Here is a 288,358-nt window from a genome sequence, read left to right on the forward strand (position 1 = left end):
CATCCTCACCTGCACCTTTCTCGGGGCGTCTCTAAGCAGGGGTCTCCCGGATCCTCCCTGCACCGCAGCTTCCCTCATACAGGAATCCGATCTCTCCATACCCAGAGGCTTCATTTCTCTTCCTAAAGTTGCAGGGATTTGTGAGCACAAATTTCTGCCTCTGTCTTCACATTGCCTTCTCTTCCTTGGTGGCAACTCTCCCCTGCCTCTCTTTTTTTTTTTTCAGTATGCGGCGCCGTGGCCTCTCCTGTTGCAGAGCACAGGCTCCGGACGCGCAGGCTCAGCGGTCATGGCTCACGGGCCCAACCCGTGTCCCTTGCACCAGCAGGCGGACTCAACCACTGCGCCACCAGGGAAGCCCCTGCCTCTCTTTTATAAGGACATTTGCTATTGGATTTAGGGCCCTCTTGCACAATCTAGGGTCATCTCCCCACATCAAGACCCTTAAATTAATCACAACTGCAGAGACCCTTTTTCTTTATAAGGTAACATTTACAGGCTCCAGGAATTAGGAATTAGGACCTAATATCTTTGGGTGGCCATTATTCAGCCAACCTACAGCAGTCCATCCTCTGGCCCCTAAAGTTCATGTCCATTCCAATTACAAAATATATTCACCTCGTCCCAACATCCCCCAAAGTCTCAATCCATTATAGCATCAGTTCAAGTTGAAAATCTCATCTAAATCTCATCAGCTCAAGAGCCTCAAATCACAACATCTAAATCAGGTTTTGGTGAGACTCTGGATGTGAACCATCCTGGGAGCAATTTCTTCTCCACTCTGGACCTATGAAACTAGAAAATAAATTATTTATTCCCAAAATACAAATGGTGGGACAGGCCTAGAATAACAGCTATAGAAATTCTCATTCCAAAAGGGGGAAAATGAAAGGGGAATGGGGGCCACCAGTCCCAAGCCCTTTGGAAACCCAGCAGGGCAGATTCCATTAGGTTCAAGGTCTGGGAGTAATCCTTTGGGGCTTGAGGCTCCATCCTCTGGTCCCGTGGCTCAGGCACCAGGGATTAGGACCTACTATCTTTGGGTGGTTATTTGTTGACTCTGCTGCCAGCACTATGCTGGTGTCAGTTGATATTATTGTATCAAAGAGTATCTTTATTAAGAGTATGTTAGAATACATTTTAGCACAATTGTATCTTAGTTAATAATAGACAAGCCTGACTTGCCTAGACAAGTCTTGACTTGCATGATAGACAAGCCTATTCTGCAGCGCCTGGCCCTTACTGAACTAAACTTTCCAGCCCCTTTTTCTTTCTGGCCTGTGGGTCAGCTCTGGGGTAGCGGTCCACAGCTGTTTCTTTCCCTTCTGAGCAAGGGCCTCGGCAAATGTGGCCACCCCAGCCCTCCGCAGGCCCCCTTGGATGCTCAGGAGGAGGACGGGGCAGGGGCACCCGCCCCTCCTCAAGTGACCACCTGTTTGCTCACAGCAACCTGTGAGGCAAATCACTTTGCACAGGGAAGTGACCGTTGAGCTGGGCACCCAGCCCTGCCAGGCCAAGTCTGAGCTCTTCCGTCACCCTGGCCCCCAAATTTCCCAGGAGGAACCCCACAGATTCCTACGTGAATGACAGACTCTTGTGAGGCCCCGTCCACAGCCTCTCCCTGCACATGGTGCCTTGGAAGGACCCAAACGTCACATGCTCTGAGGAAGCCAGCCGAGTCCAAGCAGGGCAGGAAGGAGGCAAGTTGGGACGTGGCCTTGTGGTGTGAACGCTCCTGGGAGCAATGGGCCCAATCACAGGTCCATCTCCTATTCAGCTACCATGAGACCAGGATGTCCCCAGTCCGCAGGGGTGCCCAGGGCTCTGCCCTGCAACAGTGTCCCCGCTGCCCTCTGCCTAGCATCTCACCTCTGCCTAGATTTCTCTCCAGGTGCCTTCATGCTGCCCTGTGTCCCCTCAGCCTCTTCTGGGTGCCTCCTCAGAACTCACCTGTCTGTGTCCTCAGAGCCCGCAGGCTAGTCTGGATGCCAGCATGGCATCTGGCTTAGCCTTGTGTGCAGTGAGAATCCGTGCGTCTTCTTAACAGGAAAATGCCTTAATATAAAATGTCTTAGGAAGAAGCTTTTATGAGCCTCCTGGAAGTGAGGGCTCTTCATTTCCATGATGACGGGTGACTCAGAGAAAGAGCCCTGGGCCAGGCATCGGGGCACAGGCAGCGTCTGTCAGGACCCCCATTGCCCCATCTTGTGATTGAACGGGGGTTCTGGCTCTCCTGCAGATGTCTGCCCACTCTCGCTGCCTGTGAGACTGTCATCTGGTTATCAGGGGAGCTCGGTCTGTGAGTAGTTGATGGTCAAGTTAAAAAGCACCGTGGTCCTCCCTTCTATAAGCCTCTTATATCCATTGAGGGACAACTGATTTTAATGATAATACTGCTGGTGGTGTGACAGATTGACAGGTAATGATAGTTTGAGGTGAGGGGATCTTTTAAAATCCCATCGCCCAGGCAACCTCTCTGTGTAAGAGCTGGCTTTAGACCCTGGCCACTGGAATGCAGACACGGACCTCGCCATCTGGTCCTTCTGCAGTGGTGTGACCACGGGCATGCTGGAGGCCCTCGCTGCCAGAGTGGGCTTCTAACTATTGGAGACATGCCTCACAATCTGGATCCTCTGTCTCTTGGGTTGACTTGGCTAAAATAAAAGGATGCAGCAGTGAAAGACTGTGTTGGGAGGCAAAGTCTGAGTTTTCACTGAGTGAGAGAGAGAGATGCAGCTAATAAAATTCAGGTCCGGTATGTGAGACTCAAGCTGATGGTCTGAGTAGCTCTTTCCCCAAAACTATCGTCATGAAAAGAGACTTGACAGACGAGAGCATTTATCACTTTGGCAGCTCTGTTCCCGGCCCTCCCTGGGTGGGAGCCACTGGCCCTCTCAGGAGCCCTGCTGTCCCAGGAAGACAAGGACACGGTGGGTGTTTCTCGGAGGGAGGGGTTGGCTCGGCCAACATGCCCAGGGCCTCAGGAATGCATCTCCTCCCCTCTCCCATGTGCTCCTTGCAGCCGAGAGCACAGGGTAAAGGCCAACCTTTATTACAGGGACAGAGGGACACGTGGTGAGTTCTGGCTGCAGGGCTTGTGAGAGCAGCCACCCAGAAAGAGGACCCATGTCCCAATCGGATCCTCACTGCTTCCCCTAAAGAACTGGCCTGAAGTCCATATGCTTCCTTAAGGAGTTGATACCAAAAAAGCCGATTCAACTATCAGCATAGACCAAAAGAAGAACCTGCACTAATGTGCTTTCTTTAAACACATTTCTCAGTTCTACTCCCTCCCCCTTTGAGGGAGGTGATGGGAGTGGGCCTGTCTATGTTAGTTTATTTATCACCTAAGTTCCCAATCCAGCAGGGCTGGTTAGAGGTGTCAGAGATACACAAAGACCTTCTCCCAGAGTCCAGGAATGAGCCGTTGGCCTCAGGCCTGAGCTCTGGAGCCACATGGAACTGGATTCTCTGGTCCCTGCTCCGATCAAGCTGTTCTTTTCCCCCAAGAAGCTCTCACTGTCTATATTTGAATGCTTTCTGCAACCCTCATTCATTTTATCGACTACTTTATCTTTATGATAAGTTCTGTCATTCAAAGGCCTCTGACCCTAAGGATACTGGCTTGCAGGATCTTAGTTCCCCAATCAGGGACTGAACCCGCGCTCTCGGAGCTCATCATGGGCTATGAGCTTAGAGGCCCTGTCCAGTGCTGTGGGCTGTCCCTGCAGATGTGTGCACCCTATGGACATCTGGTTTGGAGCTGGCAGGAGGCCAAGCTGAGCTGCGCATGTGGCTTTGGGGATTCATGAGAGCAACAGCCTGTATTAGCCAGTCAGGACTGCTATAACAAAGTGTAGTGGTGGGGCAGGCACAGGATAGACATTCCCATTCCAAAAGGGAGAAATTGGAAGGAAGAAAGGGGTGACAGTCCAAAGGAAGTCTGAAACCTACCAGGGCAAATTTAAGAATAATCCTCTTTGATACTGCAAAGAAAGAAGATTGCAGGTCAATATCTTTGATGAATATAGATGCAAAAATCCTCAACAAAGTATTAGCAAACAAATTCACCAATATATAAAAGGGATCATACACCATGATCAACTGGGATTTATTCCAGAGATGCAAGGATGGTTCAATATCCTCAAATCAATCAACGTGATACACCACAATAACAAAAGCAAGGATAAAGATCACATGATTATCTCAATAGACACAGAAAAAATATTTGACAAAATTCAACATCCATTCATGATAAAAATTCTCATCAAAGCTGGTATAGAGGGAACATATCTCAACATAATAAAAGTCCTCTATTAAAAACCCACAGCCAACATCATACTCAACAGTGAAAAGCTGAAAGCCTTTTCTCTAAAATCAGGAACAAGAAAAGGATGCCCATTCTCGCCACTTTTCTTTTTTCTTTTTTTTTTTGCGGTACGCGGGCTTCTCACTGCTGTGGCCCCTCCCGTTGCGGAGCACAGGCTCCGGACGCACAGGCTCAGCGGCCATGGCTCACGGGCCCAGCCGCTCCGCGGCATGTGGGATCTTCCCGGACTGGGGCACGAACCCGCGTCCCCTGCATAGGCAGGCGGACTCTCAACCACTGTGCCACCAGGGAAGCCCTCGCCACTTTTCTTGAACATAGTATTGGAAGTCCTAGCCATAGCAATGAGACCAGAAAAAGAAATAAAATGTATCCAAATTGGAAGGGAAGAAGTAAAACTGTCCCTATGTGCAGATGATATGATACTATATAGAGAAAACCCTAAAGCCTTCACCAAAAAAATTTTTGAGCTACTAAGTGAATTTAGTAAAGTTGCAGGATACAAGATTAATATACAGAAATCTGTTGCTTTCCTATACATTATAATGAACTATAAGAAAGAGAATTCAAGAAAACAATCCCATTTACAATTGCAGCAAAAAGAATAAAATACCTAGGAATAAAATTAACCAAGGAGGTAAAAGATCTATACTCTAAAAACTATAAGATTTTGATGAAGGAAACTGAATGATACAAAGAAATGGAAAAATATCCCATGTCCATGGATTGAAATAATTAATATGGTTAAAATGTCCATACTACCCAAAGCAATCTACAGATTTAATGCAGTCCTTATCAAAGTACCTCTGACATTTTTCACAGAACTAGAATGAATAATCCTAAAATTTATATGGAAACTTAAAGACCCTGAATAGCCAAAGCAATCTTGAGAAAGAAAAACAGAGCTGGAGAAATCAGGCTCCCTGACTTCAGACTATACTACAAAGCTACAGTAATCAAGACAGTATGGTACTGGCACAAAAACAGAAATAGAGATCAGTGGAACAGGATAGAAAGCCCAGAAATAAACCCATGCGCCTATGGTCAATTAACCTATGACAAAGAAGGCAAGACTATATAATGGAGGAAAGACAGTCTCTTCAGTAAGTGGTGCTGGGAAAACTGGACAGCTACATCTAAAAGAATGAAATTAGAACATTCTTCTCACACCATATACAAAACAAAAACAAAAACAAAAAACCCTCAAAATGGGTTAAAGACCTAAATGTAAGACTGGAAACCATAAAACTCCTAGAAGAAAACATAAGCAGAACACTCTTTGAGAGATACTGTAGAAATATTTTTAAGGATCTGTCTCCTCAGGCAAAGGAAACAAAAGCAAAAATAAACAAATGTGACCTAATTAAACTTAAAAGCTTTTGCCCAGCAAAGGAAACTATGGACAAAATGAAAAGACAACCTACTGAATGGGAGAAAATATTTGCAAATGATATGATAAGGTGTTAATATCCAAAATATATAAACAGCTCATACAACTCAGTATCAGAAAAACAAACAACCTGATTAAACAAATGGGCAGAAGACCTGAATAGACATTTTTCCAGAAAAGATATACAGATGGCCAACAGGCACATGAAAAGATGCTCAACATCACTAATCATCAGAGAAATGCAAATCAAAACCACCATAAGATATCACCTCATACTTGTCAGAATGGCTATTGTCAAAAAGTTAAAAAATAACACACGTTGGCGAGGATCTGGAGAAAAGGGAACACTAGTACACTGTTGGGGGGAATGTAAATTGATGCAGCCACTATGGAAAACAGTATGGAGGTTCTGCAAAAAACTAAAAATAGAACTACCATATAATCTAGCAATCCCATTCCTGGGTATATATCTGAAAAAAATGAAAACAGTAATTTGAAAAGATACAAGCACCCAATGTTCATAGCAGGATTATTTACAATTACCAAGATATGGAACCAAGCTAAGTGTCCATGAACAGATGAATGGATACATAAAATATGGTATATATATATATGTATATGTGGTATATATGTGTGTGTGTGTATAGAATAGAATACTACTCAGCCTTAAAAGAAAGAATAAAATTTTGCCATTTACAACAACATGGATGGACCTAGAGGGTATTATGTTTAGTGAAATAAGTCAGACAAAGGCAAATACTGTATGCTATCACTTATATGTAGAATCTAAAAAAATAAAACAAATGAATATAACAAAACAGAAACAGACCCACAGATATAGAGAACAAACTAGTGGTTACCAGTGGAGAGAGGGAAGGAAGATGGGGCAAGATAGGGGGAGGGGATTAAAAGATACAAACTACTATGTATAAAATAAATAAGCTACCAGGAAATATTGTACAGCACAGGGAAACATAGCCATTATTTTATAATAAGTTTAAATGAAGTGTAATCTATAAAAATACCAAATCCCTATGTTGTACAACTGAAACTAATATAATACTGTTAGCCAACTCTACTTAATAATTAAAAGAAAATAATCCTCTTTGGCTCCATGCTCTTCTTTCTGGGTCCACCAGGGTGGCAGCCATGACCCTTCAGCCCTGGAGTGAAATAGAGGACTCAGCTCTGCCCCCCAACAGTGCCCCGGGCTGTGTGACCGGCAACCTTAAACCACTCTTCAGGGTCATTCTTCCCTCTGCCTGGAGGATGAGGCATGTTTGCCGGGCTGGCGCTATGGTCCTGTCCTATAGAATCCTGGACAGCCTTCATCTCATCCTGTCTCGGTCTCCTTCGTCCAAGCTGGTGGCATTTCTGCTAATATAAAACTCTCAGAAACCTTGGGTCTGGTGGGTCTAGGCCACCAAACAAGAGGGTCTTCCACAGATCTCCCCTGGAGAAGTTCCCCTCTACCCTGGCTTCTGCTGAGATGGCTGATTGGATCCATCAGGCACATGCCCATAAGCTTCTTAGCAAACACTGCCCAGCATCACTCTCAGCGCTCTCTCCAGAGCACAAGCTTTCTCATTTTTTATAGTGTGGATCGGTTGGGAATTTTCCAAATCTACACGTTCTGGTTCCCTCTTCAATTTATCTCTTTCCTCTTGAATTTTACTATAGGCAGCAAGGAGAAAATAGGCTGCACCTTCAACACTTTGCTTGGAAACCTCCTCAGCGGGACTTCCCTGGTGGCGCAGTGGTTAAGAATCCACCTGCCAATTCAGGGGACACTGGTTCAAGCCCTGGTCTGGGAAGATCCCACATGCTGTGGAGCAACTAAGCCCGTGTGCCACAACTACTGAGGCTGCGCTCTAGAGCCTGCGAGCCACAACTACTGAAGCCCACATGCCTAGAGCCCGTGCTCCACAACAAGAGAAGCCACCGCAATGAGAAGTCCACACACTGCAACGAAGAGTAGCCCCTGCTCGCCCCAACTAGAGAAAGCCCGCTGCGCAGCAGCGAAGACCCAACACAGCCAAAAAAACACAACAAAAACAAAACAAAGAAAAAGAAACCTCCTCAGCTGTCCATCCACGCTGGTCACTTGCAGGTTCTGCTTCCACAAAACACTAGATGCAGCCGAGATCTCTGCCACTCTGACAGGGAGCACCTTCCTCCAGCTTCCTTTCCCCTTCCCGTCTCTTGTTCCTCATTTCCGAGACCTCACTGGGGGCACCTTCAACATTCATGTTTGTACCACATCCTGTCTGTGATGGTGTGTGTGCTCCTCCAAGACAAGAGAGGCGGTCTCTGTAGGCCCCCTCTTCTCGATCACCTTTCACACCCACAGCTTCTTCAAGGCGACCCAGGCTTTATCTAACACGCTCCTCGAAACTCTTCCATTTCTGCCCACTATTAGTTCCAAAGCCCCTTCCATACTTCTTAGGTATTTGTTACAGTAGCACCTCACTTCCTGGTACCAAGGTTGGCATTAGTTTGTTAGGGCTGCCAAACCAAAGTACCACAGGCTGGGTGGCTTAGTCAACAGAAATCTATCTTCTCATGATTCTGGAGGCTAAAAGTCGGAGATCAAAGGGTTGGCAGGTTGGTCCCTTCCAAGCCCTCCCTCCTTGGCTATTAGACGACCGTCTTCTCCTGTGTCCTCCTGTTGGTCCTTCCTCTGTGCTTCTCTGCGTCTTAATCTCCTCTTCTTATAAGGACACCAGTCATACTGGATTAGGGCCACCCTGATGGCCTCATTTTAACTCCCGTCTTTAAAGACTGTCTCCAAATAGAGTCACATTCTGAGGTCCTGGGGGTTAGGATGCTGAGGTCCTAACTTCAACATATGGATTTGGGAGAGGACACAATTCAGTCCCTAACGAGCCTCCATACACTTTCTACTTCCGAAAAGCTGGCCCAGTGGTTTCGTGTCGTCACTTGTCAGCTGTGTCCCCCCTACCCCAGCTCTTCAGGTCCCTGTTGTCCCTGATGGTAGACACGTGGGCCACGTTCTCGCTGTGGTCGGTGGCGCGTGGCCATGGGGAGGGGAGCCCTGGAAACCCAGAGGCGCTTAGCCGCCCTGAGTCCCGGCGGCCGTCCTGTCGGAGGGGCTGGAGGGCAGTGGGATCCATCCTCCCTCCCTCCCTTCTTCTGCAAAGCCTCCGGGCCGCCAACCTGGCCCACAGACCCCAGCCTGACTGCGTGCGCGGCCTCTGTCCGCCCACCCCACGCGCCGTCACCCGCTGCCCGCTGGTCGTCGGCCCTGGTGGCAAGCCCACGCGCTTGTCCCTGTGCCCATGATCGCTGGGCAGCGGCCGGGCCTGGCTTGGCGCGCCCCTTCCCTGCCTCGCTTGGCCCTCGTTGGGCTCTCTCCTTCCCCGGCAGGGACTCAGCCTCCCCGTCGGGGCCCGTGCCTCCCGCCTCCTCTTCTGTGGCCGCTCAGGGGCGACGCGACAGCAGGCTCCACGCCCCCCAGCCAGGCAGTGACATGTCGCGGGCAACTCAGCACCTGTAACAAGCCTCCTCCGGGGCCCCTGTCCAGGCCCCTCCCTGTACGACCGCAGGTGCCCACCGTCGCCCGCCGTGAGGCCCGCCTCGCCGGGGATGCTCTTACATCTCACGGGCCGCATCTCGCCGTGACCGTGACCCTGTGAGGCGAGCAAACTGCCCCCCCTCAGACCCGGTGAAGTGACTTTCCTGTGCTGACCCGGGGGCTGGGAGGCAGGAACGGCGCTGAGGGCCCCTCGGCGCTCACCGCCCACCCCAAGCTTCCCTCCCCACGCTGCCCCGCCCCCCCACCAGCTTTCCCTGGCGCCAGCACCCCCACCACGGCGTCCTGCCCGGGCTCCTTGCCCTCCCGCTGGACCAGGAGTAGGACAGTCTAACTGCGAGTAACCTGGGCAACAGGCTTGTCCCACTTGGCCCTCAGAAAGAGGGCTGGAGCCAGGCCCAGGGTCAAGGTCAGCTCGGGCCCTGCGCAGCTCCCGACTGCCCCGCCCTGCGGTTCTCCCCTGCTTCGTGCTGCCCCACCTCCTTCTGTCCTGCAGGCAGAAGACGCGGCCGCCGAGGCGCAGAGCTGGTCCCAGAGCACAGCTGTGGGCCACAGGTGTCATCTACTCCGAGATTCTTAAGAGTTTTCCAGAAGCTGTATTTTGTTTTACCTCCAACTGAACGTATGTAGCCAATGAACTGGAAGCTTGCTCACACACACACACATCACAGATATCTTCACATCACATTAATTGTAGATTTTTCAAACTACTGCTTACGCTAATCACTACTTGGAAATTATGGCAGCTATCAGACATGAGGCCTCGTTATTTAACGCATTCAGAAACACATAAACATATTTTGATAACCGTCTCAATATCATTCGTCTTTGCGACCCCAAGCTATACATCTCACTCACTTGAAAACGAAGAGGCCCCACGTGGCCAGCAGACACCAGAGGACCAGGGTGAAGCTGCCTTCCACCGAGGACGCAGGAACCTGTGACCGCGTGGCCGGCCCGGCCGGCCGGCCACTTCCAGCCGTCTTTCAGGGACGGCGAATGCGGCAGGTGCTGCGCCCGCCCGAGCGGCTGCCCCGCCCTGTCCTCTCCGCGGCAGACCCCACCCCAGGACGCAGGGCGGTGGCGCTGGGAGGGGACTGCTGCCCCCTGCCCTGGCACCTGAGTGCTGGGTTCTGGGCAGTGGGGCCCGAGAGGTTCTGTGCAGGTGGGGTGATCACTGGGAAAGGGGTGTCTGCGCTGGCGGGAGGGCAGGAAAGAAGGAGAAAGACGCACAGGGCAGCAGGAAATGCTTCCTTCTCGCTGAGGGTTTTCCCGCGTCTAGGGGGGACGGGGGAGGGCACGGTCGGGCAGACGAGGGTAGTTGCTCACGATGAAGTCACGTCCCAGGACCAACCCAGAATCCTGTCACCTTGGGCCTTCCTGTTATATGAGATAATAAATGTCTCTCAATTTATACTACATTCAGTTGGATTTCTGACACTCTTCACTGAAAGTGCTTCAGTGGAGAATTCTGCACACTTCAAGAGCACCATGGACAGTTAATTTCTGGAAGTTCTTCAGTGAGCCTGCACCGGCCACTCTGAGTTCTCACATCTTGGCCCTCGACGGTGAACAAAACCGCCGCCCCTCAACAACCCCCCTGCCCCCCCGTCAACCCCGAGGATTCCTTCCATGACCTTCAGGAGGCCAGCACCTTGCTGTGACTCAGTCTATTTTCCTGTGTTCAAGATCTGGTTCAAAGTCGGACTCCCCTGGGGGTGTAACCTGTGGCAGGGACCATGACGGTCTTTTCCGCAGCCCCTGCCCAGCACCCAGGGCCAGGCCCACAGGTGCTCAGGTGGGAACTGCTGGAGGAATATTTCTCATTACTTCTTTGGGACCCCACAGATGCAAAGGCTTTTTGACACATGTTTATCATGTGAAGGCACACATAATACATAAAATCAAATACATATATATTGTATTATTAGTAAGTTGCTCAGGAATATGTAAGAACATCTAGGAAGAAAATTTTCTTTTTTCTTTCAGGTAAGTATGTGGACAGAAGAGGACGTGCAAACATCTTATTTTTCTGGTTGAATATTTTTTAAAACGTGAAATATACTGCAGAATCAAAGAGCCGAGGTGGGTTAAGTATTTTACTCTAAATATATTTTTTTAAATATTTATTTATTTATTTCGGCCACGCCGGGTCTTAGTTGTGGTGCGTGGGATCTTTAGTTGCGGCATGTGGGCTTCTTAGTTGCGGCATGCATGCCGGATCTAGTTCCCTGACCAGGGATCGAACTCAGGCCCCCTGCACTGGGAGTGTGGGGTCTTACCCACTGGACCGCCGGGGAAGTCCCTTACTCTAAATATTTTTGCAAATCTGATCCTCCCTGCTCTAGTCCAAGGCTCATATAGCTCCCCTCCCCCCAGAATCAGCCCAAAGTCTTTCCTCAGCATGCCGGACTCCACCTCTGGCCAGACTGACCCAATCCTGTCTCCAAACGCCCCACCCTGAGCCTGCCAGACACTCTGCTCATCCTCTTCTTCTGGCATTTAACACGTTCCCCCTGCTCTTAGGTCTCCAGGGCATCAGGGCAACATAGAGTTTCTCAGAAAATTCCTGTTGTCAAAGCAGGAAACACACACACACACACACACACACACACACACTTCCTAAAGGCCTCTGATGGGTACTGCACAATTATGCTAAGAGCTCTTCTTGTTTCTCAGATGGCAGTGGAGCAAATTTTGGTTGTCTCAAATAATGCAGAAAGGATGCAGAAACAGGGCCTCCAGAAGGTTCAAAACACTCATTGGGGCCATCTTTTCAGCCTCCCCAGTTGCAACCCAAATTGCTAAAGAATTGGTCAGTATTGTGTTTCCTTGACACACCTGTGGGGTTGTCCAAAGGAAGGTATTTTTAAAGGCCCAGGAAGAGGGGCAAGGACTCAAGTTTGCCTGGGATGGAACTGGAGAGCCCGGGTAGCTGGTAAATAGTATAAGGATTTAAAATACTCTAAAAGCTGTGACGATATTGGCCCTTCAGCCTCTCCCCTGCCCTGGTTTGGAGGGCAGGCTTTGGCTCTCAGCGCCTGAGGCTGGCCAGGGGAGTACTTAGGAGTGGCGTGACCTTGGGCAGGTTAGCCTGTGACCCTGAGCAGGCCAGCAGCTTCAAGCACCAGCTTCCCCAGCCAACTGTAAAACTTCCCCAGCCAACTGTAAAATGCAGCCCATAATGCTATCTCCCAGGTTACTGTGAGAAGACAATGAGGATGTATTTAAGCGCTTGGAGTGCGGCCTGGCACATCATAAATACTCCACAGATGATAACGGCTATTATTCCAAATAAGAATAAACATCAAAAGGTGCAGCAGTAAAAGGTGAAGGCATTTTAAAAGTGTGATAAGATATGGTAATCGAGCAGCACCCCTCTCCCAAGAGAGACCATAATCACAGTCCCCAAACACCAGTCAAGTCCATCCTATGAAGACCAAGAGTGAGTGCAGCCGCCAGCAGAGCGTATCTATAAAGTATCTCCTCTTTATTTAAGTTAAACAATTTTCAAGGATGGTTTCCATCTATAAAATGGACGAAGTACAAGCTCTGTACAGCAGTTCTTTTTAAAAATCAACTGGAAAAAAAAATTACCAAACTATATTTTGAATTTGCAAAACATATCACAGATACCATCATTTTAGCTTTTATGAAGACATAAGAAAGACCAGCACAGAGAAGACAACTAACTTCGCCACGCTTTGCTCCAAGGGCTTTTCGGAAAGAATCTTTACTTGTAAAAACAAGAGTGGGAGAGGGGGACAGTCCCGATGACTAAAAAGTAATGCAGCCACAGTAAGTCACTTTGGCACACTGTGTCATGTAAACATAGCTCACCCAAGGGAGCCCTCCCAGCCCACCTCAGCTCACAACGCCCACACCATCCAAGGCCGCCAACCCTACCACCTCAGGGATGGGGAGCTGCCCCCCAAGGGCCCGGGGGGACCCATCTCAATGGTACAAAGGTTGGTAAGACTTCTGGGTGGGGTGGAGGTGTGTGGGCAAAAAATTTGTCAAGAACCTGATTAAAATTTGTGTTACTTGAAAGCCAAATTTGTTTTCCGTCCATGGGATTTTTTGCCTAACAGTAGAAGTTGCCTGACAACGGAACCCAGGGGCTTGGTGACTGCTTCCTGCCCCACCTGTGCTCAGCAGCCTTGCACAGGTGCCCAGGACTCTCCCTAAGGGCCTACTGGTGGCCATGATCAGCCTCTGAAGATAGAGTTGTGCCAAGTTAATCCAGCTATGGCCTCCCGGTCCACCGAAAATACACCTGGTTGGTCGGCAGGGGGCAAAAAACGCAGGACAAAGTCACCCAGCCATGCCTCCAGGCCCGAGCCCACCGTCATAAAGCAAACACATGGGGGGCTTCTGCAGTGGGGGAAGAAAGACCAACGTCCCCTTTCCTAGAAGAAACAGGCAGGAGAGAGCTGCACTTGGCCAGTGTCAACCTGGCAGAACCTTCTGGGGCCACTTCTCTGTGACCTCCCAGGCCCTCCCAGAGGGACCTGAAGGTGTGCCTGTGTGACACCTCTTGGACACCGGGCATCTGTGTGACGAAGTGCTGGGTGAGGGGGGCGCAGGAAGGCAGTGACCACGAGAGTGACTGGGGCGCCCTGTGGGGTCTGCGGCTGGGCTACCCCTGCATGGGGGCACCTTGGAGGCAAGGAGAGCTCTGCGGGGACACGCCTGGGTGTCAGGGCAGTGACCAGGCCTCTCTTCCTGCTTTACTTTTAGTTCACGACAGTCTTGTGGTTTATACTGACATACGCCTCCTAAGCCACAAAGCTCCTGTTTTGTGCCCTGAATCCTAAGCATCATTGAGAGGGTGTTGTTTGGTTTTCACTTTTCCTAATTCTTGACCCAAAACCCCTGAGGCAGGCAGGACTGGGCCCAGGTGGCCTTCACAGTGGTGCCAGCACACCAGGGTCCTCACCATGAGCCCAATGCTGCCTGTGACAGCTTCCCACCATCACTGGGAGCTGGCAGATTCTTTTTTACTCATTTTATCCTTAGAGAAAAGAAATGTAATTTACAAAGACCCAAAGCAATAATTTGTCAAATTAAGTAACCCATTCAGGGTTTATAGACACCAAGGGCACGAAAAGTGGATTCCGACACAGAGCATGACACGACTCCCAGCTGAAGCCAAACCGAGATGCCGCCGGCGTCCGGGCCTCGGGGCAGGGCTAGCCTCCCAGGGTGGCGGCCACAGCAGGACCTACCCACCTATAAGGCTCCGGGGGCACAGGAGGCGCTTCCTCCCTCGGGCCCCGAAGGGCTCGGCCCCACCTCCTCACGCTGTGATCTGCTTTGTGGACAACTTACAGGATGAGGGTGACCTACAGAAACCATAGGAACTGACCGTACATTCTTTCTTCATACATGTCTGTGTGCAGTGTCCCACCACAGCAAAGTTCATATCCGAAGAGAGCAGGTACGCCACGTGGAAGGGGGTCTGCGCCGGGAAGACAGCTGGGAGGGCGGGGTAGGGCAAACGCCGTGACGTGACCGTGGCCGTGACCCGGATGTAAACCGGACGTGCTGTTGGCGGATCGAAGTGGAGGCTGGAGAGCTCCGCTAGCTGTGCTGCGGCCGCTGCCCCTTCCCTCCCGGTCCTGCCGCCCGCAGGCGTGGGGCTCCCGCATCCATCCGCGGGGCGCGGGGCGCGGGGCGCGGGGTGGGCAGGGGCGGCGGGGCCCGGGGTCGGGGTGGGCCAGCTCCACCTCCTCGCCGCCCCGGTGCCGCCCGCACCGCGCCGAGGTCCTCCGACCTTCAGACCGTGATGGAATACTGAGGTATATAGTTTCTCCGAAAGTTTAAGAAACAGAATCAATAACGTCGGGCCCGACGGCGCGGGAGGACGCGGGCGGCTTCCTCTACTGCTGCAGGTTGAGCGAGAACTTCCACTGCTGGGACAGCGCGGGGCCGCACACCTCCACGCTCAGGCCGCCGTTCTGGGCCCCGCGGCTGTCCAGGCACAGGTTGCTGCCCACGTGCCGCAGCTTGGAATTGCCCTCGATCTGCTCCCATTTCTGCAAAAGACAGGAGAACACCTTACAGCAGGGGCGCCGCCAGGAGAGGGCACAGTGGGGCTGCTCTCATAACAAGGTCTCTGACCAGGATGGACGGGCATCCGCAGCAGCCCGGGTGAAACCATGCACCTCAGATTGGGACGTGAACCCACGTGGCCGGGACTCGAACCCGGCCAAAACCCTGACTGGGACCTGAACCCATGCGGCTGGAACTCCAACCAGGCCAAAACCCACAGTCTTCCAACTGAGATCACACACCTTGTCTCAAGACTTCATGAAGCTCAGGTTCCTGATGTCTCATCGCAGAAAGAATTCAGCGAGAGACAAAGTGATAGGTAAGAAGTGGATTTATTTAGAGAGGAACACACTCCACAGACAGTGTGGGCCATCTCAGAAGGCGAGAGTGGCACCAGGGTTTGGGGCTGTCAGCTTTTATTGGGGTGGGTAATTCCATAGGCTAATGAGTGGTAAGAGTATTCCAGGTGTTTTGGGGAAGGGGCGGGGATTTCCAAGAATTGGGCCCCCGCCCTCTTTTTGACCCTTGTGGTCGCTCTTGGAACTGTCATGGCACCTGTGGGTGTGTCATTTAGCTTGCTGATGTGTTACAGTGAGCGTATACTGGGTGGGGCTCAAGGTCTAGTAGAAGTCGACTCGTCTGCCATCTTGGCCCCATTTGGTTCTTACCGGTTTATGTCGTGTCCTCAGGCTATGTCATTCTTTCAAAGGTTGTGCCCTGCCCCCTACCCTCCTGTTTCACGGGAACAAAACATTGTCCTCTGAGGGCCCAGGAAGAAACCAGCACTCTCAGCTTAGTTTGCAGCCCTAAACCTCCTCTCCCGGCCCTGATGGAGACCGCTTCTCTGCCCCATCCTTCCCCCTCTTCAGGCATCTCCTCGACCAAGCCCCATGCTTGGGCCCCCGCCCCTCCTCAGTCTTAAGGACTCGCCACATGGGGGAATTTCCTGCAGAGACTTGGCATTCTTTCACAAGAAGGCCTCATCTGAGGATATTTCCCCTCGAGGAAGCAGCCACAGGAACCAGGCCAGCTCCAGGAGGGCCCAGGCTGCCTGCCCCTGGCTGTTGAAAGCAGCCCTGCTGAGGCCGGTGCAGGGCCCGGGCCCCTTAGCGTGCCCGCCTACACGTAGGACCTCGTGCTGTGCCAGAGGGATGGGGTGAGGCCAATGGGAGGGAAAGGGATGCCTGTGTGGACAGAATGCCCTGCTGCGGAGACCACCTCTCCACTGTCTGTCTCTCCACCCTCTCCACCTTGCTGGGTGTGTGGAAGCCTGTCTCAGCTAGCCTAAGTCCCCGAGTGCTACCTGCCGAGTTCTGCGTGTGCCACCTGTACAGTCCAGGGCGTAGCGCCTTTGTACTCCTGTGGGTACGCACCTGTGCCCCACTAAACCCAAACCAGCCAGGCAAACCAGCGAACAAGCCCACAACCCAGCCGTGGGAAACCTGAGGGCCTCTCACGCTGTTGTTTATCCCCATGTAACAATCTCTAATGTTTGTTCTTTACAAAAAAAAAAAGTAACATGCTTGTTTCTTAGAAAAGCTCTCCCTTCCTTAATGCAGTCTGTCATTATAGTTAATTTTTTACACTGTATGCACAGAAGCTCCTTTCCGTTGGTATTTTTGCAAATCCTTTGGACATCGTGGAATTACATTTTCTTACTCTTGCTTTCCTTTCCCCCTTGACTCCGCAAATGCACACCTAACACAGACGTGCCTGGAAAGCCAATGTTCCAACTGGCAAGAGGAGTGCAGCTTCGGGAGAGAACTAGCTGAGGAGCCTCCTCTCAAAGGGCAAGTGAATGAGGTGGGAAGGAGGCAAAGCAAGGCAGGGAGGGGCCCTGCAAGGATGCTCCCGTGGGGACCCTGGGACGCTTGCTAAGCCAGCCTGCCTGCCTGGAGTTTTTGCCAACAGTGAAACGCAGTGCAATCCGATGGGCACAGGGAGAGGGACCGCCCATCACCTGTCCATCACCTCCTCCTTCATTCCTGTTCCCTCTTTGCTGTCATTCCTCCTGCTCTGTCATGTGAAGCGTGTCTGTGCTGCCGACATCCGTGTGTCACTGAGTAGCCAGGGCTTGCTTGACAAAGAATCTGGAATGGGTGGACTTTGACTCCATTCCCTGGGGAGCTCTGCCTGTGTCACAGCATCAGCCAGATGGAAGGCCTCAAAAACGCCCAAACCCCAGCTCCGTGCGTGGGAGGCAGCCTCGGCAGCCCGGAGCCCTGGGCCCAGAGGGCTGTGGTGGGGTGGGCAGATTCCCAGATGCAGAGGCTCTACTGAAAGGGCCACACCTTCTCTACCGGGCAAGGAAGGGCTCAGGGGTTGACAGTTTAAGAGATCCCCACTTACGTACGCCACATGCCCAGAAGAGCTCATTGTTTGCAGGCCTTTCTCCCTCTTATGACGTAAGCCTTTCAGGGTGAGAACCAGATGGTGGCAGGAACATTTCAGCCCTTGACGTACAGCAAGCTCTCGCTAAAGGAGACCCCTCCAGAGATGGAGCATCTGTCTGTTCTTAACAAAGGTTTGGAGCCCAGATAAAGTCATCACTTTATCCCTCCTTTACCCTAGACGCCCCTGCCCTTACAGCCAGGGCAGGACACCTGGCCCAGCACCATGCTCACCCGACGCAGGTCCCAGGAGGCTGGGGCTGGAGACAGTGGCCTCCGTGTTTACCAGCCCCTCCTTCTCACTCGGGTGCCACAGCTGTCAACATAGATGGGCATTTAGGGACCTGCTGGGGTTCCGCAGAGCAGGGCGGGGGGCACCCGGAACCAGGCGGGGGGGACAGAGGAGAGACGGCCCTTTTCAAGTGTTTCCTGACAACTGGGCTCCAAGCAGGGGACCTTGGTGTGGGCCTCGGTGCTCCTGGGGGACCCTGGAGAGGACCCCAGGCTCTGGGCCTCAGCTTCCCTTCTGTGAAAGGAGTGGTGGGTGGGAAGCCCATGTGGGCTCCTGGCTCCAGCCAGCCCCAGGCCTCAGTTTCCCCAGACCCGTGTGTCTCGTGAGGAGGGACAGAAGATGACAAGCCCAGTTCCCGTGTGGGCACGTGGGAAAGTCCTTTGGGGGTTGCACTAGCCACTCCCCCTAGGCCCAAGAAAGGCTCTGCCCCCAAGGTACCCCCAGGGCGCAGGTCAGAGAAAACCAGCCAAAGAGGTAAACATACGTTCTGAACCGTTTAGAAAAAAGTGACACGAGTGTGCGTGTAACGTCTCATCCAGTTGCACCTTAATCGTTTACAATTTGTAAACTTAAAAAGGAAAAATACTTAATGAATAAACAAAAACACGCGGAATTTCTCTTTAAAATGGCCAGTGGTGTGGGGAGGAGAATGAGAACATAATCGGAAATAAGCCACAGCAGGCCTCTGGCTTCAGAAATAAAGGCCTCTTTATATATATTTTTATAAAATATAGGTCTTCCTTTTGGGCTTGGGGGTTCATCAGCAATGGAAGGGAACTGGGGTGAAACACTTCCTCTGGAGACATTATCGTGAACCTCAGTACCTTTTCTAGGCTGGTTTGTAGGTCAGTGTTTCATTAGCTTCTCGTGAGTAAAGTCATACATTTTCATTTTTAAAGCAAAGCTGAACTCTCGCTGGTTCGGGCCAGCACCGCTCCTGGCGGGGTGCACTGGCTGGGCTGCTCCAGCTACAGAGAAGCCAGGGGCCAGTGACACCGCTGGGCACCGCCCCCCTTCCTGGACCAGGGGTCTGTGCCTCCGTGCAGGGGTCGGTGGCGTGCTGACCCACCCACACTGGCCACCAGCATCCCCGTCCCTTGGGTGTTCTTGGGCATCACCAGACAGAGCCTTTCTGGGCGCAGTACCCACGCCTGGGCACGAGGGCCACGTCTGAGGAAGGGCCCCGCCCGGCTCAGCTGGCCGCCAGGGTGAGGGGAGCCGCCTCTGGTGTTGGGACGCCCCCTGCCCCAGTGCCCAGCCTGGGGAGGCCCTTACAGAGCTGCGCAGCTGAACACGCAGCCTCAAAGCACAGCCCTGCCTCTACAGCCTGTTAGAGGACAGACCAAACATAAACAGATGGATGCAGAGGGGGAGGAATAACCAGGACGGTGACCTCCCGGCAGAAGGACCAGCCCGCGCCCTGCGCCCCTCAGGTATCCCAGCGCTCGCCAGGGGCTCCATGCGGGGACGCAGAACAGCGCGAGTCAGAAGGTGCCGCCTGTGAACACCCAGCGTCCCCGCTGTGATCACCCAGCGTCCCCGCTGTGATCCAGGCCCTGGGGGGGGATGGGGGAGCTGGGCCTGGGCTGGTCCCCGGCCGGCACCTACCTGCCGGCTGTCGTTCTCCCGGCAGCCCTGCAGCTTTATGAGGGAGCCAGGCGCCCGGTCCACCACGGTCAGGCACAAGTCCATGTGCTTCACCGACTTCTCCTTTGTCAAGGCCCATTCCTGCAACACAAAGCCAAGGTCAGGGCTCGGCCTGCGGGGCTGCGGGGTGAAGGATGCAACAAGGAAGGGCCCCAGAGGGGACGGCACGTGGGGAACAGGCTTCAGAAGCCCTGACCAGCTCAGGGCCGACAAAGGACTTTGTGCCTAAGAGCAAGTCTCCAACCGGGGGTGTCGGGGAGCCTCATAACTAACTGAGCACTAAGCCAACAGTAGTAAGAACTTAAGCCCAAATGCAGGTTAGAGCTCCACACCCCATCTTCCATCATTAACTGTGGGCTGTGAATGCTGCAGCTCCAGCTTGGTTACCCACAAGGTGGACAGTTCAGGGTCAACATTTCCTTGGAATGACTCTGCCCCGACACAGGTGTGGTTTGGAAACAGCATTTATGACTGTGGCTTGTCACGTGTGAAATTATAAACCACGTGCAGCACACTTAACCTCATCACTGAGCACTAAGCTGGCCTACTGATGCTTGGGAAGCTCTGTGAGGTCCCTAGGAATGGATCCAGGTATTTGTACCCTCGGTGCCTATGATGTGCCTGGCACTGTTTTAAGCCCTTTCAACAACAGCCCTATGAGAAGCTATTATTATCCCCATTTTACAGATGAGAAAACTGAGCCAGAGAGTGCTGAAATAACTTGACTATGATCTTAAAAAATAGACACACATCCCTTAAGAGCTGAGAGCAGAACTACTTATTCTGAACACTAAACAAGAGCATCTGAAAGGGCAGGAGGCTGGGGAGGGGACACGATGGGTGACTGGGATCACAGGGTGGAAGGCGGGAGAGGAGGTAGGGAGCCTGCTCTTGGCAGGGCTATGGCGGAGACAGGAGGGTGAGGCTTCTGACCGTCACTCGAGGACTTGACACTTGCAAAGGGATAAAATCCACGTGAGACCTCAGGATCTAGAAGCAGCGAGGCCTCTTCCAACTCAGAATCCCACAGGGGGTGCCCTCCCCATGCCCCGCTTCTGCTGTACGCCCAGGAAAGCTGCTGCAAGTCATCTGTCCATCTGTCCGTTCATCCACCCAGTGACTGTCCGCCGAGTGCCTGCAATGACTCAGACTCCTGGCAGTGAACACACAGGCCAGGCCCTGCCCTCTGGAGGCTTCCTCCCCCGTGGGAGAGCAGGTATCACACTAGTGCTTGTGTCATGTAACTTTAGGCACGATTAAGTGCTAGGGAGGTGGTTTTCTTTTTTCTGTCCTCAGGGGACAGAGCTAAGGGAAGGAATACAGATCGTTCCGAGAAGCCTCACTGCTCAGAACCTGAATCACCTTGGAGCAGATGCTGTTATCAAGAAAGCATTAACTGCAGGTTCTTATTAGTCATCAATTTTATACACATCAGTGCATACGTGTCAAAAAAACAACTAATACTAAACTTTCTTTCGGTTATTTGTATGGAAATATGTTAATATAAATGTTTCAGACATTGCATGAAATTTCTAAAAATCTTATATGTTCTGTTCTGGTATAATGTTAGAAGTCATAATTCTAGTTATTACTTTAAAATGTATATCTCAGAAATAACTAAATTTCCTTGTCAATGGCATCATTATGAACTTTCATCAAATCTTAAAAAAAGAAAGCATTAACACCTGGAGGCCACACGTGCACCCCTCCCCCAGCCAGTGGTGAGACACAGGTCCAGCTGGGAGGGGTGGGCTCGGGCCACTGTCCAGGAGAGGAAGGGCAAGCCCCTTGGCCTGTGGGCGGGCTTCCTTGTCCCCTAAGAGGGAGTCAGACTGGGCAGTCCCCTCATCTTCAACTTTCTCACCTTTTTTTTTTTTTTTTTTGCGGTACGCAGGCCTCTCACTGTTGTTGTGGCCTCTCCTGTTGCGGAGCACAGGCTCTGGACACACAGGCTCAGCGGCCATGGCTCACGGGCCCAGCCGCTCCACAGCATGTGGGATCTTCCCAGACCGGGGCACGAACCCGCGTCCCCTGCATCGGCAGGCGGACTCTCAACCACCGCGCCACCAGGGAAGCCCTCTCACCTTTTAATTAGGGTTTCTCCAAGAGTACTCTGTGAGGAATTCTATGAAAAGTTTATTCTAGGTCAAGTAAATTTGGGAAACACTGCATTTGGACCCCGTGTCTCTCTTGCAGATTCACTAGTAGCCCATCAAAGGCTCTGAAAGATCCTGGGGTAGAAGAACCTGCCTGGTCTGTTTTCCACCGTTGCCCAAACTTGGAAGCCCTGTGCACACCTGTGCCCACCTGTCCCTGGGGGCTCTTGGATCTGAGTCTGCAGAGCCTTCTCAGAAGGGCCACATGCCAGGCCCTGAGGGTTGGTTTCAATCTTCCATGATGTTGTCCTTCCACAGGGGGGTGGGGCGGAATGGGGTGCTTTCAAAGCACCACCAGGTACCACAGAGGTCCCAGGAAGGAGCAGACCATCTGTGTGATCCAGTGACAAAAAGACCCTGTCCCCACTTGGGTAAGAGGAGTAATGGGTGGGATGACTGTACGGAGAGGGGTTTTCGGTTGTTCTTGGAAGCAGGTGTTGGAAGGTATTGGGGGCTTTGCTGATCCCCAGTGAAAGCTCACGTTTGAAGGTTTCTACAACCTTTTTGCTATGGCGTGCTTCATTATTTTAAAGCAGGTTTTACACTGAATTCCAGAAAAACTAACTCAGCTCTGCAGACAGCAGAGATAGCTGCCACTTTCTTCTTCTGGCGCATTTCAGTTATCTGAATTTGCAAAATAAAGTGCATGAATACTTAAGAAACACTTTTTTGAGCTGCCACTCTTAAATTGCCCCGTTTCCTGTGTGTCTGCTGAGGCCCAGCCAGAAAACAGATGACACACCTTATTCTTCCGGAGCACGGGCCCGATTTTCCATAAGAAAATGCCGTTTACCCCTTGTTTCTCATCCCCGGGGCCCACTTGCCCTCGGTTCAGATGGGACTCGCTCTGGAAGGTTCGCAAGGGGACCACCTGAGGCAGCCACTGCGGCCCTGGCTTCCGACCTCCACAGGATGCTTCCCCGGGGCCCCAGCCGCGTGTGGCTAAGCGAATTACAGTTAAAACAAAGTGAGAACTGTACATCCCGTCACACTCGCCACCCACAGGTGGCTGGTGGCTGCTGTGCTGGGTGGTGCAGATCTAGAACATTCTCGTCAGCCACACAAAGGACTACTGGGCGGCCTGATCTTGGAAGCAGCTCGCTGGCCCAGACTGGTCCTCGGGGGACGGCAGGGCTGGAAGCGGCGCACCGCCTTGCTGTGACCTGCCCCTGCATCCTTCCTGCTGGGAAGCCCTCCCTGCCCAGCGCTCACGTGGGGTCACCCACCCTGGGGGCTTTCAAATACCCTGATGCTCTCTGACCCCAGACTCATGAAATTAGGCTATCCGGGCGGGGGACCTGAGACCCATGTTTCCCAAAAGCTCTTCGGCTCGAGAGCCAGGGAGGTCATCTGCCTGGGACAGTGGCCAGAGCTGGATGGGGGCTGCCCCCTCCCCATGCCTCGCTTGTCTAATCTACCAGGCCTGGGCCATGCCGGGCAGCTGTGAAGACAGCACCACCAAGAAGAGACAGGAGGCCAAGAGTCTGGGGCTGCCGTCTGCCCAGATGCTCCTCGGGAGGATGGGGAACAGCCAACTTCACACAAAGGTAGGCACCCTCTTTTGAAACAGTTCTATTTAAAGGAGGCTCTGGGATACACTGAGTTAAAGTGCCTTTGTTTAAAACGGCAGGCCCGGGCTTCCCGGGTGGCGCAGTGGTTGGGAGTCCACCTGCCGATGCAGGGGACACGGGTTCGTGCCCTGGTCCGGGAGGATCCCGCGTGCCGCGGAGCGGCTGGGCACGTGAGCCATCGCCGCTGAGCCTGCGCGTCCGGAGTCTGTGCTCCGCAATGGGAGAGACCACAGCCGTGAGAGGCCCGCGTACCTCAAAAACAAACAAACAAACAAACAAAAAAACGGCAGGCCCCCCAGAGTAGGAGACGAGCGTACCCAGCATCGCCCGGCCATTTTTGTGTACGAGGCCCTCATTTTAACAAACACCTGTTACTGTCTCATGGGAAAAGCACCTTCTAGAGCCCTGTTCTTCTGGGACACACAGGCCATGGCTGGGCCTGTCAAGCCCTCACTTACCTCCCTCCTTTTCCACGAGCACCGAGGGGGTGGGCGTTTCAGATCTAAGCTTCTATCATCTAATAGGCAGCCCTGGCGGCCATGGTTAAGCGTCTGTGAGCAGGGACATGGGCAGGTGCAGACACAGACAGGGGCCCTGGGATGAGCACACGGCCAGGCAGGACGGCGATGGGGAGGGGAGGCCACATGGCCCTGCAGCCACAGCCCAGCCCGCCCGAGGCGGAAGGCAGCTCCAGGAGGATGTCCCCTCTGGCCCCGAGGCCGGCTGTGAGGGGGCAGCCATCGCAGGAGGAGGGTGGCAGCGGGACATGTGGCCTCGGGCCCCCTTCCCTGGTGCCCCCGTGCACATACCTGGTTCCCTCCAGCGTTGTGACACTCATAAACTCCGACAACGCCATCAGCAAAGTGTCCCAAAGTGTCCAGGCAGTTGGTCCCCTGCTGCAAGGCCCCAAAAGCTATATCCTGGTGGTCGGGAACCCTGAAGCCAAGGAGACAGTCATTCGTTGGGCTCGAGGGCCGCGGGCTCCGTGCCTGCCCCCCACCACCCCATGCTCAGAGCCCTTGTCTCACGATGGGGCCGGGCGGCAAGAAGGCTGCCACCAGGCCACGTGCCCCCAGTGCAGGCCTGGCCGTGCCCCCGAGACAGCACGGCTCTGAGCCTCGACTCCTAACCCTAAGTGCAGGTGTTAAGTCTAAACATTCTTTCTATCTCGTACCAGGGACAGTTTTCGGGAAAGAAAAAGCCCCTTGTCTCTTCAGGGTTTAGTTGCTGACAGTCATTTAGGAAAGCAGTTAATGTGGTCAGATCCCATTGCCTCGAACTTTCCAGTAGACTTAGGTTTGGCCTTTACCTAATAGACGGGAGACCACAGGTGGGTCTGTCAGGTGGCCTGGTACAGACAGAGCAAGGCAGCACAATGCGGGACGGGGCAGGCTTCGAGCCCGAGCCCCGCCTTGGCTGCGGACCAGCTGTGCGCCGGTCAGACTCATCCTCTCCAGCCCCGTGCCCTCTCTGCACGGTCCTTCTCCGCAGGGCCGCCGCGAGAGCCATGGAGCACCGCACCCTGGCACTCAGCGCAGGGCCGGGCCTATGGGAAGCAGGCGGTGGATGGCAGCAAGTGTCACTGACACACGCGAACATCAGGCTGGCGTCCCCCTTGCCCGGCATGGACAGGGCAGCAGGTCCACCTACCGCCGTGGTGTGAACGCTTGAGATGTGGTCTCAGGTGGTGCAGGGCCCAAAGTCGCCCCAAATCACGGGGACCTCAGGGCGAAACTGTGCTTTAATGTCACTGCATCAGGCATCTCGTCACCAAGTCACAGGCCACCGTGACAGCAAAAGTGAAGTGGGCGCCGTTAGGGGCTACAGCCCACTGCTGTGAAGCCTCTGGTCGACCAGGGGAGAGGCAATGACCAGGGGCGTCCCACTGGTGATGTCCTTCCCAGAGGGGACAGAGAGAGGATGTTCTGCTCCCTCCCCTTCCCCTCGGGGCATGGGGGGCACGGCTTCCCTTTAAAAGCAGAGGGAGCCAAAGAGCGATGGGAGTGAACAGCAGGGGACAGGCCACGGGACCTGACTCTCAAATCTCTGCGACAAGGGCTCTGAAGGGCCCGTCAGCACACAAGAGGATGGTGGTGACTCCTGCAGTCACAGCCCCTGTGCTCGAGATACGTGACCTGCTATAAAGTGCACTGGAATATTCGGGAAAAGGAATGTGCCACTTCGAGGCAAAACCCATCTGGCAAGCCCTTTAAGAAGATGGAGTTCAGGTGCGGCCCGAAGCCCGCAGACCGGCAGGTCCTCTGATGAGCATCAGCGCTCCCTCAGGCCTCGAGCGGGCAGCCGTTTAAAAGGGCAGGCCAGGTGTAGAGGGCAGCTCAGGAGTATTTCTGTGTCATCAGTCCTCGTGGAGGGAAGCAGGGGGCCAGCGTGGTTACTCCCGTGACACGAGGTCAAAACCAGCCTGGAGGAGGGGGCACCCCGGGCAGGCCATCCTCTGGGCCTCTGCTGGGCATCGTTACCTGCTGGCCCACAGGCGGGGAGGGGATGGAGCTGGTTTAGCCTGGGGTCTCCAGGGCAAGAGGAGCCGGGAGGGTGAGGCCCGGGCAGGGAGGGCCTGAGGGCTGCCCCTCTGGCCACTCACAGAGCCCCGTCATCTCGCCAGGGGGACGAGCTGCATGAAGTGACACCTGGGAGGGTTTCTAGGTCTGTGAGGAACAGGAGGGGAAGCCCCAGAGAGCGGCAGTTCAGGGAGCCCATCTCGGGGGGCCTGGGGACAGCGCTGGGGCCCCCCTCCCAGCCTCTCGCCCCGAGCACGGTCTGCACTCCACCACCTCCAGGCCCCGCACCCGCTGGCAGAGCCCGGCCCCGGGACCTCACCTTAGCTCTGGGTAGACATTTTCCAGGTACCATTTGAAAGGTTTGCAGCTAAGTTTCTTCCTGAGCTCCAATCGGCTCTGAATACTGCAGAAGGGAACAAGATTTCTTTATAAATGTAAAGAACAGACGGGCTCTACGTCAAAGCCAGAGATCTGCCGATGAGACAAGAGCTGGGGCAGGCGGTGGAGACCGGACCGCCCACACTTCTGTCCCCAGGACCCCGCTGTCTCCCACGCACCTCCCGAGAGGGCCCTCGCCGGCCTTGGGTAGGGTCCCCCTTTAACACCTGGTGGCTCTTCTCAACTCTGGCCACAGAACGCTGCTTGGGGTGTGGGCTGACCACCCTGCCGACACACACACACACACACACACACACACACACACACGGATCCCAGGCAAAGCAGCAAGAGAGGGCACGAGTCACACTTACTTTCCATACGGGACATTTCTGGCAGAAGGCACTGCTGCGTAATAGAAGTTTTTGTATTCGTCCATCCAGACCTCTGCTGCCCGGCGGGTGTTCCTAGAAACAAAACACATCTCCTTGAGCTGTGCGTTGCCATCTTTCTGTCAGTGGCGTCCTGTCTGCACCGAGGAAGTGCTGCTAAGGAGGGTGCTTTGGCGGGGAGGGGGGCCTGATGGCCCAGCGGTGGTGCTCGCGGAGCAGAGAGCAGGCTGCTCCCCAGCCCCCAGGTTGTATATCAGGGTAGCTGGCGTTCCGCAGGCGCTCACTGAACAACAGAAACCGCGTCCTCGTCTTTCACAGAACACAGATTGTCACAGAGCACAAGTCCAAGTCAGAACTACAGCACAGGCAGGTATTTTACAGCAGGGACTGCAGCTGTACCATCGAGAATGACAAAAGTGAATCACTCTGCGATAACTCTTACTGTGCATCCCCAGAAGGCTGGTGCCAGGGAGCACGGCCAAGAAATCCTTGGCCTCTTCTCTGCAGCCTTTCTCATGTGGCTGCGATAGAGAGCTACTACTAGACAGCTCTGGGGAGAAGCTAAGAGCACACCACAGTTACTCTTAAAATTACTTTTGGCAGAGCTGAGCTGAGTGAGTGTCCTGTTTGGACCAGGAATGGTGGGGGACAGTAGTGTGTGCCCCACATCTGGGGTTCTTACTGCCCTGCGCCGGAAGGGGAAAGACGGAACAGGCTCCTCTAGAAGGCCCGAAGCATCCGTGCTTACATTTCACAACTGTGGAGAGTACCATGGCCCACGATCAACAAGGCCACCGGGACAAGCTGCCTTCGAACGTGTGACATGTATTAAAGGCTGCCACACACACATGGCATCAGTATCTTCTCCTGCCGGAGTTCTCTTTAGAGCATCTGTGAAGCAGCGTTACAACAGTGAGTCTCTGTGCTCCGTACCCCGGACTCTGGTCCAAAGTAGACTCACACCTTAGGTTTAGATAGAGCCAATGCTTTTTCAGAACCCGTATAGAAGGTGTTCTCTTCTTCCAAGATAAACACGTTAGGAGGCAACGTTCACCTTTTACAAGAATACCTTCCCTCTATTAGAAAGGTCTCTTTTAAATGGTGAGCCTTTCAAATCATCTGAGTTACAATTACTAAAATAATTTGTTTGGGGCATATATCCCTCGTATAAAGTGACATATGTACCTAGATGGATTGCTGTTTAGAAAGCCCTGTAAGAGGCAGACAATTTGAGAGCACCTGTCCTCTGATCCAGCAGTTCCTACTTCTAGAAATTTACCTCAAGGAAATAATCAACCAGCAATGAAAATACGCTCAATTTAGCACAGTTTATATAATGGCAGAAAAAACAGAAACTATATGACCGTTAACAGTAAAGTGGTCAAACACATGGACTCCTCCGTGGCCATGAAAGATACTGGTGTACATGCTGCCTGTTGCCATGGACTGATGGCCCTGACTTGATGGGTGAAATTACAATAGATCACAGAACAGTACAGAGTCGATACGTGTGTGGAGGGAAATGAAGGGTGGGGCAGAGCGGGATGGAGGGAGAGGGAGACTGAAGGATGTTTTCACCAAATTATAAGGTTTTATGAATTGCAATCACACAGTGGTTTTAAGTCACCTAAGTCATTAAGTGATTAAGTCATTTCTCAACTCCTAAATGCAAAACCACCTTTTCTCTGTCTACTTAATAAAAAAAGATACGTAGGTAGCTTCAGAGAATGAGTTTCGTGTGCCGCTCGGCACTAGTTTCAAGTCATGTATTCAAATGTTTCTTAGGCGCCTCCTCTACGCTACACGGTCTTCCAGGGGCTGCAGGTACTGGGCACCTGGGCCCACTCTCGTCTATCCGGGTTCTTCCCGCCTTTGCTCCTTCCTGCCCCCACTAGGTGCAGGTAAGGTAGCTCTAGCGGGAAGCAAGCAGGAGACAGAGAGGGTGGAACTGGCCAGTTACACTGCCTGGTGGTAATAACAGAAAAAAGTCTAGTAAGAGAGTAAGTTTAAACCGCTGTTGCCTGTATTTAATTTATTTGTAGTTTCCCTCGCCATGAATTAGTCTCACCATTAACTACTCAACATGAACCCAAATATCCTTCTAAGGCACCTGCCCCACGGCTATTCTGACTGGGAGCTCCCCTGGCCTTTGGGTAAACTCTAATCCACGTGCACACGCAAGCACACACACGACACTCTCCAAACAGTCTATTTAAGAGGCTTGTAAGGGGCTAACTGGAAACGTAGCTGTGTAAAAAACAGAGGCAGGAACCGCCCAATGGTTCTCTCTCAACTGGTCTCCAGGGACGTGAGGTGATGTAAGAGCCTGCATGTGTGTCATCACCTGGGTCTCCCTAAAGCAACAGGCGCCCAGGGCACACCCAGGGTTGGGGGGCAGACAAGGCAGGACCCCATGAGGCCACTTCTCCATTCATCCATCCTTTCCTGCTTCTCTTACACAGTGACCCTACACAAATGAGATGGTCCTCTACCTGCTACGCTAGAATGCATTTTAGAACCTGTACCTCATCCCTGAATTCCAGCAGCCTCAGGCGCTAACTGTGCTTAGGGATCCAGATAAAACCTAACGTGGGCTCCAGAGCCAAGGGGCCGGAGATGAATCTCACTTTCCACCTGCGTGAACTTAAGACAAAGGAACCAAACCTTTTTGTGCCTCAGTCTCCCTTGCCCCTAAAGTGCAAATTAATAATAGTACTTAATTCATAAGGGTTTTTTTTTTTTTTTTTTTTTTTTGCGGTACACAGGCCTCTCACTGTTGTGGCCTCTCCCGTTGTGGAGCACAGGCTCCGGACGCGCAGGCTCAGCAGCCATGGCTCACGGGCCCAGCAGCTCCGCGGCATGTGGGATCTTCCCGGACCGGGGCACGAACCCGTGTCCCCTGCATCGGCAGGCGGACTCTCTACCACTGCGCCACCAGGGAAGCCCTCATAAGGTTTTATAAGGAGTACGTAAGTGAATATTTGTAAAGCACTCAACAGCCTGGCACACATGAAATACTCTATAAATATTAGCTATTGCGGCTATGTCCCAATTTTTAGTGGCGAAATACTTATACATTGAATGCCACATATTAGAGGAAATTAAAGAGAACTGGAAAGGGACCTCGGAAATAACACATTCTACCTCTTTATCTTTTAGGTGAGTCAACTGAGAGAGAGAGAGAGGGAGAGGGAGGGAGGGAGGAAGGAAGGGAGGGAGGGAGAGAGAGAGAGAGAGGGAGAGAGAGAGAGAGAGAGAGGGCGCAGGGGCCGCAACGGCCTTGCTGAAGGCCTAACAGACTCACACTGCCCCCTAGTTCTGAAGCCTGGGTCCCTTTCCTCCCCACATCTCCAGTGTATGGGACTCCCGGGCTGTAAAATACAAAGGAAACGTTTTCTTTCTAAAAACGAGTGCCTCTTTTTTTCCTTTAAAAAAAAAGTGCATAAAGCAATGTTTTGTGTATTTTAACGGACTGTTTTCTGAAATCCCACGCTTTGCTGGTAGATATCAGTGCTTTGATTCCAAGTATTTGATATGTCTCTACGAGAGGTTTCTGGGAAGCATCTCATGCTGCCCCAGGGGAAAACGTACATTATCACTGCTTGTTTGATTTTGTAGAATTCTTCCTATAAGAGCATATTTTTGTTTCTAACAGAGCAGAAATGATGTTTAGACAACATTCGGGAAAGGATACACTTTTGGGGAGAAGGTAATTTGGTCAGAAGCATCATTTGATATTTGGCTTCTATTAAGGTTCCCTAGAAAGTTGATAACGCTACGCTAAGAATCCAGCTTCTGTACAAGACAGGTATACTTATAATCTGTACTTAATAGAAGTTTTCAAATGCCACATGAAAGATAAGCTGGCCATCCTCCCCCCATGCACGCCCACCCTGCTCTGAGGTTTCCCTGTGTCCATAGGGGCATCCCGTTAGCAAAGTGTGTGACCGGCAGCCTGGGGGTCACCCTTGAGTCCCCCCCGGCCCCCTCCCGTCCATTGGTAAACACGCCTGCCTGGGGCCGCAGCTGGCACCTGGCCCTGGCCACCCGGCTCAGCCCGGCCCTGCAGTGGAGGGGGGACACGTCACTCGCACCATCGTTTCCTCCTGGCATCATCCTCGCGGCCCTCCGCCCAGGGGCCAGAAGGACCCCCTTAAAGTTCAAAACAGAGAAGTTGAGCATCTGCATAAAACCCACAGGAGCTGCCCCTCCTCCTGCATCGAAAGACACCCAGTTTCCCTCAAAGCGCAGGGTGCACACCTGGCTGGTCTAGTCTCCTTCGGTGCCTACCGTGCCCTCGTTCTCTGGGCTCCAGCCATACTGGGCAGGTTTCTGTTCTGCAGGCTCATCTCAGCACTGAGGACCTGCTCCCCACGGGCTCCTGTGGCTCTGGGACAAGCGCCCGCCCACCCTGCAAGCCTGTCCTCCTGCCCCAGCATGTCGGCTGCGTGACCACATTCTGCCTAGCTCGCAGCATCTCTCGGAGTCTGAAGCCATCTTTTCAGCTGAGCGCCCCCCGTCTCCTTGGGCCAGGCTGGCCGGCCTGTGCACGGTTCTGTCTTTCGCATCTGAAAGAATTCCTGAGGAAAAAACGTCATCCCCCGCACTGGTAATTTGCTGTTTTTTTCTTCAGAAAACTCTTCATTTGGTGTCTTCGTGTTTGTAAAAATCTACCTATTATCTATTGTGTATTATCTGCCTCTATAGCCCAGTGAGTCTTGGGCTTGAATTTGTGTGGCTGCCTTTAGCGCTGTTCATATACTGCACCTTGAAGGGTAATGTGATTTAAAAAGTCCAAGCACTCCTCTCTCCTATCTCCCCATAACATGTTTTGGGCACACGGTTCGGTGACCAGTCCCACTGGCCCGACCCCGCCCTGAGCCCCACCCTCACCCCTGGCCACCCCAGTTTGCTCTCCATCAGGACAGCTGTGTCTCTCTGAGGCTGTCCTGCCCGTGACCTCGTGCCCCATGGAACCTGCTGAGACCAGCATCTGTCACTCAGCAGGATGTCGCTGTCCTCAGTCCCCACAGCTGCCCTCGTCACTGCTGAGCGGCGGCCCCTTGGAGGACACGTTTCCACACAGCCCACGGTCAGCCCTGTGTGTGGGGTGGTCAGCGGTGCTCTGGGCCCTGCTCGGCCTCTCAGTCACTTACCGGGCAAAGACGGTGCCACTGCCGCCAGGGAAGGTGTAGGGGTGCTGCTTCCGGAACACGTGTCCCACGCGGCTGCAGGGGATGATCTCCAGGCTGCCGCCGCACTGCCACACGCGGAACGAGATCTCTGAGGTGGTGAACGACACGGGGTGACCGAAAGCCCAGGCCACCCCCATGGGGTGCGGATGCCCGCCCTACCCCCGTGGCCTCAGGTGATGACGAGGGAGCACCCCCTTTCCAGAGGGTCCTGAACGTCCCACGTGGGGACCTCTGACACCACATCTCTAGGCTCCAGGGCACAATCAAGAAAGTATGTGTGAGGGGTATGGGGCAGGGCGTGCCTAGGCACGTCAAACCATCCAGCTGTATACCGGAAGTATGTACGATTTTATTTTTTTTTTAATTTTTATTTTTTTTTGGTATTTGTTATACATTTTTTTTTCTGATCCATTTTGAGTTTATTTTTATTTTTTTTGCTTTATAACAAATTTAATCAGTTATACATATACATATGTTTCCATATCCCCTCCCTTTTGCGTCTCCCTCCCACCCTCCCTATCCCACCCCTCCAGGCGGTCACAAAGCACCGAGCTGATCTCCCTGTGCTATGCGGCTGCTTCCCACTAGCTATCTACCTTACGTTTGGTAGTGTATATATGTCCATGCCGCTCTTTCACTTTGTCACAGCTTACCCTTCCCCCTCCCCATATCCTCAAGTCCATTCTCTAGTAGGTCTGTGTCTTTATTCCTGTCTTACCCCTATGTTCTTCATGACTTTTTTTTTTCTTAAATTCCATATATATGTGTTAGCATACAGTATTTGTCTTTCTCTTTCTGACTTACTTCACTCTGTATGACAGACTCTAGGTCTATCCACCTCATTACAAATAGCTCAATTTCATTTCTTTTTATGGCTGAGTAATATTCCATTGTATATATGTGCCACATCTTCTTTATCCATTCATCCGATATGTACGATTTTAAGTTGTCACTGAAACCTCGATAAAGGTGGAGGGAAAAAAAAGATTGAATGAAAGGTCCTATTTCAGTTCACTAAGAGGGTGTCTGCACAGCACAGTGTCGTTTTACAGACAATGTAAAGTAGTGGAGACAAAAAGAAATAATTCATGCCAAACAAACTACCCACACTGGGACATGTACTCCCTTAGATTTTAGCACTGATCCGAATTACAGATGCCAGCTCTACCTGTGTCACCAAATCCCATGTTTTCATGAAAGAATTCTATCTGAAATTTAAAAAGAAGTAGGAGTGAGCCTACAGAAACATTTTTCAAATTCAGACCAGAAGCTCTGAGACAAGAGTGATTCCCTGGTCTACTGTCCCTGTAACGTCACAAACACCGTGCACGAGACATGGCCCGGAACTCCTCTCTGATCATGGAGCATTACCCATGCCTTCTGGGGATCAGCACTGAGTTAGAAAAGGCAACGGACAAACCACGCATCAAAAGGCATGAAATCCCACAATCAGCCCTAAGGCAGATGTAACAGGCAATCATATACGCCATCTTCCTCTAAAACTTATTTTAAGGGCCCCGAGCACCAGCACGCACCTGGGCTTTCTCCTTCCAGGACAAAAACAACCTCTTCCCTTAAATTGCAAAACTTATGTCATCCCTGCACACCAGCAGGCGTCCAGCCAGCCGGCCAAGTCCAGTGACCAAGGGTACTCGAGGAACTGCCAGGCCTCACAGCCAGCCCGGCTCTCAGCAGCCGGTAACCAGCAGGCTGGCAAAGGCTGCCCTTCACCTGCATCAACATAAATTCTACCCGCTGAGTCAGGACACGCGCAGAGCAGGCGCTGGTCACGACAACATGCGTACACATGCGGCCCAGAGCATCCACGCTTGGGAGAAGCCTGGACAGGCAGGCACCCAGCCAGGCTCCTGTCCTATTGCCAGCCATTCCGAGGCTGCAGCCTGAGCCAGAGGCCCGACTGAAGGCGAGAAACAGGTTAAATAAGAAAATCAAGATAGAATATTCTGGGGGGTTAGATGTCTTTTTTTTTGGAAAGACTTCACGAGGTTGGTATGGAAGTGCCTTTCCTCTACATCACCCTGCCTTCCTGACAACATGCTGGGGAGTGAGACAGAACGGCAGAGTCAGCAGTCACGGCAGCCAGTGCAGACGGAGCAGAATCAGGCGCGATTCGTGTGGACCACAAGGCCTCATGTGGTAGCAGGTGCCGGGCTGCGGCAGAAGCCCCGTGACACCCACTCAGGCGCCAAACAGCATGAACTTCTACTTGGATCTGGTGAGCCAAAGCCAGAAACACCTCCCCAATAGGAATGAGTAAGATACGCAGCAGTTCTGGGACTTTAATGGCCATTTCCCTTGTCGTATTGAAAACACGTGGTCATAACCACCAAGGCTGAGCAGAGTGTCAAACAGAACTTGACTAGGAGGCTCTCTGTATCTAAGGAAATAAAATTCAAAGATACAGTTGCCTACCTGGAAAATTCAAAATCGGGGCCCATGAAGGCCCCCTGGCTTCTGTATGGGGAGCCTATTAAACCAGTAGGGAGCCATTCAGAGACTTGGTGGAAGAGTTTTAAGGCCAAGGACAACTACAGTTATATTCAACTGATTTCACTGAGCCCTACAACATGGGGATGATTACTCAGGACAACTTGGTGACTTTTTTTTTTTAATGTATTATTTTTTTAATATTTATTTATTTATTTTATTATTTATTTATTTAGGCTGCACTGGGTCTTAGTTGCGGCATGTGGGATCTTCAGTTGCAGCATGCAGACTTCTTAGTTGCAGCATGCAGGCTTCTCAGTTGTGGCATGCATGCGGGATCTAGTTCCCTGACCAGGGATCAAACCTGGGCCCCCTGTATTGGGAGTGGGGAGTCTTACCCACTGGACCACCAGGGAAGTCCCCAGCTTGGTGGCTTTTTAATTAGGCCGTTTGTGTTTGCATGTGGCTCTGCTAACAACCAGCTCTGAGACCTCAGTCCTTCCAGAAAGCATGAAATGAGATGATGCAATGGGGGCAGTCAGCATCCTTCCTAACGCTGCAGGGACGTGCTGAAAAGGACAAATAATGTTCCCAAGTAGCCTAACCCCTGCAGTTCACAAGCGCTAGGGATCGGGTTCTTCATCCTTTTAAAATTTTTATTTATTTATTTTCTTTTCTGGCCACGCTGCGCACCTTGCGGGATCTTAGTGCCCCGACCAGGGATTGAACCTGGGGCCAAGGCAGTGAAAGCGCCGAGTCCTAACCGCTGGACCACCAGGGCTCTTTGTCCTTTTTAATTGCTTCAATTAGACTTACACTGTTGGTCAGGAAGTCTGGGAGCACTAGTGGATTTGGTGGGGCACACCTGGAGGGGGTGTTTGGATTTGACTTGGGCATCCCTGTCCCCTGCCTCTCCTAACTCGGGCCCACACAAGCCCTCAGGCTGGACAACTGCTGGGGGTGTGCAGGCAGCACCCAGAAAATCAAGTATGAGCAGTACCAAGAAGAGAGAAAGACTCACATCACAGACTCTTTCTGCTGAAACCCTTGTGCCTGTTTAACCCTGATGAGAGAAGACCCTCCAGAGCGGCCGTGTCAGAGCCTGTCACAGGAGGAGGTGCCAGGATGCTCAGGCTGTGTGGCCCCAGCCCCTCCTCCCCGCCCACCGTGTGTCACCCTACCTGAGCCCCTTGAGCCCTTCCAGGGAACCTCGCACACGGCACAGCTACATAAACATACAAACCAAACCAACAATAAACTAGGTAACAGAAAAGATTATTTCCCCTCCCGCTGGTCTCTGGGTGCAAGGTCTCCTTTGATATGTAAATCAACACTCTCTCTACACCCTGACACAAAAGGCCACCTGCCCTCCAACCACGTAAGCCTAATGGCACACACTGTTGCAAACCCCACGGCGATTCGGTCCCGCCAGTGGTGGTCCTGGCTGGCTGGGCTTCCCCAGGGATGTCTGCAGGGCGAGGGTGACTCAGAATTCCCGTCAGAAGGTTAACAATCCTTCTGAAGCCTTACGTGCTCCACAGCCTTCAATCAAGCCCTGCCTAACTGTCACTGTACTGTTAAAAAAACCAAAAGGCATCTGACTCTGATCCTTCATCCTGGTGTAGTTACTGAGTCTAAAGAAGCTTTCAGAATCAACCAAGGCAACAACCTCTCTCCACAGATGAGATGCTATCACTAACATTAATATCATAAAATGAGAGAAAAATAATGGGCTTGTCTAGTCTCTTAAACTTAAAAAAAACAATGTCTCTGTTACAAGTAAAAACTACTAAAAGTGACAGTGGCATCCTTTTTACCTCCTTTCCTCGCCCCCCTCCCCTCCTCCCAGGGTACGTCTACCCAGGGCAGAATGTCATTCAACAGCATCCAATAGCCAAGGAGACAGCTCAAAAGCTTCAAGTGAAACAAACAAAAACCCCTAAACAAACAAACAAATTAAGAGTCTTTTTATCTTTATGGAGTAAATACAATGCAGCTACCAATAAAGACCAAAGTCTATAAAATTTCAATGTCCCTAAACATAGGTAAAATGATTTGTATGCATTATTACAAAAAACAAAACGAAACAAAACAACACGAAAACAAATTAGAACCATTCACAAAGTAGTCAAGAAGGGACGAGGTGCCACGGCCTCTCCACCCCATCTGATTCCCATGACTACAATTCAGCCAGTCCGACAGGCTTCGCCAGGGCTCACTTTCCACCCTATGTGGCTAAAAATGAATCTTAGAACCTGAAATACTCCCCCCATTTTTGTCAGCTTGCTTTCCAGAACTTGGACTCAGATGACATCAAAAAGTGTGCATTTTCCTTCAAAGACTGAATATGTATCTAGCATAATGCCCAACCCAAGACACTTTTAAGAATAAAAAGGGTGCTATTTATACATTATGGGGGACTAATTATGTTCAGTAAACGGTCACTTTAATGTCTTTACAAACCTTTTCCAAGTGGCACCCTGCGTACCACAAACTCTTGCTTAACAGTCTTTCCAAAGCTTCCACTTTTCATTTCTACCCCTCTTGGTGGGCAGGAAAAGACCACGGTTTCAGCAGAATTGGAAACGGTTTGGTGTCCGAAGACACAAGGCTCATACGTACCCAGGTTTTCTCCTCCCCACACATCCATCATCATGTCGTATTTCCCCAGTTCTTCAAAATAGAACTTATCCATCACGAACAACCCTCCAGCAATCATAGGGGTTCTAAAGAGGCAGAGAGGGTAGAAGGGAAGAGAGGGAGAGGTCGAAGGTCAAGGTTAGATGGCCAGCATTCTAATGCCAAGGTCAAGCCTACAGGCTGACCTTAAAAACAATAGCACAGCCATGGTCTTTGGCTCAGAGCTCTGGGTGCCCCTCTGCTTGACCCCTGCTGTCTTCAAGCGCCCCCCACTCGCCCTGCTCAGATGCTCCCAAGAGCGAGGGGCTGCGCGGAGCCTTCCTAGAGAGAGCAGCCGCTGGGGCTGGGACACTCGCTGACAGCGCCCTAGGCCCGTGCTCGGCTTTTCTGTGCCGCGGTCTCCTTGGAGGATTACAAACAGTAAGATGCTAAAGCGCCCAGTGCACGTAGGGAACGCTCGATGATGGCAGCTACCCGTGTCCTCATCCTCATCCCGGGGCAGCTTCCTCCTCTGTTGGACGGGACCGTCATCTTCTCGCGTCCCCATCAGCCTGGGGACAGGCCAGCGACAGGACCCCAGCCCTGTGCCTGTGGAGTCGCCGTGAGAAGTCAGGGCCCCGGGCCGCACGTCTGGAGCTCACTGCTGACGGGGGACAATCGCCGCAGTGCAGACGGCACTGGCATCTGCAGGGTTCCCCGTAACCACGGGTCCCTGGGGAGGCGTCCTCACCCCACCCGAGCGCGGCTCAAGGCCAGCTGGTAGTGATACCAGTGCTTCCTCCGGGGGACAGGAGGGTGGAGCCCACCGAGGAAGCGGAGCCCACCGGGGGCGGGCAGGAGGCTCCCACTCGCTGCCCACCGCCTCCCCAGTCCCCGAGGGCAGCCCGAGACCCCACCCTGTGCGGGAAAACGCGGACGTGGAACTGGCAGATTTGATACACGTACATAGAAAAAAAAAATCTCAGAATACTTTACCCTGTAATCTGGAGGCAGAGACTCTCCCCTGAGCTAACACGAGGGGAAGTGGGGGTGTGGCTGGAAGGTGAGCGCTCGACTAGGTCCCTAGGGAACATGGGGCCTGCTGTCCCATCTTCCACCCCAGAGAAGGGCGCCCGAAGGACGCCTGCCTGGCACTTACTTTATGGGGGCGACCGGGTTCCCCTGCCGCGACCGTCTCTGCTCAGGCGTCATGTAATCCCATTTGAACACCAAGTTCCAGTCAAAGCCTGCTGGTCACAGAAGAGAGAGCAAACACAGGACGCTGTGAGAACAGGCTGTCTGCTCCCGCACCACTGTTCCTCACAGCTTAAAAATATTTGGGGGCTTCCCTGGTGGCGCAGTAGTTGAGAGTCTGCCTGCTGATGCAGGGGACATGGGTTCGTGCCCCGGTCTGGGAAGATCCCATATGCCGCTGAGCGGCTGGGCCCGTGAGCCATGGCCGCTGAGCTTGCGCGTCTGGAGCCTGGGCTCCGCAACGGGAGAGGCCACAGCAGTGAGAGGCCCGCGTAGCGCAAAAAAAAAAAAAAAAAAATTGGTATTTGGAATGGACTCACTGTAACCCAAACAAAGGAAAAACAAACAAACAAAAACGATGCAGAGGGAAGAGAGTGACTGGGGTGGGGGGCAGGGAGCTCAGCGGGGAGGACGCATATTGAAATCTTCTTTCCCCAAGAAGCTTACCCAAAACAGAAGATGTGGGTCAGACTTTTCTAAAACCAAAATGCATAAGAATAAATGTGAAATAAGAGAACTGGAGTCTGTGAGGGCATATCCAAGGGCTGTAAAGAGGCGAGAAAGAAGAGGGATGGATTTAAGAAAAAATCTGCCAGGTGCCCCCAGCATGGTCCCAGGGAAGGGATGGCAGGGAGGGTCAAGAGTAGGTGGAAACGAAGGGGCAAGCGAGCTTCATTTCTGATAACATGGCACCTGCCCCAGGTCACTTCTAGAATCCACAGGCCGTGCGGGGTGGCAGAGCCCGGGCCTGGCCCCTGGACATGGTTTCTGGCTTTCGCAGGCCCCTGGGCCACAGCTGTCGGGTCTTGTCCTTACTCAGAAGGTACCCGGCACACCCCACCTGCGGACGCTCTCCAGAGCATGGGCCGCATTGCCCAGGGTCTGACAGCCAAGCCTCACTGCTCCAGAGCTGTCCATCCCCCAGCCCTCTGCCATCAGGCTTTCTGTCCGCAGGGCTGGTGCAATGCCTAAGTTCAGACTTTCCGTCTGTGTGCTCTGAATCCAGCATTTATCTGCCCTGACAGCCCCGGTGCCTGCAGCCTGAACAGGGTAGGATGGCACAGGGGCTCGGGGGCTCCTAGGCCAGCGTGGCACACATTATGGCTCAATCAGAGGACAGAAAGGTGCCCCAGCTGTCCCTGTAGAGCGCAGCAGGCTGGCAAATGGGGGCGAGGGGCTGGAGGGCCAGGCACCAGTAACGCACGGAGAGGAAACAGACACAGACCGATTGTCTGAGGAGCCTGGCTCTCCCCAGACACAGCCTGCCGCGCACACAAGCACCGCCAGCCAGGGAAACACAGACGTCCAGGCTGCACTGTTGACAGAACACAAAGGCCTCGACTGGCCAGCTGATGTAACATTACCTGCATTTTGGGGGGAATGTTCATTATTATTTAGTTTATCAATTTGGTCCGAAGAGCCAAAGCTATATTAGATTTTTAAAAATCTGCTAAAAACATCATCCTTGATTTTTCTTTTTTCCTAAAAGGGGTTTGGTAAAATGCTCTTAGAGTGAATCTGGCCTGGCACCGGGGCAGCGGGAGGCCGCTCCCACGCAGGGCGTCTCACTGTCCCGCACGGGCTCCGCCGTACGCGGCTGCCACGGGAGAAGGAGAACCGTCACATCTCAGCTCCAGCAGATCCTCGGGGGGGACACACTCTGGACACTAACGGTTTCTTGACAGCTGAGGCTCCGAATTCTTTACAGCCCCAGCGTGCTCACCATCTTCTAAGACTCTTCTGACTCTTGTTTCCCAACCTAAGTGCGTCCTCCCAGCATAACGGCCCGGTCAGAGGCCTCTGGGGAGCTGCCTGGTCACAGCCCTGCCCTCTTCCGGCCGCCCTGTGCGGCTGCACTATTATCAACCTGTTTCTCAGACAGGGACGCCGAGGGGCAGAGGGAAAACAGCTCCCGTGGCGACACAGCCTGAAAGAGGCACCAGAGCCCAGGCCTCCCTGGCCGGTCCCAGCGTTCTGCTTTCTGAGGTTCCATCCAAGGCCACGGTTCTACTGTCTTCTTTTTTGGATGTCAGTTGACCCTCAGTCTGTGTGTCTGTCTGGAACAGTCCATCTCCTAATCAGCTCAAAATGTTGGAGATGGGAAAAGAAGCCCCTCATTTTACAGAAAGAAACAGCAGTGCTAGGAGGCTGGAAAAAGAGTTCACTCATCTCAGGTGTGAAAAATCAGTAGTGAATAAATTACACACGGAAGGCAAAGGCTCTGACATCTCTTTTATATCTCTCTACAGCAGGCTATGCTGAATTCTTGGCTCTCAGCCGAGGTCTGAGAGGCAAGGCTGCCGGCCAGCTGAGATTCAGAGCATGAAGCATTTACTGGGCTGTGTGGGAGCCCTGGGGCCACAGGTCACCCCCACATACACACAGTCCTGGGGTCACAGGGGACCCTGGTGCCACAGGTCACCCCCATACACACACAGTCCCTGGGACACAGGGGAACCTGGGGCCACAGGTCACCCCCATGCACACACAGTCCAGGGACACAGGGGAGCCTGGGGCTACAGTTCACCCCCATGTACACACAGTCCCGGGGACACAGGTCACCCCCATGTACACACAGTCCCGGGGACACAGGTCACCCCCATGTACACACAGCCCCCGGGGACACAGGTCACCCCCATGTACACACAGTCCTGGGGTCACAGGGGACCCTGGTGCCACAGGTCACCCCCATACACACATAGTCCCTGGGACACAGGGGAGCCTGGGGCTACAGGTCACCCCCATGTACACACAGTCCTCGGGACACAGGTCACCCCCACATACACACATTCCCTGGGACACAGGTCACCCCTCATATACACACAGTCCTTGGGACACAGGGGAGCCTGGGGCTACAGGTCACCCCCATGTACACACAGTCCCCAGGACACAGGTCACCCCCATGTACACACAGTCCCCGGGACACAGGTCACCCCCCTATACACACAGTCCCCGGGACACAGGTCACCCCTCATATACACACAGTCCAGGGACACAGGGGAGCCTGGGGCTACAGGTCACCCCATGTACACACAGTCCCGGGGACACAGGTCACCACCATGTACACACAGTCCCGGGGACACAGGTCACCCCCATGTACACACAGTCCCGGGCACACAGGTCACCCCCATGTACACACAGTCCTGGGGACCCAGGGACAACAGTAGGAGACTGCTCCTCAGGCGGGGCTAGCGTGACTCCCGTATACCCATCAGCTTCGTGAAGCTCCTCACGAGAACAGGGTTTCCCCAGGTGGGGTTCAGGAGCCCCTGGGGTCCTCAGGACCTTTCAGGGGGTGTGTGACATCAAAACTGCTTTCAGATTTATGCTAAGGCCCTACAGGCCCCTTTCAATCTCATTTTTCCAAAGTGCAGGAAGGAGTGTTCCGGAAGCTGCAGGACGGGCAGCGCCCGTGTGGCTATATCACCTGGTGTTCTCACCGTTTCTCAGCCTTACCTTCTAACACAGCAAACACTGATCGGTACGGCCTGATCGGTACGTGAACAAAGCCCTTTGGGGCCTTCACTATGAATTTTTAAGAAGGTAAAGAGAGTATCAGACAACTCACTGTGGGACCCTGCGGCGGGAGGGTTTGAGGGGTCACACTTGAGCCGTGAGGACCCCCAGGAAACCGGCAGGTCATTCAGGTAAAGGTTCCCCAGAAAGGTCCAACACAGCGGGACGTGGGTGGCCCGCGGGCAGGAGAGGCTGACGGCCAGGCCGCGGGGCCCAGGAGCCACGGGTGAGCGGGGCGGATGGGTTTCCAGCAGGCGATGGACGCTGCGGTGAGGGGGAGGGTGGGCAGGGCAGACCCCTATCGGCCTGGCGTCTCCACACCGGCTCCCACGCCTACTGTCTAGGGGAGGCAAGGCCGTTTCTGTCCCCCGGTGAGCCCCGCCAGCTGAACACAGGGGCGCTCTTGGTCGCGGCCCGGCTCAGCCGCGTGCAGGCACCATCGCTGTCCCTGGAACCCGCACGGACAGGCTGGGCACCGCGCAGCACCTACCGCCTTTTAAGTCCGCAGATGCGCCCACGTACTGAAAGTTGTCCATGTTGATGACGTCGATGATGGGGGACACGACGCGGGTCCTGTCCTGCAAGGCAGCGAAGGCAACAGCAGGTGTCAGAGGCAGCCGGGACCCGCACAGGCGGAGGCCTGAGTGTCACCGCTCACGGGGAGACCGCCGCGCCGGTCCCCAGCCACCCCACACCCTGGGGTGCCCGGCTGGGCACCTGCAGCCCTGAGCTGCACTGGGTGTCAGGGGCACAGAGGACGCTGCCCCCCAGGAGGCGCCCGAGTGCACAGGGCCGCCCTGCGGGTGTTCACTGGCTGAGGGCAAGCCTCTCCCGGGACCGTTCCTGAGTTTTTCTTTTTTCCCCCCTAACAGCCAGGAGCAAATGTCAATGTTTATTAATTCCAAAGAAGGAGTTCTCAGAGGGAGCCAGCGTGAGGCTATAGTGTATTATTTAGTGTTTTCCCAAATGTCAAACCTCAACCATGGAGTAACTTTCATTCTAACAGGATCTAAGCTCGGCTGTACTTAAACATCAGTAATCTGCGAGCTGCAGGAAACCTCAGGAAAGGACTCACGGCTGAGACGCCCACACAGATGTGACCACGGGCCTGGGAGCCGAGTGTGGCGTAGAGGCTCCAACCTCATCTCAGCCAACGGTGACCGAACTGACTAGAGAACCCAAGGCCGAGTCTGTCTTACCCGTGATTCCACCAAACACAAAACATTCCCTTAGGCTGAGGCCTTTCTTTATGCCACACTGTCACTGCTCTGGTTAGAGTTTGTGAACACAAGACCTTTGAACTGTCCTGCCCTCTGACGCTTTCCTGAGCCATGGCAAGAACCTGAATCAGCCAGAGAAAGACTTCGAAAAACAAATTAGTAACAGGGCAAGCAGAGCTAAGAACATAACACATCAGAGGACCACGCTCAGAACAGAGGGAAGTTCCACCACCACCACCAGGCGCAGGTTTACAGTGTGGAGGCCCAAGAGCAGAGGGTGACGTCCTCCATGCCTGGCTCAGCCCGGGGACGGCGCCACAGGCCGTAAACTGCCCCACGTCCAAGTCCACTCCCTTTATTTTGATTTCTTTGGATAGGGCTAGAATGAGGGAGAATGACCATTCTCAACTCTTCCCATTTTTTCTTTAGGAGGTGGGGGGCTGTTTAAATAACCCTGACAGTCTGACCACGAAGCACGCAGTCTCCACGTGCCCGGATATCTTGTGCAGCTTTCATTTTGCCTCTGCGTCCCTGGGACACACAGCCTGGTGGAGTGAGCAGCCGGGGACGGGGCCCCCAGGATGGGCACGCGTGCGTGTGTGAGGGGACTCAGGGAGGGACTCGGCGAAACCCGCTTTGCAGCCTGGGCTCTGACCCATGTATGAGTTTTGGTTAAGTGATTAAAGTTCCCTGAACCCCAGTCCCAGTTCCCTCAACTGTCAAATGGGGGTGAAACCCTGGATTAAGGTGACGTGAAAAGCATCCAGCAGGTAGTTAGCGCTCAGTAAACGGCGGCGAACCTGAGGGTCACAGCACTAGTAGTCTGTCTTATTCGTGTCTCAGGACTCACTGTCCAACCGCGATCCCTGCTACGGTGCAAAAAGAATGACTTTACTATTTCTCTAGTACTTTCATCACATCTACTTTACTGTCTCAGGGAAGTGTTTTCTTAGTAGGGAGGAAAGGAATTCGATAAAACAAGCAGAAGGCAAGAGAGAGATCACAAGAGGCCAAAGGTAATACGGGTGATGATGTTTCTAGAAGGCGAAGGTGCAGTCTCGGGTCAACTGACAGCCTCGTGCCTCCCTGTGTGGTTGGGACTGCCCCTCCCCACGAGCCGCAGCCTGGGTCTCAGGGCAGCACGGCCGGGCTGGGGACCCTGTGGCCTCTGTCCTCAGCTCTCTGCCCCCTCTGAGCTCAGAGAGTCAGTGCAAAGCTTCAGGCAGGGAAGGAAGACCCCCCTAGGGGAAGGGTTGTCTTAGCCTCTGCTGACCCTGGCCTCCTCCCTGACAAATGAATTTCCCCTATTGATAGATTCCTGCGGTGGATAAAATCCTCGTAGGACAATGTCGCGGAGGGCCCTCCCCTGGGCCGCATCCTCACCTCGGCCACCCTCTCCAGGAGGGGCTCCAGCCAGTGCTCGTTGCACTCGCAGTGGCTGTCCAGGAACGTCAGGACCTTGGCCTGGGCCGCGTCGGCCCCCCGCACCCGCGAGCGCATCAGGCCTGTGGAGTGGGTTCAAAAACACGTCAGTGGGGAACGCCCAGGGAACGTGAGAAAAAGAAACAAGAACTGTACCCCCAGCACCTGCACCGACACCTCCTCACGCAGCCCTCTTGCTGGGCACAGAGTTTATCGCCAACATGCGTGGAGGAATCAATACCGCTTTGCAGTTACCCAGGTAAGAGTTCTGCCAGGACCTTTTTTTTTTTTTTTTTTTTTTTGCATTACGCGGGCCTCTCACTGCTGTGGCCTCTCCCGTTGCGGAGCACAGGCTCCGGACGCGCAGGCTCAGCGGCCACGGCTCACGGGCCCAGCTGCTCCGCAGCATGTGGGATCTTCCTTGACCAGGGCACGAACCCGCGTCCCCTGCATCGGCAGGCGGACTCTCAACCACTGCGCCACCAGGGAAGCCCTGGGACCTTTTTTTTTTTAAGTTAATTGGATGACTGAGAAAACAACTTGGAACTACTGCCTTAGGAGGAAGGCTTTTCCATAACTGAAGTCTCCTTTATCAAGCAATTGAAATGTGGAACTTCTAAAACTACTGTCCTCTGACACAGCAACAGAGTTTTCTAATTAACTGGGCTAAAGCACGTGTCACCCAGACACTTCAAGTGCTAATGGGGCCAAATTTAATGGTGATAATTTAATGATAACAGTGTTGTGAATATCTGTGTGTTCTACACCTCGTCACGAGCCAAATTCACATAAATGATGATAAAGCCCAGTTGTTTGGCTTTTACACAATATTAGTTACACTGTTGGTCAAATTACACAATTTATATAGCTGTGATCTGTTAGTAATATCATTTTTTATTATCACACATAGTAATATTCATCCCTAGATGGTGTGGTCATAAGTGGCTTCCGCTATGTACGATGGGCTTTTATCTATCCATGGAGATGTGAGATTATTCACAACCGGTAAGGACAGGGCTGTGAGTTCTTTATGCAGCACAGTGGTCAGAAAGGGTTTTCCATGATTCTTAAAGAGCTGCATGCTAGAGTAGGAAAAAGGGCAACGATTTCTAGTTCTGGTATTATGGAGCAGTTTGTAATAGGAAAACCCTCCCTCAGAGAACAAGTATAAACTGAGCAAAGTAGAAAATGCAACTATAGGAAAGGGCTAGAGTAGCCAAGGGCAGGCAGAAACTAGAGGGCATTCAACCCTTAAAAGAAGAAAATCACACAGAGTGAAATCCCTGTAAACATGGTATTTGCCCCCGATGTTACTCTCCAATCCACTGCAGTGCAGCCTTTTTTGGCTCGAGGTGTCAGAGGGTAGAGTTTGGGGCTGGAGAGTGGCTGGAAACAGAAGGAGGGGATCCTGGGAAGGAGCTAAGTCCCAAATCTGGTGATAACTGCCCTTAAATCCTTGGCTGACGCCTGAACCTGCAGGCACAGGGGAGACCCCAAGGAGTCCATGAAGAGAAACAATTAGAAGACAGAAAGAACTAAGATTTCAGCTGGAATCAGGGACACAATTTTTGGCAATTGAGTTGTGCCTAGAAGGACTTGGCAAACATCTCATTTCTACAGAAACTCCAGAGGGAACACATTTAGGAATACGGACTATGTCTCAGGAATAAGGGATTCATCCAAGATACACTTATGCTAGCAAAGTACAAAGACAAGCCTACACAGGTTCAAAGTCATGAGCTAGTAATTTAATTGCCCAGTATAACAAAGATCAACACCCTAGAGAAAGATAACAGAATCTAGTGTCTCTACAACATACCATTCACAATATCCAATATAAAATTTAAAAAATTAGTAGACAAGAAGAGAAAAATGTGATCCATATCCAAGAGAAAAAAAGTCAATAGAAACTCACTCTGAGATGACTCAGATGTTGAAATTAACAGATGAGGATTTTAAAGCAGCTATTATGATAACTATACCCAAGAACTCCAAGGAAATGATCATTGGAATGAGCAAACATGGGGAATCTCAGCAGAGAAATGAAAACCACAAGAATTAAATGGATATTCCAAAACTGAAAACTGCAATTTTCTGAAATGAAAGAATTCACTGACTGCCCGTAACAGCAGATTAGAGATGTCAGAAGGACCAGTGAACTTGAAGATGGATCAATAGAGATTGATCTATCTGGTGAACAGAGAAAAAATACTGAAAGAGAAAAAAAGCCTGAGTAACCTATGGACAATATCAAGTGGTATATCATATGTGCGCATAGAGTCCAAGAATGAGGCATAAAAAATATATGAAGAAATAAAAGGCCAAAAATTTCCCAAATTTGGTGAAAACTTCAACTTACATATTCGAAGGGATCAGCAAACCTGGAGCAGGATAAATAAAAAGCAAATCAAATCTAGGCAAGTCACAGTCAAACTGCTAAAAACCAAAGATAAAGAGACAATCTGGAAATCAGCGAGAGGAAACAACCCATAACATACAAGGAATCAACAATAAGCTGACAGCTACATTCTAAACAGAAAAACAGAGGCCAGAAGACATTGGAATGACATTTTCAGAGTGCTGAAAGAAAAACTAACGGTCAACTCAGAATTCTATTCAGAGAAAATACTCTTCAGCAATAAAGGAGAAAGAAAGACTTTTCAGATAAACAGAAATTGAGAGATTTTATTTCCTACAAGAAAAAATAAAGTTCTAAACGTTCTCCAGGCTGAAGGGAAATGACACTAGATGGAAACCTGAATCTGTGGGAAAAAATGAAGTTACTAGAAATGAAAAATACGAGGAAAAATTTTAGAGTTCATTTATACATTCTAATTTCTTTATACTGATTATTTAAAGCAAACATTTTAACACTGCACTGTGTGGTTTAAAACATCATTAACAACATATGAAGGAAACCACATGACAACAGCAGTACACAGGACAGGGAACAGAAATGGAATTAAACTGTTGCAAGGTTCTTACATTTAAGGTAAAGTTGTATGGACTCTAAATAGACTGTTATAAGTTAAAGATGCATGTTGTAATCCTCAGAGAAACTGAGGCCACAACAGTAAGAGGCCTGCGTACCACAAAAAAAAAAAAAAAAAAAAACTTAGTGTGGTGATCACTTCACAATATATACATATATCAAATCATTATGTTGTACATCTCACACAGTGTTATATGTCAATTATATCTCAATAAACTGGAAAAAAATAAATTAATCAGGCAGGACAGTGGGAATGGAGGAATAAAAAGCACACAGGACAAATAGAGAACTTGGCCTATGAACACGGTTTTGGCTCCACTACCATTATTAAATAGCTGGATGACCTTGAAAAAGACACTTAACCTCTTTCAGCTTTAATATTTCCATCTGCACAACAAGAAGGACTAGGTTTTCAACCTTCAAAGTACATCAGTATTATTGAAATGCAGATGTCCAGGCCCCACCCCTAGAAAAACAAAAATTTTTATTCAATTGTGGGTCGGGTCAAGGCATGGTCTTCTTTTATTTTTTTAAAATTATTTTTATTTACTTATTTTTTTGCGGTACGTGGGCCTCTCACTGTTGTGGCCTCTCCCGTTGCGGAGCACAGGCTCCGGACGCGCAGGCTCAGCAGCCATGGCTCACGGGCCCAGCCGCTTCACGGCATGTGGGATCTTCCCGGACCAGGGCATGAACCCATGTCCCCTGCATCGGCAGGTGGACGCTCAACCACTGCACCACCAGGGAAGCCCCATGGTCCTCTTTTAAATTCCCCAAGTGATTGTAATGAATAGCCAGATTAAGAATTGCTGGCACAATTAAATCCCCAGCACTAACTGAACCCAAGGCCATGATTTTATGCAATGGATTTTCTCTGTCACCTAGTAGCATTGCTATGAGCATTTGTGTATACGTTTAACTGTTTGGGATACACACACACAAGCACACATACATTTGTGTGTGTGCATTTTCTCACTCGACTGTCACATTCTTCACTTGTTCCATATAGTTCTACCGTAATCTGGCTTCCCACAGCTGCCTCTCTTCATTCCTTCCCAAAACAATGCCTCCCTCAATGTGGGTTCTTACCCACAAGAACAGCCTAACGTAAAGCAAATGCACAATTTATATTTAGAAGGACTGCTTTTTTTTTTTCTTTTGAATTTTTGAATTTTATTTATTTTTTATACAGCAGGTTCTTATTAGTTATCCATTTTATACATATTAGTCTATACATGTCAATCCCATTCTCCCAAACCATCCCACCACCACCCCTTTCCCCTCTTGGTGTCATATGTTTGTAGAAGGACTGCTTTTGATTTCTAAGCAGGTTAAAGGCCCTCTCTGAAAGCTAGCACGTGGTTTGTCAGTTACAAAATGCCCACATGACAGCTAATTTCTTTCTTTTATTCCCTCCTCCCACCTCATCTTCTTTTTTTCCCCTGTGCCAGCAGACACTGGGTTTGAATTCAACAAGTTATCATGTAGTTTCTTTAGGGGCAAATACAATGCAAGATTCTGGTTTAATCTCAGCTTGGGGGGCAGATGTGAGTCCAGCAAACAGCTTGCTTAGAGGCAATGCTGACCCCATTGTTTATGCATCTTGAACATCTGGATTGATGACCTTAGTTGGTTAAAATACGGTGTTGATGACCTCGCCCTAACGGGCTCACCCACTTTATTGGCTGATGAGATTCTTGCTAAGAAAAACTGTATTTCCCGACTCCAGCTGGATTGCACAGGGGACCAGAAGAAAGACAATGTTCGCTGACCAAAAGGCATAGCCACCACTCCAGGATCAACAGTCATCCTCAAACAGCAAAAACGGCACATGTTTTAAAGCTCTGCCATTTTCCTACAGAGAGATTTCTCAGGACCGTGGAGGCGCTGAGAATCCAGCCACCAGCTCTGTACCAGCATGGATGCGCTGGATGTTAATTACATTATGAGTCTGGCTTCCTTTCCGGACCCTTGAAAGTAATGCTTTCCTCTCTGGAGCTTCCCTTATAACTACCAATAAAGTGGACTCGATGAGCCCAGTTCCAGCAAAGACAAGACTGACAGAAGGTTTCGAGGCTGGCATTTGCCAAATCCAGTAAGCACGTAATGCTGGTGCTCTTTCCCTTGTTTTGGATGGTTCACCTTGGGCAGGCTGTCAAACTGGAACCCCAGTTATTTTATCAGATGCCTGCAGCATGGAGTCATTAAAGTTCTCATTGCTAAATCTCTGTTTTTCTTCTAAATTCTAGTACTCAAGGGACTGATAAGACTTGTAGGTTGTGGAAGAAAGAGAGAAGCCAGTTTTCTAAATACATAAATAAAAGCGTAAGCTGAACTCTTGCCCTGGTGCACAAACAATTTCAATTAGTTAAGCTTTCAATATCCTTCCTAGGTTTGCTGGGAGAGGCTCCCAAGAGGCTCTGTTGGAGGAAGGCAGACAAAACACGAGACAGTTCATTGTTCTTGGAGCTGAAACGCTTCTTCACATTATTACTGGGCTCAGGAAAAGTCAGAATTCAACTGTCTTGGTACTGAACTGAGAAGTCTTACCTTCTCGCCGATCATTTCTGAGAACCCGCACTTTCTCAATTTTCCCCAAGAGTGCCCCGTCTTCCGCTAGGAAAAGAAAAGAAGCAAAGCTTTTGAACCTCAAGTTAACTAGCGGAGGGCCCGGTGGGCAGGGACGGTGATTCTCCATCACCTTCGGGCTGGTGAGCCCCTCGGGGCATCAGGGAGGCAGCCTCTTTCTGCGGCCCCTACTTCCGGCCTTTTCTTGAAACTTGTGCTTAGCACCCACAGCCCAGGAAGGCTGGCACCCAAGAGAAGGGCCAGACGGAGGGGGATGCTGGGGCGGGGGGAAATCGGTCTCTACTTACGGTCATTGCTGTAGTCGTCCACCAAAATGATTTCTTTTATCAGGCGGGGTGGGCTTTTCTTAAGCACGCTGAGAAAAGGCAGAAAGATAAAGCTGCAGGCACTTCAGGCTGTGACTGGGGTGTGCAATTCTCATCCCTTGGCCCCTGCGGGGCTGCACAGTCAGGTGACCTGTCTGCACCCCCAAAGACAGCCCCGGCCCGGCTGCGCTGGGGACCCGGCCCTTGTTCAGCAATCCCGGCTGGGGGACATCCCCTGCCCGCATGAGCGGCAGCGGGTGGGCAACGGATGGCAGCTGCTGGCCTCACCTGACCACTGTCCTCAGCAAGGCCGACCTGGCTTCATTGTGAAACGTGATCACCACGCTGGTGGCCGGCAGATCTACCCGCCACTGCTTCCGCTGACACCTGAAGGAGGAGAAAGAGCGACCTGAACGATGAGCCCGGACCAGCCCCGGCCAGGCGCGCCCCCGACAGTGCGGGCAGGTGGCCCTGCAGGACGGGCACTCGGGGTGGACCTGTCGTCTGCAGGGGGCCCTGGCCTATTCTGAGATACAGTGACAACGGGACATAAGGACACAGAAAAACACAACCAGAGCAACATTTTAAAAGATGAGAGATTTCAGTGAAAAGTAACATATTGAGAACATCTTTCTAACATGTTGAAAAAAAAAGTGTGTTTCAAAACAGTGAAATCCCATTTAGTCTCACATGCAGATACACCTCTATAGATGTGCTTTTCACAGTTCACAGTGGTTATTTCTGAGGGGTGGAACCAACTGTGCACCGCTGCTCTTTTCTCATTTCCTACTTTGCCTGCAGCAAGCACGTGGACCGTTGGGATTCTTCCCAAAGTTGTATGTGGAACCTGGCACTAACCCACTGACGGCTCCCCCGATCCTGGAATGCAGGACACATGCCCCTCACCTCGCCAGACTGCCTCCACACGACGTAGGTGACAGCGGTGCAGGCTGCCGCGAGCGAAGGAAGGATGGGTGGGCGTCAGAGCCCGTCGGCTCCCCCTTCCATTTGCGGCAGTACTGAAAGAACCCAGGACCGCTCTGAATAAAGTCGATTCAGGCCTGCAAACTATGGGCAGATTACAACAGGCACTTGTCACGTCTGGTCCCTGCAGACAGACACAAGGCTGCCATGGCCCTGAATGGCTGCTTGAAAACACAGGACGCTATAGCCCTAGGTTGAAGATGCTGAGGCATCACCCACTAGGCGACAGAAAGGACTCGTAAAGGGAGACTGGGCTCTGCAGAACCCATCATTAAGGGACCCTTCAATCCCCTGAAGGCTCCATGAACTTGAAGAACATCCCAGTGTAGAGGTGATGCTCCCATGAGACAAGACCCCCGGGCGGGCTTACAGCTCGCGAGGACGTCTGTGAACAGTCAAATCGTGGCGTGAGTGCACTCAGGGAGTTACCAGGCTGGTGGTACTACTGAAGCCGGGAGGGGGAAGGGGTGGGACGGACAGCTAAAGTATCTTTGGCCTCTGGAAGCAGTTCTCAACCGGTAATTTTGTACCCAAGGTGGAGAGGGTGACGGTCTTGCCTGCAGTAGGGTAGGGAACACCAGCCGGTGCCCAGGACGTGGTCCCTCCAGGCTGCGCTCACCATCTGGGGGTCCCTGCACTGGTGTCACTTCAGTGGTTTCCACTGGAGAAGCTGGAAAACCTTCCATGGGGCCAATACATCTTCAAGAACTTGTTTTACTCCTTAGCTCTTAATGGAATTGACCACAGCTATAAGTGACCTGCTCCCAGAATTAAAGGTATCTATCTTAACTGCGAAATCAGTAGGAAAAGGAGAAAGAGTTAAAAAAAAATCTTTGGTGCTCAGCTGCGCCTCAGAGGAAAAGTCAACAGACGCTGATTTTCCCTCGTGACTGGTAAAACTACTTCAGAGAGCAAATTCTGAAAATGAGCAAGAAAAGCAGCAAAATTAAAAAGCAATTAGGTCAGATCACAAAATGGGCTTCTTTTGTTTATGTTAGTTATGCGGATAGCTGGATTTTAATTAACCATGAGAAAACAACATAATATACCAGTCGCTGTTGTTTGGGAAAAGAATGAATTCTGGAATTACTGTCGTTGATCATTATAGCTCCTGACGGCTAAGTATTTAATGACAAGTAGATTGATAAGGCTGGGGTTTTGTTGTTGTTGTTTTTTAATTTCAAGAATTCGCCAATTGTTAGATTAAGGAAGTAATAAGTAACACTCTGCAAGGTTCAACTGTAAACAAATTACCAATGAATGTCATTCCCAAGAACCCAATCTGTAATGCTAATGAAATAAGAACCCCAGAATAGGACGCCCTCTGCAATCAGGCCCCAACCCACCCAGTGGCGAGGGCTGAGCTGAGCAGACAGCGCTGAATGACTTGCTGAGCTCGGGCTGGAGCAGCCACGTGAGAATCAAAAGGAGAGAAGGAAGCATTTTTCAGGCTCAAATCATAGTAAACTCAGCCGATCCAATCAGGTCCTATTCTCTCATTTTCTGTTTCTCTGCAGGAAGCCTCGTCTCCCAAGAGCACTTGGAATTCTCAAGGGGCTCTGGAAACAGTTTTCAGAACACACAGGGCTGCTGCATTCACATCGTTGTATTAAAATTCCATAACATAGGGCATCAGGCACCTAGTTTTGCTAGGAACTGGCGATCAGGAAATTTCAGAGGTATATCCCATTTCTAAGGTAAAGAGGGATGACAAGTAAAGACTGAGGAGTATCTTATACCCCGTGAGTCTGAGTGTTATAGCTTAGTATATGAATTCAGATCCTAAGTCCATACACTGTGCCAAGACAAAAGGGGGTGGTGGTATTTGAAGAATTTCTTTAAAAAGAAACAGAATAAATCTTGCATGTAAAGAGCGCTGTCCCTGCCAAGCAGAATTCTCTGCTCCGGAGCTGGGGGAAGAACACCCGCCTGATATAGAAACCTGCCAGGAGAGCTGGCTGCCGGGGGCACCTTCATCCTTGAGCTTCTTTGGGAACTGATAGAAGCTGGGGTTTATTTGGAGTCAGCATCAAGGAGAGTCTGCAGTCAGTTCTGTTCTCCCTCCCGGACGATGCAGCTGAAGCAGCGTGATGCTGAAGATGGGCTTTGGGTCAAGTTCACTTGGGTTTCCAAGGGTCATTCTGGTAACTCCCTGTCCAGTAAAATGGGGACTTGAAAAAACTGGACACAGTGATTTTTTAAAGTCTCTAATTTAGCTTTAAATTTCTCTGAGACTAGATGGCCATCAAATCTGAATTCTGCATCAGCTGAGGTCAAGTGCAGGGGGCTCCTGAGCCCTCGGGGTGCAGAACGAACCCGGGGAGGCTTGTCTCTGACGCAGATGCTACACTTGCAGTTGGTCAAGACACTGATGACACAATCAAACACACGTCCTCAGACTGGGAAGCTAGAGGCTCTGTTTAATACGGTGGAAGGCTGCTCCGTGGTGTGGAGAGGGGCACAGAAACACACCCTCTACCCCACGCCCCCAGGGTGCCTCCCCAGCCCCACCCCAGCTCCTCTGGCCTGTGGTAGCCTTGGTAACTGAGTGATCTGAGGCACTTCATCCCTGTAAATCATTTCTTTTTAATATGTTATTATTCTTTTCTTTAATTAAAAAAATTTTTTTGACTGCACTGTGTGGCATGTGGGATCTTAGTTCCCCGACCAGGGATCGAACCCGTGCCCCCTGCAGTGGAAGCGCAGTCTTAACCACTGGACCACCGGGGAAGCCTGGCCCTTACAATCTTGCCTGGTTGTTGGGACAATCAAATAGCAAAGAAGGACTCTGAATACTGGAAAGGTCCCTGTCGTCCTAATGAGGGTTACCATATGCACGTGGCAGCTGTGTGCCAACAGTGCCTGTGGGGATTACCTAGGCATCTTTCCCACCCCTCTGAAGCCAGCAGGGTCCCCAGAGAGGGATGTGTAGACCCCACGACCCTAAGCATTCAATACCCAGCCTGTGTTCTGATCATGCTCTGGAGGCCCCCGTAGGAGGAAACCTCTGGCAAATGGGGACCCTAAGTGTCAGTCTCCACAGCAGCGACTTCTTACTGTGTATCCACAGCAGGTCTTCCCACCATGTCTCAGCTTCCCAGGAGACACCTCAAGGGGAGACACCAGGATCAGTCACGGTATTTCAAGGTTCCGGTTGCTGTCATATGCATTTCTCTTTACAAATTATTAAACAGGCATTCTGGATTCATTCAGCCTATGATTTTAGTCTGAGTGTGCCCCTGAGAGAAAATTTAGCTTTGATTTGTTGACAACAAAGCAAAGCAAAGCAAAGCATGGGGGAAAAAAATAAACAAGCAAAAAAAAAAATGTATTTCCCTGGGTTCACAAAGCTAAGGATCAAGTCTTGGATCGTGATCAACTCAGTGTGGTAACGACAATGTCCTGTGGCCTGTTGGGGAGAGAGGCAGCTGGCCTGTTTTTCCCCGGTCGTCACCCCCATCATCGTGGTTATGTGTGCAAGATATTTCAAACATAAAACCTAGAAGATGGGGCTTCCCTGGTGGCGCAGTGGTTGAGAGTATGCCTGCTGATGCAGGGGACACGGGTTCGTGCCCCGGTCCGGGAAGATCCCACATGCTGTGGAATGGCTGGGTCCGTGAGCCATGGCCGCTGAGCCTACACGTCCGGAGCCTGTGCTCCGCAGCGGGAGAGGCCACAACAGTGAGAGGCCCGCGTACCACAAAAAAAAAACCCAAAAAACAAAAAACCTAGATGTCATACAAGTGCCCATGCACCCTCCACTCAGCTTTTTCAAATCTTAATATTTTGCATCCTTGGCATTTGATGCAGATTTTTCTTTTAGCATGTTTCAAAGTTTTATTTTACTGTTATTGAGAGTGCCACAAAGAACTGTTTTTTTGTTTTTGTTTTTTTTTTGGCTGCGCTGGGTCTTCGTTGCGGCACGTGGGGCTCTTCATTGCAGTCTTCTCTCTAGTTGAGGCGTGCATGCGGGCTCAGTAGTCGTGGCACGTGGGCTCAGTTGCCCTGCGGCATGTGGGATCTTAGTTCCCTGACTAGGGATCGAACCTGCGCCCCCTGCATTGGAAGGCAGATTCTTAACCACTGGACCACCAGGGAAGTCCCTGATTCAGATTTTAAAATGAAACAAAACCTGACATGTAATAGTTGTAGTCCTGGTATGTCCTTCCCACCTCAAATCCCATCTTCACCAGCAGTAACCACTACCCTAAATTTGATACATCAGTATTCCTATGTATGTTTTCAACGAACTACATGTGTACATCTGCACAAATAACATAGAGTGGTGTTCTGCATATATTCAAAACGTGTATGGGTGACACTGCACTGTGGTTTGCTTTCTCCGCCTTTGGGAACGTACCTGTTTTGACACGCACGGCTCTATTTCATTCACACCCACTGCTGCACAGCTGTCCCTTGTAGGAACACACCACATCCAATCCCTTTCTGCTGATGGCCAATTTCTCTCCGTTAGAAGTAATGCAGCCATGGACACTGTCTTTTTACATATGTGAGAAAGTTTCTCTGCATCATTTGCCCACAGGTAGGACTACTAGATTTAGTTGATTCAGCAAGCTGATCTCCAAAGACTGTTCCCAGCTTCATCTCATCCACAAGGGTACACACGGCTCCATATTCCCACCATCTCTTGATAGCATCAGATTTTTACATTTTGCCCACCAGGTTGGTATGAAATAGCCTCTTATTATTCTAATTTTCATTTCCCTGATTACTAGCGAGGGCACACATCTTTTCATATGTTTATGAGCTGATTAGATAGTTTCTGCTGTTAATTGCCTGCTCATACCCTTGTCCACTTTCTGTTAGGTTTTTAATCATTATTATTATTTTAATAAATTTATTTATTTAATTTTTTGGCTGTGTTGGGCCTTCATTTCTGTGCGAGGGCTTTCTCTAGTTGAGGCGAGCGTGGGCCACTCTTCATCGTGGCGCATGGGCCTCTCACTATCGCGGCCTCTCTTGTTGTGGAGCACAGGCTCCAGACGCGCAGGCTCAGTAGCTGTGGCTCACGGGCCCAGTTGCTCCGCGGCATGTGGGATCTTCCCAGACCAGGGCTGGAACCCGTGTGTCCCCTGCACTAGCAGGCAGACTCTCAACCACTGCGCCACCAGGGAAGCCCCATCATTATTATTTGATGATAGGAATTTATATATTCTGGATAGTATCCTTTGTCAGCCATATGCACTGCAAAAATCTTCAAGTCTGTGGCAGATCCTGTAATTCTGTTTAAGATGTCTTCTGTCAAACATATTTTTAAATTTTGATTTCTCAAACTGTGGCCCTGGGGTAATGTTCAGAAAAAGGGTTTCTAACCTAAGGTCTCTAATATAATTTAGTAGATTTTCTTCCAAATGTTTTAACTTTTACAAATGCTTTTAACATTGAGGTTACCCATCTACCTGCCTAGACATATTTTGATGAATGATATGACTAAGTAATCTCATTTTTTCCCGTATGGTTAGTCTGTTGTCCCAGTGTCATTGAATGGTTTACTACGTCATTGCCGACTTGTGCTGTCACTGTCACACCACATTTTATGTGTGTACACTGACCCCTGGTCCACTTCTGCTCTGTGCATCTCTCTGTACTCGTCCCCCACTGCTGCCTGGCTGTGGCTCTGAAGTAGGCCTTCACATCTGACAGGTAAGCTGATCCCCATGTGCTGTTCCTCAAGACTTTACTGGCTATTTGTGGCCTCCTGCTTTTCCTTACGAATTTAAGGATCAGGTCTTTAAGCACTGTATGATACTGCACTGAATTTATAGATTAATTTGAAGGGAATTATTATAATAATTTCTTTATAATATTGAGGGTTTTTTTAACGTCCTTCAGTTATGTTTCGTAATTATCTAATTTTCTCCATAAAAGCCTTACACATCTTGTGTTGCATTTGCTCTTAAGAGCCTCACAGTTCTGTTGCTACAGTGCACGGGGTCTCTCCTCTTACATTTGCTCACAGGCCACTGCTGGCCCTGGCTTGTGTCTGTGGACCCTGCACTCAGCAACCTCACTGAGCTCTCTTAGTTCTGAGAATTTGTAGGTTCTCTTGGATTTTTTCATTCATCAATTCATCCACATTGTCCTTTTCTTTACACTTCTTCTACATCTGCGGTTCTTGTCTTAATAAGGCGCTGCTCATGGTGTGCAACACAACATGCAATAAAAAAGGTGGCAGAGAACACCCTTGTCCTGGTCCCATCTTCAAGGTGAATGCAATTAGATTTTCATGAAGTGTAATGTTTGCCATAGATGTTTAATAGACACCTTTAATCAGGTTAAGGAAATTCCCTTACCAGTGCTAAATTTTATGATTTTTTTCCCTTGCATCTATTAGGGGGATCATATAGCTTTTCTCCTTTAATCCGTTGAGAAAGAATAGTATATTAATATATCTCCTGCTGTTCTGTCATTCTTGCATTCCTAAAATAAACTCTACTTGGCTATGGTTTTTTTAAAAAAAATAGAGCTATGTTAGATATGCTAGTATTTGGCTTTGAATTTTTTCAATCTATAACTGTAACAGTAATCGATCTACAATTTTCTGTTCTTCTACTTTCTTTTTCCAGTTTCACAGCAAGGTACTCCTGCTCTTAAGAAGCAAACAGGGCAGCTTTCCCTCTTTTTCTAGAAATTCTCTAAAATAGTCTGTGTTATATGCAAACCCATTTGAGCCTTGTGAATCTGGGGGAGGCAAACTTTTTATTGCTGAAAAGGTCTTTCATGGCTTGTTTGTATTCATATTTTTCTATTTCTTGAATGACTCTGGTAATTTTCATGTTCCTAGAAAATTAAGCATTCCATATAAGTTTTAAATGTATTATATTTGCATAAAAGTATGCTTACAATTTTCTTACGATCCTTACAAACTCTATCTATAGTTATATTTGCTCTTTTATTCCTGATATTATTTATAATTAATTAATTAATTAATTAATTATTGGCTGCATTGGGTCTTCATTGCTGCGTGCGGGCTTTCTCTAGTTGGGGCGAGCGGGGGCTACTCTTCGTTGTGGTGCGCGGGCTTCTCATTGCGGTGGCTTCTCTTGTTGCTAAGCACAGGCTCTAGGCATGTGGGCTTCAGTAGTTGTGGCACGTGGGCTCAGTAGTTGTGGCTCACGGGCCCTAGAGTGCAGGCTCAGTAGTTGTGGAGCACGGGCTTAGATGCTCTGTGGCTCGTGGGATCTTCCCACACCAGGGATCGAACCTGTGTCCCCTGCATTGGCAGGCCAGATTCTTAACCACTGAGCCGCCAGGGAAGCCTTCCTGATATTTTTTAATTGTAGTTTTTATTTTTATCAGTATTCTTAGAGATTTCTAATTTTTGAAAATCAAGCTTTATATTATTCTCTTATTGTTTCTTATTTTTCTAGTTCATTAATTTTTTCTTTTTCCTTTATTATTTCCTTCCTTCTATTTTGAGGTTTACCCTGGTTTTTTGTTTTTCTTTGTAACTTCTTGATTCACAGAGCTGCCCTACGGCTTTAAATCCAACTGAATTCAATCACTGGAGAAACAAAGGCAGTTCTGTACTCAACAGAGAGGAGGGTAGGCTGAACTGGGGAGAGGTGCCAGTAGGTGTAATGAGTAGCTTTAACTCTGGTAAAGAGCGACATGGCACCTGCCTCTGCCCTGCACCAAGGTACACACGTAGGGCGGTGCCTGGGGAGTTGGACAGCAAACAGAGCTCTGGGCTGCTCTGACCTCGGTCTCTCCAGCAGACCCAGCACCTGAAAAGGTGCCAGTCTCCACGTGTACCCTCAGTCCAGGTGAGAGAAACCAAAAGGCTCGTTTTGGGGTCAAGCTCAGACGGCAGGGCCAGGAGGGTTCAAAAGCCAAAAGAGGGCTTTCCGGGTGGCGCAGTGGTTAGGAATCTGCCTGCCAGTGCAGGGGACATGGGCGCGGGCCCTGGTCTGGGAAGATCCCGCATGCCGCGGAGCAACTAAACCTGTGCACCATAACTACCGAGCCTGCGCTCTAGAGCCCATGAGCCACAACTACTGAGCCCACGTGCCACAACTATTGAGCCCGCGTGCCACAACTACTGAGACCGCATGCCACAACTACTGAGCCCGTGTGCCACAACTACTGAGCTCGCATGCCGCAACTACTGAGCCCTCACGCCTAGAGCCCGTGTTCCGCAACAAGAGAAGCCACCGCAATGAGAAGCCCGAGCACCGCAACAAAGAGTAGCCCCTGCTCACCGCAACTAGAGAAAGCCTACACACAGCAAAGAAGACCCAATGCAGCCAAAAATAAATAAATTAAATAAATTAAAAAAAAAAAAAGAACCGATCAAAGTAGACTGTCACTTCTCAGGCCCTCTGCCCCCTGCTCGTACATGGAGGTGTGTGTGTAGGGGTGTTACCACACAGGGACCCTGGGATGCAGGCTCTGAACAGCAGGTGACCCAGATGAGGCCCCGAATGCTCCTTCTGCTCCCTTGCCCTCACCCCCAGGGAATGCCGACATGATTTCCTTTTCAAAGGAAGAAAGGGGCAGGTCTGCTGTTTGAGTGATTGTGTCCTGGTAGCTGGACACAGCTGTCCCCACAGGAGGTGGAACTTCCCATACAAGCTGTGCAGCCGGGGGGCACCCCCCGTCTGGAGCCAATCGTGGGCTGGGCACACTCATCAGGGAACGCCCTGCTTTGGCAGCTGCCCTGGCATGGACTCACGGTCACCACAAAGCTCGGACAGTTAGTGAGTGCCAGACTCTCCCAAGAGCATATTATTAACATGCAGACACCTGGGCTCTGCCCACATAAGTAGGTCTGGGTGATGCCTGGGGATCTGAGTTTTAGAAGCTCCCTCCCTGTGCTGCACCCCTCAAGTCCTCCCACCTAGAGAGTTGGGCCTAAGGCCTTTGAATAAGGCCCCAGCACTCAGGGCCCTTTGGAAGGAGATCAAGTCATAGCTGGAGGATGGATTCACAGCAACGGGGCCGTGCACCTGAAATGGGCCATCCCGCCCAGCTCTTCCGAGTAGGAAGAATCCTCAGAGCCTCAATCTCAGGTACCTCTGCTCCGACACAAGGAAAACAAGGGGTCAGTTTCACACTGCAGTCTCCATGGGGCGTTTGCTCTGGAGGGTCTGGGGAGGATGGGCAGGCCGGGGGATAAAATGGGAGTTGGAAATGGAATTAAAATTTAAACAAAGCAGGAAGGAAAAAAAAGAAGGCTAACAGCTGTTGTATAATGTTCATTTAATTAAAATACACTCTTAATAATCCTTCAAACAGTGATAATGACCTAATATTCCACCTAATCAACTAATTTCTGATCAGTTCTAATAGCTAAAGAGCTTATTCTACAGAGGTCTTTTAAAATGGAAGAGAACCAAATCCTAAGATATTTTAAAACCTCTGCAGGACCCATCTGGAATTAAGCTTCTTAAAAATCTAGTTGGCAGGAGATTTGAGTAAGCCCCAGGAATCATGGCAGGTATGTCTCACTCTGAAATTCTCGGTCTGAAGTCGCGTTCTGGTGCCCTGCGCTGTGTCTGACACAGGAGTGTCTTCTTAAGGACCTACCCTTCCCAAGACACCAGAAACGGGAGCCTGTCGTATTTACTGCTCTGCCTTTGAAGTCCTCCGATCCCCTGGAAAAGCCAAGGGCTCCAGAGGCGAAAAGGATAGCGGACAGTCCCGAGCACGGGCTCATTGCTGCGCAGTCACTGCAGCACCAGCCATGGAAAACACACACTACCCTGAACACACAGGGTCCTCCCCTCGCCCCGAGGGGGCAGACGTCAGGTTTCCACATGCTGCTTCCAGCCAGCACCTTTTGGTGAAAGAGAGCTGTTTTCTCCTTCAACAAGCATCACCTGCCCTTTTGCCTCCAGTTTTACAGACACTAAATTTTAACTGACAACTTTTTCAAGAGTCAAGGGCTATTGAAAGTTGTGAAAATAACAGCCGTGGATGAGGCCATCTGAACTTCCTAATCCCTCCAAGTTCACTTCAGGCAGGACCTCTGGCTCACCGCCGGGGGTGGGGTCAGTGCAGACAGAGACCACCCAGTGCTTGAGCCTCTCACCCCTCCCGATGCCGGGAGCCACCCTCTCGGGACGATGAGAGGCGCGGGTCCCTGCCCCCACCCCCCAGACTCGGGGCATCTCCCGGAGCCTCAGTCTCCCTTCCGGACCGCGCACTCAGGTTTCCAAGCTACTCTCCGCACTGCTGTGAAAAGACGTGCTCCCTGCTGTCTCAACAGAGCCCCTCTGGGGCTTAGTCAGGGGCTTTCTTCTCTGCCCTGCGTCTTTCTCTTTCAGTCCTCCCCGCAAACCCGAGTCAAATAACTGAATTTGTGCGGCCACTTAGCAGTGGTTCTGACTTTTAAGGACGCTGATGTACTGCCAAGGATGATGCTTTCGGGTACTTTTCAAAGACAGTTAACTGCACTATGTTGCTGGGTTTTTTTATAATACATTTATTTTATTTTTATTTATTTTTGGCTGTGTTGGGTCTTTGTTGCTGCGTACGGGCTTTCTCTAGTTGCAGTGATCGGGGGCTACTCTTCATTGTGGTGCATGGGCTTCTCATGGCGGTGGCTTCTCTTGTTGTGGAGCACAGGCTCTAGGCACGCGGGCTTCAGTAGCTGTGGCACGTGGGCTCACTAGCTGTGGCGCACGGGCTTAGTTGCTCTGCGGCACATGGGATCTTCCTGGACCAGGGCTTGAACCCATGTTCCCTGCACTGGCAGGGGGATTCTTAACGACTGCGCCACCAGGGAAGCCCCTGCTCTATGTTTTTGCTTGTTGTACAAAGATCAACTTTTCACTCAATGACACTGTTATTAGTAATCAAAGGTTGCATTGGACCCATTTCCTCACAAGGACGAAAGGCAAACAGATTGTCCTGTCACTGGATAAGTATTGATACAAGGATGTAAACTGAAAGCAAAAGAGTCACTACTTTAATCCCCCTCCTTGGCCCCAGCCTATCAGGGTTCCATAGAAAGAAACGAACAAACACCCAGCACTTGGCTTGGCATGGCATGATCCCATCCACTCCAACAAAAGCCAGGATGATGTTTGGTTCCTTTAAACTTTGCTCATGTCAAGTGTAACTGCATCCTTTTGGACTCTCAGGAGAAAAAAAATTAACTTCTAGTTAATGACAGAATGATAAGGTTATTTGATGTATGCTCCCTGACACTGACAGTTACCGATTTATGTTCGGTGCTTCTGACTCTATAACATCGTGGAATTTCTTCTGTACCCACCTGAAGAAGAGTACACCTATCTTGGTAACACAAAAATCATTCCCCTCTTGCTCCTTTCTTACAGATGTTGTTTTGGGTGAATTGCAGAGCCCCAGAGGTGAGTCCTGTTTGGCCAAAGACAAACTCCTTTCCCTAGCCCCTATCATGGTCACAAATAACCATGACCTTAGTTCTGGCCAATGAACAGTAACAGAAAGTCTGCAGGGGACGTCAAGAAAAGATGGATTTTGCTGATAAAAGCAGAGAGTCACTAAAGAAAGGGCCATTTCTGACCCCTTTGCTTCCTGCCTTGAAAGTGACCATGATGCATGGAGCTATGGCAGCCTTCTTGCAACCAGACGAGGCAAAAAGGATGAGGCAGAGAACCCAAAATGTGGAAGAGGGTGGTAAGGGAATCAGAAAGAGCTCCCAGCCCAGTTGAAGCAGCCTTAGAGGACGACCTCCAGACTTCATGTTAAACAATTTAATAAAACGTCTTTTTTGCTTTAAGTATCCTAACTGATAGAATAAAATAAACGAATAAAATCGGAATGGCTTCAGGCTTCTCAGTGACAGCACTGAACAGAAAACAGTGGAACAACGTATACAGAGTAAGGAAAAACAGACCCGCCGCAACAATTCTATGCGCTGTGAATTTACCATTCTTGTATGAAGGGAATGGAAAGCAGTTCTCAGGTAAGCAAGCCAGGGAAGTGTTTCAATTATCTGAGCCATGTGAAAAACCACGTGAAGATCTACTCTCAAAATAAATAACTAAATAAACAAACCCAAGAACTCAACTTATGACATAAAAATGTTAGGATGCATTAAAACTATTTCAGCAGTATAGTCTAGTAGACGTGTGTAAATATGTTTATACAAATGAAAAGTTTCTTAAAAGAAGATACTTATATAAAATATAATTTTGTTAAATAATTACATAAAATATAATTTTAACAATAAACAGTATCTAAGTCCAGATAAATCAACAAAACTAGAAAGTGGGTGGGAGAAAGTATAAACATATTCATTCTTCATCTTAAAATATATGTGGTTTTATTCTTGGTATTTATTCTTAGCATTAAATCAACATTTCTCTAATTTTCAATGTTTTTGTTGAATTTTTGTAAACATGAAAAATTGCAACTAGTTGCATTAAATGTAGGAAACAAACTTTCTTAAGCCCTGGAGAAAAAAAAAACTAACAAAACTAAGGACCGGGCTTCCCTGGTGGCGCAGTGGTTGAGAGTCCGCCTGCCGATGCAGGGGACACAGGTTCGTGCCCTGGTCCGGGAGGATCCCACATGCCACGGAGCGGCTGGGCCCGTGAGCCATGGCCACTGAGCCTGCGTGTCCGGAGCCTGTGCTCCGCAATGGGAGAGGCCACAACAGTGAGAGGCCCACGTATCGCAAAAAAAAAAAAAAACCAAAAAACTAAGGACCAACAAAGTAGAACACATTTTCCACGTAAGAGAAGAATGAAAATGGTAGAAAAAGCAAGGATGCAGGAAAAAGTAGAATGACATAAAAAATTAGATAAAAGACCAAACACGAAAATGGTTTTGTCCTATTAAACTTCAGACTGTCATGTTGATCTAAAAATAAAAATACAACACTAGGTTGCTTACAAGGGGCAAACCTAAATCAAAATGACACCCAAAAAATGAAACTCATAGAAGACAAAAACGGGACTTCCCTGGTGGTCCAGCGAGTAAGACTCTGTGCTCCCAATGCAGGGGGCGTGGGTTTGATCCCTGGTCAGGGAACTAAGATCCTGCATGCTGTGCAGTGTGGAAAAAAAAATATTTTTTTTAAGTAAAACATATGGAGAAAAGGAAAAACACTAGATGCAATGCCAGAGAGTCATTCTATGCTAATAAAGGTACACAATATAATTTCTATTCCCCAAATCACTGTATTCAAACATATCCAGCAAACACTCAGAAATAAGCAGAAGTCACAAAATTGCAGCAGGCACTTCAAACTCTCCTGTCAAGTGGATGGTAATAAGAATCAAGGTTTTGAATGCAGTTAATCAGGTTGGTTTAATGCGTAAATTCTGAATTTTTGAAACAATGACAGACACTACTTGCCTTTAAAAAAAACACCCATCAAATATCGATTGACCCAGGGACAATAAGAGAAGCCACCGCAACAAGAAGCCCGCGCACCACAACAAAGAGTAGCCCCTGCTCGCCGCAACTAGAGAAAGCCAGTGTGCAGCAACGAAAGACCCAACACAGCCAAAAATAAATAAATAAATAAATAAATAAATAAATAAATAAAAGCAAGGTAGATTTAAAATGTTTCCTATGTAGTACTGAGTGAAAAAAGTAGGCTGCCCAACAGCAACTGCAGTATCGTGTTGTTTATAGAAAACGACATGCATCTAACTACTGGAGGATATAGGAGACAGTTCAGGAAGGATCTACTCTCTTAGCAATTTTCAAATACACCACATGGCAGTGTTAACTACATCACATCCCCAGAACTTGTTTATCTTATAACTGGAAGTTTGTACCTTGTGATTACCTTTATCCAGTTCCTCTGCCTTCTACCCCTGCCTCTGGTAACCAAATCTGATCTCTTTTTCTATGAGTTTTTTTTTTAAGAGTCCACATATAAGTGAGATCATACAATATTTGTTTTTCTCTGTCTGAATTATGTCACTTAGCATAATGCCCTCAAGGTCCATCCATGTAGTCACAAACAGTAGGATGTCCTTCTTTTTATGGCTGAATAACATCCCATATTGTGTGTATGTGTGTGTGTGTGTGTGTGTGTGTGTGTGTGTGTGTGTAACGCTTTCTTTATCCTTTCATCCATCAATGGACATTTAGGTTGCTTCCATGTCTTGGCTATTTTAAATATGCTGCAATGAACACGGGGGTTCAGATTATCTCCTTGAGACAGTGATTTCATTTCCTTTGGATGTATACACAGGAGTGGAATTGCTGGGTTCTATGGTAGTTCCATTTTTAGTTTTTGGAGGGAACTCCATACGTTTTTCAGAGTGGCTGCACCAGTCTACATTCCCACCAACAGTGCACAAGGGTTCCCTTTTCTCCGCGTCCTCACCAACACTTGTTATCTCTGGTCTTTTCGATGAAAGCTAATCTGAGGTGTGAGGTATCTCACTGTGGTTTTGATTTGCATTTCCCTGATGACTAGTGATGCTGAGCACCTTTTCATGTACCTGTTGGTCATCTGTATGTCTTCCTTGCAAAGCTGTCTATTCAGGTCCTTTGCCCATTTTTTAATAGGATTATTATTATTTTTGCTATTGAGTTACATGAGCTCTTTATATATTTTGGGTATTAACCCCTTATCAGATATATGATTTGCAAATATTTCCTGTCGGTTGTTCTTTCATTTTGCTGGTTGTTCCTTTTGCTGTGCTTACCACCTGTTTATTATTGGACCCTCGACCTTGACCTGCACACTCCCTGACCTCCATCCTTATTTTCTCTCTATTGCATTTAACATTGTCTTATTCCATATAATTTGATCATTTATTTTATTCTCTTCTACTTTCACTCCCTCACTGTAAGCTCTATAAAGGCAGAGATTTTTTTATCAGTTTTGTTCATTGCTGTTTCCCCACTGACCAGAAAAATACCTGTCACATGGCAAGCACTCAAATCCTTGCTGAATGAATAAAGGAATGCAAGAATCAAAAGAAATCAACACTGAATAATATAAAATTTTGAATCCAAGTGCAATATTCCTATTGGGATATTTCCTTTTTTAATAGACTGAATTTCCAAAGACATGAATTTTCTCTCTTCTTCTCTAATCATCGTCAGATGGAGGAAATCATGGTTCATCCAATATAGTTAAGATGAGTGTTGATGGTGGTGGGATTGGCATATATATACTAATATGTATAAAACAGATAATTAATAAGAACCTGCTGTATAAAAAATAAAAAAAAAGATGAGTGTTATTTTAAGTCTGTACTTTTAATTTTACAGATTGAAAAGGGGATCTGGGTTCTTGCAGATTCCATCACTAGCACTTAACACCTCAGAGTACGTGTGGACGGGTCAGTTCCATGAGTGAGCAGGCAGATGTTCTGGGGTAAGAGTGTGGGTACGTCCACTGATAACACTGCTGCTTTCAAGCTCAAAAGAAAAGTTAAAAGGAATCCCTGAAATCATACTGTTTCAGAAAAGGTGAAATGTGCAGCCTAAATGACTGACGAAGTTGAAACACATTTTATACTGCTTTGGCTATTTCCTAAAATATACAAAAGATTTTTTTTTTTAATGGTTCCATGGTGATGGTGAAGCAACTCATTTAAAAGTGTGGCTGAAACAGGATGGTTTGTTCAGACCCACAGAACAAAGCAATACTCTGCTGACCCCATTTTAATTGTTTTGATTTCTTCTGAAATAGGTAGGATTGCTGTTTCAAAGGTGTTTCTCTTTTGGTCAATAATGAAACCCTCCAATGTCGCACGGCAGTGAGAAGACCCAGGTGCCCCTCAGTGTAACAGGTGTCACATGCTGGAGGCTGAATGTCTGCCACATACACGTCAGGAGCAAAGCTCAATAGAATAACGGTTCACTCTCTACTCAAAGCCGATTTCACACACTCACATGCCACCAGGCACATACAACAACAATACAATTACATCCTATATCTGTGTCATTATTGGCAGTTTATGAAGTCCTTTCATAGACATCTGAGCCTAAGAACAATGTGTAAGATGGGCAGGGCAGGCGTTATTGTTTTGTACATCAGAAATCCAGGGTTTAGAGAGATTACTTCCACCCTCGTCTGGGAGTAAGTGGTAGAGCCATTAACAATAGCTACGCTTCCCAACTTCAAGTCCACTGCTATTTCGATGCACTCTCATTTGGGATGACATTGCGGCTCAGGGCAAAATTTATGACCTGTGAACTTCATACTGAATTTAGTTCCAAATAAAATACTCAGGTTTTTTCTTGCTCTCAGTGACAGTCAAGTTCCTTGCTGTAGACCAACCTACCTTCTGAAAGCAACTAGAAATTTTTGATGAAACACACCAGAACGTCTATCTGAAGGCACTGGAGTTTAACAAGGCAGCCTGGGGCTGTAGGGCCAGGTGCCAGGAAGGAACAGGAGCCCTGAGAATGAGTCCAACACTCTCTGATCTTCCTCCCCCAAGCGGTGTGGAGCCCAGAGGCTGAACCAGCCAGGAGAAGCGATGGCTTTGCAGGTGGCGGCCACGCCGGGCTCCTGCAAGAGGCATGGGGCTGGGGGTCAGGGCGCCGAGGAAGAGGGCCTCTGATAAACAGCCCAGACTTCCAAGGAGGATCCCAAAGGGCTGCTGCCCAGCAGCACAGAGATCTGGACGCTCACCAGCTCTCTCACAAAAGACAGAACCCCAGCTCTATTCCAGCTCAATTCCAGCCTCGATCAAGGCCATCTGCCCTATCCTAACTGCCTGCTAGAGAGCAAAACTAGATCCTTTTCAGAGGATGGAAACATCAGCTACGGACTTTAAATATCTCCGTATCTGTTCATACACAACAAAATATAATAACTGAAATTAAAATTCAATCGGTGGATTAGAAAGTAGAATAGATTTTCAAAGCAGGGGAAAGAATTAGTGAACTGGAAGGAAGGCCAATAGAATTATGTCCAGACTGAAGCTCAGGGAATGAAAAAGGATATAAAATATGGGAAAGAGCATAAGAGGGACACAGGACATGTGGAAATATCCAGGAGTGGGGAGAGAAGATGGGGCACAAGAAAAACTGACACAGACATGAAGCTACAGATTCAGGAACAAGTACAAACCCCACCCAGGCTCAACACACAGACAGCATTAGGCACATTCTAGTGAGATGCTGAAACCAAAGACAAAGATAAATATCCTCAAGGCAACTAGAGAACAAAGTCAAGATGCCTTCAAAAAGCAACAATAAGACTAACAGTTGATATTTCACCATGGACAGTGGAGGCCAGAAAACAAGTAAATGACCATGTGCAAGCACAGAAAGTAACCGTCAACTTGGAAGTCTCTGTTCAGTGAAAACACTCTTCAAAAATGAAAGTGAAATAAAAGATTTTTTCAGGCAAATGAAAGGATAGAATTCATTGCCAACAAACTGGCACTAAGAGAAATACACAAGTTGGATGAGAACTGGGGAAACAGTCTCGGGGGAAAAATGAAAAGGTAAGAAATGAGGAAAAATGGAAATAACAATATGCAGATAAATCTAAAGGATATTTACTGCAAAGAAACAATAAAAGATGTCCAGTAGGGTTTACACATAAAGAGGGAAATAAACCATATGACAATAAAGCATAAAAGGGAGAGGAGGGGAAGTGGTCTGTGCATTGTCCAGGAGAAAACAAGAGTATTCATTTATATTAGACTCTAATTAACAAGCTAACAGCTGGGGAGATACTTAATCCAAAGGAAGCATGAAAGGAGAGGACAAGGAACAGGAACAGGTGGGACGAATAGAACCCAGACAGGGAGACGCTACTGTTCACCCCCTATCGCCCACCAGCACTTGCGCTAAAGGAGAAAGGACTAAATACTCCAATTAAAAGACAAGACTGTCAGAGGGATCAAAATCCAAAATCCAACTGTCTGCTACTTATAGGAGATACATTTGAAATATATATAAGGACACAAAACGATTGGAAGTTGCAAAAACACTGAATTAAAGCAAGGCGGTGTGTCTGCATTGATGCTGAGCGAGACAAAAGCATTACTAGTGATAAAGAGGGCACTTCATAAGGACAAAGGGTCAGTCCCCACAAACACAAGAGAAACTCACCAACAGGTCTAAATACAAAGGCTAGAGAGAGCTCCATGAAGCCCAATGCAGAGCGGGGTGTCACCCCTCCTGCTTCTCCCCCCCGAATGGCCAGCTCCTGGGGGACACAGATGATGCTCCTGTCATCGCTGGGTGCCCAGGGTGACGGTGGGAAGGGGCACCAAAGATAAAGACACAAGATTATATTGCTCGTTTAGAGCGATCTGACCATTTCTGCCCCAGTGCTAACCCAGAGGCACAGCTGGGAAACGGGGCCACAAGTGTGGACAGGCACTCAGGGATGAAGCTTTGCAAACGTTTGCTCACGGTCTTTCCAGAGACCTATGCTGGGCCCTTCAGAGACGCTAACACAGACACAAGCTGGATCGCTATTGTGTAAGCCTTAGACTCTCTCCCAGGCCCAGAGCGTTCTTTAAAAAAATTTTTTTTCAAATGAAGTATAGCTGATTTACAATGTTGTGTCAGTTTCTGCTGTACAGCAAAGTGATTCAGTTATACACACATATACATCCTTTTTCATATTCTTTTCCATTATGGTTTATCAAAGGATACTGAATATAGTTCCCTGTGCTCTACAGTAGGACCTTGCTGTTTATCCATCCCCTATATAACTGTTTGCATCTGCTAATCCCAAACTCCCAATCCTTCCCTCCCTCACGCCCCCTACCCACTGGCAACAACAGCTCTGGTCTCTATGTCTGTGAGTCTGTTTCTGTTTCACAAATAAGTTCATTTGTATCATATTTTAGATTCCACATAGAAGTGATATCATGTGGTATTTGTCTTTCTCTTTCTTACTTATTTCACTTAATATGATCATCTCTGGGTCCATCCATGTTGCTGCAAACGGCATTATTTCATTTTTTTATGGCTAAGTAATATTCTAGTGTGTGTGTGTGTGTGTACACCACATCTTCTTTATCCATTCATCTGTCGATGGACACTTAGGTTGTTTCCATGTCTTGGCTATTGTGAACGATGTTGCTGTGAAATAGGGGTGCATGTATATTTTTGAATTATAGTTTTGTCCAGATATATGCCCAGGAGTGGGATTGCTGAATCATATGGTAACTCTATTTTTAGTTTTCTGAGGAACCTCCATACTGTTTTTCCATAGTGTCTGTACCAACTTACATTCCCACCAACAGTGGAGGAGGGTTCCCTTTTCTCCACACCCTCTCCAGCATTTGTTATTTGTAGACTTTTTAATGATGACCATTCTGACCGGTGTGAGGTGGTACCACATTGTAGTTTTGATTTGCATTTCTCTAATAATTAGCAATGTTGAGCATCTTTTCATATGCCTGTTGGCCATCTGTATGTCTTCTTTGAGGAATGTCTATTTAGGTCTTCTGCCCATTTTTCAATTGGTTCTTTTATTTTTCTGTTGTTGAGCTGCATGAGCTGTTTGTATATTTTGGAAATTAAGCCCTTGTCGGTCGCCTCATTTGCAAATATTTTCTCCTGGTCTTTAGGTTGTCTTTTCATTTTGCTTATGGCTTCCTTTGCTGTAGAGAAGCTTGTAAGTTTGATAGGTCCCATTTGTTTATTTTTGCTTTTGTTTCTATTGCCTTGGAAGACTGACCTAAGAAAACATTGGTGTGATTTACATCAGAGAATGTTTTGCTTATGTTTTCTTCTAGGAGTTTTATGGTGTCATGTCTTACATTTAAGTCTTTAAGCCATTTTCAGTTTATTCTGTGTATGGTGTGAGGGTGTGTTCTAGCTTCATTGATTTACATGCAGCTGTCCAGCTTTCCCAACACAACTTGCTGAAGAGACTGTATTTTTCCTATTGTATATTCTTACCTTGTTTGCTGAAAATTGACCATAGGTGTGTGGGTTTATTTCTGGGCTCTCTATTCTGTTCCATTGAACCATATGTCTGTTTTGGTACCAGTACCACATTGTCATTTTATTTTATAAATTTATTTATTTATTTTTGGCTGTGTTGGGTCTTCATTGTTGCGCATGGGCTTTCTCTAATTGCGGTGAGCAGGGGCTACTCTTTGTTGCAGTGCATGGGCTTCTCATTGCGGTGGCTTCTCTTGTTGCGGAACACAGGCTCTAGGCGCACGGGCTTCAGTAGTTGTGGCTCGTGGACTCTAGAGCGCAGGCTCAGTAGTTGTGGTGCATGGGCTTAGTTGCTCCGCAGCATGTGGGACCTTCCCGGACCAGGGCTCAAACCCGTGTTCCCTGCACTGGCAGGTGGATTCTTAACCACTGCACCAGCAGGGAAGCCCCACATTGTTTTGATTACTGTAGCTTTGTAGTATTGTCTGAAGTCTGGGAGGGTTATGCCTCTTGCTTTGTTCTTTTTCCTCAGGATTGCTTTGACAATTCTGGGCCTTTTATTGTTCCATATAAATTTTAGGATTATTTGTTCTAGTTTGTGAAAAATGTCATGGGTAATTTGATAGGGACTGCATTAAACCTGTAGATTGCCTTGGGCAGTATGGCCATTTTAACAATGTTAATTTTTCCAATCCAAGAGCGTGGGATATCTTTCCATTTCTTTGAATTATCTTCAATTTCCTTTATTAAATGTTTTATAGTTCTCAGCATGTAAGTCTTTCATCTACTTGGTCAGGTTTATTCCTAGGTATTTTATTTTTCTAGATGTGACTTTAAAAGGGATTGTTTTTTTACATTCCCTTTCTGATATTTTATTGTTAGTGTAAGGAAATGCAACCAACTTCTGTATGTTAATTCTTGTATCCTGCTACTTTGCTGAATTCGTTTATCAGTTCTCATAGTTTTTGTGTGGAGTCTTTAGGGTTTTCTATATATAGTATCTTGTCATCTGCATATAATGACAATTTTACCTCTTCCCTTCCAATTTGGATACCTTTTATTTCTTTTTCTTATCAGAGTGCTGTGGCTAGGACTTCCAGTATTATGTTGAATAGAAGTGGTGAGAGTGGGCATCCTTGTCTTGTTCCAGATTTTAGCGAGAAGGCTTTCAGCTTTTCACTATTGAGTATTATGTTGGCTGTGGGTTTGTCATAAATAGCTTTTATTACATTGAGGTATGTTCCTTCAATGCCCAGAATATTCTTTAATCGAGATGCAGACAAGGCCTGAAACGGTCCCAAAAGAACATATAAAGGGAAAAACAGAGCGGTCTGGTGCTAAAAACTTGGTTTTATAAAAACACTAAAAATAATAAAAACAATTGAACAAACAGAAAGCAAAGCAGCAGATGATGAATAACGGCATGGCTTTGGTCTGAATTTTGCACGTAAGGTGCATGTTAGCCCCTGCACTGAGGTGGGGGGAGGTGTGAAGCAAAGAGCCTTGCAGTTGGCCCCCTCCCACTGCCTGGCCACACCGGCTCCTGCACCTGCCCGCCTCTCACGCCAGGACAGGGAGGTCACACTGATGGCGCACAAGCAGCAGCCTCACCTCCCTCAGGGCATGAGAATGTTCCAGGGGAATGGAAACAGCGCATTCTGCCATTACACTGCCCTGGAGAACCCAAGGTGGGAAAAAGAGGAACAAAAGCCTCGGTTCTTCTCAATTTCTCGGGATTCTGTCAGCATGTGGTCAGCTGGGAACACAATTTCTCTGGAGTTTGTCTGCAAGCTACCAACACCCAGGCCTTCTTGCTTTCTGGGTGCCTTTGGGCCTCATGCCAAAGACTCCTGCCTGAAAACTGGGAGCAGACAAGACACCTGTGCAGAGCGGATGGCGAGGCACCGCGTCTAGAACGTAGAACTGTCAGCAGGAACCTGGCCACCAAGAGCTCCATCCCTCCTTCCCTCCCCTCCCTGTGCGACCTCAGGCAGGTGGTCCCACGCTGCAGCGGTGGCCCGGCTCTCCCACCTGCCGTACGGACCGCGATAAAGCACATGGCACAATGACAGTAACGTCCAGGACTCCCGGGGAAGGGCTCCAGACACAGAGGGGCGCCTGGACAGGGGCCTCGGGCCATCTCACCTTCCTCTGCCCAGCAGGCCGGGACCACCCTGAGCTGCCCTCCCGGACGTGGGCTCCGCAGTCGGGGGCCTCTGGGGACTGGCGTGCGATGTCACCCAGAGAAGGATCTCCCTGCTGACTCCGAAGGAGCCTCCGCTGACTGAATAAAGTGAAAGCACATAAAAGCTGAGTGCAGGCCAGGACACCACCCATAGTCCGACAGTGCGTGGCTGTGGTCATCGTGGAACAGGCGTTTAAGGCTCACTGCCCCGACAGCCACAGACGCCTCCGAGGCCAGCGAAACCCAGAGCAAGCAGCGGGCCCCGCTCCGCAGAGCGCCAGCCCCGCCGACCAGGACCCTGCCCACGGGGCCCCATGGGCTCGGAGGGGGTCTGCCAGGCCCCCGGCTGGCCCTTCGAATGCGGAGCAGGTGGGGCAGCGGCCACGCCGGAGGCTTGGTTGTGCGTGCTGATGAAACACGACTTTCGTAAGAAAAATATAACGAGCAAACAAGGCTCTTGGCCCCCAAAATGAGAGCCCCTCCGGCACCCCACTGACAAGAAGCGGAGACGCCCTTCGGAGCTGGGCTTCCTCTTCCTCCCCCAGATCTCCTGCTTTCCTAAAAATAAAACAGAATCTCACAATGATGGCCTTCAAAGCTTCACGCCAAGCTGCTGAGTTTACGCTGAGAACTTTTCCTTGGCTTCAACAATGTTTACTCTTCCCAAGTAACAGTGAAGAGTCTGGATGGCATCCCTCTTACAGCCCTTCATCCTGATGAGCCGCTCTCCTAAGACAAGCGACACCACCCGGACGCTCCACCAGAGCAATCAGCACAGCCCATTACTGAAGTGCCTGCCTGCTGGATGAAATTTTCTAAAAAACAAAAGAAAAGGAGAGAAGAAAAAAAAAACAAAACAGCCCCTCTTGAGTTCTGATCTCTGTTTGGGCGGCATTAAAGCCAGACATTTAAAAAACTGGTCCAAACAGAGTCCTTTAGTGATTCTTTTCAAGGAGACAAAACAAAACCTTACGACTGTAATTTATAAGTTGAGTCAACACAATATGTCCTTGATGGAAAGGCTGCCGGATAAACCCACCAGGTGTGGGACTTGGACAAAGTCCTCTCCCAGAGAAGGACACTCGTGGGGTCGTGGTTGACTGAGGCAGCTCTGGTCTCAGGAGCAATACTTCAGTTTTAGACACAAAGATGTTTCAAAACCCTTCATTTTTAATTTCATGACAAAAGGGAAAGATGGAACTCTCTAACGATTTAACTTTTGAAAGCTGAAGGAAATCTGTTTCTTGACCAAGTGGTTCTCATTTTTAAGGGACTTAATACATAAGTAAATGAAAAGGAACAATGCTGGCTGATGGGGGAGAGAAGAAAACAAGATAATGTTTCTCCCCCAAGGGTTTATTCGATTTTACTTACATAAACAATTTTAAAGTAAACCAGCTCGAGCTCTCCCCAGCAGACAGAATGATGTTCCATAAACCTGCCGGGCTCCACCCCACTTCTACGCTTCACTTCCCCATCAGACGCAACTCTGGACAAACAAACAGAACACCAGAAAACAGAACACAACACAAAACCCTTCTGAGCCAGATTCCGGAAAGGCTTTAGCAGGGAGACGACCCTCCCCTCACGACAGCTCTGCTCTAAAAAGGCAGCAGAGCATCTCTGCCGGGGCCTCGGCACCACGTGAGGTCTGAGCCCCTGCAATGTTGGACTGGAATCCAAGTCAGCCTGGGCTTTAAATTCACTCTCAGTGTTGGAGCATCCAGAGCCGGTCCTGGGCCGCTCTCCTCCCTGTCTCTGTTCATTGCCTGGGGGATGATGCCCCACATCATGGCTTTAAGTACCACCTGTGCATTGAGCATTCCCAAACTCACATCCCCACTAAGACCTTTCTCCTGACACACTTCCAAACACCTACACAGCAGGTCTGCCCACCTTAGAGGCTTAATGCACCTTGGACTTAACGTGTCTGGATTTCACCCTCTGACGTGTCCCCTAGACCTGCTCACCCACAGCCCCTCCGTCTCACGAGGGGCCTTGCTCCGAGCCACCTTCCTTATCCACCCATTAGCCTATCCTGTTGGCCCTGCCTTCAGAATACGCCCAGGTGTGACCGACTCCCACCTTCGATGCTGAGTCCCATTACTTTTTGCCAGGACAGTTAACAACAGCTTCCAAAGGTGAGGCAGGGGGAGAAACAAGCCGTCTGAAAAAGGCACCTTCGAAATTCCCATTGGTTTAATTTGCTTTTAAGTCTCTATAATTTATTTGAAATTCCAAATAACAATAAATGAGGTAGAAAATCTTTTTTTTTTTTTTTTCTTTTTCTTTTTTTGACTTCTCAACTGTACTCTCAAGACTAGGATGGGCTACCATCTTTCTAATTTCTAAGAGACTCTAAGAGTTCCTGTACGTCATATCAAGTATTTCACTCACAGCAGGCTTTTCTATGCTTCCTCCTTCATGTAAATATTTTTTCTTGGCACGTTATTTGTTATATACTTTAAAAAAGCTAAATAAAGCATAACCCCAAAGTATGGGTTTTTTTGTTTGTTTGTTTGCAAGGCTCTGAACCTGATTCCTTGGATCTACCCCAGAAGACAGTGAAGAAGGGGTAGGTTGTAACCGTGTCACTTTCCAGTCCTGGGAGAACCCGACACAGAAGACTCATCTTGGGGGTTCATCTGATCTCCCTTACTGCTTAAAAATCTCCCTTTCATCCGCCTTTGCTCTTTTATGACTCTTCATATTATTAATGCTTTACAGGGCACTCACCAGATGCTGGCCACTGGGCTAGGCAATTCACTCACTCAACAAATACTGAGTTTACCAAGTGCCGGGAGGTGGCCGAATAACAAGCCCGGATGTAGCCCACGGCTCTAACGAGTACATTCAAATGATCATGTAAATAGGTAAGACACATGCTGTGTAGGTGGTGATAAGGGTCATGGAGAAGAATCAGGTAGGGAGATGCTGGGGGCCGGGGCCTCACTCCTAGGGCAGGAGATCAAGGGAGGGTCTGGAACAAAATCTCAGGGGAGGAGGAGCCAGCCCTTGGGAACATTTCTTTAACTCTCACGATAGCCAGACGTCATCATGTTACAGCGTCTCATGAAAGACAAAGGCCGCAAGATCAGGAACTGGAGAGTCCCGATTGAGACCAAGGTCTGCACGACTCCAAATCCCTTGTTCTTAATTAAGCTCCACCTCCACTGCTGTCAGATTTATCACAAGTGAAGACTGAACTCTACAGGGCAAGCATGTCCATCGGTCTATACAAAGAGAGACACTGCAGAGCCAAAAACTATCGTATTTATATAGGAAGGTCACACACTTTAACAGCCCTCTGTTAGATACGGAAGGAGATGGGATGGATGCAGAGCAGTAACTTGATCTCCTGAACCTGACAGTCAATAATATTGGTTGTTCTAAAGCTGATACTTTGAAGACAGGACATGGCCTCAGTTCCAGGCATCAAACTGACTTTGGGGAGATTTTAATTTAGCCCAAACCCAAAGAACGTGGAAGGCATCCCAGCTGCTACTTTCACACATGCAAATGAACATGACACAGTAGCTGGAACTAAAATTAAAGCCACCTAAAACACAGCCCACTGTGGGATGACTATTCAAACATCTGTTTGGACAAACTTGTATTTCAAAAACTGAAAAAAAAAAATATATATATATATATAGTTTTGAGGACACTTAAGGGACTTGCAGTGGAGACAGAACTCCAGCCCACACGTTGATGAGCCATCAGAAAGGACACCCTTTTCTCTCAGCTCTGAGGGAAGGTTACAGCAGGAAAACAGCTCTTAGACCAGTGAGGTGAAACCAACACCATCTCATGAAGATGTAATTCAAAGCGGTCAATTCCAGTCGCTAGGTACGATTTTTGAGCTAGATTCTGCTAGAACCTGAGCCCGCTCCTGAGTTTAGGCCAAGCCCCTCTGAAAAGCCACGCTAGCCCTTTCTGGCCTTCAGCCACTGCTCCTCATCCATCACCGGGCAAGTTATGGACATCGCTCTCTGCGCAGCAAGGACAACCTTCGTGTCCCGTCCATGAGCTGTGGGGAGCGGCTGGCACAGGCTGGGTGCGGTGGGCCCACGAGCCTGGGGATGAGGGTGGCGGGTACGCGTGCATCTGGGACCCTCCCCTGACGTGCAGGTGGGCACCGCCCTGCGGCCGTGCACCCAGCTTCAGGACTCTCCCGGAGCCCACGCGGTCCCTGGACCCCTGCTCAGCAACCCCTATTCCAGATGGGTGCTTACCAGTTACCCGTGCTGACTTGAAGCAGCAGCCTGGTACAGGGGCCGAGTAAAGCTGCCTTAAATATAAATTAATGGGTTACAGGGAATATTAAGCAAAGACAATCTTCTGGGCTGGATTCATAAAAATGATGAGATTCTTAGTATCATGTGCAATATATAATATGTTTATATATCAATCTTAGTTTCACATAGTATAACACACACACACACACACACACACACACACACACACACACACACACACACACACACACACACACACACACACACACACACACACACACACACACACACACACACACACACACACACACACACACACACACCTCTGAGTCTGAAAGAACTGTAATTCCACACCCTTGTGAGCTGTTCTGGGTACACAGAGCTGACTACAACCCCAAAAAAGCTTGGTAAGAGCAGGGAGAGAGCACCTGTGTGGTTAAGTGGTGCTTACACGGTTACAAAGTTCCCCTGAAAGCACGAGAGAAGAGGAAAATCCTTTCAAGGTGTGTTATTTAACTTAGAAAACAAAGCCAAGCGTCAACACGTGTTCACGTGGAGCTTGATCGCTCCTGTCTCTCTTCAGCTCACCTGCCCCTCATTCCCGGGAACTCACACCCGGAGAAATGGGACCTGGCTGGCCCTTTGGGGGACCAGGGCTGCCTGTCACAGCCCGGTCACTGGCCTCCTGCGCAGATGCCTCCAGCTCAGGACTCACCTGGACTCCCGTCACCCGGGTGCCCTGAACGCGCTGGACTGGAGCAGACTGTCCAAGGGCAGTGCTGCCCCCTCACCTCTTGTCACCCCGTCACCTCCCCATCCACCAGAGCAGGAGAGGCTTCTCTGGCTGGAATCCCGGGACCTGAGTGCAGCGTCTGAGTTGCAGTGGACGTGGCATCCATGTACCTTTACATGATGGGTGAAGGACTCTACAAGTAACCAGGTGAGCAGGAAGGCCTAGTGGCACCCAGGGGCAACAGCTGCCCTCCAAATGCGGCTCCTTATTTTTTAATAGAACAAGACTAACCGTCTAAGGACCCCACTTCCCAATGAAAGATCGTTACCAGCAAGGTTCAGAGGTACAGAGTGGCAGTGAGGGTCGTGCTATCACTTTCCTAGTCGGTGGTGACAAATGCACATCTGAGCGTCTGGAGGCCCGAGAACCCCCAGGTCCCTGAGGAATCTAGGGAAGGACGTAGAGCAGAGCCTCCCACCAGCCCCGGCACTCGAAGTGGGGAGATGGCCCTGGGCCCCCGCCTCCGAGTTCTGCTCAGTTTAACCTCGACCCTGTGGGGCTGTTTCTTTCCCCTCTCTGGTCTCTAGAACATTCCCAAGTAAAGCTTCCCAGTAAGCAAGACTTTAGCACTTCCTCCCACTGAGCTTGTGAACGATGGAAAACGATTTTGTGAATGGATTTTAAAAACAACGAGCGACTAGTACAGACGAGGGCAGTCACACCACTTTCTCTCGGTGACTCTCAGGCTCTGACCAGCAGCCTGCAGCCTCTGGACCCGCCAGGGGCGTCGGGAGGACTGGAACCTGGCCCCAAGCGGCCCTTTCACATCCTGCGGGTGAAGATCCATGACCACGTGCCTCGGAATTTTCCGAGTTTTCCGGCCCCGTAAAGACACGGCACACGTTGTTTTGCAGAGCGACAGAAAAAAGGAGCATCCCGGGGGAAGCTACTCACTGTGACGTAGGAAGTGGCCAGGGTGGTGCCCGGCCGCGGGCTGACACTTACTGGTCATGCCTGGTGTCGGGGACGGCTCTGTCCATCTGCAGCTTATCGCTCTCCACTTGGTTGAACTTGTTGCGGGCATAGGGGTCCTGCCCGGAGCGGACCATCGTCCCGCCAACGTAAGCCTCCTGGTTAAAGTCTCGCCATCGCACTTTCCCTGCAAGAAGCAGAGCACAGGGTGTGGGACGAGGGCGCGAGGGCGCAGCCCCGAGGCCACGCGTCGGTGCGACGTCAAGGGACAGCGCCAGGGCTGCCGCTGCTGGCAGTTCTAACCAGCAAACCACCTGAGAACAGGCAGCATCATGCCTGTACACTGGCAACCTGAACCGTGACCGTTTGCAGCATGAAAGTTAAAACCAAGACTTCGAGTATTTGTCCCGGGAACAGAATTCTATGCCAGTCAAAGTATCCTGGAGAATGGCACCATTGACACTCCATACAGAAGGAGATACGCTCTGCTTGTCCCACTTTTCCAGGGATCACAGTAATGCCAAAAAGCACCTCAGACACGGTGACAAGGATCCTGAACAAATGAAAGTAAGGCGCCCCATCGTGTGACATCAGGCGGCACAAAATAAGTTTACACAAAAATAACACCCCAAAGAACAGGACACCAAAACAACCCCGGAGAGACCTCCTCAGAGATACTTCCTGCAGCCACTGCCACATCGACCCCATGACATGGTACGTGAAGCCTTTTCTGGCACACTCACACCCTGGCACACTGACGTCCTAGGACACACACGCCCTGGCAGCCTGACATCTTAGCACATTCACATCCTGGCACACACCCCCTGCACAGTCACATCCTTGTACACTCATGTCCTGGGACACACGTGCCCTAGAATGCTCACACCCTGGCACATTCACCCTGATCACATTCACACCCTGGCACACATATCCTGCATGGTCACATCCTTGCACACTCAATGTCCTAGGACACGCATGGCCTAGAATGCTCACACCCTGGCACACACCCTGCCACATTCACCCTGATCACATTCACACCCTGGCACACATATCCTGCATGGTCACATCCTTGTGCACTCATGTCCTGGGACACACATGGCCTGGAATGCTCACACCCTGGCACGCTCACCCTGATCACACTCATGTTCTCAGCAGGAGGGGACGGACACGGAGGTAGTCTGGCCTGTCCACACATACGTTAGCGTTGACTCCACTGCCTGGATTAGCTGTTGCAGCTCCAGGACCCAGCACAGGGTTCTCTAAGAACACGCACTGGCCTGGAAGTTTGTGCCAGGGTGGGGTAGGGGCAGTGCTGGTGCAGCCTGGGATCTGGAGGGAAGGGCACTGCTGGGTGGGGCGAGCCTGGACAAGCCCGGGCGCGAGAAGGCAGAGAGATGAGCAAAGGCACCGATGCTCAGAGGGAGAACAGTGGGAGGAAAGAGCGACTCGAGAACAAACAGTTGGGACTTACTATCCACCTGCCCCGCCCCGGGTTGGAATCTCTGTTTACCACTTGCTACCTCTATGATCTTGGGCAAGTTATTCATTCTTTGAAACTAAGTTTCCTAAAAATAAATAAATACATAAAATGAGAAAAGATTTTTCATGAGGATTTAATGTGCCAATTCAGTAGATGTGCAAACTCAAACCAAATTAACAAATAAAAAAAAAGGGGGAAAGAAAAACAGTAACAACAACCCCTGTCCCCTTGAAGTGGTAACGCTCTAGTGGTCACAGTGCCGAGACGAAACAGAGAAACAGGAGGCCAAGGGGCAGGCAGCTGGGGGCTGCTGTTCTACAAGGGCTGGTCTGACTACCCCCATCTCATCACAGCTGGTTGCCATGGAAATGATGCTCGGGGTCACAGTGGTCCAGCCTCTCAAATAGGAAAGCAATTCCAAAACCCACAAGCTCCTAGGCTACGGGGTGATCCTGTGCCCCTGATAAATGTCTGGCTACGGGAGCTGGCCCGTGTGCCCGCATTCTCTCCCATCTAAGATGAAATGTTTCCAGCACACGTTTTCCACGCTGACAGCCCTAGAGATACCTATGGATCATCCACTCTCCCCACCTTTCTGCCTTCACCCTGTGCTCCAGCACACCCGCCCCTCCTTCTCACCACACGACCTCACCCCTCACAGGCTACACGAAGCAGGAGCCTCGGCCAAAATCTACCCCAGCTGCGCCGACCACAGAATCCAAATGAGCTGGCTCCCACTGATTTGTTTAATGGCCTGAAAACTCTTCACTGCAACAAAGAACTTGGAACTACATCACCCCATACAAGGCCAGAGGAAGGACCATAACCCAAGAGATGCTCGTCTCTAGTTCTGCTTCTTGCGTGGAGAACTGGGGTCAGCAGGAAGAGGGCTGGTCGTCGGGCGTCTGTGTGTGGGGGTGGGGGGTAAGGCCTCTCTTGAGCTCCTGGACCTTCAATCTCTTTGTGCCATCAGACCCCCGACCCCTTTCTGCAATAAGGCAGCACAGGGTTTCATGGATGCCTCATGTCAATCAGCTCTGGGGCTGGGGTCTTCCCTGCCTTGGCCCCAAGCCATTGCTGTGTACTAAGTGTCGACTACATGCTAGGTATCTCACTGGCTCCTGTGGGTACAACAGCGAACACAGAGCTGATGCCCACCTGTGGAGATCACGCTCTGGGAGACTGTGGGGGGCTGCAATAGACAAGAAGATAATGACCATGGTAACAACTGCGCCCCTGAAGCCTAAGTGCTCAGACGGTGAGGACTGTAGTTCTATGAAAGCACCTAATGGAGGAGCCCAATCTGGACAGAAAGGGGGGGGCCGGGAGGTGAGAGGCTCCTGCGGAAGGAGCATCTGAGCTGAGAGCTCAGCAGCCAGCAAAGCAGTGGAGAAGAAGCCCTCTGTGACTTCACAGAAACACATCTTTCTTCAACCTCCAAAGAGGGCGTGACCACTGCCCCCACCAGCAGAGGCACCCCACAGTGACCCCTGCCCTCTGACATGACATCCTCTATAGCACTCCTGAGGGCCCTGCCTGGCCCGGTGACAGTTAATTTCCCAAGGCACACACCATTTTACTGGAGACAGATTATAAATGACTTTATAGCTTAGTGATATGTTAGAGCGCAGCAGGGACTTTCAAAAATGTTTGACTATGACATACATCTCACATCGTGGCCCGGACGTCATGCTGTAAACACACACACAGCTGAAACGAAGGTTTTCCCCTCGCTACATGTGAACACATAATATTCTATTGTTTTATGTAGGTGTGACTCATAAAACTGGCTCCACGCTCTAATAATGGGTCAGACCCACTGGGCTAAAGAACCATTATAGAACTCAGTTATTTCTGTATTACACGGAATTGCTAGGGCTGGAGCAGAGTCAGGAAAAAGCAGCAGGAGCAGGCTTCTCAGAGGGAATATATGCCTGGGTCCAACCCCAGACAGGAAGGGAAGCAGCAAGTCAGAGGCTGGAGAGAAACCATCAAAACCGTAGATACCACGTCTGAATATACTGACTTTTTAAAAAACGACACTCATAAAACATCTTGTATTTTTATCACCTCTTTAAAATCTTAGAAAGAGCATTAGAATAAGAGTTTCCAAAAAATACACAAAAATCTAGTGAAAATGGACTTGGCTAAGCAGAAGCAGTGGATGGAAAATACCCCCCAGATATGAAACTTCTCATGAGAAGACAGAAGCCAGCTTCATCACCGAGATGACAGGAAAACAGAACACGGGCTGAAACAACAGAGGGGGAGGAAGGGACCTTCACCCTGAGAAGGGCTGTGGAAACCGCTCGCTTATTACACTAGGTTCTGAAGGTCTTTGTGAGGAGATTCATTTCCAGAAGACAGGCCTTCCTAGATGTGGTCTTTGAAGCTGAAAGAGGGACTGTGTGACCCTGAGTGTTGACACCTCTGGTTCTGTATGAAGGTGAGGCTTCCTGATGGTTCCGTCAAGCTGACACCCCCTGCCCCACTGACAGCCCTCAGGCAGGCTCCCAGCCCCTTCCACAGACACCCGTGGCCGCTCAAGTCCCCCACCCCCCAACCACCCTTCGAGGCCAAGATTGTCCCCTGATGTCCCTGTGGTTCCCTTTCTCCCAGGGTCAGGAAGGGGCTCCCTGCGGGCAAGGACCAGCCTCCTGCTTTGCCCGCGGCCCGGGCTGATGGTGGGGAAGCGCATCTCTCAGAAGAAGGCCCGGCTCCCACACATGGTCTCCCACTGCTGATACCCACACCTGAGGACTGTTCTCGAACGCGCTGGACGTGGGTCCTAGACCTCCTTCCACTGGTTTACAGGCTTTTTCTAAATGGTGCCCTCTCAAGCCGGCCTCCCGTCCCCTCAGCCAGGAGCCACCGCAGAACCCGGGCCCCAGGGACAGGACCTCTGGCTCTGTGAACAATAATGACAGAGATCGGATCACCATTCTGGCCAGCTTTGCCCCTCGGCCCTCCACGGGGCAAGGCCTGTGAGCTCTTACTAAACCCTCCCTGACCCACCATTCACACAGAGCCCAGGCGAAACTGCGACACTAGAAGGCAGGGCTGTTTGGTCTTAATGCACTTACTCCGCTCTGCCAGCTGCCAGCAGCCAGTAGCCTCCCAGGGCAGCCACCTCCTCCAGGAAGCCTCCCTGGCGTCCCCAGCTGCAGCCCCTCCCCAGGGCCTTCCTCACTCTCTGCTCCATCCTGACAACGGCTTTCTCACACACCTATTGTCGCAGGGCTTCACAGGGTTTACCACCCCTCCATCTAATAACTAACTCAAAATCCCACCAAGGCTCACCTCTAACTGCTGTTTGCCCTGCTCTGCTGGCACCTCACGGGCTCATTGGTCCCCAGGAACCACGTGCCCTATCTGTTTACGGTCTGGACTCGGAGACGCATTCATTTAAAGCATCTGAGGTATCTTCAGCCGCTCAGCCTTCAGTATTCTCCTAACAGCATCGTTGTAGGCTCTACAGTCTGGATATCGAGGTCTAGATGGAGAGGCCGGAGATCAGCTCGGCTTCCTCTGCCTCCTGCCGGGGGGATGGGGGGGCGCTGGGGCTGGACGACGGCTCAGCCCGTCGTCCCACCCCCTGCCCCCCTGCTGGCCCCAAGCACCTCCCTTGCACGGTCACCTGCTCGGGGACCAGCCGCCCCCCCGTTCTCTGCTTCTCCGGAGCCGACAGGGCTGGAACCCGCCGCACAGCACACGTTTAATGACTGTTTAAAACCACACCCTGCAAAGCCCACGTCCGACCTCAGCATGCCTTACAGCCTCAGATAGTTCTGTGGACGCACCCAGAGACCCAGGGCCCCGCGGTCACTCTGGCCTCCTCTTCTGCTCATCTGGTCTCTGATGGGAGCTCCTCACCCAGCGGCCCCGAACCGTCCAGGTGGGCAGCAGGAAAGGGCGCGGTGCAGCCGCTCCAGCCCTCCAGCCGAGAAACACAACGTCCAGAGGCAGGGAGAAGCCGGGGCCCGGGGCAGCTGCCTCTGGGAGAAAAGGGCCAGGACCTGGAGAAAGGTGGGCGCTGGGAAGACGGCTTCCTGCCACCCCTGCCGTGGTCCCCTCCGCAGGACACACACCTGTCCACTGGCCGCCCCGCCCTCACCACCCATGGCTCCCTGGCCCAGCAATTTCTCCTTTTCTTCCTTTCCCATCTCCGACTTACTTGGCCACTAACATTCTTCCTCTGTCACCCCTGCTGTCCCTCACAAGCCTTTGCACTTACTTTCTGGAACCCAGAGTCTCTTCTCTCTCCCCTTATCCACCCACCAGGCCTTGAGCTACACCTGTCTTTCCAGAATCTTTTTCTTCCTAGTGGAGTTTTGGGATTTCCCCTTCTGCCCATCTTAACCAGACTACAGACCAGCACAGCATCCCTGGAGCAGAGGCCAGCCGGGAATCACAACCACGCATGGTCCATGGAGCCTGCACGGGGCGCGGAGGTCGGGGCGCCCCAGCTCTGTGCCCTGTGGGTTCAGGGCAAGGCTGGCTCACGCAGGGTCCTAAGTGCCACTCAGGACATCACTGCCATGAGAAAGCTCATTCTAGGCTCCTAACAACCAGTCCTCCAATTACCTTTTAGAAAAGACGTTTTTATATTCAAGAAACGGCTTGCCTTTGGATGACTTGTTCAATTAACTTTAAAATAAGTTTAAACATTTCCAAACACCATCATCTCTTTCTTAAAATTTTCATTTTTACTAAACCTCGTATTTAAAGAAACAATGATGTAAATCTATGAAAATGAACGTTCAAAGGATTAACCCCACAAAACATATGGAAGCACCAAGACACACGTGGTCTTCAGATTAGAGACCGCTCAGGTGTGACAGTCCTTTGGGGGATCAGGACCCTGCTGACACACACCCTGAGGGCAGCCTCGTTGTCCACACCCACAGGCGCACGAAGGGAAGGCAGGGCCCTGATGTTGGGGTCCCTCCAGCCAAGGGACGGGGCGTCTGGATGCTGTGCTGGCAGCACGGCCAGGCTGCAGATCTTCACTCAAGTCCTCCCCGGGAAGGACGGCTTAAACAAACTGAAAGCTAGCCTGTGTGAAACAGCAAGCCTCTTCTGGGAAAGGGGCTGAGGAGGGAAATAGAATGAATTCTAAATCAAAGGACAAAGCTCTCCGATTTAGTTTAGCCTCTCAGTTCATCTCAGATTGAATGTAATTTTACTATGCTTAAAAGAAAAAAAATTCCTCATATTCTTCCTCTAGAAGGTCATAAGGCTGCACCACGAAAGAGAAGACCAGGGCGAGGCCGGGGTTACAAACAAATATATCCATTTCAATAACAAAGATATGTAAGTAATACTTTATTATTTGTCACTGGATAGCTGGTATGACAGCTTGTTCACCTGTGAGAAACTGTCTCCTGAAATAAGGGATCCTACACAATTCATTTTTAAGGATGAAAAAATAGAAAATTCAAAGGAGTGATTAAAAGATAGTTAGAAGAAAATATAAGAAAAAAATCAGACACTATAGGGTAAATACTCAACTTATTTAAAATTCTTTGTGCTGTCAAAATAACTAAAACCCACCATGAAAGAGTCTGATTTGCATTATGAGATCTACACCTGCCTTGAAGTCACGGAATCTTCCTATACGTATTTCTTTTCCAAATTTTCAATAGAAACTCCTCTCTCTCCCTCTATGTGTGATAGTGTCTAAACACAATAAATTTAGTTTGTTGTACATGGTTTTTCATCCCAAATATTAGTAAAAATATCAAAGTGAACCTACAATGCAGAATTGGGGCTGATACTTGAAAGGCAGGAGGACAGAAAGAGGGCGTCGCTAACCAGGGCCCACAGGACAGGTGCTGCATGCAGACTCAACGCAGCACACCATCACCCTGCAAAGTACATGTGACCACTACTGTTTCCACTGTACCTACTGGGCAAGTGAGACTTGGAAGTTAAACTAAAATGATGGAACCATGGCACTTCCCTAGTGGTCCAGTGGTTAAGACTCCGCACTCCCAACGCAGGGGACCTGGGTTCGATCCCTGGTCAGGGAACAAGATCCCACATGCCACAGCTGAGAGCCTCAACTAAAAAGATCCCTCACATGCAACGAAGATCCCGTGTGCCACAACTAAGACCCGGTGCAGCCAAATAAATAAATAAATATTAAAAAAAAAAAAAAAAAGATGGAACCACAAGTCAAACCCGGGTCTCTCTCTTCCCAAAGCCGAGTTCCTTCCACTGCGGACGACAACTCACTCTGAAGTGGGTGGGATGGCAACCAAGCACCAGAGAGCGGCCTCACAGTGCAGGTCCCATTCCTTCCCCAGGGCACCCGCCCCCCCCGCCCCGCCCCGGCCCAGTACATTCTGGGTGGAGGGCGTGGGGCCTCTCTTGAAGGCGGACATCATGTGCTGCTGGAGGCAGAAGGCCCCAGGGATGCACGTGTGAAAGTCTCTTCACTAAACCCCTAACATGAAGCCAGCTGGAGCTGCCGGCCTTGGTTCCCTTCTACAGCAACACTGCTTCCCTGCAACTTCCACTCTCCAGAGTCTCAAATAAAAGGAAAATGACGAGCCTCTCCTCTGTGGCACCTTTTCAAATATTTGGGCATCACGATCCCACTTCGCCCTTCTCGGCCCTCCGTAAAAACACCCATTTATTTTAAGCGCTCCTCATCGGACGCTGTTTCCAGCCTCCTGCCCATCTGAGTCACCATCATCTGGACCGACTCGAACTTACGAGCATCTCTAAACACCCTGTGCCCAGAACAGAACAGAACGAAATATTGGAGGGGTGGGTGACAGCACGGAGGGCACTGGACGCTACCGGAATTGTTTTGGGCGCTATATTTCTACTAACCCAGCTCAAAATCATGCTCTTTTAAGAGCTCCACCCCTTTTCCGGCTACCGACCTGATCTAAGTCCTCGGTTTTGCTTTCTTACTCATTGGAATGGGGGAAGGACAACAGAAGATTTGTTTTTTGGATTTTTTAAAAATTAATTAATTGATTAATTCATGGTTGCGTTGGGTCTTCGTTGCTGCGCGGGCTTTCTCTAGTTGAGGCGAGCGGGGGCTACTCTTCGTTATGGTGCGCGGGCTTTTCATTGGGGTGGCTTCTCGTTGCAGAGCACGGGCTCTAGGCACGCAGGCTTCAGTAGTTGGAGCACGCGGGCTCAGGAGTTGTGGCTCGCGGGCTTTAGAGCGCAGGCTCAGTAGTTGTGGCGCACGGGCTTAGTTGCTCCATGGCATGTGGGATCTTCCTGGACCAGGGCTCGAACCCGTGTCCCCTGCATTAGCAGGCGGATTCTTAACCACTGTGTCACCAGGGAAGTCCACTGCTTGCTTTTGCGATGTTTCTCTCGGAATACTCAGAGGTACTTCTTTTCCTGGCAAGGACACTGTGCAGACCCCGGGGTCTCAGGCCCGGGTTGCAGGAGCCGTGTGGTGTTAGCTGCCCTCCCGCCCCCAGGTGTCGCACGTGCTACCCAGGAGGATGTGCTCACAGCATCCAGGTGCAGAGGCGAAGTGGAAGAGTGCTCAACCTTGAGAAGGAAGGAGACACTGACAAACGCTACCTACTACACGGAGGAACCCTGAGGACGCTGCACCAATGGAAACAAGCCAGTCACAGGAGAACAAATACCGTATGACTCTCCTGTATGCAAGGTGCCTGGAGGAGAGCGGGGAAGTAGATGGTGGGCCAGGGGCTGGGGAGGGGAATGGGGAGTCAGTGTTTAATGGGGACAGAGTCTCAGTTTGGGAAGATGAGAAAGTTCTGGAGAGGGATGACGGTGATGGTTGCAAGACAAGGTGAATGCACTCAATGCCACTGAACTGTGCACTTGAAAATGGTTAAATGGTAAATTTTATGTTATATATATCGTACCATAATTTTTAAAAAGCACAGTGCTGCAACCCACAAAACCCCGCAGAATGTAACAGGGAAGAGCTAAATGGGACTCCACATTGGATCTGTTTCTTTGACTTTAACCTTTGCTTTTTGTTGCTTTTGTTATTATAATCATAGACAATGGCTTGCCTCAGGGAACCCTGTCCACCTGTGGATGGCTGCAAGAAAAAAGAAACTAACACATCCCCTCTCGGAGGCTGGCCATTCCAGGAGATGTTTTGCAAGACTGATGGCCCTTTTACTTTATACTTCCTCATCCCCTCCCCCACCTTCTCTGTTCTCTAAAAGAAACTGGCATCCAGACCCCAATAAGATGGTTTGTCAGAGACACCAGTCTACCATCTGCTGCGAATAAAGTCGTATTCCTTGTCTCTGATTCACTGGCGAACAGAGCGAGCTTGCACTTGGTAACAAGAAGGGGGAGAAGTCAGGGGAGCACTCTCCCCCAACCCTGCAGCGTTAGTACTGGAAAACCTGTTTGAGAAAATGTACAGTGGGAATTCTGGCCAATTCTATTCAAGGTCTTCTAACTAATCTGCAACATCACTGGTTCAAGTCAAGTTTATCATATGGGCTGAATACACACACAGGTGGCTCACCTCTCCTCTCTTCCAACAGCTGGGAAGCAGAAGAGCTAAGTGATGGTGAGCATCAGAGGCAACTCACAGCCGGGATTTAAGACCTGTTCCACACTTCGCCATTCCTATTTCATTCATCTTTACGTGAACGTGAGCAATTTCTGTTTTGAGACATCAACTGTCTTGGGTGATGAAGCAGCAGCGGGTCGGGGGGCGGGGGGCGGGTGAAGACCTAGCCAAGGATGGGAGGGACCTCCCGGGGACCCAAAACCTAATCAGGACTCTCCTTCCTCAACGCTCTCCCTACCTGCTCTCTGAGGCTCACCCCCTCCCACGAGGTTCCCAATGAACATGATGAGAATGACCCTGAGGTTTCATAAAGGCCAGAAGAAAATCTGCTCTCAAAGGCCACGTCTTCTAAGGATGGGAGCTCCCTGGCTCCCTCCACCCACAAGCCATCCTCAAAGCCAGACCTCGGCCCTTCAACCCCTGGCTGGCCTGTTCCTTCACCCGGTCCTTCTGCGTCACCACTACCCTGCCAACTGGTCTCACCAGTCAGATCAGAGATGCTGCGGAGACAAGAGGAGAGGATACAGGAGGGAGAATTACGAGGAGAAACTGATTTTCAGACCCAAGGGCTTTTTTCTGCACACAGGAAAAAAAAGATAAAACATCTCCATCAGATAGATTTTCAAAAATAAAAAACTGACAAATAAATACTCCATTTGAAACAACACTTTAAAAATCAGCATTGAGGGCTTCCCTGGTGGCGCAGTGTTGAGAGTCTGCCTGCCGATGCAGGGGACACGGGTTCGTGCCCCGGTCCGGGAAGATCCCACATGCCGCGGAGCGGCTGGGCCCGTGAGCCATGGCCGCTGAGCCTTTGCGTCCGGAGCCTGTGCTCCGCAACGGGAGAGGCCACAACAGTGAGAGGCCCGCGTACCAGAAAAAAAAAAAAATCAGCATTGAAAAAAAAAATTCAGTGGTTCAAGCTGGAAAACATGATGCTGAATTAGAAACAATAATCACGGAATCTAAGGGCAAACATCCTCCACCCTGGACCTGCAATGTGGAGCAAATGATTTTGCTCATAGGGTGAGTGGTTAAAAAAGGTTGGAGGCCATTGCCTGGGGGTGTTCTTGCTGTCTTATATCAGGCTCTCCATCTGCCAGGGGATTTCCTGGCCACGTTGGACTGAGTGCTACCTCCTCCCATCCATCCATCTACACATACCAGATACCCAACACCTAGAACACAGGAAGCCGCTGAGTTCCTGAACAGCCTACTCACAGAGTGGAAAGTGCTGTGACCATAGTTCCTTGCAGACCACAGAATTCTGGCTGTGCCCATGATTCTTGGGGAAAATGTATTTCTTAACCACAACAAAATAGTTTGTAAAGGAAAAAAAATCATGTGTATGATGGCTGAGTAAAAAAAACGTTTCAACAAAAAAAAAGATAAAGTCCTTCAAAGGCAAAATAAAAGGACATGGTGCATTCATCAAAGGTTATTAGTAATAACTTAAAATAAGAGGAAAACCAGTACATTCCTATCTCTTTGAAGATAGGGAAATCAACTGTATAACAGTTAAGGACATGAAAGCCCGGGTCAATGCCGCATTGATTTTAACTATGGGGTCTGACTCATCTAAGTGGTCACGTCTAGGACGTGCCCTGAACATGGCTTCTCCCCCACTCCCCACATATGCCTTAAAATTCAAGAGAACGCTTGGTTTTGCAAATAGGAGACAACCCACAGGAAATCTCTCATTAATCCACACAGCAGAAGTACATCCTATTATTATAATAAAGAAATGCTTAAGAGCTAACTCTTCCATTCAGATACGCTCTCCACTGCGCAGGGAATGCCTATCACATAGGAAGGAACTGTGGCTCGGGGCTTCGGAGCCGGGGGGAGGGAGGGGGCAGACCTGATGGAGACATCTAACGCACACACACGCTCCCAAATCTAGTGCAGCTGGGACATGTGGAGGGTGTAACACAGGAGGGTCTGGACTCCCTGGGCTGACGCCGTCCCTCCCCAAAAAGAAACGCTAACAATCAAATTCTCTGTCACCATCAAAGCAAAATTTTATGAACTAACTTCTTGGTTCCAGTCCTGCATGTAAAGAGTCTGGAAGTCATCACTCCATCCTAACAAATAAAAAGCTAAACAAGCTGAAAAGTCAAGTCCTCATAGATCCCTCAGAGAAGTGAGCTCACAGGGCAAACTGCTGCTCCCAGAACTGGGGAGACCAGCAGGGGAATACAGAGGGTCAAAATTTCTGGGGCAGCAAGTTCTGCAGGAGGTAAAGCTGGGGAGGGACCCGAGCTGCAGAATGAACCACCGGAGGCTCACTGTGGGTGAGCCTGACGGGTAAGAACTCCGGTGGGGGAGGCCCAGGGACCCCACAGTTCCGTGACTTTTACCCTTCAGGCCTCCAGTGGTGGGGGGAAGGAGCCATTCTGAAATAGCAGAAGCACTCCGTTGTTAACAAGGCCAGGCCTCAAGAGAGCTAATCAATCCGGAGGAAGGGGAATGCCCAGCTCCGGGGGACTCTAACCATCCTGTCCCACCTGAGTGGCAGGACAGCTGAGCAGCAGTTGTGAAGCTGACACCTGGGGCGCAGGCTCACTAGGAGACTGACACCTGCCACATAAGGACAGCACGCCTCCCCTCCCCCACACTTTATCAGCACATCCCCAAAGGCCTGGTTACTGGGGTTCTTTTTACCTAGGACATCGTATCTGGGTTTCTAAGAAAAAATTACAAGGCACACTAAAAGGCAAAAGCATAGTGTGAGGAGACAAAGCAAGCACCAAAACCAGCCTCAGATATGGCAGGATGTTGGAATTATCAGACCAGGATTTAAAGCAACTATGATTACTACGTTAAGGGCTCTAATGAAAAAAGTAGACAATATGGAAGGACAAATGAATACTGTAAGCAAAGAGATGAAAATTCTAAGGAAGGATTATAAAAAAATGCTAGAGGTTAAAAACACTAACAGAAATGAAGAATGAGTTTGAGAGGCTCACTGGGAGACTGGCCATGGCTGATGTGAGAACCTCATGGCTTGAGGCTATGACAATAGAAACTTCCCAAATAAAAAGCAAAGATTAAAGAAAAAAGATTGAAAAAAAAAAGAAGCCCCAAACAAAACAAAACAGAATACTTAAGAACTGTGGGACAACCACAAAAGGTGAAACGTGTGTAATGGGAATACCAGGAGAAGAGAGAAAGGAATAGAAATATTTGCAGCAATAATAACTGAGAATTTCCTCAAGGTTAATGTCAGACACGAAACCACAGATCCAGGAAGCTCAGAGAACACCATGCAGGATAAATACCAAAAAAACTGCACCCAGGCACAGCATATTCAAACTGTAGAAAATTAATGATAAAGAAAAAAAAATCTTGAAAGAAGACAGAGGGGAAAAATACCACTTTAGAGAAACAAAGGTATGAATTACATCCAACTCCTCAGAAACAACGCAAGCAAGAAGTGAATGCAATGAAATAACTCAAGGGTTGAGAGAAAAATTCATCAACCTAGAATTCTGGACCCTGTGAAATTAATCTCTAAGAGTGAAGGAGAAATAAGGACTTTCTCAAAATTGAGGGAATCTGTTGCCAGTAGATCTGCTTTGCAAGAAACGTTAAAAGAAGCTCTTCAGAGAGGAAAATGATTTAGGTCAGAAATGCAGCTCTCCATAAAGAAAGGAAGAGAATCAGAGAAGGAATAAGTGAAAGTAAAATTACACTTGGAATTTTTCTTATTTTTTTAATAAATTTATTTTATTTATTTATCTTTGGCTGCATTGGGTCTTTGTTGCTGCGTGCGGGCTTTCTCTAGTTGTGGCGAGCAGGGGTTACTCTTCATTGCGGTACACGGGCTTCTCACTGTGGTGGCTTCTCTTGTTGCAGAGCATGAGCTCTAGGCGTGCAGGCTTCAGCAGTTGTGGCACACGGGCTTAGTTGCTCCGCGGCATGTGGGATCTTCCTGGACCAGGGCTCGAACCCGTGTTCCCTGCATTAGCAGGCGGATTCTTAACCACTGTGCTACCAGGGAAGTCCCATTTTTCTTATTCTTAATTGATCTAACAGATAACAGTTTGCTCAAAATAATAATAGCAACTATGTATTTGATTCTGTATGCTTATATATGTTTATATATATGAATGGAGTATGAAATGAATGACAGCAATGATACAAAGAATGGGAGGGAGAGATTCATAATATTTTGCTGTAAGACACTTGTACTAACTGTGAAGCAGGACAGTGTTGTTTGAAGTTAGACTTGGATTAGCTGTAAAAAAAAAAAAAGGTAAAAAAGGGAGAAAATGGAATCATATAAAATGTTCAATTAAAACTACCAAAGGCAGGGATTTCCCCGGTGTCGCAGTGGTTAAGAATCCGCCTGCCAATGCAGGGGACATGGGTTCGATCCCTGGTCCGGGAAGATCCCACGTGCCGCAGAACAACTAAGCCCGGGAGCCACAACGACTGAGCGTGTGTACTAGAGCCTGTGAGCCACAACTACTGAAGCCCACAAGCCCGTGCTCCTCAACAAGAGAAGCCACCACAATGAGAAGCCCAGGCACCGCAATGAAGAGTAGCCCCCACACGCCGCAACTAGAGAAAGCCCACGTGCAGCAACGAAGACCCAATGCAGCCATAAATAAGTAAATAAAATTTATATTAAAAAAAAAACTAGGGCTTCCCTGGCGGCGCAGTGGTTGAGAATCTGCCTGCTAATGCAGGGGACACGGGTTCGAGCCCTGGTCTGGGAAGATCCCACATGCCGCGGAGCAACTAGCCCCGTGAGCCACAATTACTGAGCCTGCGCGTCTGGAGCCTGTGCTCCGCAACGAGAGGCCGCGATAGTGAGAGGCCCACGCACCGCGATGAGGAGTGGCCCCCACTTGCCGCAACTAGAGAAAGCCCTCACACAGAAACGAAGAGCCAACACAGCAATAAATAAAAAAAATAAATAAATAAAAAAATAAAATAAAAAAAAACTATAGGGCTTCCCTGGTGGCACAGTGGTTGGGAGTCCACCTGCCGATGCAGGGGACACGAGTTTGTGCCCCGGTCCGGGAATATCCCACATGCCGCGGAGTGGCTCGGCCCATGAGCCATGGCTGCTGAGCCTACGCATCCAGAGCCTGTGCTCCATAACAGGAGAGGCCGCAGCAGTGAGAGGCCCACGTACCGCAAATAAATAAATAAATAAATAAAAAATAAAAGGCAGAAAAAGAGTAGAAGACAAAAGAACATAGAAAAAGGGCAAGGAATAGAAAAGAATAACAAATATGGTAGACATTAATACAACTATATTAATAATCACTTTACATTGTCAGTGGTCTAAATACACCAATTAAAAGACAGAGATTGTCAGAATGGATCAAAAAACAAGACCCAACTAACTACATGCTGGCTACAAGAAATCCACTTTAAATATAAAGACACACATAGATGAAAAGTAAAGGGATGGCAAAGAGATACCATTCTAATACTAATCAGAAGATGGCAGAAGGAGCTATATTAGCTTCAGACAGAACAAACTTCATAACAAGGAAAGTTACCAGGAATAAAGGAGGGCAATATATAATGATAAAGAGGTCAATTTGCCAAGATGACCTAACAATCTTTAATGTGTATGTGCCTAACAAGAGCATTAAAACACATGAGATAAAAACTTAGAAACCTGCAAGGAGGAACAGATGAAGCCACTATCATAGCTGGAGACTTCTCTCTCAGGAAGGGACAGATCCAGCAGGCAGAAAATCAGTAAGGACACAGGCGAACTCAACACCACCATCAACCAACTGGTGATATAACTGACATTCATCCAACAGGAGAATACACATTCTTCCAAGCTCACATGGAACAGTCACCAAGACAGACCACATCCTGGGCCATAAAACACACCTGAACACATTTAAAAGAACACAAATCATACAATATCTGCTTTAAGACCACAGTGGAACTAAAAATCAATATTGGAAAACCTCAAATTACTTAGACTTTCAACAACATACTTATAAATAATGTACAGGTTAAGAACAAATCTTAAAGAAATTAAAAATATTTTGAACCAAATAAGAATGAAAATACAGCTTATCAAAATTTGTGTAATGTAGTGAAATCAGTGCTTGGCAGGAAACTGACAGCACTGAATACAATATGGAAAAGAAGAAAGACTTGAAATCAATCATCTAAGCTTCTACCTCAGAAAACTAGAAAAAGAAGAGCAGAATAAATCCTAAGTAAACAAAAGAAAATAAATAATAAAAATTATAAATCTAAGAAATAGGAAAAAAACCCTGAAAACTGGTTCTTCGAAAAGATTAATAAAATCAGTAAGCCTCTAGCCAGGCTAACTATGAAAAAAAGATAGAAGACAGAAGTTAGAAATGAGAAATGAAAGAGGGGACATCAATACAGATCCCATGGACATTAAAAGGAGAATAAAGGAATACTATTTACACCTCTACGCCTGCAAATTTGATAACCTAAATGAATGGGCCAATTTCTTGAAAGACAAAATCTCCATAACTAGGACAGGAAAAAATAGATAATTTCAACAGGGCTATATATATTTTAAAAATTGAATCAACAATTATTAACCTCCAAAAACAAACAGCACTGGGCCCAGCTGAGTTCATTGGTGAATTCTACCAAACATTTAAGGAAGAAATTATACTAATTCTCTACAATCTCTTCCAGAAGATAGAAGCAGAGGGAACACTTCCTACCTTATCCTATTAGGCCAGCATTACCCTATTAACAAAACCAGACAAGAAAAGAAAACTATAAACCAACACCTCTTGTGAATATAGATGCAAAAATCCTCAACAAAATATTGGCAAATTGAATCCAACAATGTATAAAAAAGGACGGTACACCATGACCAAGTAGGATTTATCCCAGGTATGCAAGTCTGGTTCAATATGAAAATTAATTAATGTAATCTACCACATTAAGAAGTTAAAGAAGGAAAGTCACATGATCATATTAATAGATGCAGAAAAAGCATTTGACAAAATTCAACACTCATTCATGAATAAAAACTCTCAGCAAACTAGGAATAGAGGGGAAACATCCTCAACTTGATAAAGAGCATCTAAAAAACCCCTTCAGCTAACACCATATTTAATTGTGAGAAACTAAAAGCTTTCCTGCTAAGATCAGGAACAAGGCAAGGATGTCCTCCCTCATCTCTCCTTTTCAACATCATACTAGAAGTCCTAGCTAATGCAGTAAGACAAGAAAAGGGAACGAAAGGTATAATATAGATTGGGAAGGAAGAAACAAAACTGTCTTTGTTTGCAGGTGACATGGCTGTCTAGGTAGAAAATCTGAAAGAATCAACAAACAAAAAAATTCCTGGAACTGTTAAGTAATTATAGCAATCCTTGTTATAATTGGAGGGTACAAGTTAAATATACAAAAGTCAATTGCTTTCTTCCTATATATGAAGAATGAACAAGTGGAATTTAAAATTAAAAGCACAATACCATTTACATTAGCATCCCCCAAATCAAAATACTTTGGTACAAGTCTAACAAAATAGGCACAAAATGTATATGACCAAAACTATAAAACTCTGATGAAACAATTTAAAAAGAACTAAATAAATGGAGAGATATTCCATGTTCATGGATAGGAAGACTCAATATTGTCAAGATGTCAGTTCTTACTAACTTGATCTGTAGATTCAACACAATCCAAATCAAAATCCCAGCAAGCTATATTCTGCGGGTATCAACAAACTAATTCTAAAGTTTACACATGAAAAGGTAAAACAAACAGCCAAACAAACAAAAAAAAACCAGAAAAGCCAACACAATACTGAAGGGAAAGAACAAGGTTGGAGGACTGACATTACTCAACTTCAAGACCAAATATAAATCTAAAGTAATCAAGACAACATAGTACTGGGCAAAGAACAGACAAATAGGTCTATGGAAGAGAAAACAGAGCCCAGAAATAGACCCACATAAATATAGTCGACTGACTTTTGACAAAGGAGCAAAGGCAGCACAATGAAACAACCATGGCCTTTTCAACAGTAACACTGGAACAACTGGATATCCACATGCAAGAAAAAAAAAAAAATCTAGATACAGACCTTACAACCAAATGGATCACAGACATAAATATGAAACACAAAATGATAAAACTCCTAGAAGACAGCATAGGAAAAAAATCTAGGTAACCTTGGGTATAGCGATGACTTTTTAGATACACTGAAGGCATAATCTACAAAAGAACTCATAAAGCTAAACTTCACTAAATTAAAACTTTCTGCTCTGGGAAGGACGCTGTCAAGAGAATAAGAAGACAAGCCACAGACTGAGGGAAAATATTTGCAATCCCACATCTGATAAAGGACTATTATCCAAAATACTCAAAGAACTCTTAAAAGTCAACAATAAGAAAAGGAGCAACCCGTTTAAAACGTGGGCAGAAGACCTGAGCGGACACTTCCACAAAGTTTTACAGATTAGGGAATTGCAAATTAAAACATCAATAAGCTACCACTTCCAAACTATTAGAAGGGCCACAATAAAAAAAAAAAAAAAAAAAAAAAACAAACTGTGATAATACCAATTGCTGGTGAGGATGTGGAGCAAAATAAACTCTAATTCATTGCTGGTGCGAGTGCAAAATGGTGCAGCCACTTTGGAAGATAGTTTGGCAGTTTCTTATAAATATAAATGTATTCCTACCATATGATCCAGCAGTGGCACTCCTTGTATTTACCCAAATGAATTGAAAACTTATGTCCACACAAAAAAACTGCACACAGATGTTTACAGCAGCTTTATTCATAACTGCCAAAACTTGGAAGCAACCAAGATGTCCTCTGTAGGTGAATGGATAAATTGTGATATATCCGGACAACAGAATACAATTCAGTGATAAAAACAAAAGTGCTACCAAGCCGTGAAAAGACATAGATTAACGTTCAATGCATGTTACTAAGTGGAAGAAGCCAGTCTGAAAAGGCTACGTCTGATCTGATTCCAACTATGTGCCATTTTGGAAAAGGCAAAAACCGGGGAGACAGTAAAAGGATCGGTGGTTGCCAGGGATTGGGGGAAGAAGGGATGAATAGGCAGAGCACAAAGGAGTTTTAGGTCAGTGAAACTACTCTGTAGGATACCGTAGTGGTGAATTCACGTCACTGAATATACAATAATGAGTGAGTCCTAATGTAAACTATGGACGCTGGGTGATGATGATGCGTCAGTGTTGGTTCACTGATTATAACAAATGTCCCATCTCGTGGGGGATGTTGATAGTGGCGGAGTCTGTGCACGGGGGGCGGGGGGGGGGCGGGGGGTCTATGGAAACCTCTGTACTTTCTGCTCAATTTTGCTGCGAACCTAAAACTGCTCTAAAAAAATAAAGTCTCTTAAAAAAACAAAAATCTGTGAACCGATACATCCCATCCTGTATTTTTTAGTTTATTCTACTGATATTTTTTCTTCCAAGAAATTTTTGTCACCTCCCAGTAAACTCATTTCACCACCCACTAAGGGCCTGAAGGAAGACAGCAAAACATTGCTCTAGGGCAGTGTCTGCAGCTGCCCTAGGAAATGCATTCCCTACCCCACAGGCGATACACTCCAGATGCCACATTCAGCTCATTCACAGTTAGTGGGCAAGACAGGTCCCCACCACCCACCAGCAGCCCAAGGCTGGCCTGGCCCTGGGAGCTGCTGCAGTACCTGGAGGGAGGGTCTCCATGCTCTGTGCTTTCTCATCCCCGTTGCTGTGATGAAGGTCTTTCTTTTTAATTGGGTCAATGTCATTCCAGTCCTCCTGGGGGAGCAAAGACACCAAATGAGTCGACAGGTTCCTGGAGCCCACCTTCATTCATCAGGTCAATAAACAATGAGTCCTCCCATCCAGAGGACCGCACCCCAGACCTGCTCAGTGGTGGAGACCCAAGGAAAGAAGTGACTCTGTCCAAGTTCTTGGCGTGAACTTTCCAAGGAAGGACCTGAGTTTCTCTCTCCATTTTCTATGTGTATCACTTATCTATGGAAAGAAATACTCTGGAAACTCCCTGGGCTTTGAGGATCTGGGAGGGTGGGGAAGGGAGATAGGGAAACTGGATGAAATAAGAGAATTCAATAGTGGTTAAATCAAAGCCATTAAAATAAGGGTAGCTCTCCAGACGCCTTCTATGGCTTAAGGGCACCTTAGGACCAGAGTCTCCCTCAGGGCCATTGAGCCCTGCTCAGAGGTTGTTAAATGATTCCTTTCATCCCACTGAATAACAGCGGAGGAAGGGCAAAGGATGGCGGAGCTTTTCCTCCGCTCCTCTAGAAGGGCTGCCAGTGGAAGAGAGCTGCAAACTAAGGGCTTAATGTAAAACCAGAAGAAGAGAGACGCTCTGGTAGAATTTATTCAACTCATCTGCACGAACAATTTAATCTATCAACATTAATCAAACAACCCCATGACCACAGAGCTAAATATATTTTTCAACCACTTGGGATCTGATTTCTGTGAATATAATAAGAAAGGTTTCTGTATATAACCCAAATAAGAAATACCCCACGGCTAGTAATTTTCCCACACAGACTTTGGTGGGCCAAGCGCTGTCAACTGGCCATTTCCCCAGCAGATGCTATTAGGATGCTGGCGGCCTTAGGTCCCCTCCCTCAGGGGAGACCCAGCCAGTTCTGCTCAGGTTTGTTCCACTAACATTCCTCCAACCAGCATGGGCTGTGTGACCGCTGGGGACATTTTGGCTCTTAACTGGATGTGAAGCAAGATCTGCAGGAAGCGTTAATTCTCAGGGGCTAGGCCAAATCAGACATCTTTTTCCCAAAGGCAACTTGCTCTGCCAATAATCTGCATTTTTACTTAAAAAGTAGAGTAATTAAAGAGAAACGGCCTAAATCTCCTCCTCTGGAGGCCAGCTTTTCCTTCAGTTGCTTCTGAGGTGAAGTGAAGCTGGTTTATCCCCTCAAGGCCACCATGGGGATGATGGGCAGGGGGGCACTGGGAGGATGACTCCCTGTAGACACAGTGCGCAGGTCAGGAAGGCCCTGCACCTGGGTGGTCCTAGCCCACCCCGGCAACCTGTCACAAGGCCTTCTCAGGCTTTCAAGGGGCCCAGTGCTCTGACTTTTGAAGATCCTAGCCCACATTGTAACAAATGTATTAAAATGCATCTGTATCCCAATTTAAATACTTTTTGCTGTGAAAAAAATTTTTTGAATTGTGATTTGGCTTTGGAGATGACTTGGTTATAAATAAACTTTCAATTTACTATTGGCAAAGATTTCCAGGCAATCTTGGCACCTGCAATGGAGTGAGAGAATCTGACCTACTCTCTGCCTTCACGATATAAAGAAACATGCGAACACTAAATCCAGCAAGTAATGAAGTTAGCAGAGTCACACTGGGTAGACTTCTAATTAAGCTTATTAATATTTATTTTGCAGCTTGCTTGTAACATTTTGTGGCTAACAACTTTTTCCCTCAGGCATCTGGCCTACTACATACACTGGCTAACGGATCACACCATTTAACCTTGTACTCGAATAAAATCGAAAGTGAATGAAAAAAAAAGTGAACATTACTGGTGTGGTCACAGCACTGTAATATTCACCAAATCAACATCTGTAAGTCAATCATCAATGTTTTCTTAGAAAATAAATGTCTCCTTCTTCCCACAAATAAGATTGACTAGTCCATATGTAACACTCCCTAACCTGTCTCCCCTCCCCGCCCCCACTCCCCGGGACAATGAACTGAGTCCACCATAAAACTAAGGTCGAGGATGAGGACCTGCTATATAACGGGGGCACCGCAAAGTCCCAGTAGGCAACATGATGCTAAGTGCTATTTATGAATGCCTACTATGCACCAGGCACTGTACAAAGATACTTTTTCATCCTGGCAACAAGCCTGCCATTTTATAATTCCTACCTTACAATGGGGACACAGAAGATCAGAGAGGTTACGCAAATTGTCCAGGTTACACAGTGGGCGAGCAGCTCGAGTTGGCCCTTTATAAATCAGGATGGGGATGGCAGCCCAGGGCTCAGTTTGAACCAAGTTACAAGAGCCTGATTCTCACAATGTCATAAAAATCCCAAGAATACGTTTCTAGGGAGTCATCCAAAAAGGACTGTTTTGTTCTGGACTCCAAGTCAAAAAGTGCAAATCACCATGTTCACTACCAATTCCCAGAGTAGGAGGGGGGGGGAGGAAGGGGGGAGGAGAATGAGGGGAGAGGAGGAGGAGAGGGTGGAGGAGGGGAGGGGGAGGGTGGAGGAGGGGAGGGGAGGAGTGAGGAGGGGAAGAGGGGAGGGGAGGGAGAGGAGGAGGGTGGAGGAGAATGAGGGGAGAGGAGGAGGAGGGGAGGAAGGGGAGGGGAGGAGGGGAGGGGAGGAGGGGGAGAAGAGGGGGAGGGAGAGGAGGAGGGGAGGAGGGGGAGGAGGGGAGGAGGGGGAGAAGAGGGGGAGGGAGGGGAGGGGGAGGAGGGAGGTGCAGGGGAAGGAGGGAGAACACCTCTGCCGCTAATACAGGGCACTTCCTAGGTGCCCAGCCCCATTCTAGACCCTGCCCACAAGTTCATCCTCCTTATGGCGCTAGTACTGCCCCATTCTACAGATGAGGAAGCTGGTGCACCGAACACTGAGTCACACAGAACACACAGTGAGGTTAGAGATGAGCCGCAGGAAATTTAGTGCCGGAGCCTCCAGGGTCTCGATCATCCCAGTGCCACACCCTCGGAGAATACAGCTCCCCTCCAGCACCAAGGCAGCCCAAAGTAGAGGAAAACAGTGCATTTCCCACTCAGAACACGCCAGGTCACTATAAATTCCTCTAGTTCGGGCCGGCCCACCTGATCCACCGGCTGAGACGGTGCCCGCACGACCGCCTGCCACCCGCCTGTCATACCTGCTCTGCCTGTCACCGCCCCGCGCCTCTGCCGGACGTTAGGGAAGGGCCGAGGGCCCGGAGGACACCCCCGTGGGACAGCATGGCCCGTGCCCCTGTCACCGCCCCTCAGCAGAGAGTCCGGACTGGACCCCACAAGAGAAACAAGGCAACAGAACGACAAGGAGGAGAGGCGAGACACTCAGCGACTTTAGCCTCGTGCTCTGGAAACGTCACTCTGGTCGTGGTGAGGGGGAGATGGAGGGGACAGGAGAGGGGCCAGGAGGCCCGAAGGGCGAGGTAGCCAGGGAGGGGCGGCACAGCTGGCAGGGGGTGACAGTCACCCACAAGAAACGGGGGGAGTCGTTTGGGTGGGGGAGGGGTGGCGCCTGGAAGTGAAGACCGGTCTGTTCTGGAAATGCTGGGGTTACTGCGAGATACCAAGAGGCGGAAAAGAGATGGGGACCGGTGACTGGAGCTCTAGAATGGCCGGGGGGGGGGGCGGGGTTGACCCGAGTGAGGACAGGGTCCAGGGTGGCAGGAGAGGCCAGCATTTCAGGCACAAGTAGGACCCACAGCACGGCCTGCGAGCCAGAGCCTCGGGTTCTGGCCACGGCTCTGCCGATGACCCTGGGGGGCTGAGCAAGTGGCCTGTCTTCTCGAAGGCAGGGACAGGGGCTAAGCGCCTGGAGGTCCCCTCGGAGTCCGGGGAGCAGCCCCTCGCAGGAGCACTTGATCGCTCGTCCTACTTGTAACCCGCTAAGGGTCGGTATCTAGAAGAACTGCAGGTGTCCTTTCAAGGCAGGGGCTCGGGTACATTTCTTTTGTACCCACAAAAGCGTGGCGGTGGTCTTAGGGCAACTGCTCAATAATAAATGCAGCTGAAGAAAACCCTCATCCTATTTACTCAGATTGATTTAACTGGCTTTGCTCACTTTGCAGTGGAAGCTTTTCATTACAACCATCGCCCTCCCATACATTTGCATACGTTATAAGACTAATTTACACCAGTGGAGGCTCCGTTTAAAAATGGAAATGCACCAAATACAAACATATGGAGAGGCTCTCTCGCCCAGTACCTGCTGGTATCCAGGACCCGCCACAACTGAGCTGTTGGTTTCCTCTGTGTTCAGAGACGCAGGGACGGACAGGTCCTCTTTTTAGTGACAATCATAAACTGCTGGGATTAGAGGAGTAATGATGTGGTTTGATGCTGGGTCAAAAGTTGCAGAGAATTCGAAGCCTGTGATCTGATCCGTAAGTCTGCTATTATTTCCCAGGATGCAGACCCATCTCTGCTTTGCTTCTCCTGCCCTCAGAGGGATGCTGATACTATGAATACGTAATGAATGACTCACACACACACAGAAGATGCTGCAGACAAATGCAGACCAGGGAAGGCTCGCTGGTTCTCACTGAAAACTGAATTCTGTCAGGAAATGTAACCCGAGAACTAGGATTCTCTACCGACCAGACTGAGAGGACGCCGCTGCCCCCCTGCTCGACTTTACAGTCTTGGCTGCTACATCCACATGCAGCCTCCGGAAAGACCCAGAGAGCCTCGACTAGGGCACTGAGACCCTCTCTTCCTTGTTAGATGGCATTTGGGCCAGATACTGCAAACGCTAATTCCTCCTACTCACTAACTTACCTAGCTGGTAGCTATTATTATTAGATATTTGAATTTGGTTAGTTTTCAGTCCAAGAGCCCAAGGCATGCATTATTCTTACAGACGCATACAACAGAAACAGTCTATTACCTGAAGCACAAGAGGAATTAAATCAGGCCATGAGTGAGACCAAATGAAAATAAATGACTGAGGAACGTCTATTTATCTACCATAATTAAAGAGTTCGGCTGACAAAATCCATTCTAAGTAGGTAAAGCAGCAACGACTTTTAACAAAATGACGTTATTTTCAGAAACAGTAAATCCGATAGGTTGGTTTCTTGAACAGTTATGAAAATTAAGTGTAAATATAGGTTTAGTTATTAAAATAGTTTTCTCCACTCTATTCCCAATGTGATCTGTCTCTGTTTCAAAATAAGAGGAAATAGGGACTTCCCTGGTGGCGCAGTGGTGAAGAATCCGCCTGCCAATGCAGGGGACACAGGTTCGAGCCCCAGTCTGGGAAGATCCCACATGCCATGGAGCAACTAAGCCCGTGCGCCACAACTACTGAGCCCATGCTCTAGAGCCCAGGAGCCACAACTACTGAGCCTGTGCTCTAGAGCCTGCAAGCCACAACTACTGAAGCCTGTGTGCCACAGCTACTGAGCCCACGTGCCACAGCTACTGAAGCCTGCATGCCACAACGACTGAAGCCCGTGTACCACAGCTACTGAGCCCGCGTGCCACAGCTACTGAAGCCCGCGAGCCACAACTGCTGAGCCCGTGCACCGCCAACGGAAGAGTAGCCCCTGCTCGCCGCAACTAGAGAAAGCCCGCGCGCAGCAACGAAGACCCAACACAGTCCAAAAAAAAAAAAAAAAGAGGAAATAAATAAAATGCGCACTTGGTTTTTGCCAGAGACAAAGTACCAGTCCTGGTGGTGGGTGGGCCAGGGCCAAGAGGGAAGGGGGTGGGACAGAGGCGGGGAGGCCGCCGTGGGAGGGGTGGGCACAGCCGGCTGGCAGGTCTGGCCCTGAGGCTCGGCAGACAGCCGCCAACTTGTTAAGGGCACTAGGCCAACCCTCATGTCACAGATGAGGAGAGAACCAGAAGGACCAGGTGACTTCTTGTGTTCCCACCTGCTGCCAAACCAACCCCCTCAAAACTGAGTAACTTAAAACAGAAAGCACTTAGTATCTTGCACAGCTTCAGAGGGTCAAGAATCTGGCTGGATCCGGCCCACAGTCTCTCGTGAGCCCACGAGTCAGCTGGGGCTGCCGCCATCTGAAGGTCCGACGGGGCCCAGGGATGCTTCCAGGACGGGTCCCTCCAGGGCTGCTGACTGGAGGCCCAGTTCTTCACCAAGAAATCACCCACAGCCGCTGGCCTCCCCCAGTAAGTGACCTGGGAGGGGAAGAGGGGCAGGGGAGGTGGAGTCTAGGGAGAGAGGAGGACCCCAGGCCCGGTCCTGGAAACCACAGGTGGTCGCAGCTCCGCGTCATCCATGAGAGGCGCGTCACCAGTCCAGTCCAGCCCGCACACAAGACGAGGGGCCTAGACCCCCTGGTGAGAGGAGGTGCACAGACTCTAAAACCACCAGGTTCACCGACGCCGTAAGACTTGACAGTGGCAGCGATGAGGCCAAAGTATCCCGCAGGCAGACAGAACACCACTGTACCCCGACGGCGATTTGCGTGTGCAAGTCTGTGCAGTAAAAATGTCATTCCACCTCACGCTGCCCTCTTACCCACCGCCCAATATAAAGACTATTCCCGCCTATGGTAACGTGTTTGAATTACGAACCACCACCAAAATAAACATGCCTACACATGGGAAAACTAGGTAACAAAGAATAAATGTATACAGCTAAACCATCAACGGCTGCCTTCATTAAGTTTAAATGCCTAACGCTTTAGTTGTTAGCAAAGGTAAAAACATCGCTGGGGAGGAAAAAAGAAAACAGGTTGCTTTCACTCTCCACTTATGGAAATACATTTTGTCACCGTCAAATTCCTTCAGCTGACTAGACCGTATGCTCAGAGGCAGATCAAGTTATCAAATACACCATCTGAATGACTACTTGATTCCTTTCTCATCAATTGTCTACTTTTCACTGTTATTTGATGACTGTTCAGTGATTACCACCACTGCGACCAAGCTGTACAGCAACATGCCAGGTTGGGGAAAGAAAGCCAGGTTGCCAGATGTGTTAAAAAGATGCGATAATTTCTATTTCCACAGCCCACTTCTTAAGAGCGCACTGCCAAGCTAAGACACTGAAAACTAGTTAAGTGGTTTGCTTGAAAGCACATTTTCAAGAGTGGATTTAGTTTCCTGCTGAAGACCTAGACCCTCCCCGCCCAGCATTCTCCCTCTGAAGTGACCACAGGGGAACCACAGAGGCTTGTCCTTGTTTCTAACTGGTCAGGGTGGGGAACAAGCCCGAGGTCTTCTCTCCAGAGGGTGAGGAAGCCTCTGATACAAGGTGACGGCATCTAAACCTCTGTTTTCTACCTAGGGCATGTAACCCACTGACAAAGTGACAAAGGTAGTTTTAACTCACTGGGAAAGGGTCCTGAGGAAAGAAGGCCGGAACGCCTGGGGAGGCCCCTCAGCTAGGCTAGGCGTCTCCTAAAACCGGGAGCCTGTAGTCCGCAAACACCCGTATCTCTGCATTTATAAAGTCAGAGCGTGGTTGCCGCTTCTAAATAAGAGACCTGCTGGAACGGTGACTTGGTGTAAGAGGAAGAATGTCCTCTTCCCTGCTGGTCGTCACTGGAAGAGGAAGGGGTAGTGCTGGGCCCAGGCACCCCACTGCTTCTGAGCACTGTGTGGGTGGCAGTGAGTCCTGGCCCAGCCCATCCTGTCTCATCACTTCGGGCAGAGCTGGTAGAACAGGCCGCAGGAGCTGGAACAGCTCAGGTGAGCTTCCAACAGCAAGCTCCCACCAGAGTCCCAACCCTAGAGGGCAAGGCCAGTCTCCCCGAAGCCTGGTTCTGCCCCCACCCGCTTCATCCCAGCCTCCGGGCAAGGGGTCCAGCCGTGGGTGTTTTCTGGAAGCTTCCCAGGCAGCTCTAACACGCAGAGTTGAGAACCACTGGCTTCACTGATGTACTTAAAGTTTCCCACTCCTCAATCCAACTTGGCCCATGAAACTCAACATTGCTAAAATGGGAGGGGGCGAGTTTCTCCTGTGGGTTCAGAGACGGCTTCACACAGATTCACTTGCTCACAAATAAGACATGTGTTACGATGAAGGTCATCACCTCATTTATTTTACTGGGTAGCCTCAGAGAAAAGCAGGCTGTGAGAGACAGGGTGGGACTGTTCCATACCGGGGAGCTGTTACAATCACGCATACTGCAGTCACGAGCTGCAAGAACACCGCTACCCATCCCCTGCTATCTAACTTTTCTAACAAGCAGAGGGCCTAGTGCATCACCCTGCACATTCACTCCACACATGGTCTGCCAACTGCCTTAATTTAGTGAAAATCTTCCCATTTGAATCCCTGAGGCCATACAGATGAATGTCCATCAGTGAGGCACTCCTCAACCTAGAAGCCTGACACCTGAAGCACAGGAGGCGAGGGCTGGAAATGTCAGTCCCGGCCCACCTCTATCACCTGAGCCTGCCCAGGGTGGCTCTCTGGGACTCAGTTTCCCAATGTGTAAAATGGAAACTTAAAGAGACCTCTATCCCATCCCCTGAAATGATGTAACTGGCAGGGTCCCATTGGACTGCAAGGCCTTATATTAGTTAGTCACTGAGTCCCATCACTGAGAACATTTAACCTGCCTTCTTCCATTTTGAAGGCCCAGTCTTTACCCCTCTTTTAATTTCCTGCTCCAACTTCTAAACTTCCTCCTTTCCGTCCCATAATTAGCTCATTCTTGGACTTGTTAAAATGGATGCATTTGTTATCTCTGTGGACTATCCTCCCCAAACCCACAACTCCAGTCTAATCGTGAGAAAAACATCAGACAAACCCCAGATGAGGGATATTCTACAAAATCCGCGACCAGGCCTCCTCAGAACTGTCAGGGTCATCAAAACAAGGAAGGCGGGAAGCTGTCACAGCCCAGAGAAGCCTGAAGAGATACGATAACTAAATGAAACGTGGTACCTGGACAGGCTGTTGGAACAGAAAAAGGACATTAGGGAGAAACTCAGGAAATCAGAATAAAGTAGGAACCGTAGTTAATAATAACATTATCAACATTGGTTCTTTAATAATAAGCGAAACTGGTTATGGGATGCATAGGAACACTGCACTATGTTCCCATTTTTTCTGTAAATCTAAAACAGCTCTAAAAATAAAGTGTGCCCGTAGATCTTATTTACGTAAAAGGAAAATAATCATATTAAACACGCCTGAGCCAACACCTATCAACCATGTATTTCCAGGGTGTCTCCATTTTTAATGGCAATTTTGAACCCTTTCCCTTCAGGGAACTAAGGTGTGAGTCAGAATTTCCTGATTTTAAAGCCAATTTTGCAATGAGACACACACCCAGGGGCAACCTATTTCACGCCACAATCCTCTTTCAAGAGCAATCCATCAATCCTAACCCCTGTGCTCACAGCAGAGCAGCAGGTGGCCCTGCGGGGTGGGCAGGTGGGGAGTACAAGGAGGGCTATTAACATTCCTTATTCCTCGCAAGAGTTTACGATGCAAGACGGCTCCGGGTCCCAAAGCAGATGACGAAGGAGAGCCCACAGCTGAGCTATGCGCCTGACATTTATGGCCTCCTCCTTTATCACGTGCTCTCATTCCACCTCTTTCTTCCTGTAAAGAGAGAAACGGCTTCGCCTGTTAGGAGCCTTGGACAAAGCCCCTTCTTAACGGCTGCCCCTCTTGTTCTGGGATTCTCAACATTAGCTGAAGCAGGTTCTCTTACTTGAGGCAAATGATGAATTTCAGCAAACTTGACTAGAAAATGTCTTTTTACAAAAAACAAAAAAAACCCCAATGTATTTTAGAAAATTCTTTCCCCCGTGACTTATGTAAAAGTCAATTGTTTTTTAATATTGAAGAACAGTAATTCCCAATAGATGAGGAAAAAAGTGGCAGGAGAGAGGTTAGCATGTAGCCGCCTGGCCAGGCACTGAGCAGAGCTGCAGGGAGAAGCAAGCGCATCCTCGGCGGCCCTGCACCACCATCCCCTCCCTTCCACCTCCAGAGGCCACGCTGACGCCACCCCCCTCCCCGCATTCTCATCTCCTCCAGGACCCCCTCCACGCCTGGCCTGGCGGCATCGATGCTCTAGCAAAGCTGCTTCCCCACTTGCTTGGGCTCCCAGGTGTATGCGGGGTCGCAGAACCGGCTGCAATGCCGCCCTGTCACCTGTAGGTGCCGCCAGCTCGCACTACGTCCCCTCCACTGGGGCCTCGGGTCCTCATCCCACAGGTCCCTGCCCTGCTCAGCTCGGTAAACACCTGAGTCAGAACTGGCTCCGGGGAGGGATGGGTGAGACGAGACCCTCCATGGGCACCAGATCTTGAGTCTTCTGAAGAGCGTCTCCAGAGGAAAAGTGGGTCCTAGAATGAGATGCGAAGGCTCCAAGGGGGCCCAGGGTTACAAATGAAATGGAAAATTTGTAACTAAGTGTCTTTCCCCTTCTCTAATCGCAAATCCTCACAGAATCATAAATTCCTAGAAGTGTGGCCCAGGAACAGCTGACCAAGCATGAGCAGGAGGGCCTATCACCCACTGACACCCAACGCACAGGAGCAGGTAACCGCCCACCACGGTGCACGGAGCCGGTCCTCGTTGGAAGAGTCTCAGTTCAGGGAGAACGTGGATGTCGATCCACCTCTCTTCTGAGACAACCAGAATCAGAGAGACCTGGCCTCGGGAAAAGGGAAGATGTGGTGCAGTAGGGGAGGGAGGCAGATTTCCCAGAGCCGCTCTGGGAGAGGGGAGGGCAGAGGGCCCAGCCCACGGCCAAGGCCAAGACTAGGCAGGGCCGGGCAGCCTGAAGGCGGAAGGAGGAGGTGTTTGAAGAATATGTGATAATTCACGTCAAGGTCAGCAGGTAAAATGACGGTGACCACGTGGATTTTTTTAAAGGGAACTAGTGAATGTGCCTAGAGTACCAGAAACACCACGTAGGAGGTACATCTCAAAGATGCATGTCACCGCAACCAAGGAAATAAACTCGTGAGCATCTCAGTGAGATGATAGGGAGAGATTTTCTTAAGTTTCTAGCACATGAGCAACAGTAAATGGGAACTGTTCAGCATTTTTATTAATTTAAAATTTACATGTTCTCATCAACATTCTCTTGATTTAGAGTTCAACGGCTACTTGCCAGGTGAATATTACTCACACACTCCAGAAGGGCTGTCCTAAAACTATTTTTTTCATAAGGTCTTTATTAATTACAAATTCCTCTTTCACGATGGATTTGTGCAAACTGAACACTCATGCATCATTAGCCCATTTCACAGAGAAGTGACACCTGGGAAAGGGGGTTGATGCGGTACCACTGGAGCCTAGATTCCACTTAAGCCTGTTCCAAAATGCTCGTTTTTCCACAGTGCCAAGCTTTTTTCCCCCAAGGTTGTTTAGATCAGATTACAGAAGCCAGGTGGACCATTCACATCCAGCCCCTAACGTGAGTGACCAGCCCCTAACGTGAGCAGAACTCTGTGTGGAGAGACCTGCCCCCATGAGCAGGAAAGCCAGCTCTGCTGGGCACTGGCCGCCAGCAGGTTCCAGGGGTGCTGTTTGCACAGAAGCCCCTCCCTCTCGTGTTCTGCCCTGGGACAAGGTGCACGTCCCAGTCAGGGACAGGCTGCTTGATTCTTTACCTCTGGCACACTTATTTACATGTCCATTCTCTGCCTGGGGCATTTTCCACATGATTCCAGTATGTGCTATTACAACATGGGCTACAGATATCTCACTATCTTATTTAAAAGCAAAAGGATGTGAAGGGTAAGCTGGGACAAAGTAAGAGAGTGGCATGGACATATATAACTACCAAACGTAAAATAGATAGCTAGTGGGAAGCAGCCGCATGGCACAGGGAGATCAGCTCGGTGCTTTGTGACCACCTAGAGGGGTGGGATAGGGAGGGTGGGAGGGAGGCCCAAGAGGGAGAAGATATAGGGATATATGTATACATATAGCTGATTCACTTTGTTATACAGCAGAAACTAACACACCATTGTAAAGCAATTATACTCCAATAAAGATGTTTTAAAAAAAAAGCAAAAGGATAGAGTGTAAATTAGTTGAATTTGACTGGAAAGCAATCTGACATCACATACCAAGAACTAGAAAGACACATAACCTTTAAGCTGAGAAATGTCATTTCTGTGAATTTATCCTCATGAACTAACCCAAAATAAGGAACAAATTTTATGCATGGATGTTGCAGCATTGTTTATAAAAGAAAAAAAGAAGAAACTTAAAACATTCACCAATAGGAGGTGAGTTAAATTATGGTACAGCCCCTCAAAAGAATATGCAACCATTAAGAATTATAAAGACCACACAGCCATATGCAAAATGTATGTAATAGGGCTTCCCTGGTGGCACAGTGGTTGAGAGTCCGCCTGCCGATGCTAGGGGACGCGGGTTCGTGCCCCAGTCCGGGAGGATCCCACATGCCGCGGAGCGGCTGGGCCCGTGGGCCATGGCCGCTGAGCCTGCACGTCCGGAGCCTGTGCTCCGCAACGGGAGAGGCCACAACAGTGAGAGCCCCGCGTACAGCAAAAAAAAAAAAGTATATAATACATTAAATGGAAAAGCAGGAGACAAAATTTTATGTACACAATGAAACAAACTATAAAAAAAAAAAGGTTATCCATATAGATTAGCCTGGAATGAAATGCACTAAAATAAAAATGGTTGTGTTGAGAGTGGAGAATGAGTGTTGTCTTCCACTTCTCAAACTTTCCGTCATATTTTTAAATTACCTTCATGAATAATAAATTTTAACACAGGCGTGTTTAGGTTGGAATTTCAAACCTGCACACTATTTCATATCGTTAAGGCACCAGGCTCATGTCTGGCCTAAGGCTACAAAAGCTGCCCAAGGTCTAGAAACAGGTGTGAGCCTGGCCCTGCTTTTAAGGTGTGAAGTCGAGGCACTGTTCTAGAACCCGCGGAGGTCTCCCCTGCCCTGGAATTGGGAGACAGGCCCAGAGAGGGCTGCTGTCCAGGCAGGGACTGCTGGACTCTGCCTCGACAGGCAGAGGGGCCCAGCTCTCTGTGTCCAGCCTTTTCCCTACTGAGCATTTTTTTCCAAGAAACTGGACAACAAAAGACCGAACTGATCTTGTGTGCTTGTGGCCACAGCTGGCACTGACCTATTAAACTAAGGGGCAGCTAGACCTTTCCACAAGTTCCCCGGTGACTACGTACAGAGACCAGAGACCAAAGCCAATTGTTCTACCAGGCCCGTCCCTAACTGGACAGAGAATGCGGGGGCGGGGTCCCTAACTAGACAGAGAACGTGGGGGCGGGGAGGGGTGTGTGTGGAAATCACAATGGCAGTGAGGCCGTCTTCACAGAACTGACATTCACTGAGCACTCCCTGTGAGCGGGGGCCCTAGAGCAGCTGCGTGCACATATTTCAGTCACTCTTCATGGCATCCTTGAGGGACAGACAGTATTAATGTCTCCATTTAAAAGATAAGAAAATTGAGAACCAAAGAGACTGAATCAAGAGCACATAACAAACGGGCGGGCGTGAGGGGAACAGAGTCACACCCTGGTCTGACCGGCCCAGGGTCCATGCTCCGTCCGTAAGGCCAGGCCAGCTCTGGGCGGACTGATGGCCCCCCAGAAGTTAGAATAACTAAGCCCAGCTCCGCTGCCTGACGTGCCCGGCTGGTCAGACAGTAAATGGGAGCAGGCTACCCTCCCTCTTCCTTTATTCAACTTCAGAAAATTATCATCTTATACTAATATTTGTTTTCCAAGGTTGCTTTTCCTGCCCACACACTTTATCTTGTTTAATCACAAGGAGAAATGGGGTGAAGGTGATTTGCTGCATGGAACTCAGGGCTCACAGACAAATTCTGATTCCTGTGCTGGAGCTCAGAGCAGTAGGAATCATGACTGCTACCCAAGGTGACGCTGCAAGAATTAAGTGAGACAGGGTGTGAGGAGGATGCTAGCCGAGTCTGACACATAGTAGGTTCTCAATAAAAAATAAGCCATGTCCCACACCACGGCCTTGGAAGGTTAAGGCACTCTATTTTAGGGCAGAGCAAAGTAAACCACAAAAAAAAATCACCCAAATTACTCAAGATCCCACAGTTACAAACAGCAGTCATGAGACTTCTATCCACTGCAGACCCAGAGTCTGTAGAATTCAGGAATCACCACCAAGATATGCCAACCCCACGGAGTTTGTTCTAAGCGGTGCTTGCCTCTCACTGCTAATGCATGTTAAAGTCTGAGAATTGAACAACCTCTTCTGACATAGGTATTTTTAAATGTTGAGTTTCAAAGAGCCAGTTTACCTGCTCATTTACTCTCTGCAGCCCAGAGATTCACGTGTCCATTGGCTTTGAAACTAGCAAGAACGAGATTCAAATCTGGGTTCCAGAAATTTATAAATTATCAATCTTTCGAATTCTCAGTAGCATTACCCAGAATGCTAGATTTTGAGAGGATTAAAGAAAGTAAATGTGAAATACTTTGAACACAGTAGATGTTAACACCTTGTTGGACCAGATGAATTAAGTGCCGGAAAGAACTCATTAGAAAGCGGGTGGGCCTTACACGGGTGTGAAACCGCAGAGTTTACTTGAGTCAAATCAAGCAGAATATGCAAACTCACTCTGATTCATGTGCACCCACGTCTACGCAACAGCATATAACCCTGAAACCCACCAGTAAAACCCATGAACTGGGAGCGCCAGGATTAGTTTTTAAAGAAATTCTGCTAGTGAGCCTCACCAAAAGGCTCATATTCTTCCAAAAGGGACTGGGTGGCTTAGACCAAAATAGAAACACAAAAGAAATGGAACATCAAGATTGAGGGAATGAGGAAGCAAATTTGAATTCTCACTCTGAGCTTCCCAGAAACAGAAGTAAAAGAAGTAACAGCAACAGAAATTAAGATGTAATGAGAAGCAGTCAAGGGCAAGGAATCTGCCCAAGGTGCACAGGACATGATCAGGCAAGAACCCAATCCAGACCAGACATTCTCATCACATGTGAAGCGCTAAGTACCTTAACACACACTGGATTTCTGGTGGAAAATCCTAAAATCTGTCATGAACGAAATGGATTTGGAATTACGGGTGGTGGTGGAGGAAAGAGGCTGCATTTCTTTTCTTTTTTTATATACATTTATTTATTTATTTTTGGCTGTGTTGGGTCTTCGTTGCTGCGCGCGGGCTTTCTCTAGTTGTGGCGAGCGGGGGCTACTCTTTGTCGCGGTATGTGGGCTTCTCACTGCGGTGGCTTCTCTTGTTGCGGAGCACGGGCTCTAGGCGCGCGGGCTTCAGTAGTTGTGGCTCGCGGGCTCAGTACTTGTGGCTCGCGGGCCCTAGAGCGCAGGCTCAGGAGTTGTGGCGCACGGGCTTAGTTGCTCCGCGGCATGTGGGATCTTCCTGGACCAGGGCTCCAAACCGTGTCCCCTGCATTGGCAGGCGATTCTTATCCACTGCGCCACCAGGGGAGTCCTGAGGCCTCATTTCTTCGCTGCTCCCCCTGCCCAAGGAGCTGTAGTGCACGGCCCCAAGCCACCTGGACCCCGGGCTGGGCCCTGTGACTTGCTGTAGCCGACTGTGTGTCAGCAGCCAGGAAGCAAGGAGGGGCTCGTCAGCCCCTCAGAACACGGCCCTGTGGTCCCCACACGTAAGAAAGCCGGCTGAGGACCCTGGAGAGCCGAGGCGCCCCAGACAACAGCCAGCAAGGACACGTGGGTGAGGCCGTCTTCAAACAGCCAGACAACTCAGCTGTCACTTGACTGCAGGGACGCAGGTGAGCCTCGGGGAGCCCAGCAAAGAACTGTCCGGCGACCTACAGGATTGTGGAAAGTCATACACCAGCACTGCTTCACGAGGGTGGGCTGGGCAGCCGCAGGTAAGGGTGACAAGGATGCAGGACGAGTCCAAGCAGGAAATCCCCAACAATGGCTCCACGGCATCAGGAAGCCACTTTTGTATGGCTGCTGCCCACAGACACCCTGGGCGTAGACATGCCAGGGCAGTTCAGGCAAAGGATTCCACGTGGAACAAAACCAATGCCAAACACACAGCTTGAGCAACAGCCTGCATTTTGAATATTATACCCCCCTTGGAAAATATAAAAAAGCATCCGAGGGAGCCAGTGCATCAGCAGGGCTAAAAAAAGAGAGAGAGAGAGAGAGAGAGAGAGAGAGAGAGAGAGCGAGAGAGAGAGAGCGAGAGAGAGAGAGAGAGAGAGAGAGAGAGAGAGAGCGAGAGAGAGAGCGAGAGAGAGAGAGAGAGAGCGAGAGAGAGAGAGCGAGAGAGAGAGAGAGAGAGAGAGAGCGAGAGAGAGAGAGAGAGAGAGAGAGAGAGAGAGAGAGAGAGAGAGAGAGAGAGAGAGAGAGAGAGAGAGAGAGAGAGAGAGAGAGAGAGAGAGAGAGAGAGAGAGAGAGAGAGAGAGAGAGAGAGAGAGAGAGAGAGAGAGAGAGAGAGAGAGAGAGAGAGAGAGAGAGAGAGAGAGAGAGAGAGAGAGAGAGAGAGAGAGAGAGAGAGAGAGAGAGAGAGAGAGAGAGAGAGAGAGAGAGAGAGAGAGAGAGAGAGAGAGAGAGAGAGAGAGAGAGAGAGAGAGAGAGCGAGAGAGAGAGAGAGAGAGAGAGAGAGAGAGAGAGAGAGAGAGAGAGAGAGAGAGAGAGAGAGAGAGAGAGAGAGCGAGAGAGAGAGAGAGAGAGAGAGAGAGAGCGAGAGAGAGAGAGAGAGAGAGAGAGAGAGAGAGCGAGAGAGAGAGAGCGAGAGAGAGAGAGAGAGAGCGAGAGAGAGAGAGCGAGAGAGAGAGAGAGAGAGAGAGAGAGAGCGAGAGAGAGCGCTTGAGTTTTAGAAGCCGTCTCTGATATAACCAATTTATTCATTTAACAGGTATTTTCTTGAATGTTTACCATAGGCCAGGACCTCTCCTAGGAGGCAGAGACGAAGAGATCATTGTACATGGTCAGGCCCTGCCCTCAAGAGTATCAGACCCCTGGTGTGTGATCCTGGGCACATCTGTGCCCCCCCCCGGGGACAGCGGTTAATGGTCACTGCACCGGATCTCTGCAGGCTCTTGGCCTAGTGTCTGACACATACTACGTGTGCAGTAACACTGGTATCGATACTAATGGTACCAGTGACACGTGCTCCTGTTCAGTGACACTAGCATTGATACCAACGGTGGTCTTGTTGCACTATGACACGGAGATGGGCCGGAGAAGTTGCAGGAGGGAGGACGTGAGGAGGGTCTGTCAGCAGATGGCAGCGCTCCGCCTGGGGGAAAAGAGAGGAAGGTCTCCCGAGGGCGCAAAGACTTAGGACGCTGGCCCAGGGGTCAGAGAGGGAGCAGCTGAGGCCAGAGGTGGCCAGCCTGGAGGGAGGAGGTCTCCCTCTGTGCTGACCAGGGCTCAGCCGGCCCTGCTCCACGACTGGCAGCCTTTACCCTGCACAGGCTTCCCCTCGGGTCAGTGATGCCGCCTGCCTGGACAGGACCAAGACGTCCCTGAGCAACCTGGCACCCTGAGGCCAGAGCACACCCCAGGGTCCCCGAAGACTCCGTGTGTGGTCCTGTGCAGCACGCAGCCCTAGGGCCAAACACGAGCAAAGAACCCTCCCTCCCCCGAAGAGAAAAGTCGGGCACATCTGGTCCCAAACTAGACTAGTTTTCAGTGTCTTCTTCAGACTGGGCCAAAATGCAAAGCATGAATCCAGATAAAGGAGTGGAGTTGGGTGAAATTCTCTGGTTGACCCCGGCCTCACACTGAGGGTCCGGAGACCCTGCTAATAAACTGAGGGGAGCACTAAACACACTGGGAGAAAAGCAATAAAGGCACTTGGTGTCATGGGCAAGTTCAAGATGTCAGGTGACAGTACACGTTTCTATGGAGGAAGGGGCAGCTAGTGAGAGAAAAGGAAGTTCCCAAGGTAAACAAAACAGCACGTCCACAGCGGCCAAGTGCAGGATGGAGAGTGCCCTTTCCAGGGCTGGGCAACCGCAGAGCAGAGTTGACAGACTGTGGGTCAGAGGGTGTTTTATGCGAAGCTCTATGTCACCTGCTGCCCCTCCCCGCCACCTCTAAAAGCGGTGTGGCAACCTCGCCAGACACGTGGAAGCTGCCCTTTCACCCACTTCAAACATCCATTGTCAGTAAACAAATCCCCATCCGGCTGTGGAGACCTGGACGCTGTGGAGACCTGGACGGGGAGGGGCTGGGGCGCTACTCAGAAACACTCTGGCGCCAGAGGCTCACAGCTCTCTGCGGACGGACAAGCCCTCCAGGCAGCATTCATCCAACTAACTCTGAGGCTAACGGTCCAGAATCTGCATCCGCGACTGGGACGGAAAACGCGAGGGCTCCTGAGGGAGAGAAAAGGACAGGCCCCGCAAGTCTGTCAGTGTGCGGCCTGATGTGATTTACACGGAGGGAGGAAAACGGGAACCCCTACAGGAGGCCCGGCTGCCCGTCTAATGAGGAGCTCAGGCTCTGCGGCTTCAGCCGACCACTTCTGCTCTTCAGCCAACAGGGGGTTCCCTGGTGCACATCATCCTGCAGACCATCAACTGGCCCAGCGTCCAGCAGAGTGTCCTGGGAGGCCTGGCTTTCACTCCTGTTTCTGGCGGTTTTTCCAAAACGAAAGTTGGTGACTTCACGGCTTAGTTTCCCCGTCTAAGGAAGGGAGTCCACGTTAGCGACAGCCTCATGCCTCTCTACAGTCCCCTGCTAGACGCACTGTGTTCAGGCCTCACCCACGTGCTAGAGAAACACACCAGCCCCTGACTGGGCCCTTATCCGTCCTTGCACAACACAAAATGCCACCCTTACCCTGCCACCCACTGCCCGGGCAGTGCCGAGGGCTCACCGTGTTACGTCCCATCAGGTAGAGCTGCTCCTTCGATGTCCCTGCAGCCAGACCCCAACTCCACCCCACCCACCTGAGCTTATTTCTCACGGACCCCTCAGGAAGAGGGGCCAGTTCCCGCAGGTTCCCCGGACACACCGAGATCGTTCCCACTTCCTTGCCCAGGCTCGAGATTTTCTTTTTCATTTTTAGAGTAAGGTATAAAATACAGTGAAATTCACTATCATGTACAACTCTGAGTTCTGACAACTGTTCACAAGCACCATCCCAAGCAAGATACAGAGCCGTTCACCACCCAGAAAAAGTCCCCGTGCACCTTCACCCCACCCCAGGCAAGCCCGATCTGTGTCGACTCTAGAGCGCTGCCTTTTCTAGAATGTCATATAGACAGAATCAGGCCGCATGTGACCTTTGACCCTGGCTTCCTCGGCTCGCCCGACGGCCCAGGATCCACCGCGTGTGCTGCTCCCTCGTGCTGTGAGGCCGTCTCCACCGCCAACCGCCGCGTCCCATGTACAGGCGCCCATGGCTGGGTCATCCACTCCCCGGAGGAGGGCCAGTTAAGGAGTTTCCAGTTTGGGGCAAATGCAAATAAAGTCTTGTGAATTCTGGGAGCACATACATTTCCACTTCCCTCAGATAAATATCTAAGTGGGGTTGCTGCGTGGCCTGGGAGCGTGTTTAACTTTGTAAGCACTGCCAAACTGTCCTCCGAACCGCCTATGCCGTTCTGCACTCCCACAGCAGGGTGTGACAGCTCTACTGCTCTATCCTCACCATACGTGCCGTTACCATTTTGGTTTTTTATTAAGTCATCCTAACAGGTGTATGTGACATAACGCAGTTTTCTTGTTTGCTGCAATTATGCTCAGTACACACCAAGTACTATGTTAATGGCTCACACATATCTCAATTAATGCTCATTTTAACTCTATATAGGTAAGTGCTTTCAAATGAGGACGCTGAGGTGACCCCTGATCCTGGGTCAAATGACTGCAAAATCCACGGTCTCCAGCGAGATCTCTCCCAGGACGACCTTATTTATTCCTTCAGGGAGTATCCACGTTCTTTCGTGCTCCGGCTAATACTCTACCTCCTGTGTGACAGTTTCTCCAAATCCTAACATAATACATCCCAGTCTGCCGTTTATTGCACTTGATCAGTTCCCTAATTTGCTTCACTGATCTCGAGATAGAGAACCAAAGTATTCTCAAAATAACTCACGCTTCTGGTCTCCCAAGCAAGATGCTTCTTCTTGGGGCCAGAGCACCTGTCTCCCCACCACTACCTTTCCATCTTGTGCATCTCAGGGACTGACAGAAATGCATCAGAACATGTAGAAGGTGTGTGGAGACCAAGGGCAGAGGTGTGCTCTAAACAGCAGGCGCTGCCAACCTGCGTGCCACTGCCCCAGGGTCCCACAACTTGCGGGTCGCATCTGCCCTGCCAGGGGCGTCAGATGGTTAGGGCAGGTGAGTTGCAGAAAATGTGGTAGGTTTGGGGTCAAGGTAAAGCCCCCCACACCCCACCCCTGAAAACACCATTAACTGATCCATGACACATGGCAATAAAATACCCAGTCTACAGTGCAGGGTAAAAAACAGCTGTTGACATCATGAGGGAAGAATCACTGTTTTAGAAACAAACATTAAAGGCAAAAGAAACACAAGACGGAGCCTCCTAGAGTTAATTAACCAAATAACATCCTCCCAGGGACAAGCAGACACCCCAGGATGACGATGGAAACCAGGGCTAAAGCCAGAAACGGTCCTGACAACACAGCCGGCCTCGGCCCTGTCCCTGGAAGGTGATGGAAAACAGACCCACTGGAAGCCCCATGGTGCACGCAGCGAACCCTCACGTGCTGTCCCCATGAGGTCACTCTTCCCTTCTTCCCCTCAGGACGCAGGAGCCAGGGCTTTCCTCCACGCCCACCTCTCTAGACTCTGCCCCTCCCCCTCTCCCAAGCCAGGCCCCAGGGCATCACCTCCCCAAGGCCAGGCCTACTTGCTGTTCAAAGCAGTGACCCCAAACACATGCCCTCGCAGCTGAAAGAAACAAGAGCCTTATCCTCTGTCTATCATCACCCACAGAAGCCCCTGGCACCCTTCCCTCCCGCCTCCCCTCCTGCCCCATCAGGGACCCACGTTCCACAGGTGCCACGGCAGTCTCCCTCTCAGCACCCCACAGGCCACTGCGCCCCAGTCCCCGGCGTGGACTCGGTGTTTCTCCCTGGCCTGACTCAACGGTTCCCTCCTCTCTTGTCTAGCAAGCCACTATGGAACCAGGCCCCGGGAAGAAACACGCTCAGCCCTGCTCGGGATCCCGCAAGCAACCGTCTGCACGCTGAGGCTTCATTTCTCTGCAACCCCCGCGGCCTTCCCTGGACCCGGCTGCTCATCTCATCGCTCTCCTCTGGTCAGTCTTGAGCTCCTTTACCTGGCTGTTCACTTGGGAATCCCGCTCTGGGCTTACGAGCACGCGAGCTCAGGAACCGTCTTCGGATTACACGTGCTGCAGCCCCCCACAGCCTGGCTCTGCCTGTGGGGCTGTGTTGAGGGTCCTGCACTGCCGCCACCGGCCCCTGGGACGTGACCCTGTTTGGCCGTCAACCCCTCTACCCGTAACACTCAGGGGGAAGGGGACTGAATGACCTCTCCCAAGGCACCCCAACTCCTGACCTGTTTCTGAAGGTCCTGGAATAAGCTAAAATTTTATCTTAGATTTCTGTGTTAACGGCTGTTCTAAAAAAGTTCCTGCCCAGCTGCAGCACTGCCCGGGAGTCATAAGGGAGGTGTGACTGGGACGGCGGGCGGAGGAGGCCCCTCTCTGGAGGCCAGAGGCGGCAGGAGAGGCCAGGAGAGCCCAGCTTGGCACCGGGGCTTCCACGCGCCTCAGGCAGAGCCCGGGCTGGCGGCATGGGGGCGGGGGACACTGCCCTCTGCTGCCGTGTGGTGATGCTCTCAGACAGGAGGGAACCCACGGATCTGGGGAAATACTTCTAGAGAAAACTGTACAGAGGACGGCCGGAGGCGGTACACTTAAGCTGAAGTACGTACTGAGAACCGAACAGAGAGCCAGCCCTATCTGGGAGGGCCCTGATGTGGAAAGCAAAGCCCCAAACCAAGGCCCCACCTGGCAAAGACCCTGCGAGGTCACAGCAATCTTTTAAGTACTAGTGGTTAAATACCGTAACTGCAAGAGGTCTTGGACTGGCATGCCGAATGGTAAAAACCTTCCATAAAGCTGATTTATGATAAACTGACAAACACTCCCTGAATGCGTTTGCTGGGGCCGCCATAACAGAGTACCACACCACAGACTGGGGGTGCTTAAAAACAGAAGTTTACTGTCCCAATTCTGGAGGCGAGAAGTCCAAAGTCAAGGTGTGGGCAGCGCTCGCTCGCCCTGCAGGCGCAAGGAAAGGGTCTGTTCTGGGCCCCCAGTGTCTTCATATCGACTTCCCTCTGTGTGTCTGTACCTGTGTCCAAATGTCCCCTTTTTATAAGGACACCAGTCCCAATGGAGCAGGGCCCTCCCTAATGACCTCACTGTAACTTGATTATCTCTGTAAAGAGCTTTCCTCCAAATAAAGTCACATTCTGAGGTCCTGGGGCTAGGACTCCATACCTTTGTTTTTTGGGGGAACACAGATAATACTCTCTCTCACTGACCTGTGCTATTTCTTCAGGGACCATCTGACTCAGGAGTGTTCCTTAGGACTTTCCTGGGGGCTCAGTGGTTAAGAATACGCCTGCCAGTGCAGGGGACACGGGTTCGAGCCCTGGTCCGGGAGGATCCCACATGCTGTGGAGCAGCTAAGCCCACGGGCCACAACTACTGAAGCCCACACGCCTAGAGCCCGAGCTCCGCAACAAGTGAAGCCACCGCAATGAGAAGCCCGCGCACCGCAACGAAGAGTAGCCCCCGCTCGCCGCAACTAGAGAAAGCCCGTGCGCAGCAACGAAGACCCAACGCAGCCCAAAATAAATAAATAAATAAACAAACAAATAAATAAATAAACACTGTTCCTTAAAAAGGTGGGTGACTTGGGCTCTGAATCTCCTAGGGAAGCTGGAGCGGCCAGTGTGCTAACGGGCCGAGGTCCTTCTCTATTAAGAAAGTGTCCCACCTGGAAAAAAACCCGTCATCACCCACCATGCGACTCGGGCTGCAGCTTGCCTTCAAGCACAGGGTGTGCGGCTGCGTGATTTCTGACGAGACTGGACATTCAAAAATTTAAAACATACAAAATACACATTCTCCTTGCACAACAGGGATAAGTTCTCGGGAAGCAGCTCAACAGGCACTCTGATTATGCAAGCTCTTTTCAAAAAGCTGCGAGCCTCCAAGAAGCTAATCTGACAGAGACTTATTATTCTCTCCAAATAATGGGTGAAAAAAGAAACCATTTCTGAGTCTTTGTAAGACAGACACCCAGGCAGACAGGCCCACACAATCAATCTGCATAAAAGTTGGTAAGAGGGCCGGGGCACCAGTAGCTTTTATTAACGTATCAATTCCACCAGCCCCCGCCCCCTGAAGGGAAGCGACTGAATGATAATGAATGGAATGATAAGGGGTCCCGGCGGGAGCCCCCAGGCCCTCTGGCCCCCTGCTGCTGCCGGCCTGCCAGGAGGGCTGGGCTGCAGGACAAAGGCTGTAATCCATCTCACCAGAGTGGGGAGCAGGCCGCCGGGAGACGGCTGAGCTCACTGTGTCTGACAAAGGAAAGTTCACAACCGAGACCTTGGGGCTGGAATTATGAAAAGACAGCAGGGCTGGGGGCTGGGAGGGCGCCATGGGGGGCTGATGACTGGTGAATTAGAAGGCGTCCTCAGACAAAACTGGACGTTCTCTACAAATTATTTTTTGAAAGGACTGGGTAAATTAACACCAAGGTCATTGCAATGCTTGTTTCTATGTAGAAAGTATTATGGGTATTTTTTCCCTCTCTTTCCCTACAAAGAGAATTAAAGTGTACTGGCCGAGATTTAAAAAAAGACAGACAGAAAAACCTCTAAAATGTTTAAGGGTGAGCCCTCATAAATGACTGTTTCAGAGTGTTTGTCAAATCTGACTACAGAAATACTCCTGTATGTAAGAAAAACAGAATGGACCACCAGTGAATATCTGCAGTCCCAGGCATGGCACCAGGCATATTTGGTTTCATTAGCTCGTTTAATTTTATCTCATTTAAATATATTTAGAAGGACTGAATGCATTAGTCAAGTATTAAGTTTTACTCACAGCGGTGGACAAAAGACCCTAAGGCACAGGAAGATGGGAGTGATTTCCCAGAAGCCAGAGCCAGGACGAAAGCAACAGAACAGGTAACAGGGCAGGAAGCCGGAGCCTGAGAACGTAAGGCCCCTCCTGCCAGTGCTGGGGACCAGGAGACGTGAGGGGACAGGTGGGCAGTAGACAGACCCTGCCCCATGAAGACAGGTGGATCTTGGGGGGTGGACCGGGGCTGGGGAGGTGTATGACACTCGTCATGCACAAAAACAAGAGGATGAGCTAGCTCCCTCACGGTCTCTCCTGGCCACGCACCAGCAGCCCAGCAGCTGTCAAACTTTTGTGTCAAAACGCACAGTAAGAGATAAATCTGATGTAGAGAAACAGCACACAATTTATATAATAATATACATTATAGATATACATATATACCCACACATATGCACACACATACATAAATATGTAACAAGCTTTATAAAATACTACCTGCGTTTACACTGTGCGACGTGCTAGTATTTTCTCTCTTCTCTATTTATTTTTTTCTTTTAAATACTCCTAAGTCAGTTTCATGATCTACTTAGTGGGTTGAGACTTACAATTTGGGGCTTGCCCTCGTCTTTGGAAAAGTCATGTTCAAGATTCTAGCCTGTCCACTTACACCATGAGTCCACGCCCGAGGCAAAGAGGTAGAAGAAGCCATTGGTCTGAGCCCTTGGAGAGCCTTCTTTTTATTCCCCCGTAGCTGAGATCGCTGTTCGCCCGTCCTCAGGCCTTCCCCGCTAGAAAACCTGCCAAGCAGGGAGGATGCCCCAGGGAGGGTAAGTCTGAGCTAATTAGAGAACAGGAAGTCCACCACGTGGGGGGCCATGGTGGGGAGGACAGGGGTCAGGATCTTAGAGCTTTAGGACTTCGCATTATCTCCTCTGTGGCACCCTGTGCTCCGAAGGCAGTTTACGTTTCTGGCAGGGCCATCACCCCTGGCTTCCTGGGGGCACCTAGATGGAGGATCAGACCCTTTATCACCTTTATTCTCACCCCGGTCTGGATCTAAACGTGCAGCCCCGTGTTTGAATGGAAACGGCAGTCAGAGCAAGAGACGCACGACTGAGGTTCTACTGGGACACCCCCAGTGCTCGTCCCCGCAGGGGGACATCCTGGAGGCCCTGTGAGTTGCAATGGATGGGAGAAGCAGAGAGAGAAGACAGAGGCCGTGGGGATCACCACCTGTAACAGGGAAGAGCTAGATGGGACTCCACGTTGGATCTGTTTCTTTGACTTTCACCTTTGCTTTTCGCTGCTTTTGTCATTATAATCATACATAATGGCCTGCCTCGGGGAACCCTGCCCCTCTGCTGTTCAGCTCACAGGGAGATCATCTGACCCTGTCCACCTGTGGATGGCTGCAAGAAAGAAGAAGCTAACACATCCCCTCACCGAGGCTGGTCATTCCAGGAGATGTTTTGCAAGACCAATGGCCCTTTTACTTTACTCCCTCACCGCCTCTCCCTCTCTGATGCTATTCAAGAAACTGGCGTCCAGACCCCAATAAGATGGTTTTCCGGAGACACTAGTCTGCCGTCTTCTCGGCCTGCCTGCTGTCAGAATAAATTCGTATTCCCTGCCTCAGCACCTCGTCTCCCAATTCATTGGCCTGTCGTGCAGTGAGCAGAGGAAGCTTGGACCCTGTAATGATTATGCTGACAAAGAACAAAGTCCAGCCCACGAGGCCACACAAAATCCTGAATATATTTCCGCAAGAGAAAGAATACACCGCTCCAGGGAGCAACTCGGGTAGAGTTAAGTGGAGAAAAGCTGGGTGGACACACACAAAAGCACACCAGCACTCCCGCTGCATCCAGCCTGGTCCTCAGAGCTGCAATCAGCGGCCCTACCTGGGGGTTCTGTGAGTTGCTTTGAGGCCACAAGGACAGATTCCCCAGGGAAGGAAGAGCAAAGGTGGATTCCTCTGTGCTCAGAGGACAGCAGGCTTCCATCCAGAGCCACACAGTCAGAAATGAGCTGCAGAGCCCCAGCTCAGAAGGCTGACTGCCTGGACGGCTGCTCCTGTGCCCCCGTGCCACAGGGAAGGGCTGGATGTCCCCAAACCTCCTCTGGTGGACGGCCAGACTCCGCAGCCCCTCTACAGAGGTGCCCTGGACAGAATGGTAAGTGGAGCGCAAAGTCTCAAAACAAGACAAAGCAAAAAAGCCCCAGAAGAACTCTGAAACTACTGTAAAGGGAAAAGGGAACTCTATAAGAAAGGCTCGTGCCATAGAGGGGATGAGACTTTACTTTCAGAATAAAATAAGACGCACGTCCCCTCCCAGTCCCCAGTTCAAACTCCAGTGCAGACATGCATTTTTCTGAGAAGGCTGCGGACAAAAACAAAGCATAAGGACAGAGGAAACTGAAGTTGTTTTAGTATATCTTCTTAAAGTGGCTTTCAGAAATAGGTTCAAAAGCTTCAAAAAAGGATTTTCGTTTGTTTTGTCCAAACGTAAGTTTCTGGGAGATGTATGAAATACTGCCTGTGAAGTCTCTCCTGGTTGTCCTATCTCCGGCCTCCTTGGTGAGAACGAGAGGAAAGAGAAATGGAGGCACATAGAGGTGGGCCGCCGGCCAGGCAGCACATGAGTCACCAAATGGGCTGATGCTCCCTGCTCTGAAGCCCTGGGATGGGGCGCAGCCCTGCAGGGCTCTGAGCCCGGCAGCATCCAACCCCTGGGGGCTGTCACACTGTGCAGCTGTCACTCTACTTGGTGGCATAATTAGGGAAGACGCCGGCATGATACAAAGTGTTTCTAAGGATTAAATCGAGGGTGGGAGGCCCGAATAGGCACCCTGCACGTCAGGATCGGTTGCTCCGAAGCCTCCAGAGAAGCTCTGCGGAGCTAGTCCAGTGATCTGCCCGGGGCCGCTGCCCGGCCCCAGTGAGGCAGTCCTCTGGAGGGGGCACGACCGGAGGGCAGTGTCCTGGGGGCTCCATCCCACTGCGCTGTTCTGAACGTGAAGGGTGCTTGGCTGCAATTTCCCACCCTGGACATGGGATTATTCAATGAACCTGTTTATATTTACACAGCTGAGACATAAAACAACAAAACCAAAACAAAGCCTGCCACCTGTCTCATTAAGCCGACCCAGGCAGCACATTGTGCATCACACACACACACACACACACACACACGTGTGGTTTTCTCACTCCTCTTAATACAAACAAGGGTCCTGGAACCTTCTGCTGACTCCCCGTACACCAAAGGAGTCCAGTCCAGCATGGCCCACCCAGGACCACTGGGAGGAGGGGGAACCTCCCTCCCCAAGACCCAGACCCAAGTGTCACCCCAGTAACTACACACACTGCAGACAGCTGATGGAACAGCACCCTGCGAGCTGGCGACTAGGCAACCACCATGACCTAGGCTCCTACACCCTAGGTGGTCCCGCACTGCCCCTCCCAGGAGAGGCAAGGTCCAGTCAAAGAGCAGCAGCAAGGATCCCCTGGTGGCGCAGTGTTTAGGAAGCTGCCTGCCAATGCAGGGGACATGGGTTCGAGCCCTGGTCCAGGAAGATCCCACATGCCGCGGAGCAACTAAGCCCTCAAGCCACAACTACCGGGCCCGCGTGCCTAGAGCCCGTGCTCTGCAAAGGAGAAGCCACCGCAGTGGGAAACCCACACATTGCCACGAAGAGAAGCCCCCGCTCGCCGCAACTAGAGAAAGCCCGTGCGCAGCAACGAAGACCAACGCAGCCAAAAACAAATTAATTAATTTAAAAAAAGCGGGGGGGCGGCAGCAGCGTTTGCAGCCAGGCGGCTGAGAATCAGACAGGAGAGCCTGTAAGAGGCTGAGCACCGAGCGCTGGCTTGGAGGGAGGGGGGCATCTTCAGGACGAGGCCTCCGGCTGCCTCTGCAGCAAGGAGGGTGGGGATGGAGGCAGCACAAGCCTGCCAGACAAGGCCTGGTCCAGTCCTGTGGGGCTGGAGGACACACTACCCCGCTCATAGACTCCAAGGAGGACTCCACAGTCACAGAGACTGTGCTGAAACGTCTGGAGCTTAAGAAGGCCCCCCCCAGCACTCGGCCCCTGCAGAGCGCACGGCACATGAGCTTCCCGGGTGACCTCGCTCCTCGCAGGAGGCCTTCACGCTGTCCATCGCCCACCTCTTGGCCAGATGGCGTCTCTGTCTTTTAAGACTTGAAGCCGAAAAATGGGGAAGGAGGCCTGTGTCCGCTGGGCCGGGCACACCAGCCAGGTGTGCAAGAGGTCGCACCGGTATTTATTACTGTCAACACCCGTCCTGGGGTCAGCAAGAGGGGACAGTTTCAGGAACAAAGAGGGATGACGCACGGGGGGTGGGGGGTGTTTGCAGTGAAGACCTGGGCTGCAAGCTCTCTCCTGAGCACTTGTAGGGCAGCCTCGGGGAGGAGAAATGGCACCTCGGAACCCAGCTAACTGCCAGCCCCCGATGGCACACCCACCCACCAGGTGAGGCTGAGGCATCTCCCGTGAGACAGAAGCCCACCACGGAAGGGAGGAACGTGGCAGGGCAGGGGGGAAGGCGGCCTCAACCGCCAAAAAGGAGTGGGCGAGGTCACCAGCCAGCAAGCTCCGCCGGAGATTTTATAAGGGAAGGGGAAGGGGGAGGGGAGGAGAGGGGGGAAGAGGGGGGAGGGGAGGGGGAGGAGAGGGAAGTGGTCTGGGAGGGGAAGAGGTCCGGCAGGGCCAGGGAAGGGGATGCACACAGCAGGATAAGTCCTGGGGCTCCTCTCCTCCCTCCCAAGGACAGGCACTCACCCGCCTCAGATCACGGGGCTGTCCCTGCATGACGAGCTCTCCAGTAATTTCCACCAGGAGTCAAGGACCCGCAAAGTGGGCACACAGGCAAAACCACACCTTCACCTTGAAGTAGGTAGCGTGCTGTGAAGTGTTTTCACCATAATGAATGTTTTTAATAAAATGAGATCGTTACGACTCATGGTCAGTTAAACTAGGAAATGAGACGCCCGAGGAAAGGGTTTTGGGGGTGTCCGTTTTAATTGCCGTATTTATCATCCAGTGCCAACATCCAGGAAGGAGCACAAAAGCAATTCTTCCAAACTGAGGACGGTGTCTAACCTCAGAACCTCACGTGGGATCTGCCCTACTGTTTCCCCGCCCCCGGCTCTGTGATGCCCCTACCCAGCCCCAGTCCCAGACCCCATGCCACACCACTGGTCCAGCTGGACGGACTCGGTCGGCCTCCTATTTCTCTAGCTCCGGCCCCTCCCTCCCAATTCTCACGGCCACACTGAAGGCCCATCTGCTCTCTCACCTGGACTCTGCAAGACCCTCCCAATGGCTCACCTGCTCCCAGGCTGGCTTCCCTGATGCCCTCCCCTCCAGTGCTGCCAGGGGGAAGACTGCAGAGAGCCATCCACACCCAGAGCCCGGCACGATTCTCATCTCCACCTTCTCGCCAGTTCCGTTTCCAAGGACCCAGCTCCGCAGCATATGAGCGACGTGCCAACAGACCCCCTCCCCTCCGGCCCCTGCCCCTCTCCCGGCATGGACCAACCAGCCCTCTGGCTTAGCCCTGATCACACTGCACTGTAATCCCTTGTTTTCTTGCCTTTCCTCTGAGAAGGTCAGCCCCCCGTCAGCAGGGTGGGCTCCCTGTGGCAGTGTGCAGGGCACGCGCAGCAGAGCTGCCACGGCAAAGGTGCGCACAGGTACCTCCGGAGCAGAGCGGCCTTCCTCTTCCCGGGATCCGCCCGCTTCCCTCCAGCCTGGTGGGAAGGGAGGGGCCGTGGCCTCAATTCACACTTAAACGGAAAAGTTTTCTCAAAGAAAGTAAAGAGTCAGAAATATGATTTAGTTATCACCAAAAAGTACTGGAGAAGGAGGGGTGGTGCACAAGGCCCTGGGCTGGCAGGAGTCGGTGCTCAGGCCGGGGGTGGAGACTTGGGACCCCCAGTCCTGCCCCGTGGACGGGGGCTCCCCACGAGGTGCACGGAAGGGGAGTCACCCGTCGGCCTTCAGTTTCCCGGCGCCTCGCGTCCCAGTCCAGACAGCGGAAGCATAACCACTGTCCTTCTCCTTCTGAGCCCAGGAGGAGGAAGGGGGAAAAGTGCTTCTTTTAGCCAGGCCAAACCCACAGGCCTCCACAGCTCAGTGAGCAGCAAAGGAGGAGAAAGGACCCACCAGAGATCAGGCCACAGGGGCACCGGCAACGTGGCCTGAGGCAGCGCGACAGGAGGCAGGCACTGACTCTCTTCTCAGCTCATCCCCAGACCCTGCGAGCCAAAGGAGCCTCCGAGGAGCTTCTGGGAAACACACCCTGCCCAGAGGGGTGGGCAGTACGGGCCGCTTTCTCTGTGATTAAGTTCCTTACATAGACCTTGTTTCAAACGTGACCTTTCCACGTCCAGACGGAATCACGGCCACGGGGATGACAGCTGATGCTCTGTGGGGCTTCCACCCACTCCCCCCTCCCAGCACCACGCAGCAAAGTCCCACTAGCTGTGGATCAGAATCCACGGGCCAATGCCCCAGCCCTAACCCTGCAATGGAACAGCTGGGTCTGAGGACCCCCAGGGGATTCTGACGGGCTGAGGACCACCAGCTTGGCTGCATCTTCTCACCCAGCACTAGAGCGTTCTAAGCACAAAATATAACAGGAGCTGGAGACTGGCTTCGAACACCAGACACGTGGGGAACCACAGGGTGCAGAAGAAGAGATCCGATTTCCAGGACAAAGTACCTTGGCAGGCCTGGGCTAGACCCAGACACCAAGCTTTGGGTGCCCAGGGGGAGCTTCAAATGCAGATTTCTGGGCCCACTCCCAGGGACTGTGATCCCAGGGCCTGGACCAGAATCCGCCTGTTCTCAAGCAACACGGGTGAGGGGTGGGGCACACTCTGAGAAACGCGTGGTCCCAGGACAATCCTGGTACCAAGGGGAAGGAGGATGATGAGTGAGAGTCTGGCCATCACACAACAGCCGCCCTGGCTCTGGGGCGCCGCCAGGGCTGCTGCTGGGACCTCGGCCCCTCCTCTCCTTGGTTCCACAGGTTACTGAGCAAGACAAGCCCGACATCACTCCAAGATCTCTCCCAAAGGCCCGAGGGCAGGTGTCTGAAGGTTGTAGAAGATTAACTCGGAGTCACATCATCCCAACAGTAAGTCTGGAAGCCACCATTTCAGAAACACTCACTATACCCCCTGCACCAAACCAGCCACGTCCTCTCGTAAGTTTCTTGTACCTCATAAATAGAGCTTCTGGCCTCTCACTAATCCTCCTGTACTTCTGGCCCCATATGAGAATTCAGACACAGGTTAATGATGCAGTAAGCATCACAAGAAGAAAAACAAAGCCTGGGACTTGCTTGCAAGTACAGTGGCCGAAGGGGGAAGAAAAGCATATACATGAAAAGACAAACCAAGCACCGCAAAATCCTGATGGCTGCCGAAGGGGGGTGGTGGCTACACAGGAGTTCACAGCATCAATTTCTCTGGATTTTCCATAATAAAAATATTTTAAGGAAAAAATGCTAGGAGTCTATAAAAATACTTTAAAGAAAAAATGCTAGGAGTCTGCAACCATAATTATAATGCCAGGCAGGGGATGGAGGCCACTGGATCTGTGGTCATTTGGTTACAGACAAGTGACCCCCATCGTCCTGGCCTCCAGCCACTGTCCTCGTGTAATTAACAACCCATGGCCTCCACGCTCAGAAGCACCTGGTTGGACACTGAACACGGGGAACAACAGGGTCACCTCTGAAATGTGGCCCCAAAGCAGCACAGTAACGTCTACCCACCCCCCCATGCTGTACACAGCGATCCAGGTCAAAATGCCGCCAGGTCTTCCCTCACACACCCACCGGCGTCAGGCTGCAAAGCATTCACGGGTGGTGCTTTTGTAAATCAAGTACATTTCAGCAGCTTTCGGAGCATTCAGATTTCTGAACGTTTTAAAAAGCACCACCTCTGGGCTTCCCTGGTGGCGCAGTGGTTGAGAGTCCGCCTGCCGATGCAGGGGACACGGGTTCGTGCCCCGGTGCGGGAAGATCCCACATGCCGCTGATCAGCTGGGCCCGTGAGCCATGGCCGCTGAGCCTGCGCATCCGAAGCCTGTGCTCCGCAACGGGAGAGGCCACAACAGTGAGAGGCCCACATACCGCAGAAAAAAAATAAAAATAAAAAAAAGCACCACCTCTGTTGGAAAGGGTGCTGTTTTTAATATGATTAAGATTTAAAGGTTAGCAATTAAAGCCACTAAAAATAAAACTCTTGGAATCTGACAAATGCCCAAATGACCGGAGGGACACCACCAGGGAGAAACAAAACGAGCTGTTTACTGCCGAGCTCGGCGCCAGTCAAATGCGCCTGAAGAAACATCCATGAGCAGCTGTCGCAGCTGGAAAGTCTGGGCGTCTCACGGACGACCCCTATGTGGTGTCACAGATAAAGGCAGGCGTGACACCCTCTGAATGATGAGAGCGCAGCAGAGGCCTGGGGGAACCAGCGCTGCAGTCACGCGAGTGGCAGGGAGGCCGGAGGAAACAGCAGGGCCCGGCTGCCGGGTGCCTTCCTTCGTGGGCCCCTCTGCATCTGTCACACCCTTTACAGAGCAACAGTGGCACTGGCAGTCACAGGACGCCAGCTGGCCCCGAGTGGTGCCTTTGGGGTAGGAGGGTCACCCGAAGGGCGGGAGCTGCCCACACCCACACATCCAGGACCCGGCTCTGTGCATTTCACCCCCCGGGCAGGGCGCCCCTCGAATCCCTTACCAGGAGGTAACTATGCATCACAGAGCCTGCCGGGTTTGTGCTTTCAGGGGTGGAAACCAAAAGCAGGAAAGTGGGGACCCTGCCCAGGTCACCAGGCTCCCGGGCAATGAGGCACAGTGGCCTGGCCCCCCGATTCTCGGCGTCCACCGCTCAGAGAGACCCCTGGGGGTCCTGCCTCCAGACCGGGCTCCTGGATACTGGGGTCACGCAGAATGGCCCCTGTCCCTGCAGCCACGGGCACACAGGCAGCCCTGCAGCCCACGCCTCCCACGTGGTTGGGCAGCTCCCGCCAGGGTGCCAGGGTGCAGCATCTCCTCCGGTGTGTACCCAAGCTGACCCCCGCTGTGCACATTAAAAGGATAATTAAGAAGTGAGTAGTCAGGAAAACCAGCATACGCAGGCCCCCAGGTAAGGCAGGGGGAAGAGAAGTCGCAAGTTGCTGTCCTGTAAGTACCTAGAGAGCATTCAGCAAATAAGCGAATGTATTTTATTAAGGAAGTGAACAAAACAGGCAACGCTCTGCTTATAAAGTTAAATTCCAGACTTCCAGGCTCAGCAGAAGCCAGGCCTGCCTTTACCCACAGCAGAGTCCCTGCTTAAATGGTGCTCCCCCGTGCACGGTAGGTGCTTCAGTTAAACCAGCTGAGGTGGGCCTCAACAGCCCCATGGGCAGGGACTGCTTTAGTCCCATTCACACAGGAGCAACAGAGGCACAGAGAGGTTAAGCCACCTGCCCAAGGGTGGAATGTAAACTCAGCCTCTGGCTCCAGACCCCAGCCTTGACCCCTGACCACACGGCTCCCCCCACCCCCCCCAGGACTGCTGGGGTGCGTAAGTGCTGCTTTAAGAAACACCTGGAGTTTCTGCAGGTGTGGAAAGGAGGCTGGCTGAGAGTGCACCATCCCACCCCCACCAAAGCCTGGCAGATGGGGCTCCCCGGCCACAGGCCCCGCCTGTCTGCAGTCTCCCCCTCACAAAGGCCTCTGTCTCTTCCAGCTCTGGCCTCCGCTGGGCTTCCTGGTCCTGAAACACAGCCCTGTCTCTTGCTAAGCAGTGCATGGCTTTTCTGGATGGACTGACCGACACCAAGACCAAGTACGATGATTCTCCAAGTTCCAAACAACCAACTCACGGAAAAGTGAAAACCCTTTACGGACCCTTTGAAATCACTTGCCTCCACCGACCAGCAGGACACGGCCCTGGGGTGCCAGCAGTGCTGTCACGGGCCCTCAGCGGGCGGCCACATGGGAGGGTACGTGGGGTGCAGTCAGGGTCTCGCCTCCGCGTCCCTGTCCGCAAGCTGAAACTCAACACAAACTGCTTGGCAAGGCTTTGGAGTGTTTACCAGGCTCTGAGCCCTTTACATGTGTTAACTCATGTCTTTCAACAACCCAAGGTCAAAAAGCAAAGCAAGCCTACCAAAACCCCCCAGAAAATAGCAAGTGTGGCGAAGATGTGGAGAAACTGGAACACCTGTGCACTGTTGGTGGGAATGTAACATGGTGCAGCCACTGTGGAAAACAGTATGGAGGTTCCTCAAAAAGTTAAAAGTAGAACTACCGTACGATCCAGCAATTCCACTCCTGAGTATATACCCAAAAGAAGTGAACGCAGAGACTCCTATGCTCAAGTTCACAGCAACATTATTCACAACACCCTAAAGGCAGAAACAACACAAGTGTCCTCTGATTGGAGGAATGAACAAACAAAATGTGATATAGCCATACAATGGAATGTTATTCAGCTTTAAAAAGACAGGAAATTCTGACACCTGCTACAACACGGACGAATCTTGAGGACATGATGCTCGGTGAAACAAGCCAGTTACAAAAGGACCAATACCGTATGATTCCATTAATATGAGGTACCAAAGTGGTCAAATTCACAGAGACAGAAAGTAGAAGAGTGGTTGCCAGGACTGGGGGGAGGGCGAAATGAGGAGTTAATGTTCAATGGGGACAGTTATAATTCGGGAAGATGAAAAACTTCTGGAGGTGGGGGACTTGCCTGGCAGTCCAGTGGTTAGGACTTCGCCTTCCAATGCAGGGGGTGCAGGTTTGACCCAGAGCTGGAGGCTATCCTAAATGATGGGTAAGGTCTCTCCTTTCAGCTGTAAGGTTAAGACCCCATGGCACACTGTTTCCAAAACATATCAGCTCCTACTCTTCTCCTGTACCGGGACCTAATGCACCCAACCACCCACCCCCTAAAAAAAAGAATGTTGTTAAGAATCTTTATGTACATAGCTATGCACTCTTGCTTAGTTTGTAGTTTGTTCCAAAACGTACACGTTTGCAAGGAATGCTGAAATTTTTCCATGATGACACAAAACCAGAGAAATAAGGATACAGCTCTTTCAGGCCCCAGGAAAGCAGAAGTCTTCATGTTTCTTCCCCTCAACACCACCATTTGGTAATCAGACAGGAGATCCTCTGAATAAATTTAAATACTGTGTAAGTGGGTATATAAAGGCACATACCCCTGAGAGCCACCTTATTGTACATTACGCTTAATGACTTAGACAATTCATTTACCACTGAGGCGCACACAGCCTCTCCCCGAGGAACAGGGGAAGGGGGGCTTAGGGGAGGTTCGTAAACAAGATGGTATCTAAACACGATGCAGAAAGAATTAGGGTAGGAGGGGGAAGGATGAAACCATAATACATTTGTAAAAAAGCCTCCAGCGGTGGGAGGGAGCCAGCCTGAAGAAATGACAAGTTTCCCCAGCACCCCTGCATCACTCCCAGTTACGATTCTGAATTTCTATACCAACAGGCAGTGGGCTTCAAAGGGACGTCACAAGTCACTGTGTTTCCATCCCTCTCGGCACCCAGAGGCTGAGGTGCGTCCACTCGGGCACTGCTGGACACAGACCGTGGTGGGAAGGACAGAACTCGGCCCAGGTGGCAGAGCCAGGAAGCGGCAGGGATAGAAACCAAACACAAGTTCTCAGCCAAACCTCCCTGGCAGGGACTGTGGGCTAGTACATGAATCTCCTCCGTGCACAGAATACTGTACACCATCCTCCCCTCGAGGCGGGGGGAGCGGGATCCACAGCCCAGAGCAGGCATCTCTGTGCAGCCCATACAGCTGGGGGTGGCGACGGGGGCAGCAGACACAGATGGACGCACCCCTCATCATCAGAAAGACACACAGACAGGAAAAAGCGCTCGGGCTTCAATGCCAAATCACGATTCTTCAGATGCAGCAACGAGACCTCAGTGTCCTCACCTAAATTTCCTGTTTAAATATACAGAGATGGGGGGCTTCCCTGGTGGCGCAGTGGTTGAGAGTCCGTCTGCTGATGCAGGGGACGCGGGTTCGTGCCCCGGTCCGGGAAGATCCCACATGCTGCGGAGCGGCTGGGCCCGTGAGCCATGGCCGCTGAGCCTGCGCGTCCGGAGACTGTGCTCCACAACGGGAGAGGCCACAACAGTGAGAGGCCCGCATACCGCAAAAAAAATATATATATATACAGAGATGGGGATGAATTACCCATTTCACACAGTGAGGAAAGGGATCAGGGAAGTGAGGTGATTGCAATGGTCCATGGTAAAGAGCAGCTAGAAAAAGCCCGAGGCTCCTGGTTGGTCCCATCAGGCCACAGTCCCTTGGAGAGCGGATACCGGGGGTCATCACCGACAGCTGATGGCACCCTGGAGGGGGGCTGCGACCAGAGGACTTGGGAAAGGTGTCAGCAGTGACAGGCAAGGGCTTTCGATCAAGCCGTCACTGAACAAAGTCCAAGGAGAAAAAGGTAAAAGCGATGAGAGAAGGACTGGAATGAGGCAATTTGTTTGGTAAAACAAATCACAACTAAAATAACAGGGGAGAACGACCATGATGTTGAAAGACTTGAAGGAAATCTTCATTTCCATAAAGTCAATAGAAGTCAAAGGAGAAAGTGTTTCAATTTTCATTCATGAAAGAAAATAAAAGCTGAACCCTATACAACATCAACCCTGAGGCAATCTTATTGTATCACTAGTTCCTCCCTCCTTTCAGTGTGTTTAGTTAAGTGGGTTGCAATCCAAGCTGGACACCTCCAGAAAGGCCGAAGATACCCTCGGCTGTGTCAGGACACCGGGGTCTGCAGCAGTGGGTTCCTGACACTCCGGCCAGGGAGGGCCCCAGAGCCAGGAGAATTTAACTAGAGAGCAATGGCCTTTCTGCAAATAATTAATTCACATCCACCCCTCAGCCTCGGGAGAGACAGTGATTCTTTCCCTGGTTGCTGGAACAGCTGCTGCGGGCTGCCCAGCTGAGGGCAGGTAGCCCCTGGGGCGGTAGCAGGTGAGGAAAGGCAAGACCCTCTCCCCGGCCTCGGCACCTGGCCTGGCCAAGTGCACCTTCTGGGTAACAGCGCAGGGTGACATCCGCCTGAGCACAGTGTGACTCAGAATTGGACGCAGCTCCCAGCGAAATCCTCCTGTTGCATCGGCCACCCCTGCACAGCAGGGATCCCAGCTACCCCGCTCCGGGGTGGGCCCGGAGCAGCCAGACGGACAGATGGCGGCGACTCATCTGCACAAGCGTCCTGCCTCCTCCCTGCTCGCACTCTGGCCAGGAGCTCTGCCCCAGGAGAGGGGTGTGAAGCAGAAGCCCATGGGGCAGGACCAGCCCTCTGCCTGGAGGACAGAGTCTCCTAAAGCAGGAATGAGCCAGAGGCGGGGGAAGGCAGGGAGGAGACAGCTGAGCGGTAGCAAAGGCTCTGGGTCTCAGGGTGATTTCCACACGCTCTTGCAGGATGACACTGGGCCAGACGCTGACAGCCTGGCTTCCTGTAAAGGGCACGACCAGGAACGTCCTCCCGCTGCTCCGCTCCAGGTCCTGGGAGGCTCCAAACCAGCGGTGCTCTGAAGAGTCTAAGGACGGCATCAGAGCAGACTCGGCCCATCATCTCCATGGGGCTCTGGTGCCCAGGTCTCCAGGGCGAGCAGGACCCCCGAGTCCGTGATGTGACGCCCCCCTCTTCAGGGTGGACGTACTCTCCCAGGGAGGGGAGGCCGTGGCCTGGGCCAGGTGGCGGTCGGGAGGCCACACCACCTGCTAGAAACCACGGCGGGCAGGGAACCCGGGACACACAGGCCTTAGGGACGCAGCGTGCCTGAAATGCTCGGTTAAATGTAAAGCGTACAACCTGACACCTAATCAACAAGGTACAGACCCCACCTCCCTCGGAGCTCGATGGCAGGGTCATCTGCAGACGGTGGGCAGCCAGACATGCCTGGACGGTAAGACAAGGAGCGAACGGATCAGGCGTGTTCTGATCCGGTGTTAAAAATAAGTACGGGCTCAACAGCAGTTACGAGAGTGGGACTTACAACCCCTGCTCTCCGCTGTGTCGCCCCCAACTCCCAAGACAGGCGAGAAGGAAAGTGATGCTTATGCAGTGTCTCCTGAATGTCCAGGGTTTTACACCCTTCAGCTCACTCCATTCTCCTGACAAGGTTCCTGAGTAAATCTTTTTAGCTTCATTTTACAGAAGAGAAAACTGAGGGTCAGAAAGATGCCACTTGTCTCAGATCCCTCAAGCAACAAATGACAGAGACAGATTTCACACATTCTCAGCCAAGCCCAGCAGGCTCAAAAGGCCCCTCCGTCCCCCACCCCCACCCCCATTCCTGCAGGGGGCAGGATGAAGGGCGAGTCACCATCATCGGGTCATTAAGAGATGTCACCTTCCCGACACCTCCCTCCACGGGGAAGGCAGGTATGATGGCGGCATCTGTGGCCTGACAATTCAAAGGAAGAAAGGGGGAAGGCACCTGGGCTAAATTCAGAGTTTCTCTGTCAGCACAATGGAAGTGAGGTGAAGAAATCTGGAGAATAGTTTCTCCTCTCAAACAAGCATCACCAAGTAGAATCACAAAGAGAAAGATCAAGCCTCAGGAATCGGTGCAAAATGAAGATTCTTTAAGTATGGGTTTATTGGTGACTGTCCTCCTCTGCAATTCTTACACGAGCATCCAGACCCACGCCTGCGTCCAGGACAGGATCTCCACCATCGCTCACTCCTCAGGAGAGTCAGGGCCACACACCAAGTACCACCTGCTCCTGGATGCAGGACTGTTCACATCTCAACAGCTCTGAAATGAAGATGAGTCTGAACACTGCCGGTGGGACATTGTGTCATGGTCTATTTCTTAGAGATAATAAAATGAGGGTGCAGCTTACAATCCCTCACACCTAAAATTGAATTTATGTGTTATAATGCTTTGAAATTATATACCATTTCATTCTTTAACATTTAGATGATTCAAAACCCTCTCAAATACTCTGTCTCATTGGAGCTTCACCAGAGGTAAGTCAAATAGGTTTTTTAATTCCCACTGTTCTTAAATAAAAGTGGAGAAACAGAGGCAGACTGCTCGGGGATTTTCTTAAACAAGTAGGAGCACCAAGACTGGACTGAAATTTTCTGAGCTGGGCCCGTGGGGAGGAGCCTGGAAGTTCAGCGTAGATGCCGCAGGTAAAATGCAGGTGGACTGGCGGCTGCCTCACCCCCTCACCCCGGTGCCATGTGCCGTCTGAAGATCAAAACCAAGAGACCTCTTGTGTGCTGACCCGGGGGGGGGTAGGGGGTGTGTGTACAGAGCCGGTCTCAAAAGAGGCTGAGTCAAGGAAATCATCTCCCCACCGAGCCTGGGAAGCTCTCCACCTGGCCCCAGCCCGGAAGGATGGGAGGACTGGGGAGGGAAGGTTGGAAATGGGCCGTGAAACAGAGTGAATGGCTGTCATGTGTGGACAACAGGGTAGCTACGGGGAGTATGGTGGACTTAGAGCTTGCCTTCCCACAATATCCAACAAATGCAGGTGAATGAAGAGTTAAATATGGAAAGCAAGCAAACAAACCAAACACCAGAACACTGTCTAAGTAAATATGAGATATCTGATTTCTAGATGAGAAAGGCATTTCTGAGCTTAAAAGCAATGGAAGAAACCACGAATGAAAAGAATGAGAATTTAACTATACAAAGTTAGGCCTCCTGTTTAAAAAAAAAGAAAAAGAAAAAAAAGTCAGGGGAAATATTAGCCCTTAGAAATAGACAAAGGGATCTAATCTGTAATATTTATTAAACAGCGAATACAAAATAATGAGAGAAACAGGCTATGAGATCAGTTAATACGTGTGGGAAGCTGTTCCATTCAACAGAATTAAAGAATTGAAAATGGCCATGTCAACTACCATGTACACGATGAACAAAGATTTTATTTGCAAATGTTGACATTTATTGTGGCAAAGGTACAAAAGAGTCTCCTGGTCCAAGGATAAACTGGTACAACCTTTCTGAAAAGGAGGTGACAACATCTACCTCGGAAAAGTTCAAACTCTCTGACCCTGTAACTCTACTCTTAGGAAATTTATTCTAAGGGAACAGTGAAAAATGCAGCCAAGGTTTGTGTAAAAAGGTGTTCATTGTAAGTTAAATGACCGACAGAGAACTAGCTAGGTAGATTGGGAGATATCCTCACATTGTTAAAGCTTTTCAGATCAAGAAAATTTACTTATGATGTGCTGTTAAAATTTTCAAGGCAGGAAAAAAACTGTACATGTTATTATCTCAAGGATATTAAGAAACAAAGAGAATAAAGCTTAGAAGGAGCCATGGCAGTGCTGCTTTTGAGGTATGGATTACGTGTTACTTCTTGCTGCTTCCTACGATGCTCTTCCATATTTTTATAATTAAATGCATCAGTTCTATAACGGGGGTGCGGGTAAGGGACGAATATCCTTATCTTCTCATCCAAGGCAAAGGGAGGCTGTCACAACAGACACTAGAATATTTTTAGTGGTATTCAGAAAGAAGAGAAACATCTAACATAGTAGTTCTTTATTTTGCAACAAACCGCTCAAAACATTTTAAATCACTGCTTTACAATTCTTTCAACCACTGGCTCTACCTTCAAGAAATGCACAGACGTCCCTTTCCTTAATTTAAGTACCACCATCCTCTCCTTCTTTTCCCCAAGTAAGCGCCAAGACACTCTGCAAGTCACCAAGCTCACAAAGTCCCTTCCTTAAGGCTCCTTTTTTCACATTTATCAGCAAGACCCAGCCTTGCAGCAAAACTGGCGACAGGGGCAGGGCAAGCTGGCAGACAACTCTCCTGTCCCACAGCCATGCTGGGGGCCAGCTGGAGGGGCCTTCCCCAGGTTCCAGGAGCTTCGATGCCCACCAGGCAGCCTGCCCCACTGTGCGGACCCCAGCATCAGCCGGACAGATAGCCACCTAGCCCTTCCAGGAGAGGAGTCGGGATGTTCTTTCCCCAGAAGCCCCCAGGTTCTTGGGTTGGAGGTCCTGGCGTCCCCCCCATCTCTGTCCCCTTTGGGGCTATGAAACCAGATCAGAAGAGGGCTGGACCCGCACCTGGCCCGGCCAAGCCGCCGCCGTCTCTCCGAGACTCACCCTCCAGCTGTCCGCTCCCCTGAGAAACAGAGCGCGGTCAGCTGGGGGTGGGGCATGGGGCCAGCCCCTCTGCTGCTTCTGCCCCCATCCCCCCAGCTTCCATCCTGACCCGGTTTGCTGCTCCGCTGGTGGCCCACAAACTCATCAAAGTGGGTCGGCCATCCTCAGTCAAGCTCGACTAAACACACAGAGCTCAGACCTCCAAATCTGGCTAAGCGGAAATTCCAGACCAGAGGACCCTCGCGGCAGGCGGGCAGGAGCGCCCCACGCGGGAGAATCGAGGCCCGTCGCGCTCCAGACACAGTGCCACGCGAGCCGGCTGCCTCCCCCGTGGACCCCGAACTTCCTGGCCTGTGTCCCCTGGGTGCTCCTTGAGGCACCCCACCCAGTCGTGGGCTCCACACAAGGCATCCAGACCCCTTCCAGCCGGGCTCCCAGCACAGCGCGTCCTTCTCCCGAGCCCACGCACAGCAGCAGCCAGAAACGGGCATTTAATGAGGGCTTCTCTGAGGCCACTTTATTTCCTTAACATGGAAGGCAGTCGTGGCCTGTGCTCTGCGTGGATGGTCAACTCACATACAAAGGGCTCTGGCCCCAGCTCAGAATCCGCCAGGAGCACGCAGGCGGTAGGCCGTGGAGGGGCTGCTGAAAGAACTTCTCAAACCCTAAAATGTGAAGCAATTAGAGACGTTCAGCTTACAGAGGGAAGATGTGGGTGTCCGGGGAAGGTGGTGCTTTCCAGATATTCAGGAGATTTTCATGCGCATTGTCGTGGGCATTAGGAGCGCAAAGTTCCACGGTGGTAGAGGTCGGCCAGCCAGAAGCTGCGGAGACAGAGAGGACTGTCTACTGAGCCCTGCACTTTACAGCTCGGAAGACTGAGGTCACAAAGACCTTCCCACGCAGCCTGGACAACACGGGACTGCGGTCCTGCCTGCTCAGGATGTTCCAGCAGGAGAGTCCTCAGGGGAAACGGCTGCACTGCGCCCAGCTGTGGGAGCTCGCAGAGCTAATGCTCTGATGCTGAATGAGCAACAGAGGGAGGAACCGGACATGCAGCCACTCCTGAAGGACACTTGGGCGCACTGTCTCCTCTCGGAAGACTTAGGTGTGTGGATTTTGTCCCCAGATAGCATATAGGCTATAGGACAGGAAAGAAAACAAGTACTAAGAAATAGAAAAATTCACAGCATATCTGCAGTCAGAATTTGCCTTCAGGGCTTCCCCGGTGGCGCAGTGGTTGAGAGTCCGCCTGCCGATGCAGGGGACACGGGTTCATGCCGCGGAGCGGCTGGGCCCGTGAGCCATGGCCGCTGAGCCTGCGCATCCGGAGCCTGTGCTCCGCAACGGGAGAGGCCACAGCAGTGAGAGGCCTGCGTACCGCAAAAAGAAAAAAAAAAAAAAAAAAATTTGGCTTTAAACCCTGGCAACATAATCTATTTTGAGCATGAGACAAGTTTGCTAATTCCCGATGAGCCAGATTAGAAACAGACTACAAATGAACAGCAAACTCATCACAAAACTACGAGAGTGCTCAAAATACATCCGTCACTTGACCTGTATCCCAGGGCCCGGGAGAAAAGGTGCAGAAGTAGTGCTGGTCCCCCAGAAAGTCTCCCCCCCCCCCCGCTGACCCCATGGGCCCAGGATGCCTGGGCTGAGCGGCCCTGAAAGGCACGGGGGGACAGGAGAGCACAGGTGCTTGGCCCCGTGGTTTGGGGCACCAGCCCAGATTTGGAAAGACGGGGGTTCGAGAAGGCTGTCCTGAGCGGGGCCCCTTCAGGAGACAAGGGGAGCACGCCAGCATAGGGAAGAGGGGGTTCCAGAGCAGGGGAGACTGGAACTTGAGCACGGAAGGGTCTGGGAGAAAGAGGCTTCCTAGCCGAAGCTCAGGTACTTGGACCACTCAGGGAGACACACCCAGGAAAGAGCGAAGTCCCACACGGATGTCCTGGCAAACTCCCTTCTCCGCTCCAAGACAGTTTCCACTTTTCTCTCCCCCCCTCCCCCAAGAAGTGGCAGCTCTCTGGAGACAAACTGGAACCCAGTGGTTCCAACCCCAGGACATGAGAACCAACTGGGGGTTTTTATTCCACAATTGGGAACGCAGATGCCTGGGCTCCACGGCCCCATCAGGGGGACACTCTGGGCAGCACGGCGTCGACCCCCGGCGCCCGGGCCAGCACCGAGTGCCCCCAACCCCATCATCGCTGGGACCACCGAGGTCCTGCAGAGGCCCTGCTCGGGTACCCCGGCACTTAGGAGTCTGGGCCCATGATGAGTGGGGATGATAGTCCCGCGCCCACGGCCTAGAGGACGCGGACACGACTCCCACAAAGATGAGACACGCCAGAAAAGGGACAGAAAAACCGCCTCTGAGGCCAACTTGTTCTCGCGCCCCCAGCGCAGCCCGCAGAGGCCGTCCAGGGGCCAGGGACCCCGCAGGGGCACTGAGGTCACGGCACCGCTTTCGGGGCAGGAGCACGGGGACACCCTGTCTTCTCCTGCGAAGACGCACTCTGTCACACGCCGCGGAAGCAACACTGTGGCCACGAGTGCGTCCAGCACGATGACTGACCCCTTCCAGAGGCCCCGTGCCCCCCGCACCGGCTGGAGGGCACTAATGAGTGGATGGGGCAGGCAGGCGGCCAACGGCAAGGAGGGCACGCAGAGAGGGCGGCTATGGCCCGTTCTCTCGAAAACTTCATAATCAATCTGAAATCAAACACTAAGGCCTCCAAAGCAGGCGACCAGGAGAGCCCCCGAGGGGACCCAGAAAGGGTCAGCCTGTCACAGAGCGGGACTCAGTGGCAGCCTCTGCTCCGGGCCCTCTTCCCAGGGGTGCCCTGGCCCCTGGGCTGGTGCAGCCAGCCCGCAGGGGGAACGTGCGCTTTCTGCCTCTTGTTCAGGCTCTGCTGATGTGCAGAGATCTGCATCCTAAGAGAGAGGAGACACTCCCGGGCACGCCCACGACCGGCCACCAGGAACGGGAAGCCCAGCAGGAGCAACGGGGCTGTGCGTTTACAGAAGGGAAGGGCTGAGGTCTGGGGACAAACTCAGCCCTGCCTCTCCTTCCTGCTGACGCCAAGGGCAGGGCCGTCCTGGGCACTGTTCACTCCGCGCTGGACGGCGTCATCCCCCGGAGTCCCTCTCCTGGCCTCAGGGGAGGGCACCGCGGAGGCCAGGTGCGCCCGTGAGCTGACAGGTTAGCCCACCCGAGGGTGCGGACCCCGGGGTTTGGTTCTCACGCCTGCTCTCTGGCCCGGGAGCACCAACAGATTTCTTCCTGCTGTCGGGTGGGATCGGGGGTCCTCTCCTCCTCAGCCCAATCTTCTCACAGCATCAGCATCCATTCGTCCTCAACTGCAGCCCCTTTATGATCCAAGAGCCACACGGTTCCCTGGGCTGCAGCCTCCATGTCCCACTCCCACTCAACTCCTCAGAGCACCCCAGGGAGCTCCAAAGCCCGCAGGCTGACCCCCGTCCTGGACCACACTCTTCATCAGGCCCCTCTGTGCACCTGGCAGAGCAGGGGATACCTGCCTCCCCCATCTCTCCCTGACCGTGCCCCCACTCTGGGCTCTGGACCACGACGAGCTCCGGGTGCCCACCCCTGCCCAGGCACCTCGCCCTGTGAGGTTCCCCATCCCGGGGTCTCCCTTGGACTGCTCCATGAGCCAGGACTATCTCATCCCCACCCACTGGCTGGGTAATGCCCCTCATCAGGGTTCCCTCTCCAAGACGCTTCCCCATCTCCCTCCCTATCAGTCCCTTTATCACATGTGGCCTCGGTCAGCCTCTGGGCACTTGGAGACGCCACCCCCTTCCCCACTGTCTGGCAAGTTTTGGCCATGGAAACACAGAATTGAGGAAAGACAGGAGAAGAAATCAGAACACTGACGAAAATCCTTTCTAGAAGGGCTGGGCACGTGTGTTCCAGTTCTGAAGAAAAGATGGTATGAAGCATGACAAGAGTGTTTAAAACGAGCTTAGGTTTTCACGGAAACGGAAGACAGGAATGTCACTGTTGGAAACTCTCAGAATTTTCAGTGCCTGAAGGCAGCGACCAACCCCCTCTAACTGCACAGCTCTCCTGTCACCAAAATTTACGACCTCTGATGAGAAACTCCCATTCTCCTGCTATACAACTTGGGATATTTTCAAAACTACTGACATTTCCATACGTGCGATATTACAAGATACAAAATTTAAGACACAATCTTGGCTGAAAGGCTCACAAGCCAAACGCAGTAAGTCAACCTTTCATCTTTCATTATTTGATCTGCCTTTAATTTAAAACTCGTGATGCTATGAAACTCCAGCCCGGCCTGGCGTGACACTCCTCAGGAAGAGGCTGAGGGGCGCCCAGCAAACTGAAGAATCTGAAAAGCAGAGGGACCTTTTACCAGATGTTCTTGCTTCCTCGGCACCTTCTCTCCACCCTGTACAACATCCTTGGCCCCATTTCAGTTTGTTTGATTTGGGGAAAGGGAGCCAACACTGTAATTCTGCGATGGGTTATCACATCTTCAAACGTTTGGCCGTCTTCTCTTGCCGTCTATTGACTTTAAACCAGGCTTAAGACGTCTTCCCGTTCGACAAGAATAGAGAATAAGGACTTGGTGGAAATCAGGTTACATGATGAGTCAAGTTTTTCCAACTTCTTCAACCAATAAAGCAGAATCTGAAGGGAGGTGGTGCAGAAAAACTGGGATCTTCCAACACTCAGACCACTGACTGGAGTGCAGTAACCTGGATTTAATAACCACACAGGTGGGTTCTGGAGGGAAAGACCATATTCCCAGACCAAATGGACCCTAACCTGCCACGGGGGAACCTAGGCGGGGCCGTGAAAGCAGGTCTCGCCCTCCCCCATGACCCCCATTTTGGTTGCTGGATTCAGGGAAAGGACTCCGACCAAAAGTAAGTAGAAGGTTCCAAGACCCTGGCCTTTATTTCTCTGAGGACCTGAAAGAAGTCAGTGTGTTCAGGAATACTGCACGCGCGCAGCTTCCAATCTAACGAGAACGGCCACCTATCCCTGGGAAGCATCCAGAGACCTGAAATTAACCCCCTTTACGCTATGCTTCAGCTACTTCTGGACACAGTGCAAGCAGAGAGATTTTTCATGCCACGGGCAGGTTTGGGGAGAATTCCTAATTCTACTTTCTTTGCTCTGTAATAACGTTTAATAACACTAGTGACAAGGGGACATGCCAGTGTGTCACAGCCCAGTACAACCACAGCTTGGCTCAGAAGGGCTCTTCTGGTCAAGGGACAGCCCTTTCAGCAATGATCACCAACACAGCATCACACTGCATTCTGCAGAGCTGGCAGCATCCCCTCTCCCCACCTCCAAGTTTGCAGCAAAATTAAAGGGAAGGAAATAATCAAATTGACTCCAAGAAAGTACCTATCAGTGTTTTGACTTAATTCCATCTAAGTCTACACTGGGTAATACTGTTTACACTGTACAGATCTGATGACAGCATCTTCCTTTCTTTTCAGATTTGAGCTGGGCACCTGGCTAGTGTAAGTGCTGCTGGAAGTCCAGAGGGCAGGGACCAGCCTCTCAGCTCACCTACCAGCCGCCATCTGCATGTTTCAATTACACGGTGGGAACTGCGCTTTGGGGCCTCCAAAGTTCACCAAGTGAGCAGAAGACTAAGAAACCAGCACTACGGTGTTCTCACATGTTCAGAGTGCTCGCACGGTGTGGTTTCTGTAACACATTTGCTAGGGTCATTTTCAAAACTGCAGATGCCGAGAAACAAACAACAGTTATGATTGTGGGGCTAAAGGAGACAAAAGAAGGCAACTGAAACATTCTGTTTCCCACAATACAGGAGAAGGGTGAAGTACACTTGCTGACTTGTAACTATTATATATTTTCCCCCTTTCCGTATCAGCAGAAAACGAAGAAGCACAAAAGACCTCCAAAAAATGAAGTAAAGGTCTTTCCCAACATGGGCTCGGGCGGGACCATCCCAAATAGGTACAGAGTGAAAGACAAGATGCACAGTGGTGAGGGACCCAGCCCTCAGGGGCCGGAAAGGCTCAGGAGCCTGCACTTAACTCTGAGAGTCAGTACAGGTGGGCTGCTTTCAGATCCTGGAACTCATATGCCGGTGGTGGGAACCAAACAGTGCCAGGGTAGACCTCTGGCACTCCCGGGATGGTGCCATGACTCAAAACATTTCTGGAACTCCTCTCATAGATGGGGCCCCCAGAGCCCAGAGCATAAGTTTCATCCTTTAAGGCTTATTTGGTTTTCTGGAAACAGCTAATTAACCGCTCAGAGCCAAGAGTCATGAAGAAGGTGGGTGACTCAGCTCAGGAATTTTTTTCTTGGTCAGAAACTCAGTGGGCTGAAAACAACCAGTGCGTGTTCTCAGACAGCTCATAACCCAGCTGTGGTGGTGACGCCGAGAGCAGCCCTCCAACCTCGCTCTGTGCAGGGATACTGCGGGGGGAGGGGGTGTCCTCCCCAAGCAGGATGTGGGGAGGTCGCCCCTTCTCTGCACCCACGCATTCCGATGAGTCTGAAATCCAGCCCTCCGGTTTACAGTCACCCGTGATAAATCACTACTGCACACCCTCAACTCAATACAACCCCTCACGAGTTGTTATTAACGAGGGGACACCGAGCGCTTGAACCGGTAATCAAGGTCAGGAACCACAACGCTGCAGAGACGCCAGTGCCCCACGGGTGTAAGCCAGTGCCCAGGAGCGCGTGCAGACCCGGTGTGCATTACGTACGGGGGCAGATATATAACGCTGCACAGACTTAACAGCTAGCTCATCCCAATCATCTTTAGTGGGTTGTATCCTAAATATAGATAATAAATTCAATGTTAATAATAGCTGAGACCTTTAGAATCCTCTGGAGGAAAACACACGCAGCCCCACCTTTCACATCCCTCCACACTGACTGACTGGCTGTGGTTTTCTGGTTTCTCTACACCTGGAAGAAAAAAATCTGCATTAAAAATGTGCAACTGGGCTTCCCTGGTGGCGCAGTGGTTGGGAGTCCGCCTGCCGATGCAGGGGACGCGGGTTCGTGCCCCGGTCCGGGAAGATCCCACGTGCCGCGGAGCAGCTGGGCCTGTGAGCCATGGCCGCTGAGCCTGAGCATCCGGAGCCTGTGCTCCGCAACGGGAGAGGCCACAGCAGTGAGAGGCCCGCGTAACACACACACACACACACACACACACAAAAGGTGCAACTAAGAAACATGAGATAAAGTGCAAACACAAACACTAATGCAGGACCTCCCCAGAACACCTGCTTCCCAACGTGAAACTGTGTGGGTTTCACGGAGAAGACGGGGCTGGGGGAGAGGCAGGGGCAGCAGCGGGGGTCACTGACCTGGGAGCCTCAAGGCTTGGGATTCAGATTCTGTAAACCTGGATCTAATGGAGAGTGAGTTTTTTCAAGGGAAAGTTACGCCACTTTCTTCCCCAAGAAAAGACACAGCTGGGATCCAGCCAGCCCATCTTCCTTATGATGATGTCACAAGTCCCCCCAGTGTGGCCCTCCTCCCAGGGGACACATAGCACTAGTGGTTCCAAAGGTCAGACCATCCATCTCCAAGAGGCTCAACACGAAGAAAAGATCTCTGCCCAGAAGCGAGGCTGACGCTGGTGCCCCTGCAACAAACACACAGCCCTGCGAGCCGCCTAACTGCACATTTGCCTAACCCTCTTCTCCGACCCCCGCCCCAAGGATGCTGGGACAGCACTAAAGCTCTCCTTGTCAGCGACGCAGCCAATCAGAAAACTGATGAACAAAAGGAAGGAGAGATCCGGAGAGTGAAACTCGGATTGCGGCAGAAGCAGAAGAATAAGAGGGGGAATCAGGAAAATGAAGAGAAGAGGACAGGAAGCAAACAGAGTTGTCTGTTCATGGGCGAAAACCCTGCTGGTGCTTCTTCCAGCGCTGGGCACCTCCCTGGCCCGGGGCAGAGACAACACTCCTCCAGGGGGCTCTGGGACCCCTCACGTCCTTGCACGGAGGACCACTGCCCCAGCAGACAAGAGGGATGAGCCAGAGCGGATGCCCAGGTGGACAGGGAAGTGGCTCCATTCCACGGGGACGCTGGCTGCAGCTGCTGTAAGGTCGCCCCTACGCGGGGACTGCGTGGCCAGCACAAGGCAGCGCCACGGAGAGGCACCTGCCACGCACCCATCCTAAGGGGGCTTCTGATGAATGTGCAAAAAGGTGAGACACGTAAACCAAGGTTAATCAACATCTAGCCTGGCGCCTACATCAAAGTTTGCTGATGAGGCACTCGGCCTGCCGAAAAGTAAGGAAATGACCAGAAATTGTATTTTAATCACAGGGCAGAAGCTGTGCTGGTACAGCCTCGCCATGTCTGGCCACGTTTGATGACCCGGGGCGTGGCCACTGGGGAGCAATACCCTGGACGGGGTGTGTGTGTGTGAGGGAGAACCGTCTCTCCCAGGAAGCCTGGGGAGGGGAGGAAGGGTGAGCGCTGAGTCCTGTGGAGGGAAGCGCAGAGAGGAAGGTGAGGGAGCAGCTGTGTCCAGCTCTGAGCCACGAGGGCCTAAACGGTGCGTCCAGCTGGCCCGGTGACGCCAGAGGGGAGAGGCGCACAGGCTCCATTTAACACAGAACACAGCGCTCTGCAGAGCAGAGACTCGGAGAGGAACGGATGGGGCTCAGACACCAGGAGGATGTGCAGCCTGGCAGCTCCAGACCCACGCCCTGGGCAGGGACCACATCCTTCTCAGGAAAAGTCCTGGCCAGGCTATACGGGCGCAGGCGCTTGTCCACAAGGCGGCGCGAGACCCAAGCACCTCAAAGGCTGCTAGTGAGCAGCACCCGGCACGATGGATGGGACTGCGTGACAGCACTGACGCGCTGAGAACCCAAAGGCGGACCAACCTGACACTGAGCCGGGACACGTACATCTCAGGAAAGGACCATGAGGATAAGAGATCATCACGTTATATGGCGGCAGTGCCCACAGAAGTATCAGCCGGGGCACAGAGAGCACCGGGGAGGAGGGCCCAGACAGGGGCTGCAAACACCACTCCCTAAAAGAGGGCGATTCCAGGTCTGGGGCAGGAAATACACAACGTGACCCTGGGAACCCTGTCATAGCAGACAGCAAGACACGAGGATCACACCGAAAGGACCCAGGAGCCACCTAAAGACGCTCCCACTGAGCAAAGCTGGGACAAGTTTAACGTGAACAAGAGCAGTAACAGCAATCAACGGAAACACAACTGTTTCAATCCACGAGTTCATAATGATACAAAACCAAACCAAACACACAGCCCTACTTGGTCACCACTGACCGGAAACTGATAAATAAGAGAGAAAGAACCCAGAAGTGTGCGGTCTTTACTAGCCAGGCAGAACCCCGAGGTGAGCAGACAGTCGGACGAGACAGAGCTGTCCTTTCCAGACGTCCTCTAACAAGGAAGTAAAGGGGCTAAAGAATGAGGTGCTGTAACCCAGGGAGGGGGGGTGCAGGCACGGACGTCAACAGTGGCTCAACTGGAGACTCCAGCCTGAAGAGCACAACCCCACACACAAGGGCGGCTAGCCTACCCCTCCAAAGTCAAAATAAAACCCAAACCTGAATCTCACCATACTTCAGATCCAAGCTCCAATTTGCAGGGCATAAAAGAGCACGGAGGCCTTCAAAGAATTAGGTAATATAATGACCTTAAATCTAAGATTTCTTGAAGGCAGCAAATGAAGAAAAATATGTAAGACACTTGGCATACTTGGAATATAGAGTTAATAAATGAGAAAAATAATCATCATCAAGAAAAAAAAAAGGAGCACAGAGGAACTGGCTAAACTCCACCCTGAGAATGCACCCTGAAAAACCCAGACCACGGTAAACAGTAGGCAAAGCCCAGCCCGCTTAACAAACACATCACAAAAACAAACCAACAAGCCCAAAACACACAAGAGAGATAAAAGAGGCAATTGTGATTTAAAAAAACATACACACTTCAATTGTAAAGGGTGACTCTATCCAAATTTTGAATTCTATTTTACTTATTTTTTTATACAGCAGGTTCTTACGAGTTATCTATTTTACACATATCAGTGTATACATGTCAATCCAAATCTCCCAATTCATTCCAGCACCACCTCCACTCCCCGCCGCTTTCCCCCCTTGCTGTCCATACGTTTGTTCTCTACATCTGTCTCTACTTCTGCCTTCCAAACCGGTTCATCTGTACCATTTTTCTAGATTCCACATATATGTGTTAATACACAATACTTGTTTTGCTCTTTCTGACTTACTTCACTCCGTATGACAGTCTCTAGATCCATCCACGTCTCTACAAATGACACAACTTTGTTGCTTTTTATGGCTGAGTAATCTTGCATTGTACATATGAAACACATCTTCTTTATCCATTCACCTGTCGATGGGCATTTAGGTTGCTTCCATGTCCTGGCTATTGTAAATAGTGCTGCAATGAATACTGGGGTGCATGTGTCTTTTTGAATTATGGTTTTCTCTGGGTATATGCCCAATAGAGGGATTGCTGGGTCATACTGTAATTCTATTTTTAGTTGTTTTTTTTTAAATTTATTTATTTTATTCATATTTATTTTTGGCTGTGTTGGGTCTTTGTCGCCACGCACAGGTGCAGCGAGCAGGGGGTGCTCTTCATTATGATACGTGGGATCCTCATTGCGGTGGCTTCTGCTGTTTCGGAGCTTGGGCTCTAGGCACACAGGCTTCAGTAGTTGTGGCACGCGGGGTCAGTAGTTCTGGCTCGTGGACTCTAGAGTGCAGGCTCGGCACTTATGGTACACAGGCTTAGTTGCTCCATGGCATGTGGGATCTTCTGGGATCAGGGCTCGAACCCGTGTCCCCTGCGTTGGCAGGTGAATTCTTAACCACTGAGTCATGGGGGAAGCCCTATTTTTAGTTTTTTAAGGAACCTCCATACTGTTCTCCATTGTGGCTGTATCAGTTTATATTCCCACCAACAGTGCAAGAGGGTTCCCTTTTCTCCACATTATCTCCAGCATTTGTTGTTTGTGGATTTTCTGATGATACCCATTCTAACTGGTGTGAGATGATACCTCACTGTAGTTTTGATTTGCATTTCTCTAAAAATTAGCGATGTTGAGCAGCTTTTCATGTGCCTCTTGGCCATCTGTATGTCTGCTTTGGAGAAATGTCTATTTAGGTGTTCTGCCCATTTTTTGATTGGGTTCTTTGCTTTTTAACTATTGAGCTGCATGAGCTGTTTATATATTTCAGAGATTAATCATTTGTCTATTGATTTGTTTGCAAATATTTTCTCCCATTCTGAAGGTTATCTTTTCATCTTGTTTATAATTTCCTTTGCTGTGCAAAAGCTTTTAGGTTTCATTAGGTCCCATTTGTTTATTTTAGTTTTTATTTCCATTACTCTAGGAGGTGGGTCAAAAAAGATCTCGCGGGCCTCCCTGGTGGCGCAGTGGTTGAGAGTCCGCCTGCCGATGCAGGGGATACGGGTTCGTGCCCCGGTCTGGGAGGATCCCATATGCCGCGGAGCGGCTGGGCCCGTGAGCCATGGCCGCTGGGCCTGCGCGTCCGGAGCCTGTGCTCCGCAGCGGGAGAGGCCACAGCAGTGAGAGGCCCGCATACCGCAAAAAGAAAAAAAAAAAAAAAAAAAAAGATCTCGCAGTGATTTATGTCAAAGAGTGTTCTTCCTATGACTTTCCTCTAACAGTTTTATGCTGTCCGGTCTTACATTTAGGTCTTTAATCCATTTTGAGATTATTTTTGTGTATGGTGTTAGGGAGTGTTCTAATTTCATTCTTTTACATGTAGCTGTCCAGTTTTCCCAGAACCACTTATTGAAGAGACTGTCTTTTCTCCATTGTATGTCCTTGCCTCCTTTGTCATAGGTTAGCTGACCACAAGAGCATGGGTTTATCTCTGGGCTTTCTATCCTGTTCCATTGATCTATATTACTGTTTTTGTGCCAGTACAATATTGTCTTGATTACCGTAGCTTTGTAGTATAGTCTGAAGTCAGGGAGTCTGATTCCTCCAGCTCCGTTTTTTTCCCTCAAGACTGCTTTAGCTATTCGGGCTCTTCTGTGTCTCCATACAAACTTTAAGATTTTTAGTTCTAGTTCTGTCAAAAATGCCATTAGTAATTTGATAGGGATTGCACTGAATCTGTAGATTGCTTTGGGTAGTATAGTCATTTTCACAATGTTGATTCTTCCAATCCAAGAACATGGTATATCTCTCCACCTGTTTGTGTCATCTTTGATTTCTTTCATCAGTGTCTTATAGTTTTCCGAGTACAGGTCTTTTACCTCCTTAAGTAGGTTTATTCCTAGGTATTTTATTTTTTGTTGCAATGGTGAACGGGATTGTTTCCTTAATATCTCTTTCTGATCTTTCGTTGTCAGTGTATAGGAATGCAAGAGATTTCTGTGCATTAATTTTGTATCCTGCGACTTTACCAGATTCATTGATGAGCTCTAGTAGTTTTCTGGTGGCATCTTTAGGATTATCTATGTATAGTATCATGTCATCTGTGAACAATGACAGTTTTACTTCTTCTTTTCCAATTTGGATTCCTTTTATTTCTTTTTCTTCCCTGATTGCCGTGGCTACAACTTCCAAAGCTATGTTGAATAACAGTGGCGAGAGTGGACATCCTTGTCTTCTTCCTGATCTTAGAGGAAATGCTTTCAGTTTTTCACCATTGAGAATGATGTTTGCTGTGGGTTTGTCATATATGGCCTTTATTATGTTGAGGTAGGTTCCCTCTATGCCCACTTTCTGGAGAGTTTTTATCATAAATTGGTGTTGAATTTTGTCAAAAGCTTTTTCTGCATCTACTGAGATGATCATATGGTTTTTATTCTTCAATTTGTTAATATGGTGTATCACATTGACTGATTTGCGTATACTGAAGAATCCTTGCATCCCTGGGATAAATCCCACTTGATCATGGTGTATGATGCTTTTAATGTGTTGTTGGATTCTTTTTGCTAATATTTTTTTGAGGATTTTTGCATATTCATCAGTGATACTGGTCTGTAATTTTCTTTTTTTGTAGTATCTTTGTCTGCTTTTGGTATCAGGGTGATGGCGGCCTCGTAGAATCAGTTTGGGAGTGTTCCTTCCTCTGCAATTGTTTGGAAGAGTTTGAGAAGGATGGGCGTTAGCTCTTCTCTAAATGTTTGATAGAATTCACCTGTGAAACCATCTGGTCCTGGACTTTTGTTTGTTGGAAGATTTTAATCACAGTTTCAATTTCATTACTTGTGATTGGTCTGTTCATATTGTTTATTTCTTCCTGGTTCAGTGCTGGAAGGTTATACCTTTCTAAGAATTTGTCCATTTCTTGCAAGTTGTCCATTTTATTGGCATAGAGTTGCTTGTAGTAGTCTCTTAGGATGCTTTGTATTTCTGCAGTGTCCGTTGTAACTTCTCCTTTTTCATTTCTAATTTTATTGACTTGAGTCCTCTCCCTCATATGAGGAAATAGTCTTTTCAACAAATGATGTTGGGGCTACTGGATATCTAAATGCAAAAGAATGAAATCAGACCCCTACCTCACATCATACATAAAAGTTAACTCAAAATGGATCAAAGACTTAAATGTAAGAACTATATTAAACCATAATGCTCTCAGGGAAAAAAAATAGGTATAAATCTTTGCGACACGGGATGAAGCAATGGGTTTCCCAGATATCTTTAGCTTTTGCTTGTCTGTAGAGCTTTTGATTTCTCTGTCGAATCTGAGTGAGATTCTTGCTGGGTAGAGTAATCTTGGTTGGAGGTTCTTCCCTTTCGTCACTTTAAATATATCGTGCCACAAAATTTATTGTGCTACAAGCAGAAACTCTGGCTTGTAGAGCTTCTGCTGAGAAATCAGCTGTTAACCTTATGGGAGTTCCCTTGTATGTTGTCATTTTTCCCTTGTTGCTTTTAATAATTTTTCTTTGTCTTTAATTTTTGTCAGTTTGATAACTATGTGTCTCAGCCTGTTTCTCCTTGGGTTTATCCTGCCTGGGACTCTCTGCACCTCCTGGACTTGGATGGCTATTTCCTTTCGCATGTTAGGGCAGTTTTCAACTATAATTTCTTCAAATATTTTCTCAGGTACTTTCTCTCTCTCTTCTCCTCTGGGACCCTTTTAATGTGAATGTTGGTGCATTTAATGTTGTCCTAGAGGTCTCTCAGGCTGTCTTAATTTCTTTTCATTCTTTCTTCTTTATTCTGTTCCACAGCAGTGAATTCCACATTCTGTCTTCCAGGTCACTTATCTGTTCTTCTGCCTCAGTTATTCTGCTATTGATTCCTTCTAGTGTATTTTTCATTTCAGTTACTGTATTGTTCATCTCTGTTTGTTTGTTCTTTAATTCATCGAGGTGTTTGTTCTTTAAATCTTCTAGTTCTTTGTTAAATATTTCTTGCATCTTCTGTATCTTTGCCTCCGTTCTTTTTCTGAGGTCCTGGATCATCTTCACTATCATTATTCTGAATTCTTTTTCTGGAAGGTTGCCTATCTCCACTTCATTTAGTTGTTTTTCTGGGGTTTTATCTTGTTCCTTCATCTGGTACGTAGTCCTCTGCCTTTTCATTTTGTCTATCTTTCTGTAAATGTGGTTTTTGTTCCACAGGCTGCAGGATTGTAGTTCTTCTTGATTCTGCTCTCTGCCGTCTTGTGGATGAGGCTATCTAAGAGGCTTATGCAAGCTTCCTGATGGGAGGGACTGGTGGTGGGTAGAGCTGGGTGTTGCTCTGGTGGGCAGAGCTCAGTAAAACTTTAATCCACTTGACTGCTGATGGGTGGGGCTGGGTTCCCTCCCTGTTGGTTGTTTGGCCTGAGGCGACCCAGCACTGGAGCCTGCAGGCTCTTTGGTGGGGCTAATGGTGGACTCCGGGAGGGCTCACACCAAGGAGTACTTCCCAGAACTTCTGCTGCCAGTGTCCTTGTCCCCACGGTAAGCCACAGCCATTCCCACCTCTGCAGGTGACCCTCCAACACTAGCAGGTAGGTCTGGTTCAGTCTCCTATGGGGTCACTGCTCCTTCCCCTGGGTCTTGATGCGCACACTACACTTTGTGTGTGCCCTCCAAGAGTGGAGTCTCTGTTCCCTCAGTCTTGTTGAAGACCTGCAATCAAATCCCACTAGCCTTCAAAGTCTGATTCTCTGGGAATTCCTCCTCCTATTGCCAGATGTTGGGAAGCCTGACATGGGGCTCAGAACCTTCACTCCAGTGGGTGGACTTCTGTGGTATAACTGTTCTCCAGTCTGTGAGTCACCCACCCAGCAGTTATGGGATTTGATTTTATTGTAATTGCACCCCTCCTACCATCTCACTGCAGCTTCTCCTTTGTCTTTGGATGTGGGGTATCTTTTTTGGTGAGTTCCACTGTCTTCCTGTCAATGATTGTTCAGCAGTTAACTGTGATTCCAGTGATCTCGCAAGAGGGAGTGAGCACACGTCCGTCTACTCCATCTTGAACCAATCTCCTTCTCTATCCGAATTTTGAATTAAGGAAAAACTATAAGATAAATTTATGATATTTATGAACCAATCTCCTTCTCTATCCGAATTTTGAATTAAGGAAAAACTATAAGATAAATTTATGACATTTATGAACCAACTGGAAATGTGAACAATAATCGAATATTTGATAATATTAAGGAATCTGTTCATTTTGGGGGTATGATCTACAGCATTATCAGGTTTTTTAAAGAGTCCTTATATTTGAGAGATACATACTAAAATATTTACGGATGAAAAAAATCATTTCTGGGGTCTGCCTGGAGTGGACCTGGGTGGGGGCAGGAGTGACCACAGGCTGTTGGTGATTGCAGCAGGGTAACAGATGCGTGGGGTTCATAATACCATTCTGTCTACTTACGTCTATGTGAACTTCTCCATAAGACCTCTTTTTTTAAAACCAGGCTGGGCTAAGAGCAAGGTCCTCCCAGAGGAGGTGAGATCTGGACCAAGTCCTGCAAGATCAGAACTGCAGGCTGGGTGGCATCCTCACAGACGTGGCTTGAGTACAGGGCAGGAGGGGCTACACGAAAGGAGAACCACCAGCCTGCCCGCTGCCATGAGCACGTTTGTGTCCCCAGATTCACAGGTGGAAAGCCTAACACCCAATGTGTTAGGAGGTGGGCCTTTGGGAGGTGATCAGGTCATGAGGGGGGAGCTGGCACGAATGGGACTAATGTCCTCATAAAGGAAAGAGTCCTGTCGCCTCCCCTGTGAGGACACAGAAGCCTGCAACCCACAAGAGGGCCCCGCACAGAACACACCCCACTGGCCTGAGCTCAGCCTTCCAGCCCCCAGAACCTGAGAAACCAATGTCTGCTGTTTACCTGGTCTGCAGTGTTGTGTCACAGCAGCCTGAACAAACTAAGACATGGTCCTCACAGGGTGGAAGGGGGGCCACGCTGAGGCTGGGGAGGGCAGGGAAAACATGGTCACACAGGGCCCTTCCTCCCAAGCAGTTAAGCTGGGACTCCGCGATGGGGAGACTGGCCTTATTTATGATGCAAATACCACAGGTCACTGTGGCGACCCTGAAGATGGTGGCACCAGTCACTACGCATGACTAACGCCCCTTGTCAATGGCTGGCCTGCACGCTGGAGATGGTGGCCCGTCCTTACCGCTATTATTAATGCCACACCACATTCACCACAGAGATCAAGAGCTCAATCCTGTGTTCTAGACCAGACGGAAAGGTGGGCTGAGGACACGTCTCCCGGGTCAGGCGCACACTCCACCGCAGCAGGCCAGCTCACTGTCAGGTCCAGGACCACCAGCTCAGTGGACTTCTGCCCATCCCCCTCCCTCCCCATCACCAGCGTTGAGGTCATCATGCTGCCGCTTAAGCCCACTCACCCTCCTCTGGCTAAGAAATACCTCCACCTCACTACCACTCAAAAATAATTCTTTCAAAGTTAAAGAGGTAATAACATGGAAAATCTCTGTCAATTTACTAACCTCACATGCCTTCCTGAATTTCAGCAAGGAAGATTCACTTGGGAAAATTCCTTCACAAGTAACAGCCTGAAGCTACCAGGTGACCGCAGAGAAAGGGCAAGAATGACTAAACCTCCCACTGGAATGAGGTGTGAAAAGAACAGGAAACTCAACAGAAAACCTGATGTTCAATGTGGTCAAAAAGGAATCACTGTGGCCCATTTCAAAAACCTCAGATTACCAGGGATGCAGTTCAGTGCACGGAAACCTCCAACTCTAATGGAAGCCAGCTCTGAACTTAAAGGAAACAGACGACAAAACGGGTTTCCCTTAGAATGAGACTCTTGACACCCAAGGCTTGTAACACAATGGCCTTCGTGCTGTCACGTCAAGTGCTGCACAGAGAAGCACAGAGAGTAAGTCCTTCGTCCACGGCCTCACCTGTGTGCCAGGTGCACAGCACATGTCAACATTACTCTGCAAAAAAGAAACCAGCCCTTCGCCGTGGCGATGAGTCACAGCAGCAACGGGAAGAGAGGCCCCACCTCCCAAATCAGTGCCCCATCCCACAAGCCCAGCGGCACCAGTCCCCTCCCCCCAGAATCTCCTTCTCGGAGAACATGAACTCTTACCTCATCAGGCACAAAGAAGCTGCCAGCACTCCCTGGGCTCTGAAGGCAACTGGAGGAGCATCTGAAACCCCACTGCTGTCTGCCCTGGGCAAAGTCCCAACGGGCACCTCTAGCTCCCAAACGGCACTCGGCGATGAGCTGGTCCCGTCCCCAGCCCCTTCTGCACTTTGCATGGGATGCTTCTCTACATCTTCACAAGAGCTCAGCTCTTGCCCCAAGACGGTCTCCAGCTGCTCTGCACAGGCTTCTTGTCCTTGAGGGAGGGACCCCCGCAGCCCCTCCCAAGGGCTCCCGGCAAGAGTGGCTGCACCCTTTGGCTCCGAGTATAGACTGGACAGAGAGGCCGGGCAGACTACATGCCGAAGAAGGGAGGAGACACAGGAAGAAGCTGCACACAGAAAACTGAGGCCCATAGGAGAGCGAGGCCCACCCTCCCCGGCTCCCCGGCTGGACTGTCGCAGCCCCTGGCAGAGCCCTGGGCGTCACGCGAGGGGACCAGGCCAGGCCACCCCGCAGCTCTCGGGCTCCCTCCTGCCAGACGCCAGGCCCCACGCACTGCGACCTTCTCGCACCCAGCTTTCAAGCCTGGCAGGGGAAGGACCGTGTGGGTCTCTGTCCAGCTGCCGCCCAAGCCATGTGGGTGCAGAGCTTCCCGCGAGGCTAGCAGCACTGGAGGAGAGCCTCGCGCTTGGGAACACACGAGCATGTGCGTGGTCTCCGCGGGGCCCTGTCCCGCTCCCGGTCATCAGAGACCCCAACAAAACCCTGGGCAGGGACTTTCCTGGCCGTCCAGTAGTTAAGACTCGGCGCTTCCCATGCAGGGGGTTTGGGTTCGATCCCTGGTAGGGAAGCTAAGATCCCGCGTGCCTCGCGGCCAAAAAACCAAAACAGAAAACAGAAGCAATATTGTAACAAATTCAATAAAGACTTTAAAATTGGTCCATATCCAAAAAAAAAACCTTAAAAAAAAAGTCCTGGGCAGACCGCAGTGACTCTGGCATTGCGGGGGTAAGTGAAGACACTGTTTCCTAGGAGAGACACCTGTCCCGTGTAGGTTTTTGCCCCGGCCGACAGCCCAGACCTGGACCTCGAGGGCTGACTGCTCCCGGGCAAGCCTGCGCAAGGTGGCCTGCAGCTCAGGGAGCCCGACAGAGCTTCCTCTCAGCCCGCCCACCCCTCCCGCCTGTCCCCTCGTAGCCCTCCCACCCACACAAGAGCAGAGGCGGACCAAGGACAGAAGAAACCAGCCATAGGAGTTATCAGCAGATGCCCTCTCACGAACGCCTGGCACACAGGAAACGCACACTGGTCACTCATTCCTGTTACATCATCCTGTCCCACCTCAACCCCCTAAAAGCCCTTGATGTCAAGTGAAACGAACAGGCACTAAAGCCGAACACAAAACCAAAGCACTGAAGCACCTCCAGGGGTAGTTGGGTTCCCAAGGCAGTGGCCAAATGACCAATGGTTTCAGCAAACTGTAGGGACGCAGGGCCTCAGGTGTCCAGGGACCCACCCAGGCCCCAAGGATGCTCCAGCTCCCAGAAGCAGGCACCATGCTGTTATCTCCAGCTGGTGCCCCTCCTCACCCGCAGCTCTCTGGGCAATGGAACCCCCCTCCCCCACAGGCATGGCCAACCTCACAGAGAGGAATAAGTGTGCTGTCCAGAGGTACGTGCCTCATTCACGGGGAGAACCCAGAACTCTGTTATCACTCAAGAGTCCAGGAGAGGAGACAGAGGACGATGCCCAGTCACCATGCATGCGCAGCCCTGAGCAGGAGAAGCTGGCATGGAGTTGGCACGTGGTTAATACGCAACTATCACACAAGACCAGCCTCTGAGCAGTCAGGTTCGAAGACTAACCTAAAGAAATGAATCATCTCTACTGCATCCGCTGTGACGGCCGCTGAGGCTCCGACAGGGCTGAGAAGAAAGGTGAGTGGGAGAGGCTGGAAAGATACAGTGCGCGCGCTGACAGGTGACAGGCCTGAATCTGGCGTCAGACGGAGCTAGGTCTCTGTCACTTACTAGTTGTCCATCCTAAACGAGTCTGCTGCCCACACCCCAACGTGGAAAAGAGGGGAAATCATACTTATGAGCCCCTAGGACACTAACCCCGAAGCAGATGCAAATACAGGTCAGTGTCCTGTAAAGCCGCGCTGCAGTGGCACCCACAGAAGCCCTCACTTTTGTACGCTGCTGTGTACCTTCATCCACGCTGACCACCATGAGGGCAAGGTGGCTCAGAGAGCCCACGTCCCCACCAGAGCAGAGGCAGCAAAAAGCTCATCGAATCCAAGACCCATCAACTGCAGGGCCGTTAACTTCACCTAACACTCAGGAGGAAAAATGTTAGCAACCAAACCATGAAGCACCATCCATGACAAGATGCAACCTGATTTCAGAGATGTTAAAATGTGAGCGGGAAGATATGCATTTTCAAATCAATGAGGCATGGTGCGATGAGAATCCCAGGGGGCCCTAGAGCTCAGGGTCTGGTCCTGATTGGACAACGTCCAAGGCCAGTTTGAGCCCATGGAGAGGTGGCGTCCAGCAGGGGCCGCTCTTCAATAATCCTGGACCTTGTTTGAATTCCAGGCTCCCTGTCCCTCATGGAGGTTCTCATTCAGTGGATCTGGGCTAGGGACACGCCACGCTCTGGAAGGGGTAGATGGTAGAGGGTTCCTGCCGCCCACCAGCCAGCCCTCTCATGCCCCGCCCACTGCCATGCCCTGGGCTGAGAACGTGCACGATGTCTGTGCCTACGGCGCCCTGTGCCCGTCAGTACGCGGAGCCCAGCAAAGCCAACAGGAGGGACCACCTGCCCACCAGAGCCCCCCTTCTCCCCCTGGCCTCCGGCATCAGAACACCCCTCTGGTGAAGAAAGGCCCACCAGAACAGAGGTGTGGATCCAACCCAGCACGTTCTGTGGTCCTCCCACACCTCACTCCTGGCTTGTCTCTCCTGCACACTTTCCCCGATTCTGATTCATTTTCTAAGTGTGCTGCTGCAGACCTCCAATTAGAAAGGGGGGCTGGAGGCGTGCAGCATTTCCCTAAGTTGGCTGTGACTCAGCCTGGCAAAGCCCCAAGCGCCGTTACAGCGGCTGCCTTCTGCCCCTTTATTAGCTCTGCGAGCGGCAAAGGCCAGTAATCACAGGCCGATCACTGCTCAAAGCACATTCGCCAGCACCTCCTGAGACCTAAAGAACAGGCGCGCAGCTCCTTTTTCCCAGCTCGGCAAAGTTCATTTGCATTTTGAGCAACGGGGACATGGGTGGGACTCCGTGGCTCGTGAATTATGCGCTCCAGGATTTCTGAAGCCTATTAAGAAAGGAGAGCCTCCCTGGGTAGCGAGCACGATGCAGCTCCGGCCACCTGTTTCCCTCCTCCCGCCTTCACTCAGCACATCTCACTTATTTTATAACTCAAGGCATCCAACTAGGCAGGGGTTTTAAAGCTTCCCATTTCTGAGGCTAGAGAGCCAGGGGGCTGAATGCCTGAGGATCAGGCTACAGTGACAGCCACTGCTCTCTGAGGCCCACCAGCTGCTTCTGATAACCTATTTTACCATGATAGGAAAGGATTCCAGGGCCATCTATGCCCAAATCCCCCAGAAAATGGGATTTCAGCCTTTTTAGATAGTGGTTCCATTAAGCTCTGGAGAAAGGAGTGGAGGAGACACCGGGGGGTTGGGGGGTGGGGAGAGAGGCCCCCGTCCGGCTCCGGCTGCCCCTTCCAGTCCCAGAGCCCCCAGTCTGTGCAGGTCCAACATCCTACATCCTGAGAGAATACAAGGAGCTTAATTAAGGATGCTCGGGAGTTAGAGGGAAAAGGCCACTAGTTACTGAGCAGGGGCAGGGTGCGCGCCCAGCACCGCGGGTGTACAGGGAGCAGTGGCTGAAATCAGTTAATGACACCAAGTCCGTGGCTTTTGGGGGTAAGCGTCTCCACCCTGAGCAGCGAATTCTGCTGGAGGAGGGAATCGTCACTCGGGGAAGGTCAGGTCATCACTCGCCAACTAAATGACATGGGGAAGGGGAAGAATAAATAACAACCCATGACCTGATAAAGGGTTTGTCTACATCGGCTGACTCATTCCAGAATTGAGGCCAAAATCAGGGTTAACTGCAACAGGGCCGACACGATAATTACGTGTTTGTTGGTTTTGGGTGTTTTTAAAAGCCACCAACTCCTTTCCTTAGAGCCACACACAAAATCCTGCAGGGAGCTCTTTCCTGGAAGTAGAAATGCATCCTCGGAGAGCCCCACTGATGCAGGCAGCCTTGTAGCCCACCGACACCTGCCCCAAACCGAGCAGGAGAGCTGACTGGCGTTTCTTCCCAACCCTGGGGCTGAGGATGGAAACGTGTTCGTGGCGGTGGACGTTTGTCCTGGAGGAAAGACCGCGAATGCGGGAAAGCATCTCCACGCTCACCCCGCGCCAATTCTTGCTGAATAAAAATAGTCACCTTCGCACAAAAGCAGGGTCGCTCATGGATACAAAGTAAACCACAGTGGAGAGAGTAAAAGCCACACTAAGGGTCTCTGCTGTGCAAATCGAGATTCCACGAATGTTATTAAAATCTATTAAGCGGATTTTGGCCTCCGTGAAACCTAAGGAAAGATTATTAAAGGAAAAAGGACCACAGCTCTCTCTCTACCACTGTAAATAGCTCTTTCAAGCAACTGTTTTTCTGGACAGCCTCACCCCGGAGGAAGTTGAGGCTGTTACAAATTCTGCAAAGCAAATGACTAGGATGATGAGAATCCCTAACGTAAAGCGTTGTGCTCTAAACACAGTCTCAGGAAGACCAACAGATGCCGGTCTCAGCCTCAGTGAGACCCATCGAAGCAAAAGGTCACTTCTTCCAGCCCCAGAGGGAGTCCTCAGATGACACCTTGTCCATGCTCCTCCTGTGGCCCACCCCCTCCCCGGCCCCCCCAAAGAAAGAGTCCCTTGGAGTTCCACTGTCACAGCAGCTGGGTGTTTTCACTCTCCACTACCCAACACTCTCTTTGTTTTTTCCCCTATGGCATCTTAGGGAAAACACCGGGAGTGCCTTAGTCTGCTCTGTCTCTCCTGGGGGGGGAAAAAGCCACAAGCTGTCCTGAGTTATCACATGAAGTGCACGTCATTCTACCCAGACGCAGAGGCAGCTGTCACAAAGCCCGTGCGGCCTCACATCACATCAATAAGCAACTTCTACCTGGCTTTTGCAAATACGAATACTCCGAAGACCCCAAATTGGAACCCCTGAGGTATAAACTTGCTCCATAGAACCACATCTGCTGCAAACTCTTCCAGAAAATAACTGGAATTCTAAAACAGGAAGTCAACCATTTAGGCTTATAATTCCAGAGAGACACAACTTCACTCTTGAGACCAAAACCGCTGCATTTGTTGTGAAGCTGCAGTTACTGTCTCAAGCAGGTGCTCCCTTCATGACGCTTTTTCACTCCTACGTTTACAGCGTGGAAAATCCGACCTCCCACCAAGGGTTGGGGGTGCCCACTGTGCCGGGGACCAGTTGGGCTCCGGAGACTCAACAGTAAACAAGACATACCTGTCCCCAAAGGGGCTTCAGCTCATCTCCCCTTTCCTGACTTTAAAAGGAAGAGTCGAGCTTGTTTTTCAGGAGAAAAAGAGATTCTTCTAAGAGAACCAAAAAGTTTTGAGCCTTGTAAGCCCTTAAAACGTACTAGCACTTAAAATTAGCTCCTCGGACAGACAATTTGTCTTTGCACTTTCACACAATGCAGACGGCTCAGGGGAAGGGCGAACTGTGCCTTGCCAACCAAGCAAGCATCGGGAACCACCGGGGAGAGTTCATCTCAGTAGGCAGCATCTCATTCCATCCACTCTTTGCACTTCTGTTTGGCAAAGGGGCAGAACAGGAGATAAGGAAGTTGTCCCCCAAATCTCTGCTACAGACTTCGATCCTCGGTCCCAGGCCACCCTGCTCCAAAGGACCAGGAAAGGGGTCCACATTATAGAGTTTCATGTGGGAAGAGAGGAAAATATCAGGAACAGGAATCATCACATACAAAAACAGCAGGAACAATAGCCCATCACAGATTTACAGAACCCACAGTTCCACTTATGACACATTTTTATTTTCCACCGCCCTTACGTTGTTTATTAAACATTTATTCGTGGTCCTGAGCTTGGCTGACCAGGACCTGAAAACTTGTTAAAACACCATCAGGATCATGTCAAGAAGCCTTTAAGTAGTCTAAAAAAGGCATGTTGTTTGTATCTGTCTTGACAGACAGGGAGTATATTCTGCAGGCTTAAGAATTTCAGTTCAATAAACACATGCTGGCACCTGACGCACTTGGGAGTGGGGAGGGCGTGGGTGTGAGCGGCCAGCCCCCGGGAGCCCTGACGGAGCTGACCACAAGGCCCGAGGGTCCCAGCCCCTCCCAGGGAGGAAAGAACGGGCAAGGGTAGAGGGCGGGGGGAAGATGCTTATTTAACATTTACTGCAAAAACCGGAATTACAAGGAGGCACCCCTGGCGTGACATGTTTAGGAAGCAGAGGGGTGGATTATATATACATACACACGTATACATATATACATACATACACGCACACATGTACAACACATTTAGGAAGTGTCAGGGGAAATATACATCTACACACACATCTACATACATGTGTATGGATGGATATATACACACATGTGTGTATGTACATGTATATAGATGTGTATATTTCCCTCCCACACTTCCTAAGTGTGTCGTGTGTGTGTGTGTGTGTGTGTGTGTGTGTGTGTGTGTAGGTTTGTGTGTCCATGTATATTTCCCCCAGACACTTTGAGTGTGCAGATATACATACGTATGTACACGTGTATATACATATACATACACAGGCTGTGGAGTGAGGCAGACCTGCATTTTCATCGTTGTAACACTTCTCTGCCGTAAGAGCGTGTGACCTTGAGGAAGTTATTCAGCACCTGTAGCTGCTCATTTGCAGAATCGGGTCCGTAATACCTATGCCTCACAGGACTGCTGATGGTGAAAAGGAGCGCTGGGCAGGCCCCACTGTGCACAGCACGAGGCACACAGTAGGTGCACAACAAGGAAGCCTCTCCCATGCCCTGTGGAACCATTTGAGGTATATTAGCCACACCTTAGAATTTAGAAACCTGAGGCACGGAGTGATGGGGTAAGCGGCCTGGAATCGTAGCAAATTAAAACTACTTCCAGGACTCAATTCTTCATTGTTTAAATCGTTCATTGAACAAACAAGATACTGAACCCCTGCTCTTCTCCACGGACCGTGTGGGCAGCTGGGACGAGCCAGCAGACAAACCACGGGCCTGGCCCTCGAGGAGCTGCAGGCCTGGTAGCGGGGGAAGATGCTAAGTATTCACTTGTGCAGGACTGGTGACGCCATGGGTATGGCAGCTCCTGGGGGTCAGACGCCTCAGACCCTAGAAGGGACAGAAGCCGAGAAGAGCCGGGAACCAGACTGGCCCCTCCTACAGGCGCCAGGCCCAAGGGGAGGGCCGGGCCCTCAGGCCTGGGTGCGCAAGGCCATCTGCAGGGCCCCAAGGGCGCGGGGACTCCAGGACATGACTGGGGGGAGCCCCCCTGGCAGCCGTCACAACACGAGGAAGAAAACGTCTCCTTCCAGGAACAAAGGCCAGAATGTCATTCAGCCAAGCACCCTCTGCTGAGCCTCGGGCGGCCGCGGCGCCTCCAGCCCACTTCCAGCCGGCACCTCCTGGGCATCAGAGCTCGGACGGCGGAGGAAAGCCCTCCCGGGCGAAGCCAGAGCTGTGTGGACTCGCTGGAGGTTCCGGAAACACACTGGGGTGTTAATGATTTCGAGAAACTCGCAGCAATGAACGCACTAGCCTCTTGACGGCCTGAGACTCCCAAAGGCCTGAGACTCCCAAGGACAGTGGCCCCGACCCCGGGCCCTGGCCACACACCCTCCACCCCGGCCCCAGGCGCCCCGGGTTGGCTCCCAAGGATCGCAGCTGGCCCGGGTGCCCTCCCCCCGCCCCTGCCAACAGGGGTGAGGAAACGGGTGAGCCAGGAGGGAGCACCGACACTGCTGCAGCCCAGGGCAGCCCCCTTCCCTCCCCACCCCCCACCCCGTCCCGGAAGCACACGGTGGCTGCTTGCGCTCCATGGAAACACCCGCATCAGAGAGCACCCACCGGTGGATAGGGGCAACAGGAGAGCAACTCTTCCCAGAAAGCAAGCAAGCAAGCACGTGGTCAGAGGACGGCTGCGGCAAGGGCTCAGACGCTCCTCTCCTCCTGAGGAGGTGATTCAGCATGGCCGGGAGCTCAGGCTCCCGAGGTGAGCCAGGGCGGGGCGGGTGGACTCCCCTAATGACTGGGTCTAGACACCACCTCAGCTAGAACTGCAGCCCCATCGTGGAGTGAAAGCTGCCCCGCCCACCACCCTGCCTCACCTCGGGCTCAGGAAGTACATTCCTGGAAACGGCCCCTGCAAATCCACAAGCTACACAACTCAAAACTCACGCCCACAAAGTCTAAAGAGACGCTGTCTCACGGGAGGGGCTGCACACTGGATAAAAGCAGACAAACCAAGTGACGGGGAAGAAAGAAGGCCGATTCGGCGGGGGAGCCCTGACTCCAGAGAACCTACATTGCCTCCAGATAGGCCTCCAAACCTCCCAATCCCACGAACTACCCCATGCAGTTCAAGTCTGTGCTAAAAGGAGTGAGTGTAAGGGTTTGAAGTTTCTGGAAGAAGGAAGTTATTCCAAATCTCTACTATGAACATCTGCTCACCAGAATACAAACAAGAAGATTCAGAATTTATTCTGGTATTAACTACTAAGAATTATATACTTCTTTTTACATGATACACTCATACATATTAACTCCTTTTTACCCCTGAAACCTTAGTAGAATTAGTATTATTATCTGTTTTATCGATGCCAAACCTAACGACTCAGAAATGTAAAAGCTGCCCTAAATTGCCAGCCAGTTAAATATAAGTGACACAATGTACATTTGGTAATGTTACTGTAACTTTCCACTATTAAAAAGATATTCTAAAGTTTGCTGATATAAAGGAGAGATTAAACTATGATGTTTCATTTTCATGCTAAAATATAAGAAATAGCAATATTCACAATAGCCAGAAGGCGGAACTAACCCAACTGTCCACCAACGGATGAATGGATACATACAAGGAAATATTATTCAACCTTAAAAAGGGAATTCTAACACATGCTACATCATGGATAAACCTTGAAGACATTATGCTAAATGAAGTAATAAACCAATCACAAAAGGACAAATATTCTATGATTCCACTCATATGAGGTCCCTAATTTAATAGTCAAATTCATAGGAACAGAAAAGTACAGTGGTGGTTCCCAGGGGCCGGGGTGGGGTGTGGAGTTAGTGTTTAACGAGGACAGTTTCAGTTTTACAAGATGAGAAAGTTCTGGAAACGGATGGTTGTGATGGCTGCAGTAATACCGTGAACCTACTTAATGCCACCGAACTGCACGCTCAAAAATAGTTAAGGAATATTTTATGTTATGTATGTTTTACCACAATTTTTAAAAATTTTTAAATATTTTTTAAAAGAAAATGAAAAAAGGTAAGGAAATCTACTTGGTTCACTGAAAACTGATAATCTCAATATGATAAAAATTGTATCTCGGGGCTTCCCTGGCAGCGCAGTGGTTAAGAATCCGCCTGCCAATGCAGGGGACATGGGTTCGAGCCCCGGTCTGGGAAGATCCCACATGCTGCTGAGCAACTAAGCCTGTGCGCCACAAGTACTGAGTCTGCGCTCTACAGCCCGCGTGCCACAACTACTGAGCCCGCGTGCCACAACTACTGAAGCCCACACGCCTAGAGCCCGTGCTCCACAACAAAAGAAGCCACCGCGATGAGAAGCCCGTGCACCACAACAAAGAGTAGCCTCCGCTCGCCGCAAGTAGAGAAAGCCTGCACACAGCAACGAAGACCTAATTCAGCCAAAAAAAAAAAAAAAAAAAGTATCTCCTGAGCAAGCACACAGTGTTTTAACAATTTGGATCAATGGTTCATTAAACTAAGAGTTTGGTGTGTAAGGTGTCCCGTGATCCTGGGTCTGAGCTGTGAAATGCCAGACAAGCCCTTTCATTTTTGGTTACTTTCCTTTCCCCCTTCTCAGACACAGCTTTGGACAGTAACTTAGTATGATCCTGATGTTCTCGTAACAAATTTAATGGGAAGAGGGAATCATTCTGTTTGCTTCTAAACAAACCATTCAGACAGAAATGAAAGAATTACTCATCCTACAGAATCTGTTTACCATCTGCTGCTGAAGGGAAGTCTTCACTGAACTGGAGGACCTCTGCATGAATTAGACCCAAAAAGAAAAAATGCCTTCGAGGTTTCAAATCTCTTTGATTCTGTGATTGTACATACTTCAGACCAAACCGAGTCTATCTTTGAGAAGAGAAGGGATATTAAGGAGACTCAACAGGGGCAGCAGTTCCCAGCCCAGCACCCCCAGGCTGCTAAGGATTACCGGGGAAGGCTGGAAAAATGGAATTAATTGGGAATTAAGAAGGGCTTTGCCTAATAGATAAAAAAAAAAACTTCAAATAAGATGAGGGTCAAAGGCAGAAACATTTAAGAGGTCCTGGTGAGCAAGAGGGAGGGAGGGAGGGAGGGACTGAGGAGGGGAGTGAGCACCATCCCCGCCCTCAGCAATAAGCAGCCGTCCCTTCTCACAGTCACACCTGTCCCTTCTCACAGTCACACCTGCCACTCACGGGATTCACGTTGACAACAAGATCCTCGTATTAACAAACACCACATTGAAATCACTTAAGCAAATGACTGATCTGCACTGATAAGGAGTTCTTTAGTCATATTTACCACATATAAGTACGTTTTTAATATGTTCGGTTCAGTCATTAAAATCTTCTTAAAGGGGATAATTTTCTACCACGGCTCAACCTAAATTGGCAGGTCCTAGAATGAGAAGATGCCACAGATGTAGTTGGTGTGTAGTTCTTCTTAAAACGGAAAGCCAGCCGGGCAGGAGCTGACACGGCTCAGTGAGAAGTCACTCCAGCAAACACTCCTTCTGACACAAGGCTGAGTAGGGTCCTCGCTCTGCACGGCGTGTGCCACAAGAGAAAACAGCCGCGGTTTCCTGCCTCTCAGGGCCCTGGGGCCGCCCTGTCCTCCTGCGGTGGCACCTGGTGGGGGCGGAGCCTCTGCTCCATCCTCCCGGGGCGGGGCAGCTCGGAGGCTCCCTTCTCTGGTGGAGCAGCCTGGACGGCCGTGAGCTGGAGGCTGCGCTCCAGGAGAGCAAAGGGCAGCTGCCAGGCCTCTCAGGGCAGGGCCGCGCCAGCCTGGGGTCACACCACCTCCCGCCCCACCAGCAGCCACTGGGCAAGGAAGCCACCAGAAGGCCGGTGGATGGGGAAGCAGCGGGCAGAGCGCACAGGCGGGGGGGAGAGGGGGCTGCTGGGACAGGGCCGGACGGCCTCTGCCACCACGGGCACCGGCGTGGCCGTGTCCCGCAGGCCACTTCCCCCCAGAGCTCTCCCTGCGGGCGGCTGGTCTGAGTGGGCGCTGGGCAGAGCGCAGCGGAGAGGGTCGGTCTGGGGCCGGCAGGGGTGGGCTCCAACCCCACCACGTCCACGCGAGCGCCAAGGCAGGCCATCAAGCCTTCTCCACCAGGCGGACACTTCATCCACAACCTGGGGATGACAGTACCACCTCGCAGGGTCTCATAAGGACTAAATGCGCTCATGCGCACGCACACGCACACACGCGCGCACACACACACACTGCTTTAAAGAGCACGCGGGCACTGGCCCTGCTTGCAGTGAGCGCTGCTTTTTATTCGCCGCTGCAGGGGTCACACTGTAAGCCCATCCAGGGCAGCAAGGGCAGCCACAGACCCAGGGGCCACCTCCTGCAGCAGCTCCCCACCGGCTGGGGGCCTGGGGAAGAGCCAGGCTCTACCCAACCCCTGGAACCAGAGGCGGAGGGGCGATTCAGAAGCCAGAGCAGCTTGAGCAGAGGGGCCAGAGTAGATTACCATGAAAACCCAGGGACCATGGACTCTGCGAGGGGGCTCCAGCCCGAGAGCCGTACCTGAATATCTTTATTTAATCCTCGCCACCACGAAGGGGGCTGCAAGCACACCGGACGCAGGGTTAGATTCTGCATGTCTCAGCCTATTTCCCGTCTAAAAAGCGGGAATAACATGTACCAGGCACCTAACCGCACTCAGGGTCAGCCCCCGCCCGCCCCATCTTTATCGCCCCTCCCCAAATTGTCGGGCTCTGACTGTTTATGTCTCTTCTGATAGTTTTTAGTTCTACCAGATATATTCCTTTCAACATAAGCTCCCCAGATGTTTCAGGAAAAGCACATGTATTTCGATCCAAAGAACCATAACGCTATGATCGCCCCCATTTAGTAAGTGCCGAAGCTAAGGTTAGAGAGATGAAGCACCTCACATGGCCAATAAATGGTGCAGGGTGGATTCAAACCCACTTCTCAAAAGCCTGCCCTCTTAGCAACACGCTTTGCTGCCTGTGAGGAGTGAAGTGACATGGAGGCTGAGGGACGCAGCCCACGTTGCCCTTGACCAGGTCAGAGCTGCGGGTCTGGCCACTGACAGAGGCACCGTCTCCTCTCCACAGACCTGCCTTCACACGACAATGACCCGACGCGCCCGCCTCGGCTCCAGGTACCGATTTAAATAAATGGCCACGTCTGCACCTCTGCATCTGGTGTTTGGTATTTTTTTCCCCAACGCCATTAGGATGTTCACTGATCTTAACTAAAGTCTACGAGATTCTTATCAAGTATGAGGGCTAAGAAAATGTTTATTATTCACAAGAAATGCTTCATTTTATTAGAAAATGAAAGCTATGCAACCCCCCATGGTTCCCATGTGCTTCGGCTACCAAGGTACAAGTTTGCGTTCCACTGAAGAACCTGCCCTGGTCTCTTGGGTGCAGGCCTGCTGAGAAGCATGGCTACACAGCCCTGCTCGGCCGGCTCTCTGGGGCCTGGGGTCCTGCTCTCTCAACGGGGACCGCAACCCTACCCCGAGGGTTACGCTGAGTACCAGACTCAACACAGATGGGAACACCCCCAGGACTTGCCCAGGGAGACACTCAGTACCGGTGCCCCTTCACCCTTTCTTCTCCATCCTCTTCTTTGCTTCTTCTCCTTTTTCTGCCCGCCCTACCCCTCTCCCCCATTATATGGCCCTAGATTTTTTTTTTGGTATGTATTTATTATCCATAATTATTGAGTATTAACCTATAAATATTCTATAATCCAGTTTAAAATTCTCGAATGTAAACAAATTTATACCAAGGCTTTGATTTAGCTTGTGCTAAATCATTTTTAAAATTTGTAGCTTTATTATAAAACGCTGGTACTCATATACATAAATGAATAAGAACTCAAAATTCATCATACATTTACTTCACTTTTTAGCTTGACCTTCTAGTAAATCTTTAGCATCACTGATTTTGGCTGCTATATACAGAGATCCTCCCTTGTCTGGGTGATTTAAAAGCACAACTCATCGATGAGCATCTCTTATTTTTCCTTTATTAGCTGTAGGGCTTACACCTGGTATTAATGCTGCTTCCCGCTTTGTCATTTGGGGTTCAAACCCACCTCTGTAATAGCCACCACTGAAGGCAGATTTCGGTAGACTTTGAAAAACTTGTTTTACTTGAGGCTCCATATGCTTCATGGCTTGCAGAGCATAACGGCCTACAACTCCTGCAGCAGCAATGATCAGTCCAATTGCTACCACTGTACTGGCCGTGGTTCCCGCTGGGCTCCCGGGCACCACCTGGAGAGTGGCTCATCCCCGCCCGCCCACCAACTCTACGCCTCTACCACAAAGCCAGCCCTAGATCTTTGAACTCTTGTTCTAATGAATCTGTGTTTACACATAATATGCTTTTTTCCCATAAAGTGCCTCAAATCTTCTTAGAAGTATACGTAGCTTAAGTACACAACAGCCATCATCTAGAAGTGGAAGGAAATTTCAGAGCTGTTCCATAATGGACACAGAAGTGGGAGATACGGTGGTACAATGTCACCCTCCTAAAATAAAGCCTAAGAGAACCAAAAGAATGAATGATGCGAGCCATCTGTGGCCATCTTTCGAGGAAATAGCTCACTCTAACCTCACAGAAGAATCGAAGCAAAACACCCAAGAAATGTAAGGTAGACAGTAATCTAACTATAATACATTTGGGAAATAGTTCTGCTGACTGCTTACTGAAGAATGTTAAGAAGAATGCCAGATGCGTCCGTCAGGATCCGATTTCTAGAATTCAGACGACGGACAAGCTTTTAAACGGAGGCTTCACCATCAATCGTTAACTCTGTATCAAGCTGTTAACTAGGTAACTGAAAGGGCACAAGGAAAACTCCAAGGTATCAGGCAGGCAGCAAGTGCAGGAAGCAGCCACCACCCCTGGGCTGGAGGGAACCAAGGGAAGAAGTGGAATCAGTGAGCCTTACAAACTCAGAGGAAGGGCCTGAGGCCGCCCCGAGAAGGGGGTCTGCTCAGCTGGTGCTGGGGTCTCTAGGATGGCGACGAGGCTGTTTCTTTCTGTGCTGGGAGGAGGGCACAGCGGGTTCTCCGTGGCAGTTAAGGGGGAGGCGTGTCCCCGGGGACTGCTCCAGAGCGGGAACAGAGAGGAGGCACCAAGCCCCTTCCCTGCCTACCACCTGGCTGGGGCTTGGACCGCCCGTCCCGGAGGGCACAAACGTGCTGTGCAGAGTCCTAGTTCTGGCGGCACAGAGCGGAGTCTAGAAGGATTTGGAGCTGAGATAACAGTTTAACAGGCTACGCACTGGGTTTTTGAAAAATGAATCTCCATCAGCACCCCAGGGAGAGGGTATTGATTCTATGCACGGAAACACCCCCAGAATGAAGGCCGATCCAGCTTCCATAGAGGGAAGGGAAACATGCCTAGGAGAACAGCTGCTCGCCCAGCGGCGCTGGTTTCCTGAGCACACGCACCCCAGAGCCCTCTCCCCCAGGCTCTGCGCCCATCATCAATTCATGACCCAGAATCTTTATTTACCAACAGTTTACAATACTGGTTCATGGAAACCCCGGGCTTATGATTGATAACCTTCTAGATGAACTAATACCATCTAGTTTCCAAACCCATGAAACCCAGAGACCCAAGGTGATTCTCTCTGTAAGTTCTGTCTGAAACAGCTCGCTGGCCTCTCTTTACCCACTGGAAAACTGACCAGTGGGCAAAGAGAAGTCTTTTGAAGAAAATAATCATGTAAGCCTCGACTGTTTCTACAAATGTGTTACACACACACAATGGTACAGAAGAAAACAGACACAGAACTCCAACTTCCCCCTGGAAAACCTACTTCAACATTTGTAAATTCTGTGCAGTTTATTATCCTCCAACAGAGGAATAAGCCCAAGTCCAGGGACGTCAGAAACCTCGGAAGCACGGGTGCTCCACACGCCCCCCTCACATCCAGCCCGCACCACCTGATCCTTCCCGAGCGAGGGTCTCGGCTCCTGGGCAAAGGACCCTGCTGGACAGCCTCTACTTTCACACAAGCGGGCACGTGCAGGGCTATGGGGGGAGCAGACGGGGTGCTGTGCGGGGCACTGAGCGTCACCCACCAATTCCAGGTCAGACTGGAAGGGATGGCTTTGTTCATTTCCCCTGAGTGGCTGGTAGGACACTGACGATCAGCGTCCTCTAATCGTGAAAAAGTTCCCAATGCTTCCTTCCAATCAGCTGGTACTTGATCCAGAGTTTTCCTTGACAATTACACCCACGTGGCCACTGACCCTCACACATGGGGTCATACCCCCCCCCGCGAACAACAACGAAAACAAAGCAACCCCAGATTAAAATAAGATAGGAAAATAAAATCCAAGATTGCTCGACTACCGAACACCTCAAGCCACTCCCGATATCCATTCAGTCCAGTAAGGAAGTTGTAGTTTCTTTAAGCTCCAAACTGTCATTTTCATATCTGTTGTTCATTACTTTTATTGTAAACAGTAAGCTTCTCAGAGCTTCCTGAATAACTGCTTATGACAAGAGCACCACTCAGTAATCCAACGGGCACTTCATTGTACGCCCATCAATATTCATCCCTGAATATAAAAGCAAGCACCCAAGTTTTCCAAAAGAAAGACCAAACTCAAGCTCAAAGCCTACAACATAGACCAAATATATATGTGAGGACTCCATGAGTTTTCTTTTTCCCCACTCTGGCCGAGTGGCATGCGGGATCCTAGTTCCCCAACGAGGGATCGAATCCATGCCCCTTACAGTGGAAGGGCGGAGTCTTAACCACTGGACCACCAGGGAAGTCCCTGGACTCCATGAGTTTTTAAAAACACACTTCAGCTCAAGAGCCGACGTTCTGATTTAACTGGTCCGGGGTAGGTTCTAGGCATCCGTATTTTTTAAATCTCCCTAGGTGTTCCTAACATGTGGCCAGATTGAAAACCACTGGTCTACAGTGTGAATTGGGGGGAGTGGGGTGCGGCACCCAGGCTGGCGTAAAAGGATGAAAGACACAAGCTGCAAGGAAAACCGACAAAGACCCAGGGGAGAAGGACGAGGGCGAGAAGAGAGAAGGTGACAGCAGCCGGTCTGAGGCTCCTGCAGTCCTTGAGATTTCACTTCAATGCAGCAACGTGAGTGCAATCAACAGGCAAAGTCCTTCACCCTGCAGGGTTTTCATATGTGCAATTCAGTAATTAGGGCTGCTCGTCAGATGAGACAGCTCTTAAAATATGAACCCTAAGCACGCCCTAACAGGCGGGTCCCTGCTCCCCGGGGTCGTGTGTGCTGGGTTCGAAGGGGCTGTGTGTCCAGCACATGAAAGAAGAGCGCGGAAGCCAGGACCCAGCCGGGGGCCTCCACCTGCACCTCTGCCGGCACCTTCCCAGGTGAAACACGTGGCTCCCTGGGATGGAAGAAAACACGCTGACCTCCACAAAACAACTTTGCATTTCTAACGAAATTTGCCGTGTACGCCTTTTTTGGCCAGGAAGAGGAAAGAGGCATGCACATGTCGGCATCTGTGTGCACACGTGTGTGTGCACGCATGTGCACACGTGTACGTGTCTCTAGCTGCAGACATAAAACAACTTTCCAGCAGCCGAGTTAAGGTGCGAGCACACACACGCGCGCGCACAAACACACCCCGCCGGGCCCCCTTCACACACACAATGTACGGAACACTTTTACCGATGGGCAAAGGGTTAAGAGTCAACACCTCACCTAATCCTGGTAACAGCCCTGTTAAGTAGGCCCTGTTCCTGTCTCCACCTCGCAGAAGGGATGACAAGGCCTTGGAAGGGCACCTGTGCGAGGACACAGCAGGAAGGAGGGCTGAGGCTGGATCCAGGGGGATCCAGGGACCAGGCGCCCTCCGCCCCCTCCCCCAGGGTGCACTCAGTGTCCCGCAGGCACCACAGCAGGGCAGACACACAGCTGGGAAGGCAGGGCTGTGCCCTGAGCAAGCCCGTTATTAATGACAAGCTATGACCCGCTCCAGGAGATCCCGCCCAGAGAGCCAGGCTACAACTGAATCCTTGTCGCTGCAAAAGTTCTGTGCTGTATGTGGGTGAAACGAAGGAGGAGGAACAAGGGGTGAAAAGGAAAATAAATCTCCTGAGCACACAAAGAAACCCGCTCATTTTACAGCTCTTTTCCTCCTCGGCCGATAAAGAAACCCCGCCCCCAAAAATGTAAGAGAGAGAAAGCCTGATGTCCAAAGGGTGAGTTGTCTTGCTGTAGGAAGTCCTCCCCTCCTGTGCTGCCCTCCTGTCTCTCTCTCCTGGACCTATGCATTTTTCCAAGCCCCATGCCCACCACCAAAGGACCGGGAGAATAGCTAGGAGAAGCCCTGCTAGTTCTTAGAGGCCGAGCTAACCACTTCCGAGCGCAGGGCAGAGATGCCGCTGCATCACTAACCGCCATCAGCCCCTCTCGCTAAATTCTCGCTCCAATGACGCCAGATGCCATCGGCTCATAGGACTCTGTGCTCCCCTCTCCAAATAACTGAGGGCACAATTTTCTCAGTTCCTCCTCTCCCACCTCAGAACGCCAAGTCCCGGGATAAATCCTGTCACTGGTTCTCTACAGTCCATGAAGGTGGACAAATCTCGCCGGTCCCCCCGCACATGTCTGGCGGCTCCCGTGTTCCTCCCTTAACTTGGGAGGCTGGCTTCAGACCCTTCACGGGTCGCTTGCAGCATTCCAACAGAGGCTACCGAAGGGCCCGCTGCCTTCCGCAAATGACTTTAGGGGCACTGCCTGAAGTGCGGACTGGGTGCCCACCCCCATGGGTTCCAAGTGTCGCCTAGAGGTGCCCCAACATTTCACAAACATAAATCCACCTCCATCCTGTCTGTCCAATGTCCCTGCAGCTCCAAGCCCCTACACCACCAGCCAGTAGTATATCCAGTTTTACAAGTGCTCATCCAAGGCACAGAGCGTTAAAATGACAAGGCAGGGGTCGCTCCAAACACTCAGGAATGTAATGAATACAAGAACATCAGATGCCTAACCCCCAGTCTAGCGGTCTGTCCCCACAAAGGCAGGCCAGGCTGCTCAGAACCCACTGTAACCAGGCGTCTGTCCAGAGATGACCATCTAAATGTAGAAGCGTTTTACGATGATGAATCGGTGGAAGGAGGGTTAACGATGAAAAACTCTTTTCTAAACACAGCCGGAAGGGACTAGGCTGCTTAAACACAATTTAAATCCTGTCACCCGCGACCTCTCTCCTGTCCCCCGAGTCCCTGCACAGCCCCCTGTCCTCAGACAAGGTGAAGCGGCACCAACACCGATTAAGGGGCGATGATTTAAAAGCTTAATCTACAAATAGAGCCAGGCCCATGCAGCTGCAGCATCAACGCAGCGCCTCTGGAGGGAAAGGTGGACGCTGTCCTTGTCTTCAGGTCCACATTCTCGCTGCAAGTGCAGAGAAGCCAGATCCGCACCCAGAAATGACGGCGACTTCCTACGCTGAGCACTTCTGCCAGACCACGGCTGTCAAGGATGGGAGGCTCGGCTGTCAAGGACAGGAGGCTCGGCTGTCACAGACGGGAGGCTCGGTGTGAAAGTGGCACAGTGACTCTCTAACCCCAGGCTGTAACAGCCGGCAGGAGCAAAGCCCAGGGGAGAGGGACAGCAGGGCCAGGACGTCTCACAACAGTGCAGAAGACCCTCTGCTGAGCCCAGGCTCGCGGCCCTTCTCACCACCACGACCCCACCAGTCTGAGCCTCATTTCGCTCACCGATATTACAGAACACCAACCGGAGCACCAACGATGTGCCGGGTGCCAGGCCACACCCAGGGAATATGGTGACATGCACAAATAAACTCCTAAATGCATACCATGCCCTGAGCACCCTCTGACCCTGTGTGGCCCTTGCCCACCACGCTTCTATTCACTGACCTTTTTGCTTTAGACTGTCCAAGCACACCAAGTTCATTCTGGCCCCAGAACGTTTGCACATGACGTTCTCCATGCCTGGACAGTCTTCCACCACATCCTCATGGCTGGATCCTTCTAGTCATGAGCTCTCCCCCAAAGGTGCCCTCCTCAGTCCTTTGTGATGAGTCTGTGAGCTCCCTTGGAGCTCCACACAGAGCTAGCCAATGCTGCCTTGGTGGCCCCCAACCCTCACCCCTCCCAGAACACACGTTCCCAGGCCCGCATCTGCCTCACTCCCCTGACCGCCCTGGGGCAGGTGCATCATGGCTGCTGCTGAATCTCCATGGGGAAGCAGAGCTGAAAGGGGAGCGGCTGCGCAGGTGCCAGCCCTCAAGGCGCTCACAGTCTAGTGGATGCAGATGCTCAGCAGCCTGCGGACTCCTGGGGGTCAACAGCGGCGCCTGGTGAGGGACCCAGAACGACGGGGGGCTGCGAGCCCTGCTCTCTGCTGGACCAGCAGGATCCCGGAGATGCAGACCCCCCACCCGTGCGCACCTGGTCCAACATCTGAGGGCTGGTGGAGCAGAGCTCAGGCCCACCCACGGCTCCAACATCCCAGGTCCCTAATTAGCACTTAAAAGTGCATGGTCTGGGGATGTCCCTGGTGGCGCAGTGGTTAAGAACACGCCTGCCAATGCAGAGGACACAGGTTCGAGCCCTGGTCCGGGAAGATCCCACATGCCGCGGAGTAACTAAGCCCGTGCGCCACAACTACTGAGCCCGCATGCCACAACTACTGAAGTCCGCACGCCTAGAGCCCGTGCTCCGCAACAAGAGAAGCCACCGCGATGAGAAGCCCACGCACCGCAACTAGAGAAAGCCCGCGCACGGCAACAAAGACCCAACGCAGCCTAAAATAAAAAAAATTAAAAAAACAAAAAAAGTGCATGGTCTGTGCATATAGCCCCCCGACTGTCAGCTGGGGCAACGGCCAGGTCTCTAGGCTTCGTCCACTGTTTATACGTGTGCAGACCTCTACAACTAATACTCTCCTCACAGCTCAAACACTCCCTTCCCAGAATAAATAAGTAACCAAGAAAATACGGAAGGTACCAGAACCAGACTGTCCCCCAGCTCAGCACTAAGGGGGAGGGGCATGGAACACAGGGATCCCGTGGGGGGGCGGCTCTGGGTCCCCAGGAGGAGACCGCCCGCCGGAACATCTGCGAACTGCAAAGGCAGTACTTGAAGCCAGACGCCCACGAAACTACCATCCCACCAGCTTGCTCCATCACGCCCATTAATCCATTAGGTCTGCTTTGCTCTCAGGGTCCCTGGGCACATACACTGCACTCTGGCCAAATACAGTCTCTCTCTCTTAAACGTGCCCCAAATGTGACATTTCTGGCCCCGCTCAGCACCACAGCTTCACCTTGAACAAAAACAGGGAGCTTCCCAGGTCCATGGCGATTCCACAGGCCCAAGAGCGGGAGGGAGAGCACAGAGGGCGGGAGAGCTTCCTTCCTCAGGCTTCTGCCCGGATTTACATCCTAGTCACCGACGCACACCATGAAGCTACCCTCCACCTGGGTGTCTGCCCCCAGCCAGGCCCCTGCTCCGCCAGAGGGGCCCACAGTCACCCCAGAAGCATCTGTGAGAAAGAAGAGTGAGTACACGTACCAGTGAAAATAAAAGGAGCCCTCATTAAACTGCACCGGCATCGTCTCCACCAACTCACTCATTTCCATCAACCCCCTTCTCACAGACAAAGACACCAAGGGTCACAGGCAGTTATGGCGGCATTTGCATCCGGGTCTGACGTCATGGCCAGGCTCCTTGGATTATCATAACCAAACGCCAGGTTTTCATGTGGATTTCTCTCCTTGAAATCATCACACAGTGTATCTATTAACCTGCAATCTAGTTCGAAGTTGTCTTAATCAGAGCCATCAGAGAAATCACATGAACAGTGATCTAACTGACAGAACCAGTCCTCGGCCCTCACAGGGGTGCTTTGCGGTGTTGCCACAATTATTAATTTGTCTTCCACTTGTCACTCACCTACGGTTTCAAAAGCAAGTCAGAAACTGAACTCATGAAACTAAAAGAACGTTTACTGGGACTTCCCTGGTGGCGCAGTGGTTAAGAATCCGCCTGCCGATGCAGGGTCCATGGGTTCGAGCCCTGGTCTGGGAGGATCCCACATGCCACGGAGCAACTGGGCCTCTGTGCCACAACTACTGAGCCCGTGCTCCGTAACGCGAGAAGCCACTGCAATGAATAGCCCGTGCACTTCAGTGAAGGGTGGCCCCCGCCTGCCACAACTAGAGAAAGCCTGCACACAGCAACGAAGTCCCAACACAGCCAAAAATAAATAAATAAAAATAAATTTATTAAAAAAAAAAAAAAGAACGTTTACTGATTAAAACCCTGTGGGAAAGTTTCCAAATAACATGCTATACTCAGATAATAACAGCTCAAGATATAGAAAAAAAACAATTGCCAATTAGTTTTTAAAAATTAATTACACAGCCACGTAGTGAAAAACCACGTCCCGGCACAATTTTCAAAGACAAGAGACTAAGGGGTAAAACTGGGAAACAATGTCCTGGGGGCAGGCGGGGGGCATCGAGAGGGTTCTGGCCTGCAGCTTCCTGTCTCTCCCTCCAGAGACCTGGGGTCCACTTGGCATTCAGCCACTCTCTCTGGGGCTCAGTTTCCTCACTAGAGGGGCAAGAGGTGCAGGCCTCCTGGCCTCACCCTTGTTCCAGGGCAAAAGCCCCGGGCAAGGTCCACAGAGGTGGAGGTGCTTCCTGGGAAAGGAGGCTCTTGGCTTAAACACGGCCGAGGAGGGCTGGCTCAGTGGGCACAGATGCCCTGGGCTGGTGATGCCAACCAGAGGATGGCCCAGCCAGCCAGGGCACCAGCCCCTCCTGCCCTGATGCCAGGAGACTTCACATCCACACTTATGCCATGGGTACCAGGCCCTGCTCTGATCTATTCCCCGTTGAAAAAAGTGAGGAGATGGGTACATGAGGAAACCGAGGCCCAGACGGCTTGAGTAACTTGCCTGAGTTTACAGAGCCAACTAGAGAAGCCAAATTCAAACCCAGGCGGTGGCCCCTGGGCGACGCATCCTGTGGGCCCCTTCGGCCTCATCGCCTGAGCCAGCCACCCACCCAGCAGCATCGCCGTGGGCTCTTCCTGGCAGACCCCTGCGCCGGGCCAGAAGCCAGACGGACGGTCTCCAAACGCCCGGCATGGGGGCGCTGAGCTGCCCCTCAGCACCCGGGGGCGCCTAGGGCATCAGACTCACCGAGCAGGCAGCGTCCCTCTCCCGGCAGAAACCTCAGCTAAACTCTCCCAGGAGCAGGAAAGCTTGCCTTTCAAACACCCCTCGTGCGGCGGGAAGGAGCGTTAGGTCATCAGGAATCAGGAAATCCCTCTGACACAAGATGCCACCACACCCTCTCCACTGGTGACCGAGAAAAACTCTTTAAGCTAAAAATTATACCTTAAGTACAAACACTTACATGCCACATTGGATTCACTCCCCAGGGATGGGATACTTTGCCTACATTCCTTTTCTTTTGAAAACAAGAGTCACATCTTGATGCAGACAGGCCTGGGGCCTTGTAACTCACCAAGCATAGACGGAGGACAAGCCTCAGCAGCCCTCTGCACGGGGAGGTCCTCGTGAGGCCTCATCTGCCTCTGCGGGCCCGTCCCTGAGGCCTGGACGGCCAATCTGGGTGGCCTTTTCTGCCACCCAGCCTGAGACCCACAGCTCAGACCACCCAAGAACAGCGGGGGCTGGCTCCTGACATCAGCACTTCGCAATATAAAGGTTAAGGAGTGATCACGGGCCCAGGTAATCAGCACCTTCCAGGCTGAAGTGGCAGCTCTGCATCAGCAAGAGAGAAACCTGCCATTCGTAAGCTGATGGTGACTCAGGACTGCAGTTCTGAGACCAGGACGGCTGCAGCCGACTTTCTCCAGGGCTGAATCTTGGGCAGTTTGGAGAACGTTAACATTCCAGCCCGGTTAACTCACTTTGTTATACAGCAGAAACTAACACATCATTGTAAAGCAATTATACTCCAATAAAGATGTTAAAACACACATTCCAGCCCCAACCCTGCTACCACATGACCCGTGGGGCAAGTAAGAACCTCGGGGTCCACAAGACACTGCAGTGTGAGTGCAGAGGGCCGGGGGGAGAGATGGATGAGTAGCGGCTCCAATCAGGTGTCTTGGTGACAGCGCTGGTATAAATTTGCAGCACCAGGAATTTATACCTTGCAGAAAACACGCAGCTCCGTGTATCTGTCAAAACCTTCTTATTTACAAATACGATGTAAAATACGAGGCTTTCACATTAATATCCTGTTGGGGAAACAGAAAGGCATAATATATATTTATTAAAGGTCTCCCACTGTGGCTTCCCAAATCATCCACAGCCCGAATGGGTCATGTATGACAGCAGGCAAACTGCCTGCAATGTGTGAATGTACAGGCGTGCGCGTTCTGCCCTCCGGATGCCTGTCACATGAGAAGCAGTCGGCAATGTAAGAGAACATCCACACCGAACGCTGCTGTGCGACGGGGTCTCTGGGCCACTAAGCAGTTTGGTCAAAAGTAAGCAATCTGACAAACTACCTAAATTGCTACTCTACCATCAAAAGGTTCACAAGAAGTAGCAATTTCCAAAGAATTCAGGTAATTCTGAGAGAAGAAACAGTACCAAATGTAAGAATATATTCCTGGTGATACAGGTGACAATTCAGGATCTTAGGCCACCTCGGAAGTATCCTTTTAAAAGAATCATCGCTGGATATTCCTAAATTACAGAAGATATCGAGGCTGGTGTATGTTTTTACTGACTGTGATATTTTGATTTCTCATATGTGTATTTGGTTTTTGTCCCTGTTTCTGATTCTCAACTCCCAAAACCCTTGGAATTTCCTGAACAGTAAGAGCCACAGGAGCATCTTTTGTTCTGCTTGGTCTCTTGTCCTCTGAGCCACAAAGGTTACATGGGTGTCTTGTTATTCCACCACTACTGGGCTTATGTCAATGAGGTTTTTGGAAGCACCTGCGGATGGGGGCTGGTTGCCAGGGGAACCAACTGTAAACAGAGGGGTGCAACTTTCAGTGCCACCCCCTGATGTCCTAGGAGGAGAGGGGCTGGAGGTTGACTCAATCACCCATGGCCTATGACTTGATTAATGATGCCTATGGAGCAAAGTCTCTGTAAGCACTCAAAAGGATGGGTTCAGAGAGCTTCCGGGTTGGGGAACCAGAACACGTCCATGTGCCACCATGCTGGACCCCAAGAGCCACGAGGTACCTCAAGCTGCTGTGTGTCTCTTCATCTGACTGTTAATTTGTATCCTTGAATAATATCCTTTGTAACAATTCAGAAATCTAATAAGTAAACTGGTTTCCTGAGTCCTCTGAGCCACTCTAGCAAATTAATCGAACCCAAGGAGGGGTTCATGGGAACCTCTGATTGATAGCCTGTTGGCCAGAAGTACAGGTGACCACCGGCGCTTGCGAAGGGCATCTGAAGGGGCGGGGGAGGACGGGGGGGTGCGGTCTTGTAGGACTGAGCCCTTAACCTGTGGGACCTGATGTATCTCCGGGTGGATAGTGTCAGAACTGGCTTGAACTGCAGGACACTCAGCTGGTGTCTGAGCACCGACTGGTTGTATAGGGGAAGCCTCCAGCCACACACACACACAGACACACACAGACACACACAGACACACACAGACACACACACGAAATTGGGAGTAGAAACCTTTCACTGACCATATTACAAAGCCTTAAATTTGCTTTTTAAAAAAAGACTAGTTTTCTGCTGCTTTGCTAATTTAAGCTACATACATCTATAAGCCTTGAAGGTCACAGAGCAAGGTTCTCAGTCAGTGGGGAAGCCCTTGAGGCAAGAAGGACCAGGGCTATGACTTGAAGGCTGCCACGCCGAGCCAGCCGGGTCAGCATCCAGGACAGTCACACACAGCCCCCCACACAAGAGTCAGCGTTAATTTACGGGCGTCGCTAAAACACAGGCCTTTACTTTGCATCAGCTCCTAAGCTCCCGCAGGGTGAGTCGTGTGAAGTGTCCCCCTTCTGGAGCAGCACCCTTTCAGGAAGAGATGCGCTCCCTTTCTGGACCGGCCCCTGAAGCAGAGACGAAGAAACCTCGAAGGGCTCCCGAGTCTGAGGCCTTTAAAATGACCTTTTCTCTGCAGCCACATCCACATTCTGGTTTCTTATCTAGAAACACGCTGGAGGCACGGCACACACCACACCCCAATAAGGCATCTGATGGCCTCTCACAAATGCCAGTGGCTACTATGAAAAGCAGCTGGATGTTGGCCCTTGAGAACCAGGAGGACCTGCGATTTCCCACCGTCCCAATCCCTAAAGGGGCTGTGTGCAACGAAGTCACACGTCCATTTTATTTCCCACAAATATCACAAATCGCAGTGCTTCCCCACGACCCCACTGCCAAGAACAACCTCTCCAGAACCCAGGGACCGGGCAGGCCCCTGACCTCCGGTTTCCTGCAGATGAGAAACCCACAAGTCCCATCACCACAGCAACTCGCCGAGACGCCATCCTAGTGGGGAACAGCGGGACTTCTAATTAAATGGTGTTGTGTGTGGAAAGCACTCTACAAACGAGCCATGTGATTGAACGGTGTGCCTGACAGTGAACAGGGTATGGATGCTCGCCCAGTCCAGCCCGGCCCTGCAGAGATCAGCTCAGAAATCACACCACAAGACTGTTCCACAAGCACATTCCACAAAGTCAAGCAGCAAATGAACCTGCGGCACCTAAAGCAGTCCCGGGCCCCAGGTGGGAGCAGGTGGCCTGTGGGGGTGCATTCCGCGTTACTAACCAGGATGAGAACGCTCCTCGCCCAGGACTCCGTGCGGAGCAAGGATGTAAGACCCCATGTTGCCACGGGATGGAGGAAACTCCACCACTGGGAGACCAGAGGCAATAGACTCCCGGAAAGAAAAGCAGCTCATTTATTTAGCAAAGGAAACCAAGGAACATAGAGAACACCCAGCAGGCTGGACACCCTGAAGCCAGGGGCTGCACCCGGGCAAAGTGAACCAGGGACTCACCTGCTCTGGGTCTCGGCTCCAACCTGCTCAACCCGCACCTCCCCACAGCGACTACAGGCCCTGCACTCACTGTAACCTTCCCCTCCCCTGTTCCTGACCCCTCCCACCGCCCCCCCTCAGCCCCTTCTCACACTACATCATTTACTACCTACAGTGCTTAGTCCAGCTGCGCCCAGAGTGAAAGCTCCCCAGGGGCCGAGATTCTGTCTCTGTTCTATTCACTGCTGCACCCCAAACACCAAGCAGTGCCTGGCACATAGTAGGTGCTCGATAATACTCATTGAAAGAACAAATGAAAGGGACCCCAGCCTGTTTGCATGTCTGCTCCTGCCCGGGGGCGGCTGAGGACTTCAGGACAGGCAGAGATCTGAGGACAAGAACACGTGAGACCTTTCACAGAGCACATGGTAAAAACGGAGAAAGGAGCCTTCCATGAGAGGATGACTGTGGGTGCATCTGCTCCAGAACCCCTTCCAGGAATGTCCCACCACCATCAGCAGGACACGGGCACTGCCGGCGCACAGCAGGGGCACGGGAAGCCTGGGAAGCCAGAACGAGCCCCATCCCACCCGCTGGCCGCCCAGACCACCCTGGGTGTGCCACCCACTAGCTCTGCAACCTTGGGAAAGTGACTGAACCTTTCTGTGCTTCAGCCTTCACCAGTAAAATGGGAGGAATAAAAGGACTGCGATGAGGAGTCGATGAATTAGTATCTGTAAAGTATTAGGACTGTGCCTGGCACATAGTGGAGGCTGATAGTGTGTTTATTAAGTTGAAACCCTTTCCAAAGGGTCCACCCCAGACCACACAGAGAGGCAGTCCGGCTCCGTGAAGACAGCAGAAAACAAAAGGAAATCACACTTAACACTGACTATGGCAGTGCTTCTTAAGGGAGGGCGACCCTGCCCGCTGGGGATACCCGGCAATGCCTGCAGATGATGTCGGTGGCTGCCACTGAGGGGGTGTGGTACCCCTAGCATCCAGTGGAAGCTGCTAAATGGCAACAGCGCACGGGGCAGCACCTCCGGCCCCCAAAACAAACATTACCCGGCTCAAAGTGTCAACTGTGTGGAGGTTGAGAGGTCCTGAGCTAGAGTGACCGCTGCCCCCCCACCCCACCAAGCACCCTCGTCCCTGCCAAAACGCTGGTCATGATTTGGGCTCTGGGAATTCAGCGACTCTATCCCCAGCTGTCCAGGCCATTCCTCCTCCCAAAGAGTCAGCAGGCAGGACCAGGTGGCCAGCAGGAGGGGCCTGGGAGGCCAGGGCAGGCAGCCCAAGGGCAGGCTGAGCCACGGGTGACCAGGCAGCCCCCGTAAGAGCCGTAGCAAGGGGCACAGGACTCCCAAAGCCGAGGAAATCTATTTAAATGGAAGGCCAGGAGTGAGAGTCAATGTGACCATTTTTGGTTTTTTCAAATCCAGCCACAATGAATCACTGCCGTCTTCGTCCCAGCATGCTAAGAAATCCAACCCGTGCACAATGACACATGCTTCCCAGGCCTACGATACTGGTGATGACTAAATGCAGAAATGCCAAGTGCCTCAGCCTGTCCCGCAGGAGGCAGATGCGGGCAAGGGACGCAGAGGGGGCGGTGCCCCCCAGGGAAGGACTTGTTGGCTCCTCGAGCCTATGGGGGAGGCTCTCCTGACTGGACAGATAAACGGGAACCTCCACACTGAGGGTTCACCCTTAAGCTCAAGCACGTGGCCAAAGGTCAGAGCGCCCTCACAGCAGTTAGGAAAGCAAGGTCAAGTCCTACTGCGAGGGCGGGCGTGTCCACGGGAGGCTTGCACCAGTGCACTCAGCGTAACTCTCCACGGAGAAGGGCTCCTCGCCAGGCTCGGCCTGTGCCAGATCCCACCTGGGAGGTCTGCCTGTGGAAGTGCCAGGAGGCCCTCCCGAAGAAACCGCACCGTAGGGCAGTGTGGAGGCAAGGGCCCAAGACCACAGCACTGGCACGAGGGTCCCCGGCGGCAACACAGAGTTAAAGGTGGCCTCAAGGGGGAGGCCACCTTTCAGGTCACAGCAGTGAGACCAGGCCAACACCTGCTTTGATTCGAGCAGCATCTCCACAGGAGCCATGCTCAGCTTGTCTAAGCACCACTGTGGCACGGGCACGGAGGCCAGGTCCAGGAGGCCCTGCAGTGGGGACGGAGACCATGGAGCGGGGGTCCCAAGGGAAGAAGAGCAGGGCAGCTGGGGGCTGGGGGTCCCCAGAGAGTGGTGTTTATTTAACATCCGTACGGCAGGATCTCACTATGGCATCTGTGCAGCGTGCCTGTGGGTGTGTTTCCACCTGGACATCCGCCCGGCTTGTATGCCTCAGCATCACCCACGCAAGCAGAGCTTCCAGGACAGGGTCCATGAGGAGAAAAGTGGAAGAACCGAAAGGGGGCGTGGGCTTGGCCAGGTTTGGCTGTTTTCTCACCCCATGATTTCTGCTGGGCCAGCTAGGAGACTTTACAGATTTCTCCCAGGAACACCCTGCCTCTTCCCGGACCTCGGCCAGGATCTCGGCCATAACCTTGGCAGTCAGCTCCTGTGTGTGCCTGGTCTCTGCCCCAGGCGGCCTCACCACGCCCCTCCTTCCACTAAGCCAACAGCCGCTGGATCTGCTGGAAGTTAGGCAGCGGGGCACTGCCTGCTTTGAAACTCACACCTTCCCAAAGTGACTTCTCTCTCCCCAAAGATCTCAGAAACATGAATGGCAGGAACAAGAAATTATACACATGAAACTACATATGTATGTATGTATCTCCCCGCTCACCGTCCCAGTTTTTCTGGCCTTCTCTCAAATACCTCTTCCTCTGATCCAAACAGGGGACCAACCACTTGCCAGGAGTTAGGGTGGGGAGAGTCACAGGGGGCCTGAAGCCCTCCCCACACCACTAACAGCCCCCTGGGTGCCCCGGACTCCACCCCGAGGTCTGCCGCAGCCCAGGCAAGCTGGCCCACTCGGTGCTGGGGGCGGGAGGAGGCAGGCTCTTCTTCACTCTCACCAGAGGGCTGGGGGAAGAGCCCATCACTTCTGCACCATCAGCCACAGCCGGCTTCCACCATGTGTGAGCCCCGGAGGCAGCATGGCATCACTCCAGAAGAGCGAAACTTTTATTTTCTTTAGAGAAAAGTTTCTCACAGAGGGCCGTTTGTCAGCTTCTCTGGCTCTACGGTGGTTCCCCCCCAATACTGCACTCCCGACCTCAACTTCAAACTCTCCTTTCAACTGGTATTTTTTTTAACTGACTCTAGCTGGCCGGGTGTGGCCTAGGTCCCCCTTCCCAACCGCCACCCCCAGCAGACACATTCACAGATCTGCTGATGCCCACGAAAGCACGTGGGTGATGAGAGCCACCTCCCCTCCCACCAGGAGGGGCAAGGCTGCGGGCGGAGGGCGGCTGGGCACCCAGAGCCTGGAGGGAGTGGGGGGCAGGCTGGCCTCCTCACCGCGGGAGTCCCACTCAGGGACATGACCAGCAACACTCCCATGGTTCACACAACCACCAAAAGAAGGCGTGTCCTGCACCCACTTTCCCACGGGCTGTCCACTGACGGGAACCCCGCTCTGACACCATGGCTGGGGACAAAAGAGCCGGCAAGACGTCCGGGCCACTTCCCAAAAAGGCAGTCCTTGATGTCAGTCGGGGTCATGCTGCCAGCCCAAATGAACCAACCAAATCAATCTGGGAGGAATGCATGAGGGATTTAAAAAAAAAATTCCAGAGATCAAGAAGAGGACAGTTAAGAGTCGCAGTTCACTCCATTTTCAAGTAGATAGTTAGGCTTTCTTCTTTTCCCCCCAGCCCTCCAAACAGCATCTATTCTGCGCCTAGTATTTGCCACCACCTCCTAATGGCAGTTAGTCTTTGGCTACAAGAACTATCCCCACTATAAAGATAAGAAAACTGAGGGTCAGAGAGGTTCGGTAAATTAGTAAAGGTCACTAAGCAGGAAGGAGCAGAAAGCTAGTCTTAGTGTCAATAAATGGATTCACACCATTCCCCTTAAGTGCCCACCGCCCAGCTCAAAAAACACAAGTGCTTCCCTGTGGTCAGTCGAAGTAAGAACCAACAAGTCAGCTTGGCATCCGAGGCCCTCTATGATTTAGTCCCAAACTCCTCCAACTGTATCCTCCACGCGTACCCGCTCCAGCCAAGCGAGGCCCTCCACCGCCCCAAGAGGCCCAGCCCGCTCTCCCAGAAGGCCTCCTCCAGGTCTTACCTAAAGGCCTCCAGCACCCACTCATCGAGGAAGGGCGGGTGAGTAACCGGCCCCTGGCCATGCCCCTCGGGAATGCTCTCCCTGCCTCCCAAGGGTGTGGGGTGGGAGCACAGACCAGGGGTCCTGGGCGTCACACACTCTCTCTCAGGAGAGACCGTTCTTCACATCCTGGGAAACCCTTCCCTCTCCAACCTAAAGAGCCACACTTCACCCAGAGGCACGTTTATTTCGACAGAAATCTCTTCCTCTCTCTGCAGCTCCATCCACTGCCAACATACCAAGGCCCAGGGGAGAGTTAACATGATTAAAATTTTAAAGCATTTAAGATGCTCAAAGGAAAGGCATCCTTGAAGTGCAAATCACCAATTTAGGGGGAAAGAGCAAAATATGGGGGAGGGAAGGCTCTCTACCAATGTAAATAAAATATAATTTCAAACAATATTATGCATAAAATGATTGACCACACACCCAGAACTTCAGCGCTGAGTCCTGAGTGGGGCAGCACCTGCCCCTGTTGAGTTTATTAAATCTGCAGTGTGACGTGAGTGGGCTCTCTAAGTTTCTCCAAATGGAGAATAACCATCCTGAGGGGAGTAATTTAACAGGCAGGGTAATTTAACAGTGACAATCCCCAGCCGGGTGCTGAAGCAGCAGAAACTCTAGTCAGGCTCCCATCAGACAAACAATCCCCCAAAGCCTAATACTGAAGCCTGGTACCCTGTGAAAAACATCAGGGCGAAGAGAAATTGGCTAAATATGGAATTCGAGCCTTGACTTGAACGGTATGAAACGAGAGAAGAGATATAAGTCCACTTACACCTAAAAAACTACAGCTAGTATTTAAATTCTGCCTTTACACGCATGCTGCATTATCTTTTTTATGTCCATACTTTACAAGCTAGAAAATCTATATATTTCCTTTTATCACGAGGATGAACTAAATTTGAAGAGACTTTCTGGTCTCTGAATCCATGGAAACAACTCAGGAGGAAGAAAGACTATGCAGCTTTATACTCTAGATTAGGAAATTCAGGACAGCAGATTCTACTGGCACCTCCGGAGACAGTCTCAGGGCGGTTACTTTAATACCAGGGCCAACACTATGCTAACGAGTCTCCTCGTTTCAAAAGCTATTGCATGTACATACCTCTTCCCCAACTGACAAATCACCAATCCACGTATAATTGTTCATTTCGCACACTTTTATCTATGAGGTCTCTGTACCTTCCTACTGCCACCAGGCCACAAGGAGTTCTCGGATTTTTTTTTTTTTTAACTAAGGATCAAATGGAAGACCCCTCAAGAATCATCCACCAGCTGAAGCCCACCAGGGAGAAGCCAACCTCTCCAGATGCTAATGCCACCCTGTTGCTGTTTCCAGATGCTAATGCCACCCTGTTGCTGTTTCCAGTCACATGTGCTAATGAAAGCGGCAGACCAAGGAAAGGCAACACTAAGCATGGCTTATGTATTCGGTTTTCTTTCACATGAAAGGCAGGAAACTCTGCCAGGTCTCACCAGCACACCAGGCTACGTGGACCTGCGAAAGCACAGTTTATTGGGAAGCAAAGCTTTTGAAATAATTCCAGTTGAACACCACCACGGTTTTCAAAGGGCTGCACTGCTTCCGCTGGGCGCAATGCTCTTTACCATTCAAGGATGAACGGAGACTTCATGCATGTGAACAACAGTTCCCTGGATTAAAATAGGGGAAAAAACAGGGCTAAGAGCACATGTCAGCTCAGAAATAAGCTAAGCCAATTCTGCGCATGGAAAGACTTTTCATTTCTGCCCCTCTAGATAAAGCAAGCCTACGAAATTTACCATGAATCTAACACCTTCAGCTAAGAATGAATGAAAGGAGGAAGGAAGGAAGAAAACCTCTGAAGCAGCTGAACCTCAGCGTTGACGTTTATGGGCTGACTTTAGGGCTAAAGTCTTTTCATCCAGTTACTCTGGCTTGCTCGTTCCAGGACACCATTCCCTGGTTCCTGCCCAACCCACGGTCCACCTCCATTAACTGAGAATTTCCTGGGTTTGCGGTGACACCAAATGTCACAGCAGAGGGGTTACACCGTGTGGAGGCCGCTTTCAAAGCCTGGTTGCCACCAAACCCCACAAACACCGCTGGCGGCAAGTGCACAGCCCAGAGCCCCGCTCTCCCAGCGGGATCGCAGGGCCCCGGCGCCCTGCGCGCTCCATTTCCTCCCGAGGGCGCCCGGCCGTCCAGAGCGGCTCACGCGGTGCCCACGGCCCACCCCCTCGGCCCCTGGAGCCCGCCGGGAACACACACAGCAGAGGGACCACCCCGCGGAACGGGGGCGTGGGGCTGGGACAGGCGGGCGCCGGGGGCCGCGCGGGAGGGCCGGCCGAGTCGGGAGCGGGGGCCGGGAGGGGACGGTCGCGGGGTGTGGGTGGGTGGCCGGCCTCGTCCGGGGCGCGGGGGCCCTCCGCCTGCATCGCCGGGGAGGTCCGTTCCGTCGGGCGCGGGGCTGGCGGCACCCCCGTCCCCAGAGGTACCGGGCCGAGACCCAGAACTGCCCCCTCCCCGCGGCGCGGCGACAAGGGGGAGGGGGCATTGCAGCGGCTGGTATCAAAGGGCTGAAAAGAAACTTGGACTCCTGTCTCCCCAGGTACGTGACACGTCGCAAAGGCGGCCGCCTCTCGCCCTCCTCCCCCCCGCTTTTGTGCTTCCCAACATCCCCACCCCCAAACGTCCCACTGCAGGGGACCGGGCTCCCGGCAGCCGGACGAAACTCAACTCAAATTACGTGGAGCAGAGAGCCGGGGCAGGGGGCGACAAGAGGCGTTGGCGGCCCCAGTCCCGGGGGCTGCGCCGGGTCGCCCTCTCCCGAGCCAGGCGAGCGCAGAGGGGCCGGGGGCGCCCCCAGCCTCGGGGACACGGCCGAGAGGCCCGGGGCGGGTGGCCGGAGCGGAGGTCCGGGCGGAGAAGGGCAGGAGGGAACAGGAACCCCCCTCGGTGCCCCGCGGCGCGGCCGGGGCGCGTGGGCGCCGGGAGTTCCGGGGCCGGGCCGCGGGCGGGCGCCCCACTCACCTTCCTGCCGGCGCCGCCGCCCGCGCCCGCGGCCAGCGCGGAGCCGCCCCCCGAGTACATGTAGTAGGCGATGCCCAGCACCCACAGGAAGGCGAAGCAGAGCAGCATCCGCGAGCGCCGCCGCATCCTCCCGACTCGGCCGCCGGCCGCGGCCGCTACTCGCGAGTCTGCCTGGGGCCGCGGCGGGCGCGGGCCGGGGAGGAGCGGAGGAAGGGGAAGGGCGCGGCGGCTCCTCCTCCGGCGCGGCTGGCGGCGAGGGCGGTGCGCGCCCGGCGCCCGAGCTCCGCCCCGGCCGGGAGCGCCGCGCCGCGCCCGAGCAGGAAGCGGCGGCCGCGGAGGCGGCGAGGGGGTCAGGGAGCAAAGGGCGACCAATCGGCGGCGGCTGAGGGGGCCCGGCGCGGGCGGAGGAGGGGATTACCGCGTCTCCACCGCGGCGGCGCGCCGGCCCCGCGAGGAGGGCCTCCGCCGGCCGCCGCCCCGCCACCCCCGTGAGTGACAGGTGGCCGCCGGGCGCCCGCGGGGCGCGCGCACATGTGCGCACACACACGGGCGCCCGCACCAGGGACCCCCGGTCGCCGCTGCCGCGCGCTGCCCGGCCGGGAGCGCCCCTTCCGCGGTCCTCGGTCTTTGGGACCACCCCAGCCCCCCGGCAGGCTCGCTCTTATTGGCCCACCGACCTGAGTTTTTTGGTGCAAATCCCCCTCCGGGACCCGACTTCGCTGCTGCTCGCTGCAGTTTTCTTACTAATCTTGCAGCAAAACATCCCTGGTGGGGATGGATCCCTAGGTGTCCATTTTATTTATTTATTTAGGCAGAGGTGGCGGCCTGGAGGTAGAAACCGAGAGGTGATTTTTCAAGGGAGCATGTTTCCAGGGATGAACGGAGTGCTGAATAGCGGGGGTTTCTTTTTTGTATTTAAGTAAACACGAAATGAGGAAGAAGGAAGGCAATATATATTTTTAAATTTTTTTCTTTGTGACTGGTTGCTGTATTAAAAGAAGAAGAGGCAGCACACGAAACAGCTTTAAAGATGCAAGAAGACAGATCTGTCTTGTAACAGAATCTGTGTAACCTTGATGATGCCCTTGTAACAGCAAAGTTTCCAGTGTTCCTAGGAAAGAAAGAAATGTTGCTTAGCGCTTGATATTTTAAAAGGGATTCCAGAAGCTGACCAGTCCAGAGGACAAAGGCAGCTGCCTGCATCTGAATCTCTACTCACATCCTCAATAAAACACAAACACAAACACAAACAAACAAACAAGCCTTCAGCTCTACTAGGAAAGCGAATGCCATGAACTGAACTTCAAATTACTTCTTAAGTAGAAGGAAGAAAATACCTCAAATTCCAACAGAGCTCCCTCCACTGTTGCCAAGGACTTAAGTGAAACCCAGGCTTAAATCCTTCTATGAAGAGAAAGTCCAACACCAAGAACTAAATACTGAACACAGGTTGGGTACTTGACTGGAAAAGAGAAGAGCTTTGAAAGAGAATGGGACAGGAGGTGGCAGCCTTGAAGAAGCCTTGCTTCTGGGAAAAGTCAGATAAATAGAGAAAGGGCAATGCCCTTCGGAGGTCTTGTGGTGAAGGAAAAGAAGGAAGTTAAAAAAGAGAATTATAGATCCGCAGAAATAAAAGACAACCAATCCCTCCCTCAGTGAGGTTATCTATTAAAAACTGCACTTCAGTATAGTGAGAAGAGGACATTCTTGAACTATGAACCCTGTGTCAAAATGTCTAGTGGCACTAAAACATCAAAATAGCTGCATATAAATCTACTGCAAAAAGAAAAAAAAACATTTCTTATGATGAGAAGATGAATCATAACATTTCACCTGATGAAAATTCCCCCATCGATAAAACGACAAAGCAGAGGAAAATTGTAAACCTTATGTCAAACTCTCAAGCTGAACAAAGTATCGTATATTTGGATACACCACCCCCCACATACACACACACACAGCTAGAATCAGAAATTCAAAACCTAAGAATATATCAGGCAAAAATTAGGAAGAAATACAGCAGGAGTTGATAAGATTCAGGATAGAAATTGAAAATAAAGACAAAACTATCCCAGAAACAAAGAAGAATTACAAGACGCCCAAGGGAGAATATATCAAAAACAAATATGTAAAAGGACACTGAAGAATGGCAAGAAAATATTCAAGAAATTAAAAATAAGATAAAGAAAGGAGTAAAAAGCTTTTAGAGATAAGTGGTTGAAATGAAAGCCAGGAAAGAAGAACCAAAATACATGTCACTGGAGTCTCTAAAGTAGAAACACCAAACAGTGAAGCAAAATGAATATTAACACCATCATCTCAGATGTAACATACAGCATGATGACGATAGTTGCCACTGCTGTATGGTACTTTTGAAGGTTGTTAACAGAGTGCGTCCTAAGAGTTCTCATTACCGGGAACAGAATATTTTTTCTTTCTTTCCTTTTTTTGTATCTAAATGAGATGATGAATATTAACTAAACATTGTGATACTCATTTCACAATATATGTTAGTCAAGTCATTATGCTGTGCACAGTGCTATATGTCAATCATATCTCAATAAAACTAGGGGGGAAACTATAATCCCAGAAAATAAGCCAGAAATAAGAGAAAATTTAAATTATATATTGAAAGTACCTTCCATGTACCTTGGAAAACTGAGTGGAATAATCAACTCCAAAACATGTTTTAGTAAAACTATTAGATTTTAAAGGCAAAAAGATCAAATTACTTATAGAAATAAAAATATTTAGGCTGGTAACATACAGAGCAATGCAACAGTGAGCAGTATTTACAAGACACTGAGGAAAGAAAGTACCAGTCAAGGATTTTTGTGTCCAGCCTTTAAGAATCAAAGCTATAGACAAACAGATGAGAACTGAGTACAAAAATTTAGAGAGCATCCTATGCCTTTCCTGGAGAATGAGCTTCCCCCAAACAAGAGATAACTGAGGAAACCACCAAATGAGGGATGGGAAGACTAGTATATACACATACTTTCTAATCAAATAGAACAGGTGCAACTGAAAAAAACTGAAGGAGAAGGGAGAGAGAAAAGGGGAAACATAATCATGTAACTGACTGTTAAATAGGTACTAGTTGCTAATCAAATGACACCATATAAAATGGACAGACCAGATGTTAAAGGGTTAAGAAAAAAGAAAAGAATTAATGTAAAAATATAAAAACTTAACCACTAAAGCAAAACATAAATATTCCAAAATATTGGAAACCCTGTTCCAAAACCCTAAAAGAAAAAAAATTTTTAAATAGCAAAGAATACACACCAAATGGTGAAAGAAACACAATAAGTATACCATAATACATGCAGTAATTATAACAGAAAATAACAGGACAGAGTGGAGACCAAACCATACCAGTATATGAATTTACAAATGCACTTAATTTGCCTGTTAAAAGATTTTCAAATTTGGTCATAAAGGAAAACCCAACTCTAAAAGAGCAGAAGCTGTGATCCTGGTATCAAACAAAGTAGAACAGGCTAAAGAGCATCCAAGGTGAAGAAGGACTATTTATGGCCAAAGCTTCAACTTCATTGTGCATGGCATTGGGTCTGAAGGCACGGTAGTTTGTAAATCTGAAGTCAGAAGAAAGGCTAGATGTGACATGGGGAAGCGTAAGGACAAAGAAACTGCAAGAATAAAGTAGACCTCATGACAGCAACTAAAATCCATGAGGGCAAACTGGAACCTACCTCCAACATCGATAATGCAAAAAACAAAACAAAACAAATGCCACAATGAGATACCTCCAGTAGTATGGCTATTCTTTTTTAAAAAGCAAAAACAAAAATGAAAAACCAGAATATAACAAATATTGAAAAGAATGTGGGCCTCGGTCCTACGCCCACGCCCGCCAGAGCCTGTTCATGTTGGTTGACCAGAGTCCGGGAATTTAACACTCCGAGCCCGTCCGGACGGCCCCAACCCCCAGCTTTCTGTCCTTTGAAAACACTAAGAATAATGTCCCTGCGTCAATTTTTACTAGAGCCAATGTCATGCCTGGAACAGGGATCGTACCCATCGCCCTTAGCCCCAATAACCACGAAATCCACATCTATAAGAAGAACAGGAGGCAGTGGGTGAAAGCTCATGAACTCAAGGGACACAACAGACATGTCACAGGTACTGACTGCTCTCCCAAGAGTGACCGCGTCATCACTTGAGGGGTTGACTGCAATGCCTACCTGGGGTCAGAAGGATGGTGTCTGGAAGCCAACCCTGGTGATTCTGAGAATTAACTGTGCAGACACTTTTGTCAAGTGGTCCCCGCTAGAGAACAAATTTGCTGTGGGCAGCGGAGCACGACTCATTTCTGTTTGTTACTTTGAGTCCGAAAATGACTGGTGGGTAAGCAAGCACATTAAAAAACCCATTCGCTCCGCGGTCCTCAGCTTGGATTGGCATCCCAACAATGTCTTGCTGGCAGCAGGATCCTGTGATTTCAAATGCAGAGTGTTTTCTGCCTACATTAAAGAAGTGGATGAGAAGCCAGCCAGTACGCCCTGGGGCAGCAAGATGCCTTTTGGTCATCTGATGTCAGAGTTTGATGGCAGTGGCACTGGCGGCTGGGTGCGTAAGGTCAGCTTCTCTGCCAGCGGGAGCAGCCTGGCCTGGGTCAGCCACGACAGCACCGTGTCCGTTGCCGATGCCTCAAAAAGCATGCAGATCTCAACTCTAAAGACAGAGTTCCTGCCCCTCCTGAGTGTGTCCTTCATCTCGGAGAACAGCGTCCTGGCTGCTGGCCATGACTGCTGCCCCATGCTCTTTAACTACAACGACTGCGGCTGTTTGACCTTTGTCTCCAAGCTAGACACCCCAAAACAGAGCATCCAGAGCAACATGGCCATGGAGCGCTTCCGCAACATGGACAAGCGGGCCACGACCGAGGACTGCAACCCGGCCCTGGAGAGGCTGCACCAGAACCGTATCACTCAAGTGTCTCTTTATGAGGTGGACAAGCAAGATTGTCGCAAATTTTGCACTACTGGCATTGATGGAGCCATGACCATTTGGGATTTCAAGACCTTAGAGTCTTCTATCCAGGGCCTTTGGATACTGTGAAGCTGAGCGAGCCTCCCAGATCCAGCATGAGGATAGACAGGCTGCACCGAGCAACTCCACCATTCTCATGATGGGGAGGAGAGCCAGCCGCCAGGAAACACTGAAGACACATATGGCGCAAACCTTGTTCTGTGTTTTGTTTGAGAATAATTGGTGGAAGTACTGGTTTTTTAAAAGCAGCAGAGATTTGGGTTTTATTTTTTGTTTTTTTGTTTTGCTATTTCATTCCATTATTGACCAAAGATTCTCTTTAAGTAGTTTATTATGGAAAATTGTCACACTAACTTAAAGGAAGGGGTGGGGGAAGTATGTAAATTGTCTGCTAAAAAATTAAATAAAAATACTGAATGTGGAAAAAAAAAAGAAGAAAAGGATGTGGAGCAATTGGAACCCTTGTGTGTTGCTGGTGGGAAGGCAAAATGGTACAGCTGCTGTGGAAAACATTTTGGCTGTCCCTTAAAAAGTTAAACCTAGAATTACCATATGATTCAGCAATTCCACTTCTGGGTCCATACCTAAAAGAAGTGAGAGCAAGGACTCGAACATGTGCTCCCATGTTCATGGCACCGTTATTCACAAGAGCCAAAACATGCAAGCAGCCCGGTGTCCATCAACAAATGAATGGATCAGTGAAATGTGACATACAATGGAATATTATTCAGCTTTAAAAAGAAAGGAGATTCTAAAAAACAAAATGGTTCTGATGCACCTAGGGGTAGGACAGGAATAAAGACGCAGACATAGAGAATGGACTTGAGGACAAGGGGAGGGGGAAGGGTAAGCTGGGACAAAGTGAGAGAGTGGCATGGACATATATACACTACCAAATGTAAAACAGATAGCTAGTGGGCAGCAGCCGCATAGCACAGGGAGATCAGCTCGGTGCTTTGTGTCCACCTAGAGGGGTGGGATAGAGAGGGTGGGAGGGAGACGCAAGAGGGAGGGGATATGAGGATATATGTATACATATAGCTGATTCACTTTGTTATACAGCAGAAACTAACACAATACTGTAAAGCAATTATACTCCAATAAAGATGTTAAAAAAAAAAGTAATGCATGCCATTAGAAGAGCTCAATGGCCACACACCCCTTTAGAAGACAAGTTGCCTTTGTTAAAATGCTCTGATTTTTTATTAACAGCTTCATTGAGATATAATTGATTCATTTTAAGTGTAAGGTTCAGTGATTTTTATTACATTAACAGGATTGTGCAAACATCACCAAAATCCATTTTTAAGCATTTCTAACATTCCAAAAAAGAAACCTTGTACCCATTTATAGTGACTCCCTCTTCCTGCCCTTAGCCCTACATAATGAGAGACCTACTTTCTGTCTTTACAGGCTTTATGATCAATTCTTCATGAATAATTTGTGACTGGAACTATGTTTTCAGTTAAATACAAGTTTGGATTCTGTTGTTCAAAGTCTTATAATTAAATAATTTTTAATGTCTGAAAAAAAAAAAGAAAAGAAAGGAAATTCTGACGTAAGTTGTAACATGATACTAAGTGAAATAAGCCAGGCACAAAAGGACATAAACTATGAGCCCACTTACATGAAGTACATAGAGGAGTCAAATTCACAGAGGCAGAAAGTAGAAGGGTGGTTGCCAGGGGCGGGGAGGGAGGAAGGGGGAGTGATTGTTTAATTGGTACAGAGTTCCAGTTTGGGGAGATGACAGAGTTCTGGAGATAGACTCTGGTGCAGAACTATGTGAGTACGCTTAATGTCCCTGAAATGTACACTTAAAAATGATTCAGGGACTCCCCTTGTGGCACAGTGGTTAAGAATCTGCCTGCCAATGCAGGGGACACGGGTTCGAGCCCTGGTCCAGGAAGATCCCACACACCACGGAGCAACTAAGCCTGTGCACCACAACTACTGAGCCTGCACTCTAGAGCCCGCGAGCCACAACTCCTGAGCCTACATGCCACAACTACTGAAGCCCACGTGCCTAGAGCCCATGCTCCGCAATAAGAGAAGCCACCACAATAAGAAGCCCATGCACCGCAACGAAGAGTAGCCCCGGCTCGCTGCAACTAGATAAAGCCCTCACGCAGCAACAAAGACCAAGGCAGCCAAAAATAAATAAAATAATTAATTTTAAAAAAATGATTCAAATGGTAAATTTTATATTATGTATATTTTACCACAATAAAACGACATGAAAAATTGGAAGAAATTGTTTCCACACCTATCATAGATAAAGGGGTAAGGTAATATCACTAATATATAAAGAAGTTAAACATTGAGATGGGCAAAACACATAAACAGACAATTCACAGTAAAGATCTTATGAGTTCATGAATATGTGAAAAGAGGTTAAACTTTACTCATAAAAGAGTTGCAAATTAAAACTACAGAGATACTGGTGATCCCCCCCAACAAACTGGCAAAAATTTGAAAGCTTGACCAGATACTGTATTGGCAGGGGTATAAAAAAGACTAAGGAAGGCTTTGTGAACAGATGTGGAGTGATTTCCAGGATATATTATTAAATATGAAATGAAATATTAAATGCAAAGTGCAATAGCTTATATATTGCATGCTACTTTTTGTGTAAGAAAGAAGGGAAAATAAGAAAACATACACATATCTGTTTATTTGGGCAACACACACACCAATGACAAACCAGAAAACCATGAAGTGAGTTACCTGTAAGGAGTGGTAGGAAGAGGCAGAAGGGACAGGAGGACTGACACCTGTCACCTTGCTTCTAGGCTTGACTTCTGGAAACATGTTAATGTCCTACATATTCAAAAGTAAAGTAAACACAGCAAAACTATGGGGGGAATGCTAAAAATTGAATCCAAACAGAAATGCCTGAACCCAACTATATTGCAAATGTATAACATAACTAGATTGAAAGGGGATAAAGGGATTAATAGGAATAACTTTTAAGTAAAGTACTTGGGCTATATACCCTCAGCGTAGAGAACAAAAGAACTACAAGCAATTTTTGAACTCTTCTTTATGGCTTTTTTCATAGTGTTATGGTTGTCTCAATTAAACTATTTTATGCATATTGTGCAACTGAGCAAATCAGAAAATGCCTTGTTTCAGACATCTAGGGTTTTCATCATGGAATAAGGGACATACAGTATGGAATGAGAGAAGGCAAGGAAGATTCCTTTGGAGTAGATCTGGAATCAGAACAGTATGAACTCATTGTTTTATATACACGTGTACATATACTCACATATCTATGCTCATCTATGTGTCCACATGTAAATAAATATTTCTACATATACCATATGCACGTATGTACATATTTCCTAGAACTGCCCACTGAAAGAGCGCAGAGCAATGATACACTGGTAGCAATGAGCACACCTGGCAAGCAGATCTTGGTTGCTAAATACCAATCTCCACTATAAGAAGGTTTCCTTGGAGCAGAGTTTGATCCATGACTGGAGCCTAGAAGGTAAGAGAGAAGCCTAGAACATCTTGTAATAGAAAGTTAGGAAGAGTTTTAAAAAGGTAGAGGGACTTCCCTGGTGGTGCAGTGGTTAAGAATCTGCCTGCCAATGCAGGGGACACAGGTTCGATCCCTGGTCCGGGAAGATCCCACATGCCGCGGAGCAACTAAGCCCATGCATCACAACTACTGACCCTGAACTTTAGAGCCCACAAGCCACAACTACCAAAGCCCGCGAGCCTAGAGCCCATGCTCCACAACAAGAGAAGCCACTGCAATGAGAAGCCCACGCACCACAAAGATGAGTAGCCCCCGCTTGCCGCAACTAGAGAAAGCCCACATGCAGCCAAAAAGAAAGGGGGAGGGGCTGGTTAAAAGGTCACAGGAGCCAGCTTGAAAGGCACCCATTGGCTAAATCTAGGACATACATGTGTCACAATAAATATTGAATAAAATAGAAATCTATGAGTACATGCTGATAATTAATAGATAAATAAATGGAGGAGATGGGAGGGCTCTTTCAGTAGAACGCCAACTGATAAAGGTGAAGGGAAGGTGAAGATGAAAATCACTGTTTTGCAACCATCATAGTAATGATTGGAGAAGACTCATCAATAGATTCTAAAGTGTGTGTGTGTGTGTGTGTGTGTGTGGCAGAGCTTGCAGGGGAGGAACAGGGGAGTTTGATGAGAGGGAGGATATTTACAAGGTCTGCAAATGTCTTTCATCAGAATACTTATTAGTTACAGAGGGAAACCAGTAAATGTACAGTGGAGAGACTGGGCAGCACTCTGGCCAGGTGATCAAATGACTCACTCATGAGGGTCAGGTGGACATCCTGTGTCTGCAGAAATACCCTGAGAAGGACACGACACACCATTTTGGTATTCTGGCCAAGGATACATAACTTGAATCTCATAGCAAATCAATACTGAAAAAAAAAAAATTGAAGAACAGTCTGTAAAATAATTGGCTTGTGTTCTTCAGAAATGTCACTATGATGCAAGACAAGTAAAGGGTGAGGAGCTGGTCCAGACTAGTGGACCTAAGGAGACGGGATAACTACATGAGTACGTGATCCCGTACAAGTGGCTGAAAACGTGACAAGGACAATTTACAAAAGTGGATGAGAGATGCAGAATAGGTGATAGCATAGCTCAACGCTATAGCACATGCCAACTTACGTAGAGGGTTACGTATTCTGGTTGTGATAGCTGTAACAGGATTACATAGGAGACTCTTTTTCTTAGGAAATAGGAACTGAAGTACCAAAGGTTAAAGTGACATGATAAACACAAGCCACCCTCGGGAAAAATATAGACAGAGGATAACAAAACAGCTATGGCAAAATTTTTAAAGGCAATAAGTCTGGGTAAAGAACGTATAGGAATTGTTTTGGCAAATTTCCTGCAAGTCTGATTTATTTTCTTTAAAAAGTGATTTAACTGACAGTGTGGTTGAGCTTGATGATTCGTTGCATTTTATAAATTAGGAAAGATGCAGAACCCTGAAATCATCTGGGTAAAGCTACCCAACTCAGGCCTCTAAACTTCACTGCGTCTTGGTTCCCTAGGCAGCTCGCATACATAGAACTCTCCTTTCCTTTTCTTTTGCCTGTTTACCTTCCTGACACACCTCCACACACACCTGCTTGTGCACAGGTCCTGTGTTTTTCTCGGTGATGGGTCGAGTGCAAACTCTCCTTAAGTGCTGCCTTGTCCTTTGCTCAGTCTGGGCGGCTCTGTGGCTGTCATTCTTCTGGGTCATCTTTTTCTGCTGGAAGCCCTCAGGCATTTTTCTTGAGTGTATGAAACAGCAGGAACAGCGCTTACTCAGAGCAACACATCAGTGCGGCAGAGGTACTTCCGCAGCCGTTCATCGCCCCAGTTGCTATTGGTAGAGATGTCAGGAGCCCTGTACAATTTGCTGGTATATTGTGTCTTTACACAACAAGAACCTTTTTTGTAATCTGATTGTTCAATTTTCCTTTTTCTAAAATATTTTAACAGGAGGAAAATAAGGAGAGATTAGGAGAGAAAAGAAGAACAAACTTATAACTGCTTAAATAGGACTAAAATATTATACACTGAAATTGGATAATCAGAACTCTTCCCCTGCAAAATTTGAAGTGTGTTTATACAGAGGCTATTGTAAAAAGAAGATACTAAAGAGTGCTGCCTGGGTCCTACCATGAGCTGGCTTTAATGCGAGGGGACACTTTCAAGTACAGCCGTTCCATCCATGGCGAGTCGAGGACTGCTGTCCCTCCCATACCCAGTGGATACATACACTGACCACCTGCTATAATCTTCCCAGAAATTTCCTGACTTGAATTGAGACTGAGAAATAATTCATCGATGTCATTTAAGTTAAAGAATTCAATTGCCCTGAAAATGTAAACATTAACGACGTGCTTACTACACACTAGGCATTTTTCCGAGTGCTGTTCATGTATTACTTTCCGTGATTATTATTAATCTTCACAACAGCCTGATGAAGTAAACACTATTATTATTCCAGTTTTATCATGCGGCCCAGCGCTGTTGTGTTACCTGCCCAAGCCAGCTCAGCGAGCAGGAGAGTCTTTGGGGAAATTGAGGACCTTTTGGGTTTGGGTCTGGGCGCTGGTCACCGGCTGTGCTGAGTTTGTGAAAAAGTCCAATGGACTGGACACCTATGACAGATGCACTTGCTATATGCAAGTTATGCTTCAGTAACATAATCAGAAAGGATGAGGAATCACTGCCTCCCTTTCAGTCTCTGTAAAGCGTCAGTGAAACTCAGCCCCGCTTATCAGCCTCCATCCAGAACCCTGGCAGCACGGCCGCCCCCGTCACCACTTCCCGTCCTCACCAGCCATCACAACCCACCCTCTGGGAACAGAGCATCCCGGAAGCGTCCACACGGCCTCCTTGTCCCACGTTAGGGGAACATCAAGCCATGGGGAGGCTACATGCCTCATCCCTGCTCTTCATTCTGGATCGTTCTGCCGGGGGTCACTGCAGCCTCTCCTGGACCAGACTAGAACTGGGGAGTCAGCACAATGGCCCCTTTCGTTCCAGATGGCTCTTCCCCCACTGAGTGCCTGGGACAAGGAGAACATCGCCACGACAGCCCCGTTGTCAGCCCAGGGTGTTCTTCTCGCCCGCCTCCCGCCCATGTGAATCCTCTCACCCAGGGCTCCCAGAAAACCCATCCAGGGGGCGGCGGTGCCACCAGCGCTCCCTGCAGGGCCATCTCTGCCGGAGCGTGTGCAGGGCGGGCTGCCCTTGGCTAGAGTGAGCCTGAGAGCTGCCGAGGAAGCACCGTGGGCCTTGCCCTGTCCACCCTCCACAGAGATGCTGAGTTGTCGTACACTCTTGTATTGCACGTCCTGGGCGGGAGCTTGGGGGAGAACCTTCTGGTGACCAGCAGCTCTACTCCCCTAACCTCGGAAGTGCTCTTTCCCCTCCTCCCCTCCAGCCCACCGTGGCTGCCCTCCTTTACGACGGGCTTCTTCCCAGGAGGGCTCTCGGTTCCTTGGGTACCTGAACCCCTGGCACATTTGCCCTAGCGGTCCCCTGCATAGACCTGGGGTCTGGGTGAATAGACCTCCAACTCGACTGGACTCCTACTGCATCTTCTATAAAGTGCTTTCACAGGCACATCTCACTGAATCCTCATGAGGCATTACTCTGCTCACCTTGGAGGACCACCTGAGGCTCAGAGAATTCAGGTAAGTTTTCCAAATCGTCCATGCAACTACGACCTAGCAGGGCCAAGTGCAGAACCAGGTCGTTCACTCTAAGCTGACAGCAATGCCCCCTCCCTGCTTCAGCTGCAGCGTCCCAAGAGTGGAACGTGTGCATGGTGTGCTGGGAAAGTCTCTCATTTATTTATAGTTTATACACCACTCACATCCGAAGATAATTGGAATCATCTTACAAAACCCACAAACACATACACGTAAGATGTAGAGAGAAGTGTTGTGTGGGCAGACCGTGTCATGGGGGTTTTCCATTCCCCCTCTCCCCCCACCAGATTTCTAATCCTGGAGAGCTTTGTAGAAATAAGATGTCCTGAGATTCCCACCCCACACCTACCAAATCAGAATTGGCAGAGGAGAGCTGGCTCGTTTACAGTGTTTAAATTCTGCAAGGCAAGTAGGTAAAGGACACTCGTAACAGATTGAAGAGAGAGCGAGGTCATACACTTACAGCTGTAGGGCTCAGAGCCCGCAACAGCCATGTGGGATCCAGGCAGCCCTCAGTGGCCCAAAACAACACTCCTGCTCGTACTTGAGGATGGACATGGCCTGTTCGAGAAACAACCCATCCTTTGGGCTTGACTAACCCGTTATCATCCCAGAACCAGAGGCTGCAATGACCTATAGTTCTTTCCCACCCCTGTGAAATCTGGTGAATTTGTAGGGAACAGTGAGTAGAATTCAATTTTGGAAAACAAAGTCATTGTGTAGTCAAAAGGCAAACATCTCCAACTGAAGAATAAATGAAGGGATATTAGATTATATTTTGAAATGGTTATTACTTTTTAGCTCTGATAATGCCATTGTAGTTATGTAGACAAATGTTCTAGTTCTTAGCAGATGCAGGCTGAAGTACTTAAGGGGTGAACTGTCACGATGTGTGCGCCTTTCTTTCTTTTTTTAAAAATAAATGTATTTATGCAACTTACTTTCAAATGACCCAGCAACGATGTATGTATAGACAGAGTTATAAATATAGAGAGAGAAAACAAATATGGAAACATGTTCATTGTTGAATCCAGGTGGAGAGCATAATGGGGTTACTATCCTATTCTTTCAACGTTGTTTATTTTAAAATGTTCAAACTGAAAAATCGGGAGAAAAAAAGAATAAAGAAAAAATAAGGGAAATCTGAAGAATAATTGTAGTGAAAATAATCCCAAGTTTTCCTTAAAAAGAAAAAACTCAGACGTTGCAGCCAGACAGAAACATCCGGCTATCAGTCAATCAGTTACTCAACACTTGTTTATCACAGGTCTGTGCTGGGTTTAGAACTTCTCTAAAGAGTGAAAGGGAACCAAAAGTGTACACTACGGGGTTCCTGTTCTCGAGTTGCTAAGGATTAAACTCAGAATTTTTTTGCTCTGGATCTAATTCCTTCGGAGGTTCACAAAAAGCACCTAAATTATCCATACCTCTGTTAGCAAAGCTGTTTCTTCCCCAGGAAGAATGTCTTTTTAGAAACTTCTTAACCAGGAAGAGAAATAATCCAGGATGTTCCAGAATGTCAGAAAAGAGAGGTTATACTAAGCTAATTCTCGAATCAGATCCCAAGTGAGGCCAAAGGTGCTGTACACGTGCCGTGGTGTGTCTAGAGGTCCCAGGAAGGAGGTGAGGGCAGAGCTGGGTCAATGTTAAGGATGAAGGAGCAGAAGAAAGGTTTGACTTCTGTAGGGGTGAGGGACGGGGGAGTCCTGGAGAGAAGAGGACCGCAGGGAGAGGCCTAACGAGCCTGCAGGCTGGTGATTCGGCTGGTGGTGGGGACGCGGCCACAGCTAGGCCTGCTCCGAGGACCGGGCAGTGAGCAGGGCAGGTGGCCGTGAGGCAGTGTCTGGGAATCAGCTCACCCCCGGCCCGGTCAGGCCAGCTACAGGATCAGGTGAACAGACCTAGGGGTCATTTCTGGGGGTATTTTTGCTTAAAAAGTTACAGGAAGGGAGAACATTTCTCCCTCATGAAGAGAATTCCTGAGCATTTCATTGAGTAATGGGGGGTAAAGGGTTCAAAGTATAAACTCCCACTGAGCTGAGCCACCCATTCTGCAAAGATTTTTTTGAGTATGCACTTTTTGCCAAGCTCTATTCTAGATTACTGGGAACATGGATGAAGAACACAGAGAAAAATCTCTGCCTTCAGAAAAATCTCATACCTTCTAGTGTAGTGTGTACAAAGGCAGAGGAAATGGGTTTCAGTTCATCACCAAACAGAAAGGGCAGCCCCCCAGGTCCCTCTGCTCCAGACTGGGCTGTGGAGTGGGGAGGTGAATGTGGGTCCCGAACATCAGCCCGAGAGGCCTGAAGAGGGCGCTGCTGAGGCTGCAGATGAGAACGGAGAGGCTCCAGGCGTCCAGGGTGAACCTCCAGACTCCCACACCCCCTCAGCAGGCCCTGCTGACTCCAGGACAGGTAGATACAAGCAGAAAGAGCACTGAAGTATCTCTGACATGCAGCTGTAAGCAGGCAGCTCTGCTTAGAATGACTTATGAAGAGGGTTTTAAAAATAAATTATTTATTTATTTATTTATTTTTGGCTGCATTGGGTCTTTGTTGCTGCACACGGGCTTTCTCTAGTTGCTGCGAGCGGGGGCTACTCTTCGTTGCGGTGCGCGGGCTTCTCTTGTTGTGGAGCACGGGTTCTAGGTACGTGGGCTTCAGTGGTTGTGGCACGCAGGTTCAGTAGTTGTGGCGCACGGGCTCCGTTGCTCCACGGCATGTGGGATCCTCCCGGACCAGGGCTCCAACCTGTGTCCGCTGCACTGGCAGGCGGATTCTTAACCACTGAGCCACCAGGGAAGTCCTGAAGAGGTTTTGTTTTTATTTTTGAACATAGTTGACTTTGAATAAATGAACTTTGTTCCTGAGGAATTTCTAATCAAGGTATCGCTCTATAAAACAGCCTTTACCCTCGAGGAACTTATTGCCTTGTTTGAAAGGCAGAACACAGACACAAGGAATAGCTAGGAAGGCAATAAATAAAGTGGCAAAATGCTGGGCAAGGATGATTAAGAGGTCAACAGAAAATTTTCAATGCAATATATGTGATAGAGAGCAAACCAGGTTTCTATCAAAGCCTCATTTGGGTTTCCAAATGAGAAAAGGTTTGCTGTCCTTAATCGGCCGCTGCATTGATCTGGCTTTAAATCAGAAGGCGCCCTCAGTTGAGGTTATGAGAATTCAGAAGAAGCACAGGTGAGTGCGGACTGGAGTGCCCGGGAAGGGTCGTGAAGGAGAGTTTGAGTTGGGCTTTGAAGGATGAGTATAATTTAGCCCAAAATGTGAGCATTCTGCGAGGAGGAGTGCAGGATGGGGGACACAAAAAGTGGGACAGTTGACAGGCAGAGAGGCGGCGGCGACGGAGGTGTGCGGACAGCTGCACTCCGGGCGGCCCCTGGATGGAGGGCCTCCGTAGGTGGAGGCTGGCCCGCAGGCCTGTAGTCTGAACTTGATCCGGTGGGCATGGGGGGCGGAGTGACAGACTAAAAGCAGCTCAGTGTTTTCAAAAAGATTAATAGATGACTTCAGGACGTACTGCGGTTACGCGCCTATCAGGGTCGGCTGCGGTGCGTCTGACCTTGGGTGGGCTCCCAGGCAGGAGTGTCAAGGGCAGACTGTGGAGAAGCGGGGGCTGGTCCCCAAGGGGGAGGGTGTTTCTGCAGGGCTGGAGGACAGTGGTGGGCGGCCTGGGTGAAGAGCTCTGCTTACTTGTTCAACCAGTATTATGAGGTGCATGCCCGGCGCCGGGTGCTGTCTCGGGAACTCGGGTAACATCAGAGCACCAAGCGGCCCGGGTTCCCTCTGGGGTTTACGTTCCAGCACAGCGATGAGATGAGCCATGACACTGACCGGGAGATGACACGGAACGAGTAAGGCACTTAGTGAACGCTGCGTTGGAAGGTAGAAGTGGGGTGGACGGAAGGGCAAGCAGAGTGCGGGAGGGCACGGGGGTGGTCAGGCTGTAGCATGAAGGGGTGACCCGGCGGGCCTCGCCACGCCCAGACGGGAAGTGGGTGAGAGAATTAGCCCACAAGCCCCGGGGAGGGCCTTCCAGGCAGGAAGCTGGAAGCTCCCCACGGGAGCTTGTCTGGCCTGCGGGGTGAACAGGGGAGGCCGGTGTTTCTCGAAGAAAACTGGAGTGGAGGGAAGGAGGTCAGAGCTGGGTCAAAGGTTGCAGCGAGTGGGGCACGTGGCACCCCACGGGCTGCCATAGGGACTTGGCTTCTACTCTGCGTGAAACGAAAACCTCGGGGAATGTGGGGGCAGAGGAGACCTGATGGATGCTGGCTGCTGTGTTGAGGTCTGATGGCGGGGCTCTCGCAGGACAGGAGCAAGAGGGTCTTTCACGAAGGTTCTGAGACCAGGGGGTGGCTCAGACCAGGGTGGGGATAGCAGAGGAGGTGAAAAGGGTCTGCTTCTGTGTGTTTTGAGGGTAGAATCAACCAGATTTCCTGCAGGTGGAAAGTGGGGTCTGGGAGAGAGAAAGAAGCTAAGGTTGACGCTGATGAGGACTTTGCCCCGAGCTGCCCTCAGCAGAGCGGGAAGGCGGGAGGTGGGGCCGGTTCTTGGGAAATGACCAGGGGCTGCTTGCTGGATGTGTTGAGTGCAAGGCATTGCGGAGACTCCCCTGAGACGTCACGGAGCCATGGATGTGAGGGTCTGCAGTTTGGGAGGGAGGCGAGGCCTGAGCTGGACATGTGAGTCCCGGGCACGGAGGGATGGCTGAGGACACTAAGGACGCAGTGAGGCTGGGGACATGTGGCCGGGGACCGAGCTCTGGGCTCTAACACAATAAAATACAGCTGAAAGTCTAACATCAAAAAAAAAAAGAGAGAGAAGGAGGAGGGGAAGTGAGGGAGAGGATTTAATGAACTCTTTGGAGCTTTGCAGTAAGGAAGACCAAGGAAGCGGGTTGATAGGAGAGTTAGGAATCTGGACACTCATGCTGTGTTTGGTGACGGGCATTTGTTAGGGGAGCTGGTGGGAGGCCCTCTCGGTGGGAATGTCAGTCAAGGTCAACCGTGCTGTGCTCAGCTGAGGAGGGCATTGTACCGCTGAGGCCACCGGCGGGGTCTGTAGGGTGAGAGAAAATGGAAGCCACGCACCGTAGCCGGCCAGCACCTCACCTGGGCAGGGAGGTAAAGGCGTGAGTTGGGGCAGAGGAGCCTGGCAAGGTGATGGCTCCCAGGTACGTTGGAGGGGCAGCGACTCTTTGAAGGGCCAGGGGTCGGCCTCGTGGGGAATGATGTGAGCAAGCCCCAGGCAAGGAAGACGGAGGTCTATAGTGCTGAGTCCACTGGGGCCACCATCCAAGCTACACAGACCAGGGGATTAAACAGCTATTATCTCCCAGTTCTGGAGGGTGGATGTCCAAGATCCAGGTGTCTGCAGGGCTGGTTTCTCCCGAGGCCTCTCTCCTTGGCGTGTAGATGGCCATCTTGTCCCTGTGTCTTCACATGATCCACCTGTGATTTTTCCTCTATGGTTGCCTGTGTCCTAATCTCCTCTTCTTATAAGGATACCAGTCAGATTGCATTAGGGCCACCCTGATGGCCTCATTTTAACATAATTACCTCTTTAAAGGCCCTGTCTCCAAAGAGAGTCACATCCTGAGGAACCAATTCAATACATGAATTTTGGGGTAACATAATTTAGCCCATAACACATAGAGATCAGATTAGATCCGATTTCCTCCTGAGAAGGCAAAGCTAGAGTCGGAGAAAGCTGCAGTTAAGAGGGGGGGCAGAGGCCGTCAGCTACATCTTCCCACCAAATTAAAAGTGAGGTTGACAGCAGCAATGGTTATGGGGACAAGACACAGAAATCCCCCAGCATAAGTAGGCAAGGGCGAAGACAGGCAATGGGACCAGGCTGCAAAGGGGCTGACTCTCAGGGCGGAGATCTCCACAAGCCCGGCATGCCACTACCTCTCAGAGTCTCCTGGGTCTGCTTCACGCTTCTCTAAAGTAAAGTCCCTGCTCCCTCTATCTCAGGGCTGATGGGCCAGCCGTGGCCCTCCCAGGCCCAGTCCTGCCACCTAGCAGATTTTAGGGGTGATCTCTGAGGCTCAATTCCAGATCCCTAGGAACTGAAAATCCGATTGGCTAGATTGAGTAAAATGCATCCCCCTCCCCAAACAGTTAAGTGCATGGAATACAAGTATGGCTGAAGGGTCCATCCTGGGATGCCCTCGGTGAGGGCCGGTGTGGGCAGGACTCTAAGGACCCTGCTGGGGAGGGTAGGGGCAGGGGCGGGCGGGGAGGAGTCAGAGCTGGGCACTGGCAGGGAACCCGGAAGAGCCCCTGTGCGGAGCAGATGGGAGCTGGTGAGGGATGAGGGCAGCAAAGATGGCTCTGCATGGTATGGGAGGGTGAGGTCCAGAAACGCACAGAAAGGAAAGTGAAGTTTCCGCTGGCGAGATGATTTAGGCAGGTGATGAAGTTCTACGGAACGTGAGTGCATCAGCCTGAGGCAGAACAGCAGGGAAATGGATGGGGCCTCAGACACTTTCAAGGGGTTGATATGGGTAAGTTGCTCTGGTATTGCTCCTTTCTTGTGTTTAGAATATGTCGGGCAACTTCAGGCCACTTAGTTCTTTCTCTGTGGAATAAAAGAAAAAAAATGCCACAAAGAATGCATTTATCAAATATTGACAGCTTGGCCCTAAAGCAGAAATCAATCCACTGCAGAGTGAAACGAATCTGCCCAAAGAAGGGGAATATTCGGAGATATTCAAACAGTTAAAAATGATGAACTTTGTTGTTACTGATTGAACTTTAACAAATAAGACGAGTTCTGCTTCCTTTCTCTGCCTCTAACCCGTGAAAGGCAGTCCCCCGTGACAAATCTTTTCTCACTGGGCCTTGGCTTACTCCCTGCAGATGATGGTGAGTCACACCCCCTTGGAGTCTTAGTTTACTCGTCTCTAAAACGGATATCACACTACCTGTCCTGCCTGCCTTGCCAGGCTACCTGAGAGCATGGTAGAAGGATCTGGCAGAGAGCAGAGCTAAGCCATCCCTCAGCCCCTCTGCCCCTCTGCCCCGAGAGTGGGTGGATGGCATTCCCTGGTGGCTCGCGCTACAACGGTTGCTGTCAGAGGTAGGGGTCGGCTGCGGGTGGGAGACCCGCTGCTGTCCCATCAGACAAGCCCCAAATGGGGCTTCATACGGGGTGTCACTGCCCTGCAGGCTGGGTGGCTGCCTGCCCAGACCTGCAGGGGACTCGTCCTGTCACGTGTATTTCAGCAGCAACTGTAAATGACGCTGACTGGCATGCGTCAGCTGCTGAATGCACCGCGAGACAGTTTTATAAACCATTTGTGAGACCCCGCCTCCTGTGCCCCTCCTCCACTCACATGCTGGTTCATGTAGATCTGTGCTCAGGGTCTTCTAGTTTAGTGCTTTGTCGTCTGGACCTTGGCGCCAGAGTCAAAACACCATATTCACAGAAAGTTGGCCCAACTCACTCTCATCGAGGGTTAAAACTTTAAATCTTGTCTCATTTCATAAATAAAATAAATGTTATTACTTTCCCTTTCTATCGACTCAACTTCGTTTTCACTCCTTTGTCCCAGCGCCCCAAGGTACAATGTGCTAGATCTGCAATCCCAGGAAGAAAGCCACGTGACCTGCCCCCTTGTGAATATCAATGGGGCAACCTCTCCCAATCCAGCTCAAGCTGCCAGAAAGCCTCCTGGCTCAGGTGGGATGCTCTGGCTGTAAGCCCAGTTAGAAGTGGCTAAGGCTATTGTTCACGGACCTGGGAAGCCTGGAGATGGTGGTTTATTGTACTTTTGTCATTCTCAGCTGAGCAAAAGCGCTCAAACACCCTCCCCGCATTTTGATTTTTGGTCAGGCAGTGAACCCCACCTTTGCAACCCAGAGGCCCCACCTCCTTCCTGCTGGCTGGCATGGGTTCTGCCAGTCAGCTGTGCTCTCCTGAAGACTCGACTGGATGGTGGGTGACCAGCTGTCCTGGTTTCCCTGGCACTGATGGTATGTGAGACTTTCAGTGCTGGAATCGGCAAAGTCCCCGGCAACCCTGGCTGATCTATCCCTAACTGAGGCCTCCTGTGTGTGGAATGGACGGGGCCTGGGCACCCACTTTGCTGGCCTGGGCGGAGGTGGCCTGGGTGGACGGTTTTAGCAGCTCCCTTCACACCAGTCCCTCAGAGGAGTGTCAGGAGTTGTGTCTCGAAATGCACCACAGGCCCAATTTCCCAGCGTTTTCTGGGCTTCTGAATATTCTCTAAGATTTCATTTCCTTCGAGAGCTGGAGGGAGCTCTGACCAGACAGAGAGGCTTCAGGTTTAGTTCATCAGAGGCTCAGGGGTGGCACTGGAGACTGTTTCTATTTCTCCAATTAGCTGTCCAGCTTAGGGGGCTCCCCTGTGGTCATTGGATGGCTCACATGTGCAAGAAGACAGCAGACTTTTCTCATTGGTGTCCAGTGGGAGAAGCAGTGCTTCTGTCCCAGAATCCCAAGCAAGACTCTAGAAATTTACCCTGATTAGACCCACATGGAGCATATTCCCCACCCCCAAAACGATGAGATGGCCAGGGGAATGGAAGCTGCTGATTGGCTTAAGGACAGTCAAACATTTCCTAAAGCACACGGACTGTGTTGGCAAGAGGCAGATGCCAGAATTAAATCGGTTTTCTGTGAGGAAGTGGAAATGTGAGGGAAATGGGGGCAGGGGAGGCGACAAGAAGTGCTTTTGCTGCCCATGAAACCTGAAATTCAGCTCAGAGGTGGCCTCTGGCATAAGCCCTGCTGCAGACCCAACCATGGGGCTTTCTTTTATTTTTTTAATTGAAGTGTAGTTGATTTACAATGTTGTGTTAATTTCTGCTGTACAGTAAAGTGATTCAGTTATACATATATATATATATATATATGTATTCTTTTTCATATTCTTTTCCATTATGGTTTATCACAGGATATTGAATATAGTTCTCTGTGCTCTACAGTAGGGCCTTGTTGTTTATCCATTCTGTATATAATAGTTTGCATCTGCTGACCCCAACCTCCCAGTCCATCCCTCCCCCACCCTCCTCCCCCTTGGCAACCAACAGTCTGTTCTCTACGTCCCCACAGGGCTCTTTCTCCTCCCAGCTCTATTCTGCCTGCTCGGTACAGCATGCGCGCATATAGCCCATATGTTACTCTATGGTACCTATTCCTGTACCTGTTCATCTCCCCGATAGTACTGCTGGAAGAGGCCAGGGCCCTGCCTTGCACATCTCCAAGTCCCCTTCCTACAGACCATGGTGCACCCAACAGGAGAGAGGGGCTGCTGAACACCCAGTCCCTCCAAGTTCCTGATTCCAGCCCCTCCTGGGAGTCTGAAGACTGGTCTACCAGAAACTCTGTTTTGTGAGAACTTGCACTATGGAAATACGAACATCTCAACTTTTTGTGGTTTTTTAAGTGCATTGCACAGTGCTGAGGACTCAGGCCTCCAGATTTCCCCGGATGCTCTTCATCCCCTGTGACCACTTCTCTCCTTAGAGGTCAGTCAACACGGAGCATCTTTATCCCAGGAAGCAGAGCCCTCACCTGCTCATTGCAGATGGAGTGACGCAGGGTGGGAGACCTGTTTTGTTGTGGAAAGCGGCCTCCAGTGGGATCAGCCGAGCACGCAGTCTGGGGTGGAAGTGGTGATTCATTATTTAAAAGGTTCTCCTCCCCAACGTGTTCTTTCACTGGCGGGGTGGGGATGAGAACTGAGAAGAGGACTTATCTTAAAGACAGCTTTAATCAAAGAGTTCAATAAAAGGGCTGGAAGAGAAAACCCATCATTTTGAAATGAACAGGCCAGTTGTTTCAAAGGCAGGTATTAGCATATTTCAAGAAGAGCATTGTTACAGCAGGTTTGAGAAGGCAAAAGCGGGACAATCAACGCCGCATGTAAACAGAGATCACCCAGGCCTGGTGCTGAAGGGGCTGCATCCAGAGAGCAGCAGCCAGCATCCGGTGTGATTATTTCTCAGCTTCACAAGACACTGACGTGATCGCAGAGAGGCCCAGGCAGCTCCCCCTCACCTGAGGGCTCCCTGGTGACAATCCCTGATAAAGCAACAGCGGGAAACAGGCAAGATGAAGATCCATGCACCAACTTTCCCCAAGAGTGTTCTGCAGATGCTCTGTAATCAGGTAAGTTTGGGAATTGCTGCTCTCCAATTCCCCTGCAGGTGTATTACAGGTATTAGCATAATAACAGCCCTGAGAAGTCCAGCAGCAAAGGAGTCTGTTTAGCAGCTTCTAATTTCAGATTTCTCAAATATATTTGACCAGATGGATTCTTTTTTTTCATCCGTAAAATGCCCTGTGGAACTAGTGTTTCACAGGACTGACAAAATAAAATTCATATTTTATGGCAAGACGAGAAAGATTTAAGCATAGAATTTTAATTTAAGCATTGAATTTTCTCTGCTTGTTTGGGCCTCCTCCCTCCGCTCTAGTGTGTATTAACCAGACCTCCTCAGGAGATATCCTTCCTTCTTAATCCTGCAAGGGCTCATGATGACCCACTCCTCGCTTTATACACACAGAGCTGGATTGTATAAACTGTCAGTATGTCATTCGATGTATTGATATAACCCTTCGTCTCAAAAAATTATATAACTCTACTTTGACCTCTAGCAGGCAGAATAATCCTCATAGCTTTCTGAAAGACTGTCTCCCGGGTTACAATCCTCAGGCTGGCGCAAATAAAATGGTCCATTTCTTTCTTAGATCTATTGTTGATTAATTTTGTGTCAAAAGGACACGATAGAGAAATATTGCCTTGGCCCATTCCCAGGCCTCGTTTTTGGCTATCAGCTTCAGACTCTTCTCCTACCAGAACTTTCTCAAAGAACTGAAGTTTGACATTGGACTTCCACGTTTTCATGTGTCAACACTCCCAGGCTCTAGGGTGGAGCTCAGGAGGAGGGGAGGATCCCAAAGCAAACACTGGGGTCAGGAGGATGCCCAGACCCCACAAGCAATGAAGTCCTCTCACAAAGACCCTGCGAGTCAGGCTCAGGGTCAGGGGAGCTCTGGCAGCCTGCGAGGGAGGGGTCAGAACAAGGCCAGCTGATCAGTGTGGGTTTGAAGGGCATGGCCCGGGCTCCTTTGGAAATGGGAGTGGCTAGCAGGAACACGGAAGGGTGGAAGGCCTGGCTGGTCGTGTGGACTGACAGCTGATGGTGGGGTGGGTGGGGAAGCCACAGCTCAGTTCCCATAAGGGGTCCCAGGAACTCAGGTCACCGCACACAACCTGGACGGCAGACCCTGGCAGACACTAGATTCGCACCCCCAGTAGAGAGGCGGTTTCTCCCAAGATAATCCTTGTCCTGGCCATCACTGGTTCAAGGATTAGCAGTACGAAGCAGATAGGCCGAAGGTATCATTTGGAAACCTGGGTGGGATTGGGGCCACCCTGGGGGATCAAACGAACTGACTAACAACGACCAGCAAATTAAGAGTCTGGGGACCTGCCGAGCAGGCAAAACCACTATGAATTGTTAATACCAAGAAAGAAGTCAGGGAAACAAGGTAAGAAGACCAAGGGCACGTGGCAGCTGTGTACAGGTGTGTGGGTCATACACTGTGCCAGGGCAGCTGGCCAAAGAGGTGGGCAGGGGCTGAGATCTAACCTCCATTCCACCTGTGAAGCTAGGGGCCCTCACGTGGGACTATGCACACTTACAAAAAAAGGGCACATTTTACTAATTCATGCAAAGTCTGGAAGAGCCCCTGATGGGATGCCAGACCTTAGCTTGTGAAGGAAAGAATGGGGACCTGGCTGGGGACGCTCAGACACTTGTCATATAAAATTTGGGCAAACCTTGGGTAATAAACAGAGAATATAGGCAAATCCAAAGCTAGAGCTGGTGAGGACTGCCAGGCAAGCTAGGCCCAGAGGAAAGGCCTCGTGTGTGGTCCATACAGGTGAAGCCAACTGGTCTGTCCACCCAGCGCCTCTCTGAAAGCTCCAGCAGCCCAAACCCACCCCCGCAGTGGGTGCTCTTTCCCAAGAGTTAAAGGCATGTTTCTGACCTCAACGTCTGACCATGGATGGACTCTTCTATTTTTAGTAGAGTAACAAGAGCCAGGAATCCCAGGAAGGCTTTACAGCCAGACCTGAGAATGGGGCTGGGAATGCAGCCCCTTTCACTAATGTGCATCGCCCTTGCTTGGGTGTCTGGTGGCTGAGGCAGCCCTGAGAGTGACTTTCATTAGCACTCAGTGTATATGAACCTTGGGTTTACTGAGCAGTGATCTCCACAGTCAAGCACATCATTTCAAACAGGGTTTGCTCCTGCCAGCCAACTTACCTTTCTCCTTGATTGGCATCATTACAAATGTACGCTTTCCAATATGGGTCCTCTAATCTGGTCACCAGTCTGTTTTTATCTTCCCTAATTAGCTCTACTTTGCATGCCTTGCCTCCACCAGCTGCTCTCTAAACCTTACGTCTTTTACCATTTTTACTGGATTACTGTAACTCCCACATCACAGAGAAAATAAATGTCACCAGAAACGAGCATCTTGCAACTTTCTGCCCAGTATTGCTGTGATATTGTGATATAATAAGAAATGTGTATTTTGGTCTTTGTCCCTGGCTCCTGGCCAGAGCTCCTAAAACCCTGGTAATTTCCTAAGTGATAAGAGCATTCCTAAGTGATAAGATGCTCTTGCATCTTTGGTTATAATATTTGGAGTGGAGTGATAAATGTGAAAGGAGCCCCTTTCAACCATACCCAAGTTTATGTTAATGAGGTGACTTTTGCCTTGTCTCTGAGGATGGGGCACTCTTTGCAACCACCATATGATTAGAGGGTTGGAACTTTCAGCCCCACCTCTCACTTCTAGGAAGGGAAGAAGTGCTGAGGTTGAGTTGATGGATCACTGATAGTCAGTGATTTAATCAATTGTGTTATGTCATGAAGCTTCCATAAAAACCCTAACCGAAGGGGTTCAGGGAGCTTCCAGGTTCCTGACCACACTGAGGTGTCAGGAGAGTGGTACACCTGGAGATGGTGTGGAAGCTCTGTGTACCTTGACCCCCAGACTTGCCCTATGCATCTCATCCATTGGCTGTTCCCAAGTTATATCCTTTATAATATATAAAATACATAAGTAAGTGTTTCTCTGAGTTCTGTGAGCTTCTCTAGCAAATTATTGAACCCAAGGAGGGAATTGTGGGAGCCCTGATTTACAGTTGCTTGGCCAGAAGTGCAGGTCACAACCTGGGACTTGCAATTGGTGTCTAAAGTGGGGACAGCTTTGTGGGGCTGAGCCCTTAATCTGGGGGGGTCTGTGCTAATTTCGGGTAGTTAGTGTAAGAATTGTCTAATGTACAGTGTCAGAAGTACTGTGAGGGTAGAGAAAAACTGTTGTTTTTTTTCTTTTACTTGCAGACTTTAGCTCTAATGGTATTTATCCTTTGTTCATTCTCTCTTGCCCACAGAAGGAAACATGTTTTCCAACAGAAAGAAAAAGTTTCCCTTGCTTCTGTCTAAATTTTAAGCTACTGTTTCTCCCCCCGCCAACACAAAATTTCTTAAAAGAATACCATGGACTTCTGCTTTCTCCCATGATAGAATACAGGGACTGGATTTACTCTCATGCTTTAAGCAAAGTGTCATAGAAATTTGTACAAAATTATTTTTTAAATGTTTTTTAGAAATCAGACAGCAGGCAATACATGATTGATATTGCTGAGAGAATGGAATCAAACAAGATTAGCCTTACAGTTGCTCCAGCTTAGTGCCTGCAGACAATTTCTAGGTGGTATTGCAGGGAAGGGGTCCCAAACAACCTGACAATCATGCTGAGTTCAGGATAAAGAGATCAGAACTGGGGGAGGTGGGAAGCAAGGTGACTAGAATTTGTGGGACAGAATGCTGAAGGAAAAAAAAAAAGAGCTTACCAGAGAAAGAGTTCTCTGGTATCTGTAGAAGGAACCACTCCAGTGTCTAGATGAATGCTGATCTGCCTCTGTGTGAAAGGAAGTTACTCGAATCTGGGAAAAGAATCCTCCAAACAAAAAGCTAAACATTCTTAGAGTTCATATGTGGACAAGAATAACCTGTGTTTTCAACAGTGAGACGGGACAGACTTTGTAACATGCAGAATATCAGGTTCAATTCTCAGGAAGATACACCATAGTAGTTGGGATAAATTAGACCTAGACTAAAGACTGCTTGAGATCTGCCCTAAGAAAACTTAACAGCAAGGCATGAAAGGAACAAAGATATTCCATGGAACTTAACAGCTTTCTATAACAAAGTCCTACACTTTTTAAAGGAACAACAACAAAAAATATCTAGCACCCTCAAAATGTAAAAATCACAATGTCCACTAGCTAACCAAAAATTATTAGGCATGCAAAACTGAGGAAAATGTGGACTATTATTAGGAGAAAAAATAATCAGTAGAAACACACCTGGAAATGACAGATATGATAGAAATAGCAGACAAGGTTATTAGGAATTATAAATATGCTTCATTGTTCAAGAAAGTACAGGGAAAGACAAATATGATGAGGCAAGAAATGGAAGATATAAAAATATCTGAATGGAACTTCTAAAGATGGAGAATAAAATATCCAAAATTTAAAAACACACTAGGATTAACAGTAGATTAGATATATCAGGAAGAAATATTAGTGAATGTAAAGACATAGCAATGGAAACTCTTCAAAATCGAGTACAGAGAGAAAAAAAGATTGGAAAAAACCCCCAGAGTATCAGTGATGTGTGAGAAAATATCTAGCAATCTGATAAACATGTAAGTAGGGTCTCAGAAATTGTGGAAAAGAGAGAGAGAAGAAAGGAAATAATGACCAAAATTTTCCAAACTTGATGAAATCTGTAAACCAGAGATTCAAGAATATCAACAAAACCCAAACAGAAGAAACAAAGAAAACTACGTGAAGGAACATCATAATCAAATTGCTGAAACCCAGAAATAGAGGGGAATTTTTTCGAGCAGCCAAAAGAAAGAAGACAGAGAGAAAGAAAAGTAAGAATGTCAGAAGAATTCTTGTCAGAAACTATGTCAGCCAGATGACACTGGAATGACATATTTTTAAATTTTTTTTTTTTTTTTTTTTTTTTTTTGCGGTAAGCAGGCCTCTCACTGTTGTGGCCTCTCCCGTTACGGAGCACAGGCTCTGGATGCGCAGGCTCAGTGGCCATGGCTCACGGGCCCAGCCACTCCATGGCATGTGGGATCTTCCCGGACCAGGGCACGAAACCGCATCTCCTGCATTGACAGGTGGATTCTCAACCACTGCGCCACCAAGGAAGCCCATTTTTCTTTTTTTAAAATTAATTAATTTATTTTTTGGCTGCGTTGGGTCCTCATTGCTGTGTGTGGGTGTTCTCTAGTTGTGGCAAGTGGGGGCTACTTTTTGTTGCAGTGCACAGGCTTCTCATTGCAGTGGCTTCTCTTGTTGTGGAGCATGGGCCCTAGAGTGCGTGGGCTTCAGTAGTTGTGGTGCGTGGGCTCAGTAGTTGTGGCTTGGGGGCTCCAGAGTGCAGGATCGGTACTTCTGGCTCATAGGCTTCAGAGCACAGGCTCGGTAGTTGTGGTGCATGGGCTTAGTTGCTCCACGACATGTGGGATCTTCCCAGACCAGGGCTCGAACCCATGTCCCCTGCATTGGCAGGTGGATTCTTAACCACTGTGCCACCATGGAAGCCCCTGGAAGGATGTATTTAAAGCACTGAAAAAATGAAACTGTCAATCTAGAATTTCATACCCAAGAAAAATAGCTTTCAGAAGTGAAATAGAAATAAAAACTTTTTCAGATAAACAAAATCGGAGCTATTTATCACTGTCAAACCTGCACCATAAGAAATATTACAGGAATTTAATTCTTCGGGGAGAAAATGGTACCAGATGGAAATTTGGCTCAATACAAAGGAATGAAGAATGCAGAAACATTTAGAAATTAAACCACATACTTCTAAATAGCCCATGGGTCAACGAAGAAATCACAAGGGAAATTAGAAGATATCTGAGGAAAAAAAGGGGAAATATAACACATCAAAATTTGTTGGTTTCAGTTAAAACAGTGCTTAGAGGAAAATTTATAGCATCATATGCTTATATGATATAGATAGCTCCAAAAAATCAATGAACTAGGCTTCCTTCTGAACATACTATAAAAAGAAGAGCAAATGAAGGCCAAGGTAATCAGAAAAAAGGAAATAAATAGTAACAAAATGAAATGAATAAAATGGAAAATATAACAATAGAGAATAATCAATGAGACCAAATGTTAATTCTGTGAGAAGATCTATAAATTTTATAACCCCCTCAGCCTGACTGATAAATAGACATTAAAAGGATAAGAAAAGACAGAAAAAATTAAAAGAGAAAAGACACAAATTACTAATATTAGGAATGAGAGAGGGGCAGTATTCCAGATTCTACAAACATGAAGAGGATATGAAGGAATAGTATAAACAATTTACATCAACAAATTCAATAAAATGGGCAAAGTCCTTGAAAAACACAAACCTAACTTAAGAAGAGATAAGTTATTGATAGCCCTATATCTATTAATGAAATTAAATTTATAGTTTAAAACTTCCTAAGAATGAAAAGAGTAAATTTACAGTGAAGAAACCTGAAAAACTCTATCTCAGCTAGGTGATCAAAGTTAGTATCAATAGTGATGTTATGTTAATAGCATGTGCCCTTAGTATAATGTGATGAGAATGGTAATTTTACCTCTGTGGTCTTCCTCCCCCAAACTCATCACCCCAGTCTAATCATGAAAAAACATCAAACAAGTCCCAATTTAGGGACATTCTATAAAATACCTTGACTAGTACTCCTCAAAACCTTCAAGATCATGAAAAAGAAAGAAAGTCTTAGAAACTGTCATAGCCAACAAGATCATAAAGTGACATGATGACTAGCAGTACTGTGGTGCCCTAGATGAGATCCTGGAACAAAAAAAGGACATTAGGTAAAAAAATTTAAATATGAATAAATTATGAACCTTAGTTTATAATAGTGTATCAGTATCAGCTAATAGTTATGATAAATGCATCATATTAATGCAAAATGTTAATGGTAAGATATATTTGATGTGGAGTATATGGAAACTCCCTGTATTATCTTCATAGCTTTTCTGAAATCTAAAACCATTCTAAAATAAAAAGTGTATTTTTTAAAAAAACACTTATAAAGAAAACTCCAGACACAGAGGGCTTCACTGGTGAATTCTGACAAACATTTAGAAAAGGAATAATACCCATACTATACAAACTCTTCAAGAAAAAAAAGAGGGAACATTTTCCAACTCATTCTGTGAAGCCAATGTTGTCCTGATAACAAAACCATACAAAGACATTACAAGAAAAGAAAATTGCAGGCCAATATCCTTCAGGAACATAGGAAAATTTTATTTATTTATTTATTTATTTATTTATTTATTTCTGCTGGGTCTTAGTTGCTGCAAGCAGCCTCCTTAGTTGTGGTTTGCCAGCTCCTAAGTTGCAGCACATGGGCTCCTTAGTTGTGGCAGGCAGGCTCCTTAGTTGTGGCTCCAGGGCTCTTTAGTTGCGGCTCACCAGTTCCTTGGTTGTGGCATGCATGTGGGATATAGTTCCCTGACCAGGTATCGAACCCAGGCCCTCTGCACTGGGAGCACAGAGTCTCATCCACTGCACCACCAGGGAAGTCCCGAAAGTTTCTTAACAAGTGTTTAGCAAATAAAATCTAGTAATATGGTCCAGAATACATCATTACCAAGTGGGGTTTATGCTAGGAATGCAAAGTTTGGTTAACATGTAAAAATCAATGGAATTCACCATGTTAAAAGATTTGAAAAGAAAAATCATTTGATCGTCTCAATAGATGCTGAAAAAGCATTTGACAAAATTTAGTACCCATTTATGATTTTGAAAAATTCAGAAATAAATGGAATGGAATAGAAAGCAGGAAAGCAGGAATGGAAGAGAATTTCCTCAACCTGATACCTCTAACAATTATACTTAGTGATGAAAAACCAGATGCTTCACCCCTAAGATTTAGAGCAAGACAGGAATATCTGCTCCTGCTTTTTCCATTTCACTTCATACTGGAAGTGCTCATTGGTTCAGTAAGTCCGGAAAAAGAAGTCAAATGCATAGACATGAAAAGCAAAAAAATAAAACTGATTACATTCACAGATGATGTGACATGATTATACATGTATAAAATATTAATGAATTTATAAAAATGGTAGTTAAACTATTAGGTGAGTTTAGCAATATTGATAGAAAAAATCAATTGTATTTATATATACTAGCAATGAACAATTATATTTAAAATATAATGCCATTTATAATGACATCAAAAACATTCAGTGATATATTTCAGAAAATATGTGCAAGATCTGTTCACTGAAGACTACAAAATAGTGTTGAGAAAAATTAGAGAAGACTTAAATAAATGGAGAGATATATCATGTTCATGAGTTGGAAGTCCTGATATTTTTCAATGTCACTTTTCCCAAAATTGATTTATAGATTTAGAGAATCCTAATCAAAATCACAGCTGGCTCATTGGGTAAACATTGGCAGGTCATATCTAAAATTTATGTGTAAAAAAACACAAAAAAATAAAAAAATAAAATTTATGTGTAAATGCAAATGACCTAAAATAGCCAAAACAATTTTGAAAAATAAGAACCGAGTCAGAATACCCATGCTACCTGATTTTAAGATTTACTGTAGGGCTTCCCTGGTGGTGCAGTGGTTGAGAGTCTGCCTGCCGATGCAGGGGATACGGGTTTGTGCCCCGGTCTGGGAAGATCCCACATGCCGCAGAGCGGCTGAGGCCGTGAGCCGTGGCCACTGAGCCTGCGCGTCCGGAGCCTGTGCTCTGCAACGGGAGAGGCCACAGCAGTGAGAGGCCCGCGTACCGCAAAAAAAAAAAAAAAAAAAAAAAAAAGATTTACTGTAAAGATACAGTATTTAAGAGAGTGTAGTATTTGTGTTTAGATAAACATATAGATCAAAGAGACAGGATGGCAGCAAGAATGGCAGAGTAAGAACCTCTGAAACCCTTCTCTTTCATAAGGACAATGAGACCACTGGGAATATTTGTCAGATTCAATTTTTTCTTATCCCTGGAAATTAACCAAAGACTTGCAGCAAATCGGGGAGTCTTTATTAAGAAAAATAGCTGAATTTCTGTAAGAACACAGTCTTTGTGATGTTTAACTTACCCAATTTCCATGCCCATTTCCCCAACTCTTCAGTAGCTTTGAAAACACACAGCCCACAATCACAGTGAAAACCAGCAGCCTGACAGCCACTAGACGGGGCAGAATGGGGTTGGAACTCTTTTGAAGCCTCATTCCCAGAGATTATCATTACTGGACCCATTTGGTGGCTCCCTTAAAGAGACCACTCACAAACTTTTTCTTCATTTGACCTGACTAGGAGCTTGCCCAGTGCAAAAAGCCTTTTCCCCAGGGACATTTGTTGGAGACAGTCAGAAGCAATTGTTTAACATTGCAGCTGTCTGAAGGAGTGATTTAGCATTTGGGGTAAAGAATGTGTTCCCCAAAAGTTTTAAGTAAAAGCTGAGCAGTGAGATGGCCATAGGAGGCTTTGAAAAGCTCTGACATATGCCCATGTGGGGCTGTATTCATGCTCAGAGCTATGTGCATCCTCAGGAAAAACCTGAGAAGGCTCTCTGCTCTCACCTCTGGCTAACCTTGAGGCTATGTGCAAGCAGCAAGTGAAGGCCAAAGCAGAAATGTAGACTGTCTGGCTGAGTGTTGAATGTGTTCCCCAACATACACACAGAACTGCACAGCTAAGACTGGGAGACATCGGTTCTAGGCATTTAAGGAAATTTCTGATGAGCTGACCTGTAAGCTGACCAAGCAAAGACTTCAGAGTGTACACATGATCAAAAACTACAGACTCAACAGAATGAGTTCAGAAAAGTCACTAAACAAACCATCAACCATAAACCCTAGAGAGAGAGAGATTCTGACTTCCAGAATTGCCACATTATATCATTTCAACAAAAGCTTTGAGAGATGCAAAGAAAAAAGAAAGGATGGCCCATGCACAGGAAAGAAAAATCAGTCAACAGAAAACTGTCTCTAATGGAGTCCAGACTTTAGACTTAGTAGACAAGAATTTAAGTCAGATATTTTGAACATGTTCAAAGAACTAAAGGAAATTGCATATAAAGAACTAAAGGAAAGTATGAGAACAGTGTTTCAACAGAGAATAGTAATAAACAGATGCAATTATGTATGTATATATCTAGTGTAATTATATATGTATATATACACAAATAGAACTTCTAGAATCAAAGAGTATAACACTTGAAATGAAGGGCTAGATGGACTCAACAGCAAATCTGAGCAGGAAAAGTATCAGCAAACTTGAAAATACATTCATTGAGATTATTCAGTCTGAGGAAGAGAATGAAAAATGAGCGAAGAAAAATGAACAGAGCCACAGAGATCTGTGGGATACTATCAAACATACTAACATATGCATAATGGGAGTTCTGAAAGAGAGGAGAGAGAAAGCAATAGGCAGCAAGAATATTTGAAGAAATAGTGGCTGAGAACTTCCCAAATTTGATGCAAAACATTAATCTACACACTCAATAAGCTCAACAAACTTCATGTAGGATAAATTAAAGAGATCAACACCTAGGTACCTCGTAATCATACTGCTGAAAGTCAAAGACAAAGAGTGAACCACAAAAGCAGCAAAAAAAAAAAAAAAATAAGCAACTCATCAGTATGGAACCACGTGAAGATCAACAGTGTACTCCTTACTATGGTGGCCAGAAGGTGGTGGGATGGCATAGTCAAAGTCCTGAAAGAAAAAGATTGTTAATCAAAAATACTATATGGGGCTTCCCTGGTGGTGCAGTGGTTAGGAATCCTCCTACCAATGCAGGGGACACGGGTTCGAGCCCTGGTCTGAGAAGATCCCACATGCTGAGGAGCAACTAAGCCCGTGCGCCACAACTACTGAACCTGAACTCTAGAGCCCGTGAGCCACAACTACTGAAGCCCGCGAGCCACAACTACTGAAGCCCGTGTGCCACAGCTACTGAGCCTGTGTGCCTAGAGCCTGTGCTCCACAAGAGAAGCCACTGCAATGAGAAGCCTGCACACCACAACGAACAGCAGCCCCCACTCACCACAACTAGAGAAAGCCCGCGTGCAGCAATGAAGACCCAATGCAGCCAAAAATAAAAAGTAAAAAAAAATGTCTATTTAGGTCTTCTGCCCATTTTTGGATTGGGTTGCTAACACATATATATGGAATCTAAGAAAAAAAAAATGTCATGAAGAACCTAGGGGTAAGACGGGAATAAAGACACAGACCTACTAGAGAATGGACTTGAGGATATGGGGAGGGGGAAGGGTAAGCTGTGACAAAGTGAAGAGTGGCATGGACATATATACACTACCAAACGTAAAACAGATAGCTAGTGGGAAGCAGCCGCATAGCACAGGGAGAACAGCTCAGTGCTTTGTGACCACCTAGAGGGATTGGATAGGGAGGGTGGGAGGGAGGGAGACACAAGAGGGAAGAGATATGGGAACATATGTATATGTATAACTGATTCACTTTGTTATAAAGCAGAAACTAACACAGCATTGTAAAGCAATTATACTCCAATAAAGATGTTAAAAAAAAGTAAAAAAAAAAATTCTATATGTAGCAAAGTAATCCTTCAAAAATGAAGGAGAAATTAAGACATTCTCATATAGCAAAACCTGAGGGTATTTGTTTCTAGCCACCCACCCTACAACTACTGAAGGGAGCATTTCAGGTTGAAATGAAAGGGATTCAAATCAACATGAAGAAACAAAGAGCTCCAGTAAGGTAACTATGCAGGTAAATATAAAAGACTATATAAATGTACTTTTATTTTTCTGGCTCTAATTCTCTTTTTTCTCTTGACTGATTTAAAATACAACTGTAGAAATCAATGATTAGATCAAAGAGAAAAAATAGAGACCGGAAGGCAACCATATGTATATGTTGAATTGATTTTGGGCAAAGATATAAATTCAATGGGGAATGGATTGTCTGTTTAACAAATACTAGAACATCACATAAAAATGAATCTAGGACCATATTCAAAGTTAATTCAAATAGGATAATAAACCAAAACTTAAGATGTAAAAATATAGAGGAAACTCCTAGAAGGGAAAAATAGGAAAAATCATGAACCATAGAAGAATAAATTGATATACTGAGTATCATCAACATTAAAGATTTTGCTATTTTAAAAATGCTGATAAGGGCCTCCCTGGTGGCGCAGTGGTTGAGAGTCCGCCTGCCGATGCAGGGGATACGGGTTCGTGCCCCGGTCTGGGAGGATCCCATATGCCGCGGAGCGGCTGGGCCCGTGAGCCATGGCCGCTGAGCCTGCGCGTCCGGAGCCTGTGCTCCGCAACGGGAGAGGCCACAGCAGTGAGAGGCCCGCATACCGCAAAAAGAAAAAAAAAAAAAAAAAAAAAAATGCTGATAAGAAAATGAAAGGCAAGCCACGGCCTGGGAAAGAATATTTGTAAGCATATATTTGATAAAGAATTTGAATTTAGAATATACAAAGAACTTTTACAACTCAATAATAAGAAGACAAAGTACCCAATTAAAAAGTGGGAGCAATTTTTATTGACACTTCACCAAATTAGACATATAAATAAGCCTATAAAAAGATGTTCAAATTATTTATCAGTAGGGAAATGCCAATTAAAATCCCAGTAATAGTCTACTACATACCAATTAGAAAAGCTAAATTTAAAGAAGTTGTCAATATCAAGTTTTAGCAAAGATGTGTAGCTCTTTGCCAAAACTTAATATTTTTGATGGAACTCTCACCCATTGTTGGTGGGGATGCAAAATTGTACAGTCACTTTGTGAACAGTTTGGCAATTTCTTATAAAGTTAAATGTAAACTTACCTTATTCCCAGAAATCTTTTTACTAAGTGTTTATCTAAGAGAAATGAAAAATATATGTCCACGTGTTCTCATATTTCTAGCAGTTTTATTCATAATAGCCCCAAACTGATAACAACCAAATGTCCATCAACTGGTGAATGGATCAACACCTTTTGGTATATTCATGCTAAGGAATACTATTCACCAAGATAAAGGAGAAAGCTGCTGAAACCCACAACAACATGGATGTATCTCAACAGCATTATTCTAAGTGGAGAAAATCAGAAAAAAACACACACATACAAAAAACATGATTCCATTTACATGAAATTCTAGAAAAGGCCAAACTATAATGGCAAAAAGTAGATCAGTGTTGCTAGGAAACAGGATTGACTGAAAAGAGCACAAGGGAACTTTTTGGAAAAATGAAATTGTTCTGTAACATGATTACGGTGTCAGTTATACAACTACAGTTGACCCTTCATATCCACGGGTTCTGCATCCTTGGATTCAAACAACTTTGGATCCAAAATATTTGGGAAAAAAAATTCCAGAAACTTCTAGAAAGCAAAACTTGAATTTGCCACACAGCTAATTACACATCATTTACATTGTATTAGGTATCATAAGTAATCTAGAAATGATTTAAAGGATACAGAGATTCTGTAGGTTATGTGCCAATACCATGCCATTTTATTTAAGGGACTCCAGCATGTCCGGGGTTGGGGGTAGGGGCTGGGCCCAATCCTCCGAGGATACTGAGGGATGATTATATATACACATTTGTCAACAGTCATCAGCATGTACACTTAAAATTGGTGGGTTTAACTGGCTTTAAAATTATACCCCGGGCTTCCCTGATGGCACAGTGGTTAAGAATCCTCCTGCCAATGCAGGGGACACGGGTTCAAGCCCTGGTCCAGGAAGATCCCACATGCCTCCCCTCACAGGATCTCACTCACCACTTCCAAATATAACAACCCAGACCCAACCCAGTCTTGGTACCCCAGGGTGTCTTAAATTGTCAAGGGATAGAAAGAAAACCTTAAGAGAAAGGAGTTTAAACTTGCTTTAATTTAAACCCAATATATACTGTATAACTAGACGGGATGTGTGAGAGATATCAATACATGATTATAGTAAAAATCAAATGAACATTAGTGTTGCAACTCCAATGAAAGTTTATACTCACTACCCTCCAGTCTAATCCAGTATAAGGTTTACAGCCACATAGAGGAGACCCCCACCCCCCATAATATGACAGCATTAATGTGCCTTGCAACCCCTATCCCCATCCCCATGACAGCTCCATCCCTTCTCCAGCTCAGCCCTTGGCACATGTGCAGGGATGATCATGAGACAACATGCCCACTGGGACCTTTGTCCAGACAAGCAAGCCTCCCTTTGCTATTCATTCTTCTTTTGGTTCCAGGCTGCTCTGCAAACCAGGAATATACTTCATAAAGCAATGTGCCAGCTACCCTACATGAGTCAAAGGAGCATGTCACTGTGAGGTTAAGAAAATAAAATCACTGTCCACAGTAAAGTGGATTTAATGGTCACAGTGGTGTTCATAAAACACCTCTCCTCAGCTTCTGAAGCACAGACTTTAATAATTTAATGTTTTTTCTGCCGTGACACTAAGATTTTCTGAAACAGAGGGAAAGCCCGCAGTAAGAAGCCTACCTCTCCCCCATTTTCATGGCAGCAGAAATAATGCCTCTTCTGCCACCTTTATATTGCTCCTCTGTGCAAAGTCTCTTCACACCAGGGCACTGATTTGGGATGCCCATCTCCTCCCTGGCTGATCAGGATGAAAGCTCCAGTTCTTGAAAAGTTTAGCAAAGAAAAAGGATTTCAGTATTTGCATTTGACCTAACTAGTTTATTTTAAAAAGTTTCAAATTCTGAATCCTTACCCTAAAAACAAAAATAACTAACATATAACAACAAGATAAAAGCAAAACAAAACACCTGTTATCCTGCCATACTGGTCAGATATATGTTTCAGAATCACTTTCCCTATTATGGGTTTAATATTGTTACTAAAAATTTCCCAATTAAAGCTATATACCCAAGGTTTTAATACATTAAAAATATATAAACACTTTTTAAATATAAAAAGTAATAAATATTCCCTCTGAAAATTTGGAAAACAGAAAATATACACACACAGAAGAAAAACACAATAGCCATAATTCCACTGGTGAAGAATTATTGTCACCATTATTTTATAGCTTTTCAGTTTTTTTAATGGACATGTACACAGATTTATCTGTTTATGAGGTCATACAATATATGCTATTCTATAATCTGCTTCTTTTAATAATTCACTGTCAGCATTTAGTCATCATATAGTCCTCGAAAATAGTATTTTTAATGTCTTTATAGCATTAAAGACATTATAACCCAGATCCTATTTTTTGAAAAATGTTTCGGTTGTTTCTATTTATTTGCTCATAAATAATACATCCTCGTATATTTATCTTTAGTACATCTCTATTTCCGTAGGATGAATTCCTGGATGATATGCTGTAATTTTTGACAAGATAAACATAGGATTCTGAAATTCCCTTGAAGGTCTAGGACATCCCAATTAAGAGCCTGTGCATCTACTAAACTTTCCAATAATTCTTCTTACGGCTCAGCTGCAATTCCGTCCTTTGCAGGAGGCCTTTAAGAGCATGTACTGAATTAGACATTTATTTCCAAACCTGGCATTCCAAGACCCTTCTTCTAGTTATGTATCAGGCTCTTTACCATTCCTTACAGTGGACCAAGCCTGGTGGTATCATCTTATTGTCAGTTTATAAGTATGGAAATTGACATTGAGAGAGGTTTAATCACTTACCCAAGGTCACATCACTAATAGATGGGTCTTTGAATTCAGATCAGTGAAGCATGTGTTCTTTTCCTAAGTGACCCTCACTAACGTCCACCTAACCTCCAGAGGAGGGGCAGGCATCGCACTGCAGGAGCCAGTCTGTCTGGATTTGAACTTGCCTTATGTCTAGTCTTGTGACCTCTTGCAAGTATTGTCCTTGTTGTATTTGCTTCCTCATTTCTAAAATGTGGATAATAACCATACCCACCTCATAGGGGTATGGAGAGGGTTAAATTAGTCATTATACTTGAAGTGCTTAGATTTGTGCCTGATACATTGGAAGTATTAATTGCATTTATTATCATCGTTGTTTTTACTGTTACATTTCAGGCAAACCAGCCTTACTGGCCATTTCCCAAACACAGCTTGGTTATTGACCTATGCCTTTGTTCACAGTTTTCTACTCTTGGCATGCTTGCCCCATGTCTTCATACAACTGACTCTATGGCTAATATTTATTGATGAGGCTGGTGAAATAAATCCTCTTCATTCTCCCAAAACCATTCTCTTCCTTATTGTTCATGATCTCTCCCTTTCTCTTACACTACCTGTAACTCTTTTATATTTTTCATCCTGTCTGGTTTTAGAGTTGTGTGTGTACCTGCTTACTTCATTACTAAACCAAAAGCTTGCTGAGGGAAGAGACTGTCCAGTGGGGAGGACACTGCAAGGACAATGCCAGAGAGTCCATGTTTAATCTCAGGTCTGCCCCATTACTATACTGTGCATTATTTAACTTCTCTGTACCGCAGTTTTTCATCTGTAAAATGGACATGATAATAAGACCTACTCCGTAGGTTTGTGGGGAGGATCAAATGCATCAATGTATGTAATATGCCTGGAATTGTGTCTGGAGCATAGCAAGTGCTCAATAAATGCTAGTTGTTAAAATTTTACATAGTAGCCACTGAGTAAGTGTTAGCTGAGTGAATGCCAGCACACATGAATCACATTTGTCTGAACTGTTCCCTTTTTCATATTTGCATGTAAAGCTGTGCAGACTCTCTCTAGCTATTATTTGGTACAATCAGGAATTATTTCCTAAGATTAGTCTTCTCATTTGTGATTCTAATGGGGTGGGGGTAGTAGTCGTAATTGTTGAGCTCTAAGCTCTGGGTCAGAAAGTGAAGATATCGGTAAATCTAAAAAAAATAAACGAGAGGGCTTTCCCGGTGGTGCAGTGGTTAAGAATCTGCCTGCCAATGCAGGGGACACGGGCTCGTTCCCCGGTCCGGGAGGATCCCACATGCCACAGAGCGGCTGGGCCCGTGAGCCATGGCCGCTGAGCCTGCGCGTCCGGAGCCTGTGCTCCACAACGGGAGGGGCCACAACAGTGAGAGGCCTGCGTACCGCAAAAAAAAAAAAAAAATTATTTGCTCAACAAATGTCTATTGCGTGTTTGATCTGGATCAGGCAGAAGAGCAACCACCGCGAGGCAAGAATGTGCAGCGCATGCTGGGAGCCTCTGAATAGAGCTGTGAACGCACCAGAAGAAAGAGTGAGAGAGAGAGGGGAGCTGGCAAGTTGCGGTGGATCAAGGAGCTGGCCTGCGTGCGCGCAACTTTGATTCAGAGGCGCAGAGCCACTGCCCTTGAAGGCAGATTCAAGGAGAATGAATAAGTCTCTCCTCGGTTTCGGCGGATGCTCACCTCGCTGTCAGGGCTGATTCGGGAGTGGATTAGGCGGTGCATGGGCAGCAGAGTTCCCGGAGCAGAGGCGCTTCTGAGGGTTCTCAGATGGAGCCCAGGGGAGGTTCCGAGCTGCCCCCAGGGCAGGCAGCCGGATCTCACACATGCGCGCGCGCGCACACACAACACACACACACACACACACACACACACACAGCTGGCTCAAGCCTGGGGCCTGATTCTATGACCCTTGACCTAGTGGAAGTCCTGGTCCCAGCTCCCTGAAGCCTCTATTTGAAGCTTCTTAGGATGCAGAGGATTCCAGGGAACAAACCACACCTTTCGGGGGGTGTGGGAGGGTATTTGCTGTCAAGGCAAAACCACGGCCCTGGTGCACATCCCGTCAGCCCAGTTGGGCGAGTGAGCGGCACCTACCGCCAGGGGGTGGGCAGAGACGCTCAAACCTGCTTGCTCCCAATGCGTCCTCGGTTTGGGAATAAGATGGGTACAACCCAAGCCGTTATTGTTCCTCCATACCCCACATGCACTGGGCAGAAGTAAGGGAGGGTTCTCACTGTCGGCTGAATTGGTACATTGTGGAGATGACCAGAGGCTGGAGGGATCCGGAGGCCTGGAGTCCCTCGCGGCTCCCTGATTGGCTGGTCTTATGACTTTGGGAAGTCACCTCGTCCTTCTGGGTCTCCGTTCACTCCCTTGTAAACTGGAGGTGTTGGGTTAGAGCTGTGGTCCTCACCTGGAAGGTGGTGATGGAGGGATGGGCAATCGGCCTCACAGAGGAGGATGGGGGAGGTATGTGCACATGAGCACTCCCACTCTGTGCCGCCTTGACCCCTCCCTGCAGCCCCTACCCACAGGTTCTAACTCGCCCACCCCAGGTGGGTGTGGGCTCTGCTGGAAGTGTGCTGCTTGGATGAGGATGAGGACGCTGGGGCCCCAGGGAGCCTGTCACCTCACCCTGCTGCCCTAAAACCCGTGCTGACTTTTTAAGCTCCCGACCATTTCCTGTGTGATCATTATCCTCCCCAAGGCAAGTACCGCAGAATTGATCTTCCTGTCTCCAAAGAGGAAATCAATAAAAAAGTGGCATTTTCCAGGAAACAGCTGAAAGAATTTATTATGCAGAATACGGTGCATAATAAATCTGCAAGAATGCTGAGGTACAAACCACTAATCCCCAAATTTCAGAACGTCACCAAGTTATAATTGAAACAATTAAATTGGCTGTTAGCCCTGACACTAGACTGAAATCCCCCCCGAAGGAGTGACATCTCATGAGCCTTCTTGGAGTTGGGGGGAAATTTTCAACCCTGGCCTCCTCTCCAGCTTTGGTTCCAGCTCTCAGGCGCTCGGCAGTGTGTGGTCCCCCTCCCGGCCTCTCCGCCCTCCTCCCTCCCCACCCAGCCCCCCTCTACGCCTGTCCTTCCTGCCCTCACCCGCTCCCGAGGCAGTGGGCACCTGGCCAGGTCCCACGGGCCCTGACCGTCTGGTCCCAGTCCTTTCTCTCAACGCTTCCCGTCAGGATTTCCAGCTTTGCCACTTTCCTCAGACCTCCCCATGCCTTGTCTTACTCCACAGAAAAAGCGGGGCCCGTCGGGAAGCGATGTCCTCCCGTCCCCCCTGCTCCCCGTGCACAGCCAGGCCCCCCTCTCTCCGGCCTCAAGGCCTGCGCCCTGGACCCCTCTCTCAGCTGCCGCATCCCCTTCAACTCGTGAGCACCTGGCCTGGGGAGCACTTACAGGAAAGAATGATGTGTTAACAGCAGAAGAGCTGTGCCTGGCAGTCAGGAGACCCACGACCCCAGGGCGGGGCAGCCTTCCTGGGCCCCTTCCAGTCGCCTCGGCCCCGTGGAGCCTACCTGGAGAGGATGCCCTCTGCCTCCTCCATCCTGTCCCTCCCCTGGCTGTGGCCCTCCGCCCTCAGGTCCTGCAGCTCCTGGCTCTGGGCCTGGGGCCAGGGTGCTGGCTCCAGAGCACCACCTGGTCTCCCTCCTGGGCTGGAGGAGGATGCACGGCTCTGGGCCCTGAGGGCGGAGGGAGGGGATGGAGGTAGATGGCTCATCGTGGTGCAGCCCCCAGATGAAACACACATAAGGCAAACCAAGCTTTCTTTCCTTAATATTCATAGCATAATTCTGTTCCACGAGACTGTCTTTTTCTCTCTTTTCTCAGACTTTTCTCACTCTCCTTCCTTGGCATGAGGGAGGGACGCCTGTGTCTCCAGGGCACAGCGGAGGGGAAGAAAACTCCCCCTTACAGAGGAATGCTGTCAGTGCCGAGGGAAAGCAGTCCTCCTCTGACCTCGTTCCTGCTGCCCTCGGCCTGCCCTCTCGGCTCCCTTCACCCATCATTCCCACCTGGAGACCCTGGAGACTCCCCACATCACACATGCGTCCTTGATGCCTTGCTCACCCCAGCTGCTCGCTGGCCCACAACACCGTCCTCTGAAACTGTCCGCCCCCCCACCCCCGTCCCTCCGGTTGTTACACCCAATGCAGAGCTTTAAATTCCTTTTTATTGGACTCTTCCGGCTCCTGGGGCCGAAGCTATCCTTGCTTTCCTCTCATCTATAGGCTGTCCCTTCCGGAATTCTCTGCCTCTTAGATGTGAGCATTTCTTGTCTGCTCTCTTGACTCTAACTGCCTTCTGCTCCCTTACAGTTTTCAAAGCTCAGTGCATGACTCGGAACCTCCCCATGCAACTCCAGGCCCTCAAAGCTCAGTACCTATTACATCTCTTACCAAATGTCCCCCAGGCATTTCGAACTCAATCTGCCCCAAATTGAACTTGTTGCCCTCTTCTCTAAATATCCTCCTACTATTTTTTCTCTTTTAACGAATGCCACCATCGTTCACGTCATCACCCACACTCGACTCCATTTCTACTCTGCCACCTCCTCTTCACGCCCCGCCCCCCGCCCCGCCTCCCAGCACACACCTTCTCTGAGGCCTCATCACTCTCCTCCAGGACACGCTCTGGGGTGCTGCCAGGATGAGCTTCCTGAAGCCACTCCTGGGATTTAGACCCTTCCATGGCTCTCTATTGACTCCTGTCCACTGAAACCCAAACCTCTCGTCGGGGCTAAGAGGCTCCTCTCATCTGAAGAAGACGAGAAGCCAGGAGACCCAATGGTACCCAAGCTTGACAGTGCCCTCTGATGCACCCTGCTTGAGGCAACATCCAGTGTAAAGAGTTTGGGTTTGCTTTTTACTTATTTATTTATTTTTAAATTAAAAAAAATTTTATTGGAGTATAGTTGATTTACAATGTCGTGTTAGTTTCTGCTGTACAGCAAAGTGAATCCATTGTACATATACATATAGAAACTCTTTTTTAGGTTCTTTTCCTACATAGGGCATTACAGAGTATTGAGTAGAGTTCCCTGTGCTGTACTGTAGGTTCTTATTAGTTAACTATTTTAAATATAGTAGTGTGTCTATGTCAATCCCAATCTCCCAATTTATCCCTCCCCCTGCTTACCCCCTGGTAACCATAAGTTTGTTTCCTACATCCGTAACTCTACTTCTGTTTTGTAAATAAGTTCATTTGTACCCTTTTTTTAGATTCCACATGTAAGCAATATCATATGATATTTATCTTTTCTCTGTCTGACTTACTTCACTCAGTATGACAATCTCTGGGTCCATCCATGTTGCTGCAAATGGCATTATTTCATTCTTTTTTATGGTTAACAATTCCATTGTATATATGTACCACATCTTTATCCATTCCTCTGTTGATGGACATTTAGGCTGCTGCATGTCCAGGATATTATAAACAGTGCTGCAATGAACATAGGGATGCATGTATCTTTTCAAATTATGGTTTCCTCCAGATATATGCCCAGGAGTGGGATTGCTGTGTCACATGGTAGATCTACTTTTAGTTTTTTAAGGAACCTCCATGCTGTTCTCCATAGTGGCTGTATCAGTTTACATTTCCACCAGCAGTGTAGGAGGGTTCCCTTTACAGCACACCCTCTCCAGCATGTATTGTTTGTAGACTTTTGGATGATGGTGGGTTTGCTTTTTAAATAAAGGAGACAAGTAGAGATACAGAGGATCCACAATGACCAGAGGATGGACTTGGGCCTCCTGGGAATAATGTGAGCAGCGGACCGTGGTAAGCAGGGCAGCCTCTCGGCGTATTTAGGTGTCTGCCCCCAAAGCTTCTGCACTGACAGCTTCCTGTGGTGTCCCTATTCTTTTCCCATTAGGGCCACTCTTTTGAATGCAGATGTTTTTTGTTTTTATGTTTTTGGTTTTGGGTTTTTTTCTGAAATACCCTCTTGTAACTGTGATATAGCCCTCCCATAGTATATGTTTAATAAATACATTACATAGTCTTTGAAAGGATGGATGGATGTGTCTCCTGGACCAGCAATGTGATAGTAACCCAGTGGTACCCAACAATAAATTAGCCTGGATGAATTCACCCTAGAACTCCATGATCAAGTGGTGGGACAAAAGTCACAGACTTTTCTGGGGGGAGGGGGAGTGGGTTCAGGGAAAGAGATGAAGATCCGTAACAGGGCGTGATTCCAGGGGCCAGGCTGGGACAGGCCCAGCGAGGTCCCATAGCGAAGGGCCTCTGGAGGCACAAGGTCGCCAGAGTCTGGCAAATAGTGGAATGTGGTGGAGTTGATGCAGAAAGATAACAAGTGGGCGTGAGGCCCCCGGTCTCATCTCAGCCTGGGCCTTGCCAGGTGCCAGGGATGGGCCCCTGAGGCCCCCTCTCCCTGCTGCAACTGCACTGGGCTTGGTAGTTTCTGGACCCCACCAGGTTCTTTGATTTTAGTGCTCTCGGTGTCAGGAGTGCTCTCCTCCCTTTGTTTTAAGCTGTAGGTTTCATCACTATCCAGGTATGGTGAGGCCAACAGATCAGGAGACGACTGCCATTGAAAAGAGTCTGCTATTGCTGCGGACTGAAGGTTCGTATCTCTCCTTCAATTCCTATGTTGAAAAACCTAATGCCCAGTTCGATGGTATTAGGAGGTGGGGCCACTGGGAGGTGATCAGGTCATGAGGGTGGAGCCCTCGTGAATGGGATTAGTGCCCTGAAAAAAGAGACCCCAGAGAGCTCCCTCACCCCTTCTCCATCTGAGGACACAGTGAGAAGAACCAGGAAGCGGGTTTCACTGGACACTGTGTCTATTGGCACCTTGATCTTGGACTTCCAACCCCCAGAACTGTGAGAAATAAATGTCTCTTGTTTATGAGCCACCCAGTCTGTGGTTTGTTGTTATAGCAGCCTTGAGACAGATATAGTCAGACAGTTGTACTCACAGATCCCAAGAGAAGGGGCCACAGCATGTCATGGGTGGGTGGGGGGCATGTGGGGGAAGCACGAGGGTCGGTCAGGAGGCAGATGTGGTGGGGGAAACATTGGCAGGAGACTTTACTGTGGTTTCTGGGGGAAGGAACCAGTGAGGCAGGGTCAGCAGCCTCAGGACTGGCTGGTTTGGATCATTTCAGGCTCTGGGGCATAGGAGCTGCCCCTGATTGTCTGGTAACCAGCCCTGGTGCTTAGGGCAGGAGGACAGTGGCCTGGAGAGTGAGAACCACAGAGGAGGTGGTGGGTTGTGGGCTGTGGGTGGTTGGTTTGCATTTGAAAGTTGCCCTCCAGGAGAGCTGTCCACTCTGCAGGAAATGGACAGCCCAGGGGGCAGTGCCTCCAGGGTCAGCAAGGCCAGATGTCAACACATCAGAAAATGGAAAATAAAAAACATGATTAACACAGCTTTGCTCCTCTTAGCTCCACCCTTCTCCTCTTTCCAGGCTCAGCCTAAAAGTCACATCCTTGGAGAAGGCAATGGTCGGGGAAGGCTTTTCCCTTTATTTCTTTCAGAGAACCCAGCACAAGTTAAGATTATTGCCTAGCTTAGGTTCCCTGGAAACAGAACGAGGCCAAGATTTAGTGGCAACGTTGTATTCGGGAGGTACAAGTTCGAGGCAGCGAGAGAGAGAAAGGAAGAGAGGTGGGGGGCAGGCGTCACGTGCCCGGTGATGCACTGCTCTCTGGGGCAGCTTCTGGGAACTTCAAGGGACACAGCCGGCCACTCAGCAGGAGCCCCTGCTCCGCCCCCAGCACAGCGCTCCTGCCAGACAGGCTGCCCAGAGACAAGGGAGCTTGGGGTCTCTGCCCTGCTCTCTCTCCACTGGTCCCTGGGCTGCATGGTCCGGCCACTTGAAGCTGGACTTTCAGACCAGTGTGGTGGCCTTTAACTCAAGTCTGGAAGTGGCAGGAGAAGACATCAACTCCGAGCCCAAAGAGAGAGCCGGCATTCCCAGGGCAGTTCACCGTGGGTCTGTCCCTGGAAGGTCCAGTGGGTGTTGGAACCGAGAGGTCTGGAGATACACCTGACCCAGGTCCCCCACTGGACTGGAGGCATCTTCCAGAAAGAGACTGGGTCTGCCTGATTTTTACCTTGTTGCCAGGCCCAGTGTAGTACCTAGAGGAAAGTAGGTTCTGAACCCAGGCTTGCAATTCCAAGTTCAACTTCCCAGAGTGAGCTGCTCAGGCCATGTGCTCCCCAAGTGATTTGATTCACTGTTGTCTCCACAATATATTCACAGCTAGGCTGTGAGGACCCCAAGGATGCACAGCATTTTCTTTTTTCCTAGTTACTAGCTCAGAGCCTCGTATGTAGTAGGTGCTCAGCGAACATTTGCTGTCATTCACAGGCAGCTGAATGAGCAGATGCAGCCTGCCGAGGGGAATGGCTAGACCTTCCGGATTATTTTATGGGTGGGCCCACTTGACTTGCAAGATACTTTCCTGTGTGGCTTGTTCAGATACAGTGAAACCAAGATGCATTTGTTCATTACTCACTTGTGATAGCAAAGACTTTCTTTTCTGGCAATATACTGGATTAGACAACCTGAAGACTTTCCTGCTTATAGAAGGTCCTGGAAACAATGATCAAAATATTACAACTGTAACCGAGCTGAACTCTATGGGTCCTTCCCAGGACACAGCCCCCCATACCCTCCACTTGCCTCTTGCTTGTAGAAAACCTTAGTCTCCCAGGCCTCCCCTAAGTCACAAAAGCCTGGCTCAAGAATTAATGGTCAAAAGAATGTGAACACATAGTAACAACAAAAAAACAGCAGTAGGGCCAGGAGAAATGATAACAATTTAAACTATAGATCAACCATATAGCAGTCACAGAATCTTTACTTCCTCCCTGAAGAACATAGATAACAGTGTCTGGTGCACATTCCTGAGTTGTTTTACAGGGTTTTTTTTAAAACCTCCACCAGATCGAAGAAGTTAACTGCATGATGACCACGAGCACATAGCCAGCAGACCAGCTGGAGCCTGAGGATTGATGATGTGAACCCCTGTAACACCACCCTGCTACCTCTCCATCAGCCAATCAGAGAACTGTGCATGAGCTGATCACATACCCTGCGACGCTCCCCCTCCCTCACATGGCCTTTAAAAATGCTTCCCTGAAGTCCATCATGGAGTTCCAGATTTTTGAGCACTAGCTGCCAATACTCTTTTTTTGGCAACCGTAATCAACGCTGCATTTTCCTTCACCACAACCCAGTGTCAGTAGACTGGTTTTACTTCATGCAGGCGAGTGGACCCAAGTTTGGTTCAGTAACACAACTGTTTATTGAAATGCATAATCAAGCTTTCAAGCAACTAGGAAAACTCCCCAGAGGCAAAACCAAATGGCTACAGTTGACCCTCATTATTCGTGTATTCCATACTTGCTAACTTACTTATTTGCAGCATTTATTTGTAACTCCCAAATCAATACTTGGGGAGCCCCCATGGTCATGTGCAGATGTGTGCAGATTAGCAAAAAAAAATGTGAGTCACCCTGTGTGCACGTCCAGCTGAGGCTGATCAGGGTGATGCTCTAGTCTAGGCTCTCACACTATAGACAGGTGTCCTTTCTACAGTCTGCTTAGTGCTACATTTTCACATTTAAGTGCTCTGTGTTGTTGCTTTCATTGTTTAAAATGGCCCCCAACTGTCATGCTGAAGTGCAGTCTGGTGTTCCTAAGTGTGACAGAGCTGTGACATGCCTTATGGAGAAAATACATGTGTTAGGTAAGCCTCATTCAGGCATGAGTTATACAACTGTGGACTGTGAATTCAACTTTAGTGAATACACAAAAATATTTAGTAAACTATCCTTAAACACACACACACACACAGACAACAAAATTATGTGTTGATCAGTTGATGAAAATGTTGTGACCAGAGGCTCGCAGGAACCTAATTGTATTTTCCCTGGGAGCAATGATTCAGTATTCAGTAATGCAGTGATTCTCGACTTTGCAGAACGTGACTACCACAAATAACAAGAATTAACTCTACCTAATAGGACTTTCAAGAGAGAAGAGGGAAAGATTGATGTTTGAAGAAAAGTGGCTGAGAATTTTCCAGAATTGATTTAAGACACACATCTTCAGATTCATGACATACAGTATGTCCCATGCAAGATCGGGAGAAGTAAATTCACGTGTTGACTCGTCATACAGAACCTACAGAATACCCAATATAAAGCTCTAAAAAACAAGAGAAAAAAGACACCTAGTATAAAAAGTAAGTACTATTAGATTGACAGTACAATTCTCGATAACAACAGCAGAAGATAGAATACATTGGAATTTCATTTCAAAGTACTAAAAGAAAATAACTGATATCCTAGAAATCTATGTCAATATAAACATTATTTAAGAATCAGGGTAAACAAAGATATTTCCAGACAAACAAGGACTAAAATGATTTTCTGTTAACAGAAACTCGCTGAAAGAATGACTAAATATATGTTTCAGGAGCAAGGAAACTGAACCCACAGGGAAAGAGCAAGTTGCCACAAAGGATGTGGAAGAAGGAAATTTATCAGCAAAGAAGTAAATCTACAGAAATACTCCACGTGAAACAAACACAGAGAGAGCATGAGCAATATTCTCAACATTTGTTCATTCAATAAATATTTATGGAGCGTGTAAACTGTGCCAGCAACTCTTTTAAGTGTTGGTAAGATAATGGTGAATAAAACAGACCAAAAATGCCTGTCCTCATGAAGATTATAAATAAATAGATAAAATATTCAGTATGCTCCAGGATGATACATGCAATGGAGAAAAATTAAGCAGGGACAGGGGAGAGGGGAGGAGTGTTGGAAAGGAGGACAGGGATAAACAAGGCTCCATCCTCACGTTGGAATCCAGTCAACTAAAAGGTCACGTGCAGAGCTGTAAGAAGCTACCTGAAAGCTGAGTGTAAGAAACTTTGCTCCTATCTCTGCCTTCACCATCTTAGAGGCAAGACTGCCATTTTTTTTCCTCATCCAAAGTGACTTAAAAAAAGAAAAGGTCACTTCCAGCAGCCACCTTGACCTCCTGGCAAAGGGGTAATCTGTGACGATTAGTTCAAGTGGCAAAGTCGCAGGAAGTAAAGGCAGTCACCCTCGGGCAGTTTGGGAGTGGAGGTTGTCTGCAGCCAATTGCTTCTTCCCAGCTTTAGGGAAAATGCAACAACCTAACTGGGCAGAACCCCACGGGACTGAGAGGGTCCTGGTAAGTTGGAGCATTATTAGAATTCAGCATTTGGAAGCATTTGGGAAGAAGGGTATTTTTTTTTTAACATCTTTACTGGAGTTTAATTACTTTACAACGGTGTGTTAGTTTCTGCTGTATAACAAAGTGAATCCGCTATATGTATACATATATCTCCATATACCCTCCCTCTTGCGTCTCCCTCCCTCCCACCCTCCCTCTCCCACCCCTCTAGGTGGTCACAAAGCACCGAGCTGATCTCCCTGTGCTATGCAGCTGCTTCCCACTAGCTATCTATTTTACATTTGGTAGTGTATATATGTCCATGCCTCTCTCTCACTTCGTCCCAGCTTCCCCTGTCCCTTCCCTGTGTCCTCAAGTCATTCTCTACGTCTGCATCTTTATTCTTGTCCTGACCCTATGTTCTTCAGAACCTTTTTTTTTTTTTAGATTCCATATATATGTGTCAGCATACGGTATTTGTTTTTCTCTTTCTGACTTACTTCACTCTATGACAGTCCCTAGGTCCATCCACCTCACTACAAATAACTCAGTCTCGTTTCTTTTTATGGCTGAGTAATATTCCATAGTACATATGTGCCACATCTTCTTTATCCATTCATCTGTCAATGGACACTTAGGTTGCGTCCCTGGCTTGGCTATTGTAAATAGAGCTGCAATGAACATTGTGGTACATGACTCTTTTTGAATTATGTTTTTCTCAGGGTATATGCCCAGTAGTGGGATTGCTGGGTCGTATGGTAGTCTTATTTTTAGTTTTTTAAGGAACCTCCATACTGTTCTCCACAGTGGCTGTATCAATGGACAGATCATCCAAAATGAAAATAAATAAGGAAACACAAGCTTTAAGTGACACATTAAACAAGATGGACTTAATTGATCTTTATAGGACGTTCCATCCAAAAACAACAGAATACACTTTCTTCTCAAGTGCTCATGGAACATCCTCCAGGATAGATCATATCTTGGGTCACAAATTAAGCCTTGGTAAATTTAAGAAAATTGAAATCGTATCAAGTATCTTTTCTGACCACAATGCTATGAGACTAGATATCAATTACAGGAAAAAATCTGTAAAAAATACAAACACATGGAGGTTAAACAGTACACTACTAAATAACCAAGAGATCACTGAAGAAATCAAAGAGGGAATAAAAAAATACCTAGAAACAAATAACAATGAAAACATGACGGCAGGCAGATTCTTAACCACTGCGCCACCAGGGAAGTCCCTGTTTAGAGAGCTTTTAAATGAATGTCGAGATCTTAAATAAAAGTAGCTTTCATTAAACAATTTCCAGGATTTTACTCAAATATACAGATATTTGAAGAAGCAAGCCAAGCACATATGCATAAGAATGGTCCTTGCAGCATTGTTTCTCAGAGCAAGATCTGGAACCCACCCAAATGTCCATTAATAGGCAACAGTTATACACATTACGGTAGAACCACACAATGGACTAATAATAATTCAACTGTTAAGAAGAATGAACCAGATCTATTTGCACTGACGTGAAATAGGGTCTGGAGATGCTATCTCATGAGAAAAGCAGCATGTATGGCTGGAATTCATTTTGGGTAAAACAAAAGTGGGTAGACATAGGTGTTTGTGTTTTTATGTGCATAGAGTACTGAGAAAGGAATGCAAGAAACTGTAAAATGGAGTTCCTTCAGAGAGTGGGAAGAAAGGTTTGGATAAGAGAGGCATCTTTTACCTAGTTTACATCCGACAATCCTATAAATGATTTGAATTTTACTATGATCGTGTATTTCTTTCATAAAACCAAATAAGGCGAATAAACTAAAATAAGGAAGTAAAGGCTTACCCATATAGACGCTCAGCTGCTGTGGGAACGGTGGCCTCATTTTCAGGTCTCAGGCCCTGCAGCAGTCGCCCCTGGAGTGCCCACCGGCCCACCCTGGAGTTTTGTTGCAGGCCTGTGTGCTTCTGCTTTCTACCCCAGACCCTGACTGATGCCCTGAGTTTGAAGTCCGGGGGATTCAAAGCCCCCAGGAGCCACGTTGATGGAGAAGTGGGTGGGTGTAGCCTCAGCTTCCCAGAGAGACCTCCCCATGTGTCTCCCTTCCCAAACTCCTGCTCTGGGTCAACACCCAAAGAAACAACCTGCCCAGGAACCTGGCTCAGGGTCTGCCTTGCAGGGAACCCGGTCAGAACCGCATGCTCTTGGAGGTCCCCGTCCCTAAGGCTCTGGCACGGCCATGTGGAGAGTGTGAGCTGTCCTGACAGCAGCGGTGACATTCAGTGATGAGGACTCGGCGTCGGTGTCACAGCAGGCCCTCCTCCACCAGGGGCTCTCTGGGACTGCCCCCATTTCATCATCCCTACGACCTGCAAGGCGGATGCTATTCTGATCCCCATTTTACACTTGAGAAAACTGGGGTGGCTGCAGTCACCGAGTCCAAGTCTCAGAGAGCTGGGGTGGACAGGTGAGCAGTGTCCCAGCTTTATATGGGTCACCTTGTGCTCCTTGGGCTCTTGCTTACAGAGTAAAGGGCTTATAGGCCATGTCCTGCGGGGCTCCCGGTCAGTGGAAATAAGAAGCTGATTGGCAAACCTAAACTGGGCAAAACCAGTTTAAGATGCTAGAGACAAGCAGTTTGAGAACAGGGGGCAGAGATCTAGAAAGCATTTCTTCCCAGGAAGCAGGAAGGTGACCTGTGGAGGAATGCCTTCAGCAGGGGTCCAAGGGACCACCCCTTTACGCCGTGTCCACGTTCTTAGGCATGGACCTGGGTGTGGCCTGCAAAAGGTGGTGAGGGGCAGGGGAGAATGGCGTGGGAACAGTCGATCAGCCTGACCGTGAGAGACAGCTGTGACTCTGGGTTTCAGGCTCTCAGGGAAGAGCTGGAGACTGAGAACAAAGCCCAGTTTGAAGAGGGGTCCACTGCTCCACCAAAGCTCTTGTGGCCTTGAACTCCCTCCATAAACACCTGTCAGACAAAGAAGAATATTCTGCAAGCAAAACCATTGTGTTTGCTATGCAAATGTGGCTTCAAGATGAATCCCCAGCTGTGCCTTCCAGCACGGATGCCACCCCAAATCCCCCTTCCTCATAGATAATTTGGAGCTTCCTTTGGAGATGGCGGGGGGTGCTCAGCAAACTGGTCTTGGTCTGTGTAGAAATTCTAGCAAGGCTCTCTGGGGCTGGGCTCTCCGCAAGCATCACACGAGCCATGTCTCCGAAGACGGCCTTCTGAGTTAAGATGACAGCTGCTGCTAGATGCAAGTTCCTTGCCCCGAACCACAGGGTGTCCTTCTGAAATCTCATGGATGAGGGGGTCCAAGAAGGGTACCAAGCAGGAAGGCAGTTTAGAAGAAGAAGGGGAAACCGTTTTATTAGCAGAAAACTCCAGGAACAGATTATTTGTTCTTTTACACTGACCAAAGCTCCAAGTGTTCTTTGAATAATATTAATTCAAAGGGATGTTTTAAGTGGATAGACCAGCAAACATCTGAACCTAGGATTGACTGAAATTCTCTCAGGGGAAATAATCCTGGATGTGGGTCCTGCCTCTAAGGTCTCCAGAGAAGGGAAGCACAGCTGGTCTAGCAACGTGCTGGTGCATTAAGATTTCTGGCGCTCCCCAAAGCTCAGATAAGCCCTGACAGGTGCCTAAGTTTCCAACCTGGAGCTTCCTCCAGCTTCCTCCAGAGGCTGGTCCTCCTTTAGTGTGCAAATAATGGGAGGGGCTGGGGCACTGTGGCTGTTAGCAACCCTTTATTCCTGCTGGGAATGAGGGCTTTGAGAAAAGGTTTTGAAATAGAGAGAGGAGGGCTGTTATGGGTTGAATTGTGTCCCCCCAAATTCACATGGTGAAGTCCCCCCAGCACCTCAGAATGTGACCTTAATCAGAGGTAGGGCTGTTGCGGATGTCATTCATTAAGACGAGGCTGGGCCCCTAATCCAGTATGACTGGTGCCTTTATAAAAAGGGGAAATTTGGACACAGGCATGCACACAGGGAAAACACCACATGATGATGAAAGCAGAGATCAGGGTGATGCTTCCACAGCCAAGGAGCACAAAAGATGGCCAGCAAACCCCCAGAAACTAGGGGAGAGCCCTGAGGTAGACTTCCCTCTCAGCCCTGGGGAGAAGCCAACCCTGCCGACACCTTGGTCTCCGACTTCCGTGCCCCAACCTGTGAGAGAGTCAATTTCTGTTGTCACCCAGTCTGGGGTTCTCTGTTACCAACACCTTGTGCTACCAAGTCCAAGCTTGCAGTGCTTGCCACTCGACAGGCCAATAAATCAGGAGATGAATCCTTGGGGCAGGGAATAGTGACTTTATTCAAAAAGACAGCAGTCGGAGAAGATGGTGGACTAGTGTCCCAAAGAATCATCTTACCTGAGAAATAATTTAGGATTCTTTTATACTAAAAGCAGGGGAAGTATGGTTGGGTTCGTTGGTGCGGTATTCTTGGTGCAGGAATCTTCCGCCACGTGGGTCAGGTCACCATGTTCCTGTAAACCTCCAACAAGGCAAATGTTATTCTCTGTTCTGCAGCTTTATATCTATATGAATGGAAAGTGTTACACCTTTAAAGGTCAGGGCCTTGAGAATGGGCTACCCTGTATATTTCAGGCTACAGGCAACATCCTTAACTTATAGCAAAAGCAATAGAATACAAAGTATAAGAATACAAAGTAAAAGAAATGTCCAATGTGGAGTCAGGTTTGTTCTTCCCTGTTACCCTAGCTGACTAATAATACAAGGGATATGGACCCCAGGGGTGGGGGGATGGGGCACATGGGAGGACAAAGGCCACACCTGGGGAGCTGGGGCCACAGGGCAGACTGCTCCGGGCTGGTGACCGATGAAAGCACGTAGTCCTGGGGGACAGTCAGGGGCCAGGCCAGGGAGTGGGGAGAAAGTTTGCCTCCCCTACCTTCAATTCTGAGCTGGACATTCACCCATCGGCACGTGTTCAAGATGGAAAGGAAAGCTAAGGTCCTCCCATCTCCCTCAGGCCATTTGCTCAGGCCGAGAAGCAGGAAGTTCAGATGACTCATTGCTGTCTGAGGCCAAATGGCGACAAACACTATGGGTGACAACCAGCCCTGGGAAGAAATAAGACTCCTGTCACGTCCAGCCCACTTTCAGCAAAACTCAGTATTCTGTCTGCTTCTAACCTGCAGTCTTTTAGGATTTGCTGATGAATTTTGGTCCTCATGCCATGTGGACCAACCTCATGCCATGTGGACCAACCCAATGGTGACTCACCATTTTTCCAAAGAGTCTCCCTGAAAGAGGTTTCATTACCTAGAATTGTAGTTTCACACTGGAGTCCATAGGAAAATCCCAGAGCGCTGAATGTGACTCTGCAAGACAGACATCCATGATGGGCAGAAATGGCTCTGGTCTGGTCTGGGGTCACGGAGCTCTGGGCAGCCTTCTCGGACACCAGACTTTGATGGAAGTTCCCTCTGAGTGGTAGGCTGAGGGCAGGGACATGGTACCGCCAGTGCTGAAGCCCAGCGACCTTGGCCTCCCCCATTCCTCCTCCCCGGCCTGTGGCTTGACCTTGTACGGAGTGTGGAGAGCCAATGGCCCCAGGTGGGCCATCCAACCAACCTTTCAGCCTCTTCCAGAGCACGGCCGAGACCTGCTCCACCTCAGCTGGGCCCCAACCAAGCTGCCTGCTGCCCCGCCCCCTCTCCCCACAACATACACACTCAGGCTTTCCTCCTTCCCTTTCTTTCCTTACTCAGTTATTAGTACAAACATCCTCCAGCCTCAAAAACCTCAGCATGGTCTGTAACCCTTGCCTCCCCCGAACCTGCCAACTGCAGGCCGTGGCAATGCCAGGATGCCTCTCCCATGTCTTCATTTCTTTCCATTCCATTTGGCTTTTCCAGAGTTCAGCTTTTCACCATGTCTCCCTTAGATAATGCAGAAGCCTCCAGACTGCCTAACTGCCTGCTCCCTCCTTCCCCGACCCTGATCTATTGGCCCTGGACTCTAAGTCTCCTTCAGAAAGTGCACCTGCCCTGCCCAGATCCCCTCAATGGCTCCTAAGATCTGTCTGTGAGATGCTGTCCATCTGGGATGAGGATCAGCATGGCATGTGTGGTGAGCACAGGGTTTTTTCCCTCACCTGCCCCTTGTGGGGGACTTGGCAAAAGGGAGGAAAGAAGCTGCTTCTCCATTAGCATAATACTGCCCCAGGTCTGTGCTCTAAGGAGGGGCTCAGGTGGGCTTGAGGTAGGAGGTAGACAGGCCCCTGGGCTGAGCAGCTGGAGCTTGTCAAGCAGAGTAAAGTAAAGTTTTGTGTTCCATCAACACTCCCAGGACCAAGCTAATGGCAGGAGCTGAGCTCTGCTGGAGCAAAGAGATAAGACGACCACATCTACCACTCCTGAGGTCAAGGAGACCTCCCCAACTGCACATGAGCAGGAAGGCTCCTTGGGGGTCAAAAAGGAAGGGGGAGCCGCCCCATAACATGTGTTGTCAAACCTCCCATTAGCCTCTGTGCTGGAATCCATCTTGGCAAAAAGATGCGCACGCATATAGGGGAGGGCCCTAGGGCAGGTCAGATGTGGGAAAGGAAGTGAGATGATTGGCCAGGGGAGAACAAAGACTGGAAGAACTGCCCCATATGAGTGATTTAAATCACCTCTTTACTGCTCTCCTCCTCATTAGAGAGGATGCCCACACCCTTCTTTGAGCGTGTATTCCTGTCTTAAATAAACTGCTTCTCTGTGTGCTTTCCCGCACGTTGTACTGTGTCTCTAATAATGAACTTCGTACCTGTGTTTACAGCTTCTGTCTCCTTGAAAAATTCTTGTTTTCATAAGGGCACAAGAGCCAGGGCAGCTCTGCCTCTAGCCCCTGGTGGACTAGCAGCTAGGATTCCTGGTTTTCACTCAGGCTGCCCAGGTTCAATTCCTGGGCAGGGAAGTAAGATCTGCTTCAGGACCACTCACTGCTGTCTCTCCGAGATCAGGCTCTCACCTGCTCCACTCTGAGATGCCTGAAGCAGTGGCGGAGAGGGAACAGCAAATTGGACCCAGGCAGGCCCAGGGCTTGGGTGTCCAGAAAGCTGGGACAAGCCATGGGAACTGAGGGGCACCCACGTGGCCCCTCAGTTTCTGGGGAGGTAGTGATGCAAAGTCAGGTGGGGGCCCGTGGAGAGAGCCCAGCAGGAGGGCTTGACCCCGGTCCCCACAGGAACCAGAGGTGATGGGTGGAGGGCAGTGGTAGTGGGGTTAACGATTCCTTTCTTCACCTCTTGCCTGTGGCAGGAACTGGGGCAGAGCTGAATCTGGGGAAAGAGAGAAGGAGGGTCCAGCGAGGGGCAGGAGGATGGGGGGAGCTGAGGCAGACTGAAAACCCTGAGCTGTTGTCTTTTTTTTTTTGCGGCACGCGGGCCTCTCACTGTTGTGGCCTCTCCCCTTGCGGAGCACAGGCTCCGGACGCGCAGGCTCAGCGGCCACGGCTCACGGGCCCAGCCGCTCTGCGGCATGTGGGATCTTCCTGGACCGGGGCATGAACCCGTGCCCCCTGCATCAGCAGGCGGACTCTCAACCACTGCGCCACCAGGGAAGGCCGGAGCTCTTGTCTTAGCTCCTGCTCTTCCACGACAGGCACCAGGGGCCCTCCTGACTCATTGCTTGTGTTCACACTTCCCTCTGTCTGCACAGCTCTTCTCTGTCTCTAGGTGCTAAAAGTCCAGCATCACTTAAGACCAGCTCAAGTGGTGCCTCCTCCAGGAAGTTTTCTCTGATTTCCTAAGTCAGGATTAACTCCCTTCTGTATTCTTCCTTGGTACTTTGTTCATCTATGAAGTCATTTATCATGTTCATGTATGATTGTATCATAGTGTGTGAGCCCCCAGAACTTGGCACTGTGCTTGACAGTGGGTAATAAATAGATGCTTATGGACTGAATAAAGGAAGAATGGACAAATGAGTATAGTGCAAGCCACTTCTATTCTGGAGTCCTCTGCAGTAAACAACCTGGTCTTACATCTTGTTGCTTCTCAATAAATGTTTGTTGATTTGATGGAGCTTGTAATTATAATAATCTTATTTTGTGTCATTATTTTTACCCACTTCCTATCGGAGAGAATAAAGGAAAATGCACGGCCCTGAGCTCACGACAATTGTATTTGCTGACTATTTCAGGCAGCATAAACTGTTTAGGGCCCTGCAGCTTGCACTGGGTATGTGGGGAGGCCCAGATGGCTGGGCTGCATTCTTGGAGGATGCCCAAACACCAGGTCACAGGAGCATCTTGGATTCTGTGGAGCACCTTTTCGTTATTTTCACAAGTCTCTTTCCTCTAGTTTTTTTTGTTTGTTTGTTTTTGTTTTTTGTGGTACGCGGGCCTCTCACTGCTCTGGCCTCTCCCGTTGCGGAGCACAGGCTCTGGACGCGCAGGCTCAGTGGCCATGGCTCACGGGCCCAGCCGCTCCGCGGCATGTGGGATCTTCCCCGACCGGGGCACGAACCCGTGTCCCCTGCCTCGGCAGGCGGACAATTTTCACAAGTCTCTTGCACTCACTCGATCTTATTTAGAGCTGCCAGTGTCAGGATGCGTGGGCAGTGCTGGTCTTGTCAGCCTGGCTTCCTAGATGAGGAGAAGCACCTCTGGGGAAGGAGATAAAGGGCCTCCCCTGGGCCACGAGGCAATCAGCTGGAGACCCTGCTCCACCCAGAGCCCAGGCAGGACGCCTGTTGTTCAGTCCAGGGCACAGGGAGGTCCCATCACAATTCACAGCCCTCGGGGACAGGTTTCCTGGGGCTGCCTCCTTCTCTCGCGTGGACCAGCATCTTGCTCTAGCCCGCTGCGATCCCAAGGCAGGAGATGAGGATTAGTTCGGCTCCAGGCCAAAGCAATCTTGCCGTCCCCTCAGTGCAACAGTAAAGCTGGGCCACTGCCTGTGCCACTTGTTTCTTTGTTGAGAAAATTCCACCAACCTCCTCCCCCACACCTCCCCCTCCATGGCCCACTGCCCCCTCTCGCTCTCAGAGTTTGAGTTTGTTTCTTTTCAAACTCACAGCTTTTGCAAACCACTGGAGAGAAGAAAGCCATCTGGAATTTTAAGCTTCTCAGCAGATTTGGCTCTGCCCGCAGCCCTGGGAAGGCTGGAAGCAGGAGAATCAGCCTCGGGTTCCTCACTCCCAGGGAGGCTGTGATTCAGATTAAGGCTCGAGGCCGCAGCCTGAAGTCACTTCCTCACAGCCTGGGCATCGCCGCTCTCCCAGCTCCTTCGGCTGCACCGGAAGGGGGCCTGGGACGTGGGCTCACTGTCACGAGAGCGCACCGTGGTCGACGGCCCGCTGTGTGCCAGGCATCGTGCACAGGGCTTGGAACCTCGTTAGCTCAGGCCACACTCACCATCAGCCTCATGCATCTTCCTCGCCGAGGAAGTACAGGCTCAGTGCGCTCGAGCTGCTCGCCTGAGGCTGATAGAAACCCAGTCTGACTACGGCCTAAGCTCTCAACAGGACCAGGTTTTAGGGTCTGGATACCTGGGCCCCTTGGAAGAAGCTGACCCAGACACTTGCTTTCTGGAAACCTCTTTTCTCCCTGCAGACCTTCTTGTAAGACTTTGGATTAGGCACTTAATCTCCTGAGCACCTTTTTTTTTCTTGCCTTGGGTATAGCGTGCCGATGCTGGACTCCACCAGCCCTCCTAAGTCCCAACATCCTCTTTTTCTAACGTCCAGTGTCATGGCCTCAAAGACGTAAAGGAATGGTCTGACCCAGCACGAGGGGCTGGTGTGGAGGTAACAGTGGGACCTTGGAACTGCTCTGCCCGCATCCAAATGCTGGTCCTACCACTGCTCTCTGTGTGACTTAACTGATCTGTGCCTTGGTTTCCTCATCAGAGAAATGGGGGTGTTATGGGCTAAGTTGTGTCCTCCCAAAATTCATATGTTGAAGCCCTAGCCCCCAGTGCCTCAGGATGTGACTATATTTGGAGACAGGGTTTTAAAGTGGTAATTAAGTTAAAATGAGGCCATCAGGGTGGGTGCTAATCCAATCTCACTGCCATCCTCATAAGAAGAGGAAATTTGAACGCACAGAGAGTCATCAGGGAAGTGCAGCCACAGAAGGAAAGTCATGTGAAGACACATGAAGAGAGCGGCCATCTGCACACCAAAGAGAGAGGCCTCAGGGGGAACTACGCTGCTGACACCTTCATCTTGGACTTGCAGCCTCTAGAGGAGTGAGAAATAAATTTCTATTGTTTAAATCCCCCAGGCAGTACTTTGTTATGGCAGCCCCAGGGGACTAAGACAGGGGGAGTCTGTAACTGTAACTGTTCCAGGACCCATGCTGGTTACATTAGTTTCAGACTCAGACGGTCTGGGATCAAATTCTTTACTAACTCTCTGATCCTGAGCAAGTCACCTAGTTTTCCTAAGCCTTTGTTGTTCAGTCTATACAATGAGGATACTTAGAGCACCTGCTATGAGGTCTGAAGAGTTTGTGTACATTAAGTGCTGAAGGCCACAGAGATGGCGAACATGCAAACAGGGATTAAAACACAGGTAGTCTGATTCTAAATAAATGCAACAAGAATAACTCTATGGCAAGTCCGTATTTTTCATCATAAACCTTATCTCCCTTATCTCCATTCAGTCAAAACTGAATGCTGGGACTTCCCTGGTGGCGCAGTGGTAAAGAATCCGCCTGCCAATGCAGGGGACACAGGTTCGAGCCCTGGTCTGGGAAGATTCCACATGCCGCAGAGCAACTAAGCCCGTGCACCACAACTACTGAGCCTGCGCTCTAGAGCCCGCGAGCCACAACTACTGAGCCCACGTGCCACAACTACTGAAGCCCGTGCACCTAGAGCCTGTGCTCCACAACAAGAGAAGCCACCACAGTGAGAAGCCCGCGCACCCCCACGAAGAGTAGCCCCCGCTCGCCGCAACTAGAGAAAGCCCGCGTGCAGCAACAAAGACCCAATGCAGCCAAAAATAAATAAATAAAATAAATTTTTTAAAAATTAAAGAAAAATGAATGCTGTATGTAAAGTATAAAGTCACAGAATATTTATTTATTTTTTTGCATTTATATATTTTTTCGAATTTTATTTTATTTACTTTTTTTTATACAGCAGGTTCTTATTAGTTATCTATTTTATACATATTAGTGTATGTATATCAATCCCAATCTCCCAATTCATCCCACCACCACCCTCCCCCTGCTTTCCCCCCTTGGTGTCCATACGTTTATTCTCTACATCTGTATCTCTATTTCTGCCTTGCAAACCGGTGCATCTGTACCATTTTTCTAGGTTCCACATATATGCTAAACTAACAGAATAAATAAATAAAGCAACTATACTCCAATAAAAATTCTTTAAAAAATGCCAGCAATGTCTGACATGTAATAAGCACACAATAAATATTCCTTATTGGCACTGTGAAAAAAAAAGAATGTTGTGAGATGTCGGATGAAAACTAGCATTGCCCTCTGGACGTAACTCCCAGCAGGACTTGACTTCTCTTTGGCCACCGAGCAGAGGAGCAGGGGTCCCGTCTGCTGCGCCCTTCAGCTCTCTGCGTCCCCCGAGGCACCCCCTGGACCCAGTCCACTAGCACCTTCCATCCAGCACACAGCCCAGAGCTTCCAGAGAAAATAACTCAAAACCCCAGCATAAAATTAGTGATTTACCTCACGTCGGACAAACATTGGAAATGGGGCCAAAAATAGCACTGGCCACTGCTCATCAGTCAAAGGTAAGCAATGTCTCATGGCTGGTGAGGCTTGTGAGTCTTTGGAAGTTGTGTTAAGTTTTTCAGAATGGAGCCTTTCAGGCACCCCTGATCCACCGGTGGTGGGCATCTGGGCACAGGTGCTGGGACACGTAAGTCGACTTAATTAGAAACAACAGGGCGTTTTGAGCACAGGGGCCCCGGGGTTCACTTCTCGTTCCCATGGAGCCCCATTCAGAGGCCACGTCTCATTCTGTTTAGCAACTGCATGGGCAAAATCCAGGCCCTTTCTTCACTCTACCAAGCGGGCCCTGCCATGCAGGAACTCACGCCCCGTAAGGAGATGGAGTGTCCCCTCTGCTTGGCCTGCCGTGGGTCCCCAGGGCTTGGGCACATCCTGGCGGATGGCTACTACATGTTGACAGTGTGACAAAAGCCCCACTTCCACAAATATCCATTGACTGTACCTGTGCCTCAGTAAGATTTTAAAAAGAGACCCCTGTCTTCTGCTTCCCAGCTGGAAAGTGCACCGCGGTGTGTGTCCTCTTATGTTCTCAGTGCCCCCGAGGTGCGGAATTCTCCATATTTTCCCTGCGTCCACTCCAGGTAAATAATTCACCACAGGCTGAAGTAAAATGTGTAGCCAAAAGAGAGAAAACAGAGGATCAGAGTCCTTCAAACTTGGTGACAGTGTTTGCTTCTGCACAGACTGTCGTGGGGCCTCCAGGGGGTGGGTGTCCTTGCTGGGCTGGTCACCAGGATACCCGCTGGCCAAGGTCTTTCCACTTTCACCAACTTGCTTCGTTTTCAGCAATGCCTTGTCAGCTTCTGAGGGGAAGGCAGGTATTTCCTGAGGCAGCTTGGATGATATGTTTGGCCTTTAGGAGAAAAAATAAGAAATCAGGAGAAAGAGAGAAAAGGTGAAGAAAATTTTCAGCACGTTATTTCTCTTTTTCCTTTGGTATTACTAGTGCTGAGAAAGAGTTGCCAAGATTAAAGCATCTGCTCCAAGCAGAGTGATTTAGGACAAATTCCTTATTTCCGTTTCCCTTACTTCCCTTTTGATTAATCATGGGAATGTCTGGATTTTCCCCTTAAAGGATCACGGCCCAGAACTTTCCTTGGCAGTCAGTTATAACTGCTTCTGAAAAGGTTCTTGTATTTCTTTGAGGCCATTTCTCAGAGCTTCAGAAAATTGTACAGAACCTGAGAGCCTCAGGCTCAGGCTGTGTGGATCCTCCCATTGCACGGCTGCAAAGCCAGATGGAGGGACGTTAAAGGCCCCGTTCAGGTAGATCTGGCCCACACATCCTGAGACCCAGAGCCATTCAAGAGGAGTACATGAGGAGAAGCAGGAAAGAGGTCCTGGGTTGACATGTCCTCTCCTGAAAATTGTTATTACAGCTACTAAAACCCCAAGTAAGCCCTCGCCGATGAGGAGAGAGCAAAGGCTCACTGCCTCTCGGGTGCCTGTTCCTGCTACTGATGGGGGAGGGGACGGGCCACCAGATCCAAAGCTAGGAGACCCTGCTTGGCCTGACCCACGGCCACCCACATTCCTATGTCCCCCCGTGACTTAGGTGAGTCACCCCCTTCTCTGAGCCTCACCCTGAGGTGGCACATCAGCAGGGGGGCCCAAAATTCCCCAGGGAAGCTGCTGGGTGTAGCCGTGGTCTCCCCACACCCTCCATGTTTCATTCATTTATGTGAACAGGTCATAGTAGCAAACACGTGTATGGCATCTACTCTGTGCCGGGCCCTGCTCTAAACCTTTACACGCATTCATTCATCTAAGCCTTCCAACCACTCCAGAGGGAGATGCTGTTATTATCATCCCAACTCACAGAGGAAGATATGAGGCCAGAGAGATGAAGGTTAGAAGATGAACAGGCTAAGAGATTAAGGCACAGAGAGATGAGCTTCCCAAAATCAGTGAGCAGGGGCAGAGCCGGGTTGGAATGGAGGCAGCCTCCCTGCACCCCACCCCCTGCTCCGGGCCCTTCACCTTGAGGTCCTGACAGCTCTGTCCTCCAGGATCTCAACTCCTTTCTCTCTAGGCAACCACTGTCCACAGTTCTTGTGTATCTTTTCAAAAAAAATATTGCGTGGCATTTATACACTGACGTACACACAGGAACATGCATAGTATGTTAAATATATAACACAGTTATATATTCTTCCTTCAGACAAATAGCAGTATTTATATGCTTCCTTTTTGCACCAAATACAAAAATGAGATCTTTTCATATCAATTCATTTTTTTTAACAACTACATAGTATATCCCACTGTATAAACTGCAATTTATAAACCACCGCCTACCGCTTCACATTTAGGTTGTTTCCACTGTTTTGTTATTGCAAGGAATATTCTGGTAGATACACCATTTTGCACACGTGAGGCTGTGGTAGGCAGACGGTCCCCCCCCCCCACCCTATCCTCCAAGATGTTCGTGCTCTAATCCCTGGTACTTGTGAATATGTTACGTTACACGGCAAAAGGACTTTGCAGATGGACTTATGGTCTAGACCTTAAGAAAGGGAGACTGTCCTGGATTCCCTGGGTGCACAGCCTAATCACATCAGCCTTTAAAGGCACAGATTTTTTTTCCAGCTGGAGGTGGTAGAGATGAGGAGATGCCAGAGAGATGTGAATCATGAGAAGGACTCCGCCCACCACTGTTGACTGTAAAGGTGGCGGGGACCTTGAGCTGGGGAATGCAGACAGCCTCTAGAAGCAGAGAATGCGCCCTGGCCCACTGCTAGTAAGAATGCGGGGCCCTCAGCACCACAGTCGCGTGGAACTGAATTCTGCTGACAACCTGGGTGAGCCTGGCGCTGGATTCCCCCCGACAGCCTCTGTGTAAGAGGTCAGGCCGCCACCCCCTTGATCTAAACTTCGTGGGACCCGGAGCAGATAAACGAGCTGAGCCTTCTGACTCTCTGAGCTACAGAACTGTGAGATGATACATCTGCGTTATTTTCGACACCACATTTGTGGTCATCTGTTCCAGAAGCAGTTGGAAACGACTGCGCTGCTGAATATCTACAAGTAGAATAGGTGGCTCAGACGGTATATGCTTCTGCCATTTAGATAGATCCTGTCAAATCGTTCTCCTTGGAAGTATAATCAATTTGCAATCTCACCAGTTACATAGGAGGGGCTGTTCCTCACATCTTCGCCCATCCAGTATGTAATCAAACTCTGATCTTTGCCAATTAGATATAGGAGATTGCCTTGAACTTGCACTTATGTAGCAAGACCACTGTTTCAATTTAGATTCGGTGTCTACTTGGAGTTGTTTTGGGGAGGGAGAGGTTCCTGGTGGAAAACTCCAGAGCTCTCCTGGGTGTTGCCACTGTCAGACAGACTAGAGTGACAGCTCAACTTCCCCTCCTGTGCAGTGACAGGTGGGTAGGGAAGGTCAGGGAGGGGAGCCTGGGGCCGGGAGGTGTCCAGCCAAGGGAGATTAAAGTCAGTGGTCCAAGTGCAGGTGGGCACAAAAAAGGGGTCCTGTGCTGTCTCCCTGAGGACAAGGGGAGGACAGAGCAGTCTGAAGCCAGTTGCAAGAGATGGGCTGCAGAGTGTGTGTCTGTGAGGCTGAGCCCGGGAGCCCCTGAGACAGTGGGGTGCAGACCACGGCACTTTCTGAGGAGCCCCACGGTTCGACCTGGCTGTCAAAGGAGGACGGTGCAAGGGAGCCTGGAAGGAAGGGAGTCCAGGGCAGGTGATTCCAAAATAGGAGTTCAGCTGCTCACCAGCCATGAGACCTGCCTGAAGAGGCCCGCAGGCTTGGGGCTTCACTTTCCGAACCACAAAACAAGAATAATGACGACTTTGGGGCTACTGTAAGGAAGAGAAATGAATAGGCATGTACACACAGCCATAGGTGTATGTCCATGTGCACAAGTATCTTTGTGTGTATATACTTATATGCATGTGTGTATACATATGTCGATGAAAAATTAATCCGTTGATTTAAGAAAAAAATGGAAAATTTTATTCGTGCCACATTTGAGTCTTATAACCTGGGAAGAACATCTCAGAAAGTCCCAAGAATTGTCCCGCCCGTTTGCAGTCCAAGCACAGTTATGTAAGTTTTTTGAGACAGAGGGCTGGACATCAAATGACATATTATTGACAGTTTACACAATCCAGATCTAAGTGTCATCGTGGCCCCTTACGAGATCAAGAAGGAATGTTATCTTCAAGGAATTGTCTCGACGCTGGGAGAATGTTGCTCCTAACGTTGATTTCTGCCCACGGGGGAGGTTTTGTCGATGCCTAATGCAGACACAAAATGCACAGCATGGGGAGAGAGGAGGCCAAAGGGCAAAGAAGATTTTGTATGTTTAAATTTTTCTTGCCTTGCCATAAAATATGAATTTTATTTCACACACATATATATATATGCATATATAATTACATACACAGGTGTGTGTATCTACACATGTGCATATACCCAAATATGGTGTGTATACACACAGCACACATACGTGTGCATGTATGCATGCATTGATGTGCACACACGTTGTGTACACACACCTGCATATAAATATATTCACACACACATTTTAGAGAAAGACCACTCGTGTGCCTTGTATATGTTAAGTACTCGGAAAATGGTAGTTACTATAGTTTCAGATTTCATTGAATTGTTTCTGAAGAATCACCTCCTGCAACTGCTTTAGTTTGCAGGTGGAAAACAGGGCTCAGGAAAGTCTGGCGATGTGCCCAGGGTCAGGTCACAAAAGATGCAGGCCCTGGTCCCCTGGTCCCAGCACTGAGTCCAGCTGCCAGGGGCAATGACAAGCCGCCTTGGAGGAGGACAGGTGTCCTTTCCAGGGAGGGTACTGCACCACAGCAAAGCCTGTCCCTGGGTGACCGCAGGGCTCCCCTGCAGAGTGCTATGGTGCCCTGTGTCCTCCTGTGGGGCTGGGATGAAATACAGAAGTCAGTGAGAAATGGCATGGAGACAAACAAAGGTGGCAGGACCAAGTCCTTTTCTCCCTTGGAAAGAGATAGAAAGGATTATTATAATTGACCTCTCCATGGGGCAGGACAAACTCTAGAGAAAATAAAATCTTGAAATGAACTGTTTTTAGATTATTTATCTAAGTGTCTCCCAAGTGCCAGCTCCCACACTGCTGCACCAAAGCCTCCTGGGTCCCCAGGGATGAGGCTCGGGAAGCTGATGTGTGATGAGCTCCTCTGGTGATGCTTCTTTGCATCCGGGGGTGGACACTGCAGCTGGGCATCCGAGACAGCAGGCTGACGTCCAGGCTTGCTTGTGCCGAGTGGCGGGAAGCCCCCTGCACCAGGAGCCAGCCTGTCTGGTGTCACAGCCCCACTAGAACGTTTTTTCCAGGCACCCGTGCCCCTCCTCCTTTTAATTCCAGTTCAGCATGCCGTCTGGAAAATAAAACTCAGCAGCTTTCCAAGTATTAAGTGTCAACCAGGCAAATGTAGCCTTTGCTGGCCTCCGAGCTCCTCTCGGGCACTGGGCCTTCTTCCTGCCTCTCAGCTGCCCTCTCAGGGGTGCCCCCCAGGCCTCCTCCACACCTCTTCCCTCTCTCCATTCAGGGCCCTGCTTCCTTCCGCATCGGCGCTAACTAAGGGCTCTGCTGTTACCGTGCTGATGCATGCAAGAGTGCCCTGTCACTCGGCTACATGTCTGTTGTGAACAGGAGTCTTTTGGAGGCGCAGCCGTGATCCAGTGGGTGCTGCGGTGCAGGGGAGTCAGGGATGCAGGCGATGTGCAGGCAGGGGCGGGGCACTGGCCACAGGGAGAGCCCCGGGAGGGTCTCCACTGCTCTGTTATCCTATCCAGGTCCACAGTCAACCCTGAATCTGAGATGATGGCATGAGTCATCTGCGTGTCTCTGCCTTGTCACCCTCGTACCCCAGCTGTCTTGACTCCTGCCCTTTTCTAGCCACCTCTTGCTGTTGCAAAGTTGTGTTTCCTCCCATTTCCAGTTTTACTGATTTTATCTGTGGGACCAGACGGGCTGTTGCTCTCAGTCACTGAGGTCCCTCGCCCCCCCAAGTCATGTGGTGGGACGCTCTGTGGATCAAGTGCTCGGGGGCTTCCGTGCTCTCTAGACACCAGTCCTGCGATCCAGGTAACAGGTGGAGTATGGCTGGGGGGACAGCCAGGCAAACATTTTGCCAGGTGTATGTGCCCTAAGGAGACATTCTCAGTGACAGCCAAGAGATCAGAGACCACTTTACAGAAGAAAAAACTGAAAATCAGGAAAGTACCGGAGTATTTCTAAGACTGCAGAGCATGTAGCTGAATCAGAAATAGAACTTGCAGGAATTTTATGGTAGTTTATTATTTTATTGTGTTTTTCATTAGGTCACACATACACTTGGTTCAAAATCAAAATGACAGAAGAAAGATATATGCCATGATGCCTTTTTATGACCCCATCCCTGTCTACCTCTTCCTCTCCCATCTACTCCGACTTCATTTTTGTTTCTTGTGTCTCCTTCCAGTATTTCTTCATGCAGGTATAAGCAAATATGAATACATCTTGTTATTTTCTACCCCTTTTGCCCCAAAGGCAGCATATTAAATATACCACTCTTCATTTTGTCTTTTCACTTATGAGGTCCCAGACAGCTTCTTCATCATCTTCAATAGTTTTTTTTTTACAGCTGCATTGTGTGTAGTCCTTTCTGTTGATTTACTATTTTTTAAACGGTTTTATTGAGATATGATTCACATACCATGAAATGTTTAGAGTCTATAAATAAGAGGTTTTTAGTATATTCAGAGATGTATGATCTCCACACAGTACCATAGCTTTTCAACCAGTCACCTATGAAGAAACAACCTATTTCTAATCTGTAGCTATTACAAAAAAAAAAAAAAAAAAAAAGCTGCAGGAGCGTTCAGGTTTGCACCTCTTTGTACACACGCTTGGGTGCTTCACTAGGGCAAATAGCTGTGGATGGACAAGCAACAGGATTGAAGGGACGCACGTGGAGATTTTGGTGTCTGCCTTGCTCTCCAAGTTGATTGTGCTAATTTATCACCAGCCTTGAGGGAGAAGACCCTTCCTCCCTAATTCCTTCCCTCCCCCAACACGCCAGCTCAGAATAGTATTATTCTTTTAATTTTTACTTATCTGAAGTATAAAAAAATGGCATCTCATTGTAGCTTCAAGTTGTAAACAATTATACTTTTATCTTAAAAATACATTTTCTATTGCGGTAGTGTTGTGGTTCCATGATGACCCCTAATGGTCCTCGCCCCCTGGAGGTTTCCCCTCCTGTGAATCAGGGTTGCCTGCTCACCTGATGGAACACGGCAGCTGCGACATGTGTGACTCTAGGACCAGGTCATGAAACGTGTTGCCCCTTCCTCCCAGCCTCCGGATGGCTTGTTCTGGGGAAAGCCAGCTGCAGTGTGCTGAGGCTGATGCAGACAAAACCAAGCGTGCCCGGCTTGCGAGCCAGTCACCTTCACAGTGGATTCTCCAGCCGCAGTCAAACCGTCAGAGGACTGTGGCCTCAGCTGGCATCTCACTGCAGCCTCAGGAGAAATCCTGGGCCGGAACTGCCTGGATGAGGCCCTTCTGCAACTGTGCCTTCAGAAACGGTGAGAGAGAATAAATGGAGTGACTTGTTACGCAGCGGAAGGTGACTACCGTATTCACTGAGTGTGCAACGCATAGCTGCTACCTCTTAGCAGATTTCTTAAAATGGCTCAACAGAGAGCGAACTATAAATTCACACACCTTGACATAAATCAGTACTTTCTCTCTCAGCTTTAGCTGTTGTTGATAATTGCTTGGTCCCGAATTCTGCTTTAAGGAGAAAGTAGAGCGTGCCTGCTTACCCTCTCCGAGTGGCACAGGGGGCGAAATCTCTCTCCTGGCCTCCGAGCTGGCCAACTCTACCTTCCCAGGAGGTGGGGGTCAGAACTGTCAGTCCGATTTCCCCGACCTGACAGCAGGCGTCGGTTTGCCTCTTCGGTTGTGATGATGCTACTGAGAGGGCACATGTCACCCACCCATCGTGCCCCCTTTCCTGAGGGTTCCTGATGTCTGCTCCATGGGACTTGCATTTCAGGTACAAGCGGTTCTGCATTCTGGCGGTGGCCCAAATTGCTTGTGGCTGTTTCCTTTCCAACTGGGACAAAGGTTTTGTTTTGTTTTGTTTTGTTTTGTTTCTATCCGATCTACCTTTCCAGCCCGAGACCCACAGCATCTCTGGGCTTTTCTTCCCTGAGCCATCCTCTATATTTTATACTTATGAGTACAGCTTAACAACAAATTGATGGTGAACAGAAAATCAGTAGTTGGCTCTGGCAGGCTCTTTTGTCAGGAAAGATATTAATTTACAGCCACATTTTACAGTTTAAAAAAGCAACACAGTTATGGAAGAGCCTGAAGAAAGGGAATGTTCTCTGAGGGCTCCTAGCCAGCGTGTGGCAGCCTGCTTGTCAACAAATGCGCTCCCCGCACCCAGAGGCAACCAGGACACAGGGTCACTTTGAACAGAGCATGAAGCCCCCTGCAGAGATCCAGTAGTTTTCAAGCCTGACTTTTCTAGAGACTTTTCAAAGTGGCCAGATATGTCTATTAAAGACCTAAACCTCATTGTAAAAGCCAAGTTTAAAACAGGGACATATAATTACTTTCCTTGTGGCCACAATCCATCCTACGTGTGTGGACGACTTTTTTTTTTTTAATTGATGTATAGTTGATTTTCTTGTGTTCATTTCTGCTGTATAGCAAAGTGATTCAGTTATACATATGTAGATATTCTTTTCCGTTATGGTTTATCACAGAATATTGAATATAATTCCCTGTGCTATACAGTAGGGTCTTGTTGTTTATCCATCCTATATATAAGCGTTTGCATCTGCTAATCCCAAACTCCCAATCCATACGCCCCCACCCCCCTCCCCCTTGGCAACCACAAGTCTGTTCTCTATGTCTGTGAGTCTGTTTCTTTTTCATAGATAAGTTCATTTGTGTTGTATTTTAGATTCCACATGTAAGTGATATAATATGGTATTTGTCTTCTCCTTCTGATTTACTCCACTTAGTAGGATCATCTCTAGGTCCATCCATGTTGCTGCAAATGGCATTATTTCATTCTTTTTTATGGCTGAGTAGTATTCCATTGTATATATATACCACATCTTCTTTATCCATTCCTCTATCGATGGACATTTAGGTTGCTTCCATGTCTTGGCTATTATAAACAGTGCTGCAATGAACATTGGGGTGCATGTATCCTTTCAGACCATGTTTTTCTCTGGATATATGATCATGAGTGGGATTGCAGGATAATATGGTAGCTCTATTTTTAGTTTTTTAAGGAACTTCCATACTGTTCTCCATAGTGGCTGTACCAATTTACATTCCCACCAACAGTGTAGGAGGGTTCCCTTCTCTCCACACCCTCTCCAGCATTTATTGTTTCTATTATTTCGTTGTTTTTGGCTTCCTCAGGCATGGCTCCCACGCTCAAGGTGTTTGCAGTCGCCTGGGGCAGAAGAGGCAGCCTCTTGTACCTGCCTCTGGTGTGTCTCCCTCAATGGGGTGTGAGTTCCCAGAGGACAGGAATCACTGACTTGTTCCCTGGTGTGTGGCCAACACCCAGAACAGTGGCAAGCAGTAACAGATATTCACCTTGCTTTTGTTGAATGAATCTAAGGTGAAGGACAGGGAGACACAAGAAAGATCCTTAGTGATACGGAAATTAGCAGGAGGCATCTTAACTACCAGCGGGAGGACAAAGAAAATGTTTACAAAGAAGATGGTACTTAGGCCTTCCCTGGTGGCGCAGTGGTTGCGAGTTCGCCTGCCGATGCAGGGGACGCGGGTTTGTGCCCCGGTCCGGGAAGATCCCACATGCCGCAGAGCGGCTACGCCCGTGAGCCATGGCCGCTGAGGCTGCGCGTCCGGAGCCTGTGCTCCGTAACAGGAGAAACCACAACAGTGAGAGGCCCGCGTACCGCAAAAAAAACCAAAAACCAAAGAAGATGGTACTTAGCGTTCTGTTTTACCAAGTTTTTTTTTTAACCAAATTAACTGAATTTACCACTTGCTAGTTAATATGTATATAAAGAAACAGCAGTTCATCAACCCTGCCAAATGTGACATTTCCAATTAGCAATGGAAACCGTACCGAAACTTACCCCTGTATTTTCTTTATTAAAGCATAATCGCTCTGAAGGCACGTTTTACAAAGTGCACGTACATTTCTTTTAATGTTCAATTCCAAGTGCTCTTCATCTTGTTCTTGCAGTTTATGGGTTGAAGGAAGCTGTGGAGTGGTATATGGTTATTGGAATCAAGAATTACTTGCGTCGTATTTTTTGGTAAGTTAAAGCATGAGGCCGAATGCTTGATTTTGAAATAGAAGGTTGCAGATAGTGGGCTGCATTGATCATTTCATTCAGGAAGGTCTGTGGGTGACTATCTCGTGGGGAGATGGAGTGCTGATGAATGATGGGGCGTTTTCCTTGAAGGCCGAAGTGAATCACCTTCATGTGGCTGCTTGAACGTGAGAAGATGGGCAAGGAGAATTCTCAGTGTGTGATTCTATGATGCTGCCTGCTATTGAATTGTAACAACGGAGCAGGCGGCAAATATTTACCGACCACAGTGTGCGAGGCCCATGCTGTTTATTAAAATGTGTGCAATGAGTTGTGAGATATGGTCATCACACTGCCTGCAAGGAGCAGGTGGAAGGGCAGGTCATGGGAAGCAGCAAATGGGAAGTGACAAGTGCACATGAGGCCCCGCCCAGCCCTGCCTCTGCCTGCCCCACGCCCCTCACTCAGCGCAGCCTCAGTCTGCCCCAGGCCCGGGCCAGTTCTCACAGGCAGGAACGCGCAAGTAGCCCAGCCCAGTTCAGTCCCAGAACATGTGGGATGCTGGACAGAGCCCTAGAAGTTTCTGACACAGTAAATGCTCAACAGGGACTTCTGGACGAGTGCATGCATATGTCCAGGTGTGCAAGAGCAGGTGGGAGCGGAAGGGGACGTGACAGGAGCTGTGCAGCACGCGGGGGAGGGGGGAGGGAGGTGAGCACGCACAGGACACGCGCAGACGTGATGGGAACCGCTGGGGTCGCTCAGAGAAACCTCCTGGAAGAAGGCAGGCTTGGACCCAGTCTTGAAAGCGTTTGCCAGGGCGGTGTGGGAGGCGATCCGGGGAGGGCGTCCGGCGGCGCGTCTGTATTGGGGGGGGGGGCGGGGCGCGGCTGAGCTCCACTATGGCTGGGGGCCCAGTGGCGCTTGCTGCCGTGAAGGCACCCACGGGGCCCGTTCCCCGCGGGCACTGTGTGTGCAGGGTGCCCTCAGGGAGCATCTCACGGCCTGGCTGCATGGGGCTCCAGTCAGCGAATGAACCGTGACTGAAGTCAACGGGCTCTTGGTCCAGTGACAACGGCGGGGTCCGCCTTTCCCCTTCCCTGAACACCCATCCCCGCCAAGCACAAGTGGGGGGCCCAGTGCTCTGAGGAGAGGGGGGCCCTGTTGTGAACCTAGGGAAGCCTGGACCTCAGGCCCTCACTGGCCGCGGAAGGGAGCCTAACGATGTGTTCGTAGCGCTGTATGATTTGCAAAGTTGGCAAAAGTAGGATAGCTTTTTCTCAAGCGTACTCGCAAACCTGTATTAACCCGCACCTCGCAGCACGGGCCCTGGCACTGCCTGGGAGCGGGTTGGCGTGTGCTCAGCCTGGGCATCGGGGCCCGGCTCCCCAGCGCCCGCGCCTGCCCGGCCACGGGTTTGAGAGCTGAGTCTCCCGGTCCCTCCCCAGGCCCAGCCGCTGTGCTGGTGATCCGGCTTCTGCTCGTGGACAGGCCTGTGCTCTGAATTGCTCACCCACCCCTGGGCCGGCTGGGGTGCAGGGACCTGGACGGGACCGAGGCAAGAAGAGAACGGAGAGACCTGGTGGGGCCGCGTGGACGGCAGTGGGAACTGCGCCCAGCAAGGCCGACCTCTGCTGAGCATCTGTTCTTCAAATCGATTTGAAAAAATGGGAGCAAGGTACCCTCAAGTGCAACAGGCTCTGAATAAACGTTGAAATCACAGGGACAAGAGGCGCTCACTGTGCAGCTGATAGAAGAGTGGCTTGGTTCCTCCAGCGGCCCGCTGGGTTTGCTCTGGGGCAGAGGTCTTGGCAGGGCTGGCCTTGGCCGGGTGAAGCCCATGGAGTCCCAAGGGGGAGGCTCGCACCACACAGAGATCTTAGACAGCCCTCCTGAGGCAGGGATATAAGCAGAGACCAGGAGGAGGGGCAGCTAGTCTAGACTAGAGGGCTGGCTCTGTAGCTCGGTATTGATCCGTTCTGCTGATGATAATCCTTCTGCTTAGGAAGTATGCTTGCTTGTCTTCCTGTTGACCTTCTGCCCTCATTCTACCAGAGGGAGTCCCAGCCCTTGCTGGCCGTGGAGTTCATTGCCAAGTGCTCTCTGGGCAGCCAGTCATCTGTGGTGTGCAGGACTCTAGGGCATGCCCTTTGCCCTCTGAAGCCATCTGGCGCGTGTGTGCCATTGCCTCCAATGTAAATGTTCTCAGCGTGGCACTCAAAGTGCACCTTCCATAAATGCTCCCCACTCTACACACGCCCTGAACCAGCTGAACGGATGCCCTTCTCCAACCTGCCCCATAGTTTTTGTCCTCCCAGCCTTGCTCAAGCTCTTCCTCTGCTTGGAAAGCCCCACTGCTCACTACAAATCCCCCCACCCCTTCAAAAGCCACCTCAATGCAGGCAGACATTCAGAATCTTCCAGAGAGTTCTCCCGATTCCCCAAAATCTTTAACCAGGAGTGGAGTGGAGGGGAGGGGCCTGGAGACCAACAAGTTTCCAACTACAGCTCTGCTTCCTTCGCTTTGGGAATCCCCAGGGGACCCAGGGAATGGACCTGACAACGGTTTTGGCTTGGAGGTCAAGCAGATAAGGCCTAGAGATCAACTAAATCAGCGGTCCCCAAACTTTTTGGCACCAGGGACTGGTTTTGTGGAGGACAGTTTTTCCATGGACGGGGGCAGGGATGGTTCAGACAGTAACGTGAGCGATGGGGAGCGATAGGGAGCAGCAAATGAAGTTTTGCTCGCTTGCCAGCTGCTCACCTCCTGCTGTGTGGCCCGGTTCCTAACAGGCGGCGGACCGATATGGGTCTGTGGCCTGGGGGTTGGGGACCCCTGAACTAAATGCTGCCAGCTGATCACTGGGGGTCAGTTTTCTTGGTGACTAAGTCAGAACAGAGAGCGTTCAACTTCAGGGGCAAGTTGTGTAACAGTTGATGTGATGGGTTGGCCCATTGGCCTCTAGGCAAAAAGCACACAAAGAGAGAACTATGTATCTAGTTGGGAGATTCAGTAACCCCCTAACAAGCCCTCCTAAGGAAGGATAGAGGCATCTTTAGGGGTTAGAAAAGGACTTCTGTTTTAGACAGTGGGTGGCAGGCATAGTGACTAAATTTTGAGAATTACTCTGAATTATGGAAACTCTGGTTAAAATAATAGGATTTTCAAAGTATTTGTCATTCCTTCAACATACACCTACTGAGCGCCTATATGGAGGGCACCGGGATGTGCACCCAGACCTGGTTTCATGAAGGGTCTGTGACCAGGTGCTGGGGGTACTGTCAGCAGACACCGTCACCTGTCAGCCCCTTCGGGGTTGCCTCAGTGCAGGAGCTGTCTCACCCCACATCAGGCTCTTTTTCAGCACAGTGACTGATTTGGGGGTATAGGGGCCTGGCCATCCTGGCCCAATGTGGGATATGTCTGAAGAAGGGTCGGTTTAGTTGCAGAGTTCCCCGTGGGTTTGGTTGAGTCTGTCGTTGGGCCTGAATCCAGTTTACTTTCTCCCTCGGCCCAGTCTTGCCTCCCTCCCTGTCATCTGTTGTGCTGGTACCGAGGGCATTCCTTAAGACACACCCTGCATGCTGAATTTCCATTCAGCGCTTGCTTCCTGAGGGATCAACAACATGCGTCCTGCTGGGCCAGCGCTGTGGACGATTACCATCATGATCTCAATTATACATATTTGAGAACTATTTAGAATTTCCCACAGACTCAGATATAATGTATCCCTAGATCTCTATGAATATTTAGCAAACAAAAGAATGGACAATTGAGTGGCTCTTCAAAATGGGATTAGAAGGCAACATTCTAGTTGAACTTTCCCCACGGACACCCTCTTTGCGTCATGTCCACACGCATTGGTTGGGGAAGATGACCTTCTCAGAGAAAGCACATGGCTCTTGAGTTAGCATAAACGGAGTCCTTCAATTAGATTCTGGTGTCAAAGCCCAAGGCCTGCAGCCAGACAGTGGCTGAGCCAAAATGAGAATGGAGCATCCTCTTCCCAGTCCAGCCCCTCTCCAGGACTCCTCTGAATTTATCTTGGGGGCTCTTCAAAAACGTCAGGAGTTATTTCTGATTTAGTTTGTCAAATCCTATTTCACATAGTCTTGCAAGTCAGCGGGGACCCTGGCCTTGGGCTACAGTGGCAGAGACAGGCACCACTGGATTTGGCAAATGTTGGCATCCTCGGTACAGGGAGGACTTCTGGCCGAATCCAGACCAGGCCTCCCAGCATTCAGATGGCCCTCGAGCTGTTGAAGTGACAAGATGTGAGGTAGGTGGAACCTATGGGGCAACCACTAGCTCTTGCAACTTGAAACCCCGAATTCAGGTGTAGGTCTTAAAGACGTAAGCAAACATTAAGTGTGCAATTTTTTAAAGTTTTATGGAAAAAGAACTAGGCTAAGAGCCAGTACAGTTGGATTCTGAACCTATCTCTGCCTCTAACCCATTATGTAATCCAGGAGAAAAATCCACTTATTCATAAAAATATTCGTTTTTCATAGGCAAAACAAAGGTGATGAAATAGATGCTATTTGAGGACTTATGGCTAAACAAAGTTAGGGAGGGGTTTCTCTTTAAGGGAATTTATTTCAGTAGATCATTCCATTTTTAAAAAATTAATGGATTTTATTGTTTAGAGCAGTTTCAGTTTTAGGTTTACATGTATCTACTATTACAATATCCTACAGAATAGTGTCACTGCTCTAAAAATCCCCTGTGCTCTACCTGTTCGTCCCTACTGCTCCCAAACTCCCGGTAACCACAGATCTTATTCCTGTCCCCATAGTTTTGTTTTTTACAGACCGCCATATTGTTGGAACTATACAGTATGCAACTTTGTCAAATTGACTTCCTTTACTTAGTAATATGCATTGAAGTTTCCTTCCTATCTTTTGGGGGGGTGATAATTCATTTCTTTTTATTGCTGAATAATAGTTCATTGTCTGGATGTACCACAATTTGTTTATCCATTCACCTACTGAAGGACATCTTGTTTGCTCCTAAATTTTGGCAATTATGAATAAAGCTGATATAAACATCCACAAGCATGTTTTTGTGTGGACATAAATTTTCAACTCCTTTGGGTGAATACTAAGGAGCATGATTGTTGGATCATATCGTAAGAGTATGTTTAGTTTTATAACTAACCACTAGACTGTGTTCCAAAGTGGCTGCATCATTTTGCATTCCCACCAGCAATGAATGAGAGTTCCCATTGCTCCACATTCTGAAAGCATTTGGTGTTGTCAGAGTTTTGGATTTTAACCATTACAGTAGGTGTGTAGTGGTTTCTCATTGTCATTTTAATTTGCAATTCCCTAATGACATATGATGTTGAGCACCTTCTAATATGATTATTTGCCATCAGTATATCTTCTTTGGTAAGGTGTCTGTTCAGGTATTTTGCCTATTTTAAAATTGGATTATTTGTTTTCTTATTGCTGAGTTTTAAAAATTCTTTGTGCATTTTGTATAACGGTCCTTTATCAGACATGTGTTTTGCAAAGATTTTCTTACAGCCTGTGGTTTGTCTGTTCATTCTCTTAACAGTGTCATTAACAGAGCAGTAGTTCTCAATTTTAATGAAATCCAGCTTATCAATTCTTTCTATCATAGATCATGCTTTTGATGTTGCATCTAAAAAAGTCATCACCAAACTTAAAGTCGCCTAGATTTTTCTCTTACATTATCTTCTAGAAGTTTTATAGTTTTGCATTTTACATTTCAGTTTATGATTCATTTTGAGTTAATTTTTGTGAAAGGTGTAAGGTCTGTGTCTAGATTCATTTTTTTCCATGTGAATGTCTAGTTATTTCAGCACAATTTGATAAAAAGATTACCCTTTCTCCATTGAAATGCCTTTGCTCCTTTGTCAAAGATCAGTTGAGTGTATTTGTGTGGGTCTATTTCTGAGCTCTCTACTCTAAAAACTGAACTGAAACTGCATTTTCAGTTCCATTTAGTTTGAAATATTTAAAATTTTTCTTGAGACTTCTTGACCCATATTTATTTGGACATGTGTTGTCATCTCTAAGTTTTGGGTTTTCCAGCTCTCTTTCTGTTACTGATTTCTAATTTAATTCCACTGTGGTCTGAGAGAATAATTCATATAATTTCCACTCTTTTAAATTCACTAAGGTGTGTTTTATGGCCCAGATTGTGATCTGTCTTGGTAAATGTTCTGTGTGAGCTTGAGAAGAATGTACTCTGCTATCGTTGGAGGAAGTATTCTATACGTGTCAACTAAATCAGCTGACTGATGGTGTTGCTCAGTTCAGTTATATCCACCAGCTGATTTTCCACCAGCTGAGTCTGTCTATTAGTGAAAGAGGGATGTTGAGGTCTCTAATTATAATGGTAGATTTGTCTATGTCCCTTGTAGTTCTATCAGTTTTTGCCTTACATATTTTGAAGCTCTGTTTTTAGGTGCAAAAACATTAAGAATTATTTTGTCTTCTTGGATAACTGACCCCTTTATCATTACACAATGCCCCTCTTTATCTCTGATAACTTTCTTTACTCTGAAGTCTGCCTAGTTTTAAATTAATATAGCTATTCCCACTTTCTTTTGATTAGTATTAGCATGGTATATCTTCCTGCATCCTTTTAATTTAAGTCTGTGTTTTATATTTAAAATGGATTTCTGCAGACAAAATATATTTGGTTTTTTATGTACTCTGACAGTCTCTGTCTTTTTTTTTAACTTTTTTTTCTTCCAGTTTCACTGAGATATAACTGACATACATCACTGTATAAGTTTAAGGTGCACAGCATAATGATTTGACTTACATCATGAAATGATTATCACAAGTTCAGGGAACATCCATCATCTCATATAGACAAAAAGTTAAAGAAATAGAAAAAAGTGCTTTTCCTTGTGACGAGAACTCTTAAGATTACTCTCTTAACAACTTTCATGTATAACATTACATCCCTAGTAGTTATTTACCTTATAACTGGAAGTTTGTACTTTTTTGACTGCCTTCATCCAATCCTCCCCTGTCCCCCATGTCCCTGGGCTGTGTCCTTCACAAGTGCTTCTCAGCACCCCTGTCCACCCTTAGGTGAGACAATGTGGCTAGAGAGCTGGAGTTGTGTATCTCCCTTCTCACACATGGAAGGCTGTTAGGAGGGCTGGAGTTGAGTATCTGTCTTTGCTCAGGTTACTTAAGCTTTGAGAAAACCCTAAGAGCAGGTTAGGCTCTGGTAAAATAGTTTCTCTTGAGGGTATGCCTTGTTAAGAGCAACGGAATGTTCTATGTATTTCAAAGTGGTTACTTTTCTCTTCCCCCTGCCAGAAGCATTAGATATTTCCCCCTGATATTGTGAGAACCTCATAGGCTCCCAGAGGTGAAACAAAAAAGTGTGGGGACCTCTCCAGGGGCTTCCCTGGTGGTGCAGTGGTTGAGAGTCCGCCTGTCGATGCAGGAGACACGGGTTCGTGCCCCAGTCTGGGAAGATCCCACATGCCGCGGAGCGGCTGGGCCCGTGAGCCATGGCCGCTGAGCCTGCGCGTCTGGAGCCTGTGCTCTGCAACAGGAGAGGCCACAACAGTGAGAGGCCCGCGTACCGCAAAAAAAAAAAAAAAAAAAAAAAAGTGTGGGGACCTCACCAAAGAAAATGGGCCCCCGTGGAGTTTTTAACTCTCAGACTTGTCCACACTGAGCCTCCAGAAATTTGTCAGCTACTGTTCAGGTTTTTCTACTCCAGTACTGGTTCCCAGAGATTTACACTCCAGAAGCTGTATTTTGATTTTTTTAAAAAAATTATACAAGTAAGGCAAAGCAGTATGGATGTACTATTCTTGTATGCACTACCTCATAAGTGCCCCTCTCCTTGTGCAAAGGCAACCATTGCCTCTGAAGATTCAGAATTGTTACAAGGCAACAAAATGTGAAAGCCAGAGTCAATGGTCACCTTAACTGCCAAAGCAGGCATTTGAAGCTAATTTCAAATTCAGTAGCTTGGAAAGCTAAAACTTTGGATATGCAGAAACTCAGGTTTTTGTGAGAGAGAAGAAAAGATCATGAAAATAAAGAAAACAAAAATCTTGAAGGAGCAGGACATAAAGTTTACCCATAAAGATTAAAACATGTATTCATCAAGAGTAGACTGGAGGACTTCCCTGGTGGCGCAGTGGTTGAGAGTCCGCCTGCTGATGCAGGGGACATGGGTTCGTGCCCCAGTCCGGGAAGATCCCACATGCCACGGAGCAGCTAGGCCCGTGAGCCATGGCCACTGAGCCTGCGCATCCGGAGCCTGTGCTCTGCAGCGGGAGAGGCCACAACGGTGAGAGGCCCGCGTACCGCAAAAAAAAAAAAAAAAAAAAGAGTAGAATGGATAACCAAATTGTGCTATTTTATACAAAGGACCATTACATAGTTGGAAAAGTGAAAAAATGATTGTTACCTGTGTCCATGGGGATGAGTCTTGAAACCATAATGTAGAGTTGAAGAAGCAAATCAAAAAGAATGTTACAGTGTGATTCTAGGCACAAGTAGCTCCAAAGTGGCAGAATGTATTTATAGGGATACATGTAAATATAGGTGATTCAAAAAAGAATAACAAGAGGGAATGATTAAGGAAAATTCAGGATGGTGTTTCCCTAACTTGAGCACAGGGTACATGCTCCCAGGGTTTGCCCTGTGCCCAGGAGTTGAACAGGAGACCAAGCACCTCCTGGCAGCCCACAACACCCAGGTAGGAGGCAATTCTAATCCTTATAGACATTCAGAGCCTCAGAAGCTCCACAGACTTTTGTGCTGAAGGGTGGGGAGTAGGAGAGCAATGATTATTTCCAAGTCCCACCGATATGAGGGGAAGACGTGATATTATACTGGGTTGCCCTTGAGTAGGAGGGTGGTAAATGAATTTATAGCTGAAGGCTCATTCTGAAGAGCTGAGACCAGGACTGGGGTTTATAGTGCTGAGTTTTCCTTCTCAGTTTTTAAAATATACATAGACAAACCACAGACTGGGGTAAAATATTTGCAAATTCAATACCTGATAAAGGTATATAGGACATAGAATATATAGAGAACACTCAAAATTCAACAGTAAGAAAGAAAGGAATGGGGAAAAGATTTGAACAGACAATTCACTACAGAAGGTATACAGATGACAAATAAGCACATGAAAAGATACTCAACAGTCATTAGTCATTAAGGAAATGCAAATTAACAGTGAATGAGATACCACCCCCAGCTTTTAGAATGGCCAAAACAACAATGACAAGAACAACAAAAAGGCAATAGTAAGCATTGGTGAGGCTGTGGAGCCACTGGAACTTTCATCCTTTGCTGGTGAGAGTGCCAAATGGGGCAGCCATTCTGAAAAACAGTTTGGCGATTTCTTTTAAAGTTAAACATACTTACCAAATACAAAACCTGTACACAAAAGTTTATTCCTTATTCACTGCCCAAACTGGAAACAATACACATGTCTTCACTGGTAAATGGATGAACAAACTGTGGTCCATCCATCCAGTGGACACTACACAGAAATAAAAGGAACAAACGTACAGTAACATGGGTGAGCCTTATGCTAAGTGAGAAAAGCCAGGCTCCAAAGGCTATATATTGTAGGATTCCCTTTGTATGATGTTCTGGACAAAACTATAGAGACAGAAAACAGATCAGTCTTTGTCTGGGTGGGGTCAGGGGAAAGAATTGACCACAATAGTGTATGAAGGGACTCTTTGGGGTGAGGGAACAGTGCTGTATCTTGATTGTGGTAGTGGTTACATGACTATATGCATTTGTCACAAAACTCAGAATGAATATAATACACAGAGACCTGCCTTTTCCATTCACAGTGTCACCCCACAGAGTCCTCAGCAGTGGCTGCTGCAGCATTTAAAACCACCACAGTCCCAGGGAAGATACCCATTCCCCAACATCCCCTCACCCCCCAGCTCTCTGTATCATTCGCACGCTGGAAACTAAAATTAGAGCTGATTATTCACTTTCCCCTAAAAGATCAGAAGGACTAATTTCATTACTTATTACATGCTATTTTCCTATTTTCCCGTCACCACAAGAAGTCCCTGACTTCCAGCTTAGCCCAAATCAGCCAGACGCCCCAGCCTTGGAATCAGGTAGGCACTGTGTCCAGCTGCTAGTGATAGAGACCAGACCACAATGGTTAAACAATTAATGCTTTATTCTCCCACAGTGTCGTCAGGGACCCAGGCTATTTTAATATTGGTACAAATGCTTTTGAAAATATTTGGAATTATTTTCTTGGACGAGAAACAGAAATGGATTAAAACGTGCATGTTTTTGTGGACTCTTGATTCATTGATGCACTTCTTTTCCAGTTGGACGTACCGAGTCACAATGTCACTGGCAATGTCAGAGTTCTTGTTTTACTGCAGAACCTTATGAGAAATATTCCGCACTGTGGATTGGTTACAAGAGGCTCAGGTTGATTGGGTGACTGGCCTGTGGCCGGTACGTGCATTCCAGTCTGCTGACTCCTGGTCCTGTGCTCTTTCGCTAAGAAAATTTATGAAAATTACATGGTTGCCTAGATCCTTCTCCCCCTCCCGCTCTTTCTGCCTTCCATGCTTCCTCAGCTGTTCGTTGAGGTCCCACGACGTGCCAGGGCTGGATATAATCGGTCATGGTCCTGTCTTTTGGGAGCGCTGGGTAGTCTTCTCTTAGTGCTTTCTTCCCTTGCCTCCCGGGTCACCATACCTGCCTCCTATGGGGCGAGCAACAGGTGGGAGAATGTGTGAGAACAGGGATGCCCAGAGTTCTGCTCAGGATGGAGGCGTTCTCCCCCTCTGCCTTCCTGATTATTCAGAGCAGCAACAGGCTCAGCTAAGTGTGACCCCAGATGAGATTAAGCTGTAAGTTGTTGAGTATTGGATGGCACTTTCAGCAGATCTTTAAAGCGAGCTGACAACTCCCTGGGGTTGCCTGGTCTTTATTTCCTGTACACATAGGGGCACGTCTAAGGGTCACTCCTCACACCTCTTCTCTAATACTTTCAATTTCCGGGTCCTCTCGTCCAATCACAGGACTTTAAATGCCATCTATAAACTGGCCACTTGCAATGTCTCTCTCCAGCCCTGACCTCTCTCCAGAGCCTCAGATTTGTAGACACAGTGGCTACCTCAATACCTCCCCGTGTATGAATAAGAAGCAGCACAAGTCAACATGTCCAAAACAGACCTCTTCATTTCACGCCTGAAATGAATCCTCCTCCGTGGTTTCCTTTTCAGTAAATGGCACCATCATTCACCAAAATGCCCGGGCCCGGATCCAGGAGTCACGCTGACCCCTCTCTCTCTCACACCCCACGTTCACACCAGCAGCAAGTGCTGGAGGCCCTGTATCTTGCATCTGATCACGTGTTACCACTCCCCCGCACCGCCATCCACGTGACTACCAGCCCCTACCTAGACGCCAGGAAGATTGCAAACTCTTCTCCATTGTTCTACTCATGTCCTCGACAATCAAATCTCCTAACAGTATCTAGAAGGATCTTTTAAAAACGTAAGAATATGCCACATTCTTGCTCTCATGGGACTCAGAATGAATCAGATTCCTCTCAAAGTCCTCTGGTCCCTGTCTATCAGGCAGGTTCCTCAGGGTCAAGAGCGGCACCTTATTCCCCTTTTTATACCAAGCATAGAACCTGGCACATCACAGATGGTTAATCATTATCTGTAGAAATGTTGATTGAATTCTGTGCCCCCCAAAATAGCTAGAAGAAACATTTGGTGCTCTCTGTACTAGGAGTAAAAAAATGGTGTATGACCACTACCATGACCCCTGTCCCCCAAAAGAGAATATGGCAGCAAATGACATCATTTTCAGGTCTTGAAGGAATGTCTTCTATGAAATTCTTTCTGACTGTACTTCCCTATCCAGCAACCTGGACTTTCCCACCCCAACCTGAAACCTTCATTGCAACACTTGGGTTGTTTTTTTCATCTTGTGAGTTTTCTTTCGAGTTCGTTTGCTTATTTGGGGACACACTGTTGCAGGATATGAATAACTGAACACAACAAATTTGGATGATAAATTATGGATTACAGATGCTGAGTTATTTTGGAACTGTTGCTCTGTGTGTTGTAGCAAGGCGCTGGAATATTAAAAATGTGTGTCTTAAATGATCTTATGTTGCTTCCGGAAAAGAAAAGAAAAAGAAAAACCGCAACAGCCCATGGCCTGAGGGAAGAGTGCTGTCTGCCGTAGCCCTCTGGCTGGCGTCTCTCCAGAGTCAGCTTGCCTATGCCCAGGGAGGTGGTGCGCTCTGGGCTCCAGCGGCCTTGGGCTTGGGGGCACTCTGAATAGCCAGCTCTGGCAGGGCCCTGGTTGCACGTGTATCGGGTGTCCTTGGTGGGGGAGGGGCTGGGGGACAGGAGGATGGAGGGGGGTCATCAAGAGGGATCTGCAGATTGTGCAGTCATCCTGGGAGCCCGGGGGTGCAGGTGTGGGGGGAGGCAGAGCTCAGTAAACAAGGATGCTGTCCTGCTGTGGAGCTGGGGATGCTGCGGGGCCAGGCAGTGTGGGCTGTGACGCCGGATTTCTTCCTTATTGTAAGTGGACCAGAAGGCGTCAGGGCATCCTGGGGACACAGCACAGGCACACCTTCAGTGATGTGGGCGCTGCTTTAGCACAGGTGCGGAGCCTGCAGCCTCGGGGGTCCCCAGCTGGGCTACAGAGGCCCAGCCTGGAAGACTTGTGGGGCAGGACAGCTGCCCACTGCAGGAAGTAGCCAGCAGCTGGTGCTGACCCTCGAGCCAGAGAAGCTCTGGAAGATTTTACAGCTTGTAGTCCCAGTCCCCTCTGTTTACCAATTTTGATTTCCCAGGGGAGGGGAGAGTTTGGTATTCATTCACTGGGGACAAAGCATAACAATTTCCCTTCAGGAGACACAGTGGGTTGGCAGGCCTGGACCAGTTTGTTCCAGAGAGCTTTGAGTTATCGCTAGGTGCTCAGATTCGAGTGGTGGGTGTGGCCCAGTGCTGCCCCAGCTGCGGGCCTCTGTGACCACAGCCTGGCTGCGTATTGGCTGTGAGCTATGTAAAGCCCCCTTCAAATATGGGCTATGGTAACAAAAATGTCCACTTCCTTCTTTCTCCTGGTGGAGACTGGTGTGTTTTTGAAATGTGAGCTACTGATTTAAGCCTGAGCCCTCAGGCTGGGCGGTCACTTTAGGGACAGAGAGCAGGGGAGCGAAGGCAGCTGTGCAAGTTCCTGTCGGGGGGAGGTTCTGAAGAGGTCCCACGCTAGCAGGTGATGGGGTGAGAGGCTGCGTGTGTTCTGACGCAGAGAGGGTAGCATCCTGTGGCTGTCACTGAAGATGCAGGAAGGGAGTCTCTGAGTTCTGGGGAAAGTGTATCAGCATTTTACGAGAAGGAGATGATTCTGGTGGGAAGAAGGGGGACCTCGGTTCTTGTCTTCTTTGAAGAAAGAATTCAGCAAAAAGAACAAGATTGTGAAATGGATAAAATGTTTATTAGAAGCAAAGTGCATTGGAAGAACACATGGGCAAACTCGGAGTGAGCTGCATGTAATAGGCGTGGTTTAAATTGCTTATATGGGGACTGTTTTCTGTGTTTCCTTTGCCCAATCATCTTGCTTGTGCCCATATCAGGTCTGACTCAGGGTCCTCCCTGGTGGCGCGTGCATCTCTCAGCCTAGATGGGTTCCAGCGTGAGGGTTTCTGGGGGTTGGCAGGACATATTATGGGCTGGCGCCCCCTCCCTCCTTTGGTCCCTCCCCAGACTGACGCCTTCTCTGCACATGTGTCAGGCTGGGAAATCCCCTTGACCACAAGAAAGAAAAACCTGCTCACTTTGTCTTTAACTCAATCAGGTTTCCACTCCTGCTATTATCTTATCTCAAAATGCCAACTGGAGACCAGTTACAGCTGTTCAGCTTGGGGTCCATTTATCTCCTACCTCAGAGGGTCTTATCATTTTCCAAGATCCTTGAGTGGGAAGGGTTGGGAGGAAACCCAAGGAGGAGGAGGAGGGCAGAAAGGAGAGCTGGCTGTGGTCCCTGGGAAGGCTGGCCGGGACAGGAGATGCCATCTTCCTTCCTGGGCAAGAAGGACCCGTGGCCTGCAGACTGGGTCAGTGTGGGTGAGGAGCACGGGGCGCCTAGGCTTGACCTCGGCTCGCACAGTGCAGCGGCTGCGGGCAGATTCAGAAAGGTCCAGGGTTAAGCTGGAGACCTGGCCACACAGATGCTAGAACAATTGCACGGAGCCCTTGGGGTTGGCCAGAGTGGGGGAGACAGGGGCTCTGTGTGGGATTTACACACTGAGATGCAGGGGAAGGGCTCAGATTGGAGCCTGAAGAGTCTCTGTGGCAAAGAATTGTGTCTTAGGGCTTTTTAATAAGGTCCCCATGGAAGGGAACCACTCTGACTCAGACCAGAGGGAAGAGAGCACCTGGAAACCAGGCAGGTCTTGAGCCTCCCTCCCCTCGCTTTTCTCAACAGGGCAAGTGCAGCAGGGCCATCCCGTTTGGGGAGCTGATCCAGACCCCTTGGCCGTATGGTGTGTCACCTGGGAAGATGATCTGCTGTTGAGGAAGAGTGATGCTCTACAAGATAGCACCCAGAACAATTCAGCGCCACTTGGTGCAGGAGAGAGCAGAAGGCCAGGACCTCCGTGGAGGGGAACATGAGGACATGTTCCCACTGCAGCTAATCAAGTGCATTAAAAAAAAATCAATTAATTAATTAATTAATTTTTGGCTGTGTTGGGTCTTTGTTGCTGTGCACAGGCTTTTCTCTAGTTGCGGCGAGCAGAGGCTACTCTTCATTGTGGTGCGCAGGCTTCTCATTGGGTGGCTTCTCTTGTTGCAGAGCACGGGCTCTAGAGTGCAGGCTCAGTAGTTGTGGCACATGGTCTTAGTTGGTCCACGGCATGTGGGATCTTCCCGGACCAGGGCTCGAACCCATGTCCTCTGCGTTGGCAGGCGGATTCTTACCTATTGCACCACCAGGGAAGTCCCAATGATTGTGGTTTTGGTTTGAGCTTCCTTAGTGGTTGTTCAAGTTGAGCATGAATATGCTGCTTGCCCATCTGTATATCTTTGGAGAAATGTCTGTTCAAGTGTTTTACCCATTTTTAAATCAGGTTGTCTTTTTGTTGTTGAGCTGTAGGGGCTCTTTATATATTCTGGATATTAACACCTTATCAGATATATGATTTGCAAGTATTTTCTCCCATTCCATACATTGCCTTTTCACTCTGTTGATTGTGTCTTTTGATGCACAGAAGCTTTTCATTTTGATGTAGTCCAATTTACTTATTTTTACTTTTGATTCTTGTGATTCTGGTGTCATAGCCAAGAAATCAATGCCAAATCTCTCAAGATATTTTTGAAGATACCATGAAATATGTGTGAAAGTCTTTGTAAATTATGAAGTAGTATAAAAATATTAGCAGTTATGTAAGTGCTCAAATACCCAACATGCAGCCAAGCCCTATACAGATGCTTCAAAAATTACCAAAAAATTGTTAGACAAAGATAATAGATTAAAAACACACATATAATTTCTTTCCCTCCATAAACCTTACTAAAGAGATAATAAAAAGATTAAAAAAAAGAAAACTTTGTTGAGCTATAATTTAAATACAATCAAATGCACCCATTTTATAGAGTTAAATGAGTTTTCATTAATATGTATATTGCTGTAACCACCACAATCAAAATATTGAACATTTCTATCATTCAGAAAGTTCCCTATGCCTCTTGACAGGCAGTCCACCAATAACTCTGTCCCCAGGGAACCACTAGCCTGCCTCTGTCGCTATAGGTTAGTGTTGCCTTTTTGAGAATTTTCTATCAAAGGAATCGTACAGTGTGAAGTCTTTTGGGTCTGGCTTCTTCCGCTCAGCATGTTTTGAGATTCGTACAAGTTGTTGCAAACACCAGTAGTTCCTTGTCTTTTATTGCTGAGTGGTATATTATGGTCTGGATTGAGGACAACTTGTTCATCCCTTCACCTGTTGTTGAAGTTCTTGGCTCTTATGACTAAGACATTTATGTACAAGTATTTGTGAGGATATGTGCTTTCATTCTCTTAAGTGAGTGGAAATGCTGCGTCATATGGCGAGTATATGTTAATGTTTAAAGAAACAGCAAAACAGTTTCCCCAAATTTGCTGTACCAGCACTGTACAGGGATTCTAATGCTTCTACATTATCATTAATACTTGGTGAGGCCAGTCTCTCCAATTTCAGTGGGTGTGTAGTGATATCTCATTGTGGTTTTAATGATCATTTCCCTGATGATGAGTGACATTGAACATTTCTTCATATGCTTATTTACCACCTCTGTATCTTCTTTTGTGAAATGTCTGTTTGACTTTTGCCCATTTGCAAAGAGTTGTTTGAGCGTCTTATTATTCAGTTGTAAGGATATATGTACAAATCACATAATTCTTTTTCAAATATATGTGTTATAAATATTTTTCCAAGTCTATGGAATGTTACAAATACTTTCTCCAAGTTTGTTTTTTTACAGCTTTATTGAGGTATAACTGATATGCACCAAACTCCACTTATTTAAAATTACAATCTGATGAGTTTTGACATACATCTACACTCATGAAGCCATCACCACCATCAAATGGACGTATCCATCACCCTTCAAAGTCCAGTGTTTCCTTAGGACACTTTTTAATGCATCCCTCCTGTTCTTTTTTATTGATCCAAATTTTAACATGCTATGACTTTTTTTCTACTTGAAGGACCAACTTTTACATTTCTTATTGTGCAGGTCTACTGGCAAAGAATTCTTGCAGATTTCATTTAAGTGATTTTGTTTAATTACTTCACATGCAAATTTTAAATGTTTTTTTCTGGGTAGAGAATTCTATTTGACATCTTTTTTCTTTCAGCATTCTACACGTTACTTCGTTTTCTTCTGATCTGCATACTTTCTGACAAGAAGTCTGAAATAATTCTTGTCTTTATTCCTCAATATGTAATGTGTCATTTTCTCTGAATGCTTTTAATGTTTTCTCTTTATCACTGGTTTCAGACGTTTGATTATGGTGTGCTTTGATGTGGTTTTCTTTGTATTTATCTTGCTTGGGTTTTCTTGCTCTTCTCAGATCTATGGGTTTATAATTTTCATTAGATTTGGAAAAACTTCACATTTTTTATTCTAAATGGGACCTCAATTACTTGTATGTTACACTAATTTTCCAACAGGTCGCTAATGCTTTGTTCTTTGTTTTCAGTTCTTTCTCTCCCTGTATTTCATTGGGTGGTCTTCTATTGTTATGACTTCAAGTTCACGGATCATTTTTTTTCTGCAGAGACTAATCTGCCATTAATTGCATCAGTATTTTTTTTCATTTCAGACATTCTATTTTTTAACCTTTAAAAGTTCCATCTATTTTCATTACATCTTCAGATTCTCTCTTCATTGTGTTCATGTTTTTAAAAAAATCCTTATATGTGCTTGTAACATGTAAATAAGTGATTAAAATCTTTGCCATTTCCTCTCTGTCATTTCTGTTGACTGTTTCTACTGACTGATTTTTCTCCTGGTTTTAGGTCATATATTCCTGACTCTTTATATGTCCAATAGTTTGTTATTGGATGCTGTACCTTGTGAATTTTATGCTTTGGACTTAGATCTGCCCCATAGGTAAGGTATTTGATCTTTCTGAGTCTCGTTTTAAGGTTTTATTTTTGAGTCAGTCTATAGTTTCTTTTATTCCAAGTCTAGTTTAGTTTCTCTTGTAAAGCATTTCATTTTCAGTGCCCCATGTATTCTTTTAGGTTTCTCCACTTGTGGGAACTCAGCGATTTTCTGCTTGTGTGATTCCATTATGAATTCTGGGAATTGCTCAATTGACAGCTTCCCAGAATTTTTCTTTCTTCCAAAGTTGCTTTTGCATAGCCTAAAGGAGTTTAGCCAGCTCTGTATGAGTGCAGATTGGTATTCTTACAGGCACTGCAGGGGGATTCCTATGCAGACTCCAGGCCTCTTTCTCTGTGTAGCTTCCAAGATCCCTGGTACTGTGTCCCTCATTCTAGCCTCCTTGGCCTCCTAAATTCTTCAATTCTGTAAGCCTGCTGGGCTCTGCTGGATTTCCCTCTGCACTGTGGTCTGCAAAGTGTCTCCAGGCAGGCTCACTTTGAGTTTCATGTCTTGGGGAATCACAGTCGGGCACTACTGTTGCCAATGTCTAAAAGGAGTTGTTTCATATATTTTGTCCAATTTCCTAGTTATTTATGGATGGAGGGTAAGACACCTAGTAGTTAATTTTTATGGTTTGTGTATTGGTTTCCTACTGCCGTTGTAACAAATGACCACAAACTTAGTAGTTTAAACACACATGAAATAATTATCTTAGCAGTTCTGTGGGTTAGACGTCCAACGTGGATCTCATTGGGCAAAAATCAACGTGTTTGTAAGACTGCATTTCTTCCTGGAAGCTTTGGTAAGAATTCATTTTCTGGCCTTTTCTAGGTTCTAGAGACCCCCTATATTCCCTCTGGGCCCCTTTCTCCATCCTTAAAGCCAGTGATGGCAGGTTGAATTCTCCTCACATCACATCACTCTCACCTTCTTGTCTATCTCCCTCTTCTACTTTGTAGGATCCTTGTGATTATTGGGGTCCACCTGGATAATCCAGGCTAATTTCCCTATTTTAAGGTCAGCTGATTTGCAAACTTAATGCTATCTGAAACCATAATTTCCCTTTGCCATGTAACCTACAAGATCACAGGTTCTGGGGATTAGGACGTAGATGTTTGGGGAGGATTATTTTGCTAACTACAGTTGGAAAGCAGAAGTCTGGAATTATAAAATAAGCATAATTCCCTAGAAGGAGAGAGAATGCTGTAGATAAGGCAATGAAAATAAAACTTGGAAGCTGGAAGGAATAAAATGTTTAAAGGTCTGGAAAAGGGCAATTCTTAAACCAACAATGGGAGAGCTGAGAAGGTGACTGGCTTAGACTACAGAATCCTCAGAGGCTTGGAATTGGAGGTACCAGGTACCCCTGGTGGTGCGACTAACGCAGGATGCTAAAATGAGGTGTAGTGCCTGAGCATGTCTTTAAGAAGCAATTATAGTCCTAAACACCCTTTCTAACTCTAATCATTCAGATAACTGCCCTCTTCAGTGCTAGCACAAAGCTAGGCGTGTCATTTACCAACAAAATGTCTTCCCTAATGAAATGACTAAGCCAGAGTGAGCCCATCGTGGACAAGCCCACCCACATGCTTAGAGCTGCCAATCATACTTGCGGTCCTCATTCTTCAATGCCAGCAAGCAGATAAGGAGTACCAGACACTTGGGGAAATCTTGCAACACAAAAGACAAGCAAATCTGCAAATGAGCAAATAAATACAGCACAACCTGAAGGAGACAGACTTCAAGAAAAGGAAGGCTTCAAAAAACTATCTTTAATATCCTTAGAGATATTAGAGATGATATTGAAACTGTGAGGCAAAAACAAGATGACATCCCCCCAAAAACCCCCAAATAATCAGGAAATAAAAATTTTAAGCAAACAAAAACAAATGTACCAGATATTGAAAACTCAGTAGAACGATTTGAAGATAGACTTGTGGAGACATCAGCAGAAGGTAGAGAAACAGAGAAATGGAAAATGCAAAGTCTGGATTAAAAGGGCCCACTGAGTACCCATCACAATGAATGGAAGTAAACACTCATGCCAGTGTGTTAGTGTGAAATTTCAGAGCACCATAGGCAAACAGGAGATTCTATACACTTTTGGGGGGCAGGGGGTACTCTGGGCACATCCAGAAGATTGGGAATCAGAATGACCCAGACATCTCTATAGCCACAGCAGAAGCTACAGGAACAGAAAGGCAGTGCTTTCACAGTTTGGAGGAAAATCATTTTAACCTAGAATTTTGTATTAGCCAAACAACCCATTGAGCATGAAGATTAAAAGATATGTTTTATATTTTACATATTATATTAAAAAAGAACTAGGCCACTATGGGTTGGGGAGTCCTAACATTGCTCCTCAGCAGTATTCTCAGAAATTACCAATATTTGTGTTGGTTTGGGCTTCTAATCTTGCAGAATTTGACTACCTTCTAGTTGCCTAGTCAAGGGAAGTTACTGTTCCAGTGCGGTTCTCCCTGTCTTGACCACAGGAATGGGCAAGTAGGGCAGGAATCTGTGACCACGTGACAGTGCAGAGGTGAGATGCTTTGGATTTTGTAGCCCCCTCATATCACAGCACAGGGCTGCCCTCTCTGTCTAGGGCAGGCCCTCAAGTCTGCATGACTCTGGGCATAGAACTAGAGGGACTAGGGTTGGACTTGACAGCTGCCAGACTGTCTCCCACCTGAAACCTCTCCTGCCCTGTCCACCCTGTCACCCTAGAGGCAAAGGCGCTCACCTGCCCATCTCAAAACCTCCACTCTGCTCCATAATTATTTGTTTACCTGTTTGTTCCCATCCTTTCTCCCCCGACCCCAAAGCAGGCATTCTTGAGGGTAAAGGCTACATATTGTCTTTTTCTGAATCCCCAGCACCAAACACAGACCCTGGTAGTCAAGGCTAACAATGAATGAAACTTCATCTGAAAAAAAAATCCATCCATTCATTTGTTCATTCATTCAATCCTATTATGCACCCTTCTGGGTACTGGCAATAGCAGGAGACAAATTAGACTATGTTTGTGAACTTAGGTTCTGGAGGAGGAGAGAGACAAGCCAAAACAAATCGCATCGGCTCTGGGCAAGCGCCCAGGTTACTCTGAGGTCCAGGTGGAGCAGAGTGCTGTGCTCTCGCTGCTGGTCCCACAAAGATGAGCCATAAACAAGAGTTCCCGCTGTCATCTGTCCCCGAGTTAGTTCAGAATCTTCCAACAAGGAAGCTGTATGGTTGTATTTCAGGGCAAACAACAGCTATTAGTACCTGTGAGCCAGCTATTGAACGTGCAAAGATGACTATGATAGTTCCTCGCCTAAAGGACTTATTTTCTGCTTCTAAGAAGCAGACATAAGACATAACATTTTAATGAAATATGGAAAGTGCCATCTGTGATCGAATCAGGCTCTGGGGGGTATAGAGGACACAGAGATAAGCCTTTCCCTGTCCTCCCTTTCCAGGATTCTGGCCAGCTCTGTGACACAGACAGGAAGACTGGAGTCCAGTGCGGCCACATCCAGCGCAGTCAGCCTACCCAGTAGGGGCTGAGCCCCCCAGGGCCCAGGAGTCCTCGTAGGGCTGAGGCTGACTGGGGAGCTGGAGGGCAAACCTCAGGGCTCCTGGCTTCTCCACAAGCCTTTGGGACTGCCCACAGTTCTGTAAATATGACAGTCAGGCCCTGGGCAAAACAGCGAAGGGGTTTCCATGTGCCTGCTAAGGTGGTCAGCCCCCATCTTTGCTCTCCGCCCCATCCTCACCTCAGCACTTCTCTCTCCTGCTCTCTTGCTTCCTCCCCTACCCCCCAGCTCCCAAAGGCCACCAGTCTTACATCCCGGCCTGTATCCTCCCGTGGTCCCTCCTTGTTCATAAAACATGTGCACATAGCTACAGCTTCAGGGCGCTGTGCACTGTTCATTCAAAGCTCAGATGTCTACTCATTCTTTTGCCCACTCCCAACTGTTCTAGGGTAGGACGCGGCAGGGCAAAGACGGGCGGAGGAGTTCTTCCTTGGCCGGTGCTGGTGCCGATAGCCCCATGCTCCCCATGCTCTCTTGCTTGGGCTGGTGTTTCTTATATGTGGAATCTAAAATATAACACAAATGAACTTATCTATGAAACAGAAACAGACTCATAGACATAGAGAACAGACTTGTGGTTGCCAAGGGGGAGGAGGATGGGGGAGGGATGGAATGGGAATTTGGGGTTAGCAGATGCAAACTATTATATAGAGAACAGATAAACAACAAGGTCCTACTGTATAGCACAGGGAACTATATTCAGTATCCTGTGATAAAACATAATGGAAAAGAATATGAAAAAGAATGCATGTCTAGGTATGACTGAATCACTTTTCTGTACAGCAGAAATAACACAACATTGTAAGTCAACTATACTCCAATAAAAAAATCACCCAGTATAAATGAAAAAAAAAAAGTGACTTCTTACTCCCTAAAGCATTCCTCTGGGTTCCTGGGAGGGCTCCCTGCTCTCTCTTCCCTGGGTGGGCTACTGCCCTCCCCCTCGGTGTAGGCTTGCTAGCCATCTGTCCACCCTGAGTATGCAACAAGGGGCCACTTACTTTGGAAATACCTCTTGGACACAGGATTTCCCTTTAAGAATTCCAGGCAATATTCCTCTTGCTGGTTCCCCATCTGGTTCCTCGCCCCTGTCCTGGGGAATTATTACTCAAGTAGTAACTCAAGTGGAGGGAGAACTGCCCACAGGAAATGTGATGGGAGTAGTGTTCCCTGCTGCCGTGCCCAGCAGCCAGCCGGCTCGGGGGTGTGCTGGGGCTGGTCCACATGCTTCTCCATTTTTGGGGGGCAGGGGATCAGGCCCCCTGAGGCTCCGCTGAAGCTGGCTGTCCTCAGGTGTAGGGGAGCGAGGTGACACTTTCAATGCCCTCCCCTTGAGAAGGGAGCGGGGGCTCACAGAAAGGCAGCAGCTCCCTCTAAAGAAATCACTTTACAGACCCTCTCCTTCTTCATAAATCCTCCCCAGTTTTGTAACGTTTTAAGACTATTCCTTATGAGGTTGTCATTTAACTGATTCTTGAGCTCTGATAGCTCTCATTTGAGAGTCTGTGACACAGCTCCCCATTTAACATTTTGTTACGTGTATTTGTTTGTTTTCAGTGAAATTGAATTACTATACTATAACTTGCCCTTTTCATTTGTCAATATCACGTATATCACTACAGGTCCATAAACATAAATATACCTCTATCTTTTTTGAAATTTCTTCTGCACAGATGCATCTATTATGTGAACGACAGGGCTGGGACTAGGGTAGGGCAGGCAAGGTGCCGAGGGAGCAAAATCTAGGGAGGTGCCCATGCCGGGGTCACTCCTGGTGAGTGAGTTCGCATCACACTTTTGTCCTTCAGGCAGTCTTTTTACTTGTAGGAGGCAACCTATGAGGAGGTAAGAGCACAGACTCTGGAACCAGATTGTCAACTTGGGCAAGTTGACTTTCTGTGCTTCAGTTTCAGCATCTGGTAAAATGGGTCAGTAATATTATAGAATCTGATAGTATCTATACTGTTGTTTTGCTATATGAATGTACATATATATGTAATTTATAGAGATAGAATATATATCCTATGTGTATGTATATATATAGATAGAATATATATATGTGTGTGTAATATATAGTCAGAATATATATACATATATGTGTGTGTTTATACATTTATATAAAATATATATACCGATAGTAACCAACTTACGATGGTTCTGCTTAAGGGTTTTTGATTTTACGATGCTGCAAAAGTGATACGCATTCAGTAGAAAGTGTAAGTGGAATTTTGTGTTGTTTTGTTTTTTAAATTAATTTTTATTGGAGTATAGTTGCTTTACAATGTTGTGTTAGTTTCTGCTGTACAGCAAAGTGAATCAGCTATACGTATACATATATCCCCTCTGTTTTGGATTTCCTTCCCATTTAGGTCATCACAGAGCATTGCATGTACGTGGAATTTTGAATTTCGATCTTTTCCTGGGAGTGGTATGTAGTACCGTCCTCTCTCGTGATGCTGGGCTGTGAGCTCTGCCGTCACGCAGGGAAACCATCGACACACAGCCATTCTGAACCCACACAACAATTCTGCTTTTCACTTTCAGTACAATATTCAACAAATTACATGAGATATTCAACTTTATTATAAAATAGGCTTCGTGTTAGACGATTTTTCCCAGCTGTAGACTAGCATAAGCGTTCTGAGCACGTTTAAGGTAGGCGAGGCTAAGGTGTAATGTTCGATAGGCTTGGTGTATTGAATTTTCAACTCAGGCTATTTTCAACTTACTATGGGTTTATTAGGAGGTAACCCCATCATAAGTCAAAAAAGAGCTGCACACATATGTGTGTATCTACATCTATGTCATCTATATGTATTATCACCTACGTCTATAGCATCTCTATCTATGTCTTTATCTACCTGCATCCATGGAACAGTGTCTGACACCTGGAGAGAGCTATGTAAGTGCTGTTATTATTATTGTGGTGGTTGTTGTTATATGTGCGTGCCTCACCCCTCTCTCCTGTTCCCCCGGCCACCCCCCCGCCTTCAGCTGTGTGACGTACTTTACCCTCCCCGACCCTCTAAGGATAACTCATGTAAACAACTCTAGAGTATTGTTTTAAAAAAACTCCATGCTCGTTGACATACCAACTTTGTCATATATGAAATTCTCATTTGAAATGCAAATCAATTTCTGGACCATTTTTTCTGCCTAACAGATCTATTTGCTTATTCCCATGCCAATATAATACTGGTTTGAGTACAGTAACTTTTAACTATGTTTGGATAGTTGGAAAAACAAGTCCTCATGTTTTTCTTCAAAATTTCTCTTGGTTACTTTCACCTATTTATTCTTCCAAATGAACTTTAAGACAATTTTATTCAATTTTAGAATGATGAAAATTGTGTCCACATTTCAGTTGAGATTACATTAACTTTACATAACAATTTTGGGGGAATTCGTTTTTATGATATTAGGTCTTCCCATCCACAAAAAGACATATCTTTTCCTTTATTCAGAACTCATTTTATATCTTTCAAATACATTTAAAATTTTTCTCTATATAGATACCATGCTTTCACCATATTTATTTCCATGAATTTTACACCATTTGTCACCATTATGAACAGCGTATTTTTTATCATTTCTTTTTCTGTATGCAAAGCAGCATAGGGAAAAGCTATTAATTCTTACATCTAGTAACTTTACTAAATTCCTTTCCTAGATAAAAAATGTCATCAGCAAAAGAAAATTTTATTTTGTCTTACTTAAAATTTATGCCAGTTGTTTCATTTTCTGGCCTAATTGCATTTGCTAAAACCTCCAAGACACTGTTCAAGAAAAATGACAGAGCTGGCATCCTTCTCTGGTTTCTGATTGTAACTGAAATGGTTTTAGTGATTTGCTATTTAAGATGTTATTGGCTAATGAAACTGTAAACAGCTTGTAACATATTGAAGTTGATTCTTATTCTTACCTTGTTCAGAATTCTTTTGAAAAATAGCTGCTGAACTTTGTTAAGTACCTTTTCAACATCTATTGATATGACTACAAATTTTTTCTTTTAATCTTGCTGCAATCAATTTTATGTACAGATTTCCTGAGATTTGAACCACTGCTGAATCTCTAGAAAAAATTTTACTTGGTCATAGTATATTTCTTCTGATACATTGCTATATTTTATTTGACAATATTGTATCAAATTTTTTATTTTTATTTTCAGAATGAGATTAGGCTGTAGTTTTTCCTTGTGTACTATTTTAGGTTTCTGTATTAACTGTATAAGATAGATTAGAGAACCTTTAGTCTTTTCTATAGCTTGCAATAATGTAACTGTTATTGGAATTATCTGTTCTTTAGAGGTTGACTAGAACCAAGCTCTAAAGCCATTTG

The 288,358-nt window shown here is 49.0% G+C and overlaps 2 protein-coding genes and 1 pseudogene across 3 annotated transcripts; 1 reads left to right on the forward strand and 2 right to left on the reverse strand.

Moving 5' to 3' along the window:
• Positions 1-12,739: 12,739 nt before the first annotated feature.
• GALNT2 (polypeptide N-acetylgalactosaminyltransferase 2) lies at positions 12,740-191,726 on the reverse strand. The gene is made up of 16 exons (XM_082611509.1): positions 191,518-191,726; positions 98,826-98,919; positions 79,166-79,319; positions 50,515-50,613; positions 50,209-50,276; positions 49,883-49,948; positions 44,302-44,423; positions 42,189-42,276; positions 38,088-38,175; positions 36,932-37,035; positions 31,823-31,949; positions 26,649-26,741; positions 26,219-26,302; positions 24,190-24,316; positions 19,615-19,734; positions 12,740-15,308 (listed from the first exon to the last, which is right to left on the reverse strand). The coding sequence occupies exons 1-16, from the start codon at positions 191,641-191,643 to the stop codon at positions 15,153-15,155; spliced, it is 1,716 nt and encodes a 571-aa protein (XP_082467635.1). The 5' UTR covers positions 191,644-191,726; the 3' UTR covers positions 12,740-15,152.
• On the reverse strand, positions 170,985-172,725 carry LOC309792738 (mitochondrial import inner membrane translocase subunit TIM14-like; annotated as a pseudogene). Its single transcript has one exon. The product of its transcript is annotated as a mitochondrial import inner membrane translocase subunit TIM14-like (transcript).
• A 3,336-nt stretch (positions 191,727-195,062) lies between the features above and the next one.
• Positions 195,063-196,629, forward strand: LOC309794080 (actin-related protein 2/3 complex subunit 1A-like). Its single transcript, XM_082605107.1, is given in 3 exon segments — positions 195,063-195,701; positions 195,705-195,724; positions 195,726-196,629. Coding segments are annotated over 3 exon segments (1,062 nt in total). The 5' UTR covers positions 195,063-195,536; the 3' UTR covers positions 196,603-196,629.
• Positions 196,630-288,358: the final 91,729 nt, after the last annotated feature.

This window comes from Mesoplodon mirus (genome assembly GCF_964341445.2).
Source record: "Mesoplodon mirus genome assembly, chromosome: 2".
Classification (NCBI taxonomy): Eukaryota; Metazoa; Chordata; class Mammalia; order Artiodactyla; family Ziphiidae; genus Mesoplodon; species Mesoplodon mirus.

Bases quoted from the DNA above. Each gene is read 5' to 3' on its own strand.
- GALNT2 (XM_082611509.1), bottom strand. From the start codon at position 191,643: ATGCGGCGGCGCTCGCGGATGCTGCTCTGCTTCGCCTTCCTGTGGGTG. The intron at 98,920-191,517 runs GTGAGTGGGGCG...TTGCTCCCCCAG, and splicing joins GCGGCGGCGCCGGCAGGAAG to GAGGACTGGAATGACATTGA. The intron at 19,735-24,189 runs GTATGTGCACGG...TTTGTGTTGCAG, and splicing joins ACAACGCTGGAGGGAACCAG to GAATGGGCCTTGACAAAGGA.